Consider the following 259609-nt stretch of genomic DNA (forward strand, 5'->3'; position numbering starts at 1 on the left):
AAGGTTTGAGCCCTCTGAGAATCTCTGGCGGGTATAGGGTTTGATTCTAGGCACAAATTTGCCCCTCCTACCATCTTGGTGGGGCTTCTCCTTTGCCCTTGGACATGGGGTATCTCTTGTAGCCACTCCAGCACCACTACAAGCTCTATGGTAGGGTTAATGGTGAATTCCAAGAAGGTTTATGCCAAGGGGGACTTTCCAGTGCCCCTGTCCCTGTGGGGAGCCCCTGCTGACCCCTGTCTCCACAGGAGGCCTTTCAACACTAGCAGGTAGTTTTGGTTCAGTTTCCTATGGGGTCACTGCTCTTCTCATCTGGGTCTGGGTGCAGGCAAAATGTTGTTTGTGTCCTCCAAGACTGTAGTCTCTGCTTCACCCAGCCTTCTGAAAGTCCTGTAATCAAGTCTCACTGGCCCTCAAGGCCAGATTCCCTGGGGAGTCCCAGTCCCTTTATCAGATCCCGAGGCTGGCAAGCCTGACATGGAGTTCAAATCCTTCACAACAGTATGAGAACTTCTTTGGGGTTATTGTTCTCTAATCTGTGGGTCACCCACCCAGTGGGTATAGGATTTGGTTTTATCTTGATTGCACCCCTCCTACTATCTCACTGCAGTTTCTTCTTTGTCTTTAGACATAGGGTATCTTTTTTTGGTGGGTTCCAGGAGAAGACTCTTGAGAGTCCCTTGGACTGCAAGGAGATCCAACCAGTCCATTTTAAAGGAGATCAATCCTGGGTGTTCATTGGAAGGACTGACGCTAAAGCTGAAACTCCAATACTTTGGCCACCTCATGCGACGAGTTGACTCACTGGAAAAGACTCTGATGCTGGGAGGGATTGGAGGTGGGAGGAGACGGGGACGACAGAGAATGAGGTGGCTGGATGGCATCACCGACTCGATGGACATGAGTTTGAGTGAACTCTGGGAGTTGGTGATGGACAGGGAGGCCTGGCATGCTGTGATTCATGGGGTCGCAAAGAGTCAGACACAACTGAGCGACTGAACTGAACTGAACTGAACTGAGCATCCTTTTGTTGCTGTTTTTTCAACAGCTAGTTGCAATTTGGGTGCTTTTGCAGGAGGAGATGAGCCCAAATCCTTCTACTCTGCCATCTTGAACCAGATCATGTAATGATTGATATGTCTGGGCTTAGATCTGTCACCTAATTATTTGTTTTCTTATTATCTTTGATTATTCCTTATTATATCTTATTTTTTTCCCTTTTCATTCTCCCTGAATTCATTTAACTATAGTTATTTCATACAGGATTCACAAGCAGCTACACTATACCCAGCATTTTCCTAGGCATCAGCCCTAGGCTTGGTTCCCATACAACTTCCATTATAATGGGGTAAAAGACAATCAAAATTAACCCAAGCATGATACACCATGTGGAATTTCGAGTGTGATAAGTGATAAGATGAAAAATAAGGCAGTTAAAGAGATAAAAATGAGGATGAGATGGGGAATCAAGGAAAGCCTCTTCGAGAAGGTGCCCTCTGAGCCAACAGATCAGCATGAAATGAGGGAGCATGCCTCACAAAGAGCTCGGGAAGGACATAACTAGGACAGGGAACTGTAAGTACAAATGCAGGGAGGCAGGCAGGAGAAGGTTAGTGGTGGGGCTTGAGTAAGCAGAGAGGAGAGGAAGTGGTAGAAGATGTCATTGGAGAGACGGCCAGTGACCAGAGCAAGCTGGGCCTCAGAGACCATGGTCGTGTATTTGAATTTTATCTCAAGTGGGTTGGGGAGTGTTTGAGAGGTTTGAGTGGGGAAGGGCCTGATCTGATTTCCAGGTTGGAAGCATCCTCCTGCTGTGAAGGAGATAGATTGGAGGTGGACAGGATTGAAAGGACAAGGGCCTCTTAGGCGGGGTCCAGGGAAACCAAAGGCACAGGCCTGCCTGCTGCAAGAACACTCGGTATGTGAGTGAGCTGGTCCTGACTCAGTTTGGGGTTAGTGGCCGTGGAGGTGGTGAGCTGTGGGAAATTAGGGAAAGAGGTACGTGCTGATGCGTTGGCTGTCAGAGGACCGATTACGTGATTTTCAGGGCCCTGTGCAAAATCAAAACGTAGGAACCTTGTTCAAAGATGGTCAAGAATTTTGAGATGACCACAGCAGAGCTTTAAAGTGAGCATGGGGTCCTTCTAAGTGTGAGGCCCTGTGCAACTGTCTAGGCCACACCCAGGACAGAGGCATCCAAGCTTGGGGCTTTTACAGCACTGCCCCTGGTCCCACTTGCTGTTCAAAGGGACCGCTGCCCCAGGGCTCCTCTGCCTCCCAGGGGACTCTGCAGTCACCTCTCAGAGGGTCCCACTCTACCACCAAGCCCTCCCTCCGCACCTGCCACCCCTGGCTCCTGTCTGATCGGGTAGGTGGGGGCTCACACCAAAGTTGCCAGCCTGGGGTAGCCCTGGGTTCCCCCTACCTGGAGGGTAACCCTCCTGGCGCGGCGGGTGTGTTGGAAGCAAGTAGTGGGTGGGGACCGCCCCGCCCCGCCCAGCCGCCAGCCCCGCCCCCGAGGCGCGACACCCTGCCCCCACGCGGAAGGTCGCGGCTACGCGCAGAGCCCGCACTGCGGACGCGGAACCTGCGCGCACCATGGCCGCCACCACATCGCTGCGCGACTGTCAGGTACCTGGAGGCCGCTCTCGGCAGAGCGCCCGCAGCCCCGCAGCCCCAAGGTGGCCTGGAGCGCGGGTGGCTGCGCGATCAGACCTCCCTGGGGACCAGAGGGGGCGAGGTCCCCAAGAGATGAGTGCGGGTCCTGGGCACACGGAAGGGACGAGTGGACTCCCCGGTGCATCCAGGCCCCAAGGAATACGCGGCCTGTCCTGGCCGCTCAGAGACCACAGATCATCCTAAGTTTAGCCCCTTATATACAATATAAGTTTTACTTCAGCAGGCTGGCTTCCTGACTTGGCATTGGGGCCTGCTGGCCAGGCCTTCTCTTATGCACCACCTCCACCAGAGGGAGCCGCAGCCAAGGGCACTTAGCTGGGTGGGATGCTAAGTGCTTCAGGCATGCCTGGCCCCTCCCTCTGTGCTGGGGCACATTGGCTGGGTGCTACCCTGCACACACCCTGGACACCCTGGCTTGCAGGCCCCAGGGCCTCCGCTTCTCTGACTCAGAGGCCCCTCCTCCAGCGCCTCCCCTCCCAGGAGTAGAGACTGAGGCCCAGGGTGGGACCACCATGTACCCAGGAGTGACAGCCGCTCCTGGGCCTGGCTCAGGGCTGGCCCTCACTTAGACGTTCGCAGTCCATCTGCTGGATGCAATGCCACGAGGCACTGAGCCCTTCATCACTCAGAGGAGAGCAGCCGGGCTCTGGGAGGCCAAGGCCAAGGCCGCAGCCCACAGAAGGCAGCGCCAGGCTCCCCCAGGCTGCCTGAGCACCGTCCATGCTGCCTGGACAGACCTGCTCCCCAGCTCCCAGCAGGGCTCGTCCCCCAGGTGTTGCCCTGGAGGGCTCCCAGCACCCTCCCCCTCCCCAGGGGTCAGCGGTGCCCTCCTGGGGCCACAGGGCACATGGGTCTCTGCAGACCTCTAGGCTCACAGAAATAGAGGCGGGACTTGACAGGAGGTGACAGGGTCTGTGATGCAGTCCTGAGTCAGGGCTCTGAGTGGGGGACACAGGGGACTTCATGGTACTCTTTGGTCTGTGCTGGGGGACCAGGCGGCACCACCCAGGGGGTCAGCTGCAGGAAGGTCCCCTGGACACTCTGGCATTGGGCCCTCCTGCTGGGTGCCATCTGTGTGGGCTCCTGTGGGTGGCAGGATGGTTCAGGAAGTCAGAGGGTGATTGAAATGAGAGTCACAGCTGCCAGGAACAGGAAGGGGTGATATGGGGGCCCTCTCTCTCCTTTCACACTTGTTCTCCTGAGGGCTTCCTTGGTGGTTTAGCTGTAAAGTATCTGCCTGCATCTCTAGAGGCCCAGGTTCAATCCCGGGGTCAGGTAGATCCCCTGGATAAGTAAATGACAACCCACTCCAGCATTCTTATCTTGAGAATCCCAAGGATAGCGGAGGCTGGCAGGCTACAGTCCATGGGTTCTCAAGAGTCAGATATTCTGAACCCAGCACCAGTCCCGTAGTTACTGGGCAAGGCCATGGTTCTAAAACAGTACGGTGGAAGTTTGGTGACAATGAGAAGTACTATGCAGGACGTGCACTTCACCCAGAACCAGCTGACCAGAACCTAGCCACAGCCGTGAATTCCCACCAGGGAAGTTAGAAAACACAGAACTGAACGTTTGATCATGACAGTTTGGGTGGTCTTGGGTGAGTCAGAAAGACTACTGTCTAATTGGCAGGAAGAACATCCCAACCGCAGGGATGAAGGGATGGAAGGCCTCTCTACATGTGCCCACGCCCGTACCTGCCAAGGTGTGAGGCGCCATGGCCATGCAGTGCCGCTGAGTGAGCACCGTCAGGGCACCAAGTGAGTGACAAGCACTCTGGTCAAAGCAGTCACCACCTGCAGTTTGTTCCCCTTTGCTGGCACTGCATTTGGAGGGCAGGCGCCATCTGTGTCCCTCTCACAGAAATCACCGCAGGCCTCATAGAGGAATCACATTTTAATTCTGATCAAGCTTAGCATGACATTTACATGAAGGAACATGCTGTGGTTGAAAATACAGGAGCTGTTAACCAATTTTCTTAAACAATGTGTTCTAAAAACCCACCAGGCCATCAATAAACAAAAGTCCAAATCCTGCAGATATATATATATATATATATATATATATATATATATATATATGGCTACACTCATTACGCAGAACATAAACTACCTTTCAATGTGAACCCTATGGCACCCACACACACATATACACCTTCTTGTTTAACAAAAGTCATGTCTCGTGGCCAAAAACACGTTACATCCATAACTTTCAGTGGCCTTAAGCAGCAGATGGGAAGCTTCAGATAGTAGCGCCCTGGTCCACATCTCTCCATTTCCAGGCACAAGGGCCACTCCTGGGACCCCTCATGAGGCCCCTCGAACCCTGCCCAGCTGGAGTGTGTGTGGCGGGAGTAATGAGGCGGGGAGGCTCTGCAGCCCCATCAGCAAAGGGAAAGGCCAGCAGGGCTGAGGGACATGGGCTCTGCCCTGAACCACTAGCCCTGGCCTCCCAGCCTCAGGGAGAGGGGGACCGGAACAGAAGGTGCATTCACCTGCTGCTTCTGACAAGCTGAGATGAGGGTGGGGGCCCTTATAGCTCCCTCCCCCACATCTAGGTCTCTAACCCTCTAAACTGCAGTTGGTGCCAAAGACAGCAACTTCTCAGAAAAAGGGAAATGAACCCAGGACTCACAGATGGTCGCCCTCCTCTCTCCGCAGAGGCCACACTGCCCTTGACCCTCCTTTCAAGTCCCAAGAGTGGAGGCCACCACTGCAGACGTGTCCAGACGTGGGGGTGCACTGTGATGGATACGGGTAGAAAACACAACTGAGCCACTAAACATTCCTTGATCCCAGAAACTGAGCCTTTGGGAGAAACCTGCCTGTGGGTCTTGAGACTGTCATGGATCACACGACGAGGTAAACCATTTTCTTCCCATTGATGTTTCTGGTCTTCAGCCCCAGGTAGCGGCGGCTGTTCTTCTCTGGCTGCCCGTACACCATGTTGATGAAGAACCTGGGTTCGTCTTCCGCCCTGGGTTTGAAGCACAGGCAGCAAAAAGCAGATCTTAGCCGGCGACACAGATAGACCATGGCTTCCGCCTCTTCTGAGGGCTCCTCGTACACGGGCTGCTTCATCTCCTCATAGGCAGACAAAATCACTGCCTGAAATAAGTTGATCAATATGCAGATCATCACCAGCATGAAAGATGAGAGGAAGAGGACCCCCAGAACGCGGTCATTGAAGAATCCCGTGTTCTGAAACGCTGAGACACAATAGGAAAACACTGTCTGGGTGGCGTGGGTCATGTCACTATAGTTCCACTCATGCTGTCCGAACACCAAGTACCCGAATGCCATGAAGACAAAGAAATACACGGACACCACCAATGCCATGTGGCAGATGCCAGGAAGGGCAGTCTGGATGGCCCTCTGAGCCAGACGCACATCGTAAAAGACCCTGGAATACCGGAGCGTCTTCAGGATCGTCAGAAACACCAGGAAACCCAAAATCACCCTCATGGTGTGATCCACTTGAGCCACTGCATGAAAGGGAATGAAGTCCTTGGGATTTGACAGGTAAGCCCGAACTACACCGATGGCCAAGAAGTGTTTCCTGAAAAAGAGCACGATCCACAAGGTAAAGATGCATTTTAGAGCAAAGTTGACCAAATTGTATACACTTTGCATGTAGGCAGTCCTTTCTTGTGTGATTACATAAACCTCGTCAACAGTGTAGGCAAGGAAGAAAATGAAGATGGCCAAGTACAGATAGTTTTCTGCTGAGTTGGCTGAGTTTTTTCTGTTGAAATCAGCGAGCGAGAAGGAGTGCGCATTCAGGCTAGTGTTCACAACACCTAACGGCGAGACCTCGAAGATGACCGAGATGCTGCAGAGGAGACTGATGTCGGGATTGAAGGTGGTCAGTTCCACAATCACAGACCAGGTCTTCTCATCCAGCCAATGGCTTTTCTGGAGTTCTCTGAGCCTCAGTGTGGAATTAAACTGCTGCTCTGCTGGAAAAAAATAGAAGGCGTACCCTCCTGAGCCATACGTATGCAGCAGCCCAAAGGAAGAGTAGGCCTGCCTCTTCTCTGGGGGCTTGTAAGTAAAGCCTGTGGTCGTCTTGTCAGTGTCCCGCCTACTAACTTTGCTCCATGACCCAGAGTAGTTTTTTGTGTCTTCTGGGTCAATGCCATATTCGGGGTGACAGCGAATCTCTCCTTTGAGGCTGCCCTCCACAAACTTCTTGGCCGGCAGACACGCTGTCTCTCCAGATTGCGCCCTCACCTGCCTCATCAGCGGCAGGCCAAGGATTTTCGAGGAGCTGTCAGGGAAAAACGTGGGATTCGGGTCATTGTGGAGCAGAGGCAACAGCACCGTGTTCAGCCACTGATAGATGTCTTCCAGCCTGGTCACGCCTGCCAGATCCACAGAGAACTGGTCACGAATAAACTGATTATAGTAAAAGCTGTCAGTGGGGCGTAGGATGCTGACTAGGCTCAGCAAGAGAGCCAGAAAGATGAAGTGAGTGAGGATGTAACTCAGGAACAGGAAAGCTCTTCTCTTGATCCTCTTCTTTCTTTTGAATATCGTGATTTCGTCCTGGGTGAGAGGCTGGTACATCCTTGAGTTTCGGAGCTCCATGACATACCGGTGGCGTCTGCCCATTTCTTCTGGGTCCTTCTTAATGTTGTGCAGCCTGATCTCAGTGAAGCGGCTGTTGCCGATCCACGAGATGTTTTTGCAGTACTTGGCCTTCCGTGTTCTGTAGCCTGACATGAGTATGATTTTAGATGGCTGCACGAGAAAGACTGACTGAACGAACGCACAGAACGATGCGAACAGCCACGCTGTTGACTTTTCGAGGCCGTAAGTCAGTCCATAAAGTATGATGAAGAAGGAGGATACGCCACAGGTAAGGAAAACCAACGCCCAGGCGACACAAACGCACCATTCTGGCAGGACCATTCTGGGCTTTTCTTTAAGGGTTGTCAAACCTGGCTGGGGAGGCTGCTCCTCATCAGAAACATAAGTATTGTCTTCAGTGTTTGGGTCACTGGTGTTTATATTTCTTCCCTGGATGCGGGAGAACTTGCTTTGTGCTTGAGTGACCTTGCTTTGGTTTCTGGAGACCTTGCTTTGGGCTCTGGAGACTTTGCTTTGAGTTCTGGAGACCTTGCTTTGGGTACGGGAGACCTTGCTTTTGATGGGAGAGATCTTGCTTTCTGCTTGCTTTGCAGGGGCCTGTCTTTTAGAGGTGACCTTGACAGAAGCCTTGGGTTTCGCACGATGTCTCTTAGACACAGGTTCCTGGGATCTTGCCTTGTCAATTTCATAGGCATGCCAGTTTCCCAATCGTTCTTCCCAGTGCTCACTTGCTGGTAGTTTCAAAGGATGTTTCTGAGGAGTGACCTCACTGAGAGTCACCTGAGGTCTCCTCTGGGAATACATGAACAAAGATTTGATCACTAGTTGCACAGGGAGGGTGATAAAGGCACTTTCCAGTCCGATCATCATCGACCTGATGTACCTCTGTTCAAGTGGCTCTGCTTCGATCTCCTTGCCTAGACTAAAGAACATAATATTACACAGAAGCGTGGAGAGCAACATGGCTAAGCAACAGGACAGCCTCTGGAGCCTGTTGAACGGTGTAGAAATGACACCAGAAAAAACAGAGACCCACAAGTGGCTTCTCCCCAGCTTGTAACTAAAATCTATGAGGAAAAAGTCCATTTTCTTGAGAGGCTTATCTGGGGGGGTTACGTGAAAGGTTCGATCCAGAGAGGTGTCAACAGAAAGCCACTCTCGGCACATGAAGAGCCAGATGTGTCTGCTGAACAGATTCTCCACTTTGATTCTACTTAAATACCACTCAGGGGACCTGCCCTCGTTGTTGTGCCACACACGAACGGAGTGGACGTCCCCCAAGTCCTTTTTCGTTGCTAGGAGGAAAGTGCAGATGCTTCCTCGGTAGAGAGTCGTAAATTGTGGGTGGCTTAAACAGTGCACATCGCTGCTACCATCGGTTCCATGCAGTTGGATAAAGACATTGGCCCTGGTCCCAGAACCACAACGGCTTCCTGTAAAAACAGTGACTAGGTAACACACATTATCATAAGGATCATTATCAAGTAGAACTATCACATGCTCCCTAAGATACTGGTCCGTTTCATCTCTGTGCAAGGCCCAGAACGCAAGGACCAGGTAAAACAGCATAATGAGCAGTACCGTGAAGAGGGTCACGGGGTTTCGGGTGATGTTCTTGACTGCCTCCACTCGTAAATCCACAGGGTTAGGGACCACGATCACCTTGGCCGTCAAATAGTGGGTACGCAGGCGGAGGTTGGCCTGTTTGATTATACCCAGCTGCCGTTTGGCCCGCCGTGGGTTCTTGCAGATACACTGCACCCTTTGCCAAGTGGTCTTCTCTCCAACAATGCAGGTATCTTCTCTCCAGTCGCTCTGGATCCCAAACATGTCCAAGCATTCAGTGCTGAAAACAGAAATTCTCACCAACTTATTATTGGGTTTTAGGACGAAACGAGGTGCCTGTAGAACCACAGCGACGGTGCACTCAGAGGAATCAGTTCGCTGAGCCATGACCTGCAGCAGGGCCGCAGGGAGGCAGACCACTCGGGCCTCCTTCACCGTACACTCCGGGTCAAACAGGTCACTCTCGTTGGCAATTGGAGGGATTTTATGGGGCACCAGGTAGCTGGTCATAAAAGAGTTGGGTGTGATCTCACGGCCCGCGTACACAGACACCGTGAACAACACGGACACTTCTGTCATGATGTGGATCAACACGTCCCTCCCTGCTGTACTGTCCACAACAAAGCTGAACGCCCCTGTCGTCTTTGGCGATGATTCATCCACTGCAAAAGCCTCTGAGCTGGGTCCCACCGTGAGATTAAAAGTTCCAAAGCTCAGGTTTTTCCTGATGAGGTACACTTCCACTGCATCAGGTGGGATCTCAATCACATCACCCGTGGCCTCAACTCCTGTCATTCGGAATCCAACCACTTGGGTCAAAATGTTTTCCCCATAATTTAGCCAAGGGAAAGGGTCATCCGCAAATTCACAAAACATCGTGGAAATCGGAGCGTTGGCAGGCAGACTAGGAACGCTGTTCACATTGAGGGTGGGATAAAAACAATTCTGACAGTGCTTCTGGGTGCTGAAGAACTGGGTAACACTCCACTTTTCCGTTTTCTTGACATACATTTTAAAGTTGGAGGTCCTCAAGGCAGTGGTCTCGTTCTCTGGCACTTTCACAGCCAATACCGTGTCTGCTAGAGATTCAACCACGTGGAAGGGCTCCTCAAACACTTCATAACGAACCAGCAGTTTCAGGATGTTAGACAAGGTTACTAATATTCCAGTGGACACACTTTCTATTTGCTCAGAAGAAATACTCTTATCTCTCTGATGACTATCTTGGAGGGCTTGACTTGCTTGCCAAGTCCTCACTGTGGCCAGTTTCTGAGAGAATGTACTAATCTCAGAGGTTTTCTCTGTTAATTTAGTAACAGCCATGACCACCTGGCTAATATTCACCAAAGTGTCTATAGGAAGGATGAGTGTCTGATTGAAAAGGTGTTCTCGGAGTTTAGTTTTGTCAGCTTGAAGACTTACGTCAGTTTTCATGCTATTCAAGACAGAAGCTACTACATATATTAAATAACTTGCATTTAGAAAATCCCGCTGTTGAAGCAAAGTGGACAGGGAGGAATTTGGTCCCGTGGTGAAGTTGGATAACTTCTCCAGCACAGTCGTTGCTGAGTTGACATCAGTGGGAGGCCGCACAGTGGCATACAAGTTCACCTGAGAAAACGCTCCCAGAGAGGTGTTATATGCCTGAACAATTAATTTCAAGGCATAATGACTGCCCACCACACCAACAGGGAGCAAGGAAGGAGGCGACGTGCAGTTCTTCCCCAAATACAGGACGGACCCAAAGTTATTCTCTTTCACAGAGCTGATCTCACCGAAGCCATGCACGTCAGGAACGATTATTTTATACGTGAGAACAATGTTCTTATCCTTGAAACGAGTGCAAAAGACAACAAACTGAGTAATGAAGGAAATTCCTTTTTCAGGAACAATTTTGCAGTCTGTGGTTATAGGGACATGGCGAATAACGAATGGATACCTTAAGACCAAGGTGACTCCACTCCAAGTTGCTGCATTTAGAGAAATCCAAAACTTATCTTCCCTGAAAGTCCAGAAAGCAAAAGCTTTTATAGACACGTAAGCACCATTCCGTCCTGTTGAAGTTTGCCCCGTCCAGTCAAACGGCACCTCCTGACCTGACGACGTCAGAATGGACCACCGATAGACATCTCGGCCTGCTGTACAACCTGTGCAATCCAGGGACAATGAGAATCTCTCTGATAAAACCAAAACCTGGTCACAATTTTCAACACATGAAATGCTTGCTACCGGGTCTCCTTGCAGCACGCGCACCGCTGCATCAGCGAATGCTGACCTGCCGGTCTTCTGGACCACCAGTCTGAAAAAATACACACGGCCACCTTGAAGTGTTTCTGGAGAGAGTGTGAGGATAGGACCAGAGGCCCATGTCCACTTGAGATCAGCCTGCTCCGGGAGACAAACTTCCTTGCTCATCACTGTTATTGTCTTTCCATCATAGTCTCTTGGGTTTGTGGTACAGTACCAGAGAAACCTAAGTCTCTCTTTCTCTAGAGGGTCTGTTTCCTCTGGATCAGAAGACATATTTCCATTGAGAGTCACCCCTTCTGTGAAATTAATTGTGATGTTGGAAGGCCCTGAAATAACAGCATTCAGGGGACGTCTATAAATGACGACATAGATGCTATCTGAGTCTTTCTGCTCTGGAATCCGGGGATCCCGCGTTCTGACAACCACCGTGAAATTAAGAAGATACACCCCCCAAGGTAAAGCATATGGGGGTAGCGTCAACACTGTTGAAAATCCACCTAACTTGACCGGTGGCTTTTTCAAAGGTTTAGTCCAGTCAGGCAGGGCCCCTACATAGTCCACGGGAAAGATATACCACACCCGTTCAAAGTACTGTTGGACTGGACAGAAGAGGTTGACTGTTGCATTGAAGGTGTCTCCCATGTCCCTGGTCAGTCGCACCGGTTTATCGTCGTTCCTGTTTATCCGCACGGGGTCCAATTTACAGACTCTTTGGGATACCTGACAGGACACGGAGGACTCAGTGGGCTCTGAGCTGTTCGGGCTGACAGCTTCTAAGACGACCGGGGTGGGCCCGTCCGTGGGACACTCGGTTCGGGCCACGAATCCCGGGTAGGAGCGCCGGCCGCGGTGCAGAGCCCTACAGGGCAACGCGTGGCGCTCGGCCGCGCTGGGCCCGAGCAGCCCGAGGCGGAAGGTCCACTCCAGAGGCCCGAGCGAGCGCGGCAGGCGGGACAGCCAGCGCAGGGAGAGCCGGCCGCCGGGCGCGGACAGCTGCAGGTCCACCGGCGCGGGCGCGGCGGCGGCGGCGGCGCGGCGGGCGCGCAGCTGGACGTGCGCGCGGAGGCAGCGCGGCGCGAGGCCCTGGGGCCGTCCGGCCGGCAGGCAGAGGCCGCGGCGGCCGCTCAGGAAGATGCCGCCGCCCGGGGCCGCGCGGGCCCGGAGGCTGACGCGGGCGCGGCCGGCTCCAAGGCCGCCAAAGCCTGCGCCCCGCTCCCCAGAGTCCCGGGAGGCCCTGCCCGAGCGGAGCGCGGCCTCCGGGCGCCGCGCCTGGACGAGGGCCCGGTTCTCGGACGGGGCGCGCCGGGCCGAGGCGGGCGTCGGGACGGGGAGGTCTCCGGATGGCGAGCCGTGCGCCTGCGGGGGAGCCGGGGGCGGAGGCCGGCGGCCGGGCCCACAGCCTAGGCCCAGGCCCAGGCCCAGGAGCAGGAGAGCAGGCCCGGGCCCCATGGCAGCGCCCGGTGCGAGCTGCGTCGGGGGCGCAGGGCGGAGGGCCAACGGACTCGGCGTGTAGGGCGCGGGGCGGCGGGGGCGCGGGCCGGGGTCGCAGCGGGCGTGGGGTCCGGGGGCCGTGCTGGCCTGGGGTCAGCGCGGTCAGTGGGGTTCCTGCGGCCCAGGAAATCAGGCTTTTAATTTCCCCTGTTTGGGTCTGACCTGTGAATTCAAGTTACTTTCACTTACAGATACTTAGAGTTTCCCTAAAAATCGTAACAGTATTGATTTGTCATTCAGTTTTGTTATGGTCACAGAATATTCTGTGCGATCCTTTACCTTTTCGGACGAGTTGAGGCTTGTGTAAGTGCATCGTGTGGTCTGTCTGAAGTCCATCTGTGTGTTGCATGTCACTTGAAAAGAATGTGTATTCTACTGTTGGGTGTAATGTCCTCTGTTTGGGAGTCAAGAAGTGTGGTACTGTTCCTTAGATCTATGTATTTTCTGAAGTTTTTTCTAGTAGCAGCAGCAGCAATTGCTGAGAGAAGATGATAATATTCTACTGCAACTATGAAATTGTGTATTTCATTCTTTAATTCTGTTAACTTATTTTTCCTATGTTTTAGAGCTCTATTATGTAGATACAAAATTGTCGTTATGTCTTCCTGCTGAACTGTCCCTATTATCATTATCATTATGAAATGTTTTTATCTCTGGTCAGAATCTTTGTTTTGAAGTCAGCTTTACCTGATATGAAAATAGCCACATTATTCGTCAATTATATCTCAATAAAACTGGGGGGTGGTGGTGATGGTGGGAATGAAGTCAGGTAACATGTGCACACTTGCCTTCTCATGCTTATTTTCTAGGTGCCATATTTTTTTCATTTATTTACCTTCAAATTATTTATGTCTTTATTTTATAGTGTTCTTTTAAAAGCAACCTTTAATAGAGTTTTACAGTTTTATCCACTCAGTCGATCTATTCCTTTTGATTTATTTAGACCATTAACCATGAATATTCATTGGAAGAACTAATGCTTAAGCTCCAATATTTGGTCACCTGATGGAAAGAGCCAGCTCATTGGTAAAGAACCGGATGCTGGGAAAGATTGAAAGCAAATGGAAAAGGGAGGGCAGAGAATGAGATGGTTAGATAGTATCACTGACTCATTGGACATGAGTTTCAGCAAGCTCTGAGAGACAGTGAATGACAGAGAAACCTGGTGAGGTTCAGTCTATAGGGTGGCAAAGAATCAGACAGGATTTAGTGACTGCACAACAATAAATGGCCATCAACATTTAATGTAAGTATGCTCAGCATCTCATGTAATTATTGATATGTTTGGATTAGATCTGTCACCTAATTATTTGTTTTCTTATTTTCTCTGATTATCCATTGTTATGTCTGATTGTTTTCCTTTTTGTTCCCCATTAATTCATCTAACACTGGTCATTTTAGACAGCTCTCAAGCACCTACTGTATCAGTTCAGTTCAGTTCAGTTCAGTCGCTCAGTCGTGTCCGACTCTTTGTGACCCCATGAATCACAGCACGCCAGGCCTCCCTGTCCATCACCAACTCCCAGAGTTCACTCAAACTCATGTCCATCGAGTCGGTGATGCCATCCAGCCATCTCATTCTCTGTCATCCCCGACTCCTCCCACCCCCAATCCTTCCTAGCATCAGACTCTTTTCCAGTGAGTCAACTCTTTGCATGAGGTGGCCAAAGTATTGGAGTTTCAGCTTTAGCATCAGTCTTTCCAATGAACACCCAGGATTCATCTCCTTTAGAATGGACTGGTTGGATCTCCTTGCAGTCCAAGGGACTCTCAAGAGTCTTCTCCAACACCACAGTTCAAGAGCATCAATTCTTCGGTGATCAGCTAGCAGGCACTTTTCTAGGCATAAGCCCTAGGCCTAGTTCCCATGGAGTTTCCATTATAATGGGGTTGAGCGACAATCAAAACTAACCTAAACGAGGGATTTTGAGTAGGATAACTGCGAGATGTGATATGAAGACAAATAAGGCAGGTACAGAGATAAGAATGACAGTGAGATGGGGAATCAAGGAAAGCCTCTTCGAGAAGGTGCCCTCTGAGCCAACAGATCAGCATGAAATGAGGGAGCATGCCTCACAAGAGCTAGGGAAGGACATAACTAGGACAGGGAACTGTAAGTACAAATGCAGGAGGCAGGCAGGAGAAGGTTAGTGGTGGGGCTTGAGTAAGCAGAGAGGAGAGGAAGTGGTAGAAGATGTCATTGGAGAGATGGCCAGTGACCAGAGCAAGCTGGGCCTCAGAGACCATGGTCGTGTATTTGAATTTTATCTCAAGTGGGTTGGGGAGTGTTTGAGAGGTTTGAGTGGGGAAGGGCCTGATCTGATTTCCAGGTTGGAAGCATCCTCCTGCTGTGAAGGAGATAGATTGGAGGTGGACAGGATTGAAAGGACAAGGGCCTCTTAGGCGGGGTCCAGGGAAACCAAAGGCACAGGCCTGCCTGCTGCAAGAACACTCGGTATGTGAGCAAGCTGGTCCTGACTCAGTTTGGGGTTAGTGGCCGTGGAGGTGGTGAGCTGTGGGGAATTCGGGAAAGACATACGTGCTGATGCGTTGGCTGTCAGAGGACCGACTACATGATTTTCAGGGCCCTGTGCAAAATCAAAACGTAGGAACCTTGTTCAAAGATGGTCAAGAATTTCGAGATGACCACAGCAGAGCTTTAAAGCGAGCATGGGGTCCTTCTAAGTGTGAGGCCCTGTGCAACTGTCCAGGCCACACCCAGGACAGAGGCATCCAGGCTTGGGGCCCTTAGAGCACAGCCCCTCGTCCCACTTGTTCAAAGCTGCTCCTAGCACCCCAAACCAGCTCTGGATCCAGGCCCTGCAGAGGCACAGGTCAAGGGTCTCCAGAAAGCCCTGCTACTTGCAAGGGTGAGCGGGCGGGGAGGGGAAATGTCACATCACCTTTTTTTGGTCTCAAAGACACTTTCCCTCCTGGCCACTTACAACCTCTACCCTGGAGAGGGTGCCTGCAAGCTAGCCTTCAGGTCAAAATGACCTCTGTGAATGCGCATTTCGAGGATTGGGACCCCCACCCCCACCCCCGCCCCCGCCAGAGGTTCAAAGGGACCCCCACCCCCACCCCCGCCCCCGCCAGAGGTTCAAAGGGACCGCTGCCCCAGGGCTCCTCTGCCTTCCAGGGGACTGCGGTCACCTCTCAGAGGGTTCCCTCATCCCACTCCCCCGCCCACGCCCGCCCTCCGCCCCTGCTGCCCCTGGCTCCTATCTGATCGGGTAGTCGGGGGCTCACACCGAAGCTGCCAGCCTGGCAGGGTAACCCTCCGCGCGGGGCGGGTGTGTGGAAAGCGAGCAGTGGGCGGGGACCTCCCCGTGCCGCCCCCAGCCCCGCCCCGGAGGCGCGACTCCCCGCCCCACGCGGAAGGTCGCGCAGCCCGTGCCATGGCCGCCGCCGTGCCGCTTCGCGACTGTCAGGTACCCGGAGGCCGCCCGCGGCCCCGCATCCCCGGGGTGGCCCCGCCACACGTGGGCTGGTAGGACTAGGGATTCCCGGGGTGCGGTGGTGGCAGGGCCTCCCCGACAGCCCCGCGGGCGTCCCGGGCGCACGGAAGGCACCGGAGCACACTCCGGTGCGCCCCACTGCCGAGAGATCTGGGGCAGGAGGCCCGGCCCCTCGGTGACCCCAGAGCCTCTTGAACAGCATAGCTCCGCAACCCTGTCGTCACACGGAGGGGAGGCCGGGCATTGGAGAGTGTCCTCCGGGGCCCGCTGGGGAGGGGAGCCGAGGAGGAGGAGCCACGGCACCTGCCCCCATTGTCACTTGGAGGGGCCCGCAGGCTGTGCTCTGGGAGTAAGGGGAGCGGCCTGTGCTCCCGGTAGGATCCCTGGGCGGCCACTACAGTGCAGAGTTCTGAGAACTGGAGGTCTTCCCTAATGTCTGAATCGTGGGACTGAAAAGTGGGATGAGAGGAATCGCTCTGGTGGTTGGCACCCTGCAGGCCAGGGAGAAGGACCTTCCCCTGGTTTTGGACTCGAGCTCTAGCCCCTACTTTGCCCTGGCATACCCCCTGCAGCCTGATGATTGCCTCCCCCTTGCTGAGCATGGGATCCCTGGGGGACATATCCCGGTCACCCAGGTATCCTCCAGAGCCCCATTTCACAGAGGGGCCAAAGGTCAGAGGGAGGGAGGTGCTTGCCTGAGGGCAGTTGGCTGCTTAGAAGTCCCTGGCAGTTACTTAGGGATGGCCCCACCCAGGATTCAGCTCTCTTTGAACTGCACCATCTATGAAATCTGGGAGTCCTCACCTGCCCCACAAGAATGGGGCTTCTCCAGGCCCATACCTGCAGGGTACAGGTATCAGCATCTTCGGGGTTTGGGGGTGGAGGCTTGTGTGTGCTCCTTGGGAAGGCTACAAGGAATAAGACCACTTCTTGGTGTGTGCAGGCGTGGAAGGATGCCCGACTGCCACTCTCAACCCCAAGCAACGAGGCCTGCAGACTATTTGATGCCACCCTGACCCAGGTACGCCTGCAGAGGGAAGTGGCAGTTCCGTCTGTAAAGATCCAAGAGGAGGTTTCTTAAATTGGTGAATGGTTTTTATGTTCATGAGATATATGTTTGGTGTGTCTTAGAGCTGCATTTATTTGCACCACAAGGACATGATGCTTCCACACAGGCACGGTGATCTCTAGCTTCCATCCGCATAGCTTGCTTAAGGTTACAGCCGAACTGCCGTTCATCCGATGTGCTCTCTGAGTAGAGCAGGTCAGTGGTGACCGCATACAGGCATGGCACTGGAAGCTTTCCCACTTTATCCTGATTTTGTAAACATTGCAGCCCGTTAACCTCACTCATACCCAGAGTTATTGTACCCTGGTAAACTCGAGTGTAGAAAGACTTCCTGGGGAACTTCATGATGCTTTGAAGCATTCTTGCACAGGACCAATGGCTCAGGCCGCTCCCAAGACCAAGTCAGTGGCTTAGAAAGCCATGGATGCTTTTTAAGCTGCATGCAGACGTGAGCAATCCAGTGCGATAGAATCCATGTCCTCTGCATCCTCAGGATGGGGGAACAGTTCCACCTGCCCCCCATAGCTGGGAGGTCCTCCAGGCAGCGGGCATTGGTCTGTGAGGATGCTGGGGTGTTGGTGTGGAGCTCCTCCGTTTAGGACATGAGCCCCTCCTCTCCTGTCCTGGGTCTAATCTGTGAATATCCTGTTCCACCTGTGGCTATTCTGAGACCTTCCACCATATCACCAATCATTTCTAACTGCAGTGAAGGAGCCTATAGTCTTAGAAGTAAGAACGTCTCAGAGATAAGGTCCAAATACTTTGGTTGACAGGTAGGGGAGCTGGGGCCTGGAGAGTGGGGCTGACTCCTGCAGTGAGTTAAGAGGGGCGGGAGGCACCGGGGTCTACCCACCTTGCTGGGAAACTAGGGCAGGGCTCTTCCAAAAGCAGCGAGGCCACTCCCTGCTGTTTCTATCCGTGCAGCGTAAGGACCGAGGAAGCTGCTAGAAACATAAGGGCCCTCCAAGAGACAGCCGGTGAGACGCTGTCAGCTTGCCCAGGGCCTCGCCGTGTGCGTCCGAGCTCTTTCCCTGTTTGTTCCCTTCTTCTTTTGGCTTTTGCAGAGCATGATTTGTTACAGGAAAGAGTCCCCAGCGCAGCCCCACGTTCCAACTCCTGCCAGTGTCTATGCTCTCCCGAGCATCCTATCTCTGCGCCCACTCCCCCGTGTCTTGCCAAAATACCACGTGCTAATTCGGTATAGATGGAGGTTGGATATCTGATAGAGCGCATTCTAAAACTCTAATGCATTATTATGGTTTTAGGATTTTTTTTTAAGATTTCTTTTTTGATGTGGATCATTTCTAAAGTCTTTATGGAATTTGTTACAGTATCGTTTCTGTTTTATGTTCTGGGCTTTGGGCCACCCGACATGTGGGATCCTAGCTCCCCCAGCAGGGATGGAACTGGAAATGCACCCCCTGCATTGGAAGTGCACAGAATCTCAACTCCTGAACCTCCAGGAGTGTCCCACAGGGTTTTAAAAACTCGGCATTAAGAGATTTTTCCTGGTGGTCTGGTGGCTACAGCTTCATACTCCCAGTGCTAGGCCGGGTTCCATCCCTGGTCAGGGATCCTGCCTGCTGCCACTGAGCTCCAGTGCTGCAACTAAAAGGTCCTGCTGCCGTAAGAAAGATGGGGGATCTCGAGTGCCCCGGCTAAGACCCAGTGCAGCCAAATCAGTAAGTAGGCATTGAAACAGAGAGACTAGAAACAAACTGTGAACAGCGATGATGAGATGAAATTAGGATGAAGGTGAAAGTCGCTTAGTCGTGGCCAACTCTCTCTGAGACCCCCATGGACTATATAGCCCATGGAATTCTCCAGGCCAGAATACTGAAGTGAGTAGCCTTTCCCTTCTCTAGGGGATCTTTCCAACCCAGGGATCAAACCCAGGTTTCCTAGATTGCAGGCAGATTCTCTACCAGCTGAGCCACACAAGGGACGCCCAAGAATACTGGAGTGGGTAGCCTATCCCTTCTCCAGTGGATCTTCCTGACCCAGGAATCTAACCGGGGTCTCCTGCATCGCAGGCGGACTCTACCAGCTGCGCCACCAGGGGAATTAGGATAAGTTTGATCTTTCAGCGTGTGCGCCTCTTCCTCTTTTAATATATTTTAAAATTTATTTTTGGCTGTGCTGGGTCTTCACTGCTGCTCAGACTTTTCTCTAGTTGCAGCTGGCGGGGGCTTCTCATCGCACTGGCTCCTTTTGTTACAGAGAGTGGCCTCTAGAGCATAGAACACAGGCTCAATGATCGTGGCACATGGGTTTAGTTGCTGCACAGTGTGTGGATTGTGGACCAGGGATCGAACCCGGGTTCCCTGCATCCGCAGGAGGATTCTTTGCCCCTGAACCACCCGGGAAGCCCTTCCTAACTTTCTATAATGAATGTTTACTATGGTTCTTTTTAAAAAAGAATAAATAGAAGTGCCCAAATGTCAAGTGCCCTCTTGAGGCTGACCAGGCTGACACTGTGGGCAGGTCACCTGTCGGGAAGGACTTTCCTTTAGGTGTGTCATTTGTGGACACAGAGGCCTCACTAGCCCTCAAAAGTGCGCTTTGAGTTACAGGTACTAAATCTCTTCACCTGAGATGCACCCACTTACATTTTCTTTGAGCTGAGCTCCAGAAAATACTCAGTGTTCTAGAAAGAAAGAAAAAAAAGGTTTAGATACACACCTTCATTTACATGAACGGAAAGCTCCCTTGGGACAGCTTTGTTTCACCTTTTAAATTTCAGTACGTAAAATGGACCAATGACCAGGGCCTTGGTGGCATTGAGGGCTGCCTGTCAAAGCTCAAAGCGGCAGATCCGACCTTTGGTGAGTGACGCTTCCGCTGGGTTGAGGGCCGTGTTTCATGAGTCCAGCCCCTTACTGGTTCTCTGAGTACAGACCTCAGCTGGGCTGCAGAGGGCAGGTCTGTGGTAGTGACCAGGTTGAGAGGAAGGGAAGATCACAGTCACCACTGTGCTTGGAATAACAGCTGCTCCCATAAAGATGCCAGTTTCTATAGAAGGTGTCTTTCAAATGTTTTCCTTAATTGTACATTAATTCTGCAAGGAAGACTGATCCCATTTCTCAGATGAGGAAACTGAGATTCAGACAGAGTAAGAAATACACCCAAAGCTACCCAACTGGTAGTTGGGGATCTGGCATCAGACACGGCTGTCTCAATCCAAAACCTGGAACCCCCTGAAACACAAGAAGTGGCCACTGCAGCCTCTCTGCACACTAGTGAGGCCTCCCGCTATGAGGCCCTCCCCAGAGAGGCCGGAGCAGGGGAGACCGACCTGGGGACAGGGGCTGCGGTCACAGGCAAGCCATGTGCGTGGCAGGCACGGGGGTCAGCCCAGTGCATTCCAGAACCCCAGCAGGGTAGCCCCAGCCTGGGTAAGGTTCTGGGCTGGGGGGAAGGGCTGAGGAGGGCAGGGCAGCTGGGACTCCCCCCACCCCGCCGCCCCCTGCCATGGCCAGGTCGCAATGATGGCAAGGGGCACAGAACAGGGGATGAAGGAAGCTGTCGGGGAGCTAGCCTCTGGGCGTGGGCTCAGGCTCTCTGAGCAGACCCTGGCCACAGGTCAGCCGTGGGGGCCACGTGTGGTCCCAGACCCAGGCCAGGGACTGGAGTTTGAGACACCAGTGCACACCCTTCCTCTGTCAGGGTGGGGACTGGCAATCCCAGTAGGATCCAGGGGCCTGCACACTGCCAGCAAGACTGCTGCAAGGGCTGCAAGGCACCCCCCCAAATCTTTCTCAGCTACCAAGTTCTCAGCGCAAGAAGGCAGCCAAGACAGGATCACGGCTTCTGTGCTCTGGGGGCCAGCCCCCCGACAGCGTCTACCAGGGGGCCCCTGGGAGGCCCTGTGCTGGTGGCAGTGATAGTAGCAGCTGATGGAGGAAGCAGAGGGGCTTCCAAAGTGCCCTGAAGCAGCCCCTAACCAGCTCACCTGCTGAGGGGGACACAGGTGACCCACACACTGGCGCTCCCTGGAGTGTCCTGGCTGGAAAAGTGTTCGGGGAGTATAGGATATGTTAGGATTGCTGCACCTCCATGCACACGGTGAGGATCCGAGCCCTGCACTATTGTGGGGACACAGCCTAAGGCCGCCTGACTCGCCCCTCCTGGGACGCGGGGTGTTTATTTCACCTGTGGGGCCTGCCTGGGCTGGGCAGGACCGTCTGAATCACCAGCTCTTTTCCCACTTTTCGCCAGCCATGGGCCACGCCATCGCTAATGGCCTTGTGCTGATTGGTACCGGAAGCTCTGTGAGGCTGGACAAAGAGCTGGATGTGGCCGTGAAGACGATGGTGGAGATTTCCAAATCCCAGCCCCTGACCCACCGGGAGCAGCTGCACGTGTCTGCAGTGGAGACCTTTGCCAAGGGGTGAGGGGCCTCCCTGGGCCAAGGGGCTGGCGCTCCAGGGCCACGCTCACTGGCCGATGCCACGGGCTGCCCCAGTGCTGGGCAGAAGGGGCTGGGGGGTGATGCCCACCCTGCTTCCCATGCCTGTCTGATTGAGAATTGCACCTTGTCTGCTGTGTTCTCAGATGACTCAGGACACGGTTGATTCAGATTCCTAGTCTGACATTCGAAGCAGCTTATTTGGTTTCATTGAATAAGTTGGTTATTACTTTCGTTACAAAAATAATTGGCATAGTCCATGGGGGTCACAGAGAGTCAGACACGACTTAGCGACTGGATGACAACATCAAAGATAATAGGATCACAGTAAAGAAATAGATAGAGGGAGGAAGACCCTTGCCCTTAGACTCGTGGTCCTAACACACCAGGTGAGCACCTGCCCATTGCCCTCTGCTGCCGGTGCCAGCCGGCAAAGAGAACAGGTCCGGACCGCAACGACGTAGAAGCCTGAGAAAAGAATTAAGGAGTAAAGAATGGGGTCGCGAGGACTGAATGCTCGTGAGGCAAACCAGCGACTTTACTGAAAAGGGCCAGGGTTTTTATACAAAGTGGGACAGGGAACAGGGTACATAAAAATACCAAGTCATTCACCAGGTTAGTTATTGCATCTATAGAAGATTACAAAGGCTTGTTTGCTTTCTAAGACAAGCTTGGCATTTAGACTAATGCTCACGAGATAAGAAAAACTAGTCCGCAGGCTATAAAGATTAGGGAGTACATTCTTAATCTATTTTAAGAGATAAGGAAAACATACCTACATAAATCTGGGGGAATAAACAAGAAACCTAGCAAAGGATTATTTGCTCTGTTTTTCTCAAGGAAGAACAAATAAGGCCTGGTAAACGTTTTATGACTCTCTTAAGGGGTGGCGGGACAGGGAACAGCACTTATAAGGCATTCCCAGGGCCAACATTTGGGGCCTTGTTCAGGCTGGCTCTCCGTACCCTGCCCCTGTGGTTCCCACTTGTCCCCCTGTGTGTCCTGTGCCCCCAGGACAGCCCGCGCGTCTGCTCTCGCAGGGGAGATGCCCGCAGACGTGGGTGACCGGAGCTGGCCGAATAGGAGTTCTGAAGCGGGGACAGAGCTCTGTCCCGGGCTTCCTGGCGGCGTTGCTGCTGTTCAGTCGCTAGGTCGTGTCTGGCTCTCCGCGACCCCACGGACTGCAGCACACCAGGCCTCCATGTCCTTCACTGTCTTCCTGGGGAATCAGTGTGAATGTCAGTGCAGGGCTGGAATTCCACCTCTCAGACTTCCCACAGCTGACACACAGTCTCAGGTGAATTGGCAACTTGTGAAACCAGTTTGTTTTTTTTTTTTTTGCTTGATTTAGAAAGGAAAACATCCCACTGGCTTTTGCATTTTCTGAGCCACAACCTGATGTAGAAACGTTTCTGTGTATTTTAACCAGCTCAGTGCAGGCCGTGACACCGGCAGGAAGTGATGCCCCTTCCACTCACCGTGTGTGAACTGGGTTCAGGGTTGCTGAGACACCTCTCTTGGCTTCCAGGAACTTCCCAAAAGCCTGTGAGCTGTGGGAGCAGATTCTCCAGGACCACCCAACAGACATGTTGGCCCTGAAGTTTTCCCATGATGCCTACTTTTACCTGGGCTACCAGGAGCAGATGCGAGATTCTGTGGCTCGAGTTTATCCCTTCTGGACGCCCGACATCCCCCTGAGCAGGTCAGTGCCCTCTGGGAGTCACATCATTCCTGTCTCAGCCTCTCTCCTCTGCCCTGAAAACGTGGCAGCTCTCCTGGCCCTGCCCTGAAACTCGTGAGACTGCTGTTGCTCTTTCCTGTTTCTCCAAAGTGAAAAGGTGGGAGCTCCCTGGTGGTCCAGGAGTCAGGTCTCTGTGCCTGGGTTCGACCCCTGGTCAGGGAACTAAGGTTTCGCCACAAGTCTCGGCCAGAAAAAAAAAAAAGGGAAAAGGCTTCACGTCTTCATTTGATCTTTATCCCATCCTGGGAATGAAGTAATACCATTATGCATCAGTCAGCACAAAGTAGTTTTTGCTGCAGTAACAAACATCCTCTAGATCTTTTACTCCGCTTCTTATTACAAGAAAGGCGAGCTTCTCCCTCACGATACATGTCCATCCCAGGCGGGCGGAGGCTCTGGGCTCATGCCATTGTCTCCCTCTGGGATCCCAGCTGGTGAAGCCACTACTCTCTGGACACACCAGCTGCTAAGAGGAGAGAGAGCTCTCCTGGGGGACTTGCAATGGCATTAGTGCTCAGAGTGAAGTGTCCTGAGTCCCTGGCCAGATCCAGTCACTCCCCGACTGGAGGCCAGGAAGCGCAGCCCTACCACAGGCTGGAAGGAGAGGGAGGCGTGGAATACCTGTGAACAGGCCTAGGGACCACCACACGGGATCACCTCCACTGCATCTTAATCATAGGATTCTTGTGAAGGGCAAGTGGATTAATAGATTGAAGAGCTGTGTTAGTCAGGGTTCTCCAGAAAACAGAACCAATAGGATGCGTATGTATTGTTATTTTGTCACTAAGTTTTATGTCCGACCCCATGGACTTAGCCCGCCAGGCTCCTCTGTCCATGGAATTCTCCAGGAAGGAATACTAGAGGGGGTGGCCATTTCCTCCTCCAGGAGATCTTCCCGACCCAGGGATCCAACCCGAGTCTCCTGCATTGGCAGGCAGGTTCTTTTCCACTGAGCCACGAGGGAACCCAGGACATGGTTATCTATATCGATGCTGTTCACACACAGAGGGAGAGGGGGCGGAGGACGGACGGAGGCGCATTCATTTCACGGAATGGGCTCCGGTGACTGTGGGGACTGGCAAGTCTGAAGTCACTCCGGCCTCTGCCTTCGTCTCCACGTGACTGCCTGTCCTCTGTGTGTGTCTCTGTGTGTGTTCTGCGTCCAAAACCTGCCTCCCTCTCCTTTCTCTTATAAGGACACCAGTCATTGGGTTTAGGGCCCATCCTCATCCAGGATGACCTCATCTTAACTTGATAACGAGCTGCAAAGATGCAAATTCCATGTAGGGCATATGTTCAGACATACCATCTTGGGGGACACAACCCCGCCCTGGTCATGTTGTGGGTAGAATAGTTCCCATCCATTTTTTAAAAATAATAATTTTCGTTTCTGTTTCCAGCTACGTGAAAGGCATCTATTCTTTCGGACTGATGGAAACCAACCTCTACGATAGGGCAGAAAAGCTCGCCAAAGAGGTAGGTGGGCCCTTCCCGAGGTGCGGGAGCCCTGGGAGAGCGGTGTTGGGTGCAGAGCAGGCCAGGCTCGGCCCCCTACTCTGCACCCCATTTCCTGCTGGGAGGGCTTGTGTTAACAGAGAGGGCAGCTCCCTCCGGTCACCTGTGCCCTCCGGGTCTGCATAGCCACCTTGTACAGGTGGGGAAGGCCCGTGTGGTTCTGTCCACCCCTCTCCCTCCGGGTCATGGCGTGGCGGCTCTATGCACCCCCAGCTCCGTGTCTCCAGGGCCCCCTGTGTGTGTTCTGGACCCGGACTGTGTAGGTGGGAAGCGGGTGTCAGCGTTGCTTCTCCCACCTGGAACCGCAGGTTTCTCAGCATCACTAATAGCACCACGCCTCCGGAAGGGGACCGTTAGGTGCTGAGTGAGGCTTGTTGCCAAAAATCCACTGAATTATCAAGTTAAGAAGGAAAGAGGGAATTTTACTTAAGCCAAACTCAGGATTGTAAACCGGGAAGCAGACAGTTCTGAGCACCGTTCCGCCTGTAAAAACTTGAAGGTACAGTCACCTACTTTTGTGAGACAAAGGACCGAACATCAAAATAACATCCTGATATTTTCCCTAAAGGTCACCAAGGACACACAGTCTGGATAAGCATGAACACAGTGAGCAGCGAGTCACCATGCCCCGCTGCAGAGCTGGGAAAGGGCAGTATTCTCTTAAGAACTCAGACTGCTAGTGTCAGAGGAGAGGGAAGACTCCATCTCCAGGGCCGAGCAGGCACTACCATCTTTGAGGAGCCCTGGTTAATGTGTGATGCAGGCGTGCGCTGCACATCAGGGGGCCAGGGAGGAGGCCCGAACGAGCACAGAGAGGGTCTTATGCTTAATTTTTCTTGTCCTGCCTTAAATATAAATTTTATCTCATCAGGCTGTTTCCGGTGGGCCCTGACCTGGCAGTGGGGCCTGCTGGCCAAGCCTTCTCTTGTGTACCGCCTCCACCAGAGGGAGCCGAAGCCAGGGGCACAGAGCTGGGTGGGATGCTAAGTGCTTCAGGCATACCTGGCCCGTCCCTCTGTGCTGGGGCACATTGGCTGGGTGCTACCCTGCACGCACCCTGGACACCCTGGCTTACAGGCCCCAGGGCCTCCGCTTCTCTGACTCAGAGACCCCTCCTCCAGCGCCTCCCCTCCCAGGAGTAGAGACTGAGGCCCAGGGTGGGACCACCATGTACCCAGGAGTGACAACCGCTCCTGGGCCTGGCTCAGGGCTGGCCCTCACTTAGATGTTCGCAGTCCATCTGCTGGATGCAATGCCACGAGGCACTGAGCCCTTCATCACTCAGAGGAGAGCAGCCGGGCTCTGGGAGGCCAAGGTCAAGGCCGCAGCCCACAGAAGGCAGCGCCAGGCTCCCCCAGGCTGCCTGAGCACCGTCCATGCTGCCTGGACAGACCTGCTCCCCAGCTCCCAGCAGGGCTCGTCCCCCAGGTGTTGCCCTGGAGGGCTCCCAGCACCCTCCCCCTCCCCAGGGGTCAGCGGTGCCCTCCTGGGGCCACAGGGCACATGGGTCTCTGCAGACCTCTAGGCTCACAGAAATAGAGGCGGGACTTGACAGGAGGTGACAGGGTCTGTGATGCAGTCCTGAGTCAGGGCTCTGAGTGGGGGACACAGGGGACTTCATGGTACTCTTTGGTCTGTGCTGGGGGACCAGGCGGCACCACCCAGGGGGTCAGCTGCAGGAAGGTCCCCTGGACACTCTGGCATTGGGCCCTCCTGCTGGGTGCCATCTGTGTGGGCTCCTGTGGGTGGCAGGATGGTTCAGGAAGTCAGAGGGTGACCAAAAGGTGAAGGGTCACAACCACGGGGCAGGAAGGGGTGACGTGGGGGAGCGCGTCCCTCTCTTCACGCTTGTTCTCCTGCAGGCGCCCGCGCTCTGCCCCCAGTGCCGGTCCAGCACTGCACACAGTTACTGGGCAAGGCCAGGCTTCTCGGAAACTGGGAGTAGGCTCCACAGGCTCCTCTGGGATCGGGAGAGGCTTCATGATGGTGACACCCGGGCCTATCTGCAGGCTGAACCCTCAGGGAAGAAAGAGCAAAGGGCAGCCGTGGGGAAGGGGAGCGGCAGGCCCGGGCTGGCTGACAGACTGAGCGCTGATAGACCGAGGCTTAGGGCAGAGGCGGGTGGGGCGGGTGCTGGGAGCAAAGTCTGGGGAGAGCAGGGCCAGGTCGCCCTGGCCAGGTGGACTCTGCCCCAGGGAACTGTGGAGGGAGCAGATCAGTGGGGAAGGCGGCCACGATCCCCGCAGGTAGTGAGAGCAGCCCCTGCCCTGAGCCCTGGCCCCGCGCTGCACCCTTCGTGGGCCTGCTTGCAGGGCCTGGAGCCCCGGCCTGCTCGGCTGCACCCCTGGGGTCTCCTGCAGGGTCCTGGTCCTGTGGGGCTCCGCCCCAGGCCCCTGGCATCCCTGCAGGCAGGCCCCTTCTCTATCCCCACGCAGACCGTTCGGGCCCATGCAGTGGGGCTGCACACTGCCCACTGCAGCGCAGACCACCTGGCAGGGGCCAGGCCAGGGGCAGAGGTGAAAGGCACGGGGGAACTGAGGTAGCAGGGCTGGGGGGGCCCGTGATTGGGTGTGGGGGGCCTGGGCTTGTGTGGGTGGTCCCCAGGGTCATGGTGAAGCTCGGCTACTGCCCCGTGCTGGGTTCAGTGGGCACTCAGTAACCTCACGCCCCTCTGCCGCCTTGTCATTGGCAAGTCCATCGGTCCTGTGAGTGGCTGTCGTTAGTACTAGTGGTATCAGAATGAGCCTGGAAAGCCACACGTGTGGTCCTTGTGTGTGTGTGTTCCTCGCATGTGTACTAGTCGGGAGGGGCAGCTGAGAGCCCCCGGAGTCCGTACACACTCAGTGTCCGCTGGCCTCCACGGCAGCCCCGAGAGGAAGGTGGGGACGCTGGGAGGCACGTTGCACATGACTCAGCTGTGGACCCGAGGCTCGGGGCGAAGGGGCTGGATAAGCCCCTGCCTTGGAAAGACCCCACTGCTGCCCCACCGTGCGGCTCTGGGCAAGTCACTCCGCCTCCCTGAGCCTTAGTCTCCTCATCCCTGAGGTGGACACTGACACCTCAGGCAGCATCCAGTGTTTGGTTCTCAGGCTGGTGTTCGGGGTCGTCACTTTGAGGCAGAGCCCAGGCCCCCGGCGCCCCTGCGCTTGGGACGCCTTGTCCCCGGGCGGACTGACTCTCACACCGTCTTGATTTATGCCCTCCCGCCCCCTCCTCACCCACGCAGGCTTTATCCGTTAACCCCACGGACGCGTGGTCGGTGCACACCGTTGCACATATTCACGAGATGAAAGCGGAGGTCCAGGAAGGACTGGAGTTCATGCAGCACTCAGAAGCCCACTGGAAGGTATGGTTCTCATCCATCCACCTGCCTGGAAAATTCTATCTGTCCTGCTAAGTTAAGCTGAGGATTAACAGATAGGGTTACCGGGTGCAGCTTAGTTCTGGGGAAACTTATGTTCCGCTTGGAAGCATTCCTGTCAAATCACCGGGTCCCCTGGGAGCCACATGGCTCCTCAACACCTGCCAGCATTTTGCAGGTAATTCTAGAATTGGTTGTGGCCTGAGGCACTTGGCTGTAGAAGGAATGGATGAGAAAAATGACTGGGTGAACAAGAACCCAGGCTTCCCAGGTGGCTGAGCAGTAAAGAATCCTTCTACAATGCAGGAGACTCAGGTTCGATCCCTGGGTCAGGAAGATCCCACTTGGAGAAGGAAATGAAAATCCACTCCTGTATCCTTGCCTGGAGAATCCCATGGACAGAGGAGCCTGGTGGGCTACAGTCCATGGGGTCACAAATTGTCAAACACGACTGAGCGACTCCATAACGGCAACGAAGAGCCTGGCACTGGTGAGAACCACAAAGGCTCTGAGCTGCCTCCTCTACCACTGGCTAGAGGGCCAGACATGGACCCAGAACCACAGTGTCCTCAGGGAGCAGCTGGTGCAGCCAGGGGCCGATGTGGATGAGGGCCCGGCGACCGTCTGCAGGTCTGGCATGCGGGGGTCAGGTCCCTGGTGGGGCAGCGGCACCCATGCCCTCCAGACCCCTCAAGCCCTGCCGGGCCCTTTCCTGGGGCCTCACTGTGCCCGCCTTCACCCAGCTGCAGTAGCCCTCCGTCCTCACGTGTGCCTACTCTCCTCAGGTTTGTCCTGGCACACACCCGGGCTGCCTGTCCAGGGCTGTGCTGGGAACCTGTACTGCCCTGCCCTTCCCTGGGAACCCAGCAGCAGGTGGTCAGCGACGGGGCAAACGGAGGAGAGACCAGGAACCGGGCAGGGAGGAGGGGCTGGCTTGGCCACCTCGGTGCCTCCCAGCGGCTCCCTGGCCCAGGAAGGCCAGTAAGAAGTCACTGATAAGAAGGCAGCGTCCCGGCCTCTCCGGGAGGGGTATTAGGTAGAGCAGGCGAGCAGATGCAAGGTAAACTTGGAGAACTGTGACAGCATTAGGTTCAGACTCACGTCTTTTTAAGGATCCTCAGACCCTGGGCCTGAGCTCGGCCCTGGGTTGGGAGTGAGGGGCGCAGAGTGGGTTGGGCCCTGGACCTCAGACCCCCCGGCAGGTACTGACCCTGCAGGGAGGGGGCGGCCGGGGAGGCCTGGCCATGGCCGGGTCATTCGTGTTCATTCCATTTACTTCTTGCCCCAGACTCTGGATTTCCTGGGCCTGGGTGCTTGAGGCCTGGCCTTGCACCCACGGCAAGAGCCCAATCCCTCTGAAAAATCTGCTGTTGGCGCTGCCGTGAGGCCCCTAGCCCCAAAGGAGTGCCCCTGGATGTTGGTCTGACTCTGTAACACAAGGCAGCCCGTGATGGCTGGGCTCATCTTGCAGGCGCTGGGACCCTACGACTGTGCACGGCTCCCCGCGGTGACTCCTGGTGGCCTCCAGCGGGGGCAGACAGCAGGCCCGCAGCTCCCCTTCCTATCCTCCAGCGCCTGCCCCCAGCCCTTGGCTGCCGGCACCGAGCTCAGTTCTTCAGGCTCCAGTCAATGTCCCAGGCTTTACCTCATCCCGGGGACCCCACTGAGGGTCCTGCCCAGGCTTCTCTGTCTTCAAAAGGCTCATCGAGTGGAGCCAGCAGCTCCCAGCATGACCACAGCACAACAGGGGCACTCTTGGGGGTATGGAAACCGGAGGAAGCATCCTACCCAATTGGGCTTGAGGGGGAAGCAATCAGAGAATGTTTCCTGGTGGAGGCAGCCTATGAGATGAATGTTGAAGGGTGAGTAGGAGTTTGTAGACAAAGGACAGGGAGTGGTAGGGTCACTGTAAATAGGAGCCCACAGTGGCCTGTGAGGGAGGGGAGCTGGGAGGGTTGAATCCTCAGACAAAGGTGTAGGCTTGGGCTATGGAGCAGGCGGCATCAGCTGCCTCCCAGGAGGCGGGAGGTGGTGTCCTAGCAGGGAAGGAAGCCCTGTGGGCTGGCGTTCGGGCAGGGCCCAAAGCAGAGCAGCGGCAGCCGTCCGGGTGTCACCGCTGCCCCCTTACCCTGTGGGCTGTGCCAGGACCTTCGGAGGCTCGGCCCTGGGTGCAGTGGTCCCCAGGGTTTTACTGGGACGCCCTGCACTGCTGGGCACGTCAGCCTCTGCAGCCGTTTGGATGGGTTCCTCATTTTCTCCGCGCCACACCTGAGGAAGGTGCGGCTTGGGATGCCAGTGGCCCCTCTGGGTGGCTCTGGTTCTCCCGCCTCCTCGTCCTGGGGCTAAGATGCCACAGTCTCAGTGCCCTCGGTAAATTCAGCACACTGCTTGCCGAGGCTCAGGGCCGAAGGAGTGGACAGGCGTGGACGTACCGGCCAGGGTAGCCAAGGCAGGGGCTGGCAAGTGTTTCTTGCACCCGAGCTGTGGGGCTCTGCGTTGACACAGAGGACAGCTGCTTATTCCCCCCCCTCCCCCAGCTGCCAGATTTTTCTCATTCTCTTGTTCTTTCCCCAGGACTCTGACATGCTTGCTTGTCATAATTATTGGCACTGGGCTTTATATCTGATTGAAAAGGTAAGATGACCGGACGTCTTATCTACAAAGATGTAGGGTCTTACGTCTTTGTAAGGTCTTACCCGCCCAAGGAAAGAAATGTTTCTCTACCTTGTGCTGTCCTTTGTATCCTGTGGAGCAGTGCTGTGTGTTTGTGCATTTCAGCGGTGTTCTGATGCAATAGGGCACTCGTGTTTTCAAACAGCTTTTCAGGTTTGAACTCCTCTAGGTATTTCCCGCTGTCCGGGACTCAGAAACCCTGTACACACGTGTGCCACCTGTGGAGACAAGGTAGCTCCAGTGCCTCTCTGCCCCTGGAGTGACCTGCCAGGCCCGCACCCCATGGCTGTACCTGAATGAGCCACAGGACCCTCACAGTGCTTCACCCCAGTGGGGGCGCAGGTGTGGGGTCATGCTTGACCCCAGTGATCCCGCCACTGGGTCCCATTTATAAGGGCTCTTCTTACCGTTTGTCATAGAGAAAATCTAGATGCTCCCTAAAGGTCCAAAGAGAAATGCTTGGAAGGTAAGGACCCTGTAAGATATGTAGAATGCAGTAACACAGCATCTTCAGGAAAGCAGTGAACCCAGCTGAATGGGCCATGAGGAAAAGACAGGAAGGAACAGTCCTGGAAGAAATAGATGAAGGGGCTCCCAGCCGCTGGACAAGCGCTTCATGCGAAAAACGATGCTTTTGTGGAAAGGGCTCCCCTAGCAGAGCTGGTGCCGTCTCCTACCTGGGGCAAGAAGGAATGGGGCAGGGTGGGTTCCTCTCCTCCCATCCCAAGACCCACCAAGCCGTGGACAGGCAGGCTAGGGCCTTTGTTGAGGCGTTTTTAGTTCATGTCTCAGAATCTCATTTCACCTCCTCCCCGTGTTGATCCCGGAACTTCATTTTTCCAGGGTGAATATGAGGCTGCGTTGACCATTTACGATGACCACGTAAGTCCACGCCTGCCCTCAATTCAGTTTATTGTGTCAATTTACCTTCAGTCTCGAACAGCTCCCTGAGCCGGTCCGTGCTGCCCCAGACAGACTCACAGCCGGAGCGAGAGCATAGCTCTTGTAGAAGACCTCAGGGCATTGATTCTCTCCAAGGGCAGTGTTGAAGCCCAGAACAGGGTTTGACTCTGCTCGCCCGTGGGTGTTGGGAGATTGCTCTTCCATGCGGCTTGGTGGTAAAGAGTCCACCTGCCAGCGCAGGAGATGAAAGGGATGTGGATTCGATCCCTGGGTCGGGAAGACCCCCTGAAGCAGGAAATGGCGACCCGCTCCAGTGTCTTGCCAGGAGAACCCCATGGACAGAGGAGTCGGGGGGCTGCAGTCTATGGGGTCGCAGAGTCGGACACAGCTGAGCACTAGATAAAGCATACATACTGTGTTTTCCCACGGTAACCAGTGTAAGTGTACGGTCACCATGGCAGCCAGTTGGTGTGTGCAGGTACCGTGGTGACCAGTTTTAGCGTGCGGCTGCCATGGTGAGCGGTTTATATGTCCAGCCCTGTGGCGTTCAATACATTCACATTGCAGTGCAGCCTTGGCCACCATCCATTCCTGCAACGTTTTTATCTTTCCAGACTCAAAACCCCCACCTGCTCAACCCTAACTACTCCCCCTCTCTCCAGGTGCTAAGTATATGTTTGAAAGTGAAAGTGTCAGCCCCTCAGTCGTGTCTGAGTCTTTGCGGACCCCGTGGACTGTAGCCCGCCAGGCTCCTCTGTCCATGGAATTCTCCAGGCAAGAACACTGGAGTGGGTTGCCATTCTCTTCTCCAGGGGATCTTCCCAACCCAGGGACTGAACCCAAGTCTCCTGCATTGCAGGCAAACTCTTAACTTTGGAGCCAAGATGTGTGTTTAAAAGAAAAAAAAAGCCTAACACAACTTCTGGGCACCCCACTGTGGGCTTAAGAACAGAGCCTGGTGCACAAACATGCTTGCGATTTGAGGATCTGAACCCTGGAGAAAAATGCTCAGTAGCGTTTCCTTTGAGAGGAAACCCTATATAAGTCATTGTGTATGAGGCGCTGCTCATGGTAGGGAGTGAGGGTGACGAGAGCTTGTGGGTGGGGTGCAGGCCCACTGAAGGTGGAGTCATCCTCGAGCCAGGCGGGGACACCTGACAGGTGGGCCAGGGCCCGACGCCAGTCCCCCAGGTGCCGTGCGCTGGGCTGTTTCCCACGCCTGTTCAGTGTCCCTCAGGCACCCAGAGCGGCCCAGGCCCTGAGAGCCGAACGGCCCTGAGGGGTGGGGTGGAGGGGACGCTGGCAATGGCTTCCGTGGGCTGAGGGCCTGGCCCCGATGGGTGGACTCGGGCAGTCCCTGCAGCCCCTCACCCCCCACCCGCCCTTGTCTTCCAGATCCTCCCCAGCCTGCAGGCCAGCGGGGCGATGCTGGACGTGGTGGACAGCTGCTCCATGCTGTACCGGCTGCAGATGGAAGGTAGCCCTGTCTGCTTCCCCTTCCGTGAGACTAGCGGAGTGTGCCACGACCGGGACCCAGGCCGGCGAGAGCGCCTGAGCAAGTTTCTCCAGGGCCTGCTCTCAGCCCCGGGACAGCGCGGCCCCGGTACCGGCTCTGCAGCTGCCTTCCAGCCGGCCCCAGGCCAGGGGCCAGGCCCCCGCTGCCCTTTCTCCTGGTTCCCACCTCCCCTTGGAGCGCTGGCCTCCAGCTCCAAACCTGGCGGGCCGCTGCCATTCCCACAGCCAACCTGCCTGGCCTGCAGGGCACAGGCGGCACCTGGCCACCCATCTCTGGGTGCCACCTCAGTTTCTCAATGCCCAGGGATTTCAGAGAGAAGAGTTTCTCAACAGTGTCACCCGATGCTTGGACGTGGCCTGGATGGGGTTGGTCGTACGTCTGGGGGCCACGGAGGGCTTCCGGCTGACCGCTGTGCTTACCGGATGGCTCTCCCTTCCCTCCCAGGTTCAGCAGAGCCAAACCCCTGCCCATTCTAGGGCCCGGGTCAGTGGGACAGAGTGGGGATGAGGCTGTTTCTAGAGGGTTCTGGGAAGGCTTCCTAGAGGAGGTGAGATGGAAGCCACAAAAGGGAGCGTAGGGTTTTGCCGAGGGGCGACGGGAAACGACATCATAGCTGGGAGCAGCCTATCCAGCGCCCCAAGGACGGCAGCTGGTGGCCTGTTCCAGGGATGAGCGAGCGGCATGGTCCACGTGCTCAGATGGAGCGGAGGAGGCTGAGGGGCAAGGATGGAGGGTGATGAATGCAGCTTTTATCTGCATCTTGGAGGGCCTATGGGGCCAGGCTGAACCGGTTCTGTCAAGCAAGAGGGCTGAGCCAGGGTAGGCCAGGCTGGAGGCCGGGGCATCCTTGAGGAGCCCTCACTGCTGTCCAGGTGACTGGGCTGGGACACCAGAACCAGTGTCTCTGGGGGCCTGTGTCTCTGTTCAGCCAAAACCCTCCAGAACTGGGAGGGGAGGAGAGGGCAGGGGAAGCTGAGTCCTGTTGACCCCGAGACCCTGTGGACCCTTTGTCTCTGGAGGCCCAGCCCGGGCCTGAAGCCTGGGCCCCCGAATGCCTGTGAGGAGGGGCTCAGAAGGGACGGGCTCTGGCCTGGAGGCTGGGAGGCCCCATTGGGGTGCCGTGGGGCTGGGGAAGGGAGAGCAAGGCCACTCGCTTCCTAACCACAGAGTGGAGCCTCCAGGCTGCTTCCAGTTGATGGGTGGAGATACGGAGGTCCAGGGCAACCACGGGGTCGCAGGAGGAGCGTGAGGAGCAGGAGGGAGAATCGGGAAACTTGCAGGATCCACGAGGGACAGGAGGGGAGGTGGTGTGAGAGAGCAGAGCAGAAGGAACAGTCTCGAGCTGGAAATCCAGACCCGAAGGAGTGCTCAGTCAGTCGTGCCTGACTCTTTGCAGCCCCGTGGACTGCAGCCCTCCAGGCTCCTCTGTCCATGGGATTCTCCAGGCAAGAACACTGGAGTGGGGTGCCATGCCCTCCTCCAGGGGATCTTCCTAACCCAGGGATCAAATCCAGGTCTCCCGCGTTGCGAGCAGATTCTTTACCATCTGAGACACCAGAGAAGCCCCAAAAGGAAGACCTAAAGGATGCTCTTTATGAATTCCACAGGTTCTGACTGGCACCCTGCCCTGTGTCAGGGGCCTTCCCAGTGAGAACCACGCTAGGAAGTTTTACAGTGATTTTGCTCGGTCTCTCAGTTATGTTTGACTCTTTGTGACCCCATGGACTGTAACCCACCAGGCTCCTCTGTCCATGGGATTCTCCAGGCAAGAAGACTGGAGTGGGTTGCCATTTCTTTCTCCCTTACAGTGGTTTGGGGTTTGTCAAAGGGGCCAGAGACTTCATTGAACACCCTTCCATAGCTTTTATTATTTTAATTTGCTTTCTACCTTATCTATCTGCTGCTGTTATGATTAAACAAAGTTAATGTAAGCCAGGCCCAAAGGCCTAAGCCTGAGGCTAGATGCCACCTGCCAGCTTTGCGGAGCCTCCTCACCTGGAACCACCTGTGGGTGCCAGAGGCTTGTGCACACAGCGCTCACACCGGTCCCGCGGGTGTCCCCCCGTGTCCCTAGGGGTCTCCGTGGGCGAGCGGTGGCAGGACGTCCTGTCTGTGACCCAGAAGCACAGCCGAGACCACATCCTGCTCTTCAACGATGCGCACTTCCTGATGGCATCCCTGGGCGCAGGGGACACCCAGACCACGCAGGAGCTTCTGACCACCCTGCGGGACGCCAGCGAGTACGTGGAGGGCCAGGGCAGGGCAGCACGGGCAGACCGCCTCTGCCTGCGGGGAGGCTGGGGGTGGAGGCCCGGGTGAGCACAGCCACGTGGATGCCGTGGAGGGCCCCTCCCAGGGCTGCCCCTTAGAAGTGCATCCTCCGAAGGCGTGTGCCCCAGGTGTTCAGGCTCCCCCAGATGTGCGTCCCCGCGGGGCATGCCCTTCGAGGGTACAGTTGCTTCCCCCCGGGACATAGAGCAGTCTCTGTCCCCTAGGCCTCAAGGTCAAGGTCAGTGTCATGCCCAGGGGAGGAGGGGAGGACCTGGAGCCAGAGGGCCTTCCCCTTACAGGGTCTCAGCTCTGCTCTCAGCATGTTTCCTCGGCTGGTGGGACAGGCTGGTAGGAGAATGGGGGCAGTGACGTGGTGACATCCTTCGCACCATTCCTGGTGCCACGGGAGTTGGTCCCAATCACAGCAGGGGCTAGAGAGTCCAGGGAGGCACAGTACAGGCCACCAAGGATGTGGCCAGCCCTGTCTCCCGACTGGAGGGCTACAGCTGGGGGACCAGGAGCCCTGGTGGTTTGTCCCGGCTGTCCAGGGGCTGGTGACACCCACGGCCACTTGCCCTGCCCCTCCTCCTGGGGCTTTGGCCATAGCTTCAGGCCCCCAGCCCTCATGACCCAGATCGGCCACCTCCTGAGGGCCCTGGGAAGACGAGGCCTGCCCCAGCTGTTCATTCAGTCCAGGGGCGGCACCAGCTCCAGTACCAGCCTTGACTTGCTTTCCCTGCAAGGTCGGCTGTGCTACTCCCATTTTACAGATGGGCAAACTGAGGCCAGGAGTCAGGGCACTGGCCCGAGGCCACAGCACCGTTGAACTGAGTTGAGAGCCCTGTTCTCTCCTGTCCCTGGTGGCCTGTCCTTCCGTCAGCCCACCTGATCAAAGCCCCTACTGCGTGGGGCACAGAGTCAGGGGCACTGGGCTGAGGAGGAGGCCACCCTCTTAGGGACCTGAGTTGGGTGGGAGACCAATGCGCCATCACGGGGGCAGCACAGGGCTGAGGGCACACTCTTGGGTCGACAGGTCCCCGGGAGAGAACTGCCAGCATCTCCTGGCCCGCGATGTGGGACTGCCCCTGTGCCAGGCCCTGGTGGAGGCCCAGGACGGGAGCCCAGACCGCGTGTTGGAGCTGCTCCTGCCCATCCGCTACCGGCTGGTCCAGATCGGAGGCAGCAATGCCCAGGTGAGCCCCAGCCTCGCGCGTGTCATGAAAAGGCCCTGGGGCCAGGAGCCCCCTCAGCCCGCAGTCCCCGGGTGCTCGCGGGGTGGGAAGGTCCTTGTGGTTCACACCCCCGAGCTTGTCCCTGAGGACTGGCCGGTCTGCAGTGGGGATGGGGGTCACCACCCCTCGTCCTGCGTCATGGGTTCTCATGTACCCAGTGGATCTTTCAGAGAGACGTCTTCAACCAGTTACTGATTCACGCGGCCTTGAACTGCTCGTCCAGCGTCCACAAGCACGTGGCCCGGTGAGTTCCTCATTCCGGTCCAGAGCCCAGCCTCTCACTCGGGGGTTCCCCCACTCCAGACTTCCAGGGGCCCAGAGGCTCCCACCTGCCTTGGCCCAGGGTAGTGCCTGTCTTTAAGCCTGTGGAGACATAAAGCCCCAAGGGTGCCTGGTTCTTCCCTCTGAGCATCTTCAACTCGACCAAAGGGGCCAAGGGCCCTGCCCTCAGTGCCCTCCCCCCGTCCCCCCAGTGCGCTCCTTGTCTTGGCCATGCTGGGCTCCTTACTCCTGCAGGCCCCTGGGCCTTCACATGTGCCGCCCCCTGCCTGGGACGTCCTTCCTTCTCCTGCATCCACTGATGCCCACTGAGCCTTCAGGCCTCGGCCTCATATTGTCCTGCCAAACTGTGCCAGGTGCCAGGTGCCAGGGGGAGAGGTGGGCGGGTAGGCCCCAGCCAAGGCTATGAGGAGCTTCCCTCTCCTGCAGGGAGTAAGTGATTCATCTCACAAATGTGTGTGAAAACACTGTGGGTGTGGGCACGCTGCCCGGGACACCGTGATGGAGGTGCTGAGTGGACGGGGCGGGGAGGGTCAGGGCAGGAGGGTGCCCGTGGAGGTGACATTCAGGGAGACTGCTGAGACCAAGCGGGTTTAACCAGCTTAGAGGTGATCTGCTCAGGAGGAGGGGTGCAGCTGGAGGGTTGGGGGTGTTGGGGTGGGGGCACCCCAGGAAGGAAGATCTGGGAAGCCAGCCACTGCCGCAGGCTCCGTGCTCCCACCCCTGGCTCCTCTCAGCCCCACCGGTCCCGGTGCCCTGGGGGTGAGATGAGACCCCCTCCACGCCCGTCTCCTGGCCAGCTGGAACGCTAAGAGGAAAGGGGAGCCGGGGTGCCGGGTGGGCGGAAGGGGTGTCCTGAGGCCCCGTGAAGCTGCTGCTGCAAGTCCAGACTGCACAGGCGGGCCCTTGCTGGACTCTGGAGGTTAGAGGTCCAGTGGAAGGGGCCAGAGTCCATACAGCCCATGGCAGGCAAAGCCCAGATTTTCCGGTGGCGGTTCCAAACCGAGCAGCTCAGGTGTTGGCGGCGCTGATGAAACAGGCATGGGTGGTGTGTCCCACGAGTGAGGACAGACACACAGGAAGTGGCTACACCCCGTAGCACCCTGGACACACGGCCCTCTCTGTCAGCCCCCAACGGCCACATGCAAAGCCACACACATTCTCTAGTGCTGGAGCTGCTTGGGGAGCTCCAGGCCTAGTGGCAGCTGGGCAGGGAGGGTGGGGCCCTGTGGACAGAGAGGCGGGTGAGGCCTCGAGCAGGGGAGCCGGGGTCAGCTGGGGGACACGATGCGGTCCACGCTGGGGGTGCTGGGGAGCCCGCTGCCGGCAGGGTGCCCTCCTGGCATCCTCACGCTGCTCAGCCCCCCTCCCCTCCAAAGCAGAAAGCCTTGGCCCTCTGCCGTGGTGTCCCCACCCCCAGTGCCAGGCCCGGCCCCTTAACCCCGCCCTCAGTGCAAAGGATCTCTATGACCAGTTGTTTGGGGGGTCTTTGTCTTAAATTATCCTCCCTTGTTGAAAGCTGGAATTCTCCCCTCACCATCCCTTTGGCCGCTTGATTCCCCAGAACATTCTCAGGCATGTTGTTCAGTCGCTCAGTCGTGTCCGACTCTTTGCGACCCCATGGACGGCAGCACGCCAGGCTTCCTTGTCCATCACCCACACCCGGAGTTGCTCAAACTCATGTCCATCGAGTCGGTGATGCCATCCAGCCCTCTCATCCTCTGTCGTCCCTTTCTCCTCCCGCCCTCAGTCTTTCCCAGCATCAGGGTCTTTTCCAGCATTCACAGGCATGGCCCTCCCCCTGTCTCCAGTCACGCCTCACCCTCTGGTCCAGGCACTCCTTATGGTGAGGGGACAGGCCCCCAGTCCTGGGACAGGTGAGGCCACAGGGGTGTGCCCACCCGGAAACGCTCTGCCCTTGGGCATCACCGGGACACTGCCAGTGTGCTCTCCAGTCACCAACGGCCTGGGCCAGCATGAAGATGCAGGGCGGGAGCCCAGGCTTTCTCAGCCTCACAGCGCTGCCTACCTGCTGTCCGCTTCCCACCCCTGCCAAGGCCCCGTCTCCTGCCTCTGGGCCTTGGTCCCACCTGTCCCCTGGGCCGTGATGCCAGCCCCTCCCTCCACCACTGTGTGAGGGGGGCGTCTTGCTTTCTGCCAGGTCAGCCCCAGCCCGTGCTGCTCGTGTCCTGCCTTGGGGTGGAAAGCCATCCATCCCCCAGCTTCTAGAAGGTTCCAGCACCGACCCTGTCTCTGTTTCCCCAGGAGCCTTCTGATGGAGCGAGATGCCTTAAAGCCCAACTCCCCCCTGACTGCCAGGCTCATCCGCAAGGCGGCCGCCGTCCACCTCCTGCAGTGAGCTGGCCTGGCTGCCCACCCTGCGGGGCCTCCGCGGCCCTCAGACCAGCTGCTGCATTGGCTTTTCAGGGTTACAAGTGGCTGGGGCCAGTAGGCCGGGCCTGTAAAGCAGAAGGTCCTGTAACCAGCAGCGTTACAGGAAGAGGGGCAGAAATCAATTTTCAGCGTGGTTCCAAATCTTCTTCTAATCCTCGCCCAGGGCCACAGTGCGGTTTCAAGCAGGGCCAAGGTGGGGGCTGCTGTTTCTCTTGCCTCGAAAACTGTTTTCCCAGGGGACCCTGCCTTACACCTCCCAGTTCAAGGGTTGGAAAGCAGGGTGGCGTGATGGTGGGCTCAGCTCCGGAAGGGGAGTCCCCCATCCACCCCTAGGGGCACCCCTCTCCCCACTCTAGGCCGCCCCTGGGATAAACGCCATCATTCTGCCTTCCTCTCCATATTCTGGAAACGTTCTGTTGTCCCACCTTTTGGGTGAGGGTACCCATGGTGGGGAGTGACTTGTCCAGGTTCCCAACTAGTGGGGGCCCTGTGCCTCCTGGGAGAGAGTGGCCCCCACCTCAGTGTTTGGGCCCTTGGCCCTTCTGCTGTGTCTGCGGAGATGTCTGCAAGTTTCCCTTGGGGCTTTAGTGGCACTGATTTGGGTTGATTTTCTCTTAATTCTAAATTGCACATTGTCAACCATGATTCTTAAAAATTTTTTACTTCACATGGGAGTATAGTTGACTTATAATGTGTTAGTTTCAGCATAGTGATTCAGTTATATACACACATGTCTGTTCTTCTTCAAATTCTTTTCCCGCTTAGGTTGTTATGGACTATGGAGTGGAGCCCCCTGTGCTCTGCAGTAGGCCCTCGTTGATTACTTTTGTCAACCATGATTTTAATCACATGTATCCACACTCGTTGATCAGCTGTGCTTTCTGAGGTGTGAGGATTGAGCGTGGAGGCAGAAACCAAAGCCTTGTGATGTGGCTTTAACAAGACCTGAGCCAGTTTTAAAATTCCTGCCTCTGTCTCCCTCCCCGCGGGGAACCCGGCCCTGACATCCAACTCGGTGGTGCTGTCAGAAGCAGTCTCAGCCCACTGGTGTTTCTCAGGCTCCTTCAGTGCAAACTGAAATTAGGGTAGGGACTCACGGGGCAGGGAGGGGGCAGGTCTTCCGGGAGGCAGCAGACACCTCTAAATCGACTAGACTCATTTCCTGGGATTAAAATAAATTAGTTAATTGGTTCCTTTGCTTGACTGTTACTGGGTGGGAGCCTCTGAGCCCCCTCTGTGTGCCAGGCCTGGGCTGAATCCTGGGGAGACAGGCTTCTCCTTGAACGTGGGGATGGACCTGGGCAGTGAGTCAAGAGTAGAGCCATTACAACAGGATTCCAAGGGAGGCGCTGTCTGTCCCCAGGAACTAGGGACACATCCTAAGGGGAGCCTGCCCTTCCATTCTGAGTTGTCCCTTCCTGCCAGTTCCCCTGCTCGCATGCCGTATGCCCTCCCTTCTCCTGGTTCCAAGCAAGACACAGCCTGGCCCAGTGGAGCAGGAAAACCCTGGCCTCCTCCTCCAGGAAGGCCTCCAGCCTCCCACTGCAGGCCAGGGCCCCACAGTCCTTGCTATTGCACCTTTCTCCCCAGCTGTGCCCTGCCCAGGTCAGGGACAACATCTGTGCCCCGGCATCACCTAAAACGGAACCTGCCCTGACTACCTGTCAGTGAACCCGTGGCTGGTGAATGAGCCCTCGAATGAGTGCATTACAAAATGAAGCAGAATCTTACTGGGGACAGGAAGAAAAGAATTGACAGTGGATAGGCCATTGATCAGAGAAGGCGATGGCACCCCACTCCAGTACTCTTGCCTGGAAAATCCCACAGACTGAGGAGCCTGGTAGGCTGCAGTCCATGAGGTCGCAAAGAGTCGGACACGGCTGAGCGACTTCACTTTCACACATTGGAGAAGGAAATGGCAACCCACTCCAGTGTTCTTCCCTGGAGAATCCCAGGGACGGGGGAGCCTGGTGGGTTGCACAGAGTCGGACATGACTGAAGTGACTCAGCAGCAGCAGCAGCAGGCCATTGATGGAAGGAGGGGCCCAAGAGGAGAGATGGATGAAGGCAGAATTCAGTTAGCGGCAATGAGTTATTAACAGTTGGTGTGTTCAGTGACCGAGTCTCTCGTGCTGACATGATATGGTGGAGGGACATTGGGAGAGGGAGTTTGGGGACCCTGGTCCCCAGCAGACACCCCCAGGGCTGTGTGAATCTGACACACAGTGGGTCCTTGAGTCTAGGACCCACTGGGCTCTTGCCACAGTGGTCGTGTGGTCATGAATCAGGCAAACCCAGGCCTTGGGACCGTGGACTGAGCACACAACACTAAGCTGGCCACTGTCTTCAGGAGGCCCTGGCAGGGCAGAGGGAAGCCTGGGGCCCCTGGGCGGGTGGGGTCAACAAAGGCTCCTGTCGGAAGCTGAGCAAGACCCAGAGAGGCCGCTGGGGGGCCGTTCGACCTAGTGCCCTCCTTCAAGTCCCTCTCCATCCACGCCTGCAGCCAGGGCCGCTCCTGGACTTCCCAGTTCCAGCCAATAAATTCTTTTTCTGAAGCCAACTTGAGGCTGGTCTTCTGTTACTTGCAGCCTCGAGGCTCGTGACCAGTATCTGCAGCTGGGATTTGCCTTGGGTCTGTCTGGCCCCATCTCTCTTCTCCAGTTAAGTAGGATCCTGAACAGATTATGGAACTCAGAAGGGAGCGGTGGGCAGAAGCTCAGGGAGGGTTGAGGGGGTGGGTACCCAGCACATCAGAAGTGAAGGGAACCGCAAAGAGCGAGGCTGAAGGCTGCAGAGGGAGCCGCTAAATAGAAACGAGGTGTCAGGGTGGTCCAGGGGCATAAACTAGGGTGTCTGGTCACCCAGAGTCACCAGGCGCTCCGCGGGCAGGGACCGGGTTTTCTTACCCCCGAGAACGAACCCGCAGTGCTCTACAAAGCGGGCATACACACCTATTTCCTACCATAGGAATTGGATCTTCATTTAAGGATGAAGATCTGGTGTCGTAACCATGTCCCTTGCGACACGTAGCTGTCCTGATACCGAGCCTACGGAGACACCAGGCGAGCCCTGAGGCACCCAGCCCCGCGCGACCCGGCGCTGGCCGGACGTCGGGCACGCGCAGTGAGCCAAGGCAGTGCGCACGCGCGCCGCCCTCCCCCCCCCCCTTTTTTTTTTTTTCTTGCTGCTCCGACTACAACCCCCAGGATGCATCGGGCCCCGCGGCCTTTCAAACCGGCCAATCAGCAGCCCGCAGCGCTTCCAGCGCGCCCCGTTTAAACCCAGGGCGCAGGCGCGTCGGCAGGGGTGTCTCGGCGGCTCTGGGTAAGGGGTCTGCCCGGCGACTCGGGTGCGGCTGTGTGTAGCGGGGCGGTCAAGGGTCCTCGGAGGCTGGGGTCGGGCCAGGTCGGGGGTCCCGGCCGTCGCGAGGCTGAAGGAGGTCTTCAAGACGAAGACCCCCGGCTTGAAGCCCAGCGGGGAGGTCTGGTTGTCCGGGTCCGGGACCCCCGTTCGGGCCTGCCTCGGGCGGCGCCGGCCCGGAGGCGCGCGGGCCCCGGGGCGGACGGTCTTGGGCTGCGGCCGCGGTAGCCTCTGCCGGCCTCGCGGCCTCTCCCTAACCAGCCCTTTCTGCCCAGCCGGTGCTGCAGCGGCCTGCACGGTGGAGGCTTCCCTGGGGGGCTGGGGGAACCCCGGCTCCGACACCCGCCCCGCTTCTGTCTCCTGCTCCTTGCTGTGATCTCTGACAGCCCTGGCCGCGGAAAGAGGGGGCGGCAGCGGCGTGCCTTCAGCCTGCCTGGCCCCTCCAAGAAGCGGAGATGGAGGCTCCCAAGAAGGAAGGTACGTCCTTGTCTCCGCTGCGCTGTCGGTCCGGGGGGCTCAGGGAACACTCAGGTCGATTTAATGCTCCTGAGACAACTTGCTTGTTTATTTGTTCAGTGCTCACCCTGTTCTCTGCGCCCCGGGAAGCTCCCTGTCTTCCCGGAGTGTTTGCATTCCTTTAACTTCTTTCTTTTCCCGGGTGTTCTACAGTCCCTTTACCTCCCAGTTGTGACTTCCCGCGGAGCGGGGATTCTTCTCCGTTCTATACACTGCAGTGTCCCCAGGGCCTGACACGCCATAGGCACCCAGGTCTGTGGAACTGCTGTTGCCTCTTGGCTGGTTGCTGATATCCGTTTGCTGAGACTCATCCAGGATCTTTGCCAGCACATCGGGCGAGTCGGCCTGGCCTGTAGCCTTGCTGCCTTGTTCTGTTCCTGTCTGCTGTGAACGTGGAAGTGAGAGCACAGCCTCTCAAAGGGAATTACGGGCCCTGCCCTCTTTTTCTGCTGAAGCGTGGGGACATCCTTTATATCCTGTGTCTTCACGACCCGTGTGCGAGTCAGGGAAACTGGGTACCCCAGTTTCTCTTTAACACCCCCATTCTGCAGAAACAGCTCCAAGCCTGCCAGTCATCAGCGCTGCTTCCTCGGGTCTGGAGCAGTGTTTGCTGCTGCAGCCTGCCCTCCACCCTCACGTATACGCCCTCCCTTTCCAGTCCCTTCCACGTGCAGCTGAATCCCTGTTGCTGCTTCCTGAGGACTTCACCTGTCTGTAAGAACTTTCTCCACTTGTTTCGCTGTTTATTTCCACAACCTACAACCCCTCCGAACCCACTCTTCCCTGTCACTTCACCCAGACTTCCTTTGTCCGTCTCTGAGCACATCCGTGTTGCGAAATCCACGGTCATTTTTTTCTGTCCTTTCAGTGACTTTTGACCTTTTCTCCTACAGGAAACTTGGCCAGCTTGGCTTCTTGCTTTTCCTTCTGCCCGTTCTGGCCGGTATATCTCCATCTGTTTGCAGACTTCTCTTTCTGTCCCACCTTCCGAAACTGAGTTCCGCAGGACCTGGTCTGGGGTCTCTTTGAACTGCCCCTCCCCTCCTACAGGTTCTCAGACAGTCCTTTAAATCCTTCTGCTTTAAATGGCTTTAAATTCTTCCACCTTCTGGTGGTGCCCACCCAGGATCTGACCTGACCTGTGTCTCCACCTCCTCCAGCCACGGGCCTCAGAGGTGTCCCCACTTCCCGGTGGCCCCTCCCCGCACTACCTTTCACGGTGTGTACCCGCTAGACAGTGCCCCCTGAGGAGCACCTAGCAGAGGACGCAGCCTATGTTTGCAGGGTGGATGGATGGGGCAGCTAGCCCAGGTCACCCTGAGCCAGTGGCGGAGCCTGGCGTAGAAGGCTTTACCCCTGACTCCTGGCCCAGGATTCCTTTTCCCACAGCAGACGTTTGAAATTTTCTGGTAGTGACCCATGAAGTTGACTTCCTGGGTTCAGATACGTTAAAAAGTGAGAAGTCCATCTTCTCCTCCTTTCTGTCCCTCCGCTGCCCAGTTGCCACCTCCGGAGGCCACTGGTCTCCTCGGTCTCCCGGGCAGTCCAGACCTGACTTGTGCTCATGCACAGCAGTGCCAGTCAGTCCAGCTCCCTCTTCTATAGCGTGTGGGACCCTGGGCACCACCTTGGGTTTTGCCTCTAGTTTATCTCGATGAGCTCTGTGTATCAATATAGGAAGCATTACTGTTCTTCTCTGAGCCCAAGTCGTGTTCCATTCCACTGTGGGGATGTGCTGTCCACTTATCTGCCATCCGGGAGCTTCTGCTTTGTGGCTGGTATCTTGCTGTTGCAAGTGCTGCTGCAGTAAACCCGATGGGGTGCTTGACAGCAGTAGGCGTCCCATCAGGGTTTGCGCGTTTCTTTCATGGTAGGTACTGTCAGGCTGTCCTGTAGAGCTGCAGTAACTTAGAAATCAAGCTTTTAGATCTTCAACAGTCTTATCAATGAAAACTGGAGTCCTGGGAATCTCTGAGTTTTTCATTGCTCTCGTTTTTGAGTGCGACTGAACTTCTGGTCACGTGTTTCAGAACGTTTCGTTTCATCTCCTGTGACTTCCCTCTGTTCACGTCCTTTGCCTGTTCTTCCTCACGCGTCAGGCGTCTGCCTGCAGTCTGGGGGTGTTCGCCAGCAGCCCTTTATGATGTGAGCCGCCGGTCTGTTGTTCCTTCTAACTTTGCTCGTGGTGGTTTTCGTCATGCAGAGATGTTAAACGTTTAATATGTTGGACTATCAACCTGTTGTTTTATGGCCTCCAGCTTGGTGTCAGAGTTAGACCTCCACACTCCAGGCTGTCCAGGGATTTCCCCATGGTTTCTTGTTCTGTTTGGGTTTCGTTTTTTTCAGTTAAGTCTTTGACCTTTTTGGGATTTGTCCTGGTATGGTCTATGAGCTATGGATCAAACTTCAGATGCATGTATTTCTCCCTCTCAAAGGGTTATCTAGTTTATCTCAATACCATTCACTGAAGAATGCATTTTCCTCTTTTATTGATATGGTACTTTCATGATATGCTAACCTTTCTTTATATCCATCTTGAGTATTTCTTGTTAATTCATGGGTGTTTTGCATTTTTTGGTGTACAGTAAATGAGGTCTTTTCTTCCATTATATCTTCTGTTCTTTTTAGATATGAAAGCTGTTGATTTGTTGTGTCATAATTTTGTCCTCAGACGTTTGCTTTTGTTCTTTCACAATTTGTAATAGTTTTTGGTTGATCTTGTTGATATTTCTTGTGTGTAGTCATAGCATCTGTCCATTGTGGCAGTTTTAACCTCCAGGTTCTTTCCTTTTGTTCACTTGTTGGTTAATGTTGCTTAGTGGTGGTGAAGGCAAATTTTTAACCACTGGGCCACCAGGGAATCCCCAGTTCGTTGCTTTTTGAGAAATATTTGCTAAGTGTCCAGATCCTGAGTTGGAGTTCGGGAGAGTACTAGACATTTACTGTTTTGGAGGAGCCGCTAGGCTAGGTGGGGCCACAGAAGGTCGAGAGACACTTACTAACAGGATGGTGATGCTAAGGCAGACGTCAGGTCCGGGGCTGCGGGAGCCCTAGGGAGCCCTAAGGAAGGCGGGTGTGGAGCTGGGGCAGGGAGCGGTGGCCCCAGCCAAGGGGTGCGCTGGCACAGAGGCTCATGGGCTGTCAGGGCTGGCCAAGGCCCTGTGTACACAGGATGTCAGCGGTGGTTTATCCGTCCAGGCCATTTGGGATGGGCTCCAGGGAGAGGTGATGGTTCTCAGGTGTGCATGGGGCCCCTACTGTGCCTGTGAGGAGCACTGAATTTGCTTTTGAAAGAGGACTAGGTGTAGCCTGTAACTGGGGAGTTGGGGAGCTGAGGCAGGTGGTCTTTTGAAAATGTTTTGTACCAGAAGATGACTGACTGAGTCTTGCAAAGCTAATTGAATGACTCAGTGAATGCATTTTAGATCATGTCCTTAACATAAGGACTTAAAAACAAGGACTTAGGCTTTGATGGCAGCTTAGTGAACACAGAATGGCTGATGCTGTGTGTTTTTTAAAAAAAAGGAAAAATTAAGATAATCTAGAGCCCCTTGAGAAAGTGTGATTATTAAACTCCTGCTGTCACACTTGGAGAAGTGAAATTTGAACAGAGCTTTGGTTGCTGTGGAGACTGGCAATGTTTGCTCATTATCAGCCCACCCCTGAGGTAACGACCAACTTTTTCCTCCCCAGACATTCTCCTGTTGGCTGATGAAAAGTTTGACTTCGACCTTTCATTGTCTTCTTCAAGGTAAAAAAGAGTTTTCTCCCCTTGCCTTGGTGTAACCACGTTCAGTCAAGTCTTTCGTGTAATGCCAGTGTTGTTAATAATCCTTTTCTTTTAAAATAGTGCCAATGAAGATGATGAAGTCTTTTTTGGACCTATTGGCCATAAAGAAAGATGTATTGCTGCCAGCTTAGAATTAAATAATCAGATTCCCGAAAAACCTCCTTTGCCAACTTCTGAAAGACACTTCACCTGGAGTCCACTCACGGGGGAGAAGTTTGTGGAAGTTTATAAAGAAGCTCACTTACTGGCCTTCCAGATACAAAGCAACGGCAGAACGAAGGCGGCCCAGGCCTCCCAGCCCGAAGACCCTGGGAGCCAGGGAGTGGAAGGATTCATACAGGAGTCTAAACTCAAAATAAACCTCTTTGATAGAGAAAACGAAGTGAAGAAAAGCCCCAAGTCACTTAAGCGGGAGACGTACTGCCTGTCGGATGGCCTCTGGAGGGCACCTCTGCTCCGGGGCTCTCAGCCCTCCTCCAGCGCAGCCCCACCGGCCGCTCCTGCCCAGACCAGCTGCCCCGAGACTTTCGGGCCGCCGCCCTCCTCGTGCCCTTCTCTGCTAGCAGAGCCTGGTGCTGCTCCGCCCTCGAACCAGGCTGGGGCTCAGAAGAAGGTCACCAGCAAGTTGCTGCCACCCCGAACCTTGTCCCTTCGAGGAAAGAGCCTGCACTCGGTTGTGGAGAAGGTAGCCCCCCCAGCACTTTTATCCGGGGACCAGACAGTGCCTTGCTTCCAAGCCCTCTTGGTTTATGCCCCAGAACAGACCACTGTTCGGGGAGCCTGGGGATGTCTTGCTTGGAGGGAGGGCTCAGAGATGCTGGCGTGGGAAGTTCAGAAGGGGCTGTGTCTGGGCGTGGGGAGCCAGGCGGGGGCGGCGTGGGCAGGGTTGGGTCCCTATCGTGGTGGCTCAGGGGCAGCTCCTCCTCCATTCCGTTTGAGATCTTCCCTTTTTTGTTACAGCACTGGACGTTCCCCCTCGCCAGCCACCACCCCCCACCCCGCCCCGTTAGGGATTTTGGGTGCGTTAACAAGCAGCTTCTTCCCCAAATCCCCTCCGGGATGGCCGTGAGTCTCCCTCTGAACCATGACGTGTTTAGATTGCCTTCCTCCCGTATGTGAGTGGCGGTGCTGCTCTGGGATGTGGTGGGGGACACGTGTGCCTTTGGGGTGCGGTTAGCCAGCTCCAGGAAGCTGGGAGTCCTAGCGGCTTGTGGGTAGCAGGGTAGGGGTCAGACTGTGGCTGCCACCTGGGTTTGCCTCCTCTGAGCTCAGGGCGGGGCGGCAGCACAGGGTTTGCGAGGGAGACCCGGGAGCCTGCCCTGCGCCATCCCCAGCTCCGCAGCCCTGGCCACCAGCTTCAGCACTCCCAGCCAGTTAGAGAGGAGCATTGCTTCGCGGGGCTGTCAGCAGGGTTAGGTCAATGCAAAACACCCAGCACAGGCAGAGAAAATGTTTCCCTCCGCAAGCATGGCTTCTGACCCCCACAACTTCCTGCTAGCAGAATCCAGAATTGAACCAGGCTGGATGCGGGTCTGCACAGAGACCCTTCTAGGGGGCACGTGGCCTCTGCTTCCCCAGGGCTGAAGCTGTCCTTTAGTCTTGCAAATGCCTCTTCCTAGAGATTGTTTAAATGTAAATTTCTAAAGTAATTTTTCCAGAATGAAAGCAGCGGGGGTCCATGTGCAGCAGCGGACCTGGGCCCAGCTTTGTGTGGGTGACACCGAGACTCGGGGCCGGGGTTGTGATGTAATTCGGCTGTGCTGTGCTTAGTCGCTCAGTCGCGTCCAACTCTGTGTGACCCCATGGACTGCGGATTGCCAGGCTCCTCTGTCCGCGGGGATTCTCCAGGCAAGAATACTGGAGTGGGTGGCCATGCCCTCCTCCAGGGGATCTTCCCGACCGAGGGATTGGACCCAGGCTTCCTGCATTGCGGGCAGATTCTTTACTGCCTGAGCAACAGGGAAGCCCATGACTGTTCTGGATCCTTTAATTTTCAGGGTCGTAAGAAGCAATATTTTGGCAGAGATCTGAGTTTTGGTCAGCGAGGGGTTAGCTGGACCACTGAGCTGTTTGAGCTCACACAGGGACCCCCATCGCTTCCTGTGTTGTTTCTGTGGAAAGTGACTCGCTGACACACCGTCACCTGTGAGGATTGCCTATAGACACGCCTGGATCTCTTGACTGTACCATCTAGAAGTGTCTTTTCAAGACTCCTGCTAGGATGACTGTGGTGTTGGTGGTTTAGTCGCTAAGTCGTGTCCGACTCTTTGCGATCCCATGGACTGTAGCCTGCCAGGCTCCTCTGGGATTCTCCAGGCAAGAATACTGGAGTGGGTTGCCATTTCCTTCTCCAGGGGATCTTCCCGACCCAGGAATCAAACCAGGGTCTCCTGCATTGCAGGCAGATGATTTACCAACCGAGCTATGAGGAAAGCCCAGGATGGCTGTAAGTGAGAATTAAAAAACAGGTAAATGTTGACGAGGCCATGGAGAAACTGTGTCCCCGTGCAGTGCCCATAGGGCTGTGCAGTGCTGCAGCCTCTGTGGAAGAACAGTTGGGTGTTCCTGGAAAAGTTAAACTCAGAATCATCACATGATCCAGCAATCCCACATGTTCCACTGGGGCATATTCCCAAGAAAATTGAAAACACATGTCCACACGGAAACCTGTGTAGCAGTATTGAAAGCAGCTTCATTCATAATAACCAAAAAGTAGGAACAGTCGAGATGCCCACCCGCCGATGACTGGATAAGGGAAATGCGATCTGTCCATGCAGTGGGATACTTTTGGCTGTGAAGGAATGCTGGGCTGACACACGTACACACGGGTGACCCTGGGCAACACGGTCAGAGGAAGAAGCCAGACGCAGAAGGTCCCATGTTGTACGGTCTCACTTACAGGAAGTGACTGTAGCAGGCGAGTTGTGTCATGCTCTGGAGACAGTGGATCCATGGTCACCTGGCTGGGAGGTGAAAGGAGTGCTGACGGCCAGGAGTTGCTTTTAGGGGCAACAAAAATGTTGTCAAGTGACGCTGTGACGGTATGCTAGAAACCACTGAAGTGTACACTTTAAAATGGTGGACTTTAACTGACGTGAAGTGTATCTCAATGTAAAAAATGACGTAAAGGAGAGAGAAGGTTACTGCTTTATGAGCTGCTTTTGCTTCTTATGAACTCTTCTTAGTATGAGGGATTATTTATGGAAGCGTGAATTACTTCCATGAATGCCCTTGTACCTAAAAGTGAGGAATTTATTCTTTGTTGGGCTCTGCTCGCTGAAGAAAAATGGCCTTCAGTACTAGATGAAGATTTATTGCAACTGAGCAGCTCCTCTGGTAGAGGGCATGACCATTTAATGAATGATTCCTTTCCATGCGGCACTTTAAAATTTGTGTAACTAGATCCACTTTCCTCATTATCACCCTTAAACAAGAATCCTGATTGAGGACTAGCCCTAGAGGAGTTCTCGCCTATTAATGGTCTGTCTCGGTATTATTTTACCCTGTTTTTAATGAGGAAGCAGGCTCCATCATCATTTTTTTCTGTGGTAATTTGGCGGAGGAAGTGAACCGCTATATTCTTTTCTCTCCCATTGATGAATTGAGCACTGCATGTTGGCAAGATGGATGGTGCCTGCCCTCTAATTGAAGCCTTCGTGTGTCTCTACGTTGTGAAAGATTAGACAGTTCTCACTTTTCAATTTACAATTTTTCAGCCTGCAAAAGAGAAACCAGCTAGTCCTCCCAGGATGAAAATCCAAAATGAAAAGGACGCCCACAGCAGCATGCCCCTGGACAAGCCCAGCACCACCCGTGACGTCGCCACCATGCCAGCCAGTGGAAGCCACTTGGTCCCAGGCAAGCGGTCGCTCCCTGTTCCAAACAAGGTGGGTTGGCCGGGGCTGGGGCAGGGGTAGGGATCGGCCTGTGAGCGCAGGGAGTGAGGGGCAGCTTTGAGGATGTGGGGCATGTCTGGACCAAAATCAAGGTTTAGGAGGTTGAAGACAGGATCCAGGAGGGGCAGCATGGTGAAATGCAGGGCACGTGAGGGCCTGGCCACTGCCCCCGGGGAGCTGTGGGCACCGTGGAACGTCGGCCCCCCCGAGCCGACATTGGGGTGTCTGAGGGCAGACATGCCCCTGCTTCCCTCACGGGGCTGGTGCGCCGAGGAGATGGGCTGTGGGTGCTTTGAAACCGACAGCTCCTCCCAGCGTGGGGGCGGCCGTCCCCGACTGTGCCTCTTGTCTCCCAGCGCTGAGCGCTGCATGCTGGCGACAGCGCCGTGTCCCTGGCGGCACGTGCTAAGCTTGCCCGCAGGCCCTGCAGCTAGTGACTCCACAGGTTGGGGTCCAGGCCTCACGCCGCAGCCAGCAGGCTCCCAGTGCCCCTCACACAGGGAACCTGGCGGCCACGCGGGGAGCACTGCTCGGCCTTTCTCTGATTCGAGATGATAACTTGTAAACTGTTAAAAACCCCGACTCTCACAGAAATAAGTCTTGGGTAGGTAATGAAGTCTCTGTTTTAGTTCGGGCCGAAGAAAACCATACTAAAACCACCTGGATGTGCTGGCGGCCTGGCAGGAAGGTCCTTGTCGGGGTCTGTCTCGGGCCTGAGCTCCGCTGCGTGTGCTTCTCCTGCGGCTGGCAGAGGTAAGGCCGGCGCTGAGCGCCTTGTTCCTGCCAGACTCTTCACAGAACTGTGCAGCTCAGCCGCAGGTTCTGGAGGTCTTGCTGTAGTCTGGAATAGGGGACTGTCGAGGCCTTCAGGTGCCTCCCCTCCTCCGAGGAGATGCACAGTCAGGTGGGCGGTCTTAGTTTTGGCTGAGTTAAGCTGCCACAGGTGGCTCTGTAGGTAAAGAACCTGCCTGCCAATGCAGGAAGTGCAAGAGACACGGATTTGATCCCTGGGTTGGGAAGATCCACTGGAGAAGGAAATGGCAACCCACTCCAGTATTCTTGCCTGGGAAATCCCGTGGACAGAGGAGCCTGGCAGGCTACAGTCCATGGGGTCGCTGAGTCAGACATGACTGAGCATGAGCTGTCACAAGGTGGGCACGCCCTCCTGGTGCCAGATGACCTGCACGACACTGAGACCAGCCTCAGTCACATGATCAAACGTAGGTTTGTTTTTTTTTGTTGTTTTTTAAAGTAGGGCTGTTCCAGATAATGTAGGGCGTAGGAGCCGTAACTGGAGAAGGCAATGGCAAGCCACTCCAGTGCTCTTGCCTGGAAAATTCCATGGATGGAGGAGCCTGGTAGGCTGCAGTCCATGGGGTCACTAAGGGTCGGACACAACTGAGCAACTTCACTTTCACACATTGGAGAAGGAAATAGCCCACTCCAGTGTTCTTGCCTGGAGAATCCCAGGGATGGGGGAGCCTGGTGGGCTTCCGTCTATGGGGTCACACAGAGTCGGATACGACTGAAGTGACTTAGCAGCAGCAGGAGCCGTAACTCCTGGGTGTTTGTTTAAATCTGCTCAAACCTGTTTCGATTCAGGCGACGTTGCGGTCTTTCCAAGCCGAGGGTGCCATCTACTGGTAAAGGGGAGAAACCCTAGGAGGCTGAGGGGAAGGCACATGGCGTCCTGCTCTCAAGGACTAAAAACCTCTTTGAAGCAGATTTGCTGTGTAGGCTCTAAGCTGGGCAGCATGGCCTGCGTTTTGTACACAAACGTGAGAAGTCTCTCCTCTGGGGCGAAGCTGATCCGATCTGGAGTCCCGACCACCTGGGTGGTTTAGGAGAACTGAAGTTGCATGTGTACCTTTACAAACCAGGGTGGGGTGGGGGGGTAGCACTGCCCCCGCAGTGTCCCTGTGGGCCTGAGAACCACATGACACCCCAGCCCTGTGTCTGGCACGAGGCACGTGTTCAGGGAAATGAAGTTTTGTTATACTGGGCACCGCGAATCTGGCTGTGTGGGTTCAGGCATCAGCACCAGCTGTGTCTATGATTTCTGATCCTACCTCTGGGAAAGGTTGACACAGGCTGGGGGGCCTTCTGGTGAGTGTGTGTTCCTCTGTTTTCCGTGGCAAAATCCCCAGGGTCAGATCTGTTGGGGATCTGACCGTCGGTGTGGCAGGAAGAGCATTGTGAGCCTTACACACTGTGTGATGTGGGCTGTGGTTTAGTCCTTCTCCTGAATTTCTCTTTAAGAACCTTTTACCAGGTTGGCCTCTGTGTTGGCTATATTGGCAGCTGAGCATTTTCTTTTCTTTAAATAAGCTAAAGATAGCTTATTTAAATAGTGCTGGTAACTGACAGGACCCAGCCTCCCTGTGGCTGAAAGGAACTGACCAGTAAGGAGCATCTGCTCTCCGTGTTTCCCTGCCTGCACCCTTGATTGGCCAGGTGGGACATCTGACCAGACTGTCCCGTCTTCACCTGCTCAGCTGGGATAGAGTTCTATTGTCGACATAGTCAGTGAGGACAGGACAGCTTGAGTTCATGCATCCTTATGCATCGTGGCAATTGTGTCTAGAATTAGCGCCTTAGATCACACTCAGCTAAGCCACTAGCAACCTGGGTTGTCCTGTATTTGAGGATATTGCCTGGTGGACATGCAGAATATTGTTCTTATGTCGTATTTTTTAATATGGAAATTGCCATGATAGAAATAAGTCATTTTCTTTTCTACATTATAAGGTAGATATGCTAAAGATAACGTATCTTGTGTGTGTGTGTTAAATAACTTCGTCAGTTAAACACAGCATCAGCTTGAGTGACAACCAGATTTCCTGTCTCCTCTTCCAGCTAAACCAAGTGAACGTCCAGGCATCTCTGTGGACAGTGCCCGGTCAAGCTCCAGCCAGACAGGCAGAATGGGGCTCGCCCTACCACGGCCGTCCCTGAAGGCGGGCCCTGGGGGCGTGGCCTGCAGGCAAAGCCAGAGGCCAGGGGCTGCGGAGTGGACAGCGGAGCAGCCCAGGGGTCCTCCCAGAGCGGCTCTCCCCCAGCCCCAGACACCGGAACAGGGAGGCCCTGGGCTGAGCTCTCTTTGTGGTTTGTCACAGTCTTCTCAAAGGGATAAGACCGGGAGTACAAGAAGGCGCGATTCCTGTCTAAACTCCAAGACAAAGGCTGTGCCTACCCCTACAAATCAATTTAAAATTCCCAGGTTTTCTACTGGTAAGTCATAGATAAACTTTAACATGTTTTTAAAATAGTGAACAAATTATATTTGAAGTTCAAATGATTATCAGTTTTGGTGATGGTGGTTGCTTTCATTTTTCATAAAGCATTTTATATGTCTTCTAATTTTTGTAGGTTTGGATAAGTTAGTGAATTCCTTAAACTACTCCCTTCTGTGTAAACATATCGTTGTTCCAGGGCTACTTCTAAGATTTTCTGTTGTTATTTTCAGAGTTTTGGTTACTAACGTATTTTTGTGTGACTTTCTTCGTGTTTATCCTGCTTGAGCATCCTTGAGCTCCTTTGTTCTGTGGGTTGATATTTTTAACTGGATCTGGGAAAAATGTAGCCATTGTTTGTTCAAACATGTTTCCTTGCCCCCTGCCCCCTGTCCTGGGACTCCGGTCGCTTGCGCCAGAGGCCTTCCCGTGTATCTCCTGGTCACTCGTGCGCTGTCCCCGCCTTCCTCTCGTGCTTCTGTCTGGCTTGTCTCCATGCGCACGTGTCTGTTTTCCCTCAGCGTGTCTAATCTGCTCTTCTGTCTGTGTAGCTGAATCATTTCTGACCTTACGGCTTCCCCTTTTATTGTCCTCATCGTGTTTCTGTTTTCCTGTGAATCCTTGAACAGATCTATAATGGTTGCTTTAAAGTCTGTTTGTTCTAATTCCAGCCTCCGTATCATTTTGGGCCTGTTTCTATTGACTGATTTTTTTCCTGGTTATGGTCACATTTTCCTGCTTCTTCACACGTCTAAAGATTTTTTATTGTCTGCTAGACATCATACATTTTGTACGTGTCTGGACTTGGTTGTCTTCCTTTAAGGAGTTGAACCTTGGTTTGACAGGCAGTTAGGGTTCAGGAGCTTAGGATTCATTCCAGGCTTCCCTTAGAGCTTTGATGGTGGGGGTCTAGGCCTTTGCTCTCGGGATGCATGTGGCCCTTGCGAGCCCCTCCTGCCTGTGCCGTGTGTGCGCGTGGTGTCCCCTCTGCTGGCTGCTGGGCGTGTTTCCCAGCGCTGGTTCTCCCCCCATGCAGTGCCGCTGCTCACTGCGCAGCCAGGACTTGGGGTCCCTCTCGGGCTCCCAGAGCTCCTGCTCTAACTCCCTCCTGCCTAGTCCTCTGCCGCTCCCAATTCCAGCCTCCTTGGGCTCTCCCCACCTGCCACAGCGTCCTGCCGGGGCCACTGGGCAGAAAGCCCCACGTGGTATCTGGCAGGTGCGGCGTCTGGTCAAAGCGAGTTCATCTGAGGAACGTGCGTCTCGTAGGAGGCTGCGTGGCGCTGACAAAAGGCGGGGTGGTTCTGGCCTCCCCTCTCAAGCACATGCTGTCTAGTGGCTTCAGGATGTTGAAGTCGTCAGCTTTGCTGACCAGCTCAGGTGGCTGTTAACACCAGAAAACCTCACTGGAGTTCCTGCTCGTGTAGAATGAGCCGCTGTGGGGCTTCCCTGGTCCAGTGGTTGAAACTCCGCGCTTCCACGGCAGGTGATGTGGGTTCAGTCCCTGCTCAGGGAGCTGTCACATACTACGCACCCCCCACCCAGAAAAGGAATGAGCCGTCTGTTGAGTTTTGTCCACTGCTCGGCAGTCATATATGTACAAGAGACATAATGGTAAGATAGCTCCTACTGATGAAACTTACGTTTTTAGTAAAAGATAAGAAATGCAGTCAGATAAGTATACTGTCAGATCATAAATATCAGTTCAGTTCAGTCGCTCAGTCGTGTCTGACTCTTCGTTACCCCATGGACTGCAGCACGCCAGGCCTCCCTGTCCATCACCAACTCCCTGAGTCTACTCAAACTCATGTCTATGGAGTCGGTGATGCCATCCAAGCATCCCACCCTCTGTCGTCCCCTTCTCCTCCTGCCTTCAATCTTTCCCAGCATCAGGGTCTTTTCAAATGAGTCAGCTCTTCACATGAGGTGGCCAAAGTATTGGAGTTTCAGCTTCAACATCAGTCCTTCTAATGAACTGATCACCTTTGGGATGGACTGGTTGGATATCCTTGCAGTCAAAGGGACTCTCAAGAGTCCGCTCCGACACCACAGTTCATCAATTCTTCTGCGCTTAGCTTTCTTTAGTCCAACTTTCACATCTATCCATGACTACTAGAAAAACCAGCCTTGACTAGACAGACCTTTGTTGGCAAAGTAATGTCTCTGCTTTTTAATAGCCTGTCTAGGTTGGTCATATCTTTCCTTCCAAGGAGTAAGTGTCTTCTAATTTCATGGCTGCAGTCACCATCGGCAGTGATTTTGGAGCCCCCAAAAATAAAGTCAGCCACTGTTTCCACTGTTTCCCCATCTATTTGCCATGAAGTGATGGGACTGGATGCCATGATCTCAGTTTTCTGAATGTTGAGCTTCAAGCCAACCTTTTCACTCTCCTCTTTCACTTTCATCAAGAGGCTCTTCAGTTCCTCTTCACTTTCTGCCGTAAGGGTGGTGTCATCTGCATATCTGAGGTTATTGATATTTCTCCCAGCAATCTTGATTCCAGCTTGTGCTTAATGGCATGAATAAAAGCAGTTGGAGAACAGTTTAGACAGACAGGTTCTCTCAGCTTGCTGGTCAGCGCAGACTCCTTTGGGCGGTGGCCTGATGCGTGTGCAGGAGCGTTTCATCACAGGGCGCCCAATAAGAAACCAGCAAACAATGGAAGCAGTTCCCAGCCCTTGAGATGGAGTGGGCAGGCGCTGCAGGGTGGTGGGCTATGAGCTGTTCCTGGAGTCTCACTGCCAACACAGAAACCCTGGGGGCCAGGCGGCCGTGTCGGCAGGGGTGGGGACCCCAAGGGAGCCGGGCTCCGGTCGAGATGTCTCGAGAAGTCGCAGGGTGTGTAACGCAGAGACAGAGCGTGAGCGCCTCAGAAGCAGGCTGGAGGTGGGGTGGCGTTTACACCGTGCCATCTGCTTCTGGTGCGGGAGTCACTTTGATAAGATCAGCTTCCACAGGAGGTGGGGGGTGGGTATGAGCGTGTGCAGGCGGCTCTCTGAGATCCTGCTGTGAAGAGGGGCAGGGACGTGGACGGGGGCAGGGAGCGAGCCCGGCGCGTGGGGGCTGCTGCAGGCTGCTCTGAGATGGGGCCTGGCCTGGGCCTCTCCCGGTTCCTCGGGGACCCGGGCCGCCTTCCCCTCTGGGGCCGTCGTGGCCTCTGCCCGTGGCCTCCAAGACAGCAGGGTGCTACCCGGGGCTTGGCACCTGAGCCTTGGCCCCAGGTGAGTCTGGGACTCGGTCCCGTGAATGGTGGTCCGGGGCTCAGTTTTCTGAGCCCACTTGTCATCACCCCATGGCCAGGTGAGATCACACGAGGAGACTCTTGTCAGCCGCCAGATGGCATGTAAATACCGTTGTGCCTTGTGATGACCCCGGGCCATCCCAGTTCCCGAGAGCAGAGGCGGTGGCAGGCTCTGTGGGGCCCGTCTGAAACCTTCCTCTGACCCCCCTTGTTAGCTCTGCTGTGGGGGGCTCGTGGGAGACCTGAGAGGGTCATCTGCTGAGTGCTCCGTCCCCGTCTGCGGGTCATCCAGGCCGAGGGCAGCGGTGGGACCAGGGCTCTCCCTCTTTTGCACCTGCTGGTCCCTGGGTGGGTCCCCGGGGAGGGGGGGACATGTGCCCCCCGCACTCTGGGGCCACAGGTTTTCCTTGCAACTTGGGAGGACAGAGATGCTTAGAGGAGGCTGCCCGTGTGGTGGAGGCGGGCGCCCCCCAGCTGCCTGACTGCGCACTTTCCTCTCGTCTCAGGTGAACCCCCGGACGGTGTGACGCCGAAGTCCTGTCGGGCACAGAGGCCGCAGTCCTGCACATCGGTGGGGAGGTACAGAGTCTGTCTGCTTCCGCTCTTCTTATGGGAACAAACCATGTTCCGGGTAACCTCTGAGAGCGTGTCCTCCGATGTGTGGGGCCCCCAGCCTGGCCCTGTCTCCTGAGCCACTGTGGTGTCCCTCGAGGTTTACAGTGGCACAGACTGGCCTGCGGGGCGGGATTGCCGGTCCTCAGCCCTGACGTGCGGGTCTCAGGCCACCCAGCCTCCCCGGAGGTCCTGCTCGGTCCGTCTGGGTGGAGCCGAGGGCCTGCAGGTCTCAGGTAACTGTGTGCCACAGCTGAAGACTGCTGGCCTGGCTCAGACTCAGGTTTGGGTCCCAGGGCTGCCGCTGCCTGGTTAGTGTCTCGTGCGGCCTATGGAAGGTTGCTGGCCTCATTTCCTCATCTGCCCAGTGGGAATGGAACCAGACAAACAGTAAGAAAACACAGGCACGCGTGCACTCACACGACACACCCCCCCACGCACGTGTGCACTCCTAGGGGTCCTTTACACGGAGGGCAGTCCCCCCCGAGGGGTGGGCAGCTCCGTCCACACACCTGGCCCTCCCTAGCTCTGAGTGCTGTCACAGAGGAGGGACCCGGCCCCTTAGTCCTGTGCCCATCGCTGGGGGCGGGCTGCAGTGAGGTCACCCGACCCTTGGGCACACCGCACCCAGGGCAGGGTCCTGGTGCCAGTGCCTGTGAGCAGGGTGGGAGTGCAGCCTCAGACCCTTTAGCGTGAGACGGGCAGGATGAGCCCTGGGGCCAGGGTCCTCCTCCTGGCTCTGCCCCGGGCCAGCCTGGCCCTCCTCCCGACTCTCCAGGGCTCTGGGCCTGCCTCTGTGTGTGAACTTGGCAGGCACTTCCTGGGGTTGGTCCAGGCCTCCCCTCCCAGCACCAGCCATGCTGGGCCGCCTCCCCACCACGCATGCAGGGTCAGAGCAAGACCAGAGCGGATGGTCAGGGTGGGAAGGAGAGATGGGTGGGGAACCCGCGCCTGGCTCTCTCGCCTGTGCTCACCCCAGCTCAGGGACCTTAGACTTGGAGCAGGAGCACACAGGGAAACTGCGTGATCCCGCCGGCCCGCCCTGGGCCTGGACTCTCTCGTGGAAACAGTAATGCCAGCAAGAGGGGACTCGGAGCGCCCCATGAACTCCCACAAAATGTCTTGTGGGTCCGCCCCTAATGTACAGCCAAACCAGATCAGAAACTCAAATGGGCCCACTGAGGAACCGAAGCCCACCCCAGGGCTCCCAGGAGTTAGTGCCCATGCCCCGTGACCCCCGTGCCCAGGGCTCTAACAGACTTCGCTGGCTTGAGCCTTTCACATTAAAGGCACAGGTTTTCTACTGCATTAGTGTGCGGCTGAGTTGTTAGGTTTTTGTCTTGGGTCATCTCTGCTGAAAGCTTTCCTCTTTCCAGGGTGGCCCACAGCACTCCTGTGAGGTGGTCCTCAGCCACGCAGAGCCTTGCCAGCAGCGTGAGGACCCCTGTGAGCATGAGGCGCCTGTCAGCCCTGCCCACGCCTGCCGGCCGCCGGCTCTCCAGCCTCCCTCCAGCAACCCCCATGACTGTGCCCAGGCTTCTGGCTTCTCCCTTGCCTTCATCTGCTCGGCGACTGTCTTCTGAGTTCCAGAAAAAATCCACAGTGAGGTAAGAGTTAAAGGCTGCAATCCGTTCATCTCCAATTCATAAAACCTCAAGTGACCATGCACTGGGGGTCCGCTCTGCACCGTATGCCGCTTCCGCTCCCGCTGCAGTCCGCCCGGGTCACAGGTAGATGAGAGAGCTGTGTGGAGCGTCCTGACGGATGCCCTCTTCTTTCTGTAGAACTGTGCCCGCCAGGGAGGGCGACAGCCAGCCTGTGTTCAGGTGCCCTGACTTGTCCCCTGACAGCAGCTGCTCGCCTCCATCTGCTGTGCCGCAGGCACTGGACTTTTCTCCAGAAAAGAGTGATTTTACTTTTTCACAAAGTATCACCGCAGAAGTCACCTTGGATGAAGCACAGCCCCCTGAAGCCACAGCCCCCAGTGAGGTGAGGGGCGCAGGCAGGGCTGACGTGTATGGTCCTGGGTCCTTCGGGTGACCAAGGACGTCACCTGTGGCCCGGTGCCTGTGGTGTCAGCTGGGCTGCGGCTGGGAGGTGGGAGGCCATGGGACCTCCTCCCCCTGCAGGAGACAGAAGCTGCATCTCCCTGTGTCTGACATCGGGGCGGCCGGGGTTCACAGGAGGGGTGGGAAGCTGGGATGGGGGTTGACAGGGGAGGGGCTTCCCATGTTGACCACTGGCAGGAGGGGAGCTTCAGTGCTCACACACCACAGCCTGGCCCACCAGGGCTGTCCCAGCCTCCTTAGGCCTCTAGACCGGCAGCCCCCGGGGCCTAGGCAGAACCCACCCACTTTCCCAGGATGGCTGACAACAGATGCTGGGATGGTCCTTTATTCTAGTTTCTTCTCCAGGCTCTCCTCGTGGATCTCAAACTGGATCAACTCAGCCTCACCGGGGAGGCAGCGGCCACAGCCCTGGACAACCGCCCACTTATCGACTTCTGCAAGAGCCCCGAGGCAGTCATGGCCCTGCGATCTGGAAGTGGGCCCCTAGTTGATCTCCTGACAAACACCCCAGAGGCAAACAGGAAGGCCGTGGCCAAGCCCCCCGACGAGGTGGGACAGGTGAGCTGTAGCAGGGCCTGCTGGCTGTGGCCTCGGGCGGACTCTGGAGGGTTTGATGCTCAGGCACGTCATGGTGACCCTGGAGAGTGGCCACTGGGGCTTCCGAGGGCCACGTGGCTCGGCTCAGCTCACCCTCAGCAGTGTGAGTGCCAAGGAGGCATCTCGCCCAGAGCCCTTCTGGGGCCATGGCCCCCAGCACTTAACAGGGAGCAGAAACGCCAGAGGAACTCGAGTTCTTCTGGGTGTGCCACCTTCTCCCTCCAGCTGCTTAAAAATGTCGGTCAAGGTACCTTTCCTCTGGGCCTGAGCCAAGTTCACCCAGTAGCTTGGCCAAACTGTGGGGAGCTGGTGGCAGCAGCCCCGGCTTCAGAGAGCCAGTCCTTCGGGGTCTGTGGGCCAGGAAGGGGATCGCAGACGCTCCATTCACCTGTGTGGCTTTTCTCCTGCAGCTCATAGACTTGGCTTCCCCTCTGATTCTGCTGAGCCCCGAGGCTGACAAGGAAAACATGGAGTCTCCGCTTCTCAAGTTCTGAGTGGAGTGAAGCTGTGTGCACCTCACTCAGCTACAGGACCAGTTCTAAGGTGGCATTCAACTGTCAGAGATGAATGTTGGAAGAATTTGTGTTGGAAAAGTTGTAAAACGAAACAGAAACCTAAGTAAAGTTGCCAAGCCTGGAGCAGGCTGTGGGGTTGGGAGGCGGTGTTTGGCCCCGTTGAGGTCACTGCAGGCCAATGGCCCCCGTCCTCCCGGCCCCACTTGCGTGCGGGTGCAGAGTGAAGAATGGGTACGCTCTGGATGAGTCTGGATTTTTTACATGTAAAATAGCAAGTGATCTTAAAGTTAAGATTATATGAAAGGTTAAATATTCTAGTTTAAGTTAAATGGTAAAGTAAATGAAAATGGATTAAACCACCTGTTGATGTTTAAGATTATTCTTATTTTCAAAGACAGATGGCTGTATTTATTACTGATCAGTATGCACAATGTGTGTATTATTCGAAACGGTAATTCTTTCTACCAAAGTGATTTTCACAATTTAGCATGAAGAAAAATTGGTTAAGTGCAGACCCCAGGCCCCAGCCCCCAGGTCCGGGGCAGCCTAGTCATCTGCACTTTCAGTGGGCAACTAGGTACCTGGTCCTGATGTGATGGCCCACAGACCACACCTGAAGGAGGGGAGGCTGTGCGGGGGACGGGGTTGAGGGGAGCACGGGGGAGGAGAGGCTCCTGTGAATGCTGGGGTGATGGGTGGTGTGCGGGGGACAGACCCCCGGGGTACTGGAGCAGGAGCGCTCCTTGTGGAGGGGGCGGGGCCCCTGGGAGGTGCACTCCCCGCCTGCAGCTGCTCTGACTTGCTCTTGATTGAAAACACACGGGCCTGACAGCTGCTAGTGTGTACGGATAATTGCTGTGTCTCTGCGGTGGCCCCATGGCAAGCAGTAGGAACGCTGCTAAGTGGACCCGCTCTGGGGCTCCCATCCGGGACTCCCCGAACGGATCCAGGCGGCCTCTGACCCCAGAGGGGCGTCCCGCACTTCCGGGTCATCGTTTGGAAGGGCGACCCCAGTGGATCAAGAGTGAAAAGTGCATCCCGGGCGGTGCTGCCGCACCTACAGGTTGAGCACTGCAGGTAAAGGAGGGGCTGCTCGGAAGGCGGGGTTCCTGCCTGGGGGCGACCGTCCAGGTGAGCAGCGGCTACCCAGGAGGGTGGCCCTCCCGCGCGCCGACCTAAAACAGCCCTCGCCCTGGGAGCTCCCCCAGGCCAGTGGAGCCGAGCCCGCGGGAGTCATGGCGGTCCGCTTCTCTTCCCTCATCTCCATCCTGGTGGCCAGTATGGTGTTAATCCACCACTAGGGTCCTCGGATGTCTGGTCTGACTCCTCATTTCACAGGGGAAAGCCAAAATCTGGGGTTGAATCCATTCACTGAATATTTATGGAGACTCTCCTGTGGGCAGCGGTCATGGGGGTGCAAAGCTCGCATATGGCTGTCTTCTGGGGACTTGGCAGTGGGTGGGAGAGACGGGCTCTGGCCGTCCCACCTACAGCCCAGGGGTGAGCTGGGCCTTGGCCCCCGCCTGCTCCCCCAGGCTCCTTGGAGCAGCCACGCTCTCCTGTGGGCCACGGTGCCATGTCCAGTCTACAGTTTCCCTGGGCAGCACAGAAGTAACCTGATCTAAAGTCTTGAGGCAGTTGGGAGGAGGCCCCAGAGTGCACAGTGGGTAAAGCAGTGCCTGCCACCCCACATGTGTCCCTCCCTTCCCCTCCCGTTAGGGTTTCCATCTAGCTGGTCCCACAAAGCACTTTTTCTCTCTGGCTCCCAGGTCTTCAGCCCACCACTGGAAGGGAGACCACGGGGAGGGGAGGGGCCGCCCTTTCCTCGGTACATGGGGGTGAACAACCTCTGTTGCCGCCAGAGGGCCACCCTCCCGGCTTGAGAGGCCCAAGTTCACGTGATCGTCACACCCCATTGATTCTCAGGTGCAAACACTCTCACGTTTCACAGCCACATCCACACAGCTCACACTGCTGTTGTCGGGGCATTTGGGATGTCATTGTCATTTCTACAGCTGGTCCATCGTGTACCCGGGTTAGGCAGCGATTAAAGATTTGGAGCTGCTAAGTAGCAAATGGTTGTCGTTCAGTCGACAGTGTGTCCAACTCTTTGCAACCCCAAATAGCTAATACCGCCCACTTAACCGAAGGAGCAAAAGACTGTTGCTAAGGTGCCATGTTTTAGCCACTGTCGGGGTGGGTGGAAGCTCTCCTAACCCCAAGGCTATGTTCTGGGCATGATACTGGACTCTGCCTCAGGCGGGCAGGGTCCCCCAGACAGAGCCCAAAGTCCAGTGACATCAGCTGGGCCACCCCACAGCCTCAACTAAACAAATGCTCACCCTGAGATCCTCTGAAGGCCAGGTGTCCTCTCTCCCGGGAAATGCAAGATGCCATTGCCCCCTTGTCAGATGTGTCCTGACACCTTATTCTGAAACGTCCTTTTCCTGTTTCCCTGCAGGGCCCGTGTACTTCCCTCCAACTACAGAGCTTCCCCCTCCTGCTCTTGGCACTCGCAGTTGGCATTTCCTGCTTCTTGTCTCAGAAATGGGGACATGGGGCCGCCCTCATTTTACTCTAGACTTTTTTTCTTCCTTATGCAGGATCCTAGTTCCCCAGTCAGGGGTCCAGCCCGAGCTCCATGCAGTGGAAGCATGGAGACCCACCTGTGGGGCTGCCAGGGAGTTTCTTCACTCTGAACCCTGAAACTACTCCTGTTCGCAAGAACATGACTTGCCTTAAGAATTATCCACGTGGAGACATTAATGGTCACTGTTAACTTTTTAAGAAACTAATGTGATTTTAAAGCCAAGCTTTGGTGTGTGTATTATTTGCCTGATTTAAAAAACTATCGGCAGGACTTCCCTGGTGGCCCAGTGGTTAAAACTCTGAGATTCCATTGCAGGCTGCGTGGGTACCATCCCTGGTCGGGGAACTAAGATCTCACATGACATGTGGCCAAAAGTAAACCAAAATAAAAACCATCTGCATCTCTAGTGCATTTCCTCCCCTACTTTTTTCAAACCATAGTTCAAGTCCTACCTGAAATCAATTTTGTGAACCGCCCCAGCATTTATTTATCTGAAAGTGAAAGTTGCTCAGTCATGTCCAACTCTGTGACCCCATGGACTTTACAGTCCATGGACTTCTCCAGGCCAGAATACTGGAGTGGGTAGCCTTTCCCTTCTCCAGGGGATCTTCCCAACCCAGGGATCAAACCCAGGTCTCCTGAGTTGCAGGTGGATTCTTTACCAGCTGAGCCACAAGGGAAACCCTAACTTTTCCAGCAGTTTTAAACAGGAAAAATAAGATTTCCCTGGTGGTCCAGTGGTTGAGAAGTCACCTGCTAGCTCGTGTAAGGGACACGAGTTGAATCCCTGTTCTGGGAAGATTCCACATGCAAATAAGCCCGGTGCGCAAAAGGCTGTACTCTAGGGAAAACCGCTGCAGTGGCCAGCCTGGGCACCACAACGAGGGAAAGCCAGTGTGCCGCAATGAAGACCCAGCACAGCCTTGAATAAATAAAAGCTTAAATCTGGGGAGAAAACCTACTGGTGACTCTGACGCCATCTCAGTGCCCGAGACTTTCTCTGTTCCCCTTCAAAAACGTAACCGAGCAGACTCTCCGGAGGTGGTTTATGGGGGACGGAGAGCCCACCGCCTCCCCCAGATTGCTGGCATTGGACTAAAGGCAGTTTGCCTTTCTGCCATTCGTGAGCACTGACTTTGGAAGCAGAGAGCAGCAGGACCGGCACGGATGGTTAGACGCCTGACCTAGCAGCCCCCCAACCAGGCTCGCAGCGCCTGTTCGCAGCGCAGCCAGGAGCATCTCCCCTGGAACTGAACTGGGATCGGCAGGTACCCTACCCCTGCTGGGTCTGGCCCCACACTCTGTCCCCAGGCCCAGGGCCCTTCACTCAGGGCTGGGCCCTCCGCCTGCTCATCCTCCCCTCCTGGTCAGCTAAGGGAAGGCCCGCGCCCACTCCAGAAGCACCCAGCTCAACACCACACCCCCGGGGCGACCTCACACCCTTCAATCGTTTAGCAGCCTGTTCACCGGGCACCCATCTAAGTCACTGTTGACTAAAAAGATATACAACTTGAGGGCTGTAAGTTAAGTTTTATCGGGCAAAACGAGGACTGCAGCCCAGGAGGCAGCATCTCAGACAGCTCTGAGAGACTGCTCCAAAGCGGCAGTGGGGGAAGGTCAATATTAAGGTTTTGGTGAAGGGAGAGTTCAGTACCATGAAGCACTCAATTTACACAAGGTTTTTGTTAGTCATGAGGATCTGATGTCACCATGAAGGGACTTAGTGCTTCTCTAGATATGAGGAGATGAAAGGATGGAGATCATAAAATCTGTTCCTAAAAACATCCAACTATCCAAAGACCTGTCCCACCAGATTCCCGGGAGCACAGAGCACCTCACTCCACCCTGAACTCCCTCGGGGGTTGTTGAAGGTCAAGAGCTATTTTAGCAGCATGGGGTTCAGTCTCCGTAAAGGCAGATGGCAAACGCCTTTGTTGTTCAGACCTTGGCAACGCTCTTGGTAAGTGCCAATTTGTAGTTGACATCACACACACACCTGTGTGTGCTGGGAACACACGCGTGCGCAGGAAGCGCTGAGTGTGTCTGTCCGTCAGCTGCGGGCAGAGAGGTAAGCTAGAGCCAGGAGCGCGGGGGGCGTGGTCACAGGCCCGCCAGGGAGCAGCGGGCAGGGAGGAACGCAGGGCGCTGAGCACCTGCTTCCGCCCGGGCCTCTTCTGCGCTCTCGCCGCAGGGGAGGGCGGGACTTCCGGCTAGAAGCGGAAGCGACGGCGGCAGTGAGGCGGATCGGCCGCTCTCGATGCAGGCGGCTCGGCACGTCGTGTGCGCCGTGTCCGGCGGCGTGGACAGCGCAGTGGCAGCGCTGCTGCTGAGGCGGAGAGGTGAGGGGGCCGAGTGACCCGGCCGCCCCCGAGCGGCCCCTTCTCGGAGAGCCCCGCCGGGTGGCGCGGCGCCCGGCCCTCACTCTGCGCCTGGGGGTCGGAGAGCGCGCGGCCGCCGCCCCGCCTGTCGGGAAACGGTCAGGCCCCCAGTTGCCGCCGGGGGCGAGCCGGGGACAGGGGGTCCCCGGCTCCGGGCGGCCGCGTTTCTCCCTGGCCCCGAGGCCTTGCTCCCGCGGCGGTGGTGGCAGCGTCGCACGCAGCCCAGGCCTGAGGAGCGCCGCAGCCTCCGTGGAGGTCCTTACCTCCACGACACACGACGTGGCCGTCTGGCTACGTGTGCGACCAGCCCCGACGGGCGGTGTGCTTGTCAAGTCACGCCTGTGTTTTCCACTTGGTGGATGACAGACTTTGCTCAGGAACGCTTCCGTTTCCTCAGGCGCCTACCGGGTGCCCCGGTCGGGAGCCGAGATTCACTGCCCATCTGATTCCACGTCCGTGGGACCCTCTCCGGTTGGGAGCCCTCCAGTACCTAGTGGCACTTGTAGACCCTCTGTTGTTGAGGCGCCTTTAGTTCTTAGGCACTTGGAATGTAGAGGGAACCCAAGGTTCCTGACCTGGGACAAGCGAGTCAAGCTCTCCCTGTTTGTAAAATGGAGAGACCGCCTACCTCCCAGGGTTACTGTAGGTAGTATTAATAAATAACAGGACACACAAAGCCTTTACCCCAGTGCCCAGCACACGTAGAGGTTATTAATTCATATTAGTAACCAAACTGTCACAAAAGGTATAATAAAAAGTGTCAGATACAAGTAGAAGCAGGCTGTGAGCATATATAATTGCGGTAAAGCAGGGAATCAAAGTATCACAGAGATGGTGGTGTTTACGCTGAGACTACTGTCAAAGCCAAGTTCATGTGTCCAGTGGTACAGTGAGGCCAGACAAACTGAAAGTTTGAGTTTGGAGCAGAGAAAGCTTTATTCATCGAGGAGGTTGCAACCTGGAAGATGAGAGACCTAAGATCCTCTCAGATCTGTGGTATCACGACTTGGAGGAGTAGTTCCCTAAGCAAAGGTTGGGGCTCAGGAGGTAAGGAGGAAGCATTTCTGGTGGAGTCGGCTGCAGGTGCAAAGCTCAGAGGCACAGCAGTGCTGGCTGGGTCTGGGAGGTAGAGTGAGCGGAGGTGGGTTGAGCGCTGCTTGTGGAGTATGTCCTGTTAGGGGCTTCAGACTGTGTGTGGGAAACAGTGCAGAGCCCTGGAAGGGTTCTGACTGGACAGCGACTTGTCTGGGGCGATGTGGCAGACATCCCTGGGGAGACTAGTTACATTATTTTACTCCTTCAGGAAGGCTAGCGCTCCTTCCCAGAATCCAGGCTGAGCAGCTTCACAGACCAGCTTCCTTGGGTTTTGCTCCTCCGGGTGGGAAGCTGAGGGGCACGGCAGAGAAGCAGCACGGTCCTCTCCCCTCGACGTGGAGGTCTTTTCCAGTCTTGTCAGAGGTTCATATTCTGTCACATGCCTCCTGAAAAGTTAAGGGCCGGCAAAGCGCTACGGTCCCCTTCTGGAGTTCCAGGGCCTCAGCCACGTGAGTGGTCACATCTCCAGGAGAAGGATGATCAGGCACACGAGGCCATGGAAGAGGGGATTTTTAAAGCTCTGGGTGTGGAGTTGTGTATTTGTTCTGCTTCAGCTCTTGCTCTGTGCTGGGCACTGCTGGGCTGGGGACACATGCGTGTGTGAGACAGCGTTGGCAGGTGGAAGAGCGCCTCACGTTAGTGGCTGCAGGGGTGCGGACAGGACCGGCTGGGGCCCAGTGTAGGGCGCACTGTTAGGGAAACAGGGTCAGGGGATTTGGGACGTGGAGGAGGGAAGACCTGCTGGCATGGGGCTAGTGGCCTTGCTCACGTGGCCTTTTAGTGTTTGGCAGAGCTTTATTGCTGAGTCTCTGCTCTTTGGGGTACCGCGTTAAACCTCTTACAGTCCACTGCCCTGTCTTTCATTATTTTCAGCTGACCCAAAAGAAACATATCTCATCCATGGTAGACACCTATGTAGTTACAAAGTTGGTCTCCCCAATGTTTGGTTTGGTACTTTGTCTGCAACAGAAAAGGGGAAAAACAGGTCTCAAAGTATATAGATGTGTGTGTGTCACTCCGTCATGTCCAACTCTTTGCGACCCCAAGGACTGTAGCCCGGCAGGCTCCTCTTTCCATGGAATTCTCCAGGCAAGAATACTGGAGCAGGTTGCCATTCTCTTCTCCAGGGAATCTTCCCAGCCCAGAGGTTGAACCTGGGTCTCTTGCATTACAGGCAGATTCTTTACTGTCTGAGCCACCACAGAAGCCCCGTGATAAAGCAACCAAAATTTTAAATGTCTTTATGTCTGATGACTTAGAATCTAATTCTTAGTGGGTAATTGGAAATAACTTTTGAATTGAGTTTACTTTTCTGATAGCTGAACGGCGGTTTTTATTTGTTTTGAAAAATTGTGTAGAATTTCTGCTTTTCTTTCATTCACACTGCTGAGTCTCTCTATGCCGACACAGCGTGGGGACGTGAAGATGAAAAGATGCCATCTTGTTCAGACCTCCAGGATGGTCACACCTCCGGGATGCACACCATCAGTTCAGTCCCACAGGGTGTTGAGATGGTGGAGGCCTTCACCAAGTGTAGCAGAGGGTCAGGGAGGGAGCCTCTGCCGGAGCGTCAGGGGCGGTTTGCATTAAGATGTGGTCAGAGTGCTGCAGGCCACGTGGCGGCGGGAGGGACAGCCAGGCCCCAGTGCACAGAGGCTCAGGAGAGCTCAGAAGTCACTGCCTCTTCCACACCAGATCGATGCTACATCCTCTCTTGACTTTGTCCTTCACTCCTTCCCCCAGGTTACCAGGTGACAGGGGTGTTCATGAAGAACTGGGACTCCCTGGATGAGCACGGCGTTTGCACTGCTGACAGAGACTGTGAGGATGCTTACAGAGTGTGCCAGATCCTGGACATCCCCTTCCGCCAGGTGTCCTACGTGAAGGAGTACTGGAACGACGTGTTCAGGTGGGGCGCTCCCAGCAGGGGCTTCCTGCGGTGATGCCAGCCCTTTCCACGGCAGGCCTGTGGGGCTCAGCCAGGCTAATGCGCAGCCAGGCCGTGGTGCCAGAGACCGCGTGTGGGAGGCCTCGGCCACCCCTGGGGAGTCTGGGTTAGAAGCCAGGCCTGCATCCTGAGCACCCCAGCCCTTATTCCTATTACTGTGCCGCCTGCCAGAAGTCTCTTTAACGTCTCTTGAACCTTGAGATGTTTCTGCTGCTAAATTAGCGTAAGAGAGCGAGGGCTCAGGTCTGCTCTGGAAGGCCGGCTGTGGCTGGTCCCTGAGGATGATGCCACTGGGCCGTCAATGTCAGGCTGAGGAACCAGCTGGGATGCTGGTTAAACAGACACCTGAGCCTGGGCGGGGCCCTGCAAGCTGCACCTCAGCAGGCGTGCCAGTTGGTTCTTGGATGGGGTCCCGTGGCTCTTACTTTGGGAAATGGCACAATGGGGCTTGGTGCCTGGTGAGTGCAGATTCAGATGGAAAGTGCAGCTGGCTTTAAACAGCGTTTGATGAAAACACTGAAAATGATTCTGTACTGAATGAGGCTCCTATCTTGCAGAAAATTACAGTGTTAGTAAAACAGGGAGAAACGCTAAGCAAGTCATGTACCTGATTTATTTCTCTGTAAGATGTTTGACACTTAGAAATAAAAAGGCTTTTTTTTTTTTTTTCATTCCAGTGATTTTTTAAGTGAATATGAAAAAGGAAGAACTCCTAATCCTGACATAGTCTGCAACAAGCATATCAAATTCCGTTGTTTTTTTAATTATGCTGTGGATAACCTTGGTAAGTGATTTGAATTATCTTCATTTGTCTTTTTAAAAATCATGAGATTTCCAGGCGCTGAGGTTGGTTTCAGCATGTATCTGCTGGATCTGAGGATGTAAAGCTTAAATTTGAAGAGCTTACCCAGAATTGGACAAGTATTTTTCCTCTGACTCCGGAGTAAGAATCACAACTGAGCCAGGCAGAACTGATGCTTTTGAACTGTGGTGCTAGAGAAGACTCTTGAGAGTCCCTGAGACTGCAAGGAGATCAAACCAGTCCATCCTAAAGGAAATCAGTGCTGAATATTCAACGGAAGGACTGATGCTGAAGCTGAAGCTCCAATCCTTTGGCCCCCGATGTGAAGAGCTGACTCATTGAAAAAGACCCTGATGCTGGGAAAGATTGAAGGCAGGAGGAGAAGGGGACGACAGAGGATGAGATGTCTGGCATCACCGACTCTATGGACATGAGTTTGAGCAAGCTCCGGGAGCTGGTGATGGACCGGGAGGCCTGGCGTGCTGCTCTCCGTGGGGTCGCAAAGTGTGGGACACAGCTGAGCAACGACAACTGATTGATCGGGCCTCCCTGGTGGCTCCGGGGTAAAGGGTCTGCCTGCCAAGACAGGAGACCTGGGTGTGATCCCTGGGTCAGGAAGATCCCCTGAGAAGGAAATGGCAGCCCACTCCAGTGTTCTTGCCTGGAGAATCCCATGGACGGAGGAGCCTGGCAGGCTACAGTCTGTGGGGTCACAGAGTTGGCCACAACTTAGCAACTAAACATTTCTTTGGTTAAGTGCTGGGTCAGTTTTGCTGCAGGTTCCAGGAAACAGTCTCACAATCCTGAATGTCTATGAAGTTTTCACACAATGCAAGGCCTGTGGATTAATATATGCCTTGGTAGGTTCTTTCACTTTTTTGCAGAGTGTGGAAAGAAGAAATTGATTTTACTGGATGGTACTTCACTGTGATAAAAGTAATATGCATTTATTAAAGAAAGTTTAAAACTTACAAGCATAAGGAGAGGAAGAAAAGTGTCATTTGTAATTTCCTCCCAGAATAAAAAAGAAAGACTTTCTGTTGCTTGTCTTCCAGTTTTCCTGTACATGGAGAAGAGTGGGATCCTGTACTTTCTTCTTTTGCTGAACAATGTCATAAGTGTTTCCCCAGAGCCATTAAAAATTCTGTGTTTGTGGCAGTGTTATTGTGCAGTGGTGCTTTATTGATAGTCTCCTGGTGTTAAACATTTTGGTTGTTTTCAGTTTTCCTTAGTATAAAAAGCGCCGAAATGAGCTTTCTGTACTTAAACCTTTGTGTACGTGTTTGACGTTTTCCTTAAGCTAGAATGAATAAGTAGATGTTAACTTTTTTTCTGGACATGTGGCTTGTGGGCCCTTAGTTCCCCGATCAGGCATTGAACCTGGGCACTGGCAGTGAAAGCACCGAGTCTTGACCACTGAGCTCCCAGGGGATTCCCGACACTAACGTTTGAAAGGCTCTTAGAGATGTAGCAGAACCTTGTAGCTAAGATTTTATCAGTTTAGAGACCTCTGAGACCACCTGTTTAACAGAATCCCAGGACTGTGTCTCTTTCCTGGGATCTGGGCATTTGGGAAGCAGGGTGGGTCCCCTGCACAGACCGTGTGGTGTGAGATCTGGCATCTCTGCCCCATGGAGCACCCTGGGCTCGGACCGACCGAGGCCAGCAAGTGCACGCCTGTCTGACCCTCACGCTTTATAAAACCTCCCAGGTGCAGATGCGGTGGCGACAGGTCACTATGCAAGAACGTCCCTGGAAGATGAAGAGGTGTTCCAGCAGAAGCACATCAAGAGGCCGGAAGGCCTCTTCAGAAACCGGTTTGAAGTTAGGAACGGTGAGTACACATGTCCAGGCCGGGGCTGAACTATTCGGGAACGAAGTAGTGACTGCAGATTGTCAGCGTGCTCTGCCTGACTTCTTCCCGTGTTTTCCAGGCGAGCTCGTTGGCTTTGGTTTCCTCTTCAAAAAAGGACAGTTACCTCAAGGGTCATTCCCCCCGGGGCCTCCGACTGGCTCAGGCAGGCGCCTGGGCAGGGCTGCTGGGAAACTTAACCCAGTTCTGGGGGAAGTAGGCGACAGTGTTGAAGTGTCACAGGCCCAAGTCTCAGCCTTGCGTTTTCGAGATTGAGGTGTGACGTGGTACTTCAGCGTGAAATGAGGCTGGCTCCTGACATTCATAGCACAGGCCTGGCAGCTTGCTTTGGAAAATTACGTGTATAAAATTATCAGTGTCAAAGAGCGTGAGGTGTCATCAGCCTCAAAAGTGCCAAGCAGTCGACTGGAAGGCTGTTGGCTGCTCCTGGTGCACGTTTATGTAGAGAAGAGGAATTTACATCCTTGTGAAGTGAAGGACATGGTGGAGCTCAGAGCCACGCTGGAAGGCTGTTGGCCGCTCCTGGTGCACGTTTATGTAGAGAAGAGGAATTTACATCCTTGTGAAGTGAAGGACATGGTGGAGCTCAGAGCCACGCTGGAAGGCTGTTGGCTGCTCCTGGTGCACGTTTATGTAGAGAAGAGGAATTTACATCCTTGTGAAGTGAAGGACATGGTGGAGCTCAGAGCCACGTCTCTGCAGACAGTTTCCTCGGCTGCAGGACCGTAGGGAACCTGGCATTTCTCCAGGTCTGGCCTGCCCTGCCTTGCCTCCTGTCTACTGCCTCCCTTTCTGACCCCAGAGGTGTCCCCTCCCTGCACCCATCTTAGCAGGGCCAGCAGGTGGGTCTCCGGGTCCTTTTCTCCAAGGAGGTAACTGAAGCTTGGCTGTATCGCTGGCAGGGGGGGCCTTGGGTCGGGGGTCGGACCCAGCCCGGTCCACCCAGCTCCATGGTCTGTGCTCCTTCCCGGTCCTCCATGGTGTCCAGCCCAGTTACAGGCCGCAGCTCAGCTGCCCTGTAATCTCTCCTCCCCCTCCACCTCACGGCAACCGAGGCCACAGATCAACGAACTGACCGGGCCCAGACAAGGCCACTGCTTTCCCAGTGTTGGGAAGGCCTCCTGCTGCCACCTGCACAGCACTGTGTCCCCTGTGTCCCCTGGAGGGCGGTGGTGTGTAGGGAGACGTGACCGCTTCCCTCCCTGGGTGCTGCCTGTACACTCCTGGGCACCCCTCACGAGGAAAACAGCCCCCCGCCCCACACACTAGGAGGACCTGGCCGTGACTGCCCAGCCCTGCTACCGGGCACTCCATAGTGGAATTAGGCCCCAGGACCCAGTGGTCGTGGCTCTCGGGGCATTAGTAGATGAAGGATTCATTTCTGTGTCGAGTAGCGTGCCTGCTTATCTCCTGGAAAAGGTGCCGCCGCGCAGAGCTGGCTGGGCCTTTCTGACCAGACCTGATCACGCGGCGCCTGCTCGGTCTGTGTCGCCACTGGAACAGTGCCGCAGTGTCTTGTTCACTGCGCGTTTTCAAGACACCCACAGATTTTTTATTTTGTCCTGATTCAGTTGCCTTGGAGGCTGGACTAACCCTCCTGGCCTTAGTCCTTGGGGAGAGGGCACGGGGTCAGCACTCCCAGCCTGAGCTCCTGTGCCCTACCTGTCCCAGGGGCAGCCTGTGTCCTCACCCGTCTCAGGGCAGGTGGCACGCTGGCCAACCCAGAGCAGGGAAGGTGCTGACGGGAGCTCTGGGTGCCGGCAAACCCTCCCTTAGTGGGGGTCCCTCTTCCTGGTCAAGGGTTACCTGCTTTCTTTTTTAAAAATCATAGATTTTTTTGTTTGTTTGAATTTAGTTTTGAAACAAAAAACAGCATTTGACAAGTGAGTCTGCCTACCTGATGACTGGTTGACTGGACTCTCTTTTTCACTTTTCACTTGATTTTGTTGTTTTATACGTAAAAACTTGATGGAATGGAACCCATGTGATTGGGCTCAGTTTCCAGCTCTGCCCTTGTCTCCCTGCACCCCTGTGGGCGGTCACTTTAATTATCTAAGCCTCGGTTTCCTCACCTGAAGACGGGGATAAACCTGTCGTGGGGCTGACGTGAGGGTCAAATCTGAGTTCACGGAAGGAAAACATAACCAGCCACACAGAGCGCGTTGCACATGTGATGGGCCGGGCCACCTGCTCTGCCTCGGCTTTTTGCGCCTCTTGCATGGCTGTGAGCTCGGCGTGTGACTTGCTGAGGCTTCGCTGAGCCATGGTCACGACACACGTGGAGAGAGGCCGTGACAGTCGTGTCACGCTCCCTTTCCTCCATCGGGCGCTGAGCTGCAGAGTGGAGGACCCCGTGTTCATGGTTGTAGAAGGTCCGTAACGCGCCAGGCAGGACCTGGCAGCCCAGAGAGGAGCTGGACCTTGTTTTCCAAACCCCGTCCCAAGGACAGGGTCAGGCAGAGCTCTGTATCATTGCCGTCAAGCTGGGAACAGTCTTTACAATGAAACAGACCTTTGGAGGGGCTTCCCAGGTGGTGCTAGTGGGGAGGACCCACCTGCCAATGCAGGAGATGTGAGAGATGCGGGTTTCCTGTAAGAGATCCCTGGGCTGGGAAGATCCCGTGGAGGAGGGCACGGCAAGCCACTCCAGTATTCTGCCTAGAGAATCTCATGGACAGAGGAGCCTGGCCGGCTGCAGTCCGTGGGCTCGCAGAGTCAGACACAGCTGAAGCACCTTAGCGCACACGCAGACCTTTAGAGAAACCGCAGAGGAGCGGCTGACAGGCGTCAGCTTGGACTCTGAGCAGTCCACTGCCACCAAGCCAGGAAGCGGCTTGAGAAGCGGGCGCTGCTGGGGGGTGTGGTCGGCATCCACTGGGGGCGGGAGGTGAGGAGAGCAGCCGGGGCATGAACTCCTCTGGTTAATGGGAAACAGCGCAGCCCACGCCGTCTCAGCAGGGTTTGCTGTGAGGCGTCTCATCTGATTTTCCCAAATATGGCTCATTTTGTTTTCTTCTTAATACTTCATAACGTTTTTGTCATGTGATGTTTAATCTTTGAAAACATAGCCTAACACGTGAACCGGAATAAATTCCCTTACCACATAAAATCTCCCTTCTGTGAATTTTTTCAACAGCGGATAAATTAGGGATGGGAATTTGTCTTAACCATGGCAGATCTTTTTTCTGGAAGTGTGCTGTTGAATATAGATCTTTGTTTCTGCTAGTCCAGGGCTAACCTGTCAAACAGGAGGACACTATTAAAAGCCAAGTATGGTTATTTTTGTTCCTGCAACATCTTTTGTTCTTTACTCTTGGCAGCGGTAAAACTCCTCCAAGCAGCTGACAGCTTTAAAGACCAGACCTTCTTTCTCAGCCAGGTTCCCCAGGAGGCGCTAAGGAGAACCCTCTTCCCCCTGGGGGAGTTAACGAAAGATTTCGTAAAGAAAATAGCTGCTGAGAACAGACTGCATCATGTGCTTCAGAAGAAGGAGGTAGGATTGCGGGGCGTCGCCGCTGCTGGGGGTGAGGGTGCCGCCCTCAGGGGACCCCCGTGCTAGGAGACACCAGGTAGGGTGTAGACGAGGACGCCGGGCGACGGCCACTCCCACTTGCTCGGCTCCTGCTAGACGTGCCGCCTTGAGAAGGGACCCTGACCCCGACCTCTGGCCTGGCTTGTGTTTCCTGCTCCCGCACTGGCCCATCTCTCCCCCAGCCTCACAGACAGTGCCTGAGGGCTCCAGCACCTCTGGTTTCCTTTCTGGGTGGCTGGTCTAAGGGTCTGCAGCGAGGGTGGACCCGGCTGGCCTGAGGGTCTGCAGCGAGGGTGGGCCTGGCTGGCCTGAGGGTCTGCAGCGAGGGTGGACCCAGCTGGCCTGAGGGTCTGCCGCGAGCGTGGGCCCGGCCGGTCATGGCAGTGGTGCTGCTTGCAAGCGTTGCCACCGGGTTCTTGTCTGGGACCTGAATGAAACCCCTCGAGGTCTGTGCGTGGCTCTGACTGGTGTCTGTGGCCCTGGAAGAGGGGAGCTGGGCCTGTGGCCCAGAGGGTGGGGTCACTCAGGGAGGGTGAGCCCTGGGAGGCCCTGTGTTGTACCCCTGTCCTTGCCTGGTGTCTCTGAGTGGAGCGTGGGACCCCTGCTTAGCCGCTAATCTCACACCTGGCCTTCTGTTCGTTTCAGAGCATGGGCATCTGTTTTATTGGTAAAAGGAACTTTGAAAATTTCATTCTTGAGGTAAGTTCTTTGATGCGAAAGGATGGGGCCCTGTTTCTGCTCTGAGCCTGGAGCTGTTGGTGATGGAGCACTTGTTTTCCAGTATTTACAGCCTCGACCTGGTCGGTTTATTTCTATAGAAGACAACAAGGTTCTGGGGACACATAAAGGTGAGGCGCAACCCGGGGCTGCTTTTCACCCTGAGCGCCTTGGGGCTTGGGGCGTGCCTGTGCACTGGGGGTTCAGGTGGGGTGCCCAGTCCTTGCCGAGCAGCAGAGGGGTCGGAGGGCTGCAGGGAGCAGCAGACGTCGCTGTGACGGGGGGTCTGCATCTCAAGATGTGGCTCCTCAGGCATCGCAGCCGATAATAGAGGCTGCGCCTGGCTCAGAAAGTCTCACTCTGAGTTAAGTGTTCATCCACGGGAGAGAGAATAGAAGGCTACAGGAAAGTTCCACCCTGAGGGAAGGAGTCGGGTTGACTTCAGAGTGCGAGATCCATGATTTAGTACGGTGTGAAGAGCCGGGACCACCCCGCTTCCTGGTGGGCTGCCGCTCCTCACTCGCAGACTCTGCTGGGTTGGGCACCCCCAGTCTGTGCTGGGCTGGCGTGGGAGAACAGGTCAGATGCCCAGGTGGGAGGGCAGGGGTGGGGCTGCACCCCGGGGGCCTGATGACGGGGGAGACTCAGCCCCGCGGGGTCTGACCTTCCGGGAGGAGGAGGGCTGGGTCTCAGACATGGACACTCACCGGGGGCTCGTTCCTTGGAGGATTCCGCCTTGGTTTGGGCTGGATGGCCTCCCCTTCCTGGCGCTGGTGGGGGAGTGGGGCTTAGATGTCACGGGCTCCCCAAGAACTGTGTGTTCCTGAGGCAGGAGGAGAAGCCGGCCCTGCTGGGGACAGCTGCAGGGTGCTCCCACCCTGTCCCCGAAGGAGACGGCCGGAAGCTCGGGGACCCTGGTCCAGGAGGGGAACGCTGAGCCTGGGCGCCGTGGGTCCCCTGGTCCCTGCCGGGTCTTGCACTGCTGGGGGTGGGGGTGGGGGTTGCTCAGAGGTAGTTGGAGAGCACTGGGCACAGAGGAAGCGAGGCTGCTCTGGCGCCCCCGCCCCCACGTGGTCAATACACGGGAACGGGACGCGCCTGTGAAACCCACGGAGGCTCAGCAAGAGGGGCTTGTGGCTTTCGGCGGGGCACTTGGTCCATCTTCTAAAGGAGCGGGCCCTGCTCACTGCCAGCTGGGTGGCCCCGCAGCTGGAACTGCTCCTCGCAGGGTGGGAGGTACAGCCTAACCCCAGCTGCTGCAAGCGGTCCACAGAGGAGCGCCTCCTGCCTACCACCCCCAGTCCCACCAGGACGTTTGGGAGAGGACTCCTCCCACCTCACCAAGAAACTGTCTCCATAGGTTGGTTCCTGTACACTTTGGGCCAGAGAGCCAACATAGGAGGCTTACGGGAGCCCTGGTATGTGGTGGAGAAGGATGGTGCCAAGGGCGATGTGCTTGTGGTGAGTCGGCGGGGAGGTGGCGGTGGCCGTGGCTGGGCCAGGCAGAGCCCAGGGTACTGAGCAGGCAGGGTGGAGGCTCTGCAGGGCCTCTCCTCTGCGTCCTCCAGGATTGGCGCCTGTACCGAAGGCTGTGTCAGGTACTTGTTAGCTCTACCTGTATGCCCATCACGCTGGTCATCACCACATCAGTCCCTGTAAGTAGATGTCACTTCTCTGATTGTACAAAGCGGACGGACCCAAAGCTGAAGTAGCGTGTGGAAGGCCTCGTGGATGTGGGGTGGTCAGTGCTCGGGACGGGCCTGCTCACGAGGGGCTCTAGCAAGTCGCTGTTGAACAGACAGAAGGACAGATCTGAGACCAGCCCAGGCCATCTGCTATAGCTCTGGGACCTGGGACTTTAGCAGGACCTGGGGACGTTTTCAGTGTCACAGTATTGGGGCGGCAACAGGCCCTGCTGGTGTGTAGCGGGTGAAGCCCGGGGCCGTGTCCCCTGTGGAATGATCCAGTCTCACCAAGACCGGGGATAAGCAGCCTGCCTGAGTGCGTGCTCTGTTCTTAGACCGGGTGGAGGGCCAGCGACCCTGCCCACCATGGCCGGGACATCTCCTCCCAGGAGAGCCCTGGTGCGGGAGCCTGGATGGTGATTCTGATCGCGTTGAATTAAAGTGACTTTTGTGTGATGTTCAGCAGTGTCTTTTGCTTTACGAAAGGCTGGTCCACTGACACTGGTTCCTGTGTGGGTCTCCTTGTCTGCTTAGAGCCCGAAGGCTCTGGACTCAATGTTCTCAGTCCTGCCTCGGGGGGCCTGCTGGTGCTAGGAGGCCAGGGTGTGTGGAGGCCCCAGGAGCCTGTTCCCAGCCAGGTGGGGCTTGGTGGGATCCCTGTGGGAGTGTGGCTGGCCCGGGGGCCCGCGCGCTGGGCAGGGAGGCTGTGGCGGGGACGAGAGGAGTGAGGTTGTGGGTGGATCGCGTGCTCCTCTGCTGCTCGCCGAGGGCGCGTGACGAGTGGCTCTCCCTCTGTGCTCATCTGCGCAGCGTTCGGGAGGCTCCAGGGATCAGCGTGCGAGTCTCCACGGGTCCGTGTGGTTTTCAGTGCGTGGTTGCTGTTACAGTCATGGATGCAGTGCAGCGAGGGGGCTCTGGGGCAGGGACACTCTGCTGAGGGCTCAGGGTGCCACAGCGTCACATTCTGTCCCGCAGGCCCCCCGGACAGACCACCCGGCCCTGTACAGGGACCTGCTGCGGACTGGCCGCGTTCACTGGATCGCGGAGGAGCCACCTGCTGCCCTGGTCCGCGACAAGATGATGGAGTGTCACTTCCGCTTCCGCCACCAGATGGCGCTAGGTGACTGCTCAGGGACCCGTGGGCCAGGGCAGTTAGGACAGGGGATGAGACCCTGGGCAGGGAGGACCTCAGTGTCCAGACCACATAGCTCGTTCAGCCCTTGTCGCGCTCTGCCTACGCGGAGACAGGCTGGGGGGCAGTGAGGCCAGCTGAGCCTCCTTTGTCCGGGATGCAGGGGGGTCTTGGGAAGGGGCTGGGGGCCTCGGTCCTGCTGGCAGGCGGGTGGCAGGTAGTGTGTGTGTCCACCTTGCCCCGTTTGGGTGGCACTGAGCCCCTCTGGCTGTTGTTGCCCGAGCTTCCTCTTCCCCTGTGCTTGCTCTTCCTCCCCGGGGCTGGGACCTGAGGCTGCGCACTCAGCAAGTCTGGCGCCCCTCCAAGGGTCCTTATCTCCCACCCAGTGCCCTGCGTGCTGACCCTCAATCAGGATGGCACCGTGTGGGTGACGGCCGTGAAGGCTGTGCGTGCTCTCGCCCCGGGACAGGTGAGTGGGCACTCCGGCTGGCGGGTCGGATGGGGTCGTGGCCCTGCAGCTGTGTGTGGCTCTTCTTAGCACCAGCTTGGCCTGTGGAGACGCAGGCTTATGGTAGCAGCTTTGTGCTCTGGAAGGATGGACGACCTGCCCTTCCAGACAGTGAGGGGCTGAGGGCAGAGGGGGTGTGGGGGTGCTGGTCACACTGCCAGCCCTGCGCCTGACGCTGCTCTCCCAACTGCTGTGAGCACGCGGCCTGGCTCCCGTGTGGCCCCGCCCTGGCCTGCCTGTGGCCTGGGCCCCGGGGGCGAGGACGGAAGTTGGGGAGGCGGCCCGCCCTCCCCCAGCGCTAGACCAGCCACGAGGATCCAGGCTGCTCAGGGCACGTGGAGGCCAGGTCCTGCTGCAGGTGACGCGGCGTCTGTCCCCTCAGTTCGCCGTGTTCTACAAAGGTGACGAGTGCCTGGGCAGCGGGAAGATCCTGCGTCTGGGGCCGTCCGCCTACACACTGCAGAAGGGCCAGAGAACGTCCAGCGTGGCCATGGAGGGCTCCAGCGACAGCCCGGACCTGGGGCCCGTGCCCTGACGGAGGCAGGGTGGCTGCTGTGGAGCTCGCGGGAGGAGGGGTGGGGGAGTGGGGCCGGGGGGCCTCTGGGGGCTCAGCACTGCCGCCAAACCTGGGGCGACCTGGCAGCCCCTCCAGCACTGGCTAGAGGGTGTGTCCCAGGTGCCCCTTTGCAGGGTTTCTCCCTCACCCCCTAAGGAGGGGCAGCATCCAATAAAAACTCTGTTCGGGCTGTAGGTTTTGACGGTGCCTCTGGGGGGTGGGGCTCCAGGGCACCGGTGGTGTGTGGCCAGGCAGGGGACAACACGGAGGGGATGGGTCCCGCTTCTCTGCCTCTCCATTCGCGCCTGTGCCCACCCTTCCCTGTGGTAGGGCCGTGTAAGCAGCCTTGAGCTGGGCCCCAGCCTGCAGGGTGTCTGGCGGGGAGGGCTGCAGGCTCGAGGCCCCTCTGAGTGCGGCCCTGCCTCGAGTCCAGGCAGCTGCACAGAACCCCCATCACCCCACCACAGAGTGCCCTGCACCCTGGCCAGTCACGGGGCCTGGGCCCTTGGGCAGGCTTGCCATGAGGTGGTTGGCGGGTGGGACACTGCACCCGCCGTTCAGGCTGCCGTGACAGAACACCCCAGAGCTGGTGGCTCACTGACACGCGAGTCTTCTCTCTCGGCTGTCTGGGCCACACGTCTGAGACCAGGGTCCGCCCTCGGATGCGGCAGGGTGTGCTCACGGGCCACTGGTGGCCATCTTCCCACTGTGTCCTCATGCTGGAAGGCCGGGACGTGTGTGGGCTTGCTGCAAGGACACCAGTTCCTGTTCCCGAGGGCCTCACTCTCGGGACCCAGTTGCCTCCCAGAGGTCTCCTAACCCCAGTGCACCTGGCGTTAGGCTTCACCTGTGCACTGCAGGATCAGACACGGTCCCAGGGTGTGTGCGCCTGTGCAAGTTCTGGGGGGCGGGGGGCTCAGGGTTGGCTGGAGCTGCTTGGCAGCTGAGAATACAGACCTTCGGAGCTGGCTTTGGCAGGGTGTCTTGGGGCGACCGTCGTCCTGCCGTGGGCAGTTGAGTCTCCCTGGACAGGAGGTTTGGAGACGCTCTGCCTCCCCATGGCCTTGTGGCATCTGTGCCGCGGGGGGTGCTGTCGCTGAGTCGGGCAGGAAGTTGTCCTTCCGGGGCATGTGTCTGCATGGCCCCCCTGCCTCCAGCCTCCCTGCCCTGGCTCCGGGCTCCCCAGGGTCCCTGGAGCCCTGCCCAGAGGCACCCGCCACGTGCTCTGTATGCCAGGACTCAGCCTGGAGCACCCGGCACTGGCTTGTGCTTCCCTCCAGTGCCTGGGGGTTGGAAGTCTGGTCCCCGCCTCCTGTGGGGTGGAAGGCTCTAGAGCAGTACGGCCCTCCAGGCGCAGCCGATGGGAGCACACCTGCAGGGGTAGTTGTGCAGCCCCCAGTGCTGAGGCCCAGAGCTGCAGGGTCAGATCACCCAGCACGGTGTCCCCTCTCCGAGGCAGGTCACAGGGAGGGGCCTGAAGTCGGGGCTGGGCACCTGGGCCCCAGAGTGTGCAGGGCCTGCGGTCCACAGTGAGGCCTGGGCTTCCTGCTGAACAGGAGGGGTGGCCAAGGATCCTGCTGGCCTGTGTGAGGCCCAGGTGGGAGGGGCCAGGTGGGCCATGGAGGGTTGACCAGGAGGTTCTCTGGTTCTCCAGCAGAGGGGTCACCCTCCTGCACAGCCAGGTCCTGTCCCCGGGGCCGCGGGAGGCAGAGGCTGGGAGTGGGCACCGTGCCTGGAACTTGCCTCAGGGCTGGTGTAGGAGCTGCCGCCTGCAGGGCGACCCGCCTCAAGGCTGGCACCATGGCCCTGCTGGCCCTGACCGTGAGCCCATGTCAGGGTGACCAGTGAGGTGTCGGGAGTTTCCAGAGCTACAGCAGCCCGCCGCTCAGGGGTGCCTGGGCCTGGAGCAGCACAACCTCTCTTCCCTGGGGGCCGGGGGCGGGGGCGGCGATCTAGGCTCTGCCCCATGAGGTGAGCAAGCCCTGCAGGGAGAAGGCTGCAGCTCCGTAGGGACTGCGGGCCCTAGCCCCCCCAGGGTCTTCTCTTTGTGTTACTCCATCTGTAGAGCTGGAGCCCCCCACGTCCCACTTCCCCGGTTCCAGGCCCCTAGCAGGGCGCATCCCCAGGGTGGGGCAGGGGACATGGCTGGCACTTCGCACTATGCTGCGTGGCCTCCAAGACCAGGGGCCCCCCCCAGCCAGGCTGGGCCAGAGAGGCTCTGCTCGGCCCTGGCGCAGAGGCAGACCCGCAACCGCTTTCCGTGTTGTGCTGGGCTGGGTGGGGCAGAGAGGCCAGCAGGGCCCTTGGGGACCTTCAGCCCCACTGGGAGGCCAGGGCTGAGACACTGCCTGTGTTCCGCCAGCGCCAGGGGCAGCATGGAGCCCCCTTGGGCTCAGGCTCCCCAGGGTCTGCTGCCCTAGGCCTGGGGTTCTCCCCATTTGGGGAGCCTCCACGGTGGGAGGAAGGGTGGCTGGTGGGGGGCAGTCGGCAGGGACACGGATCAGCAGAGGGGAGGCTACCCTTCTAGCCTCAGGATGGCTCTGACTGTCCTGCTGGCCCGATGCCAGGCCTCCAGCCAGGTCAGCCATTAGAGGCGGGAGGAGGGTCACAAACCTGGTGCTGCCCCTGGCTCAGCAGTGCCTGCGGGAGCCTACCAGCCCGCAGTGCCACCTTCTCCTGGGCACAGCCTGCCTCCCCTGAGTTCTCCAGGCCACTGACGGACCCTGGGAGGTCCCTGGGCAATGCCTCCGATTCAGCAGTAGCTGTCGGCAGGGGGCGTGGCTGGGTCTGGCCCCATCCCCCGACTCCAGGGCTGTAACCCCGTGACCTTCAGGGGGGCTGGGGCGGCGAGTGCATGGGCTTCCCTGCCTTCTCCCCCACGAGCGCCCTGCCTCCAGGCCACGGTCACCCCACGCTGGGCGTCCTGAGGGAGCACCCGGCCGCTGCTGTTACACACCGACCCTGGTCTCTTGATGCAGACGAAGGGTTGCCCTGCCCCCCACCAGGTCACTTCAGAGCAGCCTCGGCAGACCCCGGCGCCTGGCCTGTGCTCCGCTCCTGGGAGGCTTGAGTCCGTGTCAGGGTCAGCCACTGGGGCCTGTCTTCTGCCCGCAGCCCTGGGGCTCTAGCGGCCTCTTGCCCATGTCCAGGGAGGCCTTCATGAGGCCCAGACCTCCCACCACCCTCGGTGTCTGCAGTGAGGGCGGCTGGGGAGAGGCAACAGCTGTGACATGAGGGGGCAGTTACCGCTGTACCTGGACGGGGGATGTTTGGGTGATTCTGTGGCCTGGACGAGGTTCAGTGTTCACGTCGGTTCAGTGTTCTTGTCTTGAGGTGTGGGTCCTGGGGCAGCTGTGCCTGGGGTTGGTGTGGAGGACAATCATTTATGTCCACGGGAGGACACCCAGGCCCAGCAGATGCACCTGCTCCCCTTTCCCCAGGGGCTACTCGCTTCTCAAATGCGTCCCCCACAGGAGGCCTTCTGGGCTGAGATGGAGCTTGTCTGTTGCTCTCATGCCCGGGCTCTCTGAGGCGATTGTCCGCAGTGGACTAAAGAGGCAAGACCTGAAGAGAGGCCTTTGGGGGAGGGCGTTCCTGGGTGGTCTTCCTCTCCTCCCAGACCTGACCCAAGGGTGGCCCCGACCTCTGGAGTTGTGTGACCAGCACCAGGGTGAGGACTCTGGAGGCCTGGGAAGAGGGGCCCTGTGGGCTGAGATCGTGGGGTCCCCGCTGTTGCTCTTTGCTCCACAGGTTTTCCTCAGAGGTGGCCCCAGTTGAGTGGAAGCGGGGCAGTGCAGTGCAGGCAGCTAGGACCCTGGGGGCAACCTGTCTTTCTGGACAGAGAAACCAAGGAAGGGGCCCCGGGAGGTGCGTGTGAGGCGAACCCAGAGAGCAGAGCGCAGGCGGAGCGGACCCCTCACTCCATGTACGCTGACAGGCGCTGGCTCACCCCGGTTGGAACAGGCCCCAAGCAGCACATGAAAGGCTCTGAGAGCAGATGGGCTGTCAACCACGCCGGGTCCCAGGCTGACCGTGCTCCAGGTGTGCAGGGCGGGCCCAGGGCCACACGGCAGGCAGCCAGAGGGTGACAGAGCTGTGGTCTGAACTGCGCTGGGCTGACTGCCTGCTAAAACAAACCAAACCAAACCAACATCTGCCAGAGGATTCTAACAGGACCCAGAGGCTCATGATGTAACGTTGAGTATCAAGGATTCAGTGTGGAATTAGCCAGCTTACAGAGGGCCAGGAAAATGCCAAGAGAAAAGAAAACAGATTTTGCAAATTACCAAAGAGCTTAAAGTTCCAATTATGCTCTATGAGGGAAAGGCAAACACTTCTGAAATTCATGGAAAATTAGACGTCTTCAGTGGAGAAATAACAATTATAAAAAGTTGCCACGTGGAAATTTTAGAACTTAGAATATTTGAAATTTAAAAAACCACTGGATGGACTTCATAACAGAATGGATATTAAAGAAGGAGGAATCCGTGAACTTGAAAATGGACCACTAAGGGGCAGGATGGGAGGGTGGGTGGGAGGGAGTCCCAAGGGGAAAGGGTTTTTATATATATATATATATATATATAATTAACAGCTGATGTCACTGTATGCCAAAAGCCAACATAACATCATATTTATCCTAATTAAAAAAAAATAGTAAAATGGTAGTTAAATTAATTTGGTTTAAAATAAAAGGTACAATCTATGTATATATGTATATGGCTTTGATTTAGGTTTAGTTGCTTAAGTCATGTCTGACTGCAACCCCCAGACTGTAGCCCTCCAGGCTTCTCTCTCCATGGGATTCTCCAGGCAAAAATACTGGAGTGGGTAGCCATTCCCTTCTCCAGAGGATCTTCCTGACCCAGGGATCGAACCTGGGTCTCCTGCATTGCAGGCAGATTCTTTGCTAATTGAGCCACCAGGGAAGCCCAACTAGGGTGTGTGTGTGTGTGTGTGTGTACACATACCCCCACATATGTTGCTAAGCTAAGCATACGTGGGGTGGGGTGTGTGTGTGTGTGTGTGTGTACACATACCCTCACATATGTTGCTGAGCTAAGTCGCTTCAGTCGTGTCCAACTCTGTGTGACCCCATAGACGGCAGCCCACCAGGCTCCTCTGTCCCTGGGATTCTCCAGGCAAGAATACTGGAGTGGGTTGCCATGTTGTATATATATAATTTGTGTATTTAAATATTCAGGCCAAGTACTCCCAAATCCTCTAGTCTTGGGTCACCCTTTCCTTTGTAATGTAAATAAAATCCCACTCCCCAAAAAAGAAAAAGAACATTCATTACTAGAAATGATCTAACCTGAAAGAATGAACAGAGATGAATGAAGCTGCTGGAACCATTTGTGTTCACTGGAGTCCCTGAAGGACTGGAAATAGAGACTGGGGCTGGAAGATTGTGAAGTGTGAGGTGCAAGAGTCGATGAGCAGAAGAACATCCAGAAAGTTCTAGAATGGTTCCTGTCCCCATAGGCTTCTCAGCATCCTATCTGTGGTCCCTTCTCCAGGGCTGCCTCAGAGCAGGGAGGGAGCTGGGGTGCAGAGGTAGGGATGGGGCGAAAGCAGTGCAGGAGTACAAATTCAAAAACAAGATCTTAATTTATTGTAGACTCTCATTTGTGCTGCAGTTCCAGTGTTCTGAACATTAATAAATACACATTTGTTAAAAAACAAACCCTCCAGTGTCTAGTATTTCTCATAAAGTCTTTAAGTCACAAAAATAGGTTTACATTTTTCCTGTCTTGATAAAACTGACATTTTTTTTTTCTTTTTTGGTAACAGTTCTGATCAGATTAAAAACTAAATACATCTCAAGGGACAAAATCCAGTTGTGGAAGAATATGCGATAATATGAAAATGGAGTGTTCAAAGACTCAAAAATATTTCCACTTTTTTTTTTTTTTTTTGCTTAGAAAATGCTTCCTCCATGGTAAACATTTGAAGGTACTCTTGTATCTTGAAAAGGCCACTCCCCTGCTAAGGCACATTTATAATTCATTTTGCTGAGGGCTCTGGGATCTCATTTCATTTTTGCTTGTGGTCTTGGACCAGTATCAGCTAAGCTCTCCTGTACGCCACGAACAACACTCGCATTTCCATCAGAACAATGCAGTATATGGACATCTTTGCATTTTACGTGATTCTCATCATGTTTACGGTTTCTCATATTTGGAAGCAGCTGGGCCGATCATTTATCTGGGCACCGATTAGCGAACAAAAGAAGCACTGAAATGAGACGTGTCTGAATGATTCTGGGCCCCGTCCCACAGCCCCTCGGGCCACGCCGCACCAACTGCCCACAGAGGGGCAGGCCCAGCCGGTCCCCGGTGTGAGTTCCCCGAAAACAGCCTGGTAACCACTGAACAGTGTGGCTGCGGCTTTGTCCCTCCACACAATTGGCCATTTGAAGCAAAGTGAAGTAATTGGTCAGACTCTGGGGGTGAGACCCCCGCCTGCTTGGAGATCCTCGGAGCCTCAAAGAGCTGGAAAACTGGCAGGAAGGAATGTGACATCCTGGAAGACCTCATCCCTCCGCCTGAATCGGGGACGTGTGAACACTCGCAGTCCCGCCGAGAACAGGAGCAGGGACAGAGGCGTGCCCCACCTGCAGCACCCCTGACTGGGAAGGAGGCCGGGGGGCCCGGCGAGGGGGTGGGGGTCGGCCAGCGGGCCCGTCTCAGCCGTGTGTACCTGCCTCCACGCTCAGAAGGGCTCCTGAGTCCTGCCCAGTCCCGGGTAGTCCTGCCTTGGAGCCATACCCACATCCAGACAGGCGGGAGCCGAGGGCAAGCAGCTCAAATTCATCCGGGGCGGCCACGTGTGACGCCCATGGGCTCCAGGCTCCTGGCTGGAAGCAGCACGGGAACTTCTGTCCAGCACACGCCCTACACACGTCCCATCTCCAGTTTCCTGGGATACCTACTGCTGGTTGTGTGCCAGACTCCAGGCTGGAGTCTGTGGGTTCTTCCTCATATAAAAAACGGAAATCTCCCAGCGTAAAGTCAGTACAGATGCAAAATATACAGAGGTTTTCGCCTTTTCAAAGTTCCGTACAAATATACAAAAGTATCTACACCTTTGCAACAAAGAAAAGGGATTTGCTTTAAGACACGGTCTGGCTTTGCAGACGGCTGTGGAGCTAGCTGCTGGCCCGGGGCCTTGAGTCCTGGCCAGCCGGCCTGGCGGCTCATCTCTAGGCAGCTCTCCTGCTGGGCCCGGTCCCGGCCAGGCCAGCACACGGTCTGGGCTCTGTCTGCAGTCTGAGGATTGAGCCGTGCCCGTCTGGGAGTCCGAGGCCCCATGGCCTCTGACACTTGTCACGGGGCCTGATGGGCCCGGAGCTTCCAGGCAACTCAGGGCTTTGCGTCTGGACCTTCAGTCACGCCACTGGGGCTGCCCCTGCAGGAACCCCTGCCCTCAGGGCCTGCTTCGCTGACAGCAGTGCGACCACACAGCACAGAGGCCTGGTGGAGGTGGCAGGCTTGTCTCACGGTTTCCTGATGGTTCAAATTGAAGTTTCGTTACTGCCTCTGCGCGTGGGAAGAAGCCGGCAGGCAGGCGGAGGGTCAGCGAGGATGGCCCTGCCACCTGGGATGCCACCAGCAGGGCTGGGTCTGAGGTTGTGCAGGGGCAGAGCCGCTGGGTATAGGGGATGCCCGGAGGCTCCACAGAGGGCAAGCTCACGTGTGGGCACAGTGCCACTGGCAGGCAGGGGAGGGGGCAGGTCGCAACTGCACCCCTGCCCACAGGAGCCACGGACCCAGGCCCATGTGAGTGTCCTCCACAGAGGCCCATGCAGTGCCACTGACACCCAGACGCATGCTCTAGGTTTAGGAAGGCCATTCTGTTAAGGTACTAGAAAATGCAGGCCCCAGCCTTCCCACCTCCCTGGGCCATCTGGCTAGATGAGCAGACCGGATCAGAGCTGGAGCCCACTTCCACGCCTCTGCGGCCAGGTGCCCCCCACCCCCAGCCTCAGTCTCCTCAGCCACGAAATGGGTCAGTAACGACCCCAGGCCAAGGAGACGATGCTTGGTCCCACATGCTCTCACATCCTAGAATGTCAGGGCTGGATAGGACTCAGGGCTGTGGCTGACTCGGCCCCTAGGATGGGGGTCTGGCCCACCTCCAACTGGTTCCTCCTGACCACCGCAGAGCCCCTCTCCTGGGTGGAATCCCCCCCACACGGCCCCCAGGCCTCATCCTGGGCAACCCCTGTGCTCAGACCCTGGCCACGGGCCCCCGGACCCGGCGTCTGCCCTCCAGACGGGGAGCTGAGGGGAGGCTGGCCGGGGGCCACCACCGCCCCTCCTGAGGCCAAGGCTACTCACTCGGAGCCAGAGCCATGGGCCTGAGCGCTGCCGGCCCGCACGTTCATGTTCATGGCCACCCCGTTGAGGTGCTCGCGGCCCGGCTCCCGGCGCGGCGTCTTGACGGTGATGGCGCTGTCAGGGGCACGGAGCCCGTCGCTGGAGCCCACGGAGGACGAGCGTGAGGATGCCGGGCTCTGCTCGCACTCGGCCAGCTTCTCCCGCAGCCGCGACTTCAGCGTCTTTTCGGTCAGCGGTGGCGGATAGGTGACTTTGTTTTTCAGGATGCCTGGGTCCGGGGTTGGGGAAGATGCAGGAGGTCACAGCCAGGCTGGCCCTGCCGGACGTGGGGGACAGGGGGGGCTCGGGGAAGGACATCACGTGGGGCTGTGGGTGCGGCCGCTGGTCTCCCCACCTCAGGGCTCCCTTGTGTCCTGCCAGGGGGTGGTCCCTCCTGAGCACCCCATCTCCAGGGCCCTCTCCCCCAGGAGCAGGGTCTCTCCAGCCCCCCGTTTCTGGGAGCCCAGGCCCTCGGCACCTTTTCTCTGCTCAGGGGGCTGGCTGGGCTGCGCAGCCACAGGCCTGGGGCCCCCGCTGTCCCGGGCCGGGAGGCGCTCGCCGCAGTGGTTGCCCTGCTCGTCCAGGTGCAGCTCCACGCTGACCTTGGTCTCCACCTTGAGGCGGGATGGCTCTCCCGGCTCCTCGCTGTCGCTCCCGGCCAGGCTCTCATCGGGCCAGCTGGCTGGGATGTGGTTGCCCACAGTGTCCACTGAGGTGCAAGACGGACCCTCAGCGTGCGGCCGCTGGCTCAGCTCATGAGCCCCACCACCTCCCGCTCCCGCTCGGCTGAGCCTGTGTCCAGAGGGGCGCTGACCTCTGGCCCCCCGCCCGCAGGCCGGCAGGGACACCAGGATCCAGGCAGGGCCGGTCCCGATGCGGGGTGCCTGGCTGCAAGGCCCCTGCACCCCCACCCCGGGAGCCTCGTGTTCCCCGGGTTGCGGGGTCGGCTTCACGGAGTCCTTGCCGGGAGGGTTCCACGGTGGCCCTGCTTGTGCTCCATGGACGGCGAGCAGGGGGCTGTGTTTGCCGCTGCTGCAGCTCCTCCCCAGGGGCAGGCGGCCATGGCTGAGGTCTGCGCCACAGCCTGGGGCTCGCTCACCTTTGGGGGTGCTGTGCACAGGGCCCTGGGCCGGGTCCCACTTGTCCTCAGTCTCGCCCCCGTCGTCCTCGCTGTCGGACGAGTGTGAGGAGGCATAGGAGCTGCTCTGCTCGTCTAGGGAGAGCTCGCTGTCCGAGTCCGAGTCGTGGCCTGGGGAGAGGGCAGGCGGGGGGCTTCCGGTCAAGGGCCGAGTGGAGCCACCTGGGCCCAGTCTTGGGGGCGCCCCTCGGGGCAGCCAGCCCCCTGAGAGGGAGACCACCCCCCAGGGGACACGTACCGTGGGGCTTCTTGGCGCTCCTGGGGACAAAGGACGCATCTGGCTCCCCGTGGCCACCCCGCGCTGGCCCCGAGGACACGCCGAGTTTTTGGCCCCCTTCATCCCTGGAGAGGGGAGAGGGTGGGCTCAGTGTCCCCGCGCGGTGGGGACACGTGACTGGCACCCAGCCTCGTCCTCACCCAGTGCCTCGTGTGTCTGCCAGGGCAGCCCCGCTGGGCGGGACCCACGACGGGGCGGAGGCAACAAAGCTGGTGTTTGCTCTGGGAGCTGCCCTCCTCCTCCTCCCCCCGCGACCACAGCAGGGCGCCCAGCGCGGCCCGACCTGACGGTGCTGTCCAGCGAGGCGGTGGACTCGCCCAGGGCCGTGCGGAACATGTCGGGCTCCTCGCCGAACGTGTTGTTGCAGTTGAGGGAGCGCTGCGGGGCGGGGGGCTGGTGAGCGGCCGAGCGGAGGCCACTGGGCCGTGGGGGACGGCTGGGTCCCCTCTGCAGGGCGCCACGCAGCAGCCTGCCTGCACCCGCCGGGTGCCAGGCACAGCGGCCTCTCTGCCCCTGGTCGGGACCCCCGCCGGCCTTGGCCTCAGGGGACCAGGGGCTGTGACCGGACAGACCCCGCCCTGTCGGCCCGCTCCTCCCAGGCCGCAGGGAAGGTGGCCGTGCTTCGGGCCTGTGACGTCCACGAGTTGCGGGAGGCGAGACCAAGGGGCTGTGTCTGATCTGGTCCAGACACCCCTCAAGCCCGGCCCACCCCCCCAGGCCCCAGGGCCCGCGGGCGCCCCATACCGTCAGCAGGGTGGCCCTCGTGGTGGCCGAGTCGTCGGCGTATGGCTTCTTCCCAGCAAGCACGCCCCTCAGGTGTTTCCGGACCTCCCTGTTGAACACGCAGTGCAGCAGGAGCACGGCCAGGCCCTGCGGGACAGGGAGGGGTCAGCGCGGCTCAGCCTCGGGGGAGACTCCAGGGCCTGCCCGCGGCTACCCCCGCATGCCTGCCTGCCCAGAGACCACGCGGAGCCCAGCAGGGCCCACACCTGGCCTCCCTGCCCTGGGCGCTTCCGATTTCTCCAGGAGGGGCCTGATCAGGGCAGGCAGCCTGCCGCCTGGAGGACCACCCGCTCCTGGGCCCCAGCCCTCGGGGCATCTGGGCCCCTAGTGTCGCGTCATCAGTCAGGGTCTGGGGAAGCCCTGGATGTGGGCTGTAAATGGTCAGCACTCTCAGGACACAGCGGGGTCTACGCCGGGCTGGGAGAGCGTGAGGCCCATTCCAGCTGGGCAGACCACTGCGTCCTGACAGACACAGGGCCGTGGAGCGAGGTCCCTGGGAGGGGGGTGCTGCAGACAGGGCTGCGTTGGCAGCAGCAGGCGCGCGTTTGGCGGCAGGACGAGGCATTGCCGTAACCCTGCACACACCGCGGTGACGCCGGCCAGACAGCCGCAGCATGGTCCCGTGCGTCCGGAGAGCCAGGAAGCAGCCTGGATGGCAGGTCAAGGGTCTCCCCAGGGGGCAGGAAGCAGCACGGGTGAGCCCCGATCGCCCCAGGGCCGGCCCCGCTGGGTCACTCCCCAGCCGCCCACCTGTAAGCAGCTGAAGACAGCGAAGAGGTAGTGGAAGGTGAGCACGTCGCTGTTCACAGCCAGCAGCCCCAGCAGCCAGGTGGCGCTGACGAGCAGCAGCAGCAGAAAGGCGGTCCTCAGGAGGGCGCTGGGGGCAGGGGCAACGGCTGAGTGTCAGGCATCCCCCGCCCCTCCGCCATCACCCACCCCCCCCAGTTCCTTCCCATCCCCTCTCCAAGCATCTGCCACGAGGCTCAGAGGGGAAAAGGCAGGTGGAGCTTAGCGGAGGTGAGATTCAGGCCAGGAATTAACCAGTAAAGAGGAAGGTCTTTTCACTGGAAAAGGCCCTGATGCTGGGAAAGACTGAAGGGAGGAGACGGGGACGACAGAGGGTGAGGCGGCTGGATGGCATCACCGACTCGATGAGTCTGAGTGATCTCCGGGAGCTGGTGATGGACAGGGAGGCCTGGAGTGCTGTGGTCCACGGGGTTGCAAAGACTCAGACGACTGAGCAACTGAACTGAACCGAGGTAAACAAGAAGCTGGGGGCCAAGACAGGGGACGGGCCGTGCCACAGTGACGGGGGGGAGCCTGGTGCCTAGGCCTGGGAGTTTCCATGGGCCCGGAAGAGGTGAGGGTCAGGAAGAGGGGTGTCAGGCCCCCCGTGCAGGCTACTCGCTAGGGCTCCCTGCTCCCTGCCTCCGTCTCCCCCGCTGCCAGGGGGCTGGCGAGGTGCACCCCTCGTGGGGTCGGGGGGGAGGTGGCGGGACCATAAGTGCTGGGAAAGGTGTGTGTGCGTGGCGGAGGAGGTGGAGGGTGGTGGAGCCGATGACCAGGCTGCCCCGCGTTCCCTGCCCGAGGTCTCCACCCCTCCACAGCCGCTTCAGACTCTGCTCCTCTGGGGGCTGCGCTGACAGGAGCCTCCTGCTGCCTCGAAGCCCCTCCTCGCATGCCCTCCCGTTCCTGGCGCCCAGCTTGGGTCGCCCAGCCCAGTGGTCACCCCTGCTCCGACCCTTTTGTGGCTCCTGGACCCCACGCTGCGCTCTCAGCGCCGCCCTGCCTCCCCATGGCTGTGGGCCCGGCCCCCGCCCTGGTCCAGCCTCCAAACGCTGGAGGCGCCCTCTCTCCGGGACTCCCACTTTCGCTGTGCTGCGGTCCTCTCCCTGGGCGAGCGCCTCCCCTCCTGCGGCACCGTCCACACCACCACCTGGAAGGTTCCGCCCCGCCCCCACCCCAGGCACCTCCCCCATCTGCTGTCACTGTCCCTCACACCCACCCGGGCCAGTCCCAGGGGAGCACGCTGGGCAGCCCTGCTCATCCGTCTCCCCTCGGGGACTCCACCACCAAGCCCCGTGTGTCCTGTACCCCGAAAACCTCTGGGGTCCAGCGCGCCCCCTCCCTGGTCCAGGCTGCCATCCTGGCTCCCTGCCCCAGGCCCGCCAGGCTCAGCTCAGACACGGCCAGACGCAGCCGCCCGCTCCCCACTGTGGCCCACCGAGCCCCACTGCTGTGACCCCTGACCTGGCCTGGAAAAGCCAGCAGCTGACCCACTGGGTGACGGCACGTTCACAGGTTCTGCCCGGGGGGGGGTCTCAGAAGGGGCTGGCTCCAGGCCTGCTCACCAGCCTGGGTTTAGCACCAACTTACACAACCCGTTTTCTTTCATAATAATGGCGCTTCCTCTGGCAGGAAACCTTTGCAGACAGGACAAAAATGACTGTGTTGACCTGAAAAAAGAAACAAACAGAAAATCCCAAAGTCAGGTGGCAGCCTCCACGGTACAGTCACAACATACCTTCACAACCCAAAGGCTTCTGAGAGTCTTCAGCCCTCATCTCAGGACGGGGGGTATGCCCCTGAGATGAGCCCTCAGGGCCCAGGAGCCTGCTGGGGGCGGACGCTGAGTGGTCTGAGTGAACCTGGATGTGGACCAAAGCCTGGAATCCAGAGGTCTGAGGATGCAGCTGCATCACCAGGTCAGCCCCTCCAGTCCTGTCCAGAGGGCCAGTGGAGCCAGTAACCCATGGGCTCTCAACACCACTCCACGCACATGAGGGGCACCCGGCCTCCCACACCCCTGAGAATCAGGGGTTCTGAGCACTCACAACTACCACAGTCCCGATGGGCCCCGCGAAGCTCCAGATCAGGGTGTCTCGAAGGGACAGCCAGCAGAAGTCCGGGTTTCCGTAGCCCTGCGGGTCTAGGCCCACTGCAAGTCCTGGACAACAGGCAGGGGACGAGTGAGGGCCGGCCCGATGGGGGTGGCCACAACTGGGGTGTCCCCAGCCCCCCAGGCAGGACCCTCCGCTCTGAAGGGCTCAGAGGAACCAGGCTGCGGGGCTGGGGGCGTGTGTTGCCAGGGCCCAGCACGTGGGAGACCTGATGGGAGCAAGGCTGGCCAGGGACTGACCCAAGGCCGGGCCGGGCTGGAGTGGGGTCCACGTGGGCCAGAACCATGCCTCGTTCCAGCCGAGGTCCCGGGAACCGCCTTAAGTTATTTTGCAAGAGAAAAAGAGCTTAAAAAAGGAAAGCACGCAAAACTGTTCTTAAAGCGAGTTAGAAACATGAATGGTCTGAACTGAGTCTCCAGAGCCGCCTCAGAGGAGCCGCGTTTCTGCACTGACGGAGCCCCTGCCCAGATCGGGGTCGACCAGGTGAGGGTGTAAGATGAAAGTGGCCTCTCTTCCCATGGGCAATCCTCGTTCTCGGAGGGACAGGCCACTTGCCCGCGGTGGCCCTCGGGCCAGCCTGGGGCCAACAGAGCCTGTGATGTGACCCGGGGCTTGGTGACTTCGGCTCGCAGGTGAGGACGGCCCCACTGAGAGTGGCCACGCGGACCCAGCTCAAGTCCACCGGCGCAGGAGCCCTTTGTGGGGGCTCGAGTTTCTTCTATGAAGGTCCCGCATGTCCCAGTGGGGCCTCGGCCCCGTGACCTCCCACATGGCTGCCTTGGAGCAGCCTGAATGGTGTTCCCTGAACCTCTGAATGTGGCCTCGTGTGGAAATACGGTCTTGGCAGATGGAAGTGCTCTGAGGATCTAAGATGAGGTCATCCTGAATTTAGGGTGGGCCCTCTGTCCAATGAACGGTGTTCTCCAGAGAAGGAGGAGATGGCGGTCTGGACACAGACACGGGGAGGAGAGGCGGGAGGGACGCAGCCACAAGGCCAGGCTGCTGGCAGCCAGGGGACCGGAGCGGGCAGACTCCCCCCAGAGCCACACCTTGATTCTGCACTCTGGCCTCCAGGCCTGCGAGGGAAGAAGCTTCTGTTTGTCTTTTAAGCCCCCCAGTGTGTGGTACTTTGTCTCACAAGCCCTGAAGTGAGAGCACCTGTGCTTAAACCTCAGCCCACGCCGGCCAGGACATCAGCTCCCTGAGCAGGTCCCTGGGGCTGCCCATCAGGGACTGGGGCTCATCTACAGGTGGGACGTCACCTGTGAGTGCAGCAAACTCCTTTCCCATCGCAACTACTACTGCGGCCCCAGGCCACGGATAACCGGCCACGGGGTACATTACAGACCAGAAGACACACTCTAAGTTTACTGGGGGCAGAGAAAGGTGTTAGTCACTCAGTCGTGTCTGACTCTTTGGGACCCCATGGACTGTAGCCCGCCAGGCTCCTCTGTCCATGGGATTCTCCAGGCAAGAATACTGGAGTGGGTTGCCATGCCCTCCTCCAGGGGATCTTCCCAACTTAGGGATTGAACCTGGTCTTCTGCATTGCGGGCAGATTCTTTACCATCTGAGTCACCAGGGAAGCCCAGAAGACCAGATGGCAAACTTTAACTCTTTGCTTTGTAAAATAAGCAAATTGGCAAATAATTCTGACCTGACTTTTTCACTCCTCTTCATAGAACTTAATGTAAATAAAATCTGACATTCTGGTCTCTGAGGTTCATTTTCTAATTAAAAAAGAAACCCCAAGTAATAACTGAGGCTTTGGGCAGATTGAAGATGAAATGAAAGATGAAGTGAGTGTCCTGAGCGTCCAAGCAGGACCAGGTCTTGGCTTTAGGGGTTCAGTAGATGGTCAGTGCAGGACCCCCGAAACCAGCTGCTCTGAGCCCTTGTTCTTCCCAGTCTTTGGGGCTCAGAGACCACCTGACTCAGCACCTTTCTCACGAGCTGACCAGAAACACGTGGCGTGGTGTGTCTGCCAGGGTCAGTCTCTGGGTCAAGAGGGGTGGCTGCTGGCAAGGGAGGCCCCACTGCCCCCCCCCCCAGCAGCCCTGGATAGAGGTGACAGTGGTCACTCAGAGTCCCTGGGAGCCCAGGGAAAGGGCTCACAACAGGAGAGCCAACTGGCCAGACTGTCCGGGCAGGAGCAGGGCAGGAGACAGCAGAGCAGAGCAGTCGGAGATGCTGCCGTGGAAACCAAGAGGCACGATGATTAGCCCTGGCTCTGACCCCAGGGTGGCTGCTGGACAGAGGCCTGGGGAAGCAACTGCCCCTTCTCCCACTGCCCCAGCCTCGGACTCCCTGTCTGGGTCCCTAGAACCCAGGGGCTGAGAGGAGAGAGGGTGCCACTCACCCTTTTTGATACCAGTGGGGATCTTTCCCCACAGGAAGCAAACTCTGACTTCCTAATGTTTAGTGAAGAGTGTGCTGAGGAAGTGCCGCTGCTCTGTTCATTAACTCCTTCTTCCATCCATCCACCCACTGATCCAACCACTCATCTACCCATCCATCCACCCATCCATCCTACCCACTCATCCATCCATCCACCCATCTCTCCAGCCACCCACCCATCCATACACCCACCCATCCACACATCCACCCATCTCTCCACCCACCCATCCATCCATCCATCCATTCATCCACCCATTAATCCAACCACTCATCTACCCTACCCATCCATCCATCCATCCTACCCACCCATCCATCCATCCACCCATCTCTCCAGCCATCCACCCATCCATATACCCACCCATCCATCCATCCACCCATCCATCCATCCACCCTACCCACCCATCCACACATCCACCCACCCATCCATCCATCCATCCACCCATCAATCCATCCACCCATCCATCCATTCACCTACCCATCCATCCATCCACCCACCCATCCATCCATCCACCCATCCATCCATCCATCCACCCATCCATCCACCCACCCATCCATTCATCCATCCACCCATCCATCCATCCATCCATCCACCCATCCATCCACTCACCAACCTGTCCACAAAGCGGGCAGACATGGGAGTTTTTGTCTGAATGGCCTGAACCCAGCCCTCAATGTGCTCACACCTGACAGGAGACAGTGATCACACTTCTGTGAGCAGATGTGGGTGCTGGGTGCCCAGGAGGAGGCCAGAGAGCTCCCCCACCAGCATCTGGGGGCGCGGACGTGGGTTCCTGCAATGTCCCGCGGGTCCCCGGAGTGGTGCCTGTCCCCGGCCAGGTGTGGTCGCTCTGCGCATGCTCACCTGTGACAATGGCCGGGATGCCCCAGCCCACCACGTAGTAGAAGCGCATGGGCCCCGCGTCGATGTTGCGCACCTCGGTCAGCATGCGGTAGACGTGCAGGCTCTCCACGAAGGTCCAGGCGAAGGTGCTCATGTAGACGTAGTGCAGGAGGATGGCGATCACCGTGCACAGGAACTGCGGGAGACGCAGTGGCTGAGTGCGGCCGGCGACCCTGCACGGTGGGCCGACGGCCAGGCGGCTGAGGACGGGGGTGGGTTCAGGACGGGTGTCGGGTGAGGACCAGACGGCACGGGGCCGGGAGGGCCGGGGTGGGGGGCCCTGGGGAGGGACCAAACCCAGCACTCTGCAAACAAGAGGGCACGCAGTTCTGAGAAAGGAAAGCAGCTCAGTCATTTTCCCCGACTGACCCAGGTGCAGCTGAGCGCCAACAGTGCCAGCGTCTCAGGCTCCCCACACGGAACACAGCACAGGGAGTAAGGTGCCTGGGGGCCCCAGGACACCCGCCCCCAACCCTGGTCAGAGCCACGAGTAAGCCTAACCCGGGGTGATGGGTGCACACAGCCTCGAGAGTTTTTATCAGAAGCTAGAAATTTGTATTTTCACCTCATGGCTCCAATTTTTTTAATGTTGACATTTCATTTAACACTAAAAAATACGTATCATGGAGACAGCTCAGGCTGTGGCCCCGTTGGTGAGCGTGACCTTTATCCACCACTTGGGCTCTCCTGCAGGTCTCCCCTGTCCAGGTACGGCCAGGGAGAAGGAGCCTCAGGCCTGTGACCTCGCCATCAAATAAGAAAGAAGCCACCGCGCCTGTGACGATTTATCGGGGCCTCTGCCTCCCGCGGAAGAAAGCAGGGTCGGCAGTGTTTGTTCTGTTTCTGTCCCCGGCTGGTGTCGGGAAGAGAAAGTCAATCTCCACAGTCGAGGCTCAGCTTCCCGGCCTCTGGGGACCTTGGCGACCAGCCCTGGGGGTGGGGGGGGGCTGGGGACACTGTGGGATCGGGGCGTCCAGCCTGAGGCCATCGGTGCACATCCAGTCCCAGGTGCCCAGGGACGGAACTTCAAGGCCTCTGCCTTGGCCCAGAGCAGCCTCACCCGTCCTGCTGGGAGGGGGCTGGCTGCCCGGTCCGGAACCCAAGGCCCAGCGGCTGGGCAGGCTTCCCTCCAGGTCCCAGGAGGCTGGACTGGCAGGAGAGCAGAGGAAGGACAGAGAGGGGAGGAGGCGAAAGTCCCTGACCAGCTCTGCGGGGGTCCCACACCCGACCCCCGTGGAGCCACGCCCCCAGCTGAGCCACGCCCCCAGCTGAGCCACGCCCCTGTACCACACCCCACGGTGGGCCACGCCCCCAACTGAACCACGCCCAGCTGGGCCACGCCCCGCGGGGCCACGCCCCCTGAGACATCTTGTCCAACCCTCAGTGCTATCTGGCCAGCCCAACCTCCCCGGGTCTCAGTGTCTGTGCCAAGGAGACACTTCCGTCCCAACAGACACCGAGTTGGAGACCGAGGGCCATCACTTGATGCACGTCAAGGCCTCTCTCCTCAATCCAGGACAGCCTCCCCTTGAGGGGTCCCCAGGGCCCAGGCTTGTTGGAAGCACCAGTGCCACTTGCCATTGAGTTCACCTGGTGTTCTCTCCAGGAACAGAACCCCGGAGATGTGGGAGGGGCCTTTTTAGGATTAACATCTGTCAAATGCAGCACAAAGTGGGAACCCAAGCAGAAGCAAAAACAGAATCTTAGGTGATGACAGGAGACACGCCCTCTGCCTCCGACGCTACACAGGAAATGGGGGAGTCCACCCTTAGGGATGGGCAGAGTGGTCAGCCTGGCCGCAGAGGGTGAGCCTGAGGCTGGGTCCGCCCCATACCAACCCCCAGCCCCGCTGTGCAAAGCACAGTTGGCTCACGTGTGTGTGCTCAGTCGTGTCCGACTCTTTGCGACCCCAAAGAGTGAAGCCCACCAGGCTCCTCCATGGGATTCTCCAGGCAAGGATACTGGAGTGGGTTGCCATTTCCTTCTCCAGGGGATCTTCCCAACCCAGGGACTGAACCTTGCATCTCCCTCATGGGCAGAATTCTTTACTCCTGAGCCACCTTTGACCATGGCTGGCTCAGCAGAATGAAGAAGGGGGAGAGGCTGGTGTGCTGCCTTATATAAAATGAAAAGTAAACCCACAAAACCACCTTTGGGGGAAGAGTGTCAGAAGCCGATGTTTTAAAATGTAATGGGACCATACACGCAGGGGCTTCTGCACCAAAGGTACTACCTTTTCCAGAAACAGAACAAAGGCAAACACCAATGCACAATAAATCCTTTCAACCTGCCAGTAATCTGGGAGATGAAAACCTCGCCAGGAGAGGGGACTTGGGTTTACAGAAAACCCATCAAAACCAGGCGTGGCGCCAAGCCCCAGAATTATGAGCACGGCATTCCTCTTATTCGTGCTCACCAGCGCGTGGAGGCCGCTCAACTCTCCTTCCAGGGGCCGGTGAGTCAGAGCTTGAAGCCAGCGACAGCCTGAGTGTTTCTCACGCCAGGTTTGGTTGCGAGGAGTGGCCCATCCCCAGCTCTCCGTCCCTCTGATCAGACCACTCAAAGACACCCTTGAGGGGTTTTGCCCTGAGTCACGCAGCCCCCCTCCCCCTGCCCCCAGCTGAGGGGAAGGGACAGGGACACGCGGGCAGGGAGGGGGTGCGAGCCCGGCGGGTTCAGAGGGGCAGCCCGGCCAGTCGAGGGCCCCACCTGCCCTTGGGAGCCTGACAAACATGGGTCCGTCCTCTGTGCCAGGCCTGGCGAGCCGCCAAGGTCACCGTGGAGCCCTCTCAAGGTCGTCTGCTTGGACGCCCTGCCTCTCTCCCTAACACCCTCCTGCAGAGGGTCAGAGGAGGGAGAGCTCCAACCTGTGAGGGCCCCCGGGCTAGCGAGCCAGTAACGCTGTCTGTGTCTTTTTACTAACACTGCATCCTCTCCGGGCCGTCCACTCTCACAGACACGCTTCCGACTGCAGTGAGGGCTGTCCCCCCACGCCAGCTCTGCACTTTCCTCAGCCCCTCAGGACCGGTGTGTCCAGGCTCACCCAGACCCGCCACTGTTTCCAGCTCACCTGGTGGTGCTCCCTTCTGGACACTCGAGGCATCGCCCCCCTGCGCCCTCACCCTCCACGTCCACCCGGTCCAGACTCCTGGCCTCTCCTCCTGCCCCCGTCCCGGCCGCAGCTTCAGCCCCCAGACCCAGGGAGATGCCGTCCTGGTGCCTCTCTGACCTCCAGTCTCAGCCCTACCCACCCCTCTTCCCTGTCACCAATATCTGTTTCCTAAAATGCAGACTTGGTCATGGCTGTCCGTGGCACAGGGCTGCCTACCAACAGAGATGACCAGAGACCCAGGTCCCTCCCACTGGACAGTGACGGGACCGTCCTGCCCAGCCATCCTCTGGGCTGGCACAGCGCTCCCATCAGCCACCACGGAGGCAGGTTGGCACCTGACACTCCTGACCCACCATCCATGTCTGCGTCTGAGAGAGTGGATGGAGACTGCAGTGCCTCCAGGGTCTGGGTCTTGGGTAGATTTAACACAGTGACAACCACGAGTCCTCACTGCATGAGGGACGGAGAAATGACGCCTCTGTCAGGAGCAGGTGGCAGCTGAAACGGCCCACTGAAAGGGCAAGGGCTCACTGCTTGCCGCAGGAGAGACCGGAATTAGGTGAGTAAACTCGGAACTCCCTGCTGTCACCGCTTTTGCACGTGTGATGGTCAGTTGGCCTCATGTTGTCCCAGGGCCATCGGGGTCACCATTTAACGATGGACCTGTGAACTCAGACACGATGAACTGTAGGCCCTGGGCCGGGTCACCCAACCTGGCTGGCCCCGGGGCTCCCCACCTGTGGGCAGGAATGCTGCCACCCCCCAGGGCCCCAGGGAGGTTGCCAAGAGCCAGAGCACGCAGGCAAAGCCTTGGGCACAGAGCCCGTGCCTCGTCCTTCACCCCCTTCAAGGGGCTGTGACCCCTGGTCTCTGAAAACCTCTTTGGGAAAAAGGAAAAGCCACTCGCAGCCAGCCGGGGACCAAGCCACAAGCCTCCCTCCTCCTTTTTGCCTTTCTCTCCCCTCCAGGGCAGGTCCCTACCCCACGCACCAGGGACCTCGACCCAGCCCTGCCAGCCATTCCTCTGGGACTCAGATCCCTCACATCCGACAGAAGTGCCTGCGCCCTGCCCCCGCTCTGGCTGCAGCCAGCATCTTTTACCCTCTCCTCCCTGAAGCCAAACTACTTCAGTCTCGACCAGGTTCTCCAAGTGCTGTCGTTTCCACCCCCTCCTTTGCACGTTACCTTTTAAATACACTGTGGCTGGTGGGCAAGAAAGCAACTGATTACTTACATCTAGCCCCATAATAGGCAGCTACCTTGCTAAACTCTTTAATTACTTCTCATAATGTGTCTGTAGGTTGGTCTGGAGTTTTCTGTGAGGTCCATCATATCAGATGTATAATCACCTAACGATAACTTCCAGGAGCTTAGGTAACACCCCACGAACCCGTGTGACGCCCCAGGAGCCCACGTGACCTGAGGCGGCTTGAGCGAGACACCCCATATTTAATGTGATCACACTGATGTTCACCCTCCCTCCGCTCCCCCACGATCCTCTCTCTGCAAACTCCCTTCTCTAGTCACCACCGCATCGCCGAGTTCTGGCCTGTCCTAAACACCAATGCTTTCACAGAGAGTGTGGCCGTGACTCCCCAGAAAGTGCAGGGCTGGGAGACACGGCCCAGCAGGGATGGCTTCAGGCTCAAGGGACAGCTCAAAGGACTCTGGGGTCTCACGAGTGTACTCTCTGATGTAATCACAAGTGTCTGGGTCAGGAAAGTGAGAGTTGATGTGCACAGAGCCCTTGGCTCCCAAGGTGACCTTGCAGGGAGATTCCTGCTGAGGGCAAAGCAACACGCCCACATGCGGGCCTGGGTCCCCAGCCTCCCACCAGACTCCCAGCCTCACCCATCCCTTGAAATAGCCGCAGACATGCCGCCCGGCCCTAAGAATGGCAGGGGAGGACCCCTCCCGCTCCAGCCCTGGAGGAAGTTCGGTGTGCGCGCCCAGGCGGCCCCACGGGGGGCTGGGGGCAGGGCCCTCACCGGGGTCTCGGTCTGCGCGATCCCGATGACAAAGACCAGCTGGGCGGAGAAGAGCGCGGCGATGAGGTTCTTGTGGACGCCGTTCAGGTTGGAGCGCAGCGTCCGCGCCAGCGCCAGGAGCACGAAGGCCACCAGCAGCGCGGCCAGCGACAAGGACACGGCTGCGTAGGTCACGATCTTCAGAGGCAGGACCTCCCCGTGCTGCGGGTCGGGGGCCAAGGGCGGGAGAACGTGTGAGGGCTGTGGCTCTGATGGCGCTTTTGCACAATCAAGACACGCTAACGCTTAATTACGCGGACAGGAGCTGGGGTGACTACCACGTGGCTCTCAGGGGAGCCGAAACCAAGGACGACAATGAAACGGATAGTCTGGGCTGACAGCAAAGCTCTGCGGATGCCGGGGGGCCGGCTGGGATCACCGTGGACAGACACGGTGACCGTGACCTGCACACTCAGACTCAGCCGAGATGGCGACTTTCGTGTTAGGCGTTTTTTGCCATAGTAAAAACAGACTGAACAGCGAAAAACAAACCTTCAAGCCTAACTTGTGCTGTCTGGCAGGTACGGAGCCAATTCTGAGCTGAGAGACCTTCAAACAGAGTCTCAGCTCACACAAAAGACAACAGGTGTCAGAGCTGCAGGAAACCACAGTCGGCCCCTCTGATGTTTTTTTCCAAATATTTTTCAAAATAGGACACCCATCTAGGCCGGAGCCCAGTGGAGGTTCAGCACTTGGGGAACAAACAAACAGATTCTATGATAACTTCTAGAAAGCGCTGTTCTGAACGCGCACAGAACTGTGAGCTGGGCTGCCTGGGGGAAGCAAGGAGCCAAGCCTGGGTAGGCAGGTGGGGAGTGCCGGGGGGGCACCGAGTGCTCCGGGAAGCTGGGGCAGCACCCACTCCCCAAGGCTGGGGGTTCTTCAGACACCTCTGGCTTTGAAGCACCCGGGTGTGGGGGGGCCTCAATTCCTACTCTCGTTTAATTTCTTCTACCAAGACTTCTGCTTCCTTTGCCTGCAAGGCTGCTCCTGGTGCTGCCCAGCTTCCTGGCCATCAGGGGACCCCCAAACCCACCCCTCTGTGGACAAAGATGATTCACAATTAACCCTGTCCAGGCCATAGCCCAGTGCTTCCCACTGGAAAGTGCCCTTGCCCACGGGAGCCTTGCTGTCCAAGCGCCGAGAGGCACAGTGTCTGCTGTTGACACTCCGACGCCCCGTCAGCAGCAGCTTGTGGCTGACTCACCTCCTGAGAATGTGAAGGACACTTGGGCCGCTGCAGACCGGGAGTCCCGGGAGGGACGATGGCCGGGCTGCCTGGGGCACAGGGCAGGCCTGAAAACAGGCTGAGGTCCCCGAGGCGCCCAGCACACATCCCCGCCGGCTGGCCCCACCCTGCTCCCAGGCCCCGCTGCCTCATCGGAGGCCCATGGAGGCCAGTGAAGACACTGGAGGTTAAACATCAGCTGCCCACTGCTTCTGCGGCTTCCTCTGTCCTCCCGGCGCGGTGTGTATGGCATTGGAGGGAAATAACTCTGCTGTTCCCGCCCAGTCTCGCCCTTAAAATTTTACGTGCCGCAGAAGCTGCATCACCTAACAGATCGCTGAGCACCCTGCTTTGAAGTGACGTGTGCAGCCCAGGAGCTTCCTTTCAGCCTGAGGTTCGGGGCGGCCATCACAGTTGTAACTTACAATGTGGCCTCTTTGAAAACTCCTTCCGGGGGGTTTTATTATGGGAATCCTAACACAGTCTGGCCAGCCCTCCCAGAATACAGTTTGCAATTGTGGCATCGGTTTGTTCAGAGCCCTTAGAAGAAAAGGCAGAACTCGTAGAGGGGTAGGTTTGGGGGCCAGGCTGATTTTCCAGAGGGACGGGTTCCTGGACACACTGGCCAGGTGGGCAGGGGCGGCCCTGGGGGTGGTGCCCACCTCACGCCGGGAGACATCCATGAGCACGGCCGAGCTGGTGGCGTGGCTGCACCGGCAGGAGACGTGGGTCCGGTTCCGGGACAGCAGCTCACAGCCTTTGGCCGACCACCCTCCAGTCCCGCCGGTGCTGCAGAGGAAAAGGGGGTGAGGAGAGGCCTCTGAGGCCCTCCCGCCCCCGCTGGAGCCCAAGCAACGTCCTTGCTGCGCCCTGGCCAGGCGCCACTGTCCCCGCTCTGAGGACCGCAGGCTGGCCCCCCAGGGACCGTGTGAACCCTCTCCCTTCCCTTCCCAGGCCTCTAATGAGCACCCTCGGAAGTTCCCATCTCATGCATCATCCAACAGTAAAACTTCAATGGGTGTCACAGGCCTCTTTGTCGGAGACATTAGTCAGTTGTTCAAACAGCCACTTTGTGCTTTAGTCTCCTTTGAGTCTCGATGATTTAAGAAGAGACTTGGTGCGTCCGTTTCACACTTTCATCTTCAGATTGCACAGTTTTATGGCAGCCGCCTGGAAGCGGGGCCCATTATTACCCTGTTTTACTGAAGGGAAGCCCCAGATGATAGGCTGCTGCAGGGCCCTGCCCTCCTGACTCTGGGAAAGCTGAGCGACGTCTCTGATCCTTAGTCTATTCATCTGTGAAATGGGATATGAAGGCTCATGCGCGTTTGCCAAGAACGTGGAGGTCCGGGCGGGCAGGTGCAGCTCAAAGGAGGCGGATCATTAGTGCACCGGCTGACTGCCGGGTCCAATCAAGTGACCACAGAGACAGCCAGGCCCAGCGCGTGCCAGACAGACCTCAACGCCGCCCTCCTCATCAAAGGGGGCCCTTCATTCTCTTTTGTAAGCCAAGCGTCTGCTACCCTCCGGGCACTATGCTGGCTGCTCGTTAACTAGAATTTGGAAAAACCAGGAGGAGGGGGAGTGACACGTGGTTTGTGCTGAGCCAAACCTGCTTCGCAGCGGGAGTGCCAGCCCACGGCCCCACAGAGCCCCCACGGCAGACACCCTGCCATCCAGTGGAGCTGCAATGTCAGGGAAGGTCTGGCTGCACCTGAGAGAGCTCAAGGCTCTGTCCCGGGTGCAAGCGTGGCGCGCGGGGGTCAGAGGCACAAGGATGCTGCTGCTGCGGGCGGGGCCTCTGAGCGGTAAAGCCAGCCTCAGCAGCTGCCATGTGGGTCTCCGGGGTGAGATGGCTGACGTCAGGGACCCTGGTCTGCTACAGGGACCCCTCCCTCACATCTGGGATCTCCCACTGTCAGTGTGGGAGGACCCTGGGCCTAGTCTCGGACTCCCACCCCCGAGTGTGTCCAGAAAGAACCCCCGCCTTGTCCGGTGGTGACCAGGGCACGTGTTGGCAAGAGTCCTGCAGGGGAGCGGCCCTGTCCCCGTGCTGAGCTTCTCGAGAGGTCGCCGTGTGTGCCTGTACACGTGTTTCCAGGCACGTGTCCCTGCGCATTCATGTACACACGTGCGTGGTCATAACTGGGTGCGTGCACACACGTGTCTGTTTCCAGGTGTGCATGCGTGTACACTTGTGCTTATCGAGGGCTCTGGCGCCCCAGGAGGGACTGAAAGGGGAGAAAGGCACCACAGACGAACGCCCCCACCCTAGAGACACACAGCGCTGGGGGCAGGGGTGACGTCACCCTTACGTCATGGAGTGGTTCCAGAACACGCAGACCGGCTTGGTGCGCTCCTCGGTCTCCAGGAGGGCGAACTCCACCAGGACGGGCCTCTCCAGGGGGCTGGGCAGCGGGGCCCCCTCGCTGAACACCACCGTGCTCACCACCGGCGTGTTGATGACGGGCCGGTTAGGCAGCCTGCGGGAAGAAAGCAGAGCACGGACAAACCCGCCTGCGGCTCTGGGGAGGACACAGCTCGGGGGTCTCTCTGGGAGGGACCGGACCAAGTGCGAGCTCAGGGCCTCTGCTCTTGAGAGCGTGTGACAGGTTGGGGCGAGGAGGAGGGGTATGGGCTTGGCGAAGGTTTAACCACGGACAGGCGAGCACACGCCCCTCTGGGACAGAGTGGACTCTGGAAATTCAACATGAAGAGAAGGAAAGAGCGAGCAGATGTCAGGCCCCACAACATATAACAGAACCAGAAAACCCGGCCCGCGGGGAACGCCCAGGAAAAGGAACACAATGCCACGGTTATGGCTCAGGGAGGCCTGTCGTCCAGCCCCTGGGAGGGGTGCACATGAGGACCGCAGCCCCGGGCAGGAGAGCTGCAGGCACTCGAAGGTTGAAAAGAGCCACGCCTCCGCGGGTGCCTGCCTCTGCTCAGGCCTCAAAGCCCTTGGGTGGCGTCTGATTCTTCAGCCAGTGTTTACTGAGCTGCCCTTGGTGAGAAGAGCCGCCTCACTGGGAAAGACCCTGATGCTGGGAAAGACTGAAGGAGGGAGGAGAAGCGGAAACAGGATGAGATGATTGGATGGCATCACCGACTTGATGGACATGAGTTTGAGCCAACTCCGGGAGCTGGTGAAGGACAGAGGAGCCTAGGGTGCCGCCGTCCATGGGGTTGCAGAGTCGGACACGACTGAGCGACTGAACAATTTGGGGCTGGGGTCACTGACAGCTGGTGGCAGGCCATGGCGAGGGGACAAACGCTCCAAGCAGGAATGACACTGCTGAGCCGGAGGCATGTGTCGGGAGGGGGGATCCTGGCAGAAACACCAGGCACACTCGGAATGCCTGCCCAGGGAGGTCGTGGGGCAGCGGTCTCTGGCCTGGAGCCAGGGTCACTGTGCAGTGTCCTTGTACGGATATTCCGGTGGTCGAGATTTTGACTTTAGGCTCCTTGGAACCTTCTGGAAATCCCTCCCACCCCATCTCCTGGAGTCGGCCTCACCTGAGGCTGCGGCGGTCCGGATCATAGTGCTCCGGCAGCAGCTGCCCCAGGGTCCGGTAGACGAGGACCAGGGCGATGGCGAACTGCCCAGGCTCCTCGGGGTGTCTCTTCCGCCTCCTGGACAGGGCCTCCGTCTCGGCGCTGGGCCGTGGGCGCACCATCTGGGGGGTGGTCTTGCGACCGGCCGGCCTCGCCGTGGGGCCCTCTGCAACGGAAGCACGGAGTGAGAACGGGGGCCAGACACCTGTGATCCCACCAGACCACTTCCTCCTCGAGCCGGTGAAATCCAGGGAGGTTCTGTGGAAGACCGGAGGCGGTTCCTCAGAAGCGCGGACACAGAACCACCCAGGACCCTGCAGCCCCACTTCTGGGTGTGCCCCGAAGAGCCGGGAGCAAGGACTTCACCGAGGCTTGCACACCGCGCTCCCAGTCCCTTGAGTCACGGCAGCCACGAGGTGGCGCAGCCCAGGTGTCCCTCCAAGGATGACGGGCTGGCAGAACGTGGGCCATCCGCACAGGCCACAGCGCGGCTGAACCTGAAGACACGATGCTGCTGAGAATCCAGTGGGACACTGTAGATCCCACTCACGTGGGGGCCTGGAAACCCCCTAGGACGCACAGAAGGCAGCTCCCCGCTACCCTTGCGGGATGCTCATGGCCACACTCACCCACATTTCCAACAACCCACAGGGTGCCCGCTGGGCCTCGTCCAGAGGTCACCTTGGGAGGCACCTCCACCCAGCACACACTGCCCAGGGCATGGGCTCCAGGGAGGCAGGAGGTGGGAGAGGGTCTTCCCTTTGCCACCATGATGGGGGTGCAGCAGGCAGGGGTCCAGGCTCAGGGTGGCTGGCTGATTCCAGCAGACTCCCATCTGCTCAGCCAGTGACGCCCCGAGGCAGCCAGCCACTTTCCACACCCTCTTGACCCTGCTCTGGGCCGTGCCGGTCAGCAGCTGGTTAACAGCACCAGCTGACCACACTCAGGCTGGTTAGCAACCCTGACTAGCCACCCTCAGCCTGGTTAACAGCCCTGGTTAGTCACATTCAGGCTGGCTAACAGCACTGGTTAACCACCTTCAGGCTGGTTAGCAACCCTGACTAGTCACACTCAGGATGGTTAACAACCCTGACTAGCCACTCTCAGCCTCGTTAACAACCCTGGTTAGTCACATTCAGGCTGGCTAACAGCACTGGTTAACCACCTTCAGGCTGGTTAGCAATCCTGACTAGTCACCCTCAGCCTAGTTAACAACACTGGTTAGCCACCCTCTGGCTGGTTAACAACCCTGGTTAGTCACATTCAGGATCGCTAACAGCACTGGTTAACCACCCTCAGGCTAGTTAGCAACCCTGACTAGGCACCCTCAGCCTAGTTAACAACACTGTTTAGCCACCCTCAGCCTCGTTAACAACCCTGGTTAGTCACATTCAGGCTCGCTAACAGCACTGGTTAACCACCTTCAGGCTGGTTAGCAACCCTGACTAGTCACCCTCAGCCTAGTTAACAACACTGGTTAGCCACCCTCTGGCAAGTTAACAGCACTGGCTAAACACTCTCAGGCTGGTTAACAACTCTGACTAGCCGCCCTCAGGCTGGTCAACAGCATGGCTAGCCGCCCTCAGGCTGGTCAACAACCTGACTAGCCGCCCTCAGGCTGCTCAGTGAGGCAGGCTGGCTGACACTGGCTTTGGGGTCGGCGGGGCAGGGCTCTGGCCACTAGGGTTGCCGCTTTCAGGGTCTGGCTGTGAGCTTTCTGGAAGGAGCAGGAGGCACCGCCCCCTCTCCTGCTTTGGCCGGCCAGTCACCTCAGGGGCTGTCTGGGATGTTCCTGAGGAGGGCACACAGCGCAGGCTGTGGGCTTCCTGCGTGGAGGCCCTGGTGCCCCCCAGGCCGGGGGACCCTGCCAGCCCCCCTGACTTGGGACAGACGCTGCCCTCTCGAGGTTGTGGACTGACTAGCTGAGGTAACTGTCTTCACCAGCAAAGGCATCTGCACGCTCTCCACTCCTGCACGACCCACACAGGAGCCGACTCAGTCCTCCACCAGCCTCCCACCGTCTGCTCCCGCTGCCAAGGTTCAGTCGCCCGGGGCCCCTCCTCCAGCAAGGCTGCCGCCTCCCGGGGGCATCATGTGGGGGCAGTGGACAGGGCCCCAAGGCATCAAGGTGGCCTCTCGGGAGCATGTCATGACCCCAGAGCACACATAGGCCTTCCCCGTGTCTGTTCCTGGCCCCAGACGAATCACTGGGTCTAAAGCCCCAGTTTCTTCCACGACTGGCCCATCACATCTCCAACAACTGGTCAGCTGGCAAGTGGGTACCAGAGGTCCCACCTGGACAATGAATCCAGGGGCTCCTCGCCCCAGTGGAACAGACAAAACTCACCCACGTGGTCTGGGCCAGGGGGGAAGGTCAGTGTCTGAGGGGGTAGGACGCAGGCTTGGGGACGCCGGAGAGGGCGGGGGTGAGAATGGACAGAGGCCGAGAGCCCCCAGCGCCCATGCGGCCACCCTGCAGGGGCCAGGCCGGGAGGCCGGGCTGCACCCCGGGAAACCCATCCACGAGGGTCTCAGCCACATCTCGGGCTGAGGGAGCTTAGGGTCCCGGTCCTCAGCTTCCCGGCCACGTGGCAAGTCAGGTGTCTGGGAAAGTGGCAGGGGGAGGCCGCAGAGGCCCCGGGGGGATCTTATCAATAAGAGAATTGGCGGGTTTACTGCTGGGTGACTGTGCTGGTCAACTGACATTTTGGCAACTTAAGTAAATACCATATCGAATAAAGGCCACGTGCAGGGGGCCGGGGCGTCAGCTGGGAACTTCCCAAGGAGAGCAGGGAAGCAGGTACCAGAAGCTTCTCCCACAGGCTTTCCTAAAGCAAACGGCCCCGTGCGTGTCCACTCCTGACGCCACAGGCCCCGAGAGAGGTGACCCAGGGGCCAGTTCAGAGGGAGAAACACTGACGCCCTCACAGAGAAAGAGACGATTTTAGGTCAAGACACCACACTATATGCAGACACACACACACAGTTGTCCATCCCACCTCATCTGCAGGGGTTGTGTTTCAGGACCCTCTGTGGATGCCTGGAACCACAGATAGTTGTTGATGCTGTTCAGTCACCCGGTCATGTCCAACTCTTTGCGACCCCCTGGGCGGCAGCACACCAGGCCTCCCTGTCCCTCACCATTCCTAGAGTTTGCCCAAATTCATGTTCTTTGCCTCGGTGATGCCGTCCAGCCGTCTCATCCTCTGATGCCCTCTTCTGCTTCTGCCCTCAATCTTTCCCAGCATCAGGGACTTTTCCAATGAGTCAGCTGTTCACATCAGGTGGCCAAAATACTGGAGCTTCAGCTTCAGCATCAGTCCTTCCGGTGAAAATTCAGGGTTGATCTCCCTTAAGATTGACTGGTTTGATCTCTTAGCAGTCCAAGGGACTTTCAGGAGTCTTCTCCAACACCACAGTTCGAAGGCATCAATTCTTTGGCATTCTGCCTTCGTTACGGTCCAGCTCTCACAACCGCACGTGACCACTGGGAAGACCATAGCCTTGACTACACGGACCTTTGTCAGCAGAGTAACGTCTCTGCTTTCCAACACACTCTCTAGGTTTGTCATCACTTTCCTGCCTAGAAGCAATCGTCTTCTGATTTCATGGCTGCAGTCACTATCCACAGTGATTTTAGAGACAAGAAAAGGAAATCTGTCACTGCTTCCACCTTTCCCCCTTCTGTTTGCCATAAACTAATGGGGCCAGATGCCACGATCTTAGTTTTTTTAATATTTAGTCTTAGGTCTTAGTACTGAACCCTTTATTTTTTTCCTCTGCATACATACAAAGTTTAATTGGTAAATTAGCACATTAAAAAATTAACAGCAAATCTCTGTGAGAGCAGGACGATAAACAAGGCTGAGCGCCGAAGAATTGATGCTTTTGAACTGTGGTGTTGGAGAAGACTCTTGAGAGTCCCTTGGGCTACAAGGAGATCCAACCAGTTCATCCTAAAGGAAGTCAGTCCTGCATATTCATTGGAAGGACTGATGCTAAAGCTGAAGCTCCAATAGTTTGGCCACCTGATGGGAAGAGCCAACTCGCTGGAAAAGACCCTGATGCTGAGAAAGACTGAGGGCAGGAGGAGAAGGGGACGACAGATGATGAGATGGCTGGATGGCATCACTGACTCAGTGGACATGAGTTTGAGTAAACTCCAGGGGTTGGTGATGGACAGGGAGGCCTGGCGTGCTGCAGTCCATGGGGTCACAAAGAGTCAGACATGACTAAACAACAACAATATCCTATATCAGTGTAAAACTTTAAAAGTTTTTAAGATATCTGAATAATACCCATATAACTGACAAAGCAAACTGACTACAAAGGTTTCAAATTTTAAACTGTCCGTTACAGAATTGGACATAAGTCACTATTTGGGGAGAGACATTTCCAGAAGCTGGAGTGGATCTGTGAAAAATATTTGAAGAAACGTCACCGTGTCTAAGCTGCGTGGCACTAGTCTTAACTCAGGACTGGAGGGCTGCACTCAGATGGCTCTGCTTGGGTTTTGGGGGTCGGGGAGGAGTCTAAAGTCTCACATCCATGGAGAGGAAGCTTTTCACTGCACAAGGAAGACAAGCTCACACACAATGTGAGTGTGCACTCCATCACCTTGTTATAAATCAGCCAGTTTCTGCAAGGCACCCCCGTGGCGGCCTTTCCCTCTGGGCCGGGAAACGCCGGGCTGCAGGGTGCAGGGCAGAGGGCGGGGGCCGCGGCAGACTGGTCCCCCCAGCCTTCCCCACCTGCCGGCCCCCGGGGGAGCCCCCCCAGCCCCCCACCCCCATCTCATCAGCTTTACCTCTCCTCTCGGCTGGTTTGAAGAAGTCCTCCGAGAAGAAGACCGAGGACTCCAGGTCTCTGGGGACCTCGCCCTGGAGGTGCTCGAGCCGCGGCACACGGGCTCCCGTGAAGTTCAGCTTGTCGAAGACGTCAACGGCGAGAACTGGGGGGCGGCGGGGGCCATCACACGCAGCTCCCGACCACCCCCACCCCCAGAGAGCCCGCCCACACCCCTGTCTCTTCCGAACGGCCCAGAAGGGCTGTCCCTGGTCACCATCCCCTTTGAACAGAACCGACACCCACTTCTGGTTGAGTCAGACAGCCGGGGGCCTGACCTAGGGACCTGGGAAGCTTCAGGAGGGGCGCCCTTACCCCCCCACCCCGCCACGGGAGTGTCATTTCCCTGCAGTCATGTCCCTGCCGATGGTCACCCCTGCAGACTCCAGGGAGAACCCCCAGGTCATGCTGCTAAGCTGTTTGATTCAACACTCCCACTGTGAAGGGTACCCTCAAGTCACTGCACAGCAATGGGGGGTGCTCCGACCCCGGCAGATGGGGTCAGGGGCAGCGGGAGCCCTGGAATGCAAGAGGCAGGGGCGGCTAGCCCCAAGGGCTGGGAAGGTGGACGGGCTGTCCCAGCACAAGGAGCACCCAGGAGGACTCTCTCGGTCCAGAGCAGGGGTAGGGTCCCAACCCCAGAGCATCGGGGTGGACGCTGGAGGGTGTGTGGGCAGAGGCTTGGCTGGGACCTTGAGGGGGCTGGGGCGCAGTGGTTGCACCAGGCGCCCCTCGGCCCCACATCCTGTCTGCCCCGGGAGTCTGCAGGCCAGCTCTGGCCGCCCCTCTCCACAGACGGAGGCAGGTACCCCGGGCGCTCACCCTTCCCTCCTCTGCCCCCGTGATGACAGGGTCCCACGCCCTCCTCCCTCTCAGTGTCCCGGGCTCAGGTGAGCTCACCGTGAGCATCCGGTCAGCAGTTAGGGCCCCTCCCCGTGAGCCCAAGGGTCCACGACAACTCTGGGTTAAAGGCTCAGCCCTCTGGAGACAGATGATCCCGGAAATTAAGGGGGCGATTCCCAGGGAAGGGGCAGTGGCGGGGTGCTGCCTGAGGCCCCACGGGGGAGCTTAATAAACACAGCAGGGAGACCAGCAGTCCCGCGTGCAGGGTGGCACCCTCCAGCATCTCTGCCACTCTGTCTGGGCGGGTGGGACCATCAGGGCCTCCTCCCCAGGAAGGAAGTCAACTAAGCTCCGAGCCCAAAATAGCGTGTCCTGGGTCCCCGGGGCATTCGCTGTGCAGGCGACTCAGCCCCCAGCCAGGCGCGGTGGGCGTGGGGGGCGGCATCCCCTCCGCCTGCTGCCAGTGGGCTGTCTTCACCCCTCTGGGGTCTGTGCCTCTGCCTGGGCCTGGAGGCTGGACCTGTGGCCAGACCCTCGAGCTCGCCTCCCTGGGCAGCCCCATCCCTGGTTCTGCAAGGCCTGCGGCCCACCAAGATCCTCCCCGTGTTGACCCTTCCCCGAGACGTGGCCAAGGGGGGGCGGCACTGCAGACAGGCCCCGGGGGTCCACCACCCACGCCGAGCTGCGGCCTCACCCATGTTGGCCGTGACGATGACGAAGGGCCGCAGGTATGTCCTCCGCAGGTTCCGGGCCATGTTGCTGAAATAGGCCTCGAAGCGCCGCAGTAGCTGCGCGGTGCCGGGCTCACTACGCTGGATCTGCTCCCAGGCGGCCCTGGTGGCAGGGGCCAAGAGGGCACTGCCCGCCTGGACGACATCCTGCTCAGACAGACAGACGGACAGGTGGCACTCAGCTCATGAGCAGCCAGCCTGCAGGAGCCTGATTGAGGAGACGTGGCCCGGGCTCTAGGGAGCTTTCAGGACCAGGCTGGGCCCAGACCGTCAGAGATCGGGAGAGACGCTGGGGTCTAACCTCCATGGTCGGGGAAACCTTGCAGGGTTTCACCCCAAGATACAAAGGGGAGAGGCAGGCAGAGATACCCTCCGGTTACATTGGCAACCCCACCCCACCAGGAGAGCCAGGCGTGGGGACCCCGGCCACTGCTGAGCCCACCGGGAAGGCAGCCCTGGACGCCCAGTGCGTTCCGGTTCAGGTGACTCCCCCTCCCCAAACACTGCAGATGAACAGGGGGCAGCGTGGCGAGGACACAGGGGTTTCAACGGGACTCAGGGGGCCACAACCCAGGCTGAAGGCAGGATGAGAAACTTGTTTGCAAACTGTCAGAAACGGGAACAGAACTCCCTTGGTCCAAACTCTCAGGCCTGGATTGAAATGCAGGTGACAGGACCTTCCAAGACCCTGAGGACTCTGCATGGAGGTTCCCAGGGGGGTCAGCATGGGTAGGAAGGTTCCCCGGGGGCTCTGCGTGAACCGGGAGGCCTTAGGAGTAAAGCGGAAACACGAGGCAATGCCAGCCACCCCCCAACACAAGGGCAGTTTAGAAGCTAGGTGAAAGCGTCCTCTCACTGGTTAGTCTCAACTGACGCTTCATAGGGACCAATCACTTAAAACACAACGCAGGGCTGTCTCTAGGGCAGGAGACACCAGGCCACCCGAGATGGGGCCCTCAGGGGCCGGGAGACCCTGGTGCCCACCTCTTACAGGCTGTGTGCCCTGGGCCCCTGGGCCTCACATTCCCTAACTGTAAAGCCGGCAACGGTGGACTCCATGGAGGATGCGTGTGGCAGGCAGCGGGCTGACTCAGGCAGACCACCCGAATACTGGTGTGCATGTGGCACCACACTCTTCCCCGTCAGGCCTGCTCCTTTGCCGAGACGCTCCTAACCCTTGGGAGTCCCCATCCTGCTCACTGAACGGGCCTGAGCTCACATTGGGAAAGTGGGGTGTTGCCCCTAGGACACTGGACACACCAGCCGGTCACAGCCCCACCTGGACTCCGGGACATGCGAGGCGGGGAGCCCCCGTGCCCACTACCCTCCTACCTCGTGGAAGTCAGCATCCCGCGTGGCCGCCAGCTCGAAGCCCTGCTGGCTGCTCTCGTGCAGCAGGACGCGGCCCAGCAGCTGGTAGGCCGTGCGCACGTCGTTGCCGAACAGCGCGGCTGTGTGCTGCGTGGCGTTGCGCAGTGCCCGGGCCAGCCGCAGGGACCGCTCCCCGTCCATCTGCGTCTCGTTCCGGCTCAGCTTCTCGTTCTGGGTCAGGGAGCAAGCGCCATGTTGGCCCTGGGCCCTTCCCAGGATGCAGGGCCCGTCGCTTTCCAGTGGAAAACCCCTTCTCAGGAAAGAACTTTATAAACCCCCAGACCCCCAGATGGCCACGGCACACAAAAGGAGGGTGTGTCAGGCTCAAAAGCAGCTGGAGAAAGAGGGACAGGGCAGGGTGCGGGGAGCTGTGGGCGGGGGGCCCAAACCCAGGGGCTCGGAGTCTGCAGACCCAGACGTGGGCCGGGGTCTGGAAAGGGAGGAGATGGCCACCCAGGGGCCCCAACAGACGTGTGGCCCTGGGCCTCAGCCGGCCTGGGCCCACGTGATCCCGGGGGCCTGGACACCCAGCACCCTCCTGCGCGTCCCCAGGGCGCATACTACCATGGCTTTGAGGTCCATGAAGGAGACGGTGGTGCAGTTAAAGAGCTCTGGGGGCAGCCAGCCCTTCTCCCCACTGCAGTGCCGGATCGCGTTTCCTAGGGAGCAGGGAAGGACCCGTCAAGCCCGAAAGCTGATTTGTGAACGAACCCCTGGTTGGCCCAGGGCCTGTGGGTGCCGTAGCCATGAAGCCAACATAGCTTTTCCCTCAGGTCTGGGGCCATGCCCACATCTGCCCGACATTCACAACCTTACTATTGACCTGGGCTGCTCAGTCACTACGGGTGGGCAGCTGAGCAAGTCTGTGAAAAGATAAATTGGCTGGGTGGTCTCTGGAGCGCCCACCATGTCCATGTGCACTGCCCTGAATCCCACTCAGGGCTGGCGCTTTCTGCCTCATCTCACTGGACCTTCCAGGCCCCTCGAGGTGTGGGTGCAGGCATCACCTCCATCTTGCCAAGAGACCCCCAACCCTCCCGCCACTGTGCTTGTCACGTTTTCCGTGTGCTCTTTCCAGGTTTTGCCGTTTACAAATGACAAAAAAGTTCTCTTATTCCCCTGGCACTTTGGCTAAAGGAACTCTTTCAACACAGAACATCCGGTGAGCTCCGATGCCTTGGCCAGCCCTCCCGCGAGCCCCACACCATTGACCGTCCTGCCTGGAACAGATGCCACGGGCCATAGCCCGTGGTACTTACCCACGGACCCTTTGGGGCACGGCACCGCGGCTGGCTGCCCAAACTTGGTCTGTGGCCACCATATGCCAGCCTCAAACGCTCTAGGGCATCCGTTGTAGATCACTGGGGAATGAGGGGAGAGGCGCTCAGCCTGGCACACGGGTGTGTGGTGCTCCCCGCATGCTTCTCCCGGAAGGGAGCCCAGCCCCACCAAGAACTGGACCCTGCGCACCTCCACCACAGGTGTGAGAACCGGGGAGGGGACACAGGCGCTGACCCACGCCTCCTGGAGGGCCAGCCGTAGAAAGCCAAGCAGACACAACTGGACCACGAGGCTGTCAGGCGCCCCCCACGCCCCAGGAGAGTGCAGTGCACGCCTGCACACACACACCCCACCCCAGAGGCAGACACACAGTGGCCTGTCCCTGACACACGGCCTGAGCGGGTCAGGGGTGATGCAGACCTTCGCAGCCCAGGACGGTGACCTCGGCGAAAGGGTTGTCGCAGCGGTTGCACTGGCGCCCGATGACCCCGGGTTTGCAGCTGCACTGGCCGCTGTCCATGTCACAGACGCGGCTGTGGGAGCCGTGCGGGAAGCAGTCACACGGTAGGCAGGCGTCCTGCCCCGGGGGCTTGTAGTAATTCTCCTGTGGAAGCCAGAAGCAGAGCCTGGACATCGGTGCTGCAGAGGCCCCGCCCCTGGAGCACATGTCCTGAGTGACATCAGGGTTCCACCCGGCCGGCCGGCCTCACGGCTGCCGTCCACCCACAGCCTCCAGGCCGATGGCACCTGGGCCCCCGCACTGGATGGGGCAGGGTATCCTCTCTTAACATTTCATCAAGTGCTTACTGTGGCCAGCGTCTGTCCTAAAGAGGCTCTGAGACTCAGTGGCGATCTATGCACTAGGGTACCAGGGCGGCTGATGGAGCTTTGTGGGTTTTTTTTTAAATGGAAGAAATTAGAAGCTGTCTGAACATGTCATCGGGCAGGTCAGGGTGATGGTCAAGAACACAGGCTTCGGTTTTGGAAAGTCCTGGATTGACGCCCAGCTGGGTGGTTCACGGGCCACAGTGCCTTTGCCAGGTCACTCGGTCCCCCGAGGTCCACGGGTCGCCAGCTGGAAACTGGGACAGGCGGTGACTGGACAACTCGTGGCCTGGGACACAGTGACACAGGCTTCTGTGTCGGACAGGGACATGGAACTGTCCCCTGGGGGTTCCAACCGCATGTCTGTCCTTCAGGGCCTAGAGGGGGCACTACACGTGAGCAGCCACCCTGGGAGGGGACACGGATGTCACTGTCACCGTTCACAGTCCTTTCTGCATTTGCGGTAACTTTTTATGAAGAAAAAAAAAAAACTAAAACCGAGGTATGTTTTCCCCAAGTACCCTCTTTCCCTCTGCCCTGCTCCCCACTGAGGCTACAACCCCATCTGCCACCACATGGCTTGCGTGGTCCTGCTCTGCTAGGGCCCTTGTGATTCTTCAGACCCCAAGCGACATGCAGACATCAGACAGCGCGCCGGGGGCAGCAGAGAGCATGGTGACAGCAGGGTCCCTTCCTGGGTCAGCAGGCCCGGCCAGCAGACTGCGCGTCCCTCCGAGCAGCTACTGTTATGGATGGAACTTCCCTTTGGGATTCGAATTACTGACAGGTCACAGCAATTATTGACACAATATTCTGAAGGTACATGATATTTTCCAGGAGGCCAAGGGGGCCAGGGTTCCACGTGATTTGGGCTGATAACACAGGCCTTGTGTGAAGGCAACAGGTATCCAAGGCAGGGGGAGTGGGCAATGCTTTCCATATTTATTTGTTTATATTTTTAAAAAATGTTTTATGTGGGCCATTTTTTAGCCTTTATTAAATTTGTTACAATATCGCTTCTGTTTTATGTTTTGGCTTTTTGGCCATGAGGCATGTGGGATCATAGTTCCTTGACCAGGGGTTGAACCCACACTGTCTGCATTGAAAGGCTAAATCTTAACCACTGGACTGCCAGGAAAGTCCTGAGCCACCAGGAAAGTGCCTCATTATTGGTCATTGTGGGGTGGTTTGATAAAAGACCAGAAAAACGGCCAACTGGGGAGAACCATGGCTGGTGCTAAGATGAGCCAAACTCACAGAAAAGTCTCAGCTTCTGATGACCGCGTGTGGGGCTGCGCCAGCAGGCCCGGGGTACTCAGGGTGAACCCCATGAACACCTAAGTGCGTGTGCTCTTGAACAGGTAGATGCGTGTGCATGCCCTGCCCGCCCCTGGGCCCCCACGGTCTGCAGGCCTCACCTTGCACTGGCACTGCCCGCTGGTCTTGTTGCAGTCGGGGTCGAAGCCTTTGCTGACTGCACAGTGGCAAGGCCCACACACAGGGTTCCCCCACCAGCCTTTGGGGCACGGAAGGTCGATTCTGTTGGGAAATCAGACAGCGGGTGGAAGGTACATAACTGCCCTTTTTGGCACCAGAGGGATGTTGGAGGCCTGGGCCCGACTGGCCTAGATCTTGGCACCCCCCACCTCTGAGTGGTCCGTTTCCCCCTGCTGGCCTCCACTGAAGACCTTAGCCTTTCATGTGCTATGCCCAGCCTTCAGGGGCCAGTGTCTGGAAGGAGTCTACCAGGCATACTGCTATTTCAGCGGTTTGCCCACTTTTCCCTTCCCCCTGGAAGACACTGGTGACGCCCCAACCCAGCCTCCCACGAGCACCATGTCAGCAGGTTCATGCTGCCCGGCATCCCCGACCAGGAGGCCTGGCCCACGGGGAGGGTGACAACCACCCTCATGCCAGGCTGGCTCTCCGTGACCCAGCGCCACCCACACACGTGTCCTTCAGGCTCCACAAAATGAAATCCTGCCCTGTGTTTACTGTCCTGGCTGATGGCTTTCCATCCGCCCGCCCAGCAGCCGTCAGCCCCTCCCTCTCACCTGTTCAGCCAGCCAGCAATTATTAAGTGCTGACTGTGTGCATACTAGGGGAATATAAACGACGGGGTGGGGCTCCAGTCGGGAGTTGATGGACCTGCACTGACAGGGTGGGGACCCCGAGCCTTGGTATCCTGCCCCAGGGGCAACGCCAGGCCTTGGGGATGCCACACGGCCTCCCAGCCGGTGCCCTGGCCTCTGGCTTCCACCTGCTTGAGCCACATTCCACCCGAGAGTTGGAGACTCTCTGACACCCAGTCTTGATCCTCCCACGGCTTCTCTGGAGCCCCCGTGGCCTCCACAAAGCTGAACTCTGTTCCCAGTTTGCGGGCAGGCCCTCCACTCAGGCCTGGGAGTCTCCCCAGCCCAGAAGCTGCCTGGGACAGCAGGTGCCAGCTCTGCCCGGGACTGACTGACCCTCTGAGGTCCTCGGACAGGCCTCAGCCCATCACTGCTCGCCAGCTCTGCCCTCTGCTGTCCCCCCGGAACATCCCCTGGAGGTGGCCCTCCTTTCGGCCTCCCTGACTCCATCCCATCACCTGGCAGGCTGGGCAGCTCCGCTGTGCATTTGTGGTGTGGAAACAAGCTCAGCAGGGGTTGGTGAGAGACGCCCAGTTGGAGACTCATTTATTTCACGCCAAATTGAAAAACATGTCCTTGTTATCCAGAACCATACGCTGTTGTTGTTTAGTCACTTAGTCGTGTCTGACGCTCTGCGACCCATGGACTGTAGCCCACTAGGCTCCTCTGTCCATGGGATTCTCTAGGCAAGAATACTGGAGTGGGTTGCCATTTCCTCCTCCAGGGGATCTTCCCGACCCAAGGACTGAACCCACATCTCCTGTGTCTCCTGCATCGCAGGCAGATTCGTTACCACTGAGCCACCTGGGAAGGCTTTTAAATGCCGTAACGAAGCGACTGTAAACTCACGAGTGGTGATGAAGGGGGAATGAGACGGAGGTGTTCAAGAGGTGCCGCGCCTACTTGGGGTTCAGGAATGAAGAGGAGAGAGCAGGTCGGAGGAGGAGCAGCACGCGGGCCCGCTGGCGGGGGCAGCGCTCACCTGTTCTCGCAGTACTGCCCGTAGCGGCTGGACCCGCACTCGCACACGTAGCCGCGCGGGGAGTCGGGGCTGTGCACGCAGGCTGCCACCTGCCTGCAGGGGTTCATGTGACACGCGTCCACACACCTCCTCCCGAAGTACCCTGCGGGGACAGGCCAGTGTTACCCCACCCCAGGACCTGCCTCTCACACCGCAGGTCCGCGTACCGCGGGGGTCGGGTGGGGAGAGACCCTCTGCGTGAGGCTGTGTTCGCAATCTGAGGCTGCCCTGAGACCCCCTTTCCAGGCTGATCTGCGGAGAAAAGCCGCAGAGGCCCTCGGAATCACAGGAAGCACGACGCTCAGAGGGTCCGACCTGGACACATGGAGGAGAGGGCCTCCCAGGCTGCCCGGCAGGGTGGGAGGCTGGGGGAGCTGACGGTACCAGCCAAGCATCACCTCGACAGTCAGAGGCGAGAACCCAACATTTTCTTCTCAAACGTGTGCCTTTCTCTACAGCTCCCTTATGGTAGTGTGTGCCTGGAGGATACACCCCGGAGTGTCCCTGCCCCCAGGTGAAGAAGAGACAGCACAGGGGCCCCTCTCAGTTACGAAACACAGCTCTGGCACCACAGACCCGCAGAGAGGCGATGGGGGAGCCAGCGCCCGGCTCGGCGTGCCTCGGTGGGTTAAAGCACTGAAAGCGCCGCCCCCCGCGGACAGGCGGGTGCACGCAGGGCCAGGTGGGCACAGGCAGGGCCGGGTGGGCGCCCACCTCTGTCGCAGACGCAGGCGTAGCCGTCCCAGGTGTTGCGGCAGCGGCTGTGGGGAGGGCAGGGGTTGGAGGAGCAGGGGTCCTCCATCTCACAGCCGTCCTTCACCCTGACCTTGAGGGCATCGTTCATGTTCAGTGTGGCGATGTTGGTGGCCGTCTCCCCCATTCTCACTCCCTGCGTTTCAGAAAGGGGGGCCCAAGTCAGTCCCTCAGGGCTGGAGGAACCCCCAAAGGGAGCCAGGGGTGGAGAGAACCCCAGATTCTCTTGAGTCTTTTGTTGCAAAAGTGAGGCCAGGATGCAGGTACTGCCACCCCTCCCTAGGTGTGGACCCCAGGACGGGGTTCAGGCCGTCTGGGATGAAGACAGAATAATTCCATGTTCTGGAAATTCCATGGTGAGGGTCACGGAGGAAGCATGAAGCAGAACAGCTGATGGAAACAGAGGGCAGGGTGGCTCCTGGGAGAAGCAGCGGGGGGTGTGCAGAGGGTGTCCAGAGTGGAGGCACCGTGCAAGGCGCCGTGGGCCAGATCATGGAGGGCAGAGTGCAGGGGCAGGCGTGAAGGACTGCTGCCTGCAGTGGGAGGCTGGGGCAGGCGGACACGAGCGGAGCATTGTTATAAACGGCTCCCTCGGGCTGCTGCTAGCGCACCTGGTCTAGGGGACAGCAGTGGGGCCCGTCCAGGTGAGGGTGGAGGCTGCTGCAGGCAGCCAGAGGGAGGCTCTGGACGGGACATGAAGGCAGGGCTGCAGGTAGATGGTGGGGTGGCTGGGGCAGGGGGGAGGGGGGGAATGCAGAACTCGAGGGGAGGCAGGGAGGAAGGCCTCAGTGGGAAACAGGATGTGTTCAAGCTGGGTGGGCGATTAGACAAGTGAACTCGTTTTCTGAAAGCCAGCAGGATGATCATGACACTAGCGGGGTGCCGGCCACCCCTGAGCCCACCGTGGAGGCCCAGGGCAGGGGCAGGGAGGGCGTGTGGGGTACCTGCATGCAGCCCCGGAAGCCGCGGCGCACGGACACCTTGTCTTCAGACACGCCCCCCACGACAAGGCTTCTCATCCGTAGCCCGGGAAGCTGGTTCCCGATCTGCACCGTGTCCTGTGCAGAAAGAGGGGCTGGGCCACTGCCTGCAGACACCCGGCTGGGAAGCGTGCGCTCAGAGGCTGCAACCCAGCCATGCTGGGCGCTCCCCACAGCCTGCGGGGGCGTCCCTGCCTCAGACGGGGTGCCACACAGTCATTTCCATGGACAGCATGCTGTTCATGCATGAGACAGGCAGGGTGAGAGAACCAACCAGAGGACACAGGTCCCTGTCCCAGCCTGGCCAAGGTGAACGGCTGGGGGGATGTAGGCCACCCTCCCACTTCCATCGTGGGCACTGTCAATGAGGCACTGCGTAAGAAAACTCAATAAACTAGAAAATGTAAAATTTGTCCATGGTGGCAGGAACCTAAGGAAGTCTCAGCCGGATCCTCAAGCTCAGAACACGGCAACTGTTCATTCTCAGAACCAGGTGCGGGAAGAGCCTGGACTCCAAGAGCTCTTAGGAACCACAGGGAAGCCCCTCTAGTGTGTGGGGATCCCCTCGACACGCCTCCGGTCACCTGGCTGCACACTCTGCAGATCCAATGTTCTCTGAGTCACCTGCCTGGCATGCCACCTGCCCAGCTGGGACAGGTATACCTCTCCGGGGGCCCTCAGTCCCCTCTGGCACCTCGGTCGCATGGCTCCTCCCCCCAGGTCAATCTGTGTACTCCAGAGGCACAGCATAGAATGGCTGTGGCCCAAGCCAGCTTTGCTACAAGAAACAGCTGCTGAAGGCACCGCTGGCAGCCACACTGGGACACACAGCTGGCACCAGGAGCTGACCATCTAAGCAGGGATGAGGGGCAGGCTCCCGTGACCCCAGCAGAAGAAGGAACATCAGACCAGAATTCAGGGGAGCCCAGAAAGCACTTGTCCAAATCCACAAGCACCAGGCACCTGGCGGGGTCCCCCTGTGTCCCTGCAGGCCCAGGGGAGGGGTCCGTTCCAGAGCGGGTGCAGAGGCCCACTCACCTGGTCCATGCCATAGTCCAAGGTCACGACTGCCAGGTACTTGATGTCTTTGCCCTCCTTGGCACTCTTCAGTTCTATCAGCAGGTGGTGCCACTCCCCGTCGGCCACGCGTGACCTGGACAGCTGCATGGACACCACATCCGAGGCGCCGTGGGACACCTCGAACTGGACATGGCTGTTCAGGATCTGCAGGACGGGAAGAGCTCCACTAGGGACCGAGGCAGTGATGACAAGATACAGACCACATCGCAGCCACTTAGGGAGCAAAGCCGCGCAGACAGGCTCACCACGGGGCAAGTCTTAAAAATCAGGCAAGAAGCCTAATTTGCTGTTGCCCGTCACATGTTCCAGAATCACATGCTTTCTTCTATGGTGAAGTGAAGTGAAAGTCACTCAGTCGTGTGCAACTCTTTGCGACTCTAATTCTCCAGACCAGAATACTGGAGTGGGTAGCTATTCCCTTCTCCAGGGGATCTTCCCAACCCAGGGATCCAACCCAGGTCTCCTGCATTGCAGGCGGATTCTGTACCAACTGAGCTGTGAGGAAAGCCCAAGAACACTGGAGTGGGTAGCCTATCCCTTCTCCAGCGGATCTTCTGGACCCAGAAATCGAACCAGGGTCTCCTGCATTGCAGGAAGATTCTTTACCAGCTGAGCCACCAGGAAAGCCCCTCTTCTATGGTAAGAGGCGTCAAATACTGGCAGAGATCAAGTAAGACGAAGCCCACTGGACTGAGGTATCAGGAACAATCACAGATTCTGGTGACAATTGGGCTCTTATTTTTGGATGTAAATGTTTCATTTTATGGGATAAGAATTAGGCCACCATTTTCAAATATATGTATGAAAAGACAGAAGCCAGCAAGGTAACTGGCTTAAGATGTTCATGTTTTAAGAAAACGTAGCTGGAGCAATGCTGATATCATGGTTCCCTTTCTCCAGTGAAGGACTGGGCAGTTTGGACCAGCCCACCGCCTGAGCACAGCTGGGAAAATGAGGCAACATCTTAAAGCACAGCTTTCCACGGCACCAGAGTGACACAAGTGACTGCAAGTGACATAAGGACAGCCAGGCCGAAAGTGGGGACCTGAAGAAATGCGCTCGGTGCCTTGCCACACGGCTGTCAGAGCGTGCTGGCAGGGACCGCTGAGGCTGAGGGCTGTGCGAGGCTTTCTTGGCTCATGCGGCTGGGAGGAGAGGAAGTGGAATTCTGAGCTTGCCCAGGGTGAGGGCTGCAACCAGAAGCAAATATAGGGGATAATGACACCACTATCCTAGTTTCAAAACATATCTCGCTTTTCAACATGATGTCCAGCATTCAATCAAAAATAACCAAGTACGCAAGGAGAGAGGGCGTTGTCTTAAAATAGACTCATGGGAATCCAGACGAGAGAACCCTCAGACACAGACGTGAGAACAGGAATGGGGCCCACAGAGCTTTCAAGGAGACTGATTCAGGCACCAGGAGACTCTGATTTCTGGGCATAATTATTCCTTGCTTCATGAGATAAGACTCAGGCTACCATGTTTAAATTCTGTAAGATTGTACATCAACTACACTTCCAAAAATACATGTTAAAAATCTAAAAAAACAGTGTTGCAACTAACCTAACTTCAGAGCATATTTAAGAAAAAAACTATTAGAGCACTGCTTCGTGTAAGGAACCTGAAATATAAGGAGACAGAAATGTTGAAAGGAGAAAGACAGAAAGAGATGTATCACATAAACTCCAATGAAAGCAAGCATAGCTATACCAACAGGAGACAAAGGTGATTCTGAGGCAAAAATAACTATGAACGATAAAGAGGATTTTCATCGTGATAACAGAGTCAGTATTCAGGAAAGATAAAGCAATCCTAGAATTGTATGCACCTAATAACATAGCCTTATAACATCACCCAGAGCCAGACATCCTAGAGAGTGAAGTCACATGGGCCTTAGGAAGCCCTGCTGCTAATAAAGCTAGCGGATGTGATGGAATTCCAGTAGAACTACTCAAAACCCTGAAGGATGATGCCATCAAGGTGTTGCATTCAATATGTCAGCAAATCTGAAAGACCCTGCATTGGCCACAGGACCGGAAAAGGTCAATCCTCACCCCAGTTCCCAAGAAGGGAAGTACCGAATATCGGACAATTACACTCAGCTCCCACGCTAGCAAGGTCATGCTTAAAATCTTGCATGCTAGGCTTCAGCCTTATGTGAACCACAAACTTCCAAGCTGGCTTTAGAAAAGGAAGAGGAACCAGAAATCAAATTGCCAACATTCACTGGATTATAGAGAAAGCTAGGGAATTCCAGAAAAACATCTACCTCTGTTTCATCAACTACACTAAAGCCTTTGATTGCGTGGATCACAACAAACTGGAAAGCTCTTAAAGAGATGGGAATACCAGACCATCTTCCCTGCCTCCTGACAAACAACAATTAGAACCCCGTAGGGAACGACTGATTGGTTTGAGATTGAGAAAGGAGTACCACAGGGCTGCCGCTGTCACCCTGTTTGCTCAACCTCTGCGCTGAGCACTTCATGAGAAATGCCCGCCTGGAATCAAGATGGGCGGGAGAAACATCAGTAACCTCAGATGTGCTGACGAGGCCATGCTAATGTCAGAAAGTGAAAAGGAACTGAAGGGCCTCCTGATGAGGGTGAAGGAGAGTGGAAGAGCCAGCCCAAGACCAAATATCAAAAACTAAGATCATGGCACCCAGTCCCGTTTCTGCGTGGCAAACAGAAGGGGAAAAGGTGGAAGCGGTGACACACTCCCTCTTCTTGTCTCTGCAGCCACTGTGGATGGTGACTGCAGCCATGAAATCAGAAGACGGCTGCTTCTTGGCAGGAAAGCGATAGCAAACCCAGGCAGTGTGTTGGAAAGCAGAGACATTAGTCTGCTGACAAAGGTCCATATAGTCAAGCCTATGGTCTCCCAGCAGTCACATATGCTTGTGAGAGCTGGACCATAAAGAAGGGAAAATGCCAAACAATTGATGCCTTCGAACCATGGTGCTGGAGAAGACTCCTGAGAGTCCCTTGGACAGCAAGGAGATCAAAGCAGTCAGTCTTAAGGGAAATCAACCCTGAATACTAGTTGGAAGGACTGATGCTGAAGCTAAAGCTCCAGTATTTTGGCCATCTGATGCAAACAGCTGACTCACTGGAAAAGTCCCTGATGCTGGGAAGATTGAGGGCAGAAGGAGAAGGGGGCATCAGAGGATGAGACGGCTGGACGGCATCACCGAGGCAGTGGAGGTAAACTTGGGCAAACTCTGGGAGATGGTGAGGGACAGGGAGCCTGGGGTGCTGCCGTCCATGGGGTCACAAAGAGTCGGACACGACTGGGCAACTGGACAGTGACGACAACACAGCCTCCAGATCCACAAAGCAAAAACGGACAGACCCAGAGGGGCCGAGAGATGAGCCAGGCTGGAGATTCTGAACTCACCTCTCTCAGTGCCTGAGCAAGCACTCCCTAAACCAGTAAGGACAGAAAAGATCTGAGTGTGCCCCGAACACACGCCACCCACTCGACAGACACAGAGCACGACAGAACACAACTGCGGTGAGCTTATCTTTCTTTCAAGTGTAGGTAGAACATTCACAAAAATGACCAAATGCGGGGCTCAAAAGCAAGTGTCAACACATCTCAAAGGCCTGAAGTCACACGGCGAACGTCCTCTGTCCTGCAGTTACGCTGGAAACAATAACAAAATGGTTGAAAATGCCACCTGTTTGCTAACTGAGAGAGATGCTTGCCAATACCCGATGGGCCAAAGAAGAAATCTTGATGGAAAACAGAAAATGTGTTTAGCTGATTATAAAGACAACACAACTAATAATGTACTTCGCTTTTCAGTCTTAACTGAGAGTCAACGGAGGAAGACAAGTTTTCACCTTTTTATATTTTGTTTCCTTTTGTTTCACAGAAGCAGGAGTCAACTCATTAAACTTGCCCTGCCATTCTCTGTCGCTGTCCTTGCTAACAAAGCCCCAAAGCTAGCAGCTCCACAATGAAATGACGTGTGTCCACAAACAAAAGCAACGCCTGCAGAATGATCCCAGGGCATTGGCAGCAGCTGCTTGCCCCCGTAGGGCTGTCACCAGATTTAGGAGAGCATTTAGCAGCAGCCAGGTGATTCCCATTTGACAATGAGGGTGGATTTAGGGCAACTAAGAGCAATCAGCCAAATTGTTCGGGCTGCAAAACAACCCTGTACCTTGTCTGGGCCGCTGCGGAGGCCGGGAACACCGTGGAGCCCGCCCCCAGAGCCCACGGGCTGCGGGAGGCCTGCATTCCACAAACGTCGTGTGGAAACAGCCCAGAATAAGTCTGTAATCCCCAGCTGACCAGCCTTTGGGAACAGCCCTGGGGCGGCCTTCTGGGTGGCCTCCGGGGTCTGGAAGATCCCCCCTGCCGCTCTGAGGTCACCACCTTTGCCACCCAGCCTTCCACAGGGAGGCGCTGGCCACGGTTCCTGGCAGAAACTCTTCATGTTTGAATTAGCTACCCATACCTTAATTACTCAGACAATACAGGCGTTTGTGGCTTTGGGTATTGTTCCATTGAAAGCGTACTTTTTTCCAACGGAGACCCCATTGCCAATGACAGCCTGCAAGCGCCCACTCATCAACTGAATCAGCCAATTTAATTTGTTCCAACAGCAAAACCACCACAGAGGGAAACCCCATCCCCAGGCAGAATACTGCCTGCCATTCTCTGGCCCAGCGCTGGCTTCTGGGGCCGCCTGGTAAACCCATACAATTCCAGGTTAGTAAGGGAAAAACAATGGTGGCTGTAATTACCTGGGAGGTACACACTGCACCTTCAGTGCGACCTGAGTGGGCCTGCGCTGGAGACACACCTCAGCAGGGACCGGGAGGGGGCGAGCGGCAGGTGGGGGGTGGGGGCAGGTGGGGAAAAAGGGGGCTCCTCCCAGGCTCCGAGCCCCCAGCCCCCGCCCAGGCAGGGTTGTCGGGCTGACTGATCTGGTGCTGGGTGCTGGGTGGTCACACTCTCCTGGTCCTTCGTGGGGAGGACCAGCAGCGGCGTGGGCAGAGAGAAGTGGTCAGGTACCCCTCGAGGGCAGCGGGAAGGCCCGGCTTCAGGGCAGACAGCCCGAGCCTCTGGTTGCCTCACGTGGGTGCACGGCTGTCCTGCAGGCGCCAGGGGTGGGACAGGGCTCCCGCTCACCTGGAGATGGAGCCGGGAGGACACGCCCGCCGTGGCCTCCATCAGCACGCCGTCCTCCTTCCTGGTCCGGAACATGAGCCCCAGGTACCAGGGCACGGAGATGGTGATGTCCAGGTCGCTCCAGGACACGACGCTCTCCCCGCTGAAGCGCTGGGGGTGGGGCATGGCTGTGGACAGACACGGGCTCCCTCGTCAGATGGGCGGGAAGGGCCCCGGGAGGGGACAGGAGAAGCCCTGGGCCTTTCTTATTTTAATGCAGAACTGATCTCAGACTTCCAGTTCAGAGCAGCCCTGGGCCCTGCAGAAATCTCTCAAGCCCCAGGACACAGGCCACCTTCCTGGAGAGTGAGGCTCGGTCCTGGGGATTCTCAAGCAGGCCCGTGTATGGGAAGGGGCTTGCAGGCAGAATGGGACAGCCCAGGACCCTTGGGCTCAGTGGGGGCCCCTGAGAGCCTAGTCTATCTGCCCCCCGCCACCCCCGACACACACCTGCTGGGTGGGGAACCCAGGGCATGGACAGGGGCCGTAGGGAGGGTGGTCTCCTGGTGGGACTGTGGGAGCCTGCAGTGAACCCTGCACACGCGTGTTCCCGCACACACACCTCAACCCTCAGCCTGACCCCACCCCCCGACCCCGCCGTCAGCTGGCGTCTGGGGTGGATTTCCAACCCCGAGGCACAAGGGCCACTGTTTCTCTCCTCCCGGTGATGGGCACAGAGGTGGGAAGGCTGCCGGCCAGCTGAGGGTTCCCAGATGGCTTGGGGGGGACCAGGGAGGTGGCAATGGGGGGGACCATCAGCCTCCTCCAAACTGTGACACTTAGGAAAACTGTGGGCACCAGACAGCCCGGTGGGCGGGGTGATGCCGAGCCAGCCCAGCTTCATCACTCTGCTCCAGACTCCTGCGCATCACAGGCTTCAGGGTCCCTCCCAGAATCTCATCCCAGGTACCCAGGTGGCCAGAGGCCATCCCCACGAGGTGTTGAACAGCATGGGGCATGCCAGGCGGGGGCCGCCTCTCGGGGCCACTGAGCCCCGCGAGAACCAGCATCTGTTTCCTGCTCTCAGGAACCCAGGCCCTGGCGGCTGTTTGCTCTGGCACAGTTGGAGCCAGGCTCCCAGCCTCCATAACAGGAACTCCAAGGGCACGGGCGGCCTGATGGCGTTGCGTCCCCCAGAGGCCTCTGCCCCTCCTCATGACCCGAGCTTCCTGCACGCGGTGTTCAGCTGGGGCTGGACCTAACCCGGCCTTGGGGCTCGCACAGGCCATGCCCACCTGCTACATGGAAACCAGACCTTTGGGGCCTTGAAAGGCGTCCGCTGCTTTGTGACACGAAACAGGGGGCCCTGACCAGTGACGGCGTCCCGGACAAGGACTGCGGTCGTAACACGATGCCTCGGCTCCCACGTCATGCGTCTCAGCTCCGTCGCTGCGGCCCTGGGCAGGGTGGACCGCCCAGCACAGGTGGGCTGCCCGCTAGCTCCACCCTCTTGCCTGCACTGAGAACTTTGCTCCCCTTGAGAACCTCCTATCACAGGGCCCACCCGCTTCTGCTCATCACCTCCTTAAGGGAACCTCAGGGAAGCCGTGGAAACCCCACACCTACAAACAGCCACAGGAGAGCCCCGAGCCCACCCCTCGGGGTGTGCAGGCTGGGGTGAGGAGCATCTGCCTTCTGCGGAGAGGCTGTGGGTTGGGGGCCAGCGGGCAGCCGCAGGCAGGGCTTCCCCAGGCCATCAATTCGCTAACGGGCTCTGGGCAACTCCAAACCTGGTGTGCTGCCGTCCGTGGGGTTGCAAAGAGTCGCATGTGATTGAGTTACTGAACAACAACAACATCTCCAAGGCAGAGCCAGGGAGAGGGCCCAGGCTGATCTGGCCTCCATCTGCACCTTTCGGTCTACCTTAACTCTAAGGAGTGTCAGTGATTTTTAAATCATGACTCTTATTTAATACCGTGTTGCTTCAAAATGAACAAATCATTTAAAACCTGCCAGCCTCTACAATAGCAGGGGTGGGGTCGGGGGAGGCCGAGGCTTTGATGCCCACAGTGCGTGCGGTCCGGCGGGGAGGCAGCCAACTGGCAGAACCCTGGGATGGTGAGAAGGGGCGTGGGGGCGCAGGGCCTGGTGAGCTGCCCGTGGCAGCTCAGGGTACCCGTGAGGAGACACACAGCCCCCAGGAGACTCGGTACCAGGCCCCACCCACTTCTCTGGCCCTCGTGGACTCCCCATGTCTCGCTGGTCCGACTCACACGAAGAGCTGGGTCCTGCAGACCCGTCCTAGGCGCCCAGCCTCTGCTCCGACATCACGCACCATGGTGCCCCCAGCCCAGGCACTGGCCTGCCCCCTGGCTCCCCACCAGGACCCAGGCCTGGGGACACACGCGCCACGGGAAGCTGGGGCCCCAGGCGCCCACCACGCCAGCTCTCACCTTGCTCACAGTTCTTGCCACCGAAGCGGAGCGGGCATTCGCACAGGTACGTGTTCCAGCCGCTGACGCAGGTGCCCCCGTTCTGACACCAGGTCCCATCGCAGAAGTTCCGCTGAGCAGCGCAGCCTGGAGGCAGAGCACAGGGCGTGGGCTCAGACCGGGAGACGGAGCAGAGAACCACGAGGGGGTGGGGGTCTACTCGTGTCTCCCAGCACCGACCCATGCGGCAGGGAGACGCGCCCCGTGGACACAGCTGGAGAGGTGGCGGGCAGACCCGGGCCCCTCTGGGCCATCGGGACCTAAGACCCCAGACGCCATGGAACGCCCACGTCTGGAGACCCGGGGCCGCGGGCCCAGCCCGCCAGCCGGCCGGGTCACCTGGGGACCTGGGATTGTGCGTCTGGGTCGGCGGCAAGCCCGCCACAGGGGTGGGACCCCAGGCCCGAGGGTGGCTGGGCCCAGGGGCTCGGTCCCCCGGGAGGCGGAGGTGGCCCTCCCCGCCTGGCCGCTGTGGCCCCACGACGCCCCCGCCGCACCTGCCCTGGTGCCGTTGTTGGCGATGAAGCTGGCCATGTCCACATGCCTGCCGTCGACGGACAGGTTCCGCATGCAGCCCACGAACTGCCGGTTGCGCACTGGGAAGTCTTCGGGCAGGTTGGGGACGCCCCCCAGGAGCAGCGGCCCGGTCAGGTCCAGGGACCTGCGGAGGCAGCGTCAACCGCTGAGGCGGAAGACTGGTGAGGCGTTGCCGCCGTGGCCTCAGGCCGCGGGCCCGCTCGTCACCCCGAGCAGCAGTAAATCCAGCAGGCGGGCAGGCCAAGCAGGCAGGCCGCCAAGAGGCCCGAACACACGCGGCAGGTCCTGCTTCTGGGGCCACCCCGGCTCTCAGCCACTCCCTGCTCCAGTTCCCACCTCGCGTCAGATCCTGACAAACAGGAGGTTGCGGGGGACCGCCCTGGGTCCTGCCCGCTGGCCTGGCCCGTCCACACAACAGGGCACGCAGAGCCGAACAGTGTGCCACCTGCCTCTGGTCCCTAACGACCTTGAGCAGAGGTCACGGCAGACGCGAACCCTGGCTCTGCAGGCGCACACCCGTCCCATCTCCGAGCTGGGGGCGCCCCCCCCTGCACCACAGCCGGAGGTGGGGAGCCGAGGAAACAGGTGAGTTTCATACCAGATGCCCCAGGAGACCAGGTTCAACTAACCGTGGGGTTCAAACAGCTTAGTGAATATTCCACCTGAGCAATCTGAGTTGAGCCCAGCATGGACCCTTCTTGCCCTGCCACTGGAAACATCCAGTTCAGCATGTCTCTGCCTGGGGTTATGATGGGCCTCGGGGACCCTGGCATCCATATGGTGACACAGACACTTGGATCTAACAGAGGGCTCACTGACCCAGCCCTGAATCGCAGGGACCAGCGCTTTCTGGAACAAAGCCAGGGATCCCGTGGAGACAGGGCTGGCAAAGGCTTCTGGGCTCAGCATGCCGGCCGTCACAACCCTGGGCCACCACTTTGGCAGATTAGTCTAAGGGGACTTGTTCTAGGAGGCTTTGACATATCGAGGGATGAGGGAGGAAACGCGACTTCACCCCAGATTGGGACTGCCAGGACTCCAGGCCCGGAGCGCCCCGCGCTGCGTCCCGTCCTGGGCGACCCCTCTGGCGCGGTGGCCGTGGACGGGGTGCACTCCAGGGCCCGCTCCTGGGACACTCACTTTTTGGAGCCGCTCTGAGTGCCCTGGGCAGCACAGCTATAGTTCCCAACGAAGCTGCCGAAGCGCACGGCCACGGCCGTGTCACAGTCGTCCACGGTCACCACGGCCACCTTCTCTCCAGATGGCCCGTGGGGCAGGCCCAGGCGGCCGATGTTGGGCTGGGGGAGAGAAAGCCATCAGCATGACCTCCCGCCAGCGCCCCCAGCCGGTTCCCGCGCCCCAGCACACACCCTCCAACCAGCCTGGTCTCAAATTAGTCTCCAAACCAGCTGTCCTGGGTGAACGGGGAGCCCCCCCAAAACTTATGTCCCTCCCAGAACCCCAGAACGTGGCCTTGTTTGGAAACTGGTGTCTGGCAGACGTAATTGGTTGGGCTGAGGGCACGCTGCAGCATGACGGACGCTCATCCAGGTGACCGGTGTCCTTACAAGGAAGACACATACACAGAGTCACCCAGGGAGACGTTGTGTGACGATGGAGGCAGAGGCGGGTGACGCTGCCACAGCCAAGGGCGCCAGCACCCCAGACCCTGACAGAGACAAAAAGACTGTGCCCTGCAGCCCTCGGGGAGGCCCTGCACACAGCCGACTCCAGATGCCTGTCTCCAGAACTGGGGAGAAGACCAGTCTGCTGTCAGCCCCCTGGTTTGTGTGTTTCGTTTCCACAGCCAACACCAAAGCCCCGGGATCCCTCCTTCTGAATATCCGTGTGAGCCCAAGCTTTGGCCAGACCGTGTCCACGCACCTCCTGACCTGGTTCCCGGGGTGCAGGCTGCACAGTCAGCACCCCCCCACCCGGCGGGGTACCCCCCATCTGGGCCAGGAAGATGGCAACTCCAGGTGCTCACAGTCACCCCTCAAGGGCTCATGCACTTCCTGGCCCGGGGATGACCCTCCAGCCCCTTTTGCTGGTCCGAGGTCAGCCACCCTCTGTGCCCCAGACCGGGAATCACTGTCTTCCCCAGCTCCCTGCCTTCCCCGGCATCCCCGTGGTTCTCACAAACTCGGTCTCCCTGCCCTGCCCAGGGCTGCTTAGGATAATGCCCTGGGACTGTGACACAGGGGGCAGCCTGCCCACTTCTGGAAGAAGCGGGTTCCCCAATCGGGGAGGCTGGGGTTCACATCCAAGGACTGACTCCCTCTCCCTGGGCAGCCCGCTCATCCTGGGCATTTCCTCACCAGTCGCCCGGCCGGCCGACCCTTGAGGACACCCAGTGCACCCACCCAGACGGCCCTCAGACCCCTCCTAGCGGGAGACATAACACCGTTCACACCAGCCACGTCATATAGGACAGGGCACTGATCCGGAAATGCAGAGGGCAGGCTCGGGCCGGGCCAGGTGCCTGAGGCTCCTTCCCCATCTGCACAGCCTGGACAACAAGCCCTGCCTCCTGTGAGGGGGCATGTGGGCTAACCCAGAGGGCCACCACGCTTCACCATCCGCAGGCGACACGCGGGGGCTCCTTCCTCACCCACAGAGAACATTTGCTCCCAGTCCCAGCAGGGACCGTCCATCAACCCCAAGAGCAAGGGCTCAGGGCCTCCACGTGATAGGTCTGGGGTCTGGTCGAGTTTATAATGATGCAATTCAATGCTTCTTTATAATAATATTGGAAATGGGGAGTTGTAAAAACATAGAGAATTCAATTAAATCATTTTCGACATCGTTTAACAGGAAAATAACAACTACACAGTTCATTCCAAACCTTCGGTTTTCTTTTTTTCCAAACCTTCAGTTTTTTAATAGGAACAAAAAAAGTAGCCATTTGATTGAGGACTCTGGGCCAAAAGGCAGGACATGGAGCTTTTGGTAACAGGAGTTCAGCCAGGCAGCCAAGTTGTGTGGCTCCAGGAGGCCTCATTCACTCTGGCATTACCCTCTGGAGTTGTGCGGCGCACAGCCTACCTCACTGTACATGGCAACCCCAGCCAAACCTCTGTGTCCTCCTTGGCCAACCATCTGACCTGGACAAGGCCATCACTACACCTCAGTTTCTCTGTCTACAAGACGAGGATATAATGTTAGAATGCCCATCCTCCCTGTGAGACAGGGACCTCCAGGGTGACATCAACATAAGACACTGGAGTCTCCCTCAAACCCTTCTCATGTAAATCCAGGGGAAGACGCACCCTGCCCCTTGATGTCCCAGCTCACACATAGTCCTCTCCATTTTCTTTTGCGTCAGTTGATGAGATCACAAGGTCGGCTAAGCTATTCCCTTAAAGATTTCACCTTTGGTTAAGCAACAGATAAGTAAAAAAAATTACCCGTTTTCTCGCTCTGTAATAGCAGCCCCCTTTAGAGAACACGTCCAAGTGCCTATTATGAGATGCTTAAATATTAGGTGCGACCCTGGGGAAAGAACCGTCCTCCAGCTGTGCAAGCCCCGTATTATCTTTGCAACTTGCAATTTACATTGCTGGGGATGGGGGTGAGCCTTCCACAGGAAGGACATAAACAGCATTTATACTTGGGAGGCGCAGATGAGGCGAAGCTGCTGTTTACACAACTGCGGCTGTTGTAAACTGCTGCTGCTAATCAACAGCTCAGAGCCATGGGCTTCAAACAGAAACGATGAGGAAGACGGAAAGACAGAAAGAAACAGAAAATCAGCATTTGTATTTACAGCAGCACTTACGCACGTGAGACAGATTTCACTGGTAAGACGGATTTCAGAGTCTGGCATTACTTCATTAAAGCATCAAGGGGGGGAAACAAACACGATCGGCATCTGCTTCTTGATCCCTGCTCCCGGATCCACCAGCCACTGGGTCAAGAGACGGCCCTTTGGACCACAGAACCGAGCACCCTCAGAATAAGAACTGTGAGTGCCAGCAAGAGAGACGCACAGGGAAGTTTCGGGGAGGAGCCACGACATCCCAGGACCAGCGTCCGACTCCGCAGTGCGGCGTGCTACTCCTGAACCAGCAGAACGCCGGGCCGGCCAGCCTCACAGCCAGGCCAACTGTCCACGTGTGGTCAGGACTGCCAGGAGAACAAGAGGGAGCTGGGGGAAGGCTGTGGGTAACAGGAACCAAAGTTGCAGTGACTCAGAACACACGGACGAGGGTCCTCAAAGAGTTCAACACGGCTACCACGTGACCCGGGGCTTCCCCGGTGGCTCAGGGGTAAAGAACCCGCCTGCAATGCAAGCGATGCAGATGTGGGTTCAATCCCTGGGTTAGGAAGGTTCCCTGGAGGAGGGCATGGCAACCCACTCCAGTATTCTTGCCTGGAGAATCCTATGGCCAGAGGAGCCTGGTGGGCTACCATCTGTGCAGTCACAAAGCGTTGGACACGACTGAGCACTGAGTGTGAGCCCCACGTGACCCAGGAAACCACTGCTGGGAACAGACCCCAGACAACCGAACACAGGGACTCAAGCAAACACCTGCTCACAAAAGGTCTCAGTAGCACTACCCACAACAGCTAAAAGGCAAAACAACCCAAGTCCATCAACAAATCAATGGATAAGCAGAATGTGGTATCTCCATTCAACGGACTATTACTCAGTCATCAAAAGGAACGAGATACTGTTATATGCGACAGTGTGGGTGAGCCTCCAAGACATTACGCCAAGAGAGAGAAGCCTGTCACAGAGGCCTCTGTGCCACGCAACACACATCACGTGCTGTATGATGTGTCCAGGACAGACAGACACACAGAAAGCAGCAGAGTGATTTCAAGGGGCTGGCGTGGCGGTGGGACGGGGTGGGGCTGATACTGAGTATAGTTTCCTTTCAGGGTGATGGAAATATCTCAGAGCTAGATAAAGGTGGTGGTTGCACAACATCACGAATGTACTATGTGCCACTTTAAATGGCTAGTTTTATGTAAATCTCACACAATTAGAAAAAAAGAATTGGATGGACACCCACCATTCACCTTCCCCATTTTTTCTACCTGTCAAATGAGGATAAACTGCATCCCGAAGCCTTCCTAGCGAGACTCACAAGCAATCACAGGCAGAAAGAGCAGGGAATGTTCTCCCTCAGGCTCGGGAAGTGTGTGTGTGGACACAGTCAGCCTGACTTGGGGTTTGGGAGGAACAAAGGCCCCAGTAAGGGCATCTGAGCCGGGCTCAGCTCATCCGTCTTGGTCGAGGGAAGACAAAGCACGGCTGGACGGCTGGCAGCGGGGAGGGGAATCAGGCCACTCGAGAGGCGGGACGGCGCCTGGCTCAGGGACACACAGCCATCCGCGTTGGCAGGAGGGACTGTGCCGTGAGCGGCTCACCCGAGCGTCCAAGGCGAGATCCGGGGCTGGGGAGGAGACGGCACGCGAGGCTCTGTGGGTGCGGAGGGGAGAAGCAAAGAACAGACAGCAAGGCGAAAGGAGCTGCCCCTTCACATCCCTAAGATGAATTTTTAAAGTTTGTGCAAGAGAAAAAGATGGCCAGCAATAAAAGGGCCACGTGGCAGTACACGAGTCACCTTACTTCTCAAGTGAGAGGGGCTCCGGGCACAGGACAGGTAAAGGCCCGAGTCCCTTACCGTCCCTCCTGGGGCCTGGCCCCAGGGAGCAGCTATCCCGGCCGGGGGATCCCTGCCCCTTCTCACCCCCAGCCCTGCCCCACAGCAGCCTGGTGTGGACACCCAGGGGCCGAGGGAAGCCAGCATGAGATCCGAGAGCTGGAGGCACAGGCCAGCCGGCAGGGCCTGCAGGAGGGGTGGGCTACACTACTCTGAATGTGCAGGCTGCCCTGAGCAGAGCCCACCACGGGCAGGCGGGATCAGGGCCAGTGAGGACAGACCCACTGTGCCCACCCCTGAGAAGAGCTCTGAAGGACGCTGTGTGCGTCGGGGGACCAAAACAACCAGCTTCGCAAATGTGTGTGGATCTGGGTTCCCGGCTCCCGGCGAACCCGCCCGAAGTCATCACTTGGGTCTGCCCCTTTTTATTTCCCTTCAGCTATTTCTTCTCCCCGGGCAGCACTCCCCCGCCCCTGCCTGGGCTTTTCCATTCAGGGGTCCCAGAGCAGCCCGTGGGGATTGTTTGTGACACAATAGGGCTTGGTCCCTACGAAGTGCTCACATTTCTACAGCCTTTTAACCTGCTGCAGCCAAATTCCTCATCGGGGAGGCAGATGGGGGTTCAATTTCAAATGCTGGTTGCAAGGGGAGGAGGTGTGGGGTGGGGGCTCGAAACCAGATACCAGGAGGGGCAAGTCTTGGGAACGAAATAGATTCACGCTCTGTGTCAGAAATGATTAACCGACATTCATATCAAAGAATTCACAGACGGCTGGGCCTGAGGAATGTCACAAAGGGTGAAAATGCAGCCTGGGACGTGGCCGTGTGAGGCTCAGACCCGATGGCTGGGCCAGCTGAACAAAGCCCACCGGACGACGGGCACACCGAGAAATGTGGGTGAGCCCTCCGCCCTGGTGAGGCGCAAAGGTGAGGAGGCCCCCCGCTCCAAAGCAGGCGTGGTGCTTCTCTCTGATGCTAATTGGTGGAGGAGAAAACATCCAGGCACACACACCTCCAGGATCCAAACCAAATGCCCAGGGAGCCTCCCGACAGGATCTGCTGGAACTCCAACAGCAGACCAAGGTACTGTGACCCCAGGGGCCCAGGCTGGGTCTGGGGCAGGGGGCTGCCCCACGCGCTGACAGTCACTGGATGTTCTGGTAGAGACTCTGACGCTCAGCTTCCCCGCCTGTGACACACAGGTGGGGATGCCCTCCTGCCCCCTAGGCAGGCGGCGGCCCCTCCCGGACCCCAAGCGCGGACCAGGCCTCCACACAGGGGCTCCGGGCTCCGCGGTGGAGAGCTAGGTCTGCGACTCTGATGGGAAGGGATTCGCCCCGACGCCACCCAGGCAGGAGCGGAGAAGGTAGGCGGGATGAAAGCTAGCGGATGCAAACCGTTAAATACAGAGTAGACGCACAACACCCGCGGTACACCACAGGGAACGATGGTCACCGTTCCGGGGCAAAGCCAGTGGAAAAGAATGTCCATGCAGCCCTTTGCTGGGCGGCAGAAACGAAACCCAACATTGCAAATCAACTACGCTCCAATAAAGTGTAGAAAAAGAAGGCATCCCACCTTCTTCAGTGGAGAAGGAAATGGCGGCCCACTCCTGGGAAATCCCATGAGCAGAGGAGCCTGGTGGGCTACAGTTCATGGGGTCGCAAGAGTCGGACACAACTAAACAACAACAACCTTCTTCAGTGAAGTTGCCAGGAGGAGCTCAAGAGTTCCGCCAGATTAAGCAGTAAGCGACAGAGGATGAGACGGCTGGATGGCATCACCGACTCGACAGACATGGGTTTGGGTTGACTCCGGGAGTTGGTGATGGACAGGGCGGCTTGGTGTGCTGCAGCTCATGGGGTCGCAGAGAGTCGGACACGACTGAGCGACTGCACTGAAGCAGTAAATGTATTTACTTCTTGAATTAAACACTCAGACCTAAGCCCAGGCCTTCCTGACCCTGTTCCTCTGAGACATGGGGCACCTACGCCCTAGGATGGGCACAGCGTCCCCCAGGGCATAGGCAGAACACTGCTTCATGGAAGCCTGGCGGGGCCACCGGGCAGGGCGCAGAGCTGGCCGAAAGGGGCACCTGCTCCTGACTGCTTCACCTGCCGAGGACTTGGGGCAGGGGACTTGGGCAGCATCTTCTGGAGAGAGGCTAAGTCCAGCGTCATTCGGAAAAGAGGATCCAGGCCCCGAGCTGAGTCCCTGGTACTGGGCTGGCTGTCACACCAACAGAGTCAGGGCCCAAGGCTGGCAGGGGCCAGGGGACAGCAGTGTCCACAGCCTCCAATGAGCATCATCTCCAAAAGGCCAAGAGGTCACATCCTTACCCCACTTAGCAAAGTCCCCTGACTCCCACTCTCCACCCCAGACCCCTGAGCCAGGTTCAGCTGTAAAACCGAGGTGAAAACGGGGCCTCCCGGGTGGGATTAAATGCACAGGGATGGTTGTGAAGGGAACATTCCAGGAAGTTTGTTGCTGCCGCGCTGTTGCTAAGAAAGGCGGGAAGAAAGCCAAAAAACACACAAATGGCTGTTCGCCCTGTATTTTCACTACCCTATCTTCCTGCATTAAAAATATATATTCTTTTTTTAACACCTTTAAAGAAAACACAAGAGTTCCCTAGCAGTCCAGTGGTTAGGACTTGGGAGTTTCACTTCCATGACCCCAGGTTCAATTTCTCGTTGGGAAACTAAGATCCTGCAAGCAGCAACCACACGGCAAACACACACACACAAAACTAGGAGCAGTTGGCAGCCTGGACGTCAGCGCATCTTCACGGCAGCCTCCAGTCCTTCTCCAGGCGCAAAGCATCGCTCAGCTCTGAGTCCCTCACGTGTCCAGCTGTCCAACAGAATCCTGGGCTGTGAGAATGGACCCTTTTTATTTGGGGAGCATTAAAAAGAGAAGATTTTTCACAAGGGTCAGAACCAACTGGTCACCTTAACACGAACCACAGCAGAGCCGTCCGTTTCTCAGGCAATGCGGTGACCCGACTCCTGAGGACTGTGGCCACAGGTCAAAGGAGGTGCTTTTGTGATGGCTGCTCAGACGTGGGAAAACCCAGGGCTGGGAGGCAGAGGTCTACCGAGTGTGGCCTGTGTGTCCGGCACTGTGTGTGAAGCAGCATCTCCTACAGGCCCCAGCGATCTCCACGGGGACGCCTTGTTTTCTGGAAAAGATCCTCACCAGGTGTGGCCTTTCACCAGACAAGCTCGGGGGCCGGTGAGCGGGTGCCAGGAGCGTCTGAGCTGCCGTCCCCGCCGGGCTGGGTCCCTTGTCTGTATCTGCCTGGCCGGGCAGGCTCTCCAAGTTTTCTGGGAACCTGGGCGTTCACGCAACTTTGCTCCAAGGGGGTCTCTTCTCCAATGACAGATGGAGGGCTCAAGGTCGGGGTTCTTACCGTTTACACAGAGCCTTCTTGGAAACTTGGAGGAACATGTTCCTTCTTTCAGGGGCCCTGTGAACCAGAAGCTGTTTGACAAGAAGTGGAGGTCCCTCAAGCGCCCCACGAGAAGTGCACGCCCTGCACCCCTGGGGTCTATGACTCTGACGTCAGCTGCTCCCAGCTGGACCAGAGCCGGGGGAGGGGCCCTTCGTATGGTCCAGGGGAGAAGGCGGCATCAGCAATGACACTGCTCTGGGCTGCCGGGGTTTGCAGGCTACGGGTCATCTTTTTGGAAAACCTTCTCGGACAAAGAGAGAGAGGCTTTCAAGAAGCATCCACACTCACGCGTACACACACACACACATACACACACTCTTGCAAAGCCCCCTTCTGCTCCTGCTGGGACCCCAATAGGATCCTCTCTGTCCCCTGAGCGTGCATGGCCACAAAGAGACCCCAGGACCCTCAGCTTCTCCCTACAGACCCCCAGCGCCTCCCAGTCGCCTCCACCCTCCTTCGAATCAGCCTCCCCGCCCCGACCTCGGGCACCATGCAGGGGTGGGGACAGGGCTGGGTTGGTGGGGAGAAGGCAGGGGTGAGGCTTGAAAGGGCTGAGAAGGTGGGAGAGGGGAGGGCAGAGCAGGAGGGCACCGGCGGGTGAGCTCCGTCCAGCCCCGACCCTGTCCCTCTGTGTCCTCCTCCCAGGCTGGACATGAGGCCCTTAGCAGTGACAGGCTGGTCCTGGGGAGGGCAGGGGGCAGGGATGAAGGAAGGGGGGCAGCCTGGGAGGGCATGGGGCTCGGGGCGGGCAGTGTTTCATTGCAGAGCATTGGGGGGCGGTGACAGGAGACTGAGCTGGGCGTGCTAGGTGGGATAAGGCGGCCGATGGAGGTGCGAGGCCACCAGACAGGGAGCCACCTTGAGCTCTGAGGGCAACTTTCCACAACAGGCAGGGGTCGGGGACCCCGGGTGGGGCTGAGTGATTCTGTTTCCATAGCAGGTGACTCTGCCCTCTGACGGGGCGTGTTTGGAAAGGAAGCAGGTGAGCGCCCCGCCCGCTTGGGCACTGGGCTCCCACTGCGGTCACGGGAACATTGATGTCAGACACAGATCGGCTACCCACGGGTCCAGACACAACAGGGACCACTCCTGTCCCCAGAAACTGGCCGAGGAACGCAGGATACCCAGTCAGAGAGAAACAAAACGATTCACAGCCCAGACCGAGGACTCGGACTGGAACGGGCGAACCTGCCCGGTAGGAGCTGAGCGTGTACAACGCGTCCCACCGACTTGTCTGCAAGGCTCCCAGGCTGCCACCTCCACGAGCGGGAGGAGCAAGGCTAAGAAGACCCCGTGCAAACCGGGGCACCATAACCAGCCCACCTGGCCCTCTCCCGTATCACGAAGGGTTGACGTACTTGGCAAACGCCTACCTACACTTGAAAAAAGTTTAGCTTCCTTATCTTGTACCTGCTTTGAATCAAATGATTTTCTAAATGGAAAACTTTTTAGAAAAGAAAACAAAAATGGCTCATGAGCTTATCACTCAGCTGACTCCTGGTGTATTCTTTAATAAAAGAAAACAGGAAACACGTAAAATATCGCAGGGATTTATAAAGTGAACGCGAAGGCCTCCTTTTTCATTAACCGTATTCCCGAAGGTATGCACCTGCGGTGGACTCTGCCGAAAGAGTTGCGACAACGCCTCCCATCACCGAATCACAGGAATAATAAACAGCTGATGTTTCAAGATATCGCACGTGGGATGGCTTAGGACCCAGCCCTGCTATCTGATCTGTGCTGTTGATGGATTTGCTTTCTGGGGGAGGAGGGTGCCCTTCAGAAAAAAAATGTGCGTATGTTAGCACATATTTGCCCTTCTTTCAAACTTCTTTTAATTAAGTCCTTGAGTTAATTTTAGGTGCACAAGCAATTCTAAAAAATAAGTGAGATCTGAGGCACCCTTTACGCAGTTTCCACCAACTGTAAACATCACAGCCCAGATGTGGACGCTGATACTGTCAGGATACAGTGTTTCCATCAGCATGAGGACCCCACCCACTTCCCTGCCACCCCCGCCCCCAGCCCAGGCAGCCACTCATCCCTGCTCCAGGTCTGTCATGCCCTCTTTCAGGAGGGATATACAGATGGAACCACCACAGCACGCAAGCTCAGTTCAGTCGCTCAGTCATGTCTGACTCTTTGTGACCCCATGGACTGCAGCACGCCAGGCTTCCCTGGCCAACACCAACTCCCAGAGTTTACTCAGACTCATGTCCATTGAGTCGGTGATGCCATCCAACCATCTCATCCGCTGTTGTCCCCTTCTCCTCCTGCCCTCAATCTTTCCCAGCAGCAGGGTCTTTTCCAATGAGTCAGCTCTTCGCATCAGGTGGCCAAAGTATTGGAGTTTCAGCTTCAGCATAAGGCCTTCCAAAGAATATTCAGGACTGATCTCCTTTCGGATGGACTGGTTGGATCTCCTTGCAGTCCAAGGGACTCTCAAGAGTCTTCTCCAACACCACAGTTTAAAAGCATCAATTCTTCGGTGCTCAGCTTTCTTTATGTCCAGTTCTCACATCCACACATGACTTCAAACCATAGCCTTGACTTAGACGGACCTTTGCTGGCACAAACTCATGAGACTGCTTCTTCCTGGTCAGCACACTTTTCTCTTACATGTGTCAGAAGTTCCTCCTGTCTTATTACTGAGTAGTGTTCCGGGTTCCGTGGTGCGTGGATGTGCACAGTCTGCGTTAACTATTCGGCTTGGGAATGTTAGGGATATGAGTTGCCGTGAATCTTTGTGTATATGAGTGCGAGACGCTGGTCTATAGCTGTTTTTTGGTACTCTCTTCATCTGATTTTGGTATTAGGGGAACATTAACTTCACAAAATGGACTGGGAAGTGTTCCAAAGACACTGTACAGAATCGGTGTAATTCCTGAAACATCTGATAGAACTCTCGGGTGAAACCACCAGAGCCTAGAGATTTCACTCTGGGGAGATTTTAAAGTACAGTTTCCTTAATAGTAACGTAGTTGTTTGAGTTATCCCGTGTTGGCTGAGTTGTGGCCATGCGTGTGTCTCAAGGAGTGGAGAATTTACTCCTGACGCTGCTGGCCATCTCCTCTCTCTCCCTCTGCTTCTTGCTAGAAGTCTGACGACATGACTGGTTTTCCTGGAGCTCTTTGACTCTTTCTAGCAGTTTCCTGTTTTAAAAATCTCTGGTTTCTGCTCTTGTCTTTATTCACTCCTTCCATCGACTTGCTTTGGGTTTATTTTGCTCTTCTCTTTGGAGGTTCTCGGAGTGGGAACCTTCCGGGAGTTGGTGATGGACAGGGAAACCTGGCGTGCTGCAGTCCGTGGGGCAGAAAAGAGTTGGACACGACTGAGCAACTGAACTGAACTGAAGTGGGAACGTAGATTATCGAATTGAGAGGCAGCCTCAGTATTCTCGCCTGGAGACTCCCCAAGGGCAGAGGAGCCTTGTACGCTGCAGTCCGTGGGGTCGCAGAGTCGGACAGAACTCAGTGACTCAGCACAGCCTAGCACAGCTCTTTTCTAACATGAGTATAAAATGCTATGAATTTACCTCTCAGCATCCCACATATTTTGGCATTTTGTATTTTCATTTACTTTAAATTTAAAAAAAATTTAAATGAACTTCCTTAATTTTTTTCCCTTCCTCCCTTTTCTGAATAATTGAATACTTGCGTCAAATCTCTGTGAAGGTCCCTTGTTCCCAGCACCTGTTGGAGTCAGTCGGTAGATTCAGGGCCTAGAGAGGCAGCAGTCACAAGGCTGGGGCTGAATGAGAAGGGTGGCTGGGGGGTGGCCTGGTGGGGTTGGAGGCCGTTTAAACGACGGTGGATTGAGACAATGAAGAGCTATACCGAGGGCAATGGGAACAGGTTTCCTCACTGAGCAAGAAAAGACTTATAAACATGGAAGGGGAAAAAACTGGAATGACTCTGTGGTGCTGGAATGGAATTCAAAGTTTTCAATAAGCAGAGACAGAAATAAACATGAGTCTCAGTATGAGTATATACGAACACACACACACACCTGTACATACATACACATGTCCTATTCTGCCCAGCAAGAGAGACTTGGAGTGAGACGCCCTAGGAGCAACGAGTGTATCCCGCACCTGAATCCTGGTTTCTGAATGCCTTTCTTTACGGAAAGGATCCAGAGTTCTGCGGGTAAAGCGGACCTTCTCCCTCCCTCGAGTTGTCTCTCCATTTCCTGCCCTCCCCACACCCTCGGGAGCACGCACACCTACACAGCAATAGTCTTATCTCTTTGGTCTTTTTGTGTTTCCCACACCCAGAACAATGCCCGGCATGCAACAGGCACTCAGTTACTGCTCCATGTATTAACGAGTGAACAAAGCCATGAAGAAAGGGCAGGAGGGAGTGACCCGGGAGGCTGGGCAGCCCCACCCAGCGTGTGAACCCACAGCAGGTCTGCAGGACCCCCGGAGGACCTCCATGAAGACCAGCCTGAACCAAGGTTCTGGGTGGAAGCCCGTGAGTCTTCTGGAATACCTGCCGAAGCAGAGGGAACCCCCCTGATCCTGGGGGTGGTTCGGTTCAGTTCAGTTCAGTCGCTCAGTTGTGTCCGACTCTTTGCGGCCCCATGGACTGCAGCACAGCAGGCTGCCCTGTCCATCACCAACGCCTGGAGTTTACTCAGATTCATGTCCATCCAGTTGGTGATGCCATCCAACCAGCTCATCCTCTGTCGTCCCCTTCTCCTCCCGCCCTCAATCTTTCCCAGCATCAGGGTCTTTCTAAGAGTCAGTTCTTTGCATCAGGTGGCCAAAGTATTGGAGTTTCAGCTTCAACATCAGTCCTTCCAATGAACATTCAAGACGGATTTCCTTTAGGATGGACTGGTTGAATCTCCTTGCAGTCCAAGGGATTCTCAAGAGTCTTCCCCAACACCACAATCAGGCAATCAGAAGCCCCTGCACCACCCCACGCAGAGCCCACTTCCCTGGAGCCCCTGGAACGCAGTGTGCGACACAGACCCGAGAGGTCCTGAAGGACGTGGACTAGCCGGGGGGTGAGTGCGGCCCGGGTGGAGCCATCCCCGGTGAACCCCACACCAGCGGCCGCTCCCCCAGGGTCACCGGAACCTTAAACACGGATGCCCTGCTCTGTGAGCAGCACAGGATGCGGGCACTGAGAGAGGCCGTGCAGCCAGGGCTCTCACTGCACGAAGACGCTCCCAGCACTGGGCCGGAGACAACGCTGGTCCTCTCAGAATCACTGGAACCAGAACAGGTCACGCCCGCCGAGGCCCCGCCAGGATCCCGCCAGTCACCTCCTGGCTGACGTGTCTGCGCCCCAGATGCCTGATTGGACAGAGCGAAGGCCTCCAAGTAACCCCTCCAGACGCCCCGCCCCTGCCGCGCTGGGGGCACTGCCCGTGCTCAGTGAGTGACCGTCCTCCCAGGCGTCCTCCCCATGAAGAGCAGAGACGTCCCCTCCCTGCTGCTCCCGCAGGAGGGTGCTCCTCCCTGCTCCCCACGGCCCGCGGGGGTTTCGACACAAACATCCTGATGCCCAAGGGTGAGGGGAAAGGGCAGATACCCCATGGAGCTCCGACTAACGCTGAACCCGAGTTCCCAGTGCAGAGAAATCACTTCAGAATGAGCCGCACAGACCCTTCTGCAAGCTGAGGGGAAAACGTTCACCGATCACACACAACAGCCTCAGAGGAAAAGACATCTGCGAGCAGGTGATGACCACGTGGGCGTGCGTGAGTGTGGGCTCAGTCGTGTCCAACTCCTGCGACCCCAGGGACTGCAGCCCACCAGGTTCCTCTGTCCACGGTATTTCCAGGCAAGAGTACTGGAGCGGGTTGCCGTTTGCTTCTCCAGGGGATCTTCCCAACCCTGGAATCGAACCTGTGTCTATTGTGTCTCTTGCACTGGCAGGCAGGTCTGCACCAGAACACAAACCCTCCAAATCCTCCCCAAACCTCCAGGGGCGGTGTGGGCAGAGGGGCCCCAGGTTCCACCTGCGCCTGACGGAGTTCAACATGTTTGTGCAAAGTGTCGGCCTTTAAAATACCTTCCCAGGAAAACATCCAGCTCCAGCGGGCACCCGAGCTCCACTGAAAGTGAATTTTGCCACTGGCCCTTCTTGCTTAAAATGCCACCCCAAGCAGAAAGAAAAAGTGAATTGACTTTGCTAGACTCCCTGCCTGGGGGACTTCCCTTGTGGCTCAACTGGTAAGAGTCTTCCACCCACAATACGGGAGACCTGGGTTCGATCCCTGGGTTGGGAAGATCACCTGGAGAAGGCAAAGGCTCCCCACTCCAGTATTCTGGCCTGGAGAATTACATGGACGGTATAGTCCATGGGGGTGCAGAGTCAGGCACAACTAAGCGACTTTCACTTTCTTCCACTTTTCCGCCTGGGGGAACGGCCCACATGGACCTTATGAAGGGGTCATGTCCTCTGCTTCCTGGCTGCCTTTGGCCAATGGGAAGGCCTAACAGGAGACTGAGGGTGGGGGGCGTTGGCAGGAGGTTACTTCTCTGCACAGGGGGCTTCTCCCCAGGACCCCTCTGTCCGGGTTCCACTCTGCCCTCTCCCAGTCCCTCTCGGCCTCAAGGCTGACACAGCCCTGGGTCATGCACTGCACACATGGATGGAAGCCCCACACCCTGTCCCCTTTGGGGATAATCCCCCCGAGCCATCCTGGGGAGGTTTCCACCTGTTTCTGGGGGCGGGGGCCAGGGTGACTGGTAAAATAGCCCAGACAGGCCCCAGGGCAACTGTGGACTTGGGGGGAGGCCCTATGGGGCCCCAGGGGACCCACCCCAAGGAGCAGACCCAACGTGTATGACAAAACAAACACTTGCAGAGCAGAGGGACCTGCCCCCTCACAGACCACCTTCACGGCTGCCCTCCTTCCTGCCTGCAGCAGGCCAATCCTGACGCGGCCCCCCCCTAGCCAAGGGCCCCCCGCAGCCACGGGCCCCCCCGCAGCCCCTCCACACGGGCTCGAGCCACTCCCCCACCTGTGCCCCAGGGGGGCCTCTGCATCTGGACAAGCCAGCGCCTTAGCTCCAAGAGACACAAAGCTCCCGAGACGTCCCTAATCCGGAGCACTTCCTATTGTGTGAGGAGGCAAACCACAGGGCAGCCTCAAGGTCTGCGTGCAAACTGCAGGGTTTCCTCCACCCAGCAGCCCCGGGCAAGAAAGGAAATAGCTCAGTGGCCCAGAGGAGAGGCCTAATCCCGAACCGAGGGTCTGCTTCAGGTGCTGCTGAGAGGCAGGCCAGGATCGGAAGGGGGGGGGGGGGAGGCGGGGCGTGGGGGGGGTGGGGGGGGTGGCAGGGGTCCACGTCTCCTGGGCTCCTCCTCCCCAGGGGCCCCTTCCAGAGGGAGTTTATTCCTTGGGGCCGCTGCAGGGGCGCTGTGAGCAGGCAGGCCTTGGCGATGTCAGAGGCCGATGGACGCCCTGGGACCAGGGCAGTGCGGGCCCAGCCAGAGGCCCTGTCTCTGCTCAGCTGGGACCACTGGCAGCTGACCCTGCTGGGGCAGTCGAGGCCGACTCAGCCCCCAAGCCCAGTCTTCAGCCGGGCCCGGGAGATGTTTCCCACACAAGCAAGAAGAAGGAGGCACCACGGGTGCTTCCCTGACGTGGAGCGGGGGCCCCCGAGGGTCTCCTCAGCACCCAGCTGGGCGGGAAGACCCCCAGGAGGCACACATCCTCCCCCCCAGAGGATGACCAAAGACTGCCCATCCCTGGTGTCCTGGCCCTGCCGACAAGGGGAGGAGGCCAGAGGCTGAGAGCTCAGAGGCGGGAATGTCAGCCTGTGGGCACTACGTCCTTGCCATGTGGCCCTGGAGCACTGCTGTGACTCTTAACTTTCCCTTCCTTCTACTCGAGGGCACGTGCAGCATCCTGACAAGAGCTCACACGCATCTGAGCCTGAGAACCACTGACCCCTGTGTCCTGCATCCGTGGGCCAGGAGGGGGTCGGCCTTGCAGGAGCCCTGCCGCCAACACGGCTTCTTGCTGGTCCCGCCCGGATGCGGGAAAGCCATCGCCACGACCTGGGGCATCAGGGCCGTCCACTGCCTCACTGGCTGGAGCACACTGAGGCCCTGACCTTCCCTGCTCGGTAAATGGGGCCCCGTGTCATGGGTACCTGGCCCTCCAGGAGGCTCGGGCGGTCCTCACGCCTCTGCCAGCCGAGAGCTGCTGCCCCGTGCCTCCTACAGTTGCTGAGCACGCTGCCTCCAGGGCGGAGAGATGGGGCAGAAAGCACCTGACCTCAAGCGGGCTGTGGGGCAGAAGCCCTCCCTGGGGGGGCCCTGGGGGACCCCTGCTTTCCTCTGGAGCAGCTGAATCAGGTCAGAAAAGCCCACGGGTAGTTGGGGAAAGGAGGTTGGGTGGGTTAAGACCCCGCAGAGAGAAAAACCCAGGCTGAGGACCCGTCCATCCTCAAGCCCCCAGAGGTCAGCTCTGAGGGTCCCCCGCACCTCCCATCTCCCACCGCGGCCCCGCAAGGCTGTTCCAGGTGGGCAGCAGGTGTGCGCCTCGCGCTGGCCAATGACTGTCCCAAACGGCCACGGGCACAGCCGCAGGACAAGGCTCCCGCATGCGAAACGGGGCAGCGAGGAAACTGCCTCCGTGTCTTTGGGGGCACTCCGCCTCCCTCTGGGCCCCCTACCTGGCCCCCAGCCCACCTCCTTAGCTCTCACACATGGCCCTGCGTCCGGTAACGCGGGCACCGCCGAGACCACGGCCCGGGCCTAACAGAGCAGCTGTGGACACTGCCCACCTGATTCTCACGCCCCCGAGAGGGACGCCAGCCCCCGCATCACTTCAGACCTGCACCCCAGCCCCGCCAGAGCCTCCCCGGCCCTCATCACAAATGCGGCGCCGAGTTCCACACCTGAGTCAGAACCTGGCTGCCCTCTACCCTGGGCGGGGCAACGGGAGCGCCTGCCCTCAGGTTGGGGGCAAAAATCCAGGGTCAGCGTGCGGGGCAATCATTGCCAGGGGTGACACATTCGGGGCGGTGGCGACGTGGAGAGTTAGATCCCACGTCCAAAGGCTGAAAGGCAGCACTCTTTCTCCACGGGCGTAGCCCTTACCGAGTGGGGACCCCTCGTCTGCGAGCCAAGCCAGGCCCAAGTCTGTGGCTGAACGCCATGAGGGGGAGGCGCCCCAGAGTTCCCCGGGAAGGAAAAGAGAGGCTTGCCAAATCCCTGGCAATTGGAAAGCAGGGCATTCTGATGCAAAAACCAGCAAGGAGTCTCCTTACCAGTCAAGAAACAGCAAAATGAAAAGAAACCCCCCAAAAACGCCCAGACCTTCACAGTGTTTCCTGGGAGAGCCTTCTGCCTCTCGGGTTTCATCCAGGGAGGCAGGGAAGGTTTAGGCTTTGGAACTGTGTTTGAATGGCCTGGGATTTCAGCCCCCTAGTAATGACTCGGCCAAGGCAGCCGCAATGAATAAGCTCTTTCTGCGTCCTGCCCCGAGGGTAGGGTGATCGCTGGGGTCCCTGCGCTCCCTGAGGGAGTATCTGCCACACCGCGGGGCTTGGGTGTCTTCACACAGACCCTCAGCAGATGCCCGTTTCCTGACTAGCTTTGCCCAGCGGCACACCTGTGTGACTTTCGGCGTTGGTGGCCCCGGGGCTGCCCAGGACGGGGAGGCGGGCGGCGCAGCCTACCTTGTTGTAATACTGCACTTGCACGGAGTGCCAGCGCCCATCACTCACGCCACCGGGAACCTGCGGCGCCACCGTGGTTGTGGTCTCGCCTGCGGGGGCGGGGGGAGGGCCGGAGAGAAGAGAGGTGAGCAGCCACCAGGCGGAAAGCGCTGCTGACGGTCTGGACCTGCGCTCTCCCAGAACTGGGAAACGCTGTCAATGGCTTTGTCAATATTTTCATCCTACAGAGAGCGCGGGGATTCCCCGGCCTCTGGACACTTGAGCTGTGCCTGCAGCATTATAAACCACGCTGCAGTGAACATCTTTGTGCCTTCGGGGATTCCCCCCCACTACCACGCCACAGGACGGATTCCCAGATGGAGAACCAGGGATCAGCACGCTAGAAGGCGCTGCTGCAGGATGGGGCGGTTTTAACCAATGAAGCGCCTGGGGTGCAACCCGAGGGTGGCTCCCTCCCGCACGCGAGACTTTACCTGCCGAGAACGTGAGCTGCACCTGCTCGTCCACGATCTCCAGGGCGATGAAGTCGTGCTTCTCATTGAAGCGGCCGTTATACAGCAGCAGCGCGTTCCTCTCCTGGGTGGCAAACCTGGGGGGCAGAGCACAGCGCACACGAATGAATGATGGAAGGTCTGCAGGCGCCCAGGGCGACAGCCCAGCCAGAGCAGCCGACAGCACGGGCCACGCTCAGCAAAGACTCTGGTCCCTGGGACTCTCTCTTGCACATCAGAAGCTGACAGCCCAGGTGGCGCTAGTGGTAAAGAACCGGCTTGCCACTGTAAGAGACACAAGAGACGGGGGTTCGATCCCTGAGTCAGAAGACCCCCTGGAGGAGCGCACGGCAAGTCACTCCAGTATTCTTGCCTGGAGAATCCCATGGACAGAGGAGCCTGGCGGGCTAAAGTCCGAGGGATTGCAGAGTCAGATGCGACTTAGCACACAAATAGCACAAAACCTGATTAACAATGTTCTTTTCTGGAAGAAGCAAAGCAGATTCTGGGGGAAGCTTGGTTACCGCCACCTTCGTACGACGCCCTAGAAGGGTGACACAGACACGGTACCAACAGGGAATGTCTGGCACTGAACACAGGCAGAGCGCCTGCTGCTCAGGGGACAGACCCGCGCGTGCCCCCAGGACACGGAGTGCAGGTGCTGATGACCAGCTCAGGCTGGAGTCCCTCATCTCCACCATCAGGCTCCAGCCGCAGCCACGCTGTGTCCTTCTGCTCCTCCCCTGCCCCCGGAGGGGCCTCCACACCTGCTGGCCCCTGCCTGGGGGGTGAACTCCCCGCCTCTGCAGGCCTCCAGGCGTCACTGAAGCTGGGTTTTCCCAACTCATTTTTCTAAACTGTGCCCCCCATAGTCTATCACGTCACTCATTTCATTTCTGAAATTCTCCTGCTTATTTGTTCCTTTAGGAGAACGCGTGCTCCTGGGACTTCCCTGGCAGTCTGGTGGTTCAGACTCCAAGGTTCCACCGCAAGGGTGAGGCTTTGATCCCTGGTCGGGGAACAAAGATCCCGCAGGCTGAAAAACTTTTTTAAATAAAAAAATTTTTACAAAAGGACAAGTGATCCTTTAAGGGGAGGGATGACGACTCTCATTCACGGCTGCAGGTCCAAGACCAAACAAGAAAGATCAGGTCTAGGCAAGTGTGTAACACCGGTGTGTTGCATCCACGCGTGGATGGGGCTCCTGTGAACCAACAGACGTGTGGAAACAGTCTCATCAGACTTGAAGCATTGAGAGTAAAAAACCACTTACTCCGACAAGAAACAAAGCACCTCAGAAATCTCCTCCTACCTAATAAGGAGGCCGCTACCATCAGAGCCGAGGGTCCCCGACATACCATGTGGCGTCCTGGACTCCCGGGTTACAGAGAACCCGCAAATCCCAGGGGAAACGCAAGACTGTTTTCTGAGACAGCTGGATGTCCCTCTCCCCCGAGATTAAGCAGGCAAAGTCCTTCCTTTGATTCCAGGTCAGTTTACCCGCTTTCGTGCGGCAGGGGTCTGTGGGAGTCAGCGGCGGGCGTCAAGCTCCCCTCTGAGGTGCACAGAACTGACAGCTCCCGCCCACGGCTGGCAGCCCCTCGGTTTAGAGGCAGGGGGCCAATGTCAACCCTAAATATACCTGCAGAGCAAAGTGTGGAGCCAGCAGGCAGGAGAAGAGAGGAGCTGAATTAACAGCAGCTCGCTTCCTGAGACCCGCGGGCCGCACCTGCTCCCCTTCTGCAGGTCTGACGGGTGTGGGTTTCTCTTTGGACCAGGGTGGGAGCCGGTGCAGAGGGTCAGTGTGGGAGGGTCCTCAGGGGCAGGCCCCCTGCACTGCAGGATGGAAGAGCTAATGAAGCGCCCCGGGGCCCCGGGCAGGGTCTGAACAGCGCCAAAGCAGAAAGGCTAGAAGCAGAAACCACAGCCTGGAGAGGGGCCCGGGCAGCAGAGAGGACAAAGGAGGCGGGCGGGGGCGCCCGCCAGGAGCCCAGGCCCTGGGCAAACAGAAACCAGAGAGGAGAAGCTGCCTCCAAAGAAACTGCCTGAAACAGAAGCCCTGGGCTGGCGCCCCAGCCCACCTTCTCACGGTGTGAGCCCCAGCAGGCAGAGGGCCAGCTCCTTCCTGGCCCTGCCCACGTTCTGGGGGACTTTTCATGATTCTGCTTTTGATGCAAAATGCTCCCTGACTTGGTGTCACCTCGACACCTTAGCCGTCATCAGGCACATGGGAAACTGTCCCTAATTGTTGTCACATGATCACCTTAAATACTACATGTCCCAAGCAAAGGGACACACACTACATTAGAGGAACATTTAATTAAACACGACTGCTCTTCAGTTTCTGAGTCTGGAGCCGCCAGACTTCCTTTGCCGGTTTCTGCAGCCGTGGGCCGCCCCCCCAGGACTTCCGGTCACCTTTCAGGTGGGCCTCCTGCAGCTTAGTGACTGCGCTGCCCGCGACAGAGGGCTGCTGGTCATGCCCAGTGGTGGGTGGCCACGGCCACAGAGACAGCAAAATCACGTGGAGCAATGAATCTGCCAAAAGACACAGGGCACCTCTGACCCGAGGGTGGGCACCCACAGGAGCCTGCTAAACATCCGGCCACGCGGCACGCAGAGTTGGCGAGGTGCCAAAGAGGAGCCCTTGTTTTGGAGGCTGTGCCCACTCGGTGGCCTCCTGCGCACAGGGCTTAGGGGCAGAGGAGGGACCGGGCTGGGAGCAGGTGGGGCCAGGACCAGGGCCTGGCACTGAGGCCCTGTGAGAGGGCGGGAGGGCAACAGCACGTGTCCACTCACGTGTGCCCTCTCCACACCCTGGAGCGGGACCCTGGTTCCTGGTTTACAGGCTGTGGTGGAGCCGCGAGCCATGCACCAAAATGTGAGCAACCACCCCCAAAGGGCGAGCTCCACACAGGCCAACCTCACAACCGCCCTCGGAATCAAACACCACTCCAGCCCGCAGTCAGGCTGGGCGCCGACCAGAGTTGCGTCTCCCACCCTCCTTCCAAGTTCCCGGGAAAGGGGGCGATGCTCAAAGGACCCAGAACAGGCACGCACACGGATGAGAGCCGCTGTTGCTGCTTCATTAAAGCTGGCCTCCGAGGAAGATTCAGAAGAGGGCTGAACGGGGAAACGCCTGCAGATCAGGATAAGCAGGCTGGCCACTGAGTGGTCCACGCTGAGGTCTGTGATGAGTTGGGCAGAGCTCAGAAGGTATCTCACCAGGGACCCGCGTCTCTAAAGGGAACGCCCTCCAAGAGGACACGTCTGTACCCAGTACAGATGTCCAAGCCCGAGAATCTACCAGGGGCTGAAGCTGGACAAGGTGGGCAGGCCCAGGTGGGTCCGGGGGCTCAGAGGTCTTCCCACCTCTGCAGAGCCCCCAGCCAGCACTCCAGACCACTGAGAAAGCCTGGAAGCTTTGCCCTCTGCAGCTCAACCCCTCCCACCTCCACCAGGCCAAAGACCCCTGCTCTGGGAGGCCAGGAGGCCCCCCAGTGACGTTTCCAGGCTACAGGCGGGGGACAGTGAGCGCTCATGCCGTGTTGGCGTGGAACTACCAGCCAGCCGCTCCTGGCCTCTGGGCCCCTGGGTGTCAGGACGCAGGACAAGAAGCCCATGAGGAGCTTCAGGCCAGCGGGTGGACAGCCACGGGCACAGCAGCCCTGGGGCTGAAGCCCGGATCCCAGCCAGGGAGCCCAAAGGGCCATTTAAAGGCTTCAAAGGACGAGCATCTGCTTCAGAGACTTGAGCCCAATCGAATCATCCGACAACTGGGAAAAAAATATCAGGGCCAGGAATCCTGGCACCAGGTCCCCCCACCTGGCCACCCAGTGTGGAGGACGGGTTTACAGAGAACAGATTTGGGCCACAATGTAGAAAATCTGCCAATGATGCAAGCCCCCTGTTAACTGCGTGTCCACCACAGGACCTCAGAGGCAGGCAGAGTGGACAGCAGCCTGATCCCGCAAGCAGGGGCATCGGAGGCTGAAGGCGGCAGAGCAACAGGCGATGGCCAAATGCTGGACAGCCAGCACTGGAATGCAGGCGTGGCCCAGCCTGCTCACGGGGTCTTCCTGAAGGAAGCAGCAGGAGGCAGGATGGGGGCATGAGGGAGGGGCCAAGGAAACACCCCTGCAGGGCTGGGTGGGTCCAGAGCATCAGGAGATGAGGGCAGCCCCCCCCCTGCCCCCCCCCGCAGGATCGGGGTCACAGGGGTCAGCACACGGAGGCGGCCGAGTGCCGTACTCAGAAGCTGGGTTTTACCCCGGGTGGCAGGTGGGCCCGGCAGATGTGTTGGACAAGGATCCCCCTGGCGCAGGCTGAGAGTCGACACCACAGCTATCACCCGGGGGAGGACGGTGGCCTGGACCAAGATGCTGGAAACTGGGAGAGAAGTGGCCAGACAGGGAGACATGGGAATGAGGGACTCAGAGGACCTGAGTGCAAGGGGGGCCGGGGTAGATGGGGAGGACTTCCCCCAGTGGGGCAGGACCCCCTGGAGAGGAGCTGCCCCATCCCGCCCCGAGAGGCCCCAAGCTCCAAAGCGCAGCTCAGAGCAAGTGTCTGGTTCTGGGGGACACGGATGGCACATTCCCACGAAGACTGTCCCCAAAGACTGTGCCCCCAAACGCTCACCAAACACAAAATACACCTTATTCTACTAAGTTGAACTTGAGAAAAATCTTTACAGTAGAAATGATAGATCTTAAACATTAAAAGTTAAATCTAAATTCTCTTGGAGAAAAAGATGAAAAAAATAAAAGAACGGCCCGAGCGTGCAGTCAGCCTGCACCGCGTTACAGGTTAAGGGACCAGGGCTGAAAGGGGCGGGGCTGAAAGGGGCGGGGCTGCCCGCCCACGGTTTCTCAGCTCACCAGAGACTCCACAGGAGCCTACGCCGAGTTTGAGTCCCAAGCCCCTTCCCCCTATTTCTGGGCACTTGGATGGTAGAGGTGCCCACGTGATGGCAGGTGGGCAGCACCGGGGCGTCCGGGCTGGCTTCACAGGCGTGGGAGCTGGGCAAACAGGGCCCCAAGCTCGTTAACACTCTGCTGTTGCCAACTGGAAATTTCCCACTTTCGAATCAGGGGAAAGTGAGGTGAAAGTGAAGGTCACTCAGTCGTGCCCGACTCTGTGACCCCATGGACTATACCGTCCATGGAATTCTCCAGGCCACAATACTGAAGTAGGGAGCCTTTCCCTTTTCCAGGGGATCTTCCCAACCCAGGGACTGAACCCAGGTCTCCCACACAGTAGGTGCATTCTTTACCAGCTGAGCTACCAGGGAAGCCCAAGAATACTGGAGTGGGTAGCCTATCCCTTCTCCAGTGGATCTTCCTGACCCAGGAATCGAACCAAGGTCTCCTGCGTTGCAGGCGGATTCTTTACCAGCTGAGCCACAGGGGAAGCCCTTGAATCAGGGGCCACATCCTCCATTTCCATGGGGTCCTGCAGGCAGCGCGGGCCAGGGCGACCACGGACGGAGGGCCGGAGGGCTGCTCTGAGACCCAAGACCGCCCCCCAAACCTCCAGCACGGGCTGCGGCGCAGGGACACGGGGACTCACGCGAGGGCCACGGTGAAGTGGAAGCGCTGCCTCAGGCCGCGGAAGGTGACGAAGGACTGCGGCGGGAAGCTCCGGGTGGTCACCTCGCAGTAGGGCCTCTCGAACTCACCGGGGGGGCACACGCAGTGGAAGCCGCCGACAAGCAGGTTCACGCAGGTGCCCCCGTTCTTGCACACGCCGTGGGCACAGCGGCCAGAGCGCGCGTTCACCTCGCAGTGCTCACCTGGGGGGACGGAGTGGGAGAGAGGGTGTCACACGGCAGCCTCGGGGGGAGGGGATGGGGGAGGGGAGGAGGGGGGAAGCCCCCACCCAGGCCACAAACGCTACTGCAGAACCAGCTGCTAAACCCCAACCCGGGGGCACCTGGGGCCTCCGGGAACCGCCCTGGAGCCAGGCTGTGATCAGACATGGTGTTCCTGCTGGCGTGAGGGCCCCCAGCGCCCGGTGGGCTGTCCAAGGGGTGGTTAGCATCCCAGGGGCCTCCCCGCTGAATGCACTATGTGGCCAACCTTGTCCCTGCCCTGGGCCTCCGGGGTCCCCGCCTTTGGGGGGCAGACGGGTCTGTGCGGCCATGAGCGCCTCTCAGCACCCCACCCTGTTCTGAACCCCCAGCTGAGCCTGGCACTCTTCCAAGACCACCACCTGGAAAGACTGAGAATGCTGAGAGGGCCCCGTGCCCTCCCCACACCCACGTCTGCACGACAGCCTGGCACCATGGGGCTCGTCGGAGGCCCGGGAGTGGGCCGGGGTCGTTCAGAGCACCCCCAGCCCATTGCCTGCCACGCAGACCCACTGCCCCCTGGACAACGCCGGGCTCTCATCCTGTAATCAAGTCTGTCCCACACACTGGTCCCCAGCATGCTCCAACGCCCTCCCTGTGGCCTAACCGCTCCCCCCACCCCCGTGGCATGGGGGTTCTGGACGCTTCCGCACAGAAACTGACCAGGGAGCCCACACTGACCGCCACCACCCCAGAGGCCTACCAGACCCAGGCTGCCCGTCAGTGGCGAGGCCGCCGCGGGGGCCTGGCTGCATGACCCTCACTCCCTGGAACACGGCCCAGGCCTGCCTGTCACAGGGTGGGCCTCACTAACCCCTCACGGACCTGCAGACCAACAGGAGCTTCCGACAACTGGAAATCCCCAGCTCCCACCCGTATTTTCACCAGGTACTGAGTTTTAAATGAACGCATTTAAAACAATGTTTCTGGCCGTGCCACTCAGCATGTGGCGTCTTAGTTCCTTACTCAGGGGTCGAATCCACGTCCCTTGCAGTGGAAGCGTGGGGTCCTAACCACTGGACCACCAAGGAAGTCCCTTAATGAATACACTTTAAAATAAGATTATTACATTCACACACTAAAAGAAAAAAAATCACCGTGTAAACAGTGAGGCCTGGAAAGTCTTCAGTCTCTTGCAGGTCCCACCGGAGGAGATAGGAGAGCGGGGTGCCCTGCCGCCCGCGTGTGGGCTCAGGGCCAGGGGTGCCGTGGAGACCCTACCTGTGGGCACTCAGAGCTTCTCCTCTTTCCTCCCAGTGGCTGCACAGTATTCCGTTAGAGGAACCCACCAGAATCTAAATCACTGACGTTTCTCCTTCTACTGCTGATGGACAGGCAGCCTGCTTATAGCTTGCTTCTACTGCAGACCACTTTTTAAATTATTAATGATGTGTCTCTGGCTGCGTTGGGTCTTTGCTGCTGCAAGGGTCTTCTCCAGCCGTGGTCCCCAAGCCTCTCACTTCAGCGGCTTCTCCTTCTGCGGAGCGCAGGCCCTGGAGCACAGGCTCGAGAGCCGCTGTGTGTGGGAGCCTCCCTGGTCAGGGGTCAAACCCGTGACTCCTGCCTCAGTTGGCGGATCGGATCCTTCACCACCGAACCACCAAGGAAGCCCCCACAGATAACTTTCTGATACACGTCCTTGGCATGTTTTAAGAATATCTCTCTAGAGAAAATTCCTGAAAGTGGCGAATCAAGGTACACACCTGATCAGTGTTTCCAAACTGCCCTCCACAAAAGGATGCACAAACTCACACACCCTCACCCACACAAGGATGGCGATCAGTCTGTAAAATAGTTTATATTTCTGACAAATGAGCCGCCAAGGAGCTTTATTTGCATTAATTTTTGCTGACGTTCAACATCTGTCCGAATTTTATTGGCAACATCCGTTTCCTTTCTCTGAACTGCCCGGTGATTCCTGTGCTGAGTTTTCGATCAGATGGTTGGTCTTGTTTTATTCTGTTTACAAGTTCCTTGTAAATTTCAGAAATTAATTATGCTCTACCATTTCTATGACGACTCCCACCTGGCTTAAGTTTAACTTTCAACTTATTTATGTATTTGTGGACACATAAAAATATTACAGGGCTTCCCTGGTGGCCCAGTGGTAAAGAATATAAATATAAAGCCTGGCAGTGCAGGAGATGTGGGTTTGAACCTTGGGTCAGGAAGATCCCCTGGAGGAAGAAATGGCAACCCGCTTCAGTATTCTTGCCTGGGAAATCCCATGGACAGAGGAGCCTGGAGGGCTACCGTCCATGGGGTCAGAGAGTCAGCTATGACTGAGAGACTCAACAATAGCACAGAAGTGTTACATCTGGGAACGGTCACGTTGATCAATTTTTCCTTTGTGATGCCAGAGCTCTCGGGTATGAAGGGATATGACCCTCAGAGCTCCAGTGGCGTCCAGCGTCAGGACCCTCGGTGCACGAACGGGCATGTGTTCGAGTGGCAGCGTCACCCTGGAACTGAAGTCACCAGGGCCCTCAGACACGGGTGTCCCTGGAACTGAAGTCACCGGGGCCCTCAGACACGGGTGTCCCTGGACGCCCTTCTGTGCCTCTCAAACACTGGACCGTGCAAATACACTCCCGACTGTCTCAGTCTGCTCGGGCCTGCATCACAAAATACCTTTGGCCAGGGGCTTAAACAATGCAAACGTACTTCTCACGGTCCTAGAGGCTGGCAGTCCCAGGGAGAGCAGGGCTCCCGACGGCCGGGCTCCCCCGGGGGCTCTCCTCCTGGCTGCCCTCTTGGTCCTCACAGAGCGCTTCCTCTGCGCAGAGAGAGACACAGCTCTCTGTCATCTCTTCTTCGGAGGACACTAACCCTGTTGGATGGGGGCCCACCCTTATCATTTGCCTGAACTACTTCCCTGTAGGCCCCACCTCCAGCTACAGTCCTACCGGGGGTTAGGGCTGCAACCTGTGAATTTGGGGGCGGGGTGGATGCAACTCAGACCGTAGCAGTTATGTATGAGTCAACTGGGAATATGAACAAACTGGATAGTGCTATTAAAATTTATCATCAGCTTTTTAAAATTTGGCGGCCGTGGGCCTTGGTTGTAGCACACGATATCCGTTGTGTTAATTCAGGGTCTCTCCTTGCTGTGAGTGGACTCTAGTTGTGGCGCACGGGCTGAGCTGCTCTGTAGCGTGTGGGGTCTTATTTCCCCAACCAGAGATCGAACCTGCACTCCCTGAATTGCAAGGTGGATTCTTAACCACTGGACCCCGAGGGAAGTCCCTATCATTAATTCTCGGATATAGTGGGGAGTGGGTGCTTTGTGTACCCCACGTGCCCCGCTAGGACAGAAGCTCTGCAGTGCTGGGTGACGACCGCTCACAGCTGCAACCCTGCACTCAGACCCTCCCCCCGAAATCCCTCACCCACAGCTGCACAGCCCCCCCGCTGGGGCAGCTCACAGCCAGCGACAGCTCTGCGGGGAGATGGGGAAGCCCAGGCCCGTGGCCCAGGGCAGCCTCCTCTGCACCGCATTGCCAGAGCTGAGGCGTGGGTTCACAGATACCACTGCTGCTGTGCTTCTGTGGCCCAGCCTCCCCTCTGGGGAACCCCGTGCGCCCCCATCCCCTGCCCAGGCGTGGCTCCCGGGAAGGTGGATCTCGGGCCTCAGGGTCTGTTTCTCAGGGAGGCCAACCTCCGACCAAGCTGACTTTCGAGAGCTCAGTAATTGATGGGTGTAAGAAAACTCCTATCCATCACCCAAGAGGAAACGCTTCACAAGAGCTTACTTTTGAGGAGCAGGTGAAACTGATCTGTAATTAGTGTGACGGGGCACCAGGGAAATCTGAATTTCCTCTCCTCCCAAGTACCCTTCTCCCCAGGTTGCGACAGCTGAGGATGCACAACTTGTTAAGCGAAGGTGACCCAGCCTGAGCCCTTCAAACGCAGGGAGGAGAGTTTCCATCGCTGAGCTCTTACTGAATTTCATAACCGCACAGGGACCACCAGGCCAGGGGCTCAGGCTGAGCCCACCCCCAGGACTGTGTCCACCCCTAGGGCCTGGCAGGGTCAGGTGGGTTTTTTTCCCATCCCCTTCCTCCCCACCAGGCAGGGAAGGGAGAGACCACAGGCCCACCCGGGACACCAGCTGCTCTCCCCTAGCAGGCAGCTGCCCCCGAACAACTTGTGAGCAGAGGTTTCACACGCTGCTCAGAAAGGAGAGGACCACCCGGCCCACCCCGCTCTGGGCTCCACCATCGGGGCAGACCCTCAGCTCTGAGGTCATCAGGCAGTCCCACCCCGCCTGCCCAGGCACCAGGCAGGCTGTGCACACACACACGCGCGCACGGGCACATATAACTCACACGCATGCCCACACCCCTGCACCCTCACTCACACCGTCACACACTGCTGACACACTCACACCGTCACATACGTGCTCACGTGTTCACAAGCATTCACACCCATAAACGCATAGGTAGCCTCACACCTCCCCTCAGCCACACACGCACCCACACTCACACACTCTCACACTAAGCCCTGCTCCTGGCCCCTTCCCAGGTGGGCGGCTCACAGCCTTCTTAAATTCTATTCATTAATTGTAAATGCTTAGCCGAAGGTGTATTTGTTCTTCCTTCACTTTAGATTCTCTAATCTCTCCTTTTAAAATCCATGTGACGTCTGGGACTGTTTGCTCTCCAAGTCCCAGCTTGGCAGGTCGAGGGCCAAGCACAGCGTGTTCTGAAGAAATAAAGCTGCGGTGAGAGGCCGGGGCGGGCCGCGCTCCCTAAGCCGTGATGGCAAACAAAGGGGGGCCTGGCCCAGTCCTCCCCATGGCGCCCCGCCCTCCCTCGGCGTCCGGAGCCCTGCCCGGCTGGGCTCGGCCCGGTGGTCAGTGTCACCGGGAGACAAGTGCAGCCCCCGGCCCCACCAAGGTCACAGAGGCAGCTCACGGGCTCTGCCCTCGAGCCGACAGGACGTCTGGACCCCTCCACCTCCACCCAAGATCCAGGGCTCCCGCGACGCCCTGTACAGTGCTGCCAGCTGCCTGGGCCCAGAGAAGGACAGCCCTGCACAGAGAGCGCGCCCTCCATTCAGTTCTGAGACCTGCGTTCGACTCTGCCCACCGTACTCCTGCCCGCAGGCGGTTTTCCAGCGGCTGCCCGGAAGCCTGGGTCCTCAGGTGGGCCCGGGGACGGGAGGATGGCCCAGGGGGATGCGTGCTCCCCGCGGCCCCACAGCTGCTCAGCCCGCTGCCGCAGGGCCCCCACCGTGCCGCGGAAAGGGCGTGCTGCCATGCGGGGTTCCTCCATCCCTCTGCTTAACCCATCATGCAACTTTAAGTCAACTGCAAATAAAGCTCAGTCGCCATGAAATTATTTGTTTTAAGCACAAAAGGTTTTTCTTTTCTCATAGGTAGTCGTATTTGTTTCCTGGGTCTGCTGTGACAAGTGCGGCAAAGCAGAGGGCTTAAAGGGAACAAAGATGAATTCTCTCATAGATCTGGGGGTGTCAGCAGGGCTGCCCCCCTGTGCAGGCTCCAGGGGGCTCCTTCCTGCCTCCCCCAGCTGTCGGCCCCCCCGTGCTCCCGGGTGTGGCCGCTTCACCCCTCACCCCTCATCTGTGGTCACGTGGTTATCGTCCCTGCGAGAGTCTCCCCATCCTCTTTCTCATAAGGACTCCAGTCACTGGGCTTGGGTGGACCCCGAGTCCGGGACGATGTTAACTAATCACTGGGAGCCTTACAGATTACATCTGGAGAGACCCTGCTTCCAGCGTTCTGCGGTTCTGGACGTGAACCTGGCGGGACACTATCTGATCCCTAGTGGCCCTCTGTGTCCACCCTGAAACTGCTCTCCTGGTAAACGCTGGCCTCAGGGGGCCGCACCAGAGCCTGCAGGGCACCTGGTGATCACCGGCTCTGGCTTCCCTGCTCTTCCCGGCCTTCCCAGCTGGCCAGCGAGGGGCCAGCTCCCCAGCCACGCCTCGGGCCCCTTCTCTGGGCTCACGCCCCCCACCCGCTCCTCCCAGTCTCTTCCCCACAGACCCAGGCCTCAAACCTGTGTCCCCAAACCAAGTTCATTCTCCAGGTCCCCCACCCGGGGAGGGTCCCGCAGCCACCAGGGAGGAGGGGCGCAAGAGCCCCGGAGCCACCCGCCCCTCCTCCCTTGTCCCAAACAGGGCACCCCCAGGGTCCGAGTCAGCCCCAGGGCCCGAGTCAGCCCCAGAGCCCGAGTCACTCGCCTCCACCATCAGTCACACCCCAGTCTAAACCAGCCCAGTCTGCACAACCATCGCGACCACCCCTGGACCCCTGGGCACCCCCAGCGGCTCAGCGCCTCATAGATCTGCCTGCTCCCCACAGAACCCCCGGGGGAGCTTTTCAGAATGCCCGCCGGCTTCCCGTCAGTCCACTGCTGCACAGAGACCCTCCACCTCGGGAAGTCAGACACACACCTGCCCAGTCGACACCAACTCCCCAGCTCCCAGGCCGGCCGCACGGTATCCCTCCCTGAAGGGCAGCTGGGGGACTCACCAGGCTAACGGAGGAGATCCTGAACAAACTCACACATGCTCGCTGCTATCAGGATCACCCTGCGGACACTGCCTTTCTCTGGCCTGGCTTCCCCCAGACACACTCACACACGCTCGCTATTATCAGGGTCACCCCGCGGACACGGCCTTCTCTGGCCTGGCATCCCCCGGACACTGGCCTGGCATCCCCTGGACACACTCACACACGCTCGCTGCTATCAGGGTCACCCCGCGGACACGGCCTTCTCTGGCCTGGCATCCCCCGGACACACTCACACAGGCTCACTGCCGTCAGGGTCACCAGGTGGACACGGCCTTCTCTGGCCTGGGTTCCCCCGGACACTGGCCTGGTATCCCCTGGACACACTCACACATGCTCGCTGCTATCAGGGTCACCCCGCGGACACGGCCTTCTCCGGCCTGGCATCCCCCGGACACACTCACACACGCTCGCTGCTATCAGGGTCACCCCGCAGACACGGCCTTCTCCGGCCTGGCATCCCCCAGACACATTCACACACGCTTGCTGCCATCAGGGTCACCAGGCGGACACGGCCTTCTCTGGCCTGGCATCCCCCGGACACACTCACACACGCTTGCTGTCATCAGGGTCACCAGGCGGACACGGCCTTCTCTGGCCTGGCATCCCCCAGACACACTCACACACGCTCACTGCCATCAGGGTCACCCGGCGGACACGGCCTTCTCTGGCCTGGCATCCCCCAGACACACTCACACAGGCTCGCTGCCGTCAGGGTCACCCCGCGGACACGGCCTTCTCTGGCCTGGTTTCCCCCGGACACACTCACACACGCTCACTGCCATCAGGGTCACCCGGCGGACACGGCCTTCTCTGGCCTGGCACGTTCTCTCTGGTCTCTGCACGTGACTCTCCGGTGCCCAGATGCAGCCCCGCTTCAGGCACCCACCTCCCCTCTTCAGGCTTCGCCCACCTGGGCAGGGCCATGGCGCCCAGGTCAGACTCTGATGGGCCCAGAATTCTCCATCCCAGCCTGTTCCAGCCCCAGGGTGACACCCACTGTGTGACCGCCCCTCAGCCTCTGGCTCCCCAGGCTCTGGGGGAGGGGCACTGCCCATCCGAGGGTCGAGTCTGAGAATGCCCAGCACACAGAGGGGGCTGGTGAACGCCCGCACGCAGCAGGCACTGGACGAACGCCCGTGGGATGAAGTCATAAAACGCCAAGCCTTCCCCACGTGCGAGCCAATGGCGGCTGCTCGCACAGAATTATAAAACCTGTGAAATTCACATGTTTGATTCAAATGATGTCTGAAAGATGTGATGTCATGAATGAAGAACTAATTCTACAGATAAACATGACTTTTTAAAATAAAAAAGGCAGTGAGAACTCTGAGCATGCCGGTTTCAGATGAACAGGGCTCCCTGTAAAGGCTCTCACCCCTGGGTCCCAGGGCCGAGTCCCAGGCCAACATCAGGGCCCTGTGGGCACCTGAACAGGGTACTTCCTAAGGCAGACGTTCCCACTACTTTGTTCAAACCACACAGGAACCCACTTCTGTGTTTCCTTAACTGTATCGTCTATGCAGTGGTGACCGGGCAGATCCCAATGGCCAGCCCTCAGGGGAAAGCCCTGATTTCCATAGCAGATGTACCCCCACCACAGCCAGCTTGGCACCACAGAACTCAGAGTTGGGAAGAGGTGTGATGTGATGGTTTTTAATTCTTAAAATCATCTTACTTCAGGCAAATAACAGAACAAATTCAGTGAGCCCTCTTTAATCTTCTTATATATATATATAGTTCTTACAAAAAACACTATTTTATTGTCATAAATGTTTTCAGTTATGCTTGCTTATCAAGATTTAACTTCAGTTTTCCTCTTCTAGGAATTTTCATTCAAAATAAATTTGGACTTCCAGATCTGTTCCAAGCATCCCAATGCCCTGCTTGGGCTCAAATGCTTGCTCCAAGTCACCCTAACCCTGGGCAGCCCCCGTGCTGCTCCTGTGCGCCCCCTGCCCACTATGACTGCCAGCCTCGCCCCACAAGGATCAGGCCCCCCGAGCAGACCCACAGCAGTGCCCCATACTGCACGCAGCACTGCAACCCCTGCCCACAGGGCCCGGGGCCTGGCCTCCTGCTCACGGCAGCAAGGGCATAGTCCCACAGGGACCATTGTGGGACCCCCACTCCCTACAGAGGCATTCTTAGCTGCAAAAGCTGAGGCCCCTCTGGCTGCCAGGGCTTCACACATGTCCCCATCACTGGATGCCTGTCCTGCCCAGGCTTGGCGCTAGGGGGTGAGGGACACTGCCTGCCCGGACCCCAGCCCGAAGTGCCAGAACCACAGACCCCAGGCTGGAGGTCCTTAAGTCCTTCAGAGCAGCCCCAGAGGCACCGAGCTCACATGGGCTCTTGTGCAAGGCGACTGCGCTGACAGCTCAGGGTGACAGGGGACAGGGGAGCCTCATAGCCCCTGGGGTGGGAACTCTTACCCACCCCCATTTTACAGGCGGGAAACTGAGACCCGGCAGAGGGTTTGTCAGTGTGTGCATGCTCAATCGTGTCCAGCTCTTTGCGTGGATATGTAATGTGGGTGTGTGTGGGTGTGTGTGTATTATGAGATGTACATGCGAGTATATGTGATGTGTGTGGCATGTACATGTAATGTGGGTATGGGTGTGTATTATGTGATTTATGTGATGTGCGTGGCATGTATGTGTAACGTGACTGTGTGTGGCGTGTACATGTGATGTTGGGTGTGTGCACGTGTGCGTGACCATCACGGCAGGTCTGGGAGCCAAGGGGCAGGGCGGGAACCAGGCGATGCTGATGTGAACGTGCTTCAGAAGGGCCCGGGGCTGCCCTGACGGGGGAAGGGGAGGCGAGGGGCTGGGGGTCGGCAGGAGGGGCGGCGTAGCCAGGCCGACCCCCCGGGGCCCTGAAGGAGGCCAGGATGGGCCCCAGGAGGGGAAGGGCGAGTAGAGGCTTGAGACCGCCAGCTTTTCAATAAAGAGACAACTGCCTCCTGGTCCTAAGCAGCAGCTCAGGGCTGCGAACAAGAAGAACCAGACCCCACAGCGGGGATCCACCCAGCCCGCTCACATGGGCAGCTTCAGCAGTGGGAGCGGAGACAAGGGCAGGGCCCTGCAAAGGTTAAACCCTGAGAAAATTGGCCCATCCACCCTGCCTTCCTACCAGCCAGCCCCCACAGGCCGCTGCGGTGGACAGAGGTGTCCCGAGCAGGCTCCTGACCACTGCCTCAGTTTCCCCGGCTGGAAACCCTCCCCGCTCCACCGAAGGCAGGAGCTCTGTGTTGATTCAGTGAAGCTCTGAGCTGCACACCTGGTGCGCGGGGCTGTCATGTGACACCTGCTATGAACTGGCTTCCTGACACTGGAGGTGCCCGCTGTCCACCCCTCGCCCCCCAGAGCCCTGCTCCCCGCCCCCAGCTTCCCTCCAGCCTCTCCCCTCCTGCTCTGAGTTCCAAGGCTGCTGGACTGTCTCACCTCCTGGCCCGGCCCCCGAGCCTCCTCCACCAGGGGGCAAGGCAGCCGGGAAAGGCCTCCCAGGGGCCAGACATCTGCCCCCCTCTGCCAGCGGGAGTGGGGCCGGAAGCCCGGACCACTGCAGGCCTGTCCCGGGCTGGGCCTTGGGCTGACTTCACTACTGTCTCTGAAGCAAATTCCCAGAACCCCGGCACACCCATTTTTTAAAATATAAATTAAAAAATGCATTCCAGCAGCAAAGAAAAACAATTCCAGCTCATCCACAGCTCCTGGCTGTGAGTCAAGAGTCACCTACACACCCGAGGGGCTGGAACCCGAAGAGCCTGAAAAGTCACTGTGCTTTCCAAGCTCCTGGTGCAGGGAAGGCCCAGCCCACAGCCACACTTGGGGACCCCTCCGTTCAGAAAACAGGTGCTCCCCTACCCCCTGATGTCCTCTGGGGAGTGGGGGGAACAGAAAATAGCCAACTCCGAGGTCAGCTAAACGGTGGCTCCTGAGAGATGTATCCCCAGCACCTGTGAACATCACCCACGTGGCAGACGAGTGAATATCATGTCACGTGGCGCAAGATGGGATTAAAATAAACATCTTGAGATGAGACCTCCTTGTTACCCGGAAGGGCCCTCTGTAATCATGAAAGAGGAGCGGCTGGGGTTTGCAGCCCACGTGAGGATGGGGCAGAAACCGCTGTGGCCACAAGTCCGGGGGCCCTAAGCCCACCGTGGCTAGAGACAAACAGACCCGCCCTGGGCCCCCAGCGCCTGCAGAGGGAGATGGCCCCGCCCACAGCCTGAGCTCAGAGTTCTGCCTTCCGGATCAAAGAAAGGATGTATTTCTGCTGGTTTGGGCCGCCCCGTCTGTTGTCTTCAATACCTACAGCCACGGGGAACCACGACGAATCCTAAACACACCACGGAGGCCAGCCTGACTCAACAGAAGTCTCCTTCTGGGCATAGTCCCAGGAGAAAGCAGCGCTCCTGACACCTTTCAGCATCTCCAGAAACCTCAGCAGACCCAGGGCTGCGGAAGAGAAAGCGCCCCGTGTCCCCCAGGCCCTCATGGTGCCCAGCGGGCGGCCGCTAAGGACCCAGGAGGAGCCAAACGAACATGCAGGGCCCAAGGCAAGGTGTACCTGGTGACCAGTGGAGAGGCCACTGAACTGACCCCCAGGGCCTGAGCACACAGAACCCCATCCTGGCTCCTCACCAAGGTGCTTCCACCCCTCTGACAGCAAAGGCAGGGTCCTCCCCAGCCAGGGATGTGGGCTCAGAAGGAGACTGGGGGCCCAGGATGAGGCAGAGTCGGGCGGAGGGTCCCACCCCGGGCAGACTGGCCCCCGCCAACATCCCCTGGGGTCTGCTGGGAGGCAGGTTCATGCTGCCCTCTGGGCTGACGGTAGGGCTGCCCAGGGCTCCCCTGTGCCCTCCTGGGCCTCTGCAGGCCTCTCTCCAGAGACCAGAGGTCCCTGCTTTGGAGCCCCAGGGTTGGCCAGCCTGTGGCCAGGGAATCTGTCCTGCAACGATCTGAGGACCAGCCCCAGGACAGCATCTCTGACTCAGGCCTGCGGTTCAGTTCTAATGACATGGGCACCTCTGAGGGCGGGGACACGGGCGGGCCCAGGAAGGTCTCACAGAGAGGATGGGCTTATGCGGGAGGGGTGGCAGAGACCCCGCACCCTGGGGGAGACGGAGGTGCAGGGCTTGGCCCCAGGCTGCTGTGTAGGGGTGATGGGAGAGGCCTGGAGGCCGGGCTGCAGGTCCCCGCTGCCCACAGGAAAGATCCTGTCAGTGGAAATTAAACCCACAGCTGTGGCGGCCAAGCCGGAAAGGGGCGTGCCCAGCACGTTATCAGTTTGTGGGGAAAGTGTGCCAACTCTGGAAGAGAGACGTGTCCAGACTCCGCCGGAATGCTCACTAAAACCTTAATCACGGCATGGAGCAGTGGCTGAGCCCTCGCTGGTGCAGGTTCCCCTTCCTGAGTGATGCCAGGAGGAGGGGGACAGTGTCTGGGGACCGAGCCACGTCCTGAGACAAGAACTCACGTTCTTCAGTCGCCGCTTGGAGTCAGGACAGCCATGCCGCCCTGGTTGACACACACGGCCTCCCTAGCTGCACCCGACCACCCAGCAGAGAAGTCACCCCATCACCCCAGCCCCACAGGCCCCCAGTCCGGGGAGACGTCAGCCTGTCCACACCAGGGGAAGGGCTCGGGGTGGGCGACGGGCAGCTGTGTGAGCAGAGGCCGCTCTCTGAGGGGACGTCCGGGGTGGCTGCTCTGGGGTCAGGGGCTCAGACTGGACTTCCAGCAACTCTCGTGGGCGGCCCTCAGTCCATGAGGTGTCTCCAGAGAAACGGGGGGACCCCCACCCCCCACGTCGGTGCCCATGGCAAAGGCCTCGCGTACGCATCCCCCCACAAGGACCAAGTGAGCGCCAGGGGGTCCGGGCACGGGTGGGAGAATACGGAGCCCCAGAGGCTCCCACCCTACCCGCTGGAGCCCGCGGGCACATGCCCTCACCCCACGAAAGGCACTGGGCAGGTAGGGACCCTGAGACTCGACACTGGGAGGCCAGCTGGATCCCCGGGGGCCCGAGATAATGACCAGGGTCCTGGGGGTCGGGGGTCAGTGGTGAAGTGGTGACAACAGAGGCAGAGGCCAGGGTGAGGGGAGGAGGCGTCGCCAGTCACGCAGAGCAGGCAGCGCCCAGAGGCCGGCCCGGAGGGGGCTCCCCGGGGCCCCCAGGAGCTCTGAGAATAAATCCACGCGGTTTAAGCCCCTCGAGTGTGGGACTTTATCACAGCAGCTGCAGGACACTTGCTGGAGGGAGGGGCACAGGCTAGCCTGCCCTTGCTCCTGTGGAGCCGCCTTCCAGGGAAGCACGCACACCCAATACAGCCTGCGCGCACGCGGGGCGGACCCTGGCAGGACCCGGCCAGGAGCCCCGTCTCGCCCAGGACAGCGGGCGCCACGGCCCAGGGAGGCCTGCTCGTGGTGCGTCCTCAGGCCGCTCCGCTCACTGCGCGCGGACATTTCAGTACCGACCTGTTTCTCAGCAACTCAGGCCCTGCGCCCAGCTCACCGGCCCACCCAGAAGCTGGCTGGGTGGACATGGGGAACACTTGTGTTCAGGTGTCTAAAAAGAAAGTAAACCACAGAGGTCTGTCTGAATGTCCTCTGGCCCAGCAGCTGCTGGACAAGCAGGTTGACAAGAAGTGGCCATCACACCAGCCCCCAGAGGCCCTGAGGCCGGTGGAACAGCATCCCTCCACTCCCCAGACCTTACGTTTAAGTCCTGATCCCTGGTCTTGGGAATTAGTCTTCAAATAGGTTCTTGTAGATGGAAATCAAGTTGTTATTCAATTGCTCAGTCATGTCTGACCTTTTGTGACCCCATGGATTGTAGGCCACCAGGCTCCTCTGTCCATGGGATTTCCCAGGCTAGCATATTGGAGCGGGTTGCCATTTCCTTCTCCAGGGGATGATCAAGCTAAAGTGAGATTATACTGGATTGAAGGCCCTGGTCTCGTGACTCAGTTCAATTCAGTGTAGTCACTCAGTTGTGTCCAACCCCATGGACTGCAGCACACCAGGCTTCTCTGTCCATCGCCAACTCCCAGAGCTTGCTCAAACTCCTATCCACTGAGTCGGTGATGCCATCCAACCATCTCATCCTCTGTCGTCCCCTTCTCCTCCTTCCCTCAATCTTTCCCAGCATCAGGGTCTTTTCCAAGGAGTCAGCTCTTCTCATCAGGTGGCCAGAGTATTGGAGCTTCAGCACCAGTCCAATGACTGGTGTCCTTTTAAGATGAGGGAAATGCGGACACGGGGACAGAGCCCCCCAGGGTGGGGTAGGGGAGGCCATATGAAGACGGAGATGGAGCTGTAAGCCAAGGATTACCTGGGCCACCAGAAGCTAAGAAGCGGCAGAAAGGACTCTCCCCCGGAGCAAGTCCCCACCAACTCCTTGATTTGGGACTTCCAGTCTCCAGAAGGAATAACTTTCTGTTACTTTAAATCGCCCAGTGTGTGGGCCTGTGACAGCAGGCCCGGGGAGCTAACAGGACCCCGAGGACCATCCTCCTCCGCAGAGACCGTCTGGCTGTGTGTGGACACGCCGACCGGTGAGGAGGACGCTCCTTCTGTGTGCAAAAGTTCCAGCTTTGGGGAAAGGAACTCCACGGAGAGGAAAGGAGCTCTCTGGTCAAATTCATCCTCACCGCAATGCCTCGCACACGATTTGAATGGAAAACAAAGTCTCCCAGAAGTGCAATAATTCCCCGGCTTTATGATAACACACTCGAGCAATGCTGGCTGTCCCCAACCAGGAAGCCGTAGACACGACAAAGAGAGAAAACTAGAGTAAGCCTGAGTGTCTGGAAAGCACATCTTCCTAAGAAAGGGTTCTGCCTCTGCTTTACTTGAGATTTTAATCATAGGCCAGGAAATGACTTTCATTTCGAATGATGATTAACTCTCGGGTTTAAGGATTAAATTCGACTTGACGGCGAACTCTTCCCGATGGAGCTTTAACCCAGTGAACGGCAGTAAGTACGGCAAATGCGTTTCTCTTGGGTCACGTGACCGTCACCCCACAGGAGGACGGCGCAGCTCAGACGCACGGGGCGCTTTCCTCTAATACAAGGGCTCAGGGCCAGTGCGTCCCAGGAGCGTGCAGATGCCGCTGTCGGGATGAGAGACGTCAAAAGAACACTCAGGTCGGGTAAGCGTCGTTTTTCACAGCAGAATCAGAGAAGCGCCAGGACTGAGTTCAGTGTTTTCCGCATGAACAGAAAAGGTGATTCAATTTTTATATTAAAAGTTTCTCTGGCCTTGAACCTAGCCTGGTCCTGGGAATGTCACCCTGGGGGACAGTCCAGGCCCCCAGCCTGGGGGAGGTCACTCTGAGGGACAGTCGGAGTCCCAGAAGGGCCCCCCACAGGACAACTGGGACGTCCCACCCCGGGGTAGTTAGCACAAAGCTCAAACCCAGCACCACTGAGACTGTCCTAAGTGGCCCCTGACCCTCTCATCCCCAATCCAGGCTAAGTCTGCTGGGACGCACCCTTGACGACACAGGGTCCAGCAGTGTGGATATCGGAAGCCCAGGGAGAGCCGGGCGCTTCATGCACAGAGCAGGACTATTTGCTGAACCCTCTGAACCCAGAGGAGCGGCCCAGGATCTAAACACAGAGGCTCAGGGATAAACAGGACCCTCCCCTCACCCCCCGACAGGCAGGTGGCTGAGCGGTCGGGGAAAGCCCTCCTTCCCAGCTGATGTCAAAGCTCCCGCCTGCCCTGGTGAGAGGAGCCAGGCTTGCTTCTAGAAGGCCAGCAAGGGGCAGTGTGCTGGGCTGAGGCCAGCCTCTGAGGCTCTGGGGGAGGCTGAAGCTCTGCACCAATGGGACCCAGCACAAGCGGTCGTGTGACCCTCTGGGCACCCACCCCCACCCCAGGCACCTGTGAAAAGCAGATCGCAGGGGCAGGGGCGGGAGGCTTGGCTTCAGGTTAAATCTGAAGCATGGGGTTGGGTGGGGGGGCACCCACGGTGAGCCCTGAACAGGCTGAAATGAGAAGCCAGGGTGGGGAGGCCAGGTGGGAAGGCTGGGTCGGGCACCTGCAATTGGTGCTCAGGAAAGAGATCCCCAGGTCTGCCCGTCCCCCACCGAGCTCTGCATCTGAGTGTCCCTGAACTGGGTGACAGCTGTCCCCACCTCATGGAGTTGTGGCAGGTCTTGTAGAGCAGAGCCTGGGTGGACATGGTCTCCCCCACGGCAGCGAGAAGCGATTAGGCTGTTTAATTAGGGACACGACACACTAAGGGGCAACGGGACCCAGGCGAGTCGCAGCCCGAGGCGCGCCCAGGCCCAGTCCAGTCTCAAGTCCTCCTGGTCTGGAGGAGTTTGCCTCCCCGGATGCTTCTGAACTGCAGTGCTGGAGAAGACTCTTGAGAGTCCCTTGGACTGCAAGGAGATCCAGCCAGTCCATCCTAAAGGAGATCAGTCCTGGGTGTTCACTGGAAGGACTGATGCTGACGCTGAAACTCCAATACTCTGGCCACCTGATGCAAAGAACTGGCACATTAGAAAAGACCCTGATGCTGGGAAAGACTGAAGGCAGGAGGAGAAGGGGACGACAGAGGATGAGATGGCTGGATGGCATCACCGACTCGATGGACATGAGTTTGAGTGAACTCCGGGAGTTGGTGATGGACAGGGAGGCCTGGCGTGCTGCAGTCCATGGGGTCGCAAAGAGTCAGACACAACCGAGCAACTGAACTGACCTCAGGAACAGGGGGACAAAGCATTTTTCTCCCACTGCCACCGCTCAGTGACCCTTCGCACTTCACTTGGAACCCTTAGCGCCCTGCATGCAAAACGTGCTTCTTAACAGATGCTGTGATGTCAACGAAGCAAGAAAAAGGACTCGGTAGACAGGTGAACCCAGCCATCCCGCCCTCAAGGGGTCCACAGGGTGGACAAGCCTGAGGTCAGAAGCCAGAGCACCAGCTTCAAATCCTGCTTCACCCTCACCCGGCTCTAGAGCAGGCCCCTCGCCGCCACCACGAACACTCCGGAGAGGACCATTCTCCTCTGTGGGAGGCGACCCATGCCCTGGAGTGCGCTGGCAGCACGCCTGGCCTCCAGTCACGGGCACCCCAACCCCCAAGACAACCAAACTGTCCTGGGATGTTGTCACATGTCCCCTGGGGGCAGAATCTCCCCCGCAGAGAACCTCTAACGAGACAGTTGAATGTCCTGCCCCACAGGCTCTCTTTCTATAGACCGGGGCCACAGAGCTGCTGGGAGGACCAGGGTGACCAGGGTAGACTCGTCTGGAACAGGTCAACACACTGAAGGGCCCACCAAGCACCATCTGTAGGTCGCCACCCTCCTGAGGGGCGTGGAAATACGTGGCTCACCCCCGAATGAGAGCAGGTCAGTCAACACGTAAACAGAGGGAGTTTCCCGGGAGATCAACAGCCACTGTTCCAGGAAGCCAGGGACCTCGCGGAACCTCCCAGAGCAGGGACAGCACCGGGCTGGACCCCGAGGGCGGAGGAGAGGAGGCGGGAGGGGCCACGTGCGTGGGGAGTTTAACCAAAACCCAAGTCAAAGCCACGCTCTTCACAAGCCGGAACAGACAAGGACCGTGATCCAGGAAAGCGGCATGCGAGGTCGCCAGGCTGAGCCTCAGTGCCTGCAGTCCTCTGTTCCCGTTCCCTCCAGAGCGGGGCCCCTGCAGACCCCAGCCGGGCCCCCACACAGAGCTATGATGAGGAGAGATGCCTTCTCCCTACAAGGACAGCGGGTCCTTGCTCCTGGGGCCTTGGAACTTCCTTGAGGCCAAAAGGAATGGAAGAAACACCGGGGAGCCGTCGGGGTGTTTTTCCAGCATCAAATTCATGAGCTTTTCCTGAAATTAACTGATACCTTCCTTCACCCAGTTCATCTCCCGTCCGGCAACACAGGAAGCCAGGGTCCTCCGGCGGCCTTGGGCCCCTTCCAGCTTCCCACCCGCTAGACCCGAGCTCGGCTTACCCGGGAGCCAGTAATAAAACGCTGGTGACGACAGCGCGGCTTTCACCAGGAATAAATGGGCTCAATTACCTCCAGCAGGAGAGCAGGGCTTCAAAGGCAGACAGGAAGAAAGAGAGGAAGGGGGACGGAGGAGGAGTAATAGGCCTGACTCAGCCTTATCTCGGGGGAGACGTGCACGACCACTCAGCACCAAGGACGCTCAGATGAGGCCCCTGCCCGTCAGGACCTTTCCGCGGCGATGACACACCGCGTCATTCCCGGGCATAATTTCTCTAGAAATGACTCTGGTGATGAAAGCGGAACTCGAGAAGTCTGGAAGTCCTTCCCACCCAACAGGCTGATGCCGCTGTGGAGAGGATCCAGGGTCCATGGGTCTCCAGTGCCTCTGCTTACCCTGCCTAGACATGGCCCCAAGCTCACATTTGGGATTTCTGGAGCCCAGGTCTGCGGCTGCAGCTACGAGGCGATGCTGGTCTGCTCAACCAGGACAGACCACCCCCCACACTGGCCAGCTTCAAGATGAAGCCGCCAGAGTCTGGGCGTGCTTGGGGTGTCCCCCACATGGCCCCTATTGTCATGGGTCTCCACCAAGGAGAAGGCCGATTGCATGGCAACCTTGGGTGGGCCACCCCATTGGGCGGGGCAGGTCTGATGCCTGCACCGGCCTGCATACAGCAGACACTCAACTAATGCTCATTGAGCGAGCAAACGACTGCTCACTGGCTAACTCCCTGGAGGGCACCAGGCTCTGTCCCAGGGGCCTGGGGCCACAGCTTCTCCGCTGGAAGCAGGAGTCATTGTGGATGCACTCCCTGTCCAGGCCATGTGGTGGGGAGAAAGGCAGGGACACCCAGCTCAGGGGGGTGGGGAACGCTTCCCCATTGTGCAGACGGCTGACCTTGGCTGGCACAACTGGGCAGGGACTTCGGAACAGGCCAAGATGCCAGCTCAGTGCTGTGGAGGGGGAGGAAGGGGTGGACCCCCACCCACATGGCACGGCTCCTGGGCACGAGCCCTGACGACTCAGGCATGGGCTCGGGCCCCAGAGTCTCCTTTACCTTCCCTGCTCATCACTAGATCGCAGGGCAGCCAGGAATCTATGGTTAACAATTGGGAGACCACAGAGAAGAGATGGGCAGAGCCGGACGTGACGGATGGACAGACAGACACAGACAGCTGAGGGGCGCCACGGCGGGCAATCAAGCTTTCTTGCTGCAGAGGTGCCAGCGGATTATAACCAGGCTGGGTTCAGACACAGCAAGCCAGGGCGCATGCCAGCTCCCCAGGCTGCCAAGCACCCCTCCTCCAGCAGCGGTTCCTCCTCTTCAGGTGCAAAGCACAGCCTGCCTGCCTACCGCCCTTGGTGTCTGCACTCAGGTTCACTCCCTTCCTGCTCCGGGAAGACCTGCTAAGCCCGTAAGCCCCAGCCTAAGCTCCATCAGGTGGGCCGTGTCCCACGTGCGCAGAAACGGTTTCCCCACTGTTGACACCAAACACGACCACCAAGGACACAGTCCACATAAGACTCTCAAAGCCTCCTCCGGGCCGAGGCAGGTCCCACCTAACCTCAGAGAATTTTCCAGAAAGACAGATGGTCACCATCTGCCACAGAACACTTGTTTGTTGAATGGGTGACTGGATTCTACATTACAGGCAGCTGGAGACCACAGCAAGAGTGTGTGTTTCTGGGCTGCTTTCAGCGGCATTTTTGTTTTTAGAAACAACTATCAGCTGCCTTCAGAAAGATTCATTTTGGTGACAAATCAGGATGTCTCAAGGGAAGTGTATCTGGGAGGCAGGGAAGATGAGTAATTTCTACAGTGACAATGAGGCATGAAAAAACCAACATCATCTTTCCAGACCTCAATGATCACCGTTGGGCTCACGGTTTCTATCCCAGTTACGATATTTTAATTTTTAAAATATTTATTTATTTGGATCTTTACTGTAGCACGTGGGACCTAGTTCCCTGACCAGGGGTCGAACCCAGCTCCCTGCACTGGTAGCTCTGAGTCTTACCCACTGGACCACCAGGGAAGTTCCTACGCTGTTTCACTATAACCAATTAAACTCGAAATCAGGAATGAACTACTTTAAATTCAAAGCCACTTTGGGACTTCTCTTGTGGTCCAGTGGTTAAGACCCCGCCTTCCAGGGCAGGGGACGTGGGTTTGACCCTTGTGGTCAGGCGGGGCAGCTAAGATCCTATGTGCCATGTGGCCAAAAAAGGCAAAACATAAAACAGCAGCAATATTGTAACAAATTCAATAGAAACTAAAAATGGTCCACGTCAAAAAAAATCTTAAAAAAAAAACGAAGCCACTTAACCAAAACACATGTCCTTTCATCCGGGTAGATTTCCAGTGGTCTCTGGTTGTACAATCTTCCTCCTACTGACCTTCCAAAGAAACTGAAAATGAAGTCGCTCAGTCGTGTCCAACTCTTTGCGACCCCATGGACTGTAGCCTACCAGGCTCCTCCTTCCATGGGATTTTCCAGGCAAGAATACTGGAGTGGGTTGCCATTTCCTTCTCCAGGGGGGATCTTCCCGACCCAGGGATGGAACCCAGGTCTCCCGCATTGCAGGCAGACGCTTAGGAGGGTGGCTTAAATGGCACAGGGTCAGTGGAGACCCCGGAGCTGTGGTCAGAAAGCAGAGCCAACACCCAGGGGCTCAAGGTCCAGCCTTTGACCACATCCCTGAGGAGGGGAGTGGACGGAGGACTCTGCCGGGCAAAGCACAGGTGACCGGCGCTCCCCGCGCCCCTGAGCCCTCCCGGGGAGAAGCGCGGCCCCTACCTGTGAAGTTCTCCTGACACTCGCAGGTGTAGCCGCCCTCGCGGCTGCGGCAGCGGCCGTGGGCGCCGCAGGGGCTGGAGTAGCACAGGTCGATCTCGGTCTCGCAGTAGTCGCCCGTGAAGCCGGGCGGGCAGCGGCACCGCAGCCCGTTGACCGGGTGGATGGGCCGGAAGAGCACGGTGGGGGAGCTGATGAAGGGCGCCGAGCTGTCGAACTTGAGCACCGACACGCACTTCATGTAGTTCTCGCATGGCTCCCGCAGGCAGATGTTGTCGTCGAAGGGCAGCACGCGCTGCGTGGACACGGCCGTCAGCAGCGTCCGGTTCAGGTAGATCTGCTCCTGCAGGTCCTCCGACGGGAAGAACTTGTCCCGGACGCCACCGGGCAGCAAGGCCGAGAAGGTCACGTTCAGGATGTTGGAGCTGACATCCGTGTCGTTCTGGATGTTGAAGACGAAGACGGCGTCCTTGGTGGTGGACAGCACGGTGGCCACGCCCTCCACGAAGCGCGACAGCAGGGGGGACAGGAACCGCTCCTGCGACATGTTCTCCAGGCGCACGGTGATGCTGTTGGTCAGCATGTCGTCCGTGATGACGGTGACCCGCAGGGTGCAGAGCGCCACCACGCTGTGGATGCCGTCTGCGAGACACAAGGCCGGGGGGTCATTCAGAAGCCCGCCTGCCCGGTCCCCTCTCCCCGGCACCACCGGGAACAGCACCCCCGAGCCCCAGGCCCCTCCCCACTCGTGACCACGACCTTGACCTCACATCCCAGGGCCTGCTTCCCTCCCCCCGAACACTTAGCTTCTGAAAGCACAGCTCCCGTCACGCCCATCAAGCTCAGAAGCCCCCAGGTGAACACCGCCCTCCCAGCTCATCAGGGCATCTCAACACTCACCACACAACCCAGTCCTCACTGCCTGAGACTCCGGCCTCACACTTTCCTCCCAGACATGGGGGGATGCTGAGACCCCGTTCTCCCTCCTCTGCACCTGCTCCAGCCGCCCACCCACTCCCCAGCCCAGCTCAGAGCCCATGGCGTTCAGCACGGTCCCCGCCCAGGTGTGGCCTTGACTTCTGCTGCGCTGACGGCTTCGCTCCTCCTCACTGTGTCCTGCTCATCTAAACACACCCATGCGTGCTCAGTCACTCAGCCATGTCCGACTCTGCGACCCCATGGACTGCAGTCCGCCAGGCTCCTCCGTCTATGGGATTCTCCAGGCAAGAATACTGGAGCGGGTTGCCATGCCCCCATCCAGGGGATCTTCCCGACCCAGGGATTGAACCCACGTCTCTTACGTCTCCTACACTGGCAGGTGGGTTCTTTACTACGGGCGCCACCTGGGAAGCCCAGCATCCAGGAGCTCACCACGTGTTGCTTTAGAAAGACACAGGAAAACATGGCCTCTCAGCCAACACAAGTGACCAGCTCACGAAAGGAGGTCTTCAGGACTTGGCGGCCAGAAACAGTGGAGTGTTTGGGTCGCCAGGCTGAGCAACACCCCAGGTTCTCAGCCCAGAACCAGACAGGCTGTCCAGCAGACGCCCCAGGGACTTGCTTTGGCCACGATGGCCACAGGGCAGCTCTGTCACCTCCAGGGCGGCCCTGAGGTGCAGCTGCAATGCTCACGGGACCTTCACCTGCTCCAGTCCACCCCCTACACCACATGCTCTGGGGCCTGAGAAACACCTGGCCAAGTTCTCATCCCTGTGACTCAGCTCGGCTCTGGGTCCCAGCAGCCCAGACGGATGACCCACAATGTGGGTGCAGCCTGTGCCCTCCGTGAGCGCCCCCTCCCTGGTTCCCTGGGCACCTGGGCAAGGTCTGAGCCCCTGGCAGGCCCCACCCTCCCAGAGCTGGAGCTGGGCTGTGCCCTGGATGGTCAGTGGCCAGGGACCACCTTCCGGCCAAGTCCGGGAAGCCTCAGGACCCCTGAGAGGATGCGGTCAGGCGACAAGCCCTGGAGGCCACCTTGTCCCTCTGGACACAGCAGTCGCCACCACACACAACTTGCTGGGAGCCCTCAGAAAGACAGGCAGGCGAAGCATGGGAGCTTTTGCACCTGGGACAGGTTTCTTCAGACACCCAGGAGCCAGAAGCCACTTTTGGGGAACCCTGAGTCACAAAACTTGTCCAGACAGCAGAGAAACATAACCGCTGCAGAAGTCACAACACGTTTGGGTGCAAACCTGAGACTCGCAGGGAGTCTAAGAGAAGCCGGCATTACCCCATTTGACAGGCGAGAAAAACTGAGACCCTGGGAAGCCAAGTCTCACGCCTGAGAACTCACGCTTGGTGGAGGGGGCCCCCGGCTTCCCCCCAGTAACAACAAACATCGCTGAGTAGGTCAGGTACTGAGCGCTCTGACGGCTCCACCTGGTCCTCGCGATCACCTGGAAAGGCTGACTTTGTTTTTCTTTTCTGCCGTGCTGCTCTGCTTTCGGGATCTTAGTTCCCTGACCAGGGATTGAACCCGGGCCGTTGGCAGCGGAAGCAGGGAGTCCTAACCACTGGACCACCAGGGGATTCTCTGGAAGGGCCGAGTTTGAAAGAGGACAAACTGTTTGCCCGACCTCAGCGTGGTGAGGGCGGACACCCCACAGGGCTGGTGTGAAACCAGAGGCGGGCGAGGTGGGCGCTCGGCTCTGTCCCCGTCTTCCTGGGAGCACGGACAGCAGATGGCGGACGCCAGGACCCTGCCTACGGCTCTCGGACCGAGGGCTGGTGGCTGAAGAATAACAAGGAAAAGAGATGAAGGCAGAAGAAAACGGCAAGCTCGTCGTGGCAAGAAGCCTCAGAGATGGCACCAGCCTCCCTCCCCCGCAACACGCCGGCCACAGCTAGACAGCAGGGAGCACTGGTCCATATTGAGGCCGCTGCAGTCATCCCAAAGCCTTGGTCTCATCCCCACTCCCTGCCAGGGGCGCCCGGGAACAAACCCGCGCTGCTGACACCACCTTTATATATTTACTTGGCTGCTCCGAGTCTTTGTTGCGGCACGTGGGAACTTTTAGGGGTGGCGTCTGGGTCTAGTTCCTGACCAGGGATTGAACCCAGGCCCCCTGCATTGGAAGAATGCCGTCTTAGCCACGGGGCCACCAGGGAAGTCTCCACAGACCTTATGGTCCATACGTGGTCCTTATGGTCTTATGGTCCATGGTCCATCCTTGCCACCCTGCCTTGTCTTAAAGACACCCCTGCCCCAGGGCCCTTGCACGCTGCATCTTCTGCCTGGAACACGGCGTCCTTGTCGCTGGTGGCTGCTCCCTGGGCCACCCGGGACTGAGTGGCACGGCCCCCATCAGAGGGGCCTTCCACGTCCCCCCACTCATGCTCTGCCACACCCCCACTTTAATCCCCGCACAGGAGCGGCCGCAGCCCGGTTTTATTTGTTCACGTCCATCTTCCCCCAGTGAGGTCGTGAGGACCAAGGACTTGCAGGTCTGGTTCCTGCTGCACCTGTCACTTCTACAGCGGTCCCCGGCACTCAGACGCTGCTGGATGCACATTCGGGGGACAGGGGAGGGGGTGGGGGAGGGGGAAGGGAAAAACCCTTTCCAGCGGCATCTCTTTAACCCCAGGATTGACACTGGCACCGACAGCTCCCGAGACTCCATTTTTCCATCCAAGCTGTTTTTCTGCAGGTGCTTCTTTTCTCTTTTTTTTTTTGCAAAGGCCCACTGAAATAATACGAGACGTAGGGTACCGTTTCCTGGTAGCACTTGTTATGAAACATCCTTTCAGTCTTAAACCACACACAGATGTGTTCTGGTCCGAGATTCGAGGGTCATGCTGGTTTTAAGCTCAAAAGCTCAGGCCGTCTGGGCATGCTCTGGGCTATCCTGCCCTCTCCCTCCCAGGGGTCCAGGGCTCAGACCCTCCCAAAGGGAGCCCAGGAGGGCAGAGCATGGAGGAACGTCCAGGAACAAGGAGCCAGATTATGACCAGGAAACAGCACTGAATATTAACTCACGTCAAATGTGCTGGGAAGTAAAATATGCACCTTACTGTTAATCTTACCATTAATTAATTTCAAGAACATGGACCGTCCTGGACAACGAGGTCCTGGAGACAAAGAATTTGCTCAGAGTTTACATTATCTGGGTTGGATTTCTGAGTCTCCAGGAGCACACACCCGACTGCCCATCAACAGGGAGCCATGAAATAAAAGGATGGCTGTCCTCACCGTGCAGTTCAGCTCAGCCAAGCCCCCTCAGTGACATCCCCCTCCATGGGCACCAGGCACACCCAGACGACATGGAGTCGGGGGGGAAAGCAAGTCACGCTTCACACAACACATGTGTTCACACGCAAGTCCAGAGAGCCGCTAGCATGGGGAGCAAAAGCTGCAGTGCTGACAGTGATTCTGCCTGGGTTGCTGAATTTGTTTTTAAATTAAAAAAATTTTAATTTGCTTTTAAATTTTAAGTAAAACTTTTATTTTAGAGTAGTTTTAGTTTACAGAAAAATTGCAAAGACAGTGCAGAGAGGTCCTGTATACCTAGCATCCAGTTTCCTGTTGTTGAGGGGCTCAGTTGGGTCCGACTCTTTGTGACCCCATGGGCTGCAGCACGCCAGGCCTCCCCATCCATCACCATCTCCCGGAGCTTGCTCAAACTCATGTCCATCGAGTCGGTGATGCCATCCAACCATCTCATCCTCTGTCGTCCCCTTCTTCTCCTGCCCTCAATCTTTCCCAGCATCAGGGTCTTTTCCAATGAGTTGGCTCTTCGCATCAAGTGGCCAAAGTACTGGAGCTTCAGTTTCAGCATCAGTCCTTCCAATGAACATTCAGGACCCAGTTACTCCCACCATTAATCTTCTTATCACACTGGTGTGGGGTGTGTATTCGAAGGAAGTGATACGGACACGCTGCTCAGAAGCCCACAGTCCCTGTCCCTTCTGTGGTTTTGCCTCCTGTCTTGTGTCCCAGGGCCGCGCAAGACGTGTACGTGTCCCGTCCCCTCGCTCCTCTGGCTGTGACGGTTTCTCAGACTTTCCTTGTTTGGATGATCTTGACTGTTTGCAGAAGCTCTGGTCAGGAATGTTGCTGATGTTCAGGGGCTTTTCACCTTCTCCTGCCTGAGCAGCCATCCGGTTGATCACTTAGAAGCCTATTTCTTTGCGAGAACAGGGAGCTCCCCCAGGACTCCCCAGGCCTGAGCTGCAGGCACTTCATTCGCGGCTGCAAACGGCACCGGAACCAGGGCCTCCAAGCTGGGAGGGCGCAGGGTTTTCCCTAGCTCAGCTGGGTCCCCTCGCGGTCCCTGAGTCACAGAGGAAAAAAGACAGAGGAGATGGGGCCGCGGGGCCGTGAGCACCCACCTGTGGGCACCGCCCACAAAACCCCAGACACTGCAGGTGAGGCGGCCTCGCAGGTCTTCGCGGAGGGATGGGCCCGTCCAGGAGCCCGCTCGGGTCACAGGCCAGCCGTCGTCCACTGTCTAGACCCTGGGCTCGCTCAGCCCCGTGCGTCTCAGTGCCCACGGAGCTGGGCCAGCTGGGCTGGCAAAAGGCGAGACAGGAGGGCCCCAGGAGGCCGAGGGTCAGACGGTGGAGGGCAGCCACCTTCCCAGCACGGAGTGCGGGAGAAAGCAGGAGGGCCTGGATGGCCGCGGCCTCAGGACGCAGTCAAGTCGGGACTGCTGGCCCACAGCCTGGGACTCAGAAAACACCGACCCTCTTGGTGTGGAGGCCAGAAGTCCAAGGTCAAGGGTCAGCTGCACTGGTTCCGCCCGGGGGCTCAGAGGGACGGCCCGTCCCTTGGCACCGACCTGGCGTCTGCTGCCTCCCGTCAGCCCTCGGCCCACAGACACCTCCACCTCCCGTCACGCGGTGGGTCGTGTGTCCAGACTCCCCTCTTAAAAGGACACGAGTTGCTGGATCGGGACCCACCCGAGTCCAGGAGGACCTCCTGATCGTGCTTAGCTTCATCACACCCGTGCAGGTCCAGCTGCATCACCAGACCATCAGGTGAGTCCAACACGCCCGACACTCTCAGCAAACGCTCAGCCTCGGGGAGCACAAGGATCGGGGAGACCTTACAAAGGAGGGGGTCCCGGCACGGGTACGAGACGGATGAACCTGAGGACAGAGCGCTGAGCGAGAGGAACCAGACACGAAAGCACAGACGCCGTGTGAGCCCAGGGACATGGGGCGCCCAGAGCAGTCAAGTTCACGGAGACAGGGCAGACGGTGCGGGTCAGGGGCTGGGGAGGGGGAGGGGTTAGCGCTTAAGGGGGACAGAGTCTCAGCTGTGCAAGATGAACACGTCCTGGAGACGGACGGGTTGATGGTCACACAGGAGTGTGAGTGGACTTAATGCCACGGACCCGTACACAGAAAAATGGTTAAACGACAACTTTTACGTTAGATAAAGTTTACAGTTTAAAATAAGAAAGGTGAATACATAAACAAACAGGGAGGATGAAGAAATGAACAAAGAAACAGCCAAGACCCTAACGCTTCCTTCTCCTGTCACTCCCACTTTCATTATTTACTGTAAAACTTCCTGATAACTTTGACTCAGAGACACCCTCTCCTAATTTCATGTGTGAAAAGAAGCTCCTGTCCCAAGGTCGAATTCAGCATCCACAATATCGAGTTATCCCAAGAGAAACAGCTCATCATGTCCCTGCTGGAGAGAACCTTCTGAAAGACTGAAGTCGTACCAGGCCCCACTACCTCCAGGAAGGCTTGCTCGCAGCTCCCAGCGGCCACTCTGACCTGGGCTGCAGAAACTGTGAGCTGAGATGCATTCTTGTCCAGATAAGCACTTTCACCTAAGAGTCAAGGATTGGCTCCTCAGAAAGTTAAACATGTAATCGACACCTGACCCCGAATCCCACTCCAAGGTGAAATGTAAAATAACTGAAAACATATCCACACAAAATCTTGTACATGAATCCTTGGCGCAGCCAACGACGGCTCACAAGAGCCAGGAAGTGGAAACCCACATGCCCATGGGTTGATGCATTCTACCTAAACAAGATGTGGTCCAAGAAAACACACTAAAAACTAGATGCGGTCCATCCATACGACGAACTATCAGTCAGACACAGAGAAGTGACGAACCGACAACCTCAGAAACAGGCTCAGTGAAGGAAGCCTGTCTCAGAAGCACACACTGTACAATTTCACGTGCATGAACTGTCCAGAACATGTAAATCTGTAATAACAGAAACCACATGGGAGCTGCCAGGGACGGGCGTGGGGACTGCTGCTGGGTGTGGGTGTCCCTGGGGTGATGGAAACGTCTGGGGACTAGACAGACGGGTGGCTGCACAACATCCTGAACGTACCAAATGCCACCGAGGTGACCACTTTGAAATGGCTCATTCTACAACGTGATGTGAATGCCACCTCAGTAATTAAAAAGGAAAAAAAGAGTTAAGGACTCACCCTATAAAGATTAGTTTTATCTTGCATGAGGTTATCCAAAAGGAAAGAAATTATTTTAAAAGGCATCATGGAGCTTCCCTTGCAGTCCAGTGGCTTAGGACTCTATGCTTCCCCGGGGCACAGGTTCGATCCCTGGCCAGAAAACTAAGATCTGGCAAGAAGTGCAGCCATAAAAAGGAAAAGGCATTGTGAGAAGGATTTCCTTAAAAGTAAGTGCTGAACTGAGTCAGAGGAGATGAGCCGAGAGTGGGGAGCAGTCGCCCTTTGACAGAGCCAGGAGCCACGGTGATGGTGAGAACACGGAGTTACTGCTCAGGTGGGGCTACAGCCAGGCCGGCCGTTTACACTGTCAACTGAACGTTGTGAAAGAGACCAGCGCACACCCTCAGTGAAAACACAGCGGCGGCCCCCCGGCTCCGATGGGACCTCGTGGAGCGTTCCGTCAGGGACCGGTGTCGCTCCTGGCTTTGTTTTATTTCCAGCACTGGCTGAACAATGCGTAGCCTCGCTGGCTGAACAGGAAGCCAGCAGTCAGATCTTCCCACACTCCTCGCTGGGGATGCGCCTGGTGATCACCAGGCTGACCCAGAGGCTGTGTTACACTTCGGGGGGAGAAAGGCAGTGAAGCAGGGCCTTCAGCAGCCGGTTGGGCCCCCCTCACAGTGGCAGCAGCGTGGACACTCAGGGTAGGGGTGGATAACTTGAGGCTGGGGGCTGGCCCGGGCACTAGAGTATGCGAAGAAGCACTCCGAGGCCAGGTGGTCACCCACCCCTGAGCTGCCCCAACCACAACGTCTCCAGACCTCGTCAGACATCCACTGGGGGCAGAATCACATCCAGGTGACAGCCCTGCTCTAGGAAACCACACAGCGGTTTCTGGACTCTTCTTCTGGCTTCAGATTGTTGGTGAGACCCAGGAGTTGGGCATCAGGCAGGACAGCCCAGGGGCCATGCCTCCAGCAGCGCAGTGGAGCTTTCCTCCAACGTCAGGGCCAACATGGAGTCAGTCTGGCCTCACTCTTCCCTGCCAGAGCCAGAGAGGCCACTCTTCTGTCCCATCCTAGGAAAACGGGCAAAGCTCCCTACGACAAAGACTCAGGTCCAAATGGATTTCAAAGAACTAGTGGCTCAAACGCATTCCTTTCTATAGCCGAGTAAGATTCCACCGTGTATCTGTACCGCAACTTCCTTACTCACCGGCTGACGGACATCGAGGATGTGTCCGTGTCCTGGCTGTGGTAATCAGGGCTGCGATGCGGGTTGGGGTACATGTGACTTTTTCAATTCTGGTTTTCTTCAGGGTATGTGCACTTGCAGCGTAGACGCAGTGGGGCAAGGAGAGGGTGGGATGATTTGGAAGAACAGCACTGAGAGCTACTCATTACCATACGTAACACAGATCGCCAGTGGGAGTTCGCTGTACGACGCGGGAACCCAAAGCCGGTGCTCTGTGACAACCTGGAGGATGGGGTGGGGCGGGAGGGGGGAGGGGGACTCAGGAGGGAGGGGACACATAGATGCCTAATGCCGATTCACACTGATACACGGCAAAAACCATCACAGTAGTGTAAAGTAATTATCCTCTAATTTTAAAAAATTGGGGGAAAAAAGAACTAGTGCGAGCCCTGTCCTGCCTGGCTCCAAGCTGAGCGACGGCCTCCAGGGTGGTCAGGGTGACACGGCTCCGGGCACCTGCCGAGGGTCACTCACACGTCCTGTGGCCCCAGGCAGGTCCAAGAGCGGCTGTCAGCCCAAGACTGCTGTGGGCAGTAAAGATGAGACTGTTAACAAAGGCGCAAACCCAACCCAGCCTGCGGGCTGCTGAGCCCAGGGGCGCTGCCAGGGCCTCTTCAGTCACTGCAGCTCGCGAGCAGCCCACAGACAGTCCGGGAGGTTCCAAAGAAGCAGGAGACCCAGGCAGCCTCTGGGCAGGATACGTGGACCCTGGTGGCGACCCCAGGGGACAGGAGGGTGGGGGACCTCCTGCTGTTACTTGGCTCACGCGTAAATCTTTGTGGCTTTGCGTGGTGGGCAAAATAACGCTCCACCTCCCCAAACGAAGCCCAGTCCAGAGGCCCAGGACCCGTGAGTGTGCCATGCTACATGGCGAAGGGTCGGGAGGGTGGGAGGCCGGCCTCGAAACAGGGAGACCATCCAGGTGGGCCCAGTGTGACCACAGGGTCCTGAGAAGTGGAAGAAAAGACAGTGCAAGAAAGAGGCGGGCCACAGGGATGCCACACGGCCGCTGCGCAGACGGGGAGGGGCCACGAGCCTGGGGTGGGGGCGCCTCTGGCTGCTGGAGGAGCTGGCGGGAGAGGCCCCCCAGAGCACCTAGAAGGAGCGCAGCCTGCCACAAGCAGGTTTCTTCCCAGTGAGACTGTGCTGGACTCCCAACCCAGAGAACTGAGCGAGGATAAATCCGGATCGTCTCCAGCCACCATGCTTGTGGTCATTCATTACAGCAGCTGTGAAAGATCCCATCCTGTGAGGTTACCATAACCTTGACACCAGCATCAGACAAGGAGAGGGCTTCCCTGACTCAGGGGTTAAGAATCCTCCTGCCAATGCAGGAGACAGGAGATCGAACCCTGGTCCAGGAAGATCCTACGTGCTGTGGAGCAACTAAGCCAGTGAACCACCAACTCCTGAGCCTGAGCTCTAGAGCCTGGGAGCTGCAACTACTGAGCCCTCGCACCCTAGAGCCCTTGCCCCCAACAAGAAGCCCCCGCAAGAAGCCTGTCACGGCAATGAGAGAAGAGCCCCTGTTCTTCACAGCTAGAGAAAAGCAACAGAGACCCGGCACAGCCAGAAATAAATAAACAGGACCATTAAAAAAAAGACAGAAATCAGACAAGGAGAGCACAGGGAAGAAAACGCACAGGCCACATCACTCATGAACACAATGTAATAACTCTTTAAAAAGGAAAAGAAAACGAAACCTAATAGTTATTAAAAATAGAACAGAAAATGAAATCTGATAACGTACTAAAAACAAAACAATGTATCCAAACCAAGTTGGATTTATCTTAACAATTTAACATTTGAAAATGTGCTAATGTAACACCACACTTTTTTGTAAAAAGCATATTTGCATCTCAATAAACAGAGGAGAAGATTCAGCAGAATACTTTGACTCCCAACACAGATGCTATCAAACAATGGAGAGATGGACACTTCCCTCAAATGATAAAAACCCAACAGCAAACATCACACTCAGCAGAGGTGCCCACTACGTCCACTTCCAAGTTGCACTGGAGGCCTGGTCGGTGCCACGCGAATGGACAAGTGAATGAGGATATCATATCATTACTCACAGATCACATGATGAACGACAGAAAACTCCACAGGCTCTGCGGGCAACTGGTCAGAACGCACCACAGCACACAGCAAGGCAGCCAAAGGGTGAGACAGAAAACTCTGGACTTCCCTGGTGGCCCAGCAGCTAAGACTCTGCACTTCCAGCGCAGGGGGTGTGGGTTCAATCCCTGGTTGGGGAACTAAGATCCAGCATGCCATGTGGTGCGGTCAAAATTAAAAAAAAAAAAACAACAATCTTTTTTTAAATCTCAAAGGATGCCTAAGAAAAGAAAAAAAAATCTAGCGCATTTCCTATACTAAAAGACAAGTCTCATAAAACACAATTTTAAAAATATCATTTACAATAGAACGAACATAGACTGCACTTAAGAACTAATCTAATAAAAGAAACAGAAGCCCTCTATAAACAAAAAGAATCAAAAGATAAACTACTATCGGCAGAAATAAAGATGATCCAACCACATTCGTTGATAGGAATAGCCAACATGCAAAGGGTAGCCGTTCTCCTCTAACTGACATAAAGAATTACTGTCTTATCTGTCTGGGTCCCGAAAGGGTCCCTCACAGAACTGGCAAGACAGTCTGTAATCCACAAGGAAGACAGACAGACCAGCACAGCCAGGCAGGGTGAAGGGGATGGACAGCTTGCAGGAGACGCGAGTGCTCGTCCGAGTCCACGGTAACTGGAGGGGATTGACACGGAGCAACCTACGGCCAGGATAGAAACCAGAAACAGATCCATGAGTACAGGAAGATGACACACGGCCGAGCTGCCGCTGGGAGAGAGGAACGTCCCACAAGTGGGCCTGGGGCCATCTATATCCGTTGTTGTTAAGTCACTAAGTCGTGTCCGACTTGAGACCCCATGGGCTGCAGACCGCCAGGCTCCTCTGTCCATGAAATTTTCCAGGCAAAAAATACTAGAGTAAGTTGCCATTTCCTTCTTCAGGGGATCTTTCGGACCCAGGGATCAAACCCGTATTTCCAGTGTCTCCAGCCTTGGCAGGCAGATTCTTTATCTGCTGACTCACCAGGGAAATCCTAGACCAAATGACACTGGATCCCTATCTCACACTGAACACAAAAAGCAATTCCAGGGAATTAAGGACAGCAGTGTGAAAGGGAAAACCTATTTTAGAAGGAATTGTACAGAACTACTGTTTATGATCTGAGGGAGATAAGGATTTCCTAAGACATAAATCATGATCTTAAAGGGGAAAAAAAATGTATCATTTTGATATTAACTAGAAGAACTTTACAAAGAAGGCAATTTTAAAAATTAATGAGGAGACAAGCCACAAACTGGAAGATATCTGGCCCTAAAACAAATCTAAAGATGCTCAGCATCACTAGCAATCTGAGAAATGCAAATCCAAACCACAGTGAGATACCAATTTACACCCACAGACTGGCAAAAGTGAAGAAGCCAGACTCCCACAAGTGATGGCAGGCCCATACGAGGGAGGAACAGCTGCTCGTTGCTGGTGGAAAGTGAATCAGTCCAATCACTCTGCAAAACCCCGGAGTCGCCTAACCCTCGTGCCCAACGGGCAGCAACTTTCAGGGGAGTCACTCCAGGGGGATCACCCAAAGGGAGTCACCCCTGGGGAAACCACACCCCCGTGGGCAGGAGGTACACACAGGATGTCCAAGCAGCAGAAGAGATCCAGTGGAACTGCCCTGGTGGTCCAGTGGCTAAGAATCTGCCTTCCAGTGCAAGGGACATGGGTCTGATCCTTGGTCAGGGAGCTGGATCCTGCAAGCCTTGACTAAAGACCCTGCAAGTCACAACCAAGATCAAAGATCCCGCATGTGGAGGCCAAGACCTGGCACAGGCTAAATAAAATTTTTAAAAAAGGATGGAATGTTCACAGGATGAAATGCCACGCAACAATGAGAAGGAACCAACTACAACTTGAAATGCCAACACGGGTGCCGAGTGGAAAGGGCAGGCCGTCGGTAAAGACACACAGCCGGGTGCCTTGTACACAGACTCCAGACACAGACACGACCTAGCGAGACAGGGCCAGGTCCTCCGCCTGAAACCCCTGGGCCCGGGGTGGTTCTGGAAGTCGGGATTTTTTTAATATGGAAGTTACAAACAGTGCATATTCCATTTTATGTAACAACTGATCTCACCTTTGAACCAGTAATCCTCTTGTAGACTGCGTGTAAATAGTCACACGAACAAGGATAAAAACTGTCAACAACCTCCCATTGATCTGGGTCTGGTTTTGCTGCCAAATGAATTTTTGATCTTCATGACCCAGATAACCACAATGGTGTGATCACTCACCTAGAGCCAGACATCCTGGAATGCAAAGTCAAGTGGGTCTTAGGAAGTATCACTACGAACAAAGCTAGTGGAGGTGATGGAATTCCAGTTGAGCTATTTCAAATCCTTAAAAGATGACGCTGTGAAAGTGCTGCACTCAATATGCCAGCAAATTTGGAAAACTCAGCAGTGGCCACAGGACTGGAAAAGGTCAGTTTTCATTCCAAAGAAAGGCAATGCCAAAGAATGCTCAAACTACCACACAATTGCACTCATCTCACACACTAGTAAAGTAATGCTCAAAATTCTCCAAGCCAGGCTTCAACAGTACATGAACCGTGAACTTCCAGATGTTCAAGCTGGATTTACAAAAGGCAGAGGAACCAGAGGTCAAATTGTCAACATCCACTGGATCACTGAAAAAGCAAGAGAGTTCCAGAAAAACATCTACTTCTGCTTTATTGACTATGCCAAAGCCTTCGACTGTGTGGATCGCAATAAACTGTGGAAATTCTTCAAGAGATAGGAATACCAGACCACCTGACCTGCCTCCTGAGAAATCTGTATGCAGGTCAAGAAGCAACAGTTAGAATTGGACATGGAAAAACAGACTGGTTCAAAATTGGGAAAGGAGTACCTCAAGGGTGTACATTGTTACCCTGTTTATTTAACTTATATGCAGAGTACATCACGCGAAATGCCAGGCTGGATGAAGCATAAGCTGGAATCAAGATTGCCGGGAGAAATATCAATAACCTCAGATATGCAGATGACACCACCCTTATGGCAGAAAGTGAAGAACTAAAGAGCCTCTTGATGAAAGTGAAAGAGGAGAGTGAAAAGGTTGGCTTGAAGCTCAACATTCAGAAAACAAAGATCATGGCATCTGGTCCCATCACTTTATGGCAAATAGATGGGGAAACAGTGGAAACACTGAAACACTGCAGACTTTATTTTCTTGGGCTCCAAAATCACTGCAGATGGAAACTGCAGCCACGACATTAAAAGACGCTTGGGAAGAAAAGTTATGACCAACCTAGACAGCATATTAAAAAGCAGAGACATTACTTTGCCAATAAAGGTCCATCTAGTCAAATCTATGGTTTTTCCAGGAGTCATGTATGGATGTGAGAGTTGGACTATAAAGAAAGCTGAGTGCCGAAGAATTGATGCTTTTGAACTGTGGTGTTGGAGAAGACTCTTGAGAGTCCCTTGGACTGCAAGGAGATCCAACCAGTCCATCCTAAAGGAAATGAGTCCTGAATATTCATTGGAAGGACTGATACTGAAGCTGAAGCTCCAATACTTCGGCCACCTGATACGAAGAACTGACTCATTTGAAAAAACCCTGATGCTGGGAAAGACTGAAGGTGGGAGGAGAAGGGGACGACAGAGAATGAGATGGCTGGATGGCATCACCGACTCAATGGACATGAGTTTGAGTGAACTCTGGGAGTTGTTGATGGACAGGGAGGCCTGGCGTGCTGCAGTCCGTGGGGTCGCAAAGAGTCGGACATGACTGAGCAACGGAACTGGACTGACTTTGATTTTCAGACTCGGGATTTTGGGAAAGCAGCTGAGGGCTACAGACTGGCATCCTGACAACTAGGACCACACGGCCTGGAGCCAAAACAAAAGCCAGGACAGGACGGGAGGTGACGCCAGGCGGCTTCAGGGACATGGAGGCTGTCCTGCACACACGCGAGCATTACTGTCCTTAGTTATTTCACAGCTGTGAACCATTTCAAATCAACAGTGAAAGTTCTGTAAAGGCAGTGGGAGTGGAATGGGGGTGATGGAAAGGGGTGAAGCGGCAGGCCCGAGGTTTCAGACTTGAATGGGGATCCTGTTCCCAGACAGGAAGGAGGTGAGGTTTTCTCTGTCTAGGCGGTGATGGGATGGAGGGATGTGTGGTTTTAAAATGGACACAAATGTGGCGACCTCCCACCCACAGGTGAATGGGTGTCCCCTTCCTCTGGAATCCGGGTGGGCGTCGGACAGCTTCAACTAACAGAAGAGACAAGACTGTGGCAGCGTGACCCCCGCGTCGCAGCAGTCCCCGATCCCACGCTGTCCGGCCAGGCCACCCCGCCGTGACCCCGGGCTCCTGGCTCCTCACAGGGAAGGCGGGGCGGCAGGCTCTCCCCCTGAGGCCCGGGAGGACTACAGGGCCGAGTCTTTGCTCTCCAGAGCCGTGAGCCCCTCTGCTTCTCCCACGGCTCAGGCTGCTGCCCCGGGCCCAGGGCGTGGGACCCGGGGACGCCCAGGACACCCCACCTCCGGAAGGAAGGGCCGCCTCCCACGTCTCCTCCGCTGTTTCCCACGAAGGCTTTCCAGAGAGAAAATAATTATTAACTGCAGAGGCTTAATGAGGAGAGGAGCTGCGAGGGTTTCTAATACCAATAATTTGTACCTATTTACGAGCAAATGGTCTACAACAAAGGCGGCTGGAAGCCACCGCCTCAGATTCCGCTTCCCTTGCCTCCAGGTGAGAGAGAGCAGAGCTGAGCACAGCGTGCATGACGCCAGACAAAACCCAGGACGTTCCCGGGTCCCTGCACCCTGCCCGGCTGGGACACGCCTGTGACCCTGGACCCTGCCCGGCTGACACACCTGTGACCCTGGACCCTGCCCGGCTGGGACATGCCTGAGGTCCCCAGACCCTGCCTGGCTGGGACACGCCTGTGACCCCGGACTCTGCCCAGCTCTGACACACTTGTGACCCTGGACCCTGCCCGGCTGGGACACGCCTGAGGTCCCCAGACCCTGCCCGGCTGGGACACGCCTGTGACCCCGGACTCTGTCGGGCGCTGACACACCTGTGACACTGGACCCTGCCCGGCTCTGAGTACCTGCAGAGAGGGCTCTCAGTCCAGAAACCCAGGGAATGAGGCCGCAGAGAGGGAGCTGCAGTGGCGGGGGTGGGGGGGCCTGGCACCTGGGCAGAGTGCGGGCCACCCACCCGGCCTGCCCCCTCGCCTGCGGGGCCCTGGCCCGGGACAGGACCAGCCCTCCAGTCCAGCCCGTGGCAGCAGCCACTGCAGGCTTACCCTTCCTCAAGAGACAGGGCAGAGCATCCGATGGGGACTAGGGCTGCCCTCCCGGCCCCCTACCAGCCACGTTCTCAGGGGCCCTGAAGTCCCTTGCAGAGTAACCTCACTGAACCCTCTCTGAGTTACAGATGCCACTGGGAGATTATATTAAGGCTCTGGCCCCTTGGTGCCTGTGCTCCCCAAATCAGAGGGGGCAGCTCAGGCCCCCATGGGGGAGGCAGCTGCCTCACACTGGCATGGCCCTCGCAGATACTGGACTGACATTCTCTGTGAGCTCACCCCCGTGCCACCGGCATAGTAAACACCCGGCCTGGCCCCCACCAGGGGAGAAGCACCCACCGACAGCAACGGGTCAGCTCTGTACTTCCCGAGGCCCGTCCCTCCAGGCGAGTGCAGACCACGCATCGTTCTCTTTGGGGCAGCGTGCCCTGTGCTCAGTCACTCTTGTGGCTGACTCTCTGCATCCCCATGGACCTCTAGGCAGGAACACTGGAGTGGGTTGCCATGCCCTCCTCCAGAGGATCTTCCCAACTCAGGGATCGAACCCAGGTCTCCCACATTGCAGGCGGATTCTTTACTGTCTAAGCCACCAGGGAAGCCCATAAATATTGAAGTTCCCGTTCTCCAGGGGAACTTCCCGACCCAGGAATCAAACCAGGGTCTCCTGCATGGCAGGCAGATTCTTTACCAGCTGAGCTACCAGGGAAGCCTTATTTTCTTTAGGGGAAAAGATCAAATATTGGTCCAGGCATCTATTAATTTACAACTTGATACATTGAAACTGCCAAGAGCAGAAAAGCAGGGTTTTTTTTCTTTTTTCTGGTGAAGTATTAATAAGAAAATTTCAACCTAAATTTCAAGAGACCGACTTTGCATGACCTAAGAAGGGCCATTTTAGATAATTAACCAGAAACCAGACGACGCGCAAGAGAAAAGTCACCAGGTCCTCCCAGGGAAAACATATCTTTCCGCAGACGGCGGAAGTGTGTATTTTGGCATCCTTTCTTCTCCTGTCTTTATTGCATCTTAAATGTCTTTCTGGAGTCGAGTCTCGCAATTCGCTTTCAGGCCTCTTTCCTCTCGCTCCAGATGGCGAAACCAGGTTCCAGGATTCAAAGGGTGGAACCACCTCTCCGCCTCCTCCCGTTCGGCTCCAGGGGAGGACGAGCCCTCCTTCCTCAAAGCTGCTGTGATCCTCCTGCGGCCTGTGTTGGCGGCCACCTTTCTGCCTTTCCTGGAAACTGCTGAGCTGTGGGTCTGTTCTGAAGTCATCGGAAGGTGAAAATACTCGAGGAAGACTCCAAAGTCCACTTGGACAGGGTCACGCACGCCGTGGCCCACTCTGCTCTGCTGCTAAGACGCTCTTGTGTTCCAGGTACTTGGTAAAGTCACACATAAGGAATGTTCTCTGGCCTCTCGTCCCTCCCACCCACCTGTCAGCCCTGTTCCCCGAAGCAGGGGTCACACCTGTGTTCCCCAGCCCTGCAGGCCACCTCCCGGCTCCCAGGAGTGCCTGCTGTGTGCCGGGCCAGAGACCTCCACCCCTCCCCTCCTCCACACACACACAGACACCCACAGACACACACACAGCCACAGACACACACACACAGACACACACAACCACAGATACACACACCCACAGACACACAAACACACACAGACACAGACACCCACAGACACAGACACCCACAGACACACACACACAGACACACACACACACACAGACACACACACACACACAGACACAGACACCCACAGACACACACACACAGACACACACACAGACACACACACACAGACACAGACACCCACAGACACACACACACACAGAGGCACACACAGTTCCGAGGTTCTGAAGGAGAATGCCAGCTCCAAGTTCTCCCAGTGGCGCCTTTAGCATGGGTCTAAACAGAAGGAAGAGATTAATCTAAGATCAGATTTCCTGTTATTAAGTGATTAAGAGATGACTTAAAAACAATAAATTGGATTTCCCTCTTATGTTTCCCCAAGGGTCCTAGAAAGGATGTATACAATTCGCTCAGGAATTACCACAACTCACTACATTCACAACTCATTTATAATTTAAAATTGTTTGGGATAATAAGCCTTTTATAATGACCTAATCTGCAAGCTAAACTCAAAGAAACTAATTAAAATTGTCATCACTCATTAATTCAACCAATCCTCGCAGCCCTCTGTGCTCTAGGCCCAGATCTCGGAGAGGAAAACCCGCAGGGTTGTCTCAAGGAGTCCTCAGCCTGGTGGGGTGACAGGTGGAACTGCAGACAGTTGCAGCCTGGGGGGGCATCCGAGGTGCAGATGGGGGTGTGTGGAGTGGGAGGGGATATCCAGGGTGAGACCGGGGGTGCTGGGGGGAAGGGGCCTACAGGAGGACGGGCACTGGTCAGGGAGGGGCAGCTGGGTGAAGGTTACTGGTCCACACACCCTTGGCCCTGGGTTACCTGCCCCTGTACGTCACTGCACCTGGTGACAAGGGACTGCTCCTCTGCACCGAGATGGTACTCTTTTTAGCAGGTGGCATCTGGGGTCTCAGAGGCGGAAAGGGATAAACGGGTTCAGGTGCCCAGAAGCACCCATACCCCAAGGCAGGGCCAGCCTCCTTCCTGCTGATTATACACTGATCTGAAAAATTACCTGCCAGGAAACTAGTTCTCCTGAAGCAAATCATTACTTTCAGTGTGCAACCAGTCAGAGATGCCTGAGTGGTTGTTCTTTGTTTGAACGTGTTAACCAACAGATGGCTGTTGTCCCCAGTGCCTCTAGTTGTCACAACCCAAAGGGCCAGCCGGTCAGGATCCTGGGGCAACCGTGCCTGGCCCAGTAGCAGGGGCGGTGGATGCCTTTCTGACGAGGGCGCTTTTAACTATTAACCCGGGGCCTGACTTTCCCACGCTCGGCTCCGGGGGCACCGAGACCATCATTTATCACCACCGTGAAGGGTTCAATGACCGCGTGAGACAAGGAGGCCCGAGCTGGGGCGCCCAGGCCTCTGCAGGTGCCGAGTGGCCGTCCCGCCCATTGCAATCAAGGGGCAGACACTGCTGAAATTCCAAGGGGCCCCGGCGGCCAGGCCTCCCCTGACTGAGAGATGAGCCTGGACCCAGGTCTCCGAGAGCAGTGTTCAGTCTGTCCAGGAAGAAACACGCTGGGGCTGGGGTTCCCAAGACGAGCCTTCAGGTCAGGGGTGCAGCTGCCCAGCCTAGGGGGCGTGAGAGCTGGCCCTTCCCCTGCCATTCTCAGCTTCCTCGCCCCATTTTTCATGAGCAAATGGGGCGCTTCCCGAGGTCTGGCTTTCAGATGTGCAAAGAGCTCCAGGGTCACCTGGGCACACTCACCCAGGGGGCCTGGAGTAGGGTCCTGGTCTCCTCCTGCCGGAAGAGCCCCCAGATGCACGGGGTCCTGCCCCTAGCTGTGCATCTTATGAGAGAGAGGCAGAGAACGGCTTCTGGAGGGGTCATCAGGAGAACTTCTAGCCGAGCTGGGCTCCTGAACACTCTGCCTGTGGCCTCCATCTAAACATTCCTATTCTCAGCCTCAACGGTCTATGTCACAGTAAGAGATAAATAAAAACTCACCTGCACGCTCTAGGACCATAAGCATTTTACTCAAAAAATACCTTTGAGGTACGACCTAGGGTGAAACGCCAGGTAACCCCAGATGGCCTCCCCCAACCACTTCACAGGGCACGTGCTGCACCCTGCAGACCTGCGGGGCTGGGGTTCGCTTTGAGAACAACAGAAAAATGCAACTCCTTCTGCTGATGTAGCCGCCCATGCTCCAGACACAGACGGGGTTTCCTCATCACCAACCACGACCCAGGCCCAGCCTGGCGTGACCCTGGGAACACCATCAGATTTTCCATACGGTCCTCCTAGGCAGCTCTGACCAGGCCTCAGAGGGTCAGGAGGCTACATGACTTGCCCAGGTCACCTAACTGGCTAATGGTGTGCGAAGATGCAAGCCCATGCCTGGCCGGAAGCTCCAGGACCTTCTCACACTCGCTGCCTCGTGCACGTAGGAGGCAGTCAGGACACCCTCCCCCAGCGCAGGAAGGAGCTCAGCTGAAATCCGCACAGTCCGTCTCCTGAAGTCAGCCTTCTCCGCCCTGGCACTGTGGACACTGGGGTGGGCTCCTTCTTTGTCACGAGGGGCTGCGCCCTGTGCCAGGGACACTGAGCAGCACCTCTGGCTGCCAGCAGCAGCCGCCACACAGTGACCCTGGTCCGCGTCCTTTCTCTCACTTGCCCACGAGGAGCCCCAGGGAGGAGTCCCTCGATCTGGAAAGTCTGCTGGGCCCAAAGGCCTCCAGGGACAGAAGGATAAGCAGGGTGAGGACGTGATATGCCATCGGGGTGCCTGGGTGCTCGGGGGAACCGCTGTGCAGGACCCCTGCCTGTGAGCAAGGGACCTGCCAACTTAGATGGAGCAGAATAGGCCCAGCTGACGAGGAAATAACTACATCTTAAGACAGGTCAAAAGAGGATATTCAGAATGCAGCACATCCAGAAGATCAACGGCAGGCACAGGACCTGCCCTCGTGCAGAGTAACTCAGCTCTTTCGTTTTCTCGATTTCTTCTTCGTTACTTGATCAGTTAAACTTTTAAACATGCAGAGCCGCTTTCCGGGCTCTCTGGTCAATCCTGCTGGCCTATCTGTCTAACTGTCCCTGGCGAGCGGCCGACCCTCTCGATCACAATAGCTATGTAACAAGCCTGACACGCAGCCGACCAAGTCTACCCTCCTCATCCTTCAGGGTTGTCTTGGATCTTCTTGGCCAATATTATGTATGTACAAAGTTTACATATGATTTTATTTATCTGTGAGCTTATATATAAATTAACATGCAATTTATACATGTAAATTTACGTGTGTGTGTGTTAGTCGCTCAGTTGTGTCCGACTCTTCAACCCCATGGACTATAGTCTGCCAGGCTCCTCTGTCCATGGAATTCTCCAGGCAAGAATACTACAGTGGGTTGCTATTCCCTTCTTCAGGGGATCTTCTCAACCCAAGGGTCAACCCTGGGTCTTCTGCATTGCAAATAAATTTTTTACTGCCTAAACCATCAGGGAAGCCCAAATTTACATGTATTTACATGTAAAATTTATATGTATTTACATATGTTTCATAACCAACTTGTCCATTTTTTTCAATTTCCCCTAAAAATCCTGTGGGTTTTGGTTAGTATTGCTCTGAATCCATACATCAGTCTGGGGCGAAATGACATTTCTACAATATTGAGTTTTTTAATCCAAGAACACAGTTAATCCCTCCTTCACTTATTTAAGTCTATCCGAACTTCTCATAACAACATTTTAGAGTTTTCTGCTCATCTTTTATTAGATTTATTTCTAGTTATCTGATATTTTCTGCTATTGAAAATGATACATCTTATTTCATTTACCATTTACTGCTGATACACAGGAACAGATTTGATTTCATATATCACCCAAGCATCCAGCAATCCCATTGAAGTCCCTTATTATTAACCATTTACCTGCAGATTCTTTTGGTTGTTCTTTGTATGTAATCACATCATCTGTGAATAATAACAATGTTATTATTTATAGATTCTATTATTCATAATAATAACAGCATTACATTTGCAGATTTTTTTTCTTGTCTTATTGCATTGGCTGACTTCCAGCACAATGTTGCAAATTCAGAACCTAAATCAAACGTCTGGCCTCTAGTAGAAACCAAATGAATACTGACTGGGTGATACGAGCTAAGTCATTAGTGGCACCACGTGGCACCACAAGGCTCTTGGACTTCATGCCAGGAGATCCTAGTCCAGTCTGTTGGCCAATGAACAGGGGCAACAGAGGCTCTGAGAGAGTAAAAGCCACCCAACCACAAAGTAAGGCAGAAAAAACCGGAGGGAGGATATAGCTGAACAAAAGGAACAAAATCTTTGTTGTCTGAGTCAATATGACAGCTCTCCTAGAGAATCAGCTGAGGAATTACTTTAATTAGAGAGCTTGTGATGGTGGCTGGGTGCAACATCACCAAAAATTCATTACTTCACAGCACCCAGCTGCTGCTGCTGCTGCTAAGGCACTTCAGTCGTGTCCGACTCTGTGTCACCCCATAGACGGAAGCCCACCAGGCTCCCCTGTCCCTGGGATTCTCCAGGCAAGAACACTGGAGTGGCTTGCCATTTCCTTCTCCAATGTGTGAAAGTGAAAAGTGAAAGTGAAGTCGCTCAGTCTTGTCCGACCCTTAGCGACCCCATGGACTGCAGCCTACCAGGCTCCTCCGTCCGTGGGATTTTCTAGGCAAGAGTACTGGAGTGTCTGGGCTGCATAATTCCTCTCATTGTTTTGTTTGTTTTAAAAAATATTTGCTTATTTTTTTGTTTTTGGCGGCATGAGGTCTTGGTCGCAGCTCACCAGATCTCTAGCCACAGGGCACGAGCTCCTTTCAGTTTCGGCGAGCCGGCTCAGTGACTGCAGTGCAAGGGATTGGTTGCCCCGAGGCATGTGGGGTTGGGGTTCCCCGACCACGGATGAAACCCAGGTCCCCTGCATTGGAAGGCGGATTCTTAACCACTGGACCACCCGGAAAGTCCTGCTCTCATTGTTCTTTATCATAATTTTCTTGGGCTGTTCTTATGGGTTTTCTCTTCTGTGTGAGTGTAAAAATAATTAAAAAAAAAAAACACCTGTAGGGATCTTGGTGAGAATTACATTGTGTATACGGATTACTTTGTGTCATGGGTTAACTAGTGGGCCTCCAGAAAATACATCCACCAGGAACCTGTAGGAGTGACCTTTGGAAAAAAGGCCTTTGCACTTGTAGCTAAGGGTCTCAGGGTGAGCTGGGCTTGCACGAGGAGGGGCCCCGAGTGCAGTGACAAGCCCAGAGGAGAGCAGAGCAGGACAGAGAGCGAAGGCCGCGTGGGCTGAGGGCCACTGGCGGCACCAAAAGCCGGGAAGGCAAAGAGCAGGTGTTGTCTCAGAGCCTCTGGGGGAGTCAGCTCCTCCAGCCAGACCGTGACTCCAGGCCTCTGGCCTCCACGACCGTGAGGGAGCAGTCTCCTGCTGTGTCGATCCCACCCAGTTTGTGGCACTTGGCTGCGGCAGGCCCAGGAATCCAGTACACTCTGGGACAAGGCGTATCTTGCTGTTCAGTCACTCAGTCGTGTCTGCGACCAGCGGACCGCAGCACGCCAGGGCTCCCTGTCCTTCACTGTCCCCTGGAGCTTGCTCAAACCCATGTCCATCGAGTCGGTGATGCCCTCCAACCGTCTCATCCTCTGCCGCCCGCTTCTCCTCCTGCCCTTAGTCTTTCCCAGCATCAGGGTCTCTTCCAAGGAGTCGGCTCTTGTTTTTCTGCCTTAGAAACAGGGAATGTTTTTCACTTCTTAGTGTCATCTTTTATGTGCTGTAGTAAAATCAATCATCTGCTCCACATACAGACTTCATCTTAGGCTCATTTCTAGGGATTTCATGGGGTTTACTGCTGTGGTGAGGACTCTGTTGATTTTGATTATATTTTAAACTGAATCTTGCTGGGTGCTGTGACAGAGAAGGCAATGGCAAGCCACTCCAGTACTATTGCCTAGAAAATCCCATGGATGGAGGAGCCTGGTAGGCTGTAGTCCCTGGGGTCGCTAAGGGTGGGACACGACTGAGCGACTTCACTTTCACTTTTCACTTTCACACACTGGAGAAGGAAATGGCAACCCACTCCAGTGTTCTTGCCTGGAGAATCCCAGGGACGGGGGAGCCTGGTGGGCTTCCCGTCTATGGGGTCACACAGAGTCGGACACGACTGAAGTGACTTAGCAGCAGCAGCAGCAGCTCTCAGGAGACCTGCAATACATCAGTCATTAAAACAGCGAGCTTGGTGGGGCAGACAGCCATGGCAGAGGGTGAGAAACAGGTCCGTTTACCGGTTGTGAGCACGAACTTTGTGATGAAAGTGGCATTTCAAGGAGCAGGGAGGGGATAGACTGTGCAAATAAAATGTATTGAGACCACTGGTAAAAAAGTAAACCTTGATTTTACACCATTGTCCCAAAGTTAACTCAACAAATTAAAGAGCCATGCACGATAGGAATACTTTTTTAAAAAAATTAAAAAATAAAACATGGGACATTTTTATAATCATGGAACTGGGAATGCTAAACCCCGCACCAGAAACCAGGGGAAGGGAGCCCAGGGACTGGCAGGCCCCAGAAGAAAAGCAAATGACCGATAAACATGTGAAAAGACGCTCCATCTCCAAGGAACCAGAGAAGGTCAAAAATTCAACAGACGGCTACTTTTCACCCATCAGATTGGCAAACGGTTTAGACAATGATAACATCGAGCTTAGGGGGAGACACAGATCACCAAGCTTCTGAGCCAGTGGCAAGGATGTCACCGAGGGATGCATTTTTAGAAGACGATTTGGTAATTCATTCAAAATGTAAACACTCTGCCTCTGAAGCAGCAAATCCACTCCTGCACATCTATTTTCAAGGCACCTTCGAATACACGCCCAAAGACTGCTGTCCCAAGGACAGCCACTGTTTGGCTGTAAGAGCAAGGAGACAGGACTCACCCTGCGCCAGTCTCCCGCCCCGACCACAGGGAGTCTGCAGGGGCTTTTGAGGCCGCACCCCGTCATCCTGTCCTGTGCCCCCGGCCCCTCCATCCTTGCCCTATATCCCAGGACCCTCTGCTCTGCAGGCTCAAAATCCCAAGACGCCAGATGCCAAGGGTTCCACAGCTCCCTTCTGGATCTTTCCGACCCATGGGCATGAATCCCCTCCCCTGTGTGCACATCCCCTCCCGACATCCAAAGCCCTCCCCGCTCCTCTCCCCTGGAACACACCAGACCCCCAGAAGTGATGGGCCCCCCCAACCCCAGTTTGACTTTCGTTGGTCAGGACCTCTCCTGCTGTAACTCCATCTCAGCCCCTCGCCCACAGCACTGGCCTAACAGGAGAGCTGAGCCCGTAGCCCCCAGGGACACAGGACACAAGGAAAGTTCGCAGTAACGTGGCAGTAAAACCCTGGTGCAGGGTTTCAACCGCCTGCGGGAGACACTCTCTCTATGGAGCTGCCCTGGCCCCTCCCCCAGGGCTCTGGGATCACATTCACAGCGGCGGCGGTAACCATGGAAACGGGCGGCCCCGCTGGGGCAGGCAAGCGGGCGGTTGATCAGTAACCTCAGGACAATGACAGCGGCGGCTCTGTGCTCATTCAGATGGCGGGGCGGGCTGAATGGGGGCTGGCACAAAGGCCACTAGCAAAATGACACAGGAGGGCTACCACAGGGGGCGTGAATGGCCCCATAACTGCCACAAAAGAACCAAGGCCGGGCCACACCTGCGCTTTCTGATCTTTGGGGGAATTCACGGCAAGGCCTCGGGGGTCCTTGGTCAGATGTCAGCATTCCTGAAGGGGGCTTGATCACCACCATCCCGCCTACGTTCTCAGCAACAAGTGGGCTTCAACTGCAGCCTCAGAGTGGAACTCACTGACGTGACCCCCGCCCGGGGTCCGAACGTCGGCTGGCGTGTGGCTGAGAGGCACGGCCGGCTCACGAACTCCCATTACATGGCAGAGCTGGCCGGGTGCTCTCCAGGGCTGGCGGTGGCCCGTCAGGGCTGAGAGCCAGTCTGTTCACATGACACGCACGTAACATCATACTTTCAACGCCCGCCCACAAAGGCAGGACTTATAACGCTGTTTTTTTGAAGCAAACATCACCCTTTGACATTTGAACACCTCCCGTGAGAAAGAACTAAATGCATCTTTCTATCAGCTGGGAGTAACTCCCGAGAAAAGAATGGCTGAATACTGTTTAATCCTCTCTGACACAGTCACAGGCTCCCTGACATGAGGAGAAAGGAACAAGATGCTTTTAAAACAAGAAGACGAGGGAGGCAGGCCAGGGATGACTGCCTGCAAGGCCTCCCTCGGGGGGTGGCACAGGTGCTCCCCGGGAGCAGCGAGACCACCCTCCTTACTTTGCCTCTGATCCAGCTGGACATGCCCACTCCAAAGGCAAGGAGCACCGTCCCCCTTCTCTGCCCCCACCCCCTCCAGAGGCTTGGTTACCAGCAGCTCTTCCTAGTGAGGCTCTTTCCTGGTGATGGAAGTGGTCTTGGATTTACAGGCTCAGTGAGCTCCACTGTGGAGTCCCTGGAGCTCTTGGGGACAGGACCTAAGACGCCAGCAGGCTCAGAGCCTGCCCACCCTGGGAATGGTGTCCTGTACCCAGGAACCCAACCTGCCGGTGGTCCGGTGATGTTCGATCAACCACCAGAGGCCTTCTGCTGCCTCCTTCCAGCCAGGAGGTCAGCCTGAGAACGTGCCAGAAGACCCAGCATCTGCATCCAGGGGCCCTGAGCGGACACTGGGCCTGAGGGCCAGGGGCTGTGGCTGTGCCGGTGTCTGCTTCCCACTGGCCGTCAGCCTGGAAGGGGCTCAGCCTGGGGCTCCCTTTCCCTCTGTCAGCCCGTGGTGGTGGTGACACAGTGTCCTGGGACACAGAGAAGCCAGGAGTGAGAATGGCCACAGTTCCATCAAGCCACCCCATCAAGCTACAACGGTACCATCACGTTAAGAGAAGAGTTCAAAAGAAGTGTGCAAGACGCAAAAAGGTATGTTGTACATAAAGAGAGCCCACAAATGTACAAAGAGCAAAGGTAAGTCAGTAAAGATGAGCAACCTAAAAAGATGGACGATTCACAGAAGCAGCAGGAACGGCTGATAAACTGATGCAAAAACGACTTCCTTTCTCTCAACACACATCAAAAACGGAAGACACTTATTTTTATCTACAGGATTAGAGGATGAAAAAGATTCATCTTTCCCATGATGATGCAAATTCAGAGGATTTGGGTACACTGCTCATTCTAGTATAACTTAGTCCAAACTTTCCAAAGGCAATTTGACCAAGGTTATCAGGATACAAAGTGGGCAGACCTTTGGCACCAATAATTTCACTTCTAGGAATTTAGACTGGAACGTCCATGGCAATCCACTTGCAGGAGCATGTGGGGGGGCAGATGGGGAGGTGAAGAAAAGAATTCCGTGTGTGTTTAGATCCACGGAAAAACGTATGGAAGGATTCACAGAAAACTATTGTGCACTTCTGAATTTTTACAAGCTTGTTTTACTCTTTAACAAGATTCTTCAGAACTTTTTTAAAAGATAAAGTTAATCTATTCCACCCATCTTTCCCCTTTCCCCGAAAAGCCTGGCTCCGGGAGGACTTGCAGAGCCTGCGGACAAGCCCCCAGGGCGCTCTGACCTGGGCGCAGCTGGTGAGGGAGGCCCCTCCTCCCGCCTCAGACTGTCTTTACTCCCCTCGCCTTCCAGACCCCACTCCATACCTCCCCCTGCCCTCAGAGCAGGCCCCTTCTGCAGATCAGGGACCCCCTACCCCAGCTCCAGTCCCAGCATGACTGGAAAGATCTCTATCCCTGGAATTCCCACCCATCACCAAGACCATCCCTCTGGGGGAAGCTCCCAGAACACCCAGCACTGAAGTCCCTCCCCCAGTGACACAGAGCAACCCATTCACACTGATGGGGTGCAGACCCGCGAGCTCAAGTCAGGAGCTCACTATGACTCTCAGAACACTTTCAGGCCTCCAGCCCATCGCCCACACGCGAACAGGTGCCGAGAGGTCCCTGGAGAGACGGGCGGTAACAGGGCGCTGGGGCCCAAGGGCACCCTAAAGATGCTGAGACAGACACCAGCGGAGCCCATCGAGGCAGCAGCCAGGCACCCACAGCTGGGGGTTGCCTCCATCCAGACCCCCAACACCTGCCACGGTCTGGGGGGGGACCGGGGAAACCGCTGGGCTCCCCCAGAGACCACTGTCACCCGAGATCCTCCAGTGGGCAAACGCACGCTTCTCTGGTGTGCCCAAGGGGGTCCCTACGCCGACGTCCCCCCACCAGGACAGGGTCTGGCTGCCCCTGGCACCTGACATTCACCAGCTTCCTGCTCTCCCCAACAGGGTGGGCAGTGGGCGTGCCGACCCCACCCCGTCACTCCTCCCCGCTCAGCCCCTCAGCCCAGCTGACCGATCCCTGACCCTCACCGCCCCTCACCCTCCACCCAGGCCTTTGGGGCTGCCCTCAGGAACCTCCCTGTCCCCATATTGGCCAGCCATGCCACCTGGTGTCCCACCCTGGCTCGGAGTGCTGGGGAGCCCTGTCCAGCCGGGTGGGGGGTCCCCACTACAGGGTGGGCGAGGTGAGGGGGCCTGCGGCCTGCTTCCTCCCTTGCCAGGCGCCCAGAACCGCTTGCAGCCCGCACACAGCAGGAGCCTGCTGGGGACGCGCTGGCTGGCCCGGTGCGGCCCCTCCTCCCGCCTCCCGCCTCCCCCCTCCCCGTCCAGTTTCCTGTTCATCCACCCACTGCCTGGGGTGGTGGGCTCCCCAGTGGGACGACATGCTGCGGGGGACTCAGTGCTCAGAGAGCGCCCGGCCAGCCTGGCCTGCTGGCCCTCCACAATCACCCACCAGCCCAGGGCCCCTGAGACCCAGCCGTCGGGGGTGGACACCGCCTGGGATGCTCTGGAGCCTTCTGCATGTCACTCAAATCCCATCTGATCCTGCCATGCCAGCACCGCCCCGGCCACCCCGGTGGTCCTGCCATAGCCACGGCACTGGGGATAAGCGTACAGCCAGGCCACTGCCCATAGAGTGGGGACACCAGGGCGAGGGCCGCCTCGGCTGAGCACAGCACGTTTAGGTCCCCTCTGTCGGGCAGCCCTCCATCTCCACCAGGGTGGGCCACAGGGGGCAGACGCCCCCACATCTGGACACCAAGCAGGAGCCCACAGTTCATGCGGGAGGGAGGAGGGGGCGCTGCCGGGAACGCGGGGTCAGACTGGCCGGTGGCCCTGCTCGCTCTCTGCCTTGGGGGCCCTCGGCCCACAAGAGCCCTTTGTGGTATGGCATTTCACACACTCCCGTGCCTCCCCTCCCTCGCTTCCTCGCCAAATTCCGAGGGTCCTGCCGCCCCGCGCGGCCCCCCTCCCCCTGCCCCGGACAGAGGGGCTGGGCCCCCAGCCACTGCCACCCAGGCCGCTCCCGCCCGCCCTCCGGAGACCATGCAAGTCCCTGTTTGGGTGAAAGTTAGAAATGCCAGATTTCGAGGAAAGAGCACGTGCACAGTTATAAATAGCGCATTCCCGCGGCGCCGCCGAGAACACAGTGCGGACTGAGGTCGCGCCGGGAGGGCCGAGAGGCATCAGCGTCGGGGAGCCGGGGGCCGCGGGGACCGCGGGACCAGGGACGCCACCGCCGTGTCGGGGACGCTACCGCCGTGTCGGGGACGCTCCGATCGCAGGGGGCCAGCCCAGGGTCCTTCCTGTAACTCCGCCACCACAGCCCCCCGGACCAGGCAGGACAAGGTGGTGACCAGCCTAGTCCTCTGCTCCGTCTTAGAGGCATCGGCACAAAGCCAGGGGGCTCTGGGTGCCCTATCCCTGTGCCGGCGGTCCTTCCAGCCCAGCGTACCCAGGGCCTGCGGTGGGTGAGGTCAGAGGGTGCAGGCGCTCCAGCTCTCTCGCAGACTCCTGGGGCAGGATCGGAGGACTCTGTGGTCTGGGGGACCGGCACTGTGGGTTCCAGTGTGCACAGCACCTGCAAGGCGGCCTCAACACCCCTTACATGAGGAGACTGGGGCTCAGAGGGTGACGGGCACCCCGGACAGCCGGGCGGGGTCAGGCTGAGCCAGCCTCTCTCCCACCCGGGACCCACAGGCCCAGTTCTCTGCTGCACAGATCACTCTGCACGGTCGCCATGCAACCAACCCCGAGACAGCCTATTAGACCATACACGCCGTGACCCCTGAGGGTTTCCCGAGGGCTCCCTGGGTGCCTGGGCTGTATCAGGCAAGGAGATCAAAGGCAAACCCAACAGCCTAGAGGCAGGACCCACTGAGTGGATGCCCAGCTCTGGGCGGTCACATCAAGGGTGGGGGAGAGGCCAGGGCACCTGGGCTGCTGTCCAGGGACAGCTTTGGTTGTTGGGACTTTGAGGGGGGAAGCCCGGAGCTTGGAGGGTGGGAGCCAGCAATGCTGTTTGGTGGGACTTCCCTGGTGGTCCACTGGTCAAGACTTGAGCTTCCAAAGCTGGGAGCGCAGGTTCGGTCCCTGGGCAGGGAACTAAGACCCCGCTCCGAGTGGTGCTGCCAAAAACACACCATGCCCCAGCACACAGGGAATGACCAGGACCCAGCTGTCGGCAGTGCCGACGGGGAGGGGCTGTTCTGGGGGCCGAAGGACAGTGAGCGCACGAGTGAGACAGAGGTGAGGGCCTCTGGGGGCCTCAGGAGGGACTGGACTTGGGGAATGCCCTCTGAGGAAGAAAGGGACACCTGCTAGGGGAGAACAAGGGGTCGGCTGGGACAGGCCCAGCAAGGGGGCCCGTGGCCCCTGGAGGCAGGGCGCCCCGTGTCCGGAAGCCAGCAGGCTGTCTGTTGAAGCACAAGCGCCCAGCGGGCTCTCGCTTCCTCCACTCAGTCCAACGCCCGCCGCCTCCCCCAGGACACAGGTGACACAGTTGGAACTTGACGGCTCCTGGGAGAGGCCACCCGTGTCTAGCACACAGGCGGCGGTGGGGGGAGCCCCGTGTCCGGAACACGGCAGGAGGCAGTGCAGTCCGAGAGGGTGGGTGTGCTCCCCAGGGCGGTTGTCACAGAGGCTGGAGACCTGGTGAGCTGGTTGGCTCTGCACCCTCTGCACGACGCAGACCCGGGCGGGCCTCCACTGGGCCACCCTCAGAGTCTACCTCTGGCCCACTGCAGTGAAGTCAGAACAGCTCAGGCCTCTGCCGTGAAACATACACGTGTCATTTAAAGCGAGTGATCCAAGGGTGAGCAGTTCAGGAAAGGAGCAGCTCATTCCAAGGAGATGGGGACTCCCCCTCCCCAGGGGGTCCCCTCGAAGGTCATTAAAGCGAGCCAGACACACCACGGTCCTTCAGGGCCCCATTGTCCCCGGACAAAGGAGCGGCTCTCCAGGGTAAGGGCCCCAGAGCTGCCTCCCGAAAGCTCCATCACCATGACGACCCGAGCAGGGCTGGAGGTGGGCGGACTGCAACACCAGGATGAGCCGGGACGGCCACCTTCCTCCCCGCAGACACAGCCGGAGAAACGTCAGAAAGAGCCGCAGGGAAAGGCTGACTTCGGCCACAGGGCTGCGGGGGCTGTCCCTGGGCTTGGGGTCCGGGGCGAGGTCCTGCTCCCTCCTTTGTTCCTGAGTGCTTAGTCGTTCAGTCGTGTCTGACCCTCCGCGACCCCATGGACTCTAGTTCGCCAGGCTCCTCTAGCTCTGGAGTTTCCAGGCAGGAATACTGGAGTGGGTTGCCATTTCCTCCTCCAGGGGATCTTCCCAACCCAGGGACAAACCCGAGTCTCCCGCGTCTCCTGCGCTGCAGGCAGATTCCTTACTGCTGAGCGACTAGGGAGGCCCTCTTTCTCTTTTACTGCTTTTCAATATTGGAAGAATTTTCTGAGTGAGCTTTTTGAACAAACCAAGAATGCTTTTGATTCAGAAAAGCAATTTCTATTAATAGCCCACAATAAAGCTTTAAAAGATTTAAAAAACAAGTGTTGGGACTTCCCCAGGGGTCCTGTGGTGAAGACGCTGGGCTTCCACCACAGGCAACATGGGTTCAATCCCTGGTCGGGGAGCTGAGAGCCCACGCGCTATGTGTGTGGCCAAAAATAATAAATAAATAAATCATGCACAGCATTACCTTCTCCTCAGTCTGTCTGCTTGGTAGCTGTTCTGGTTTTGTTTTTACCGAGGTGCTGGTGGCTCAGAAGGCAAACAGTCTGCCTCCAATATGGGAGACCCAGATTCGATCCCTGGGTCAGGAAGATGCCCTGGAGAAGGGAATGGCAACCCACTCCAGTACTCTTGCCTGGAGAATCCCATGGACAGAGGAGCCTGGAGGGCTACAGTCCACGGGGTCGCAAAGAGTCGGACACGACTGGGCTGCCATCACTTTCCCTGGCGTTCCTTCACGTCGAGCTGGGCACCCACAGCTCGGACAGCCACTCTCCCCACTGACCAGAGGGGGCCCTCGGTGACCACCCTGAGGCCCCCCGGCACCGCCAGCCTGAGAGCGCCTCCTGGCGACCCGACACAATCCTGGCCTCCCTCCTCACTGCCCGGGCCGCCCGAGGAACCCTGGAGTGACAGATTCCTCTCGCTTCCCTCAGCGTCAGCAGTTTGCATTCTGCCAGGACACACTTGGGCTCCCGCTGCCTCCAGGGAAGTGCGAGTCATTTCCGTGCGGAGGCCCCTGAGCTGGCACAAGCCAGGCCCCACCCCAGCCCTGCACCCGACGGCCTCCAGTCTACCAGGAGTGGGGAACCAACTGACACATCTCACTGCGGATTTTATTCTCTGTAGGTCGGACAACACGAGGGAGGCAGCACCCACAACAACTCTGGGTCAAACAGTCTGGCACCCCGCAGGGTCACACCCTCCTGGGGGCCCCGAGGGCTTGACCGAGTACCCCGGGGTGTCATTGAGACGCAGAGAGGGCAGGGGGAGTAGCCCGGCAGGGAGATAAAGATCTGCGTTCAAAAACAGTCCCAACAGCGAATTCCTGGGCGCCCCAGTGGTCAGGACTCTGCTTCCACTGCAGGGGTCACGGGTTCCATCCCTGGTCAGGGAACTAAGACCTCAAATGCCCCTGGGCAGGCCCACAGAACATCCTAAGTAAGGCTTTTCAGGCTGCGGAGGTTAGCCAGCATCCTTATTCACACCAGGAAGTCCAGTGCGTTACACAAAACATCCACACGAAAAGGAAAGGGATCCAAGCCACGTCCTCTACCATGAAACCCAAGAAGCAGAGAGCAAGCTGGCGGGGGGGGCGGGGCGCGTTACAGTCATGGACGGAGATGCTGCCTGTACGCCTGTAACGCTTCTGCCTGGCCCATCGGTCCATCCCCAGGCCCAGCTCTCCCCGCCGCGTGCTCCTTGGAATACAAGCCCAGAAGTGAAAGCCAGAGGCAAAAGTTCACACAGCCTCAGAGTCACAAAGCCTGCATGAATGTCCTGTGTACAGCCTGAGCCAGCCCTGTACGGAGCTCGTCCATCTTTCTCTCATCGCCCAGCCCCCAGCAGGAACAGGCCCTTGAGAACGGACCCGCCTCTAACCTTGACTGCGGGTCTTCCCCACCCCGCTGGGCTCCAACACCAGGGTCAAGGTTCTTAAACTGCACTGTGGGAGCCACTCCTGACCTGCTGAGCCGTGTGGTACAGAAGCCCCTACAGCTAAACAGGCCCCCCGATGTTCCACCCACCGAGGCCCGCTTCACGTTTCTGTCCCCGGAGGCCCGAGCTCTCTGGCCTGCCAGCGAGTCTGACTGGACCTGGGGGGACGTGGAGAACGCCACGTGGCCAGATCCTGGCTGCGAGACGGGCACCAGGGTCACCCCCGCCGCCCCGCGCTCTCACGTTCACAGGCTGTAACTGACTCTTTTGTGCTCCCCCTCCGAAGTGTCAAGAGCAGCAAACCCTCGAGGAAAAGTCCTTCCGTGGAGGAAGCTGGGGCCACAGGAGGAGCGTCAGCTCACAGTTCAGCTGAGCCGCAGAAAGAGCCTCGGGCTGGGTGCCGACTCTGAGTCATCCCTGCCCCTCCCACGAAGAGCAAGTCACTGCAGGTGCAGCCCTGGAGCCCCACCCCACCCCCGGGATGCCTGCCTGCACCCGCCAGCCCAGTGGGCAAGTGCCCAGGCCACTCTGGGCCTCTGGTGTCCACCCCAAACTCCACGTCCCTGAGCCTGTGTCGCCTTCAGAACTCAGCCCCCTCAAAAGGGTGGACCCACAGGGGCACCCTCCTGCACTGTGGTCTCCCCCTTCCCCTGTTGAGCCCCGAGGCCCTCAGTTGGAATGGATTCATTTTAAAACCCATGATTTCCTGTGCAGAGAGTTCTGTTGCTGAAAGATTGTCCTAAGTCACTGATCTGGTCCGACCCCTGGGTGGCATGGACAGCCCAGAGAAGGTGACCACCTGTCTCCGTGGAGCAGGGGCAGAGACTGAGGGGCGCAGAGAGCAGACAGCCCGCCTCCACCTCCAGTGCCAACTCCCCGCGTCAAATTCCTTCCTGCTTGAAATACCGAGGGTGGCTTCTGCTTCCCTAACAGCTCATCTCGTTAATAAAATTAGCTTTTTAAAAAGCAGGGACATCCGGGGAATACCTGGAGTGTCAGATTTTCTGTGTAAATATGAACCGTCCCGACACTGGAAACACATCCCCAGGCTGGCCTGTGCAGTACCCGAGGGTACAGCTCCTACAAGCAGGCCGGGAGGCATGCGTGCCAAGTCCCAGGGTCACGGGGTCACAGGAAGAACACCTCGCTGAGACCGGGCTGCTGGGAACTATGAGTACCCGCTCTGCCCAGGACACGCTCAGTGTTAGCACTGAAGTCCTATATGGCGACACCCCCGGGTCAACTCCAGTGCCAGCGAGGGGCAGCAGGCAGAAGGTCAAGGGTCAAGACCCAAAGCTATGTCTCCAGCTCTCAGGGCAGAAGCTCCAGGCTCGGCTATATCCCCCCAGCACAGGCCCCCTGAGGACAAGGGTGGACACCCGTCTCCCTTCCCATCAGACAGTCGCCCACCACTCTGCTAGAAGCAACCAGTCACAACGCATGTTAGTGACTTAACAGCACCTTGTCAAACATCATGGGCTTCCCTGACAGCTCAGTCGGTAAAGAATCCGCTTGCAATGTAGGAGACCCCGATTCGACTCCTGGGTCAGAGAGATCCCCTGGAGAAGGGGTAGGCTACCCACTCCAATATTCTTGGGCTTCCCTGGTGGCTCAGCTGGTAAAGAATCCACCTACAATGCAGGAGACCTGGGTTCCATCCCTGGGTCGGGAAGATCTGCTGGAGAAGGGATAGACTACCCACTTCAGTTTTCTTGGGCTTCCCTTGTGGCTCAGCTGGTAAAGAATCTGCCTGCAATGCAGGAGACCTGGGTTCGATTCCTGGCTTGGGAAGATCCCATGGAGAAGGGAAAGGCTACCCACTCCAGGATTCTGGCCTGGAGAATTCCATGGACTGTACAGTCTATGGGGTCGCAAGGAGTCGGACACGACTGAGCGACTTTCACTTTCACTAAGGGCTTCCTCCCAAAAGGGCCGCCTCCCTAAAAGGGCTTGTTGAGCCGAGCCCGAGGACACGATCAGACACTATGAGACAGACCGGCTGACGGGTGTCAGGGGCCTTGTAACAGAGCTACAGTAACAGTAACCACAAAGCCCCTTCTCCACGCGACCCCCCTGGGACTCCCCACGGTCACCTCATGCCCTGTGCTCCCCGGCTCCACTCTCTCTGCCTCTCGCCAGCTTGCACGGGGTTTAAAAACAACTCTCAGGACACGGGCCACACCCCAGGCCTGCGGCAGGAAGCTGCGCCCCAAGCTACACGGCACAGTCCCTCCTGCTGCCCAGAAGAACCTGTGGCTGACCCACCGGGTCCGACTCAAACTCGTGTCCCAGCCGGTGAGCCAGGAGACACCCTCTTTGGTTTTCAAACAGGGGTTAGGAGGGACGGACCCTGAGGCTGGGGTCGCCAGCTCCAGAGAAGACCAATACAGACCCGCTGGTTCTGGGGAAGCAGGATGGAGGCCATCCCGGTGGAGGCAGCCCTTTCCTGAGGGGGTCACTTCAAAGAGGGATGAAGACCCCTCCTAGGGCCTCCCAGCTCCAGAGAAAGGAGCTGCCGCGCACCAGTTTGGCTCCTGAAAGAGCTTGGTCAGCTCCCACACTGTCCCAAAGTCACTCTGGGTTCAGAAAAAAAAAATGCCAGACTGATGAGACAGAAGCAAAGAGAGGGAGACCGAGTTCCTGAAGCAAACACAATGGCTTCCCGGCCGCCGGGGCCTGGACAGCTGTCCCCACCCTGAGGGTTCTGCTTCCTGCCTTCGGGGTCACCTCCCCTGATTCCCCCCCGAACGGACTCCGTCCAGCACCTTCTATCAGCAGAAAGCGGTGCCGTCTGGACACAGGACTGTCGGCCGCCAGTTCCGCTTCCTCAGTCATATTTGTTCCACAGGGAGGTGCCCTTGCACACGCGCTGTAACTCACTGCACTGGGCTTCCTGTCACACTCACACACACACACACACACCCCTGACCTCCGACAGCCACGTGCCGGATGCACAGGAAATCTCCCAGAACAATAAACCTTCATATTTTCCATTTTCTCTTCTGTGAAGATTTGGAGGAACTTTCAATTGCACATTAGAGAATTTTCCACGCTTAGAAGACAGGATGAATCGGAAAGGCCACTCCCACAGCCGGGTCCCTTGGCATCAGGCACAAAAGGCAGAGCAGGGGGCACTGCCATCTGAAAGCACGCTCACCTGCCCGCATACCCACCCTCCGTTGAACACATTCTGCACCCCTGCTGCCCGAACGGGACCTGGAAGCGTGACCCAAAGGCCACCACGGCTTCCTAACCGAATAGACAGTGGAGCCTATGGGATCGCAACCAACACGGGATCTCATCGGGTGTGATATTCAGTCTAACTAGAGTTTGAGGGGAAGAGAGAAAAGCGCAGGGTCCCGATGGGTCACTACGCTGTGCTTTGGGTGTTCCGGTGGGCAAACCGTGGCTCCACTGGGAAAGTTCCATCACCTGATTTCACACAAAGAAATCACTTACGTGTGTGAGTACACAGCAGGTGCTGCAGTGGATTGAACTGTGTGCCCTGAAAGATGCGACCAAGTCCCAGCCCCTAGTGCCTGTGAACGTGACCTGATTTGGAAATAGTATCCTTGTGGATGTGACGAAGATATAAGTTAAGATGATGTCATCTAGGAGACGACAGCTTCCCCAGGGGCTCAGTGCTAAAGAACCCACCTGCAATGCAGGAGCCACAGAGATACGGGTTTGATCCCTGGGTCAGGAAGATCCCCTGGAGGAGGGCATGGCAGCCCGCTCCAGTGTTCTTGCCTGGAGAATCCCATGGACAGAGGAGCCCGGCGGGCTACAGTCCGTGGGGCTGCAAAGAGTCGGACACGACTGAGGGGCTGAGCATGCACAGCACAGTACATCCAGGAGTGGAAAGAGTTAGTCACTCAGTCGTGTCCAACTCTGTGACCCCGTGGACTGTAGCCCGCCAGGCTGCTCTGTCCATGAAATTCTCCAGGCAAGAATAAAGAATACTAGAGCTGGCTGCCATGCTCTCCTCCAGGGGATCTTCCTGACCCAGGGATCGAACCTGGGTCTCCCGCACTGCAGGCGGATTCTTTACCTTCTGAGCCACCAGAGAAGTGGGGTGGGCCCTTAAGTCAATAGAATTGGAGGGACTTCCCTGGTAGTCCAGGGGGAAAGACTCTGCCGTTCCACGGCAGAGGACTCAGTTCGACCGCGGTCAGGGAACTAAGATCCTGCATGCCGCTCAGCCAAAAACAAAAACGACTCAGCAGAAGTGGAGTTCTGAGCGAGAAGACGCAGAGACACTCGGAGGAGGAGGCCAGGTGACAACTGAGGCAGGCAGGGTGGAGTGATGTTCCTGCAGACGGGGTCCCAGCAGCCCCGGAAGAGGCACGAAGATCCTCCACCGACAGCCTCAGAGCAAGCACCCGCCAACCCCCTGATTTCAGATCTCTGGCGGCCGGACTGTGAGGGAATAAACGCCCGCTGTTTGAAGGCGCCAATTGTTGGGGGTGGGGGTAGACTTTGTTACAGCAGCCCCAGGAAGCCGACTCAGCAGGCCTCTAACCACAAAGCATGGGTCCAAAGAGAAGCGGCCGACCCTCTGACTGTCTAACGACTGGCTGATCACAAGTCCCTTGGCTCCCGAGGCTGCGCGGAGCCCAGGCTGCAGCCTGTAAAAGTCCGTAAGTGAAGCCAGGACCCTGCAGAAGGGGCGCAGAGAGGACTGGGCTCAGCAAGGAAGCCATAGCTCAAACCGTCCGTGTGCAGCCCCAGCAAAGCTCTAAAGGGAACAGGAGGCCACGGACGTGCCCTGCAGGGATCCCAGAGCATTCCCAGGATGCCGCCCGAATCTCTGCCCTGCTCAGATCTGGGAAGACAGGGGTGAAGTCTCCGGCTGGCCCTGAATCTCCGCCCTGCTCAGATCTGGGAGGACGGGCGTGAAGGCTCTGGCCGGCCCTGAATCTCCGCCCTGCTCAGATCTGGGAGGACGGGGGTGAAGGCTCCGGCTGGCCCTGAATCTCCACCCTGCTCAGATCTGGGAGGACGGGGGTGAAGGCTCCGACTGGCCCTGAATCTCTGCCCTACTCAGATCCCGGGAGATGAGGGCTGAAGGCTCCAGCTGACTCTGAATCTCTGCCCTGCTCATATCTAGGAGAACGGCGGGGGTGGGGGGGGGGGCGCGGTGAAGGCTCTGGCTGGCCCTGACCGCACGACCCTGGGACTTGTCAACCCCAGCACCAGAGGCCTGGGGTAACTCTGCTCCTCAATCCCCACGACGTGGCAGCTTGCAAGCTTCCTCCCTGAGACTTGTCACTGCCCCTTCACCCCGTGGTCCCCAGAGCCCCCATCAGTTGGACCTGCCCAAGCCCCAGCTCACTTCTGACCTTCCTGAGAAGCCTCGCCTCACCGCCCCACCCTACAACCTACAACATTCACCACTGCGCTCCCTCCATGACTCCTGAAATCTGTGCCTATGGGGGTCTCGTCCTGACCCAGGTGCCTCCCCTGGAGACTCCCCTTTCTTGGGGAGGCGGTTCACGGAAAAGCCCACAACCTCTTCCTCGGGCCACCACCTCTCTTGAAAGTCACGGTGGTGGCTGCAGACATCCTGAATGTACCGAACACCACTGAAGCATCCACTTTGAAATGGTTTATTCATGCTATGTGAATGTCACCCCAATAAAAACGGAGAAGACATCACATCTGATTGCTTAGATGGGTCAGAATGCCAACGAAGTCCTGCTAGACCAGCACACGTGCCAAGTTGTGTTAAACCCGAAACTTGGTCCTGATGGGGAGCGGGGCCAAGGGACAGGGCAGGGCTGGGGAGAGCAGAGCTCCCCACATGTGGGAGGGGGAGCAGTGTCTCCACCCCTCTGCTGGTCTCCCCCCAAGGCACTGGCCTCCGGTCTGGATTCCCAGCCCTGAGCTGACCTCCTCCCCTGGGGACACCTGGGCACCCAGGCACTGAGCACACTTCTCCTTACCCTGGGCCTTAAAGGTCCACATTCATCTTTGTGGCTTCTCATATATAGTTAAACATCAAAGAGATTTTACCCCTGTGCCAGACACAAAATTATATGACCATATCTGCCCCTTTTGCTGTTTACAAGACAGAGGTTAAGAGTTCAGGAACTCGCAGAATGAGAGACCCAGGCTCCACAGGATCCGTCTGGATGCTGTCAGGACCCACAACAGGACAAAACAGATCAGGGTGCTGCCCTCTGGGCGGGAGGACCACAGATCAGAGGCACCCGCTCCCATCTGGCCAGCATCTGAGTGACCATAATAATTCTGCTTTGTGGCATTAAAAAGAAAATTATCGTAAGATATACATAAAATTTGGGCTTCCCTGTGGCTCAGCAGTAAAGATTCCACCTGCATTGCAGGCGCTCTGGATTCACTCCCTGTGTTGGGAAGATCCCCTGGAGCAGGGCAAGGCAACCCACTCCAGTATTCTTGCCTGGAGAATCCCTTGGACAGGGGAGCCTGGCAGGCTACATGCCATAGGGCCTCAAAGAGTCAGACACGACTGAAGTGACTTAGCATGCACGCACACATACATTTTAATGTTTTAGTCATTTTAAAATCTACAGCTCAGAGGCACTAAGTACATTCACAATATTGTGCAACCATCAACACCATCCACTTCCAGAGTTCATCTTGCAAAACTGAAACTTTATACCCTTCACACAACAGCCCCCACCCCTCTCTCCCAGCCTTGGTAATACTCATTCCTTAAAAAAATAAAAAGTGTCACGTTTCTTCGGCTGTGCTGGGTCTCAGTCGCGCCACGCGTGTGGGGTCCTTAGTTGTGGCATATGGAATCTGGTTCCCTAATCAGGGTTCAAACCCGGGTCCCCTACGTAGGGCGTCTTAGCCACTGGACTACCAGGGAAGCCCCTACTTTTATCTCTATGCATTTGACCACCCTAGGAGTCTCACACACTCCTATAAAAAAGCTGGTCCTTTGGTGTCTGGCTTGTTTTCACTGAGCACAAGGTCCTCAAGGTGCATCCACGTGGTAGCCTGTTTCAGAATCTCCTTCCATCTTAAGGCTGAGTAACATCCCGTGATGTGTACAGGCCACTTTCGCCTATCCGTTCATCCACCGAAGGACGCCTGGGTTGCGTCCACCTTTGGCTTTTGAATCACGCTGCTGTGAACGTGAGCATACAAATGTCTGTGGCGTTCCTGCTTCCGCTTCTTTTGGGTGTGTACCCAAAAGAGGGATTCCTGGATTCTCTAGCGATTGAGGAACTACATACCACACTGTTTTCCGCAGCAGCTGCACCATTTTACATTCCCAGCAGCGCGCAGGGGTCTGATTTCTCCATGTCCTCGCCCACAATTGGTATTTTCTGTTTTGCTTTGTTTTCACAATGGTCATCCTGAAGGTGGGCAGCAGAGTCCCACTGTGGCTCTGATCCGCGTTCTCCTAGTGATCAGTGATGCTGAGCATCTCTCCCGTGCCTGCGGACCACCTGTCTCTCTTCTTGGGAGAAGTATCTGTCAAGCCCTTTGCCGACTTTTTAATCTGGTTATTTGTTTCTCTGCTGTTGGGTTGCTAGAGTGCTTAATATATTCTGGATGGTAATCCCTTATCAGATAGAGGTTATGAAAATATTTCGTAACCACTTTTAAATATGATCATTTCTCAGCACGTGCAAGGTTCATGACAAGAGAGAAAAGTTTCCCAAGCCACAGCTCAAGCTGTATTCTCTTCTTCCGATCCTTCGTTTCTAGAAGGATACAGGGAAGGGGTCGGGAGCGGGGGTCCTGGGCAATGACCAACCCGCCCCGCCCCCCCAACCACTGCAGTGTGGGCCACCCGACCAGCGTCAGAAATCAGAGCTTGTCTCTGCTGCCCCATGAAATCTTGTGCTCTCTCAACACCAAAGACGGGACACAGCCCCGAAAAGCACAGCTGCTGGGACGGCGGCCGCACGCGGCCGTCTCCACCGCAGGCTGCACGGCAGCTGAACTACTGCACTTCACGGAAACAGTCCCGCGACCATCAGCTCACTGATGAAAATTTATTACCTGCAAGAGGGCTCTTATCTGCAAAGGCTTACAGAGGACGGCTTTGTTTACACAACTTGCTGCCAGTTTACCTTAGCCAAGTGTCATTTAGATTAGGTATTTTAAAATCCTGAAAAGATAAGAAAGATACAGAATCCGCAGTAAAAACAGACTTTCAGAAAAGAAAGAAAAGGCTTGATTGACAGGTGGAGGGAGGGAAAGCAGGTGGGGCTCCCTGACCTGCAGAACCTGTGCTCCCGGGGCACATCAGACAGCTGCTCAGGGTGGGCTCCTCATTGGTGTCCACCCCTCCTGCCCGAGACGCTGACCCCTGCACTGGCCCTGGGTCCTGACTGCACCTGGAGCACACCAGTCCTGCACTCCACAGTTTCCTACGATGCGGCTCCACCACAAGGGACCCCATAGAGGCTCAGGGACAGCTCCCCACCCTGCCCACCCGAGGGGCAAGGGAGTGCTCCCACACAACTAAGCACGGTGCACACACGGCCCTCAGCCCTCCTGTCCTGGACAACGGGCTCACTCACACTGAGCTTCCAAGCTCGGCGTCCCCTCACCTGCACTCCCCAGTCCAGGGCTTCACTGCTGGCCAACAGGAGATCAGAGGAGGCGGTCGGCACAGTGGGTAAAGCACCTGGGCACCAGGGTCCGGGCCTGGCCCTTCCCACCACAACCAGCTTGCCGGCCTCAGTCTCTCTGCTGCATAATGGGCATTCTCTGAGGTCCAAGCGAGACGACACGGGCAGAGCCCAGGCGTGCAAACCGGAACAGTGGTGACTGTGCTCTCCTGTGACCACCCCGGATCCCCTGTTCAGCTCTAAGGCCAGCCTCCTCCTGCACTGCAGGCCTTCTGGTCCTTGGGGCCAGGCTCTGACCACTGACCACAAAGACACAGCAGAGAGGAGGCAGGGGGCCAGCGGGTACAGCCAGGGAGGGGAACGGTTCGGGGAGGCCCACAAGCCCCTGGCTCCCCAGAGCTGGCACAAGCCTCACGGGGGCCCAGGAGCACCTACACTTTCAGCAGAAACACAATGGGATGACAGGAGAGGGGCCAGACAGCTCATCTCACGTCCCCACCTAGAAAATGGAGGCACCGCGGCCTCACCGACGAGATTCAGGGAGGAGGTACACCAGCTCACCTGCTCACCTGAGGTTCACCTGTCCTGGCGGCGCCGATGGACAAGCTTGTGGAAAGGTGGCCACAAGGCTGGCCCCACAGCCTCGGCTGCCAACCTGCCAGGCACCGTGGACCTGATACCGTGAGGGAGGCCAGCCAAGGGCTAGAAGGACACCCTGGCACGGGTCCCCATCCTCCGTCCCCTCCCAAGCGCCAGCACAAGCCCCCAGTTATGAGGGACCTCCTGTGTCAGCCCCCACACATCCACATGACAGCAAAGGGGAAAACACAGGGTGGGCTAGCTGGAGGAAAGATGATTCTACAGTTTGTCTTCAAAGCAGTTGATAGGATCGTGTGTGTATACGTATGTAAGTGTGCGTACATGTGTGTGCGCGTCACGTACATGTGTGTACACATGTGTGTGGGGTGTGTACGCGTGGAGGTGTGTGTGCCTGCATGCATGTGTGTGTGCCGTGTGTGCGTGTGTGTTGCATATACGTGTGTACATGTGTGTACATGAGTATCTCTGTGCATGTGTGTACATGTATATCCATGTGTGAGCGTGTGTAGGTGTGTGTACATGGTCTGTGTGTTTAAGAAAAAACCACCGCCTCTATTCAGGACATCAGGAGAGTCTGGACAGAATGATGAGGATGATAAAGCCTGGCGTTGGGCTTTTCCCAGCTCCAGAATGTTCACTCCCTAAAAGGTGCCTGATTAGCCAGGGAGCCACAAGTTCTTACCTGAAGCAAAAGCAGGAGAATCCAGACACTGGAGTTTTCCTGAAAAAAAAAAGCCCATTCCTTCCACCTGGGGCCAAGCCTCCAGGTGAGCACGGGCGACTGAGAGTGTGACGGGGGCGTTTCCGCACCAGCACCCCCCCGGCCCTCCCCGGGGCCACGTGTGCTGGGCACCCACTGTGCGCCGAGCAGGCCCGCAGGGCACGGCGTCCTCTGCAACGCCATTCCCTCTGTCCCCACAAGCTGGGTCCCCAGCCCGCGCGTCCTCAGGTTACCACGGTGACCCGCCCAAACCAAACATGCAGAAGGAAGAGGGCTCTTTACCATCCCCTCCACCCCCCACTCAGAGAGGGCTCGCAGGAGAGTCTAGGTGTTCAGGTTACAGAAGAAGAAAACACCGAAACTATCTCCCCCAGGGCTGTGAGCTGGAAAGAATCAAGCCGAACCTGGGAACACGCTCCGCACTCTCTGCCCCACCTGATAAAATCGACTTCTGTTCGCGGCACGTAAGTGCTGGCGGAGATGCAGGCCCTGTGGTCCCAGCCACACCACACGTCCCGGGGCACAGCCTCTGCTGGGGAGGGCAGCACCCACCCAGCTGGTTCCCTAGCGGGTCTCTGCCCACCAGTGTCCCCCCAGTGGGCAGGTGCGTGCATCAGCCCAGCCCAAAGCGGACTTTCCACGGCGTCACCAGTCACCTTTCCTGACGTGACTTCAGCCCCATGCCTCCTTCCCAGGGGCTCTTGTGGCCACGACTTTCCCCAGGTTTTAAAAAAGTGGTCTCTCTGTCACCCTCGTTGGTGGGTGCGGCCGGACGGAGACCTCAGGTCACCGGGCGGGCAGCGCAGAGACAGGGAAGCCGGATCCACCCACTCCCGCATCAGGTCCTCAAGCAGACGAAGAGGCTCCCATCCCCGCCTCAGTCCCGCAGCTGCTGGGGCACGCAGCTCGGCCACAGCAGGCCCCCAACTGCCCCTGACTCTGCTCCCCACCCTGGTCCAGTCCACTGCTCCCCACAGGGGCCTGCGCCTGTGACCAGCGGCCCACACAGGCGGATGGAGTGCCAGGAGGGCGGTGCATGCTAACTCATTGACCCCCGCCACCCTCGACTCCACCCACGCCCCCACAGCCATCCCGCCTTCCCTCTGAGCCTCCCTGGCGCCGCTGACCCAGTCGTCCACTCCGCAAGCCCCTCTCCACCCTGGCTCTCAGGGAGACCATCAAGGACCTCCTCTTGGCCAACCCAAAGTGACTTGGCCTGAGGCCCCCCGGACACCAAAAGGCATCGACCACTGCTGACCGCCTTCCAGCGCTCGCTCTGCCTCGCCCCCCGGGCTGGCACCCTTGATTTCTCTCCTCCAGCTCCAGCTCTCAGGCAGGTCCAGCCTGCCTGACAGGCTCCTCAGGCCAGGCCCCCGCCCCCCAGGCTGGACCCGACCCCCATCCCCATCACAGGCCAAGTGCCCTGCCGACGGGTCACTGACCACCTACGGCCGTGCTGGTCCAGAGTGTCACTCCCGAGGCCGTGCAGCCCACCTCTGGCTGTGACCCCAGCTGCTCTCCCTGGCCCAAACCCACACGTCCCACCATCTTCACGACAACGTCTAAGGGGTCCAACCACACGGGGCCCACAGGGTCCGGCCCCCCTGCACACACCTCCTCACCCAGCTTCCTCTGCACGTTCCCAAAAGCACAGCCCATAAGCCGCTGCCCAGGGTTCAAATCCCAGTGTCATGGAGGCGGGTCCAGGCTGTGCTAGGGATGCCTTCCGTGGATGAGGCTGCTGCAGGAGCAGGCCTAGGGCTCAGATGGGCAGCATGAGGTCAGGGGCAGCTGGAGGAGGAGGCTAATGGGGGGTGGTCCCAGCAGGAGGGGCAAGTTGGCTGATCAACCCCACCTCACTCCCACGTCTGACTGTCTAAGCTCCCGAATCCCCTCCACACACCATGCTTGCCCTAGAGCCATGTTCCCAGTAGCAGTTCAGGGGAGGGGGAGATTTGCCCCACCCCACCCCCACCCGCCACCAGGAAGACACGTCACCCTCACTGTGGTATAGGGGCGTCCCCAGCCCACCCTCCCCTCGCAGTCACTTCGCTGTTTACCCACTGTCCCCACCCACCCTCCCGCTCAGGGCCAGGCACACAGTAGGGCCGGCACACAGTGGGTGCTCAATAAACAAACACTCCCTGTTTCCCAGCCAGTGTTTCTGAAAGTAAGTGCATTAACAGGAGACTACCTCCAGAGCTACTGAAGCCCTGAGACGGTTAACTGCTTCCCCAAGTGCCGGAGTCTTCCAGGGCTGGTTATGTCACCGGAGAATCCAGCTCGACAACTGACGTGGTTAAGCTGGTCTGATCCTTCTCCACACGGTGAGAAGCAGAAAAGAAACATAATGCTTGCCTCCAGACGCCGCCTGGTACAATGCCCACCTCGCTATTTCCTTGTTGGCAGTCGCTGTCCCTGCGATATCCTGGATTTAACTCAGCAAACACATTTTAAACTTTTATCAAGCCTAGACGACTTTATCCCATCGGCTCCCCACCAAAGTAAGCGGGTAAAGGTTATTCAGTCTCCTTGTTTCATGACTTTTGAGATTTGCTGACACCTCTGAATGATTCACGGCCCGACCACTGTTACCCCACCAACGATGCCCTTACCACCCCAAAGGCCCTCACACCCACAAGCACGGGGTCATTTTCCTCCCGTGCTCCATAATGTGCGGCTCACGCCTCGACACCCAAAGGCACACACGTGCTCAGGTGGATACTTAAAACGTCCGTTCACTAAATGACCAGCAGCTAGGAAAACTACCCAAGGGACTCCACATGTGACAGTCCTGTGGGTTATCGGCCACACGGCTCTGAAAAACGCACAGGGGCTCCCCTTGTTGTTCTGTGGCTCAGTCGTGTCCGACTCTTTGCGACCCCATGGGCTGCAGCACGTCAGGCTTCCCTGTCCTCCACTATCTCTCCGAGTTTGGTGGCTCCCCTCCCACCGAAAGCTAAATCTCATTCAAAAACCGTCCCATGTAAAACTAACAGCGTGTATCCCCGGATGCTTTCTAAAAATGGCAGAGATTTGAATGTGACGACATCGGTGTTTTGTCCTTGGTGGGCGACACAAAACCATCAACGCCATCTGCTCCCAGACCACACTAAGACCCCCATCCGGGCACAAGGAGCTGCCCTCCTCCCAAGTGTTCCATCTTGGGTACCACATACCCCCTCCAATCCCGTGCACCTTCCCAGCGGGCTCCTCTGCTGGAGGCACCCAGCCTGTCCTCGAGGGCTCCCACAAAACCTAGTGGATGGCTGGGTTCTCTTGACAGCAGCTCCAGGGTGGTAATAATTGCAGGTTATAAGCTGCTAATAACTCCAGCTCCAGGGCGCTGGAAGCTGCAGGGTAAGGCTGTAAACCCGGAGAAGCCAGTAACACTTCAATGAAAGTAGCACAGGAGTTTGAAACCACAGCTTTCCCACTGTTTCTTAAAAACGAAAGAAAGAAAACCTAAGATTCCAACTCTGGTTAACTCAGTCTGATCTCCTTGTTTTGTTCTGCTTCTACACACAGCTGTGCTGTTACAGCTTTTATAGTTTCTGGTATTTTGTTCTTCCAAGTATTAACTAGTTGTCAAATGGCTGGAGGGCTGTGTAGGATCCCAGGTGCCTACTTCATTATTGTTTCTTTTCTTCTTTGGCTGCATCCCGAGGTGTGTGGGTTCTTAGTTGCCCGACCGAGGACTGAACCCACGCCCCCTGCATTGGAAGTGACCAGTCTTAACCACTGGACGGTCAGGAAAGTCTCGCAAGTCTACTTTAAACCAAAGCATTGCAACAATTCACCGCAGCAACAAATTCCTCACAACATCTCTCTCAGGTAAGAGAGGAGAGGGTTTGGGTCTCGGTTGGATGCCTGGCACTTCTGCTCGCAGGCCGTGTGACCCCGAGAAAGTGACCTCACACCTCTGAGTCTCAGCCTCTTCATCTGTATAATGGGCACAGCATGATGCCACTCGCCTCCCAGGTACCGGATGGATAAGCGACAAGGCAGCAGGAGGAGTTTACAAAAGTGCTTGAAATCCGGCTCCAGGTGACCACCACCATCTGGGAGGGTGGGCACGAGGCCTCAGCACCTGACAGACTCCAGGTGTGTCGCACGGGCTTCCGAGCCCAGAGCTGGACCACTGGGATGTTTACTACACAGCACGGAGTGCCCGGCTCACCTTCAACTGCGGTCCTGGCTGTGGGCCCACCAGGTAGACAAGACAGCCCTCAGTTCCCAAACGGGTGAACTTTTGGGTGAAATCCATCCCAAACCCCTTAACCAGACATCACGGGCCGGGGAGGGCCACACTCCTGATGCTTCGGACACCCTTGCTCCCAGCAAGCTCCGGTTCCCACAAAAGCACCATGTTCCATGTAAGCTCAAAACCCTATGATGTTGCCAAGTCACTTTTATATAGGCTGGATTTTCCACTCTGCTCTACCTAGCAGATACAGCAGTACAGGAAAAAAATAAAATGAAAGAGGAAAGACTTTTGTGAGAGAGACTTTTTAAAAAACTATCGTTGCTCGGAAAATCCATAACCCTGATTGACGATTCTCCTTAAAGCTCTATTCCATATTCTCTACACACAGTCACAACTTCACAAAACCCACAATATTCACCTGCGGGTAGACTAGGCGGCCAAAATCAATGTCGCAGTACTGCACTGCCTTCAAACCGGATCTGCAAATTCCAGCTTTTATAAGCAAGCAACTGGAACCTGCATGCAACACAGTCCTTGGTATATGAAGAATTATAGCAAAATGTGGAAACAAAATAAATCCAAGAAGTAACTTGCTAATTCTTCCAGGGGTGTGCTGAACTGTAATAATTTATTGTTTAAACAATTTATCTGAAATATAGACTCAGCTGCACAGATCCCAGCCATTCTTGATGACGGTCTCATCTCCTAGTTAGGGTCACCGGCCTGCAGGAGCCACCTGAGGTCTCTTGACCGTCCCCCCCGACCCACTCCCCTTCTCTCTTCCTTGTCCTTCTATCTGCCTCCCTCTCTGCCCCACCGCCCTGGGGGGTCAGCAGCATGGAGGGCACCCTTGCCCACTGGCCAAGCCGGGACACCGTCCCTCCAGCCCCAGAGTGGGCAGGCAGGGTTCCCACACTGGCTCCAGCACCAACCCGGGCAGGCCTCTCAGTAACGCCCAAATTACAAGCCCCTATCCAGGAGCACAAGCCAAGATCAAACGAGGCTACGTTTTCAAAGCGCTCCCACAGGGGCGAGCACACAGAAGCCCGCCTGTTATTATCTGGAGGAGACAGAAAGGAGAGACGAAGGCAGCTAACTCCAGCCGTCTTAGAGGGTGACTCAGGGACCCATCCGGCAATTTCCAACGGTCCCACCCGGAAGCTAATTGGCACATGGGGTGAGGAGTGACCTTTGATCTTTCCCAACAGGCGAGTGCTGACTACAGAGCATCACCGAGCCAAATGGCCGATTCAGATAACCCCAGAGCCCAGGTTTTAACAGCACAACTCGGGGAGCCAGGCCCTCTGAGAAAAGCCTGGGAAGCCCCGGTCTTGAACTTGAAGATGCCTAGGCCTGCTCCCAGCGAACTCAGTGAGAGCAGCCGTGCAGCCTGCCTCCTGTGAGCGGTATCCAATCATTCAACCTGGGACCACAGATCCCCATAGAGCCACCTGGGCCCTGCCCAAAGGTGCCTCAGCTTGCCGGGCGGCTCCTGGCAGCTCCCTGCCGCTCCCCGGGTGGAGGGGGGTGCCCCGCGGGGCGCCGACGGCCACTCACCGGAAACAGACACCTCCATGAGCGCCTCCAGCGGCCGGTTGTTATCTAGGTCCCGGCTCAGCTGCAACTCGCCCGTGGCGGGGTCCAACAGCAGCAGCTGGAGCTCGTTGCCCTGCAGGAAGGTGTAGTTGAGGCTGTCCGAGAGGTCGGGGTCATGGGCCGGGATGCGGCCTATCACACCGGTGGGGAAGCTGTTGGACTTGTTGGTGACGTAGTTGTTGAAGAGGATCTGGAAGTCCGGCAGCACCGGCGGGTTGTCGTTCTGGTCCAGGAGGCGGATATGCACTGTGGCCCGGCTCACCAGGGGCGCGGACGTGGCCTGCACCACCAGCAGGTACTCCCGCCGCACCTCGAAGTCCAGCTCCACCAGGGCCCGCAGGTCGCCGCTCAGCAGGTCCAACTGGAAGACCTCAGGCACGTTGCCTTCCACAATCTGGTACATGATCTGGGCGTTGGGGCCTTCATCGGGGTCGCTGGCTCTAATCCTTGCCACCACGGACCCCACCGGGCTGTTCTCCTCCACAAACAGCTCCAGCTCATCCTTCTCAAACACCGGAGGGTTGTCATTAATGTCCAGGACGGTCACCTGGATTTCCACCGAGGCACTAAGGGACACCGGGCTGCCCCGGTCCACGGCCAGGGCGCGAAGGTTGTACACTGCCACGTTCTCCCGGTCCAGCCGGCGCTGGGTGCGGATCACGCCCGACGTGGGCTCGATGTAGAAGTCCCCATCGCCATCGTCCCCGCCCTGGAAGGTGTACAGCAGGCGGCCATTGGGGCCCGAGTCCCGATCAGTGGCGGAGACCTGGAGGACGCTGGTGGACGGGGGCGCATCCTCGAAGACGGAGCCCTGGTACAAATCCCGCAGGAATCGGGGGGCGTTGTCGTTGGCATCGAGGATAAGGATCTCCAGGGAGGTGGTGTCAGACTTCTGGGGGATGCCGTTGTCCCGAGCCGTGATGGCCAGCGTGTAGGCGGCCTGGTCCTCATAGTCGAGCTCCGTCAAGGTGTAGATGGTGCCAGTGTCGGGGTCGATGCGGAACTGCGGCACGGGATCCTCCAGCACGTAGGTGATGCGCGCGTTCTCGCCGGTGTCCTCGTCGGCGGCGCTGATGGTGGCGATGGAGGTGCCCACCGGCCGGTCCTCGCTGACGCTCACCGTGTAGTGCGAGCTCTGGAAGACGGGCCGGTGGGTGTTGGCGTCGGTGACGTTGATGAAGACCTGCGCGGTGTGCGAGCGCATGCCGTCGGACGCGGTGACGGCCAGCACGTACTGCCGCTCCTGCTTGTAGTCCAGCGGCAGCGCCAGCGTGATGAGGCCGCCGCCGCTCTGGCTGCTGAGGGCGAAGCGGTTCCGCGTGTTGCCGCCAGTCAGCTGGTAGGTGATCACGCTGTTCGCATCCCGGTCGAGGGCCCGCAGGGTCAGCACGCTGCTCCCCACCGCTGCGTCCTCGTTTAGACGCAGCTCGTACACCGGCTGCGTGAACATGGGGTCGTTGTCGTTGACGTCCAGCACCGTGATGGACACGCTGGCCGAGGAGCTCATGGGCGGCCAGCCGTGGTCCACCGCCTCCACCCCAAAGCTGTAGTGCTCAGCCTCCTCGCGGTCCAGCTCCGCGCACACAGTGATCCAGCCCGAGCTGTTGTGGATCTGGAAAGGAAAGTCCGCGGCGGGAGCCAGGCCTACGGGCCCAGCACCGCCACCCCCCACGGAGGCCGAGGCGGTGTCCACCAGGCGGTAGCGCAAGCGTGCGTTCTCCCCCGCGTCAGCGTCCACCGCCTGGATGTGCAGGACCGAGTGGCCCAGAGGCACGTTCTCCAGCACAGCCGCCTGAAAGGGGCTGCTCACAAAAATGGGGGCGTTGTCATTAACGTCCAGTACCTGCACCGAGACCAGCCCCGAGGAGTTGATGAGCGGCGGCCGGCCCCCGTCCTGGGCCTTGATGCGCAGCGTGTACTCTCGGATGGCCTCGAAGTCCAGCGGGTTGATCACGTCCAGGCTGCCGCTGAGCGAGTGCAGGTAGAACTGCCCCTTCAGGTTCCCGCTGACGATGCTGTAGTGGATTGCGGCGTTCTGGCCCTGGTCGCGGTCGGTGGCCTGCACGCGCAGCACCGGCGTGTTGACGGCCACGTCCTCCGGCACCTGGACCACGTAGCGCTTCTCGCTGAACTGGGGGTAGTTGTCGTTCTCGTCCTCCACCACGATGTGCACGGTGGCGGTGGCGCTGAGCGGGCCCGGGTTGCGGCCCTGGTCGTTGGCCTCCACCAGCAGAAGGTAGCTGGCCTCCTCCTCCCGGTCCACCACCGCCCGGGTGCGCACCACGCCCGAGCGCTCGTCGATCTCGAAGACGCCGCGCGCGCCCTCCAGCAAGCGGTAGCGCATGTTGGCGTTGGAGGGCGCGTCGCCGTCGGTGGCGCGGATGGTCAGCACTTCGTAGCCCACCTCGAGGTTCTCGCGCACGCGCTCCCGGTACTCGGACTGCTCGAAGACGGGGCTGTGGTCGTTGGTGTCGCTGACCGTGACGGTGAGGTAGGTGGCGGCAGAGCGCCGCGGCGAGCCGTGGTCCACCGCACTCACCTTGAGTACGTGCGTGTCCTTGGTCTCGCGGTCCAGCGGGCGCGCGGTGCTCACCAAGCCCGTGTCGGCGTCGATGAGGAAGTAACCATTGGAGCGCTCATCAAACAGCGCCTCCATCTGGTAGCCCAGGCGCCCCGCCTCGCCCTCGTCGGGATCGTGCGCTCGCAGCTCGATGACCGCGGTGCCCGCGGGCTCGTTCTCGGGCACTGACACCTGGTAGCTGGGCAGCTGGAACTGCGGGGTGGTGCTGCCGCCAGCGCCACGCCGGGCCCGCCGCGCCGCCCCCGCCGCGGCCTGAGGCAGGCCTGGCGGCGGCGGCGACGGCAATGGGGAAGGCGTCCCCGAGGCCGCCTCCAGCGCCAGCTCCACCCGGACGGTGCCGGTCGTGCGCCGCAGGGCACAGAGCAGGAGCAGGCGGGCCGAGCCTCCAGGCGGCAGGCAGACAGGGCGGCGTGGGCAGCGGGAACCGGGGCGCGGCGGGCAGCTGCAGGCAGGGAACGTGGTCAAGGCGGCCAGCGCCGAGTGCAGCGTGGCCCCGCCGCCGCCAGGGGCCGGGAAGCACAGCATCGCGCCGGGGCCAGGCACCGCCAGCACAGCCCGCGCGCGCAGCTCGGCGCCGAGAGCCCGTCGGCCCCGGGACAGGGCGCCGCAACCGGGACCGTGCGCGCGTGCCCGCAGGCGGAGGCTCAGCGCCGTCTGGGCGCTGCGGTCGGCCAGGCGGACCTGCAGTGGCAGCGGATGTCCCCCCAGGCGCGCGCAGCCCCGGAGCCCCGCGCCGGGTCCGCGCCGCCGCCCAACCAGCCGCCCGTCGCGGCTCACGTCCAGCAGTTCCCGCAGCGCCCGGGGCGTGTGCGCCGCGTCCAGCGCATAGGTCCAGCCGGGCCCGAGAGCGAAGGCGCGGGCTCCGCCGGGCACTCGCAGCTCCCAGGCGGCCGCTCGGAGCCCCAGCGCCGGTAGGGCGGCGGCCGCAGCCAGCAGCAGCAACGCGGGCAGCACGGGCGGCGGCGGCGGCGGCGGCGGCGCCATGGCCCGGAGCCCGAGCCGGGCGCCCGAGCACAATCCATGCACCCGGCGCGGCTCCGCATCCACCCGGCGCGGCCGGGGGGCGGCTCCCGCGCGCCCGGTGCCGGGCCCTCGGGGCGGCTCGCGCCCCGCCTCCCCGGGGGCCCTGGAGGGGACACCGGGGGCCGGGCTCCCGGTCTCCCCCGCAGCTTCCACTTCAAGAGCACTTTGCGAAAGTTTGCGAAGTTGGTTTCAAGATGGCTCCTCCGCGCGTCCCGGGAGGGCGTCGCGCATCAACCTGCAGTGGCGGCGGATCTGGGTGGTTCCAGGTGGCTCCCGCGCGGGCTCGACAGGGCGGCGTGGGAAGCGGGGCGGGCCCGCGGCGGGACGAGGGCTGCGCTCCCGGAGCAGGACGGGCCGCACCGCGCGGCCAAGACCCCAGCGGCCGGCTGCTGCCTGGGCGGTGCGCTCGGCCAGCGCCCCCAGCGCCCGCGCTCTCCCCGCCCCTGGCCCGGCCCGGCCCCGCCCCCGGCCCCGCCGCGTATTGTTCAGCCCCTGGGGGAGCCGGCCCGGAGGTGCGCGCCGGGAGGATCGCTATGGAGACGCGGGGGCGCAGCAGCGGCGGGGCTGCGGGCAGGGCCCACTCTCCAGCGGCCTCCCCAACCGGCCTCCCTTGGGGGCAGGGCCGAAGGAGTCGGGCCGGGAAAAGGGGGCGGAGCGGCGTGGGGGGGGGGGGCCTGGTGCCGTGGCCACTAGTGCGACGGTGGCTCCACTCTCCGGGGGCTGAGCGCAACCGAAGCCCCCCTCCCCACCTCGGCAACGCTGATCCGTGGAGACCAACACCCGGGCTGGACCGACAGGGGAGAGTGAAGGGTGCGGAGGCTCCCGGGAGGGGGCAGCTCTCCAGCGGCGGCTGCTGCCGGGGCGGGGGTTGGGGGCTGGGGCGTTACAGATTTACAGTGAAATGCCCGAGGCTAAAGTGCTTAACCCGGAGAAATTTTCCTGGACTTTGAAACTCTATAGGCGACTAACCAGAATCGGGTCCCCATGGGTTTAAAAGGGAACTTTTAAAGGAAAAGAAAAGCAGTCCGAGTTGACACTTGGGATCGGGGTTGGAGTCGGCGGAGGCGAGCTCGTCTCCCGCGCGTGCGACTGGCTGGATCGCACAGTTCGCGGCCGCGCGCTCGGGCCCCGAGGCCCCTCGGCTACGGCCGCCGCGCAGCGGCCTGGGGCGCAGGCCCAGCGGGCAGGGAGCCGCCGCGGACGGGGGGCACCCAGAGCCCTACGAGAGCGGCCGGTTTCTGTCCCCACCCCGTCCCCTGCGGGAACAGCGCGGGAAGGGAGTTTCAGGGCTGAGACACACACTGCCGCCTCCAACGGGGCGCAGATGGGGAGGGGGTGCTCTGGAACGAACTGACGCCTGCCTCACTTCCTGCGGGGCACAGCCTGCGGGCGGGGGCCTCGTGCTGTGAGATCAACCCCCCCCCCCCGCCCCGGTCCCGCGGGGCTTTAGGGCTGTGGCCCCTCCGGACTCGAGATGCACTTGTCGTCCGCGGAGCTCTGGGTCCCAGAAGGTACTCTAGCCCCTCGCCGCCCAGCGGTCGGGGTTCTGGACAGGGTCCCCGCTGTGACCCCCCCCACCCCCAGAAGGCCGTAGGGTGAGAGTCGTCCCCCATTCGTCCTGTCTCTAGAATGGAGTGTGGGGACCCGGGCGGCATTTCCCAGCTGAGCACCGAGAGCTGTGGAGCTGGGGCACAAAAAATAAAATTAAACAACCTGTATGACTGAAAGTTACTGAGTACAATGTGCTTGGGCTGAAGCCAGATACCAGCATTCTCTTCCCCACAGCAACGATTTGAAGACATTATTATTGACCTAAAACGTAGATGGGTTTTGGAACCTTTTAATCTGGGAGTTTCCACTGTTAAGCCGGGTAGGGAAATGGAGCCGGTGCGGCTCCTCCATCCCTTAAATGTAAGGGTCCAGGACCTCCCCAGACTGCCCTTCCTGTTCATGGGGAGGGTCAGAGGACAGGAATTCTAGGATCAGGAAGGCAGGGAGGACCCTCCCCATCCCAGACTCATGGAACGCTCCCAGCCGGGGTGAAGGGGATGGGGACCCCTGCTGGAGAAGCCTTGGAGTGCTTATTTCGCAACAGGACTTTGAATAGGGTGGGTTGGGTTTAAATAAACAAAAGGTTCTGTTGCACTGCTCTTGCTGGTTTTTGAAAATTCAGATGCAGTGAATGGGTTTAGGTGTGGACATGCTTTCCTGGAATGAGACACCTGCCAGCTGCAAGGGAACCGCAGGGACAGCCCAGCACTACTTCCTGATTCCAGGGACCCGGAGCGGGGCGCAGGGACGGACATTGCTAACTGGATGTCCAGCAAAGGGCTGAGATACGAGTAATGCTTCCACTCCCATAGAGGTCAGAAGCGGGCCCGCTCTGCCACACTGTTTGGAATGCACGCAAACAGGGAAAAGATTAAAAATAATCGAGGACGTGATGTGAGCGTGGTCAAGAGGAGGGCTGGGGAGCAGGGGATGACGGCTTCTACACCTGAGGGTTAGCAGAGTATTGGCTTTATGATCTTACAGTGAACTCTTTTTGGGGGGAGGGGTGTATACTCACTCGTGTCTGACTCTTTGCGACCCCATGGACAGTAGCCTGGGTTTCCCAGGTGGTGCTAGTTGTAAAGAACCCACCTGCCAATACAGGTAGACATAAGAGGTGTGGGTTCCATCCCTGCGTTGGGAAGATCCCCCGGAGGAGGGCACGGCAACCCACTCCAGTATTCTCCCCTGGAGAATCCCGGGGACAGAGGGGCCTGGCGGGCTACAGTCCACAGGGGCGCACAGAGTTGGACACGACTGAGGCCACAGCACGCACCCACAGGCTGATAGTAGTCCACCAGGCTCCCCTGTCCATGGAATTTTCCAGGCAAGAATCCTGGAGTGGATTGCCATTTCCTTCTCCAGGGGATCCTCCCGACCCAGGGATCGAACCTGAGTCTCCTGCATGTCCTGCATTTCCGGAGGATTCTGTGCCACCCTGCCTCCCGAACTCTACATGTCTGCTTCATGTGCTTCTCTATATCCTGCAAGCCGCAGTCCAAAGCTTTAAAGAGTGGGGTGGGAGGAAGGAATTAAGGACAGGCTGTGGCTTGTGATATGACTTCCGGGCGATCCAGTTGCTTCGGCGAGACAGATTCAAGAATCTGAAATGCTTGGGGGGGGCGGAGGGAGGTGGAGCTCCAATTCTGCCTCTAACTGGGAATGTGGGCTTCGCCAGGACCTAACTCCTCATCTAACTGGAGATAACAGGAGTCTGGATTCCTAACGTTGTTGGGGGATTAATGAGATCTTCTGAAGAAGGAGGCTGGCCTGGATCTGGCTCAGGTGCAAACCTACTGTGGTCACCTTTGCTGTTGCTGAATCTCCACCAAGGAACATGCGACCACGGGGCTTCACGGCTGCCTCCCGGGGTGTGATGGAAATGGCAAAGTAGACAGTGTGTGCAGGGTCCTTGCTTCTGGAGAAGCAGGGGCTGTAGGGGCTTCCATCCGATTTCCTGGGCGGGGTGATGGGGATGGGGGGGAATCTGTGCTTGGTCCCTGATCCAGTCCACCCTGACTGTTCGTGGAAAGTAAAACTGGGCCCAGGATGGGAAGGCATGCGCCTGGGGCTACGGGAAGGGGTGCGACGTTGCAGTGACCTGTCCAGTACTACCTGGGGAGCTGTGTCCGGTTCACAGGCCCCTCACCCTTAGGCATGGCTGGAGGCGGCAGCCTCTCCTCCATCCCCCCGAGAACCGTTGCAGGAAGAGACCCCCGCCTAAGGCTGCTTGTGAGCCTGGCCTAGCTGCCTTCCCCCACCACCACCCCAGGCTCAGAAATCGTAACCAGTGTTTATATTTTGCATGCTCCCTGAGGTGTTTCACGTGAACTGAATGCTTTTAAAAAATAGAATTAACAAAAAAGAACGTAGAAGGTGTGGGTTTCTAGTGTTGCACGTGTTCTAAGAAGCAGCCCCAAATGCTTTTTGCCAGGGGCTCGAACCAGAGCCACACGAATTCTGGAATCTGTTCCTTAACAGTAAATTCCTGGGCCAATCTTTAAACAGTGAGGAGCTAAAAGAAACACCCTATTGGTGAAAGCAGAAAAGCAAGTCCAGGCTGGGCCCCACTGTGCCCTTTTTTTTTTTTAAGAATTCAGAGGGAAAACCTTTTGGGAGCAGAGTTAGCCATGCCCTCTTCTCTCGCTGCGCCCCTTACCTTTGGTGGAAATTGTGAAAGTTAAAAGATGGAACAAAGTGGGACCTTGACTTAATTAGAGGTTAATAGAAGCAAGGGGGTGGAGAAGGCATTGGCACCCCACTCCAGTATTCTTGCCTGGAAAATCCCATGGGCGGAGGAGCCTGGTGGGCTGCAGTCCACGGGGTCGCAAAGAGTCAGACATGACTGAGCGACTTCACTTTCACTTTTCACTTTCACACATTGGAGAAGGAAATGGTGACCCACTCCAGTGTTCTTGCCTGGAGAATCCCAGGGACGGGGGAGCCTGGTGGGCTGCCGTCTATGGGGTCACACAGAGTCGGACACGACTGAAGCGACTTAGCAGCAGCAGCAGCAGAAGCAAGGAGGTGGAGGAAACTTAGATCCTCACAGAGCACATTCTAGGTACTAGGGCCACCCTGAAAAACCCGCATAACGTTATGACAAAAAAGAAGATGGCTTTACTGCTTGGAAGTGGCAGAGCCTCTAAATACAAGCGCTGGGGTTTCTTTTGGGCTCCCAGGCCCTTGGACTGGGGGGTGTGGCCTTGGGGGTCCCTGGGTGAAGGCCCCTCTGGGGAACCCAGCTCCTTCAGGTGCTCTAGGAGAGACCAGCACCTGACTAATCTGTGCCTGGCCCATCCCCGACAGCCCTCAGCCCCGGGAGGATTCTGGAAGTTTCTCTAAGCTGGCATGGACTGCCCAGAAGTGCTGTGAGCATGGTGCGATGGGCACAGGTTTCGCGTGCAAGCTGCCATTGCTTCTTTCTGGGGAGCTGGGGACGAGGGGACGCAGGGGACAATGGGCCTTGCCTCTACCCAGGTCCTCCCCCCCACACAAAACACAGGCACAAAACCAGCCGGCGCAGGCCCACCCAGGCCCACCTCAGGCTGCACTGGCCTCTAGTGGCCAAGCACAGCCTCTGCCCCAGCAAGCTCACAGCCAGCAGCAGGCCCGAGCTCTGGGCAGCATGTGCACACGTGGGGCCCGCAGCCCTGAGCATGGGCAGCGTCTGCTGGCCCTGAGCAGGCCAGACCACACTCCCTGGGTCTCTGGGGACTCTGCAGGGTTAGGGGGCCCAGCTCTGGGGACCCCTGGCCAACTGAAGTCCATAGCTCACAGCACGGGGCGGGCATTGCTGGAACTCACACTCCAGCTTCTCACCCAGTCCAGTCACCAGTTCAGTTCAGTCGCTCCAGTCGTGTCCAACACTTTGCGACCCCATGGACTGCAGCACGCCAGGCCTCCCTGTCCATCACCAACTCTGGGAGTTTACCCAAAGTCATGTCCAATGAGTCGGTGATACCATCCAACCTTCTCATCCTCTGTTGTCCCCTTCTCCTCCCGCCTTCAATCTTTTCCAGAATCAGGGTCTTTTCCAATGAGTCAGTTCTTCGCACCAGGTGACCAAAGTATCAGAGTTTCAGCTTCAGCATCAGTCCTTCCAATGAACACCCAGGACTGATCTCCTTTAGGATGAACTGGTTGGATCTCCTTGCAGTCCAAGGGACTCTGAAGAGTCTTCTCCAACACCACAGTTCAAAAGCATCAATTCTTCGGCGATCAGCTTTCTTTATAGTCCGACTCTCACATCCATACCTGACTACTGGAAAAAGCATAGCCTTGACTAGACGGACCTTTGTTGGCAAAGTGATGTCTCTGCTTTTTAATATGCTGTGTAGGTTGGTCATAACTTTCCTTCCAAGGAGCAAGCATCTTTTAATTTCATGGCTGCAGTCACCATCTGCAGTGATTTTGGAGCCCCACAAAATAAAGTCTGCCACTGTTTCCACTGTTTCCCCATCTATATGCCATGAAGTGATGGGACCGGATGTCATGATCTTAGTTTTCTGAATGTTGAGTTTTAAGCCAACTTGTTCACTCTCTTCTTTGACTTTCATCAAGAAAGTGACCTGAGTGGGCAGACGGGAAGGCCCAGATCAGTGCCTGAGCCCCTGGAGGGAGCTGGCTGGTCCGAAGGAGGCGCCCAAGGACCGAGGAAGCCGCAAATGGCAGGAACAGAGCCGAGCAGGAGACTGCTCCATGCGTGGCCTCAAGCGGGGCCTGCAGACGCCACCTGGAGATTCGGCATTTCCCCAGAGTCCACGTGGTAGACGTCCTTGTTCTGTTCCTAGTATCATTATTATCATCATTGTCGTTTCCTCCCCCCACCCCCCACACAAACGTCATCACAAAGCCAATTCAGGGAAGCACTGCTGTCGACTTTGATTATTTTCCCCCTTCCCGTACCTTTCCTCTTCTTTTTTTGCGATATATTTTGCCACTCTTTTAAACATGTACAACCCAGTGCCTTTTAGTAAATGCACAAAGCTGCACAACATCACCACTCTCTAATTCCAGAACACTGTCATCACCCTGGAAAGAAGCCCGTACCTGGTAGCTGGCCTCTTATGTCTGGCTCCACCCCCATAGCATAATGATTTCAAGTGTCGCCTGGGTTGTAGCAGCATGTGTCGGAGTTTCAGTCCTTTTTATGGTTGAGTAATATTCCGTTGTGTGGCTAGGCTGTGGCATGTTTATCCATTCATCACCGGATGGATGCTTGGGTTTCTTCCACTTTTTGATTATTTTGAACAACCGCCTTTCCTTTCTGGTGGAGAAGTACAAGTCAGGCACTCCTCTCTGCAAATTTCCACTCGAAGTGTTTTTTGAAATTTTTCTCTATTTTTATACTTTGACAAAAATAGGGCCACAGCCATGCTGTTGTCAACGGCTCACAGGGGGCTTTTTCTGGGGACTTTCCTTGGTTCCTGATGGGTAAAGGGAGTGCCCCAGGCAGGACTGGGGAGAGGCCGGGCAGCTGGTGGTCTGTGTTTTTCTGCCGCCTCCCCAACATCATCACCCTCCTCCTCATCACTGACCAGCAAACAATGTCAGGGGACCCTGCAGCTGCTGAGTCCCCAGCCCTGGGCTTCCCCTTCCCTTCATGAACGCATTCGTTCGTTTAGTGTCCACTCAACACCGTGGTGAACGCAGCGGGCAATGCCCTGCCCTTGTGGAGCATTATTGTCGTGGGAGGATGCAGGCAGTAAAAACAAGGAAATGTTCTTCAGGCCAAGGATAAACAGTAGAATAACGGAGAGAGAGGGGTGGGAGGGCTGTTTGCGGGAGGTGATCTGGAAAGGCCGCCTGGCCAGGTGACAAGGGGCAGGGGCTGAAGGGGTGAGGACCCGGCCTCAGGAACATCTGGGGGAAGCAGAGTCCAGCAGGGAAGACAGCAAGTGCAAAGGCCCTGAGGCAGGAGCGTGTGTGCCGGGGTTTGCAGCTGGTGCGGGTGGAGGATGGGGAGTGGCCGGGGTCCCGTGGACCACTGTCAGGGCTCTGCTTTTCCCTAGGGTCTGATGGGAAGGCAGCAGATAGCTGCGCACAGGAGAGGGCAAAGAGCTGATGGAAGCTGTCAGACCAGCACGGTGGCTGATGAGGTGGGTGGGGAGGACCTAGGCGTCCTGAGCGGGATGATGGGGACACGGAGGGTGGGGTTCAGAGGGGAGTCGGTGGGACTTGCCTGTGGAGTGTAAGTGGGACGAAAGAAACGAGGTATCAAGGCCCCCCAGAGCTGGGCCAGGCGGCAGGGCAGTGGGTGACTCAGGTCCCTTCTGCCCCTTCCTGCCTGCACGCCTCCTCGCTCTGACGCGCCGTGGGCCTCACACTCCAGTGCCTTCCTCCACGGAGCCTCTGTCTCCACTGAAGGGCTGTGGTGCCTCAGCTGCAGCACTCATGGGGCAGAGTGAGGGGAAGCCGGAGCGGTACCCCCCGGGGCTGCGGGGGGTGAAGGTGGAAAAGGCCCCGAGCCCCCTCAGGGAGCTCGCACCGCCCTCTTGCCGGGGAGACGGGGACCGGGGACACCCCCTTCTTTGCATTTCTCTCGCTCAACTTGTGAAACCTTTCCAGGTTGTGGGGAGATGGGCACATGACTATGGGCGAGGTGAGTCCATTCGCGACGCTACGGGAGTGACCCAGAGGAGGTGAAGACAGTCCCCAACCCTAGTTATATCTTCTTAAAACACCCTGGGGTCCACAGCCTGGGGGCCGGCCCTGCCCCTCCGCCCCCGCCTCTCTGCGCGTGTGTCCCCTCCCTGGGCCCTCAGAGAAGAGCGCGTGACCCTTGGTGGGGATGACAGCCACAGAGGCCCCGACTCCAGGCAGCAGTGATGGAAAGGTCACCACTATTTCTGCCACCGCCACGGTGGAATGTGTGCTCACCCCAGCCCAGCCCAGCCCAGCCGTCCACTCCATGGACGTGTCAGGAACACAACACAGGCCTCCAACTCTGGTCACCCCGGGAACAGGGAGGGAGCTGGCCATGTGGGCTGCTGGGGCAGAACAGAGGGCCCCCCTCACTGTCCTCTAGGCCAAGCCTGACCCCAAGCAGGAAGGAAGTGGCCAGCTCTGCGCTTCCCCCAGGCTTCAGTTTTGGAAGGCTACCCCAGATTCCAGCGAGCATAGGGACTTTGACCATCTGGAGACAGGGGCACAGTTTGGGGGGCATGACTGAAATCCCCCATGTGGCTTTGAAGCAAGAGGTGCCAGCCCCGAGGAGCCCCCAGGGCCAAGTACCCAGTCTGGAAAGAGAAAAGACAAGCTAAAGACACCCTCTTCATAGAGGTCCCGTCCTTGCAGGGGAGCAGGTGGCCTGAGGTCCCGGGGGTTTTCGGGAGTCATCTAAGGTGTGTGGGTACATGGGGCAGGGGGCATAGACTCTGACCGGAGTCGCAGGTGAGCCCCGGGCCCCAGTCCTGCTGGCAGAGGAGGGCCCTCGCCGGGGCCAGGCAGTGAGTCACGCCTGCTCAGCGAGCGTGCTGAGATCTGCTGCGCCTCAAAGCAACAGCCCCTGCTCGGATCAAAAGGAACGAAGATGGATGGGAACACTATAAATAGGCCAGAGCCACCAGGCCACCTCCGGGACACAGCGGGTGTGGTGGGCACCTCCTTTCCCGGTGCCCACAGAGCTGAGGAACCCCAGACCCCGCTGGCACCGTTGGCCCGCTGCCACCTGCTGCAGGGGCCCGGGCGTGGGGGGCCAGGGAGGGCCTGCTGGCAGGACGTTCGGCTCCTGCAAGTTTTGACTCAAAACTGGGTACTTGGTCATTTTGCATGATTCAAGGCACACATGCTTCTCTGTCCACAAAATTCACTTATTCACAGAGGCGGCCAGAAAAATGATGGCGGCCAGCTCTTCCCAGCCTCTCACCTCTGCGGGATGGACCGTGGGGGTTTGCCGGAGAAGAAGAGTGGGCAGGACGGAGCGCGGGGCAGTGAGTCAGGAGGCCCGGCGGTGCCCTGCCTGTGGGTTTGGGCAGGTCCCTTCTCCTCTCTGGGCCTCAGTCTCCTCCTCTGTGAAATGGGTGCATCCATTTCCTGCAGCCCGTGTAACAACACCCCACAAACTTAGTGGCTTAAAACAATACACATTTATTATCCTACAGTCCGGGGGGTCAGGGGTCCACAGGGGTCTCCCGAGGCTATGGTTGAAGGGTCAGCAGCGCTGCATCTTTCCAGAGACTCCGGGGCGGGGGTGGAGAACCCGCCTCCTGCCTTTCCCACCTTCTGGAGACCACCCACATTCCTTGGCTCATGGTCCCTCCTTCCGTCCACAGCCAGTGATGGCTTCTCTCACGCTGAGTCAGCGACACTGGCTTTCCCGTCCCCCCTCCACTGTGAGGTTTCCCTCCGATCACACTGGAGCTGCCCGGATGATCCAGGATTGTCTCGCATCTCAGCCACTGGGTCCACCTGCCACCGTAACTCCTGTTGCCCCACGACCCGAGTCTCAGGTTTGGGAGAGTAGGACACGGGCGTCCAGAGTGGGGCTGTCTTGCCTGCCACATGGGACTGGTGCTGGGGCTTCTGTGGGGAAGCCTGCACTCACACCACCCGTGAAAGGGTGAGAACGAGGTGGTGCTGGCAGCAGAAGCCAAAGCATCAGTTCATCAGCAGCCACGCCCACTCACGTGTCCTTGGGAGGACAGGGGCCTCTGACCCAGGGTGGAGGTTGGGAGTCTTCCCAAATGACCCCACTGCTACCCCCAAGTCCACTTCTATAGATTCGTTTCCTGGAGCTGAGACCGGGGGTCAGGGGAGGGTGCTGCATCTCTTCTGGGCTGCTGAGGGCCTGCCCTCTGCCCAGCCCTGTGCTGGACGCAGGCCCCACTTAATCAGATGTGCTGGCCTACCCTGGCCAAGACCTGCCAGGCAGAGAGACACTCCCACGTACTGGTTAAAACGTGAGATGAAACTGAGGGACAGGGTCACTCCAAAGAGAAAGTGTTCTCTCCCTCTTAGGAGGGGGAAAGGTCTGAGAAAAGGGCAGCTGGGTTTTGAAGTGTGAATAGGAGTTCATCAGGTAAGTGGGAATGTGGAACTCCAGCCAGAGGGAACAACTTACAAAGGCATGGAAGAGGTGGAGAACACGGTGTGTGTTGGGGGAGAGCGGAGAACATAAGAAACTTGGTGTTACCGGGGGGTGAGGCGCGGGGCGGAGGTGGCAGATGAGGCCCCAGAGATGGGCAGGGATGGGATGAAGGAGTCTGGCCTCTCGCTGCAGGTGAGAGGGATTTTAAGCTATGAAAGGACACGGTCAGGTGCACGTTTTAGAACAACAGTGGACGCGAGAGAGGCGGGATCACGGATGAAATGTGGTGCCCAGGGAACATGGCTGCGGATACGGGTCCCCGCCCTGAGGGGTGTGTCCACACTGACACACGGGGCCCTGGGCAGGAGCAGCTGCTGAGAGTCTCCTGGGGACAGGGACGACGCCACCTGCCCCATGGCAGCCAGTCCCCCGGAGCCCTGCTCTCTTACCTGTCTCCGAGACAGAAATTCCAGCATCTGAGCGTCATTCCTTTGACTAGCACCTTGGCTCACTGGGGTGCTGTGGAAGGTAACTCGTGGAGAGGCCAGCGTGGCAGGGATGGATAGAGAGCTGGGCGGGGCAGAAGCAGCCTGCGGGCGTCCACTCCTGCCGCCCTCCAGCCGTGTGGGAAGAAGGCGCTCTCGGCTCTGCTTCAGTGAAGGGGGCGACACGACGTCTAGTCTGCCTTTTGCCCCCTCACTGAGCGCTTCCGCCGCTCGGCCCCCTGAGCCTAACGGTGCCGCCTGGTGCAGAGCCTCACCGCGTGGAGAGGGGCTCAGAGGCCGGAAGGCCTCGGGCGGCTCCGGAGCCCACAGGCCCCTCAGAGAGCTGTGCACACGGCCCCTGGGGTGAGATCCCGCCCTGCTCGCCCACTGTGGGCTCCATGTGAGCCGAGTGCCTGTGTCTCTGGTCGGGTTTCCCACAGGAAGGTGGGTGAGCTGCCATCTCGGGAACCAGCCGCAGCCTGAAGCCCCCACCACCCCCTACCGTCCGAGGGGAAGACGACCATGTCCTTCAGGAGCTGCGGAGCTGGGTGTCCCGCCTGAGGGCCGGCAGCAGGAATCGGAGGAGCCAGGATGCACCCAGGCCCTCAGGCCGCCTTCCTCTCCCCTACTCGGGACGGGGTCTCTCTTGGGCCTCCCTCTGCCCCTCGCTGGGGCCGGGGGCACGGCGCTCCCTTCCATCCTGAGCACACAAGTGCATGTGCTGTGCGTGCTGTCGTGTCCAACTCTGTGCGACCCCCAGACGGTACCTGCCATGCTCCTCTGTCCCTGGGACTCTCCAGGCAAGAACACTGGAGCGGGTTGCTGTGCCCTTCTCCAGGGGATCTTCCCAACCCAGGGACTGAACCCACGACTCTTGAGTGTCCTGCATTTGCAGGTGGGTTCTTTACCACTAGGACCCCCTGGGAAGCCCAAATACTTGTGAAAGAAAGTGAAAGTGAAGTCGCTCAGTTGTATCCGACTCTTTCCTCTGTCCATGGGATTCTCTAGGCAAGAATACTGGAGTGGGCTGCCGTTTGCTTCTCCAGGGGATCTTCCCAACCCAGGGATCGAACCTGGGTCTCCTGCACTGCAGACAGACACTTTACCGTCTGAACCACCAGGAAAGCCAAATACATGTACACACACACAAATACATACATACACACTCATCCATATACAAATACCTATGTGCAAATAACCACACAAAGACACACATACACATACGAACACACACAGAAGCACTCCACAGGCCACCAGGCCCCAGGCCACTGCTGACTTCAGCTCCTGCAATATCCCAAGGATGGAGATAAGAAGTACACTAACTAGTCACCAGACTAACCAGTCACTTATCTGGCCAAGACATCACAGAGTGCCGAGTCCGAGAGGGCTGGCCTGCCTCCAGAAGCCGAGCTGCAGTGGGGTGTAGCCGGGGGCACCCGTGAGCATGTCCGGGATACAGAGGGTGCAGCTGGGCCAGGCGTGGGCGGGGCTCGGGGTGGAGGTGTGAAGGGGGGGCGCCCCCGGGTCCTCTGGGGATCTGGGGGTCTCTGCACCCTCCGGGCCAGTCAGGAGGGAGCCGCAGAGCACGATGAGTCGTGGATGGAGCCCAGGGGCTGCAGGGCTGGCCAGGGGAGGCCCCCGGGGGAGGGGACGCCCTGGCTGGGCCTGACACACACCGGGAAGAAGCTGGGCAGAAAAAAGCTCCAAGAGGTAACAGGACTGAGCCACGGCCCCGGGGCCACGTGGAGCCAGAAGCCTGCTCTCGCCCTGCCTGTTGGCCTGTGACTCAGAGCCTCGGGCCCATGAAACTTCTCTCTGCCTGACAGACCGGTTTGGGGTGTCCTTGGGATAGCCCACTGCCCCAGCAATTCAGTTTGTCCCCACCCGCCGAACCCCCACCAGGTGTGACTCCCACGTGGCGATCGGGGCCCTGTGCTCACCACCCGCCTTCAGCGAAGCGGGGTTTCAAAAGTTCAGGAATTGGGACTATGGGGTTACCCCCCCCCCGCGGCCCACCCCATCCCTGGAGAAGGTGGTGGGGATGGACTTCAGGGAGAAGAGGAGATGTTTGGGGTGTCCCCAGTGCAGCCCCCTGGATCTTAGGAGCATCCGTGAGTGTCAGCCTCGCAGGCTGAGCACCCGAAGCAGGGCTGGGGAGGGAGCCCCCACAAGCCGCAGGGTCCACACAGGCTAGCAACCCATCAAGATGGCAGGTCCCTGCTGCGCCCCGGCCTGGACTAGCTGTGCCCAGTTACCTGCATCTTGGGGTGAGCTCTGGGTGCCCGGGGAGTGCCAGGCTTGGCGCAGGTGTGATCCAGGTCAGGATAACCTTTCTCTCCGGTCCGTCTGGATTGGAACCTGGAGGGGGAGTTGGCCTCTTGGAGGAGAGGAGGGAGCTGGAGCGCGCAGGGAGCCTGGGGCTGGAGGGAGGCCATTCCAGAAGGTTCCGCAGGTCGTACCATGGGGATGGAGGTGGGCCTCGGGGAGAGCTGGGGCACCCCCGGCTCTGGGCAACACTGGCCACACCGGCTGGGCAGAGCTTTGGCTTTTCTGAACCCAGACCATTCTCCTAATTTTGCGTGAAGGGTGGACGTGGTAACAGATTGGGGCTCTTCTAGGAACCAAGAGCAGGCTGGACACCACACTCCGGGGCCCAAAAAATCTCCTTCTCCCACACCTCACCGCACAGAGAACAGGCAAGTTCTGTCTGTGCTGCCCCCCTCCCAGGTGTCCTCGGGAGCCCCGCACCCCGGCACAGAGTGGGCACCAGACAGGGGTGGGGGCCGAGGACAGGGCGGGGCGGGGCGGGGGGCGATCCCAGACCCTCGGTCCCTCCCCCCACTCCGTCTGCCCCCACGCCTGCCGTGTCTCCGGGTGTTAAGGCGATGCTGAGGCTGGGTGACCACCTCCCCGCCCTCCAGTCCAGCACGCCCTGGAGGACCCCATGCCCGGCTGTCCGGGCTCCCACCAGCATTGGCAGGCGGAAGCCGGTTTCCTGCTGACCGCACCCCCCCCAGCCCCGCGTGCCCTTCAACTTTGGCCCCGCACCCTCCTCCTGCGTGAGCCCCGCTCTCCCTGGCTTAAGCCGTCAGCCTGCCGCCAGCCGAGTGCCCGGCCAGCCCCACTGGCCTCCCAGCTCCAGGTCCGGGAGTGCCCGGCCCCATGGCCTCCCCGCCCGCTCTGAGCACACTGACCAGGTCCGCACAGGCTGACGCCGGCGTGAATCCAGATCTGGATCTGAAGGAGCTTTGGGGCTCCCTGAGCCTAGAGTGTGCGGGAGGTACAGTGGCCCGGCGGGGAGTGGGGAGCACCCTGGCCCGGAAGAAACATTGCTGGGAGGACAGGCTGGAGGCGCTGGCCCTCTGCAGCCTGGACCGCCCTCCCTGCCTCCCCGTCCTCCCACTTGGCGCCCCCTGCGGCCTTCACTCCCCTCTCTTCAGTCCTCTCCGGCTCCTCTGTGCGCCTGGCAACCAGCCGCAGCTCCTGCGCTCAGCGCATCTCGGCTGAACTCGGCAGCTGATCCTGATGCCAAGACTCACATTTCTAATCCAGCTCCCGAGCCGACCTAGTTCAGATGTCGCCTCCAGCTGTGGGGAGGCATTAGCATCAGCCAGGGTCACAGGGGTCCCCACAGGTGTCCAGCCAAGCAGTGAGCAGTAAGCAGTGCCCGACTCCGCCAAGCTGGGCATCCTGACCCGGGAACCGGGCCCCCGCGTCTCACCGGGGTGCAGCGACAGACCAGTGACACCTGGCCGGCCTTCTGCACCCTCCCTGTGTCCATGTATCCGCAATGCGACTTTCCACCGAGAGTCAGTGACCGATGCCTGGTATTGGCCAGTTCAGTTCAGTTCAGTTCAGTCGCTCAGTCGTGTCCAACTCTCCGCGACCCCATCAATCACAGCACGCCAGGCCTCCCTGTCCATCACCAACTCCCGGAGTTCACTCAAACTCATGTCCACAGAGTCGGTGATGCCATCCAGCCACCTCATTCTCTGTTGTCCCCTTCTCCTCCCACCCCCAACCTTTCCTAGCATCAGAGTCTTTTCCAGTGAGTCAACTCGTCACATGAGGTGGCCAAAGTATTGCAGTTTCAGCTTCAGCCCCTGGCATTCCCCTCCTAGTTTAGTCACTCCCCCACAGGGTAACTGAATTGGCCCTTTGTTGTTTAGTTGCCAAGTTGTGTCCGACTCTTTGCGACCGCATGGACTGCAGCACGCAAGGTTTCTGTCCTTCACCATCTCCTGGAATTTGCTCAAACTCAAGGTGATGAACACCCAGGATTGATCTCCTTTAGAATGGACTGGTTGGATCTCCTTGCAGTACAAGGGACTCTCAAGAGTCTTCTCCAATTGGCCAGTAGAATATGGCATAAACCACTTCATGCTCGTCTGAGCCTGGGCCTTAAGGGTCCCGTGCGTGTCTGCTCCCTCTCAAGGCGCTGGGGCTTCCCAAGTGGTGCTAGTGGTAAAGACCCTGCCTCCCAATGCAGGAGACACAAGAGACGCAGGACCAATCTCTGGGTCGAGAAGATGCCCTGGAGGAGGGCACAGCAACCCACTCCAGTATTCTTGCCTGGAGAATCCCTTGGACAGAGGAGCCCAGCGGGCCATAGTCCATAGGGTCACAGAGAGTTGGACGCGACTGAAGCAACTTATCACGCAAAGCTCCGCAACCCTGGGAATGAGCCTGCGAGGGGCGGAGAGAGCAGAAGGTCAGAGAGGAGCCCTCTGCTGAAGCCTCAGTGCCCAGCCCAAGGGCAAGGTCACACAGTCTACCCTGTGGACATGCCAACTGCAACCAGCAGAAGTGGCCAGCCGGCCTATAGATTCATGAGGAATAAGAAGTGGTTGTGTTTTAAGGCAACTCTACTCCAATAAAAATTAATTTAAAAAAGTAAAGGAGTGGTTGTGTTTTCAGCTCACAAACTTGGGGGAGTTTTGTTACACAGCAATAGCTTACTGATACAGGCACCATATGGACTGGCTCTGAGTGTCACATAGTAGAAATAGGAGCCAGAAGCAGATCTCAGAGAAACAGGATCTCACTGCAACTCCAGCTGACCCCAAATGTGTCCATGGCCCTAAAGGAGAAGGGCCACAGTGGCTCAGACACGGCCTGAGTGTCTCATATAGAGACCTGAGCTCAGACACAGAGTCCACCAGGTGGCAGTCAGTCTCCAGAGATGGTCTCCAATGAGCCACAGCCCCTGGCATTCCCCTCCTAGTTTAGTCACTCCCCCTCAGGGTAACTGAATTGGCCCTTTGTTGTTTAGTTGCCAAGTTGTGTCCGACTCTTTGCGACCGCATGGACTGCAGCATGCAAGCTTTCTGTCCTTCACCATCTCCCGGAGTTTGCTCAAACTCAAGTCCCTTGAGTCAGTGATGCCATCCAACCATCTCATCCTCTGTCGTCCCCTTCTCCTCCTGTCCTCAATCCCTCCCAGCATCAGGGGCTTTTCTAGTGAGTCAGCTCTTTGTGTCAGGTGGCTGAAGTATTGGAGCTTCAGCTTCAGTGTTCATCTTCTTGATGGGTCTGAGTCGGTTTTCCTGTCGGTTTTCCAGATCAATCTGTTGGTTTCCTGACTTTTCCTGTTGTAATGCCTCCCCGCATCCGTGTCACGGAAGCACCAAGGCTGGAGACCACGTGGATAGCCCTGGCCGCCGCCCAGAGGAGGTGCCAGCTAGGCCAGGCCCTGATGGCTGCGTCATGGTTAGCCAGGGGCAGAGGGGTGCGCCTGGGCAAGCTGGTGCAGGCGTTGGCCTTCTTCCCAGGAGTCAGTGCGGTTCACTGCCTCCCAGGCACCATCTCTGCCCAGGCAGGGCCTGGGCCCCAGGTTGGCTCTCCGCAGCAGTGTGATAGCCGTGGGCCTTGGCAAGGGCTGGAGGCCTGAAGACGGGGTAAGACTGAAGAAATGCTGCATGGGGGTGGAGCAGGCCAGGCCCCAGGGGTCTCGTCTCATGGGTCAGGTTGGTGTAGGACCCCCCGCCTCAGGGTTCAGCTGAGACACATGAAGGAGCAGGGTCCGGAGACCACCAGCCCACTTGCCCCCCACCGGCCTCCAGCCTGGTCAGTATGGTGGACACCCCGTGGGGACGCTGCCAGTCAGGTGCAGTGTGCAGGTTTCCAGTGGGTTTTGGGTTGACTCTCAGCTCTGCAACGATCTCATTTCAGATCCTTGGTCCCAGCATACTTACAGCCCGACTCAGACTTTGGCAGGTTGAGTCAGACAGTGGGCTGCCTGGGCTGTGTGCCTGTCACTGCCAGCCCATGCTTCCAGGCCTAGCTTAAATGCCACCTCCTCCAAGAAGCCTTCCTCTCCTACCCCGGGCAAAAAGGTTCCATCCTGCCTCTCACGTCCCTTCGAACCCAGGACCCCTCACCGATTGCCAGTCCCAGCTTATCGTGGGGAGCAGTTACTTGCTCCTATGTTGGATTTTCCTTTGATTCATCTCTGCCAATCCAAGGCCTGGTAAGCACACCTGATGGGCAGATGTTTGCTAAATGGATAATTAAAAAGTTGGCTAGAACTTCGAAGGTCCAATTACCTTGCACTCACTGTGTGGCAGGCACTGTCTTAAATGCCTTATCATACAAACTCACTGACTCCTCAAAAGACCCCTGGTTCTGTTTGATCTGTGTGATCCCCAGGTTTGGAACAGGTTTGGAAACTCAGGCACAGAGAGGCTTGGCCACTTGTCCAGAGTCACACAGCCTGTAGGCAGCAGAGCCAGGACCCAAGTCTAGATGGTCCCTCTCCGGGGTCTGTGTCCTCAGCCCCAGGGCCACGACACGTCGTCCCTCCAGAGGTTCAGTGGGGGCACCAAGGACCAGGTGGCAAAAGCACGAGGCCAGGGCCCCACAGCCAGCAGCCAAACAACCCTCCTGCCTCCTGGTCTGACCTTTCCTGCCTTCAAACAGGAGTCCAGGGCCTTGGGTCTAAAAGGTTGTTCCCCTTTTATTATGCTTCCTCGGAGGCACCAAGCAAGCTCTCCCCGCAGAAGCAAAGCTGGTCTGGGCCGCTCCTCCCTTCTCCTGGTAACAGCTTTGCCTGTGGGCGTCCTGTGGACAGAGGGGTGGCGAGTTTGCAGGTCTGAGGTGTGTTCAGGGCATGCTGGTGATGGGTTCAGCCTTTGGGTGCAGGGAGGGCTGCTGGATGGAGGCTGGTGAGCGTGGCCCCGGCCTCCAGACCACAGGAGGAAGCGGGGAGGATCTGGGTTGCCCCCCGGCACTGGTACAGCTGAGAGAGACCTCCACCCCTAGGATGGAGTGTTGGGTGGACACCAACCCCATCGTGAGGACCCTCCGCCGCCCCGTGAGCTCATCTAACCAAGCGTCTTATAAAAGCCCCATCTCCTAGCGCCACCATGCTGGGATGAGGGGTTCAACACAAGAATTTGGGAAGGGAAGGAAACAGAGCTGGTCCGTGACATATACTCAAAAACAAGAAAAATGCTTAAATCTAAAAAGACGTGCCACTGTACACCATTAGGATTGCTGTCACTATTTAAGAAAAGAAAGCAAAGGTAAATACTGTTCCATTGGTGTGGATGTGAAGATCGGGACCCTCAGGATGCTCTGGTGGGAGTGCACAGTGGTGCATCCTATGGAACACAGTCTGGCAGCTCCTTAAAAGGTGAAGCACACAATTTCCATGTGACCCAGCAAGTCCATGGGCTCCCCTGGTGGCGCAGTGGAGCAGAACCCACCAGCCAACGCAGGAGACAGGGAAACATGGGTCTGATCCCTGGGTCGGGAAGATTCCCTGGAGGAGGAAATGGCAACCCACTCCAGTATTCTTGCCTGGGAAATCCCATGGATGGAGGAGCCTGGCAGGCTACAGTCCATGGGGTCACAAAGAGTTGGACACGACTGAGAGCCTGAGCACACACGCGCACACATATTCCCTAAATAACTGAAAGCACCCATGTTCATAGCAGCATTGTTCACAAACGCCAGAAGGTGGAAACAACCCAAGTTCCACTGACGGATGGACAGGTAAGCAGAGTGCTGTCTCTGCATACAAAGGAGCATCATTCAGCCTTAAAAGGAAGGAAATTCTGACACATGCTACCACGGGGATGGAGCTTGAGGACATTGTGCTCAGTGAAATCAGCCAACACGGAAAAGGTACATACCCTATGATTCCACTTACTGAAGGTCAAACAAGAGTCAAATCCACAGAGAAAGAAAGATGGTGGTGGTGCCGGGCTGGGGGAGGGGTACGGGGAGGGGCTGTTTGGTGAAGAACAGAGTCCGTTTGGCAACAGGAGAAAAGTTCTGGGCAGGGGTGGTGGTGACAGCTGCACGGCAACGCTGCTGAATCGCACACCTAAGAATGGTTAAAACGGTCAATTCTGTGTCATGAGGACTTTGCCACAATCAAACTTATATACATAGATGGGAAATCTAAGTAAGCACTGGCTGTATAAAGTAATGAAACTAAGTTCTCATCATGCTTTATGCAAAGAACGATTTCAATAGATCCGTGTCACTGTCCCGACTTTTCCCCAGAGTACACAGTAGATGGGGCTTGGGGGCAGTTACCGTAGGGAAACCTGCCAGCCACACCTCAGCCAGGTGAGCAAGGTTGACAGCACAGCGGCCAGTCACGCGGACGGCATGTGCCCTGATGGGCTGGGCTGAGGGCGCTTCACCTCTGTAGTCTCCCCTAAAACCCAGGCCCCTGGTCTAATCCTGAGAAAAACACCTGACAAATCCCAGGCAAGGGGCCCCCTGCAAAATTCCAGGTCAACACTCCTCTAGACAGCCAAGGTCATCAAAAACAAGCGCAGTGGGAGAGCCTGTCGCAGCCCAGAGGAGCCAGGGAGGCAAGGTGACTGACGCCATGAGGCATCCTGGGGGGGGGGGGTGGTCTTGGGACAGAGAAAGTGTATTAGATAAGAAGTAAGGCTCTGGAGAGTGGCTTCTCGGTAAAGGATAGTGGCTCAGCACTAAAGAATAGTGGTAAAGATAGTGGCTAAAAAAGGTGAAGTAACGATAGTGCTCAGCGGTAAAGAATCCGCCTGCAACGCAAGAGATGCAGGTTCGATCCCTGGATGAGAAGGATCCCCTGGAGAAGGAAACGGCAACCCACTCCAGTTTTCTAGCCTGGGAAATCCCATGGACAGAGGAGCCTGGAGGGCTACAGTCCACAGGGTCGCAGAGTCGGACACAACTTAGTGACAAAACAACAAGGCTCTGGATAAAGTCTGGACTGTAGTTATCAGTGATGTATAGGTAGAGGTTCACTGGTAACAAACGCGCCAGACTAATGTAAGATGCTAACATAAGCTGAAGCTCCAATCCTTTGGCCACCGGATGCAAAGAGCTGACTCACTGGAAAAGACCCTGATGCTGGGAAAGACTGAGGGCAGGAGGAGAAGCGGACGACAGAGGATGAGACGGTTGGATGGCATCTGACTCAATGGACATGAGTCTGAGCAAGCTCCGGGAGATAGTGAAGGACAGGGAAGCCTGGTGTGCTGCAGTCCACAGGGTCGCAAAGAGTCGGACTCAACTGGACAACAACATAAGATGTTAACTGGGGAAGCTGAGTGTGGGTATAAGGGAACTCTGAACTGTCTTGGCAATTTTTCCTGTTAACCTAAAACTTTTCTAAAATAAAAAGTTTACTAAAAAAAGCCATTCTGCAGACAGGCCTTCCTCCCCCCGGGACAGGGTCCTGCCCCTTTCTGGACCCCTCAGGCACTCAGGGCGGCATGGGGCTGTGCTGACCAGTCTCCCTGGAGGCTGACTCCAGGGAAGCCTCCTGGAAGCAGTCCCCCTGTACAGAGGGGGCCTCTCCGCAGCCTCTGCCACTCAGGGTCGTGTTCTCGGAATGTAATGTTCTGGGCTCACCTTTCCTTCCTTGCATATACAATATTATAACCTTCTGGTGGAACGCAAAGCTGTCAACAGTCCAAGGCTGATCTGACACATTTCCTTCCTAAGAGACACGTTTGTTTGTTTTTTTTAACCCGAATGTCTAAACGATTTTTTCTTTTGCTTTAAAGTTTTGTTTAGCTTTGTCTCAGAGTTAGTCATCCCAGATTAATTTTCCTAGTATGAGATGTGCTCTTTCAATGTGTCATTCAAGGTTGTTCTTTTCTTTTAAATTTCAGAAAGTGCTTTCTGGAGTTCTGGTTCTGATGCTTGCTCTGGGCCATTGATCTGGTTTTCTTCTCCGGGGACTCCTGTAACCAGTCGTGTCTTAGGCCGTTTCTGCCTGATGTCCACATCTCTCTTTCTCTCAAAGCCTTTTATATCTTCATCATTCCTTTCTGACTTAAAAAACTTTCCTGCTTCCGATCTTCTATTTATCTCCGGCAGTATTCTTTCTGTTTACTCCTTCTTGGTCCCTTTTAATTTTGCCTTCCATTCCCAGAATTATTTTTTCCTTTTATTGGGCTGGCTAAAAGACTCATTTGAGTTTTTCCGTAAGGTAATACGGAAAAACCCAAATGAACCTTGTGGCCAAGAAGCGACCCAATATTTCTAATTATTCCCTGAGGGCTTCAACTCTCAAATTGTCTTTATCTCTAGTGACTTATTTTCTTCTAAAAAAATAAAATTTAAAAAAGTTGCACATGCATTAAAATTAACTCAAGTGTAAAAAGAAAAAAAGAAAGAGACGTGAGGTGAATGGTGTTCTTTCATGATTTCTATCATCTTTCTTAATTTGGGGGCCTCATTTTGAACTTCTAGGCTGGAGTTTTCATCTCTTCTGTAGGCGTGTCTCTCTCTCTTTCTTTTTACCTGTGAATTAATTTTAATGCGTGTGCAACATTTTAAAATTTCATTTTTTAGCCTCATGGTGGGGCTTGCGGGGATCCTAGTTCCTGGACCAGGGACTGAACCTTGGCCCAGCAGTGAAAGTGCGGATTCTTAACCCCTGAACCTTCAGGGGAGTCTCGGCGGGCACGGCTTTGTGATGCCCGCTCCTGTTTCATCGCTGTGCTGTCTGATAGCATGAGGCCCTAGCCACGTTTGACTATTTACATTTGAATTAATTAAAATGAAATGCTGTTCCACACTCGGCTTCTCATTCATACCAGCCACATCTTAAATGCTCACTAACCACGTGTGGCTACTGCGTTGGGCTGCAGTGTTTATAGAAAGTTCTACCAGACAGAGCTGGCCAGCAGGATCCTGACTCTCCTCCTTGCTCCTTTTCCTGTGATAACTCTGTGTATTGTCAGGTGACCCTCCTCCAGCCTGCTCTGTTAGAGTTCTTGAAGCTCTCTCCCTGACCCACTCAGCCCCAGGGGCCCAAGAACAGGGAGGTCCGCGGCCCCTCCACGCCCTCCTCCCTGTCCCCGCCGCCAGGCCCTCCCTGATTCCTACCTCGTCTGGAAAGCCCCCCTCCAAAAAGCCTCCAGCCCCCCAGGGTGCAGTCGGGGGCCCCTGCTCCCCCAGCACCACTGAGCGCTCTGCCTGGCCGCCCAGGCACGGGTCTTCCGCAAGCATGACCAAAAGGGTCAGGTCCGCATGTCTGCAGAGAGCAGGGAGAGAGAGAATGAGGTCTGGCCCCCGGCCTGCAAAGTAGAGAAACCGAGGCCCAGAGTGGTTGACAAACCGGCCAGGGTCACGCAGCACCTGAGACCCAGAGCCTGGATCCAGGCTTGCAGACCCAGTCTCCTCCCCAAGGAGACAGGAGGCCAGGCTGCTGAGGGGGGAGGGCGTGACTGCGTGGCCCCAAGTGGTGCTCGCACCCACCGGCTAGCGGCAGCAAGGACTGGGAGTGGCAGAGGGGCTGGTCCAGGGGGCAGGGTGCCTAGCCCCTGCACTGCGGTTCCTGCCCACAAGGTGGCGCGCTCCATCAGGCTCTGCAGCCAGGAACCCCAGTTTGTGCAGTAAGCCCGCCGCAGGCCCGCCAACTTGGGGGTCTCCACTTGGGGTCTGGGCTCCTCTGCCTCCTTGGGGCCTGGCTAAGCCCTGCCAGGAGCCAGGGATCCTATCCTGACTCCCTTCTATAGGAAACACCCGCTCCCTAAGGCCACAAACAGACAAGCCGTCACATCTTGCATTTACCCCACACTCCCTTCACTCATTTGTTATTATCCGAACATTTGCGAGAAGCTGACACAACTCACAGCAGAGGACAGCTCTGATGCAGGGTGGGCAGTTCATTTTTTTTTTTTTTTCCTAAAAATCTGTTGTTAAACTGATGGTGCATCTTACCTTGGAGAAGGAAATGGCAAACCATTCCAGTATTCTTGCCTAGAGAATCCCGTGGACGGAGGAGCCTGGTGGGCTGCTGTCCATAGGGTTGCACAGAGTCGGACACGACTGAAGCGACTTAGCAGCAGCGGCGGCATCTTACCTGGTAGCACTTTCAGTTCAGTTCAGTTTCTCAGTGTTTGACTCTTTGCAACCCCATGGACTGCAGCACACCAGGCTTCCCTGTTCATCACCAACTCCCGGAGCTTGCTCAAACTCATATCTATCACGTCAGTGATACCATCCAACCATTTCATCCTCTGTTGTCCCCTAGCACTTTAGAGTCAAGGAAATATATAAATTGCGTTTCTGGGTGTCATTTGGCCAGCATTAGTACCACACCGAGAGCCCCTTGGACTGCAAGGAGATCCAACCAGTCCATCCTAAAGGAGATCAGTCCTGGGTGTTCATTGGAAGGACTGATGCTGAAGCTGAAGTTCCAATACTTTGGCCACCTCATGCGAAGAGCCGACTCACTGGAAAAGACCCTGATGCTGGGAAGGATTGAGGGCAGGAGAAGGGGACGACAGAGGATGAGATGGTTGGATGGCATCACTGACTCGATGGACATGAATCTGAGCGAGCTCCGGGAGATGGTGGAGGACAGAGGAGCATCCATATGGTCACAAGTGCCAGACACAACTTATCGGCTGAACGACAACAACACGGACCACATGTAGTAAGTGCCTGCTGTATGCAGAGCAGTCCCCAGGGCTGGCAGGTACACATGCGGTGATCGCCTCAGAGCACACAGAGTGATCAGACTTCCCACCTCTGGTTCAGCTCTGAGCAGTGGTGCGGAGCCAGTGGTGGCCTTGCCGACCCTCAGCATGGTGGCCTTGAGGCCCAGGTGGCTGCTCTGAGCCTGTGTCCTTGTAAGCAGCCCATAAGGTCTGCGGTAACAAATACCACAGATGAGGCCGCTTAAATAATAGGGATTTATTTTCTCACAGTCCGCAGTTGTTCAGTCGCTAAGTCGTGTCCGACTCTTGTGACCCCATGGACTTACAGCCCTCTAGGCTCCTCTGTCCACGGGATTCTCCAGGCAAGAATACTGGAGTGGGTTGTCATTTCCTCTTCCAGGGGATCTTCCCAACCCAGGGACTGAACCCACATCTCCTGCATGGGCAGGCGGGTTCTTTACCGCTGAGCCACCTGGGAAGCCCACAGTCTGGAGGTTAAAGATCAGAGTGTCAGCAGGGTTGGTTCCTCCTGAGGCCGCTCTCCTTGGTGTGTCGACGGCCATCCTCTCCCTGTGCGTGTGTCTGTGTCCTGATCTCTGCCTTTTAAGGACTCCAGGCCTGTGGGATTAGGGCCCACCTTAACGGACTTATTTTAACTCAGTCACCTCTTTATTATTATTATTATTGTTTTTAATAATTGTGCGTTTATTCTTGGCTGTGCTGGGTCTTCACTGCTGCACAGGCTTTTCCCAAGTTGTGCAGAGCGGGGTCCGCTCTCGAGCTGCAGGGCGCCGACTTCTCTCGTTGGGGAGCAGAGGCTCTAGGGCACAGGCTCCAGTAGTTGCGGCCCATGGCCCAGGAGTTGTGGCTCCCAGGCTTAGAGGTCCTGAGGCACGTGAGTTCTTCCTAGACCAGGGATCGAACCTGTGTCTCCTGCAAGGGAAGGCAGATTCTTATCCACTGAGCCACCAGGGAAGCCCCCATCACCTCTTGAAAGGCCTTGTCTCCAAATATACCACATTCTGAGGAACTGGGGGTTAGGATCCCAACATATGAAGTCTGGGGAACAGAGTTCAGCCCATAACGGTCCTCCTCAGTAAAAGGGGTGATAGGGTGTGGGGGTCTTGTAACATCAAGCACCCCACTCCGGGGGCATCTGGTCCATGCTTGTCCCCCCGGCAGGCCCAGGGCAAGCAGTGTCAGGTACAGACTGGGCGCCCAGTGAATTTCCTAGGGTGGGCTGAAAGGCAGGGACCCAGGGCAGCCCCAGAAACCTGCCTCAGTCCCTCCCTCTCCTGGGCGCCTCCAGTGCCCGCCCGGCCCTGAGTCCTGGTCTTTCATTCCGGCCCTGGTGTTTCGTTCCTTGGGCTTCTGCTCTGTGTCCCGCTGGGGTGAAGGGCCGTGCTTGTAGCTGTGTGAATACTTCAACCACCACACTTACCACTTTCGTGAACAAATAGGTTCCCTTTGGGGCTTGTTTGAGGTAGATTTCTGTCACCTGTGAACCGAAGGGCTCTGACAATTACAGAGGCTGGCCAAGGTCCTGAGGTGGGGGGCAGGGACACACAGCTGAAAAATCTGGGTCTTTCCGCAGCTGGGTTGATGGAGACAGTGAGGGGAAAGACAAGAAGACAGCCGTGAGTGTGTGCTCAGTCACAACGACTCTTTGCGACCCTGGACTGCAGCCCGCCAGGCTCCTCTGTGCATGGGATTTCCCAGGCAAGAGTACTGGAGTGAGTTGCCATTGCCTCTTCCAGGGGCTCTTCCCACTGTCAGGATCGAACCCACACCTCCTGCATTGGCAAATGGATTCTTTACCACTGAGTCACCTGACAGTCTCCAACAGTACAACCGCCAAGAACTAGATAGAGGCAGGGGCCACTCAGGGCGTCCCGAGGGTCCTGGCTGCAAGGGAGCCTGGGACCACCTCTGGCCAGGCTGGTGGAGGGGGCCTTTGTGGAGCTGGGTCCTCCAGGCTGGGTGGAGTCTGAATAAGGAAGATGGTCCTGGGGGGAACAAGGCCTGGAGGCAGGAATAGTGAGACTGCTTTTGGGAAGATCTTGTTTGCCTGGGAAGATCCCCTGGAGAAGGGCATGGCAACCCACTCCAGTAGTCTTGCCTGGAGACTCCCCATGGACAGAGGAGCCTGGCCGGCTACAGTCCATGGGGTCTCAAAGAGTCGGACACGACTGAGCGACTAAGCACACACACACACACGTTTGCCTGGAAGGCAGAGCGAGAGGGCTAGGGGGCTGTTGGGGCAGGGCGCATTTTCCAGGGATCTGGAAGCTGGGCCTGGGCCTGGTAGGGGCGCTGGGCAGGAAGGCTACTCAGACCACCCACCCACAGTGCTGCCAATTGCTTGCATAGAAGCCATGCCACCCTGCAACAGACACCATGTTCGTGCTCCTTTATTCTGAGATCGTTTGGTCTCCCAAGGAAATGGTAACCCACTCTGGTATTCGTGCCTGGAGTAATGCCATGGTCAGAGTAGCCTAGCGCGCTATACAGTCCATGGGTCGCAGAGAGTCACACACGACTGAAGTGACTTAGCACACCCATTCTACAGATAGGAAACTGAGGCCTGCTAGGAGCCCACCCGAATGCTTGCCTCTGACCCAGGCCTATCAGGTTCTGCCTTCCCAGCATGGATGCTAGGGGAGGATGCTGGCGGGAGGATGGGGAGGACGCTGGGGAGGATGGGGAGGATGATGGGGGAGGGTGCTGGTGGAGGATGCTGGGGGCCCCAAATCTGCCATTTCAGTAAACACAGGATGCTGTGACCATCAGGCCCTCAGTCACTGTAGACACCCCCTCTCCCATGCTGTATCCTGAGGGGATTCAGAGGGAGGAAATCCGGACACTGATCTGAGATAGTTAAGATGATTTATCAAAGGAGTGATTTCAAAGAGACCAGACTCTCGCATCTTCCCTGAAGTAGAAAAACCGAAAAATCATTAGTCTGTTGTCGCTCAGTCATGTCCGACTCTTTCCACCCCATGGACTGCAGCACGCCAGGCTCCTGTCCTTTACTATCATCCAGAATTGGCTATTCATGTCCGGTGAGCTGGTGACACTATTTAACCTTCTCATCCTTTGTCGCCCTCTTCTCCTTTGGCTTTCAATCTTTCCCAGAATCAGTGTCTTTTCCAATGTGTCGGCTTGTCACATCACGTGGCCAAAGTATTGGGGCTTCAGCTTCATCCTTGCAATGAAGATTCAGTGTCGATCTCCTTTAGGATGAACCGGCTTGACCTCCTTGCTCTCTAAGGGGCGGCAGCAAGAGTCTCTCCCGGCACCACAGTTCGAAAGCATCACTTCTTCAGTGCTCAGCCGTTTTATGGTCCAACGCTCACTTCCATACATGACCACTGGGAAAACCATAATTTTGACTATACAGACCTTTTCAGGAAGTGATGTCTCTGCTTTTTAATACTCTGTCTAGGTTCATCATAGCTTTCCTTCCAAACATCTTTTAATTTCATGCTGCAGTCACGGTCCGCAATGATTTTGGAGCTCAAGAAAATAAAATCTGTCACTGCTTCCACTTTTTGCCCTTCTATTTGTCACGCTCTTCTGTCCATGGAATTCTCCAGGCAAGAGTACTGGAGTGGGTAGCCATTTCATTCTCCAGGGGATCTTCCTGACCCACAGATCGAGCCTGGGTCTCCTGCATTGCAGGCAGTCTTTACCGTTTGAGCCACCAGTGCCCAGGCTCAGTGATTTTGGAGCCCAACAAAAGAAAATCTCTCACTGCTTCCACTTTTCTGCCATCTATTTGCCATGAAGTGATGGGACCAGGTGCCATGATCTTAGTTTTTTGAATGTTGAGTTTTAAGCCAATTTTTTCACTCTCCTCTTTCACTTTCATCAAGAGGCTCTTCTTTGCTTTCTGCCATTAAAATGGTATCACCTTCATATCTGAGGTTGTTGATATTTCTCCCAGCAATCTTGATTCCAGCTTATGCTTCATCCAGCCCAGCGTTTCTCATGATGTACTCCATACAGAAGTTAAATAAGCAGGGTGACAGCATACAGCCTTGATGTACTCCTTTCCCAGTATGGAACCAGTCTGTTGTTCCATGTCCAGTTCTAACTCTTGCTTCTTGACCTGCATACAGATTTCTCAGGAGGCAAGTGAGATGGTCTTGTATTTCCATCTCTTGAAGAATTTTCCAAGTTTTTTCTGATCCACACAGTCAAAGGCTTTAGCACTGTCAATGAAGCAGATGTTTTTCTGGAATTCCCTTGCTTTTTCTATGATCCGACAAATGTTGGCAATTTGATCTCTGGTTCCTCTGCTTTTTCTAAATCCAGCTTGGACATCTGGAAGTTCTCATTTCATGTACAGCTAAAGCCTGGCTTGAAGGATTTTGAGCATGACCTTCCTGGCACGTGAGATGAGCACAACTCTGCGTTAGTTTGAGCATCTTTGGCATTGCCTTTCTTCGGGATTGGAATGAAAACTGACTTTTTCCAATCATGTGGCCACAGCTGTTTTCCAAATTTGCTGACATATTGAGTGCAGCACTTTAAGAGCATCAACTTTTAGGATTTGAAATAGCTCAGCTGGAACTTCATCACCTCCACTAGCTTGGATCATAGTGATGCTTGCTAAGGCACCTTGACTTCACACTCCAGGATGTCTGGCTCTAGGTGAGTGACCACAGCATTGTGGTTATCGGGGTCATTAAGACCTTTTTTGTATAATTCTTCCGTGTATTCCTGCCACCTCTTCTTGATCTCCTCTGCTTTTGTTAGGTCCATATTGTTACTGTTTTTTATTGAGCCCATCCTTGCACGATATGGTCCCTTGGTACATCTAGTTTTCTTGAAGAGATCTCTAGTCTTTCCCGTTCTACTGTTTTCTTCCATTTCTGCGCATTGATCGCTGAGGAAGGCTTTCTTATCTCTCCTCTCTATTCTCTGGAACTCTGCATTCAGTTGGGTGTATCTTTCCCTTTCACCCTTGCCTTTCGCTTCTCTTCTTTTCTCATCTGTTTGTAAGGCCTCCTCAGACAGCCACTTTGCCTTTTTGCATTTCTTTTCCTTTGGGATGGTTTTGGTCAGCACCTCCTGTACAATGTCACAAACCTCCATCCATAGTTCTTCAGGCACTCTGTCTATCAGATCTAATCCCTTGAATCTATTTCTCACTTCCACTATGTAATCATAAGGAATTTGATTTAGGTCACACCTGAGCGGTCTAGTGGTTTTCCCCACTTGGTTCAATTTAAGTCTGAATGTTGCAATAAGGAGTTCATGATCTGAGCCATGGTCAGCTCCAGGTCTTGTTTTTGCTGACCGTTAGAGAACTTCTCCATCTTCAACTGCAAAAAATATCATCAATCTGATTTTGGTATTGACCATCTGGTGATGTCCATGTATAGAGTCATCTCTTGTGTTGTTGAAAGACAGTGTTTCTACAACCTGCGTGTTCTCTGGACAAAACTCTGTTAGCCTTTGCCCTGCTTCATTTTGTATTTCGAGGCCAAACTTTTCTGTTAATCCAGGTATCTCTTGATTTCCCACTTTTGTGTTCCAATCCTCTATGGTGAAAAAGGCATCTTTATTTGGTGTTAGTTCTAGAAGGTCTTGTAGGTCTTGATAGAACCATTCAACTTCGGCTTTTTCAGCATTACTGGTTGGCGCATAGACAGAATGATTTCTGTTCGTTTCCAAGGCAAACCATTCAATATTACAGTAATCCAGGCCTATGCCCCAACCAGTAATGCTGAAGAAGCCAAAGTTAATCGGTTCTATGAAGACCTACAAGACCTTTTAGAACTAACACCCAAAAAAGATGTCTTTTTCATTATAGGGGACTGGAATGCAAAAGTAGGAAGTCAAGAAACACCTGGAGTAACTGGCAAATTTGGCCTTGGAGCACGGAATGAAGCAGGGCAAAGGCTAATAGAGTTTTGTCAAGAGAATGCACTGGTCATAGCAAACACCCTCTTCCAACAACACAAGAGAAGACTCTACACATGGACATCACCAGATGGTCAACACCGAAATCAGATTGAGTATATTCTTTGCAACCAAAGATGGAGAGGCTGTATACAGTTAGTGAAAAGAAGACCAGGAGCTGACTGTGGCTCAGATCATGATTTCCTTATTGCAAAATTCAGACTTAAATTGAAGAAAGTAGGGAAAACCACTCAACCATTCAGATATGACCTCAATCAAATCCCTTATGATTATACAGTGGAAGTGAGAAATAGATTTAAGGGACTAGATCTGATTGATAGAGTGCCTGATGAACTCTGGACGGAGGTTCGTGACATTGTACAGGAGACAGGGACCAAGACCATCCCCATGGAAAAGAAATGCAGAAGAGCGAAATGGCTGTCTGAGGAGGCCTTACAAATAGCTGTGAAAAGAAGAGAGGCGAAAAGCAAAGGAGAAAAGGAAAGATATAAGCATCTGAATGCAGAGTTCCAAAGAATAGCAAGGAGAGATAAGAAAGACTTCCTCAGTGATCAATGCAAAGAAATAGAGGAAAACAACAGAATAGGAAAAACAAGAGACCTCTTCAAGAAAATTAGAGATTCCAAGGGAACATTTCATGCAAAGATGGGCTCGATAAAGGACAGAAATGGTATGGACCTAACAGAAGCAGAAGATATTAAGAAGAGCTGGCAGGAATACACAGAAGAACTGTACAAAAAAGATCTTCACGACCAAGATAGTCACGATAACATGATCACTGACCTAGAGCCAGACATCTTGGAATGTGAAGTCAAGTGGGCCTTAGAAAGCATCACTACTAACAAAGCTAGTGGAGGTGATGGAATTCCGGTTGAGCTATTTCAAATCTTGAAAGATGATGCTGTGAAAGTGCTCCACTCAATATGCCAGCAAATTTGGAAAACTCAGCAGTGGCCACAGGACTGGAACAGGTCAGTCTTCATTCCAATCCCAAAGAAA

At 57.2% G+C, this 259609-nt stretch overlaps 5 protein-coding genes across 10 annotated transcripts; 3 read left to right on the forward strand and 2 right to left on the reverse strand.

The window, feature by feature from the left end:
* Window positions 1-5528: 5528 nt before the first annotated feature.
* On the reverse strand, window positions 5529-12536 carry LOC129536161 (polycystin family receptor for egg jelly-like). The gene has a single exon (XM_055394885.2). It carries the CDS (start codon window positions 12534-12536, stop codon window positions 5529-5531), a length of 7008 nt encoding a protein of 2335 aa, XP_055250860.2.
* Window positions 12537-15935: 3399 nt separating this feature from the next.
* Window positions 15936-40590, forward strand: TTC38 (tetratricopeptide repeat domain 38). 4 transcript variants are annotated; one of them, XM_055395410.2, is made up of 14 exons: window positions 15936-16009; window positions 16980-17057; window positions 19849-19930; window positions 21324-21495; window positions 23042-23215; window positions 24655-24730; window positions 27996-28115; window positions 30705-30764; window positions 31647-31685; window positions 33102-33183; window positions 35297-35462; window positions 36527-36686; window positions 36896-36969; window positions 39270-40590. In XM_055395410.2, the coding sequence occupies exons 1-14, from the start codon at window positions 15977-15979 to the stop codon at window positions 39361-39363; spliced, it is 1410 nt and encodes a 469-aa protein (XP_055251385.2). In that variant the 5' UTR covers window positions 15936-15976; the 3' UTR covers window positions 39364-40590. The 4 variants fall into 4 exon arrangements, with proteins under 4 accessions (XP_055251385.2, XP_055251387.2, XP_055251386.2 ...); XM_055395409.2 differs by lacking the exon at window positions 15936-16009 and adding an exon at window positions 16660-16889; XM_055395412.2 differs by lacking the exon at window positions 19849-19930 and having other exon boundaries at window positions 15950-16009.
* A 1990-nt stretch (window positions 40591-42580) lies between these two features.
* Window positions 42581-61596, forward strand: GTSE1 (G2 and S-phase expressed 1). 2 transcript variants are annotated; one of them, XM_055396138.2, is made up of 12 exons: window positions 42581-42722; window positions 43034-43235; window positions 46968-47025; window positions 47125-47749; window positions 50781-50951; window positions 51590-51713; window positions 53817-54191; window positions 57938-58010; window positions 59420-59650; window positions 59894-60032; window positions 60458-60670; window positions 61120-61596. In XM_055396138.2, the coding sequence occupies exons 2-12, from the start codon at window positions 43214-43216 to the stop codon at window positions 61201-61203; spliced, it is 2115 nt and encodes a 704-aa protein (XP_055252113.2). In that variant the 5' UTR covers window positions 42581-42722; window positions 43034-43213; the 3' UTR covers window positions 61204-61596. The 2 variants fall into 2 exon arrangements, with proteins under 2 accessions (XP_055252113.2, XP_055252112.2); XM_055396137.2 differs by having other exon boundaries at window positions 59828-60032; window positions 61120-61595.
* Window positions 61597-66035: 4439 nt separating this feature from the next.
* Window positions 66036-84579, forward strand: TRMU (tRNA mitochondrial 2-thiouridylase). The gene is made up of 11 exons (XM_055396263.2): window positions 66036-66153; window positions 69031-69196; window positions 69913-70019; window positions 71749-71871; window positions 75231-75403; window positions 76088-76141; window positions 76224-76290; window positions 77520-77620; window positions 78820-78964; window positions 79363-79445; window positions 79867-84579. Exons 1-11 carry the CDS (start codon window positions 66072-66074, stop codon window positions 80017-80019), a joined length of 1254 nt encoding a protein of 417 aa, XP_055252238.2. The 5' UTR covers window positions 66036-66071; the 3' UTR covers window positions 80020-84579.
* Window positions 84580-85631: 1052 nt separating this feature from the next.
* Window positions 85632-229212, reverse strand: CELSR1 (cadherin EGF LAG seven-pass G-type receptor 1). Of its 2 annotated transcripts, none has more exons than XM_088837574.1 (35): window positions 225068-229212; window positions 176145-176783; window positions 155541-155763; window positions 149952-150067; window positions 149479-149567; window positions 131898-132055; window positions 130718-130881; window positions 130182-130307; window positions 127750-127916; window positions 122560-122745; window positions 121486-121599; window positions 120503-120677; window positions 119750-119891; window positions 118054-118174; window positions 116231-116414; window positions 115789-115890; window positions 115094-115188; window positions 114491-114700; window positions 113122-113305; window positions 111547-111690; window positions 106701-106905; window positions 105500-105667; window positions 103847-103973; window positions 101918-102118; window positions 96779-96953; window positions 93454-93566; window positions 92996-93075; window positions 91370-91496; window positions 90581-90706; window positions 90120-90214; window positions 89798-89901; window positions 89521-89670; window positions 88900-89130; window positions 88383-88650; window positions 85632-87548 (listed from the first exon to the last, which is right to left on the reverse strand). In XM_088837574.1, exons 1-35 carry the CDS (start codon window positions 228669-228671, stop codon window positions 87539-87541), a joined length of 9123 nt encoding a protein of 3040 aa, XP_088693700.1. In that variant the 5' UTR covers window positions 228672-229212; the 3' UTR covers window positions 85632-87538. The 2 variants fall into 2 exon arrangements, with proteins under 2 accessions (XP_088693700.1, XP_088693699.1); XM_088837573.1 differs by having other exon boundaries at window positions 85632-87581.
* Between the last annotated feature and the right edge of the window lie 30397 nt (window positions 229213-259609).

Source organism: Moschus berezovskii, chromosome 6 (assembly GCF_049115385.1).
Source record: "Moschus berezovskii isolate FMDL1 chromosome 6, NW_MosBer_1.0, whole genome shotgun sequence".
In the NCBI taxonomy this organism is placed as follows: Eukaryota; Metazoa; Chordata; class Mammalia; order Artiodactyla; family Moschidae; genus Moschus; species Moschus berezovskii.

Coding starts and splice junctions, on each gene's coding strand:
- GTSE1 (XM_055396137.2), top strand. CDS start 43,214: ATGGAGGCTCCCAAGAAGGAAG. Junction 47,026..47,124: donor CTTTCATTGTCTTCTTCAAG/GTAAAAAAGAGT, acceptor CTTTTAAAATAG/TGCCAATGAAGATGATGAAG. Junction 51,714..53,816: donor TTCTCCTGCGGCTGGCAGAG/GTAAGGCCGGCG, acceptor CTCCTCTTCCAG/CTAAACCAAGTGAACGTCCA.
- TTC38 (XM_055395409.2), top strand. CDS start 16,854: ATGGGGCTTCTCCAGGCCCATACCTGCAGGGTACAG. Junction 17,058..19,848: donor TTGATGCCACCCTGACCCAG/GTACGCCTGCAG, acceptor TTTAAATTTCAG/TACGTAAAATGGACCAATGA. Junction 35,463..36,526: donor ACCCTGCGGGACGCCAGCGA/GTACGTGGAGGG, acceptor TTGGGTCGACAG/GTCCCCGGGAGAGAACTGCC.
- TRMU (XM_055396263.2), top strand. CDS start 66,072: ATGCAGGCGGCTCGGCACGTCGTGTGCGCCGTGTCCGGCGGCGTGGAC. Junction 71,872..75,230: donor CCGGTTTGAAGTTAGGAACG/GTGAGTACACAT, acceptor TACTCTTGGCAG/CGGTAAAACTCCTCCAAGCA. Junction 76,142..76,223: donor TTGAAAATTTCATTCTTGAG/GTAAGTTCTTTG, acceptor CTTGTTTTCCAG/TATTTACAGCCTCGACCTGG.
- LOC129536161 (XM_055394885.2), bottom strand. CDS start 12,536: ATGGGGCCCGGGCCTGCTCTCCTGCTCCTGGGCCTGGGCCTGGGCCTA.
- CELSR1 (XM_088837573.1), bottom strand. CDS start 228,671: ATGGCGCCGCCGCCGCCGCCGCCGCCGCCCGTGCTGCCCGCGTTGCTG. Junction 111,691..113,121: donor CATCGTCACGGCCAACATGG/GTGAGGCCGCAG, acceptor GCCGCCCCCCAG/TTCTCGCCGTTGACGTCTTC. Junction 96,954..101,917: donor TCGCGCAGACCGAGACCCCG/GTGAGGGCCCTG, acceptor CGTCTCCCGCAG/TTCCTGTGCACGGTGATCGC.